The sequence below is a fragment of the Bacillus rossius genome, chromosome 1, assembly GCF_032445375.1.
Source record: "Bacillus rossius redtenbacheri isolate Brsri chromosome 1, Brsri_v3, whole genome shotgun sequence".
In the NCBI taxonomy this organism is placed as follows: domain Eukaryota; kingdom Metazoa; phylum Arthropoda; class Insecta; order Phasmatodea; family Bacillidae; genus Bacillus; species Bacillus rossius.
The window spans coordinates 351,317,621-351,605,978 of NC_086330.1; the positions used below are offsets into that span (position 1 = coordinate 351,317,621).

General features: G+C 40.5%; 4 protein-coding genes and 1 long non-coding RNA gene across 5 annotated transcripts; 4 read left to right on the plus strand and 1 right to left on the minus strand.

Moving 5' to 3' along the window:
• The first annotated feature begins 5,220 nt into the window (after positions 1-5,220).
• LOC134528225 (insulin receptor-like) lies at positions 5,221-36,435 on the plus strand. Its single transcript, XM_063361646.1, has 5 exons — positions 5,221-6,830; positions 23,704-23,835; positions 27,461-27,687; positions 28,410-31,308; positions 32,572-36,435. The coding sequence occupies exons 1-5, from the start codon at positions 6,468-6,470 to the stop codon at positions 32,881-32,883; spliced, it is 3,933 nt and encodes a 1,310-aa protein (XP_063217716.1). The 5' UTR covers positions 5,221-6,467; the 3' UTR covers positions 32,884-36,435.
• A 26,599-nt stretch (positions 36,436-63,034) lies between these two features.
• Positions 63,035-120,377, plus strand: LOC134528227 (gephyrin). The gene is made up of 12 exons (XM_063361647.1): positions 63,035-63,249; positions 83,916-84,055; positions 84,839-85,023; positions 91,247-91,520; positions 95,455-95,730; positions 103,249-103,433; positions 106,475-106,591; positions 110,545-110,703; positions 112,105-112,266; positions 115,186-115,351; positions 116,542-116,638; positions 117,445-120,377. Exons 1-12 carry the CDS (start codon positions 63,222-63,224, stop codon positions 117,576-117,578), a joined length of 1,923 nt encoding a protein of 640 aa, XP_063217717.1. The 5' UTR covers positions 63,035-63,221; the 3' UTR covers positions 117,579-120,377.
• Positions 120,378-120,768: 391 nt separating this feature from the next.
• On the minus strand, positions 120,769-227,753 carry LOC134528228 (D-beta-hydroxybutyrate dehydrogenase, mitochondrial). Its single transcript, XM_063361648.1, has 6 exons — positions 227,587-227,753; positions 180,120-180,340; positions 173,532-173,778; positions 126,192-126,344; positions 122,806-123,010; positions 120,769-121,198 (listed from the first exon to the last, which is right to left on the minus strand). The coding sequence occupies exons 2-6, from the start codon at positions 180,324-180,326 to the stop codon at positions 120,958-120,960; spliced, it is 1,053 nt and encodes a 350-aa protein (XP_063217718.1). The 5' UTR covers positions 180,327-180,340; positions 227,587-227,753; the 3' UTR covers positions 120,769-120,957.
• On the plus strand, positions 187,502-189,478 carry LOC134530452 (uncharacterized). The gene is made up of 2 exons (XM_063365279.1): positions 187,502-188,501; positions 188,967-189,478. Exons 1-2 carry the CDS (start codon positions 187,755-187,757, stop codon positions 189,309-189,311), a joined length of 1,092 nt encoding a protein of 363 aa, XP_063221349.1. The 5' UTR covers positions 187,502-187,754; the 3' UTR covers positions 189,312-189,478.
• Positions 198,032-200,059, plus strand: LOC134528226 (uncharacterized). The gene is made up of 3 exons (XR_010074368.1): positions 198,032-198,293; positions 198,679-198,831; positions 199,039-200,059. It is a non-coding gene; the product is annotated as an uncharacterized LOC134528226 (long non-coding RNA).
• Positions 227,754-288,358: the final 60,605 nt, after the last annotated feature.

The following is a 288,358-nucleotide window of genomic DNA, read 5'->3' on the forward strand; positions in this document are numbered from 1 at the left end:
TGAAATGGCTCGAAGGCATGTCTGTCTCAAGCTTCTGACGCCATGCTGAGACTACGATATAGTCTGTCTCATGTAACTTGTCTCAAAAATTGGACAGTTCCCAAAAGCAGTACCAGTGGCACTCATTTCCCAACTGTAACTTGCAAAGCATCAATCACATGATGTTTGTCTACGAGCACAGACAACCACATGAAGTTGTTTACAAACACTGTTGACAGAGTAACAGCGGTAGAAGGTTATGTACATATATCATTGGTTGTACATTTGAGAACTGTAAATAATTTTAAGACAAGCTACAAGAGACAGAATATTAGACACAGACTATTTTGTGTGTTGTTGTATCGGGATACTCACATTACCGAAGAAAAAAAAAAATTCACATAACATAGAAAGATCATCACTTCGAAAATTCTAGCTTATAAACATCAACGTATGACTTAAAACATCCAACGCTGAAACGTGTATGTTATAAACATGATATCTTAGAATAGTTATAACTTAACGAGTTGTCATAACACAAAAATTGCTCATTTCTGTATAATAGAACCTGCTGTAAATAGCGTACTGAATGCGTCAATCTTACGACTTCTTTCTTTGAAAGTCAATCGCTAACAACTCCACTTTACTACAAGGGGGAAAAGCGTAACTTAATAAAACTCATCTTTATTTCTATCGGTACAGCATCACTTGACTTAATTAACTAGAGGAAAGCATATTTTAAAAAAATACTAAACACCGGCTTTGAACCTGATTTTTTTCAATGAATTTTATTAAAATCCTGCCCATCCTATTAAAATTCAATGAACAGTTAACACTATAACGTTTCCCTTTGTGTGAACTGTGGTGCAAATACGCGAATCACGCGTAATTTTCCACATCCGCCGATAGAATTCGTTGCCGGAGCGGCTACATCGACTATCGAATCATTCGAGTTGCAGAGCGAAATTTTAAACTATACAATGAAAGAATTGGCTCTGATGAAAGTGAAAGACTTGAAAAAATTATTAAACCCCCGGCTTTCGATCTGATGTTCCACAAGGAATTTTATTAAAATACTGCCCGTCTTGTTCAAATTCATTAAATGGTAAATACAATAAAGTTTGCCTTTGGTTTTGTGAGCTTGGGTTCGTGCCATCGGCCACAAGGTGGCAGCACCGTTCCAGCCATTAAAATTACTCGTACCAAATCCCGTGTATCGAGAGCTGAGATGTTACACGTCGAAAACGTCGATGGAAACTGGACGGCCGATGACGAATACCTCCGCTCTCCAACACAGTTGTGCATATTTTCTGCGCAGTGGGGGAGCTGAATTGTTGCCCCTTGGAAGGGCAGCCCTACAGGATTTTTCTGGCAATGGTTTGTTTGTACAGCGACTGGAAGGGTAGCCCATCCAATTTCTGAAAGCATGTTTCTTTAAATGTTTAAATAATCCTGAAAACTTTCCCCTTGGAAGGGCAGCCCATCAGGATTTTTCTGACAGTAGTATTTTTGAAAGGTTGTCTGAATTGTTGCCCCTTGGAAGGGCAGCCCATCAGACCAAAAGCAACAATTCAGACAACCTTTCAAAAACACCACTGTCAGAAAATCCTGATGGGCTGCCCTTCCAAGGGGCAAATTTTCAGGATTATTGAAACCCTTAAAGAAACATTTTTTTTTTCAGAAATAGGATGGGCTGACCTTCCAGTCGCTGTACAAACAAACCATTGCCAGAAAAATCCTGAAGTGCTGCCCTTCCAAGGGGCAGCATTTCAGTCGCCCCTGCGCAGTGACAGCAATCCCCGTCTCTTCACGTGACCGCCGCATGGCGTCGCATCAACAGTCCGCCGTCCTCGGTCCCCGTGCAGGAGGGAGGCGCCTGAGTTACTACCCGGGGGACGGAAGAAATAATCGTTCAGGGGCCGTCCGTGTTTCGGGGGGGCGGGAGGCCGCCGCGGCTATTTGCGGCGACGCGACGCCTCGGCGGATAATACGGCACGCGCGTGCCGTAATTACCGTCGTGGCACGCCGATTTTATTGGTGTCTGACCTCGGGAGAGAGACACTGGACTCGCATTTCCAGGGGGGGCCCGTGTTCGAAACCCGGTGTGGCGGTTCCTGATATCGTTCCCCCTCCCCCTCGTGGTTTTCTTGAAATCATCCAAACAAATGCGAAGGGTGGCTCCTTCCCCAATATACCTGGTCTGGGTTATCGTGTGCTACCGTCTCTAGTGACATCGTTGCGGTAGCGCTCCTATGGAAGGGATGCTATACCTACTCCCCCTTGCGGTGGCCATCGCCCTCTTCTCACCCTTAACCACTCGTAGAACTAAAAAAAAAAAAAATTATTTTCAATATTTTTAGTGCATGTGTCTATACTTTTTGACGTGTACCTTTTCATCTTTGGTATACCGCATTTGATAGGAGTAATTTCGTGGATTGAACTGTGCTGCCATCTGTGGCGAACCAAAGTTCACAAAGCCAAAGGAGAACTTTAAAGTATAAACTGTTTAATGAATTCCAACAAGATCAGCAAAATTTTAATAAAATTCCTTGTCGACGAAAAATCCCAAACCGGTGTTTAGAATTTTATCTAATTTTTTATTTTTTTTTTTTTCGCTTTTATCGGAGTATTTTCATTATTTATTTTAAAATTTCGGTCTGCAAATGTAAATTTCTATAGTCGACGGCGGCGAATTCTAGTGGTGAGCGCAGAAACTACATGTTTTTCACGCTCAGAAATGTAGTTGAAAACCAATTTTTCGTATATTTATCACACTCGGCATTGTTTTAAAAAATTCTACGTAAAATTTCGTGTTCGAGTTTCGTATTACAAGTGTATTTTCAGCTTGAGAACACATTTATTAGCTTGTTACCGTGGTAAGGTGTTAAACATCTCTGGCGAGTACTGAAAGACACGCTCTCATTTTTTATTGAAAATCGGCTGACCACCCATTCAACTGTGAGGTATTCCATACCACGGGAACTCTTCGGCCATTCGTCCTTCCCGGAGGTCGAAGCAGGCCTGGCTGTCGACAAGACGTAAAGCCCAACTTAAAAATGTGTCGGAAATAATTTCTGAATGAACTTTGGGGGGTTCGTTTTTGCATATTATTTGAAATAGATTCTTCATAATATAACCATATATTAATTGTTTATATTTTTTTCCCCTAATAAACAAGTCCTTATTTAACGTTTCTTATGAACTGAATGGTAACATTTTTATGTCAGTTTTAGTATGTATTGAAAGCAGTTCGTGTGTAGCTTTCGTCTTCAAATACCTCATTTTTAGTTTGCTTTCTACTCATAAATAAATAAAAAATTAGGGTTTCCCAAAAAAAATAAATAGAAACGTCAGTTGATAGGGTTTTGGGAAATCAATTTTTTTTTAATTTAATTGATTACGAAAAAATAAAGTTTTAATGTCGTGGGCTACACACGAACGGATAATCCAAACCTGTTATCTCCCTTCCTTCAGCGCCACCTTTCGAACCTCCCTTACCATCGTCTACAGCAGCGGTTCCCAATTATTTTTTTTCGGCCAGGGAACCGTATTATGATCGACTTTTTTTTTTCTTTTGGCGGAGCCCCAACTCTTTCAATGAAAGTTATTTGACAATAATAATTGTGCCTGCTTTATATGGCATTCGTCCTGACTCACGGAACCCCTGTGCAAGCGCGGCTCCAGAGGAAGGGCGCAGGGGGCGATAGCGATAGCTATCTGAAACTATAAAGTAATTTTACAGAGCCGGATCAGTTGAAATATTTTTTTTTGTTTTTTCCTGATGGGACGAAATTTACGAGCCTATCGATCGATAATATAATACATATAGATCGCGTTTTCAGTTACGGCCCTCTAACATTTACAGTCTTATGTTTCTTTTTTTTTTTAATCGTGGGGTTGAAAATTTGTAGATAAAATAATAGGGAGAGGGCCTGACAAAATTGCCCCCCCCCCCCCCCCCCCAACTCACCACGGCCTTTTGGTTTCTATTGTTGGTCCTGAGAGTAAATTCAGAGGTAGAATACCCGCAGAATTGGGCAGGGCTGCAGTAGCTATTGTTGTGGCCAGCATCTATGATGCCTACCGAAGGTTAGGAACGGACCCCCCCCCCCCCCCCCCCTCCTTCTCTCGTAAATAAGCCCTGTCCGAAACACGGCGATACAGTTAGTCTACTTACGTGTAGGACTTTATTATAGATGGGATAGATTTTACGTTTTGTAAAACGTTTACCTCGACAAGGTTTTTAACTAATTTTTTTTCACACGCACACACACACATTAACCATCAGGACATCGAGATGTTTATTATGCAACTTCCATTAATACATTACCTATTCTTTCGTTACATATTCGATTTTCTTGGCCGGAATGTGATGTCTGAGAATAACGAACGTGAAATATTAAGCGTCGCGCAGCTAGGGATTGCATTAGGCTACTTTCTCGTTCTTCGGACGTTCCAAGTACGGGGGAAAAACCTGTGTGTGTGTGTGTGTTACACAACCACACAACCGTGATCAGTGACGCGTATTTCTTGGAAAAACACGCAGTAGTATGATTCCGCTAAATTATATATATATATATATATATATATATAATCATGGTGGGCCTATCTGCAGTTGAAATCAGCATAACTACTTGAAAAATCAAGTGAGCTAGTCTTTCAGTACTCGCCAGCTTGGTAACTTTAACAAAATTTCGGTTACGTTGAGTAGAATAACAAGGAAAACCTTTTTTTTGGACCCTACTTTTTAGTTTGCAATTTTTCCTCACACCTACGCTTCCTGTATTCTCGCATGCACTCAGTTATTGATGTAGCCATCCTTGTAAATTAAAAACAAAATTAAAAAAATTAGATCGATTCAAGAAATTATTATTAAGGAAATTATTTGTTTTTTTAATTAATTCGTTGGTGTCTTATGTACCAATTTCAAAAACATTAATTAACACGGGATTAAAAGAAATTAACCTCAAATTTTTAAAAGCCCTACTATAATATAAATTACAGAATTTTTTTTATTAATACTCACTTTATACCAGTAACTTCAAGGAATGAATTCGCATCACAAACTATGTATTAACACAACACGTATTTTAATGCAATAATTGAATTTATATTAATTATTATACGTTATTAATTTACAAAGTATTTATAACGTGTTAGACGAGCCACGTGGCAATGCTTCGCGCTGTTCCAGGACTACTGTTAGCGGAAAAAATGGTAAACAATTGTTCCCCCCCCCCCCCCCCATTATCTCACGCTCTTCACACGCCATGGAAATCGCTAACTTCGCTGCAGCACAAGCGCCGACTGCAGGCCGCAGCGCGCGTCTCTCCCTGCTTCCTGTTACACATTTCCGTTACATTCACGGAATTACTCCCACCAATACCGTATACCGAGTGCTTAAGATGTCACACATAAAAAACAAAAAAACAAAATTATAACTAACTAATCAGAAGCATAAAATAACTAAATGGCGCCGTCTAAATATACAACTGTAAAAATAAAATTATTCCCAATCAGTGTGATTTCACTATAAAACGGGCTGGACGGTTTTTCAGAGCAATTTCTCTGATTCGCAGTGGTTTTGACAATTTTTTTTTATACATTTGTGGTATTGCGTACCTTTTTTTTTGGTGCCAGTGTGCCACTGTTTCGTGCCAGCGTACCATTATTTCGAACATCCCATATCCCGGTAAGATTAATGTGGCGGAGGCGGAGGTCTCTGGCGAGAGCGCCTCCAAGAGTCGCCGCAGACCGCTGCTCCCTGACGGGGGCCCACCGCCGACGAGGCTGTCGTATCTTATCGCGGGCTAACACCCGCCCGCTCCAATGATGAGGAGGTGTGTGTGTTCGCGGCCGGCGGGGAGAGAGACGCCGTTGCCGTTTGCCTCAACGCGCGACGTGGGAGGCTTCCTGTAATGTTTGCCGACATATTTCGAGGACCGCGACGTCATCGTCAATCCCGGGAACACGCGCGCGATAACGCAGATCCCGTGACGCACGCGATAACGTGTTGTTGTTTTATTATTATTATTAGTTTTATTATTCCCCCTCCCCTCCTCCTCCTCCTACTTCTCTCGACGAATCGCGGGTCGGGATAGAAGAAGACCTCCGCCGGTGGCGAACCGGGTCAGTCATCTTTTTTTCTGGGGCGAGCCTCTCCGCCATACCGCCAAGAAAGTGTGTCGATGCCGCCGGTAGGTCGCGAGACCGCTTCTTCTTACCTTTGAAGAACGTCGAGCGAAGCCCGGTTGGTGAAAAAAAAAGGAAAAGGGGGGGGGGGACCACTATCAGCTCCGTGGCGCCTCCCCAGCTCGCGCAAGATCAAGATGGAGCGTGTTTGTGACGTCGGGTAAACACCGCCTCCCACCCCTCTCCGCCCGTGTGTGCGCGGCGGCGGTAATCGCCGGCGGTTGTTCGCGCGCGGGATGTCGCCGCCTCGGGTCGGGAGCCGAGCCGTCGCGACGAGCGACCGCTGACGGCCGCCGATGCGGTGGTCGACGCCGCAGCTGCTGGTAGCGGTGCTGGCGGTGGTGCTGGCGGGCGCGGTCGCGCGCGTCTGCCGCAGCGTGGACGCGCGCAACCGCGCCGAGGCGCTGCTCAAGCTGCGCGGCTGCACCGTCGTCGAGGGCTTCGTGCAGGTGCTGCTGGTGGGACTGCCGCCGGCGGGAGGCGGGCGAGGGCGCCTGTCATTCCCGGAGCTCGTCGAGGTCACCGACTACCTGCTGGTGTACCGCGCGCGCGGCCTGCGCAGCCTCGGCGCGCTCTTCCCCAACCTGGCCGTGGTGCGCGGCCGCGCGCTCTTCTACGACTTCGCGCTCGTCGTCTTCGGGAACCCCGACCTCGTCCAGGTACAGCTCCAACGATCTCCCAAGTGGTAACCCGGGGTTGCCGTCAACGTCAGTCCGATTGATGGCCGACGGTACGCCCCGTATGAACAACACAAACCGGTAGCCTACAACTCACGTAGTTTCGGTTCCCTACCACCAGGGGCGCAACAACTAAATTTCCAAAGGAAGGGGGGGTGGGGGGGGAATATACGTTTTTTTTATAAAGAATCATCGATCCCTCCTATTGAAGCGGGGGGTCCGGGGGACCCCCCTCCCCCCCGGGAAAATGTGCACATCAAGGTGGAAAATGGTGCTATTTAAGTAGTTTTATTATCTAAAAATTGTATACACAGCACTTTCTTTGCTCCCGTTTTCCCCCACTTCAAGGTTTCAGAAGGGGGAGGGGGGCAAAATACCCTTGCCCCCCCCCCCCCCTGTTGTTGCGCCCCTGCCTTACCACGTTCGTGCAACTTCGGATTTCTCTCAAAAATTGAAATTAAAAAAATCGAAAGGTTAGGTTAGGTCAGTCACAACATGCTTGTTTTCATTGGAAACTTTTGATTTAGCGGCTGAAGTTGACGTTAATACCAAAACGCAAAACTTCGGAAATCTTCGGAAATTCTTGCAGGGAACCGAAACTACGTGAGTTGTAGGCTTCCCCAACACAAACAGCCGTCTTCCTCGAATTTCTTGTACATACCACTTCATTATGCTATTGTAAACTGGTGGTGTTTTGTTAAACTTGCCACGGAAAGCTCTTTGGACACTCACTACCGATTCGCTACGGGCGTATTCAGGCCAGAAATGCTTTCTCTGCCTGGTCAAATATCCTATTACAATATTTGGCCTGGTTCGCAGCCATTTTCAGCAACTACATGCACTAGCGCCTCTGTCGGTTGTTTTATAAAATAGGTGTCTCGGCGCTACATTCAAAAAAAAACTTTGAGAGTTGTTCTTTCATGCGGTATATAATTTGTTACGTTATTCTTTTCCATTTCGCTGTACTGATTTTATGAAATGTTTCACGGACTTTATAATTACCCTTTACATACGGTACTAACATTACGACAACGAAAAAAAAAATGATTTTATCTTATAAAATCTTGTTCTGAAAATAATATACAGATTTATGGAGGGAAAATAAATTTCCAGAGCTTCATATTCATTAAAAGGAAGTTAATCCTGTTTGAAACCATATCATATATAATTTAACAGTTTATCACCTGTGTTGTTAGTACAGATCTGTCGGATATTAGTCTCTACTGTATGTATGATGGACACAGGTTCAGGACGACTGCGGATGACTTGCCTGCAGAAGTGTAAAAATCATCTGAGGTCCACGCAACATGGCCATGCGCGTTTGTTTACAAATGTCACTCAAACAGAGACCCTTATATATATATATATATATATATATATATAACATTTTAAGTAGTAATTTGATGTAAAACTTATTTTAATCCACTTATAAACAATTGTAAAACGATTATTGCATTCAAACTTGAACAAATACAGCGGTACTATATTTTGTAACCTTTAACAACGCACCTTCTGAGTCCACCATGACACACTAATTTGATAGTTCTGTCGCAAATAAGGCGTTCGATGTTGGACTAGAAACATTTTTACTGCGCAGCCTGGGAACGCGGGTTATATTCACATGCACAGAGTGTATCGTCCTTAGATTGCTGTGTGCATTTAAATGGTGCATTTACAATGCACTATATATGCTATTTGCGTTATCCTTGTTCAGTGTGCTCTGTTGCCAGATATACCCAAAGAGCATACAAGTTTTAGACATAAATTTATAAAGTAGCCTATACGTTAAAAAAATATACAAAAAATATTTTTTTAAGAGGAAAATTTGAAATGAGAATTTCGGAAATAAATTTCACTAAGAGCAATATATTATATATAACATTCAATTATTTATTTAAAAAAGTAATAGAATACGCCATCTTGGTTTCCATATATTTAAAAACATATATATCGTTAAATATTAAACTTTTGACTCTATTTGAGCATATTACGTAATTAATGAAATGTCTTATTATTAATAGTGACCGACTGTTACAAATAGTCTCTCCTTTGAAATAATAATTGGTGTTTAGAATTGATTTGTTTTTCTTCCGTTATGTATAATGTTGTAAAAATGCTGTCAAAAGGCACAACTTTGTGGTCTTATGAATATCAACAAATAGTAAAATTCGAAAAGTATTTAAACTCATTATAATTATTGATGGTTTACAATATAAGAATTGTAATGTTAACAAGCCGTGTGGTATTAATGTGGCAACAATGTGTCGTCATATATTCCGTACTGCAATCTAAGCGTGAGAGAGCTCATAGTCTATGGGTGCCGACCAATGTAGTGTAGTCGGATGAGCACCGACTTACGGTGCGAGGGGTTCTGGGTTCGAGTCCCGGGTAAAGCATGGTTATAGAATTTGAAAGCAGATATTTGAATGATAACAATATGATAAAGAATTTCGAGTATTGAGACTTGAGCAGTGGCAGCTGGTGCAAGCTGTGGACCAAAGAGAAATTTAAAATTAAGGTCTGTGTGTATACCAACCTGTGGGCGGCAATTAAACCTAATCACGGGTGAAGATCGCACAAGCAAAAAGCCAACTGCTCAGCAGAAAATGGTTTTATCCCAAAATCGCACGTTTATTTAACAAATATAACTGCCAAAAAACGTCCCATGGACCCAGTTGGCGCATCTTTAGTGCTTATGGGTTTATGTCCCGTTCCAGGTCATTTATTTTATATTTACGTTCCACACGGTTAAACATGCCGACATTTTGAGTGGCTGGACTTTCACTAAATGTGTGTGTGTGTGTGTACATATATATCGCAAACTGTTTGCATTTTTAGCTGGCAAAGTTGCATTTAAGTTTTTGTTCATTATGGTGAGGCCGGGCCCTATCAGAGCCCCAACTCTTTGAAAGTGCACTGTCTTTTTCCGCACACAGCCGTATTCTATCTATGAGTCGTGATGTCACAAGATGTTTGTTTATTCCTACCCGCTAACATGAAAGGTAAGCTTCTTCATGTCCTTAAATGTTTTGTGTGTAGAATCGTAAATTAACGTCTCGTGACCATACACGGTCACAATGGATAAGGGGAATGAAATGGAATATAAAACTGGAACTTTTTAGGTTTAAAGAAAATTTTACTGGCTGCCATGTGATATGGTCTTGTGGTCTAATTTATTTCAGAAAAAAAAAACATTATTTAATATTAGGTACCTGGTCTTTTACAATCATCAGAAATTTTATGATTTAAAAAGGCAAAATAACATTAAATATATTTTTCTGAAGGAATATCAAACCATACCACGCAGTAGCCCCTAGCATTGCCTTTAAACACAAAAATATTTCAGTTATTTATTCAATTTGGTTTTCCTTATCTATACTGCACAAAATTGTTCAAAATTCAACTTTGCCAGCTAATTATACAAAACGTATGCACTATATATATTTTTTTTCATCTTGTTGAAGTTCGGCCACTAAAAATGTCTACAAGTTTAGCCGTGTTAAACGTAAAAATAAAAATAATGACCTGGAACGGGACATACGCCCTTATGACACCTCATGTCACTTTGTATGTAGGTTTTCAATGCAGTAAGTGTTTGATTATGTCTTCGCTCGTTCAGCGTCAAGTTACTAACAAACACATTTCAACACATCGAAAATATAAGTTAAGCATTTTAAATGGAATATTTTGTTTCGTCATAATACGTCAACCTGAAATAATCTTCTATCTATTGATAACATTTTTTCAAGTGTTATCATATATGAAGCACTTTCTCAAGAAAGATAACTTACAATTTATGTGGAAAATTGATTGATATTGCGCCATATTTTACTTAAAAACTCACGATTAAAAAAATAATTCTGAGTACAACTTAAAAAATAGTTTTTGATAATTTATTGTATTGTTTAGTGGTTATTATTATGTGTCTAATAACCCAAAGACACTTACACTGAATTATTTTTCAAACGTCTTAAAAAAAATAGTTTCAGGATTCTTTTTTTTTTTTCATACACGGTGGATTATAAATTCAATATAATAATTAAAGCAACCACGTGCTAGTTATGAGTATAAAATATGAAATCCATATGTTTATGTATATGCATCGCAAGTGAAACTATTTGTGAAAACTTGGAAATAAACATTTGTGAACAATATACGTTGATGTTAACGGGGAAAAAAATACGGAATAATCTTCATTTTTATTTTTCATAACTTATCTAAAGATGTTACTGAAATGTTAAATTACACGTTAATTGACCAGCTGTATATATTTATGCTGTCGAATTTAGTGTCTCACCAACTGTACATGTGTTCTTTTATTGCTAGTGTATATATATATATATATATATATATATATATATACACATACATACATATGTGTGTGAAAGTGTGTAACGTAACGCAAAAAAAAAGTATACCTTACATATTCTAATACCCAGGTTATTATTTTCGGAGTATTGTAGGAAAATACTGAAAAACTGTATAAAAATCTGGCAACAGCTACAGTTTAATATTAGCCAAGCATTTTAAAGTCAAATATTTCAGAAATCACGGCTTTTGTTGCATCAGATTATTATTAGTCCTTTTTTTGCTGAACGGAAGAATTTAGGATACGATTAAAATTGAAATAGTAGTAGGTACATAGACCTAAATGGTACTAGGAATATAATTCCCGCTTTCGGGACTGCTTCCGAGGCCCATTGTGCAAGAAATTACGAGTCATCTGCTGATAATTGTGACGTGTCATTAGGAAGCACCTATGAGCACAACAGAAGTAAGAGTTCAAGTAATCAAACTTATTTTTTTAAAAAACATTAGTTAAAACACTGATGACTTACAAGGCAGTTTACATAAAAAAAAAGCTTACACTACTTTCATGCTTATCTTTCCTGTTAAGTGTTATAAAGCATCTGCTCAAACTGCTTTCTAACGTGATTTTCCAGATCTTCGTTGTCATTTGTTTCCGCGAATCTTAGCTGCGATAGGTAGATCATTAACAAGTACATAGTGGTTGCAGTTTTGGCTCACTGTCTATGGTGACTTGTTGTTGTCCCCGTCGGTATAGGCCTAGCGATAACGAGTTATCTCGCAAGCAAATCGATGCGTCGATCAATAAATTGTACACGGGGCTGAAGCAAGCACGTGACGCTATTGAAAAACACCCGTGAGAGAAGTAAGGTCGATGTGATAACCAGATTCAGACTGTCTCTTAGCAACGCAGATACCATAATATTCACATTTTTTTTGTACCTTTGTCTATGGTCCCGAATAGGACACATAACAAGTGATACCATTTAACGGTACATTATGTTTAAGATACATTATAATGATTAGTCCTTAGTTGTTTTTTTTGGCATAGGTCATTGGTAAACACGCAAGGGGATAGGCTCATAATCATGCGCAAGCAAGCTTGAGAGTGAATATGCAAATTGTAAAATGGGAAGTGTAAAGTTTTCTTAAGCTCTGTTAATATACGGCCACATTTTACGCGCTTTAAGAAGACGAAAGGGGACCATTACTGCCAATTGTGTTTATGACATGTAGAAATTGCCACGGTTCCAGTAGTTATTCGTGCAAATTTAATGTGTATTCATAATAAAATTCTGTTGCGTGCTATTGTTTTCGTATGAATGCAGGCTCGGAATAACCGAGCAGAGAATTGAACACGTACACCGATCGGATTACAGCGTGTCCATCAGTTTGACTGGAGTGGCTTTGAGCGAAAACTACCGTAAAACGCCTGCTCAATAGTACTCTCCTATTTGTCAAAATTTTAATTCGTGCTTTGTCATGTTCTCGGTGTGATGTGTAGCTGGGACTTGTGCATTTTTAGCTGAAGATGTTACCTTTTTCGCCACAAAATATGTTTCTAATTTTGTTTTGACATCAAACAATTTGGTCATGTCCAGTAAGTGTCTTATCGTCGAGACTACAAAGTTTTTAGTGGATCTTTATTAATAAAAATATATATATATTTTTAAAAAGATCCCCATCACCCTCTCCTTCGCCAATTTTAGTCTTCTCTAATCTAAAGTGATAACCGAACGCACATCTTTGAAAGCGGTAACGCGAATGTATTGCAAGTATTGCATGAAGAATTCAAGGCCGCCGTCTAACTGGAGCTGTTTTGCTTGTCCGAGGTCTGAAATATCGATAGCACTAAGGGCGACGCTGGCTGGTGAATCAGATTCTGCGTGGCCCTTAAGCACGAGAGGTTTTGACTACACTGTGAACCTGTCTTTTTACCGGAATTTTGGTATCTAAAAACGGCCATGAAAGCATCCTTATTCGTCTCTTGAAGTGGGTATCTGTTACTAAGCCTAACGCAAGAAGTTTGTTTCATAGCTTTAAAAGCACTTGCTAGGAAGAATCGTAAAAATTAAATCATTGAGTATTTTCAAACAAAGATATACCGATACTTCAGCGAAAAGTTAGCGTTTTAATCTTCATTATAACAGCAAAAAAAAAAAACTGTTTTGCAATCCAAATGGAAAAGGGTTTATGGTGAACCGGGGGAGGTGGTGGTTCCCCTTTATCTAATTGACTTCCGCATTATTAACTTGGCAAATCCTGCGCACTTACACTCACTCATTTTCATCTCCATGGTTTTAGCAATGCTCACTCGTCAAAGTATACTGTTTGAAGATAAAACACGAGAACAATGTGAGAGTTAAAATATCAACATTTTTTTTTTAAATGCTAGTTGCGAAGAGACACCATTGTCTAATCTTTAGCAGTTTTTAAATTATGGCGCTGTGTTTGCTGGGGTTACAACGAATTTCGGTTTCCCAGTATTGATCTGATACAAATCTCTAGGATTTTATATTGGGTGGCGAAAGTTACTTTTTGGTCATTTTTTTTTTTCACTGTTGGATCATTAATATAATTTTATTTGCTTTTTTAATATATCTTTTTTTTCTAACGAGTTGCAGTTTTCATCAGGATATTCCGATTTTTATGTCATAACGTAAACATTCTCTCTTGACCCATGTTTGGCAATAATTTCATCATAAACAAGACTTTAGATGTTTAGCAATATCGTTGATTAAAGATAACCTCATGCTATTTTTCCTATTTTTTCATGAGACTATATATATATTTATTTATTTATTTATTTATAGCGTCCGAAACTGTTGCGCTATTAGAAAGCAAAAAAAAAAAAAGTTCTTATTTTATAAGGTTGTTAACACTTTAATTATATGTTTAATGTGCTTTATTTCGTGAAACTCGTTATGCGTTGGTTGGTTTTTAAAACAGAAAATATTTCTAGCTCTGTTTGGCAACGTCCTTTTAGTCCGCACTGTAAAAATATAGCTCTGCAGAGTAAATTTTATTTCCTTTCCCAAAATGTTGCACCGTCGAAAAGTAGATATGGATTGACGAAAATAGATTCGTTACCAACACAGCCCATCACAGTAACTGATATCTCACGATAAGAACACAAGACAAAAGCACGTTTACGTAAGTTCGAGCCGTCGATCGCTTTGGAGCACTTATTAACTATCTAGATTGATCTTGCCAAAAGGCGAGACTTGTCTCCGAGTGCAAATAAAATTCTCAAGAAGCCTAGATACCTGTTCGATAATCTATTGCAACTAACGCCTTATCACGTTCGGTTCACCAGGCGCACACACAGCCAAAAATTCGTCCCCCGCATGGAAATAGTTTACAAAAAAAAAATCCTTAACCTACTCAGCCACAAAACTGTGGAAGTGTAATGCTTTACGAAAAAAAGCATAGGTCCAAACAAAAATTTCTTTGAGAGAATTACTTCAGAAGTGCGATGTAAATGAAATCTAAGATGACCATTATTAAGTAATTACAGTTAGCGTAAACATTTTATTTTTTAAAATGATTATTTTAAAGATGTATCATTACGATAAAAATACGTTAAATATAGGTGTATTAAATAGACGTGTTTATAGAAAAATGGCCCTTGACCTTACATATACCTATACAAATAATATTAACATATCAAATAAAAATTAATTAAATAAAATTTCAACCCATTGCACTCGAAAAAGAACTCCATCAGTCAATTGAAATATCACGTAATGAGCCGCCTTCACATTCAAATGAATGAATATTTATATACATATACATACATACATATGGGCGTAAATTTGTAGGATTCACAAGGGGAAAAGTATGGGGGGGGGGGGGGGGGCACAAAAGTTTTGCGCGTGGAGTTAACCGACACAAGTCACATCTGGTCAAAGTGCTTGTATGTTGTATACTGCCCATGTTTTGGTCTATATTCATGTGAGGTAAGCAGAAAACTTAAAAAATATACAAGGTTTTCCATAAGACATAGTTTTGACATCAATTCCGTTTCACAGTCATATGGAGTGGCGTGACATAAAATTTGTATCTCACCTGCTCCCCCTCCAAAAAAAAAATTGGAATGTAACATTTACTATAGATTCAATTAAAAACATAGGTACTCCAATGGACCTTTCGAATTTTTGGAAGCCGGGGAATTCTAACAATGCAGATGGGGGCGCTTGATTTGATAACTTAAACTATCAAAACTATCGCCGAAGATTTAAAGTGGAAGAAAAGCAAAAAAAAAAAAAAGTGTAGAAAACCTCGAAAGTAGATACGTACAGTAGGGTTTCTTCACAGTTTGTTCTCAAACTCACCCCCCCCCCCCCCCCCCTTTTCCCCTTTCAAAACCAACACAACTACACAAAAAAGGTTTCAGCTTCTCTGATGAAGTTATTCCGAAGGTCATCGAGAGGAACCAAGGACTCGCGGTGATATAATTTTTTTTCAGGCCCTCCCCTCTCAATTATTTAAACTTCTCAAACCCCACAATTAAAAAAAAATCATCCAAAGACTGTAGGCCATAACTGTAAACGTGAATTGTGCACCTCGCATTACTTGTGTTTCCTATGAATTCTATTAGGCAGATTTTGAAGAAAGAATACATATTGTAGTCGTTACCATGGTGAGAATTCCGGGGAAAATGTTACACAGTTTTTCTTTTCATGGTCCATAGACCCCAAAAAAATCAACTCAAAGGTTTACACACACACACACACACCTACACACACACATATATATATATAATTTATTGACACTATAACTGCTGTACATTTGTACAAATAACGTTCAAACTGATGCATAAAATCTAGTAATGTGTAAAATTTCGGTCGAGTTCGTTAATGGGCAAAATACGACCAAAGGGGTAGAAATAAAAAGTTTTTTAAAAAAAAACTATAGCTTTCAAACTATGACTAATATTACATCAGTTTGAATGTATTATAACTCGTAGGAGAAATACCAAAAACTTTTGTCTAAATAAATTATTGATACGACTAACCATAACTGCAAGAGATGTAAAAAAAAACAAGGGTTTGAGGACAAAAACAATCATAATTCCCTTTGTAGGCACACCATCAAATCAGTCCACGTTATTTATTAATCTTGTAATTTTTATCTAAAACTTATATTTGAAACATATTTTGATAAGACGAACCTTTGCTGCAAGGGGTTAAAAAAAGAGGGGTAGAAATTTTAAAAAGTTATAAAATCCGTACCATGTACACTATTAAATCCGTTCTTATTTATTGTAAAACCTTAAAATTTTATTTAAAACTTCCGTGTGAAATAATTTTTATTCAAACAAATAGTACTGCAGGGGTAGAAAAATACAAGGGATTAGGGACCTTAAAATGCACACTATTAAATCCGTTAAAATTGTTTGTTAACCGTAAAAATATTATATTATATAAAACTTTTGTCTGAAACTATTTTTGATACGACCAACCATTACTTCAAGGGTTGGAGGACAAAAAGAAAATAATTCGTAACTCCCTTAGTAGACACACAATCGAAAACCTCCAATTGTTTGCAAATATTGAAATGAAATATTACCTTAAAAACAAGGGTTATAATAATAATAATATTAATAATAATATTAATCAAGACGTCTATACTATCAAATTAGTTCAAATATCTTTTAACCCATTATAATATTTTTTAAACCTTGGTTAAAAGCAAATGTTTATATGACTGCATATTAGTGTAAGGAATGGAAAATATTAATTGAAGAACAAAAAAAAATTCATAATGACATTCTTTCTAAGCTTTCGCTGCATGGAATATGATAAAATATTTTATCAATCATTTTGAAATATTTGAAAATATATGGGATGTCATTACATTAAGTTGTTAAATTGTTCCAGAAATTTATAGAAGTTTCTAGAATGTTTCCAGAAGAAATAGGTATTTCGAAATCTACCAACGCCTGTAGGCTGTGCCAAAAGGGATTTTTTTTTAACATTATACTTGTAATCTTCGTCCTGTCAGAGGTTAAACCCATATATATATATATATATCTGGAAACTCAACCAGGCTCTTCCTGGAGCACAGGATTATCCCCCCTCCCCCTTCACTTCTCCCACTCGTAGGCCTGGTTACCCCAGTGATAATCACGGTACTCTGAGCCTGATCCCTCAAACATCTTGCTGAAAGCTGCTACGAAGAGAGGGCACGAGAATGATTTGTGGTCAATAAACAACGCTAACAATAAAACCGTTATCGGTTTGTTATATCACCATTACCTCTTCAGGTTGTAGATAAGAAAATTATTATTTCTTTAGATAAGCTTGCAATGATCATGTGTTCTGAAACAATTGATGGTGTGCTCTGGTCGGCGCGTGGGGAATTTTTTTCCTCCCATTCACTTGGACGCCATTTAAAAATCTACATATAAAGTGAAAGATCTGAATGATCAACACGCCTAAAACTAGGGAAAAAAAGTCGAGTGACTGAAAACGTTAATCCTAGATAAAGAGCGAAGCAAACACAAATGTTCCCCACTTTAATGAATGTGACTAAAGGGCTCCAACTGCTACCGCGCTTAGAAGCACCAGCGAGCGTCGCTCTTATCATCACGCCTCATCAACACAGATATAACAAATTCGTACAGTAGTACTATTGGATTGCCAAAAAAGTAAAGCCGTAATAATTGGCTTCGCCGAATGAACAAAACATCTGCTGTTTGGTGTTAAGAGAAGGTACACCTAAAAGTTGCAGCCAAACCCCGCTGCTTCTGGGTCCATGCCCTAACGAGATGGAGAATTGGAGCGGAAGTCACCACTCGTCAGGTCTGTTTCCATCAACAATTTGATGCTGGTAGACTTGACGGCAGACGACTGAAAATCAACCGACTAGATAAGATATGACTTGGTATAGTCAAGACAGGCAGCAGCTTATGGGAATTTTCCGCTTGAAGGGTAGCACGTAAATACGCTCGTTCATAACTGGCAGGGCCACGAAGGAAAGAGAGAAAAAAAAATGTTTTTCAGTACTCCCCAGAGATGTGTAACATATAATCTCGGTAACGAGCAAATTCGCGTGTTCTCGTGTTGCAAATACACTTAATAATAATAATACGAAACTCGGGATTCGGACACGAAATTCAACTTAGAATTATTTCAAATAATGCCGAGCGTGATAAATATACGCAAATTATGTTTTCAACTAAATTTCTGGACGCGAATCACACGTAGTTTCCGTACCCGCCGCTCCAAATCGTTGCCGGAGCAGTTAAGTCGACTATAGAACCATTTGCTTTGCGGAACGAAATGTTAAACTGTATAATGAAACGGCTCCGATAAAAGTGAAAGAAAAAAACTTAAAAAAAATACTAAACCCTGGATTTGGACTTAATTTTCGACAAGGAATTATATTAAAATACTGTAATCTTGTTAAGATTCACTAAACAGTTAATACTATAAAATTTACCTTTGTATTAGTTCGCGCCATCCACCACAGATGGCAGTGCCGTGATTGTTACATACACACTTATTCCTTTCGTTCCATTCAAGAAATTACTCCCACCAACTGCCGTATAACGAGAGCTAAGATGTTACACATCAAAAAGGAGGAAGCAGGGACAGATATAGGCTTTCCTTCGCTCAGGGCAGAAACTGTGATAAGCATCCCCATCCCCCCCCCCCCCCGGCCCTTTACAACCCACCATCTACATCAAACCTGAATAATCGCTCCAGGCAAACGGTTGTGTGGGTTTGATGTCCGAACTCCCGAATAGCCGTGTATGGCACGTCTAATCCTTAGATTGCAGTGCATTTAAATGGACATCTACTTTCTCTTTCCAACGATTTCTGCTATTAACTCTGCTCTTATTTCGGGTTGTACACCCGCGTTGTTGCCAGATATACAACCGAGAGCGAACACATTTTAGACACAACTTTGTACTGTAATAAAAATTTATAAAAATATATCTGGAACATTGTATTTATAAAGTAAAGTTTGCTGTTGTATTTTACCAAGAGCATCAGCTGATAAATATTTATTTTTAATTTTAAGGAGGAATAATTGAAAGACGCCATCTTGGTTTCAACTATGTTTGTCAAAATGTTTTTAGAAAATTATACATACATATTTTGTTACGATTTACCGCGAGTTCGTAAAGGATAGCCCAATTAAAGATTTTATTACACTACACAGTTTTATTTATTGCCACTACTTATGTCACAAAAATCTTCTAAAATGGTAAATAATTAATTACACTTAAAGAAAGGTCTATTCCCAAGTCACTCGTTCCACACACCTCGCTGGGCCGCACCTCTGGCGCAACTCTCGCCGCAGCACCCCTCGTGGGTCTCCGCCGCGGGACTCCTTCGCCACACTCCGCCGCCGCCGACGCACTTCCCCTTCGCCGAGGATCCGCTCGACTCCTCGCTCGCAACTTCGCTCGGTACTCCGCCGCGCCCGCGACTCTATCGCCCGGAAACTCCGCCGCGGGAGAACTCCCGACTGAACACTCTGAACTCCACTCCACTGCCCTGACGTCCTGGGGCATATATATAGGCCCCGGCGCAATTCCAGAACTCACGAGAGCGGCCGGGGCCAGTCGCGTCATCGCGAGCCGTCCCGACGCGACGGCAGAAATCTCTCGAAAACACGTGTCGGCGGCTCGCGTAACTCCGCAGCTGGCAGGTTTCGGATGCCAAACTAACAGCGCCGCGCGGGAGGAGCGGAGGACTGGAGGGAGATAAAGCGGCGACCCAGGTGCGCACAGCACATCTCATTATACGGCGGCATGTGATGCAGCCCAGCTAGCTCTGCACCTGCGCGTGACGTGGCCTTGCTAACGTTCGTAACAATATATAATTACGTTTTGAGAATAGTTCAAAGTTATGGAATACATTGTTATTGATAGTAACCGACTGCTGCAAATAGATTTTCCTGTGAAAAAATAATTGGTATTTAGCATTAAATTATTATTTTTTTATTATTTTAGAATAACTTCAAAACTGTAATAATACTGTCAATATACTATTATAATGTCTTAGAAAATTTAACTAATAGAAAAATTAAAAAAATAATAAAACTTATTATAATCAATGATAGTAGGCCTATACAAAATCAGATTGTAAATGTTAACAAGCCGGGTAGTTACAATCTGGCAACAGTGGTCGCCATTTACTGTGTGCTGAAAGCGTGCGGCAGACTATTACCGAAGCCTGCGTCAACTACTCTCCCTCCGCGCAAACTCTTTACAAACTGACTAATAAACATTGAAAACATGATTGCTGATACGTTCTTTAAATGAGTCCTTCAATGGGAAAATTTGATTTAATAAATTATTTTTTGACGAACGCCACTGGATGGGTGTTGTTTCGTTGCTTAGTTTATGAACCCGGCCTTACCTCAGTTGATCAACTTCGGAACGCGTCCAGGGCCAATACTTCCGCCGAGCAACGGCTTCTGTGGTCCGCGTGTTTGAATCTTAAGGGAGCAGTATCCTAACTTATTTTTGCTTCTAATATTTCCAGTTTTTTTTGCACAATTTTGATGTGTAAACATCTTAGCTCTCGGTGTATGGCATTTGGTAGGAGTAATTTCGTGAGCAGAACAGAAAGTCGATGAACGGAAATGTCACAAAAAGATGGCGGACCCACGTGTAGCAACATAAACCCGTATATAGTCACTTTCGTAAACATTACAAAACGTATTGGTGCGCCAAATGAAACTTTATGATAGTGAAACTACCCCGGAATATATTTGGTAAACTAAAATAGTCATAGTAAAAAGTAATCTCAAATTTTATAAAAACCTAAGAAAACTGATTGATCAGTATATTTATCACTCTCAGCATTATTTTACGGATATATTCCTTAGATTTCGTGTCCGAGTATCGTATTATAAGTGAACACATGAATGAGAACTCATGAATTTGCTCGTTACTGAGGCTAGATGTTCCTACACATCACTGGGAAGTACTGAAAGTCTTGCTCACATTAAAAAAAAAAGAATAATATAGCCAGCAATATTTAATTGTTTACGAAATGTGTTTTCTACTATACAAGTTCTTGTGTTTTTTTAACGAACTTAAAGGTAAATTTTGGTCAATCAAAGCATGAAATCTTTTGGTATACAGTTTTGGGATAACCGTTTGATTGTAGCCTTCGTCTTCACTCGCTTTATTTTTTTGTGTATTATTCATTACGTTTTCTGTCTACTTTCCCTCATAACAATCCATTACCGAAATTATTGGGGTGGATGTACAAGGATTCGAACCTGAGTCCTCCAGAACACTCGTCCAGTACCCTAGCACTGCGTCGTGTCAGTCAGGTAACTAGGTCGGTGACACCTCACACCTGTCTGTCTTGTCCGTTGTCCGACTGTGGACACGCCATAATTATTCTTCGAACGAGACGCTGTAAAGCAATTAAGCAGCAGAACATGATCTCTCAAGGCCGAAGAAGTGGCAGTTGCCTGTGATGACGCGCAGTATAAGTGACGTAGTCCATCGCATACGCAGACCAAGGTTATGGTGAGCTGTGACACTCACATTGCGCAGACATTATTAGCTTCCATACAAAACAACTTCACAAGGTACGTAACACATATACGACTCACGTATTTCGGTCACGAACGCACTGAGAGGCCACGATTGGTCGAGCGGTCAGATCACTCACTACTCGTCCCCTCCCATCACCAGGGGCGCAAATCTGTGATTCACTAGCAGGGCCTGCGGAAATTTGCCCGAGGTTTTTGACCGACACAAGTAATCTCCGGATACGGTGCGGGTACGCTGCATACTGCCCATATTTTGGCCTATAGCGTATCCATACAATAAGCAGAACACTTTAAAATATTTATTTTATTTATTTATTATAATTATTTGAGTGCCTACCAACAGTCAGAGCCTTTGACAGGTGGACACTTAACAAATATTACAAAAAAAATAACAATGACATACACAAAACACAATAACACAACAATAAAATGGGACAACACAAACATAAACACATGACAAAAGATACTTAAAACAATATAACTAAATTTGTCAATCTTAAATTAATTAATTAAATAACAATAATACATATTTACATCAGAAATTATCTTAACTGCAAGAAAATTAAGAATTCAAAATGTCTTTCATTGAGATTTTTGCCCTTTTGAAAGGGTCTAAATCTTTCAAAATATCATTAAAATTATCAGTACACCGTTTTGATAGCTCATTTTTTTATGTGATACGTTCGAAAAGGTGGCATTGTTCTATGATTGAATGATATACAGAAAGTTTTCCATAATACATAGTTTTGACATCGAACGCGTTTCATTGTCACGCCTTTACAAGTGCAGGCATGACCCCTCAGAGAGGGGCTTCTTAATTCCAAGTGGGGTCCGGGCCCTCTGCCCCTCGCCTCCCCCCCCCCCCCCCCCCCCGGTCACTCGGGCCGGTTTTACGCCCATGCCTCCCACTAACGTGATTCGAGTTCGATTCCCGGCGGGGACAAACAAAATATGTTGTAACGGTTTATAATTATTTATTTCCTTTTTTTTTTTACATCGTTTACATGATCACACTAAGTTTTTCAGGAAATTTGACACTCACAAAAGCAAGCTTGTGCGCGGGTCCTACTAGCCTCTTTATCTTACTTGCGGTATTTGAAATATATTATTCGTATAATGAAAATTAATATTTAAAAAGTACAAAAATGAAAATAACTTATCTATTTTAAATGTTAATTGATATTAAAAAAGCAAAATATTTTTAGATTAGATAAATTACTTTATTGATTCAACAATGTATTCAATTATTTAAATCACGATTAAAATAAAAGTAGGCCTACATGTACAAATGCGACCATAGAAAAAAAAACCTACTTCAATATTAGAGAAATATCATCATCTGCTAAATAATTCAGCCAAATTTATATATATAAAATTTATTTTATCTTTTTTTTTTCAGTGAGAAAAGCTAAACAATTTGGAAGCAAAAATTCTAAGGATCTATGAGAAATAGTTTAATGAATTAGAGGAATAGGAATAAGTCAATTTATTTTCTGTCTATGCCGCGTAGGATGAGTGTAAAGCTAAACCTTGGGTCAAACCTGGTTTTTTTTTTTTTTTTTTTTTTCGCCAGTGTGAAACGTGTTGCTGTGGTTTCACTGGTTTTCCCCTCCCGTGTTCACCTTCGCGCCCTTCGTCCGTCTCCAGTGCCACCAACATGTCTTTGACAACCAGCCGGGGGGGGGGGGGGGTTAGGGGTTCAAACCCCCTCCTCCTTAGCACCATATCTTTTATTAATTTCTTATTCATCACTCAAACAAATTTCATATTAAGATTAATAAAAATTTTACCATTTCAATATTTAAATTTAAGAACCGAAAACTGCTAAAATAGCACTATTTTACACCTTAAAATCCCAATTTTCCCGGGGGAGGACCCCCGGACCGTCCGCTTTAGTACGGGTTGGGGGGGGGGGGGATGCTTCTCAACACCCCCCATACACGTCACTGCACCCAGCACATCCACTCGCTGATCCCGAGGGATCGTGGTCGATGCAGTGAAACGCTCGTGTTCACAGGTGGGCTTGAACAGCCTGACCACGATAGTGCGCGGCGCCGTGAACATCTACAAGAACAAGAACCTGTGCTACGTGGACACCGTCGACTGGTCCCGGCTCGGCAGAGGCAAGCACCACTTCGGGAGAAACCAGGTAACCGGGTTCTCAGCCAAGCCCTGCCCTACGCGGGATGTCCGTGAATCACGGGGCGCAAATGATAATGGGTGGCAGGGAACGCCAAACACAAGCATTTTTTTTTTTACGTGAATAGCCTACGTCTTTAAAATTGCTTCCATAGTGGGAGGCAATTACAAAAAAAAAAAAAAAACGAATGATAACAAAAATCGTGGGATACAGTTTGGTGTTGCAGCTACATATCTGTCATCTCCATCCAAAAATTTAATTACACCACCGGATAGCTAAAGGATCAAAGCATTCGTCATACGCCAATTGAGAACTGTGACGCATCGCGCGCGGTGGATGGGGGAGGGGAAGCGCCACCATTTTGAGGTAATTTTTGCTGCGTTTCGAGATCTCCATTTAGTATAACTTTTGACTCGGATAAGCTACGACGTTCGTTTAGGTTAAAATAAAAAAAAATCATATTTTATATTTTGTATAGAATATATTACTTGTTACGTATACGTATTCACGTACAACACACGGCCGTGTCTATGACACAGCCACACTTTTTATTATTATTATTATTTTTTAAAGGAACGTATGTCCGGAAACGCAACCCTGCCAAGTTACAGGCACGAACAGTAACGCGCGAAATTATAAATTCCCGCGCGCGGTGGGGCATCGTCCCCACTGGCCGAGAGGTCGCGCGATCGCAGAGCTGTGACGTTCAACAAGAGTTGATTTTTTGACGTGACGTCTAATAAATCGATGAACGCCGGCTGCACGCACGACCAAAAGTGTCCCGTTACGCACATTGTTCCGTTACGCTGTGTCCCGTTACGCTGATTGTACGCTTGCGCCGCATCTATCTCTCTTCCACTCGACTGTTTATAAAGTGAAGTGAAAAGTTAATGTGGTTTTCATTGCTTCATACAACAACAATTTCGGCAATAAAGGTTAATTATTCTTGCATTTTAAAAATCTGATTACTAGTATAATTTCAAGTATTTATTCTTTATAATTAAAATAAAAATGATTCAATTTTATTCATAAAGTATGCAATCATTTCATCAATGTTTTGTTATGACGTCACGTTAAACTATCGTCCGTAAAACCGACTTTACAGACAACCAATTTTTTTTATTGTCAGTTCCAGCCACCCATTCAAATTTATTCCCCTACCTGCTAGCTCGGTGAGTATATCTCCTGACTGGTCAACCACAGGTCACGGGTTCGATTCCCGTCCGAGTGGATAACCACGTAGTCAGCTCTTCCAGTCTGCCACAGTCACACAGTGGCCATTTTTTTTCTCGGCGTTCGATGACTGGGGATCCAAACCAGCCTCAAACCAGATGATCATCATCATCCTCAACATCATAGCCATGACCAACCATCACCTACAGCACAAATTGTTACCGCGACATCGCTTGTGCGTTACAATGACTCATCGCGGTCTTGAGTTATGGAATGGTTATATTTCCTTGAGACCATTTGGCGTGGCCGCCAAGCGCGTTAGAAGTGAAACTTCACGCAGATAATAGGGATGGGAAATATTTAAGATACTTGAATATTATTAACACGCGTAATCATGCGTTGAAGGTAGACATTAATTTATTAGTGTGTGTTCATGCCTTCAATGGAATATAAGAAAAAAATTACGAGTTGCGAAAGTATGCAAAAGTAGCCAAATGTATGCAAACGCATGTAAAGGTATGAGAAAATACGTAAACGCTTACACAAACCAGCAGCACTCAAACCGGAATTTTACGGCGCGGACGAAGAAAGGAACTTGGTCCCGGCGACGACTCTGACTGCTTGGGCGAAAGACTGGCCCCCCAAGCCCTCTTCCGCAACTCGTAGGATGTCCACACCTGTTACGCTCGTTCCAAGTCGCTTTACCAACACGTCGATACAGAAACACACACACACATTACCAGTGCTGCAGATACTTGAGAGACTGTATATTTTCTTCACATCACCGATGTCCGTAGTTCGTCACCAAAGTCAAAAACGGGTTGTTTCACATCGCCTCATTATGCTTGCTGCTGACTAACTACCCTCATATTCTATCTTGTCACCTACTGCCTACAAATGCCCTTCTTGCTTCAACATCGATTCTTACTCGCTCACTCGCACTCGCTCGGCGAGTAGATTCGGTAATGTCGACGGCGAGTGTTTTCTGACCACATGTGCTGTCAGCACCAACCCAAAACTCCTAAACCCGCAGAGATAGTTTTTACTAAATACTCGCTCGGCGAGTCCCAACTCGCTGCACGAGTTGTTTCCACTGGTCGCTGAGCGAGTTAACTTACTTCTTCTAGGCGCTGTCACAACGACGATAGCAACAGGCGCTTCAAACCTGACTGTGCTAAGTCCGAACTCAGGAAAAATAGTTAAAGTCCTTCTTATCAACTTCTGAGTCTAAGCCCGGCGCTCGCGCGGGCAGTGACGTAGCAGTGGTGACTATCATGGCGGCGGCAGGACGACAGTCTTCTTTGAGAACTTCCCTCACTCTCATCCGATATATATGTATATGGCGAGCTCTCATATCTCGCTACGCCAGCGTGAGCCCCTTCACAGGTCTGTGGCCTCTCCGGCATACATGTTAGTAGCTGAAGTTCGGCTGTAGTATGGATGCGTTTCAGGGCCAGCCCTATAAGTTCAAGATCAGGGTTTTTATTGTAAAAACGCAGCTTGCATCACGGCTGTAGCAGGGTTGTCTGGTACTACGACTGCAATTGCGGCCATGGCCACACCCCGAAGTAGGAGGAGTCAGATTGAAGGGCGCGGGAAATCCAACCGATCACGCGGTCGCTCCCTCCACTCAACGCGACTCGAGACGACACAGTCATGATTGCAGCAGGCGAGTCTTGCTGGAAGGTTAGGCTACCAGGGATACGTTTATGTCCGGAGGTTAAGACGACAATCATGAGGTAAAGTTTGTACACTTTCCGAGAATTCTTCGACTCGTTACGGGCGGTAAATTACAACCGCTCAAAAGCGTTATGAAGTTCAGCATTATGCGTTCCTAATTTAAGTCTTTCTAAGTTATGATTGCTATAGCTTACGACAGTTCTAAGTTGTGTATTTCTGGATAATTCTAAGTTATGACAGTTCTAAGTTGTGATTTGTTTGTGTGTTTGTAAGTTATTTGGTTCAGCATTGTGCGTTTCTAAGTTACGTCCTAAGTTATGTTTGCTATAGCTTGCGACAGTTCTAAGTTGTGTATTTCTGGATAGTTCTAAGTTATGACAGTTCTAAGTTGTGATTTGTTTGTTTGTTTGTAAGTTATTTGGTTCAGCATTGTGCGTTCCTAAGTTACGTCCTTCTAAGTTATGGTTGCTATAGCTTGCGACAGTTCAAAGTTGTGTATTTCTGGATAATTCAAAGATATGACAGTTCTAAGTTATATTTTTTGTGTTTGTAAGTTATTTGGTTCATCATTGTGCGTTTCTAATTGCTATAACTTGCGACAGTTCTAAGTTGTATATTACTGGATAATTCAAAGTTATGACAGTTCTAAGTTGTGATATTTTTTTTGTGTTTGTAAAATATGTGGTTCGGCATTGAGCGTTTCTAAGTTATTATCGCTACAGCTGGCGACAGTTCCAAGTTGCGTGTTACCGGATGATTCCAAGTCACGTTGTGGACGCAGGACGCCGAGGCGTGCGCGGCGAGGCAGCGCTGCGACCACTGCAAGGACGGCCGCTGCTGGGGCGACGACGGTGAAGACGGCGGCGGCGGCTCGTGCCAGAGGACCCCGCCTGCCGGCTGCCACGCCGAGTGCCTGGGCGGCTGCCGCGGCGCCGGCCCGCGGGACTGCGTCGCCTGCCGGCGCTTCGAGCTGGACGGCGCCTGCGTGGACCGCTGCCCCGAGCACAGGTGGGGCGGCTGGCCCCCTCCACACGACCAGTCACACTTTTCACACTTCACAGTCGCTTTTGTTTTTGTTATGAATATGTATAACCAAAAGAACCCGGGGTAAAAATAGCTTTTATAGGGTTTTATTTTAAATTTCACACACACACACATATATATATATACACACATATATATATACATATATATATGTGTGTGTGTGTATATATATATATATGTGTATATATATATATATATATATATATATATAGAGTCAATCTTATAATGCTTTGACTGATCGAGGAAGGATTGGGTTGACGAAGAGAGGGGGAGTTTGTAAGTGTAACTTAACTTCATATTACAACTACAAATTTAACGAATAACACTGTGCTACAAAGAACAGGTCTGTTCATTATTCCTTCACGCATAATGAAATTTTAGAATTCAGTGTTAAAAAAAACCTACCCCCATTAGGACTCGTATATTATTTGCAAAGGTTATTTTTAATTCACAATAAATTTTGCTGCATTTAATTTTTAAAAAAGCAGAGGAATGGAAAAATATATGGATATTTTTTTTTAGAGAAACGTATGATTAAAATGGTAAACTGGTGTATTTTTTTAAATCAATTTAATCAGTTTTTCTTTCAGTGTCATATTAACGCATGCTGCTAGATTATGTTATCTTGCAGTACCTTTGGTGTTCGCTGGTTGCACTTTGACAAACCACGGGTTACTTTCCTTCAGGTATGCGTACATGGGACGACGGTGCGTGACGGCCGAGGAGTGCCGCAGCATCCCCAACCTCGAAATCTCGCAGCTGAAGGAGTGCGAGCTGGAGCCGTCGAAGGACAAGCGGTGGATCCCGTACGCGGGGGCGTGCTCCCAGGACTGCCCCGCCGACCACCAGCCGCTGGGGGACAGCTGCGAGCCCTGCCGCGGCCACTGCCAGGTCTTCTGCGGCGGCGGCGAGGTCGTGGACGTGAGGAGTCTGGCGTGCGCCCAGAGCCTGCGCGGCTGCAACTACCTCAACGGCTCGCTGGTCGTGCGCCTGCAGTCTGACGACGACGACGGCGCCGTCGCGAGGGAGCTGGAGGAGAGCCTGTCCTCCGTCGAGGAGATCGACGGCTACCTCGAGGTGTCCCGGGCGGCGCCCCTCGTCTCCTTGAGGTTCCTCCGGCGGCTCCGGAGGATCCACGGCAGGCGGCTGGAGGGTGGGACGTCTGCCCTCGTCGTCAGGAACAACCCCAACCTCCAGCTCCTGTTCCCCTGGGACCAGATGACCGGGCTGGAGATCCGCGCCGGTCGCCTCAAGTTCCACGACAACCCCTTGCTCTGCCTCGCAGAGGTGGACCGGCTGCAGAAGTTTGCGGGACTGACGAACTACACTTTCGTGGAAGTGTCCGCAGAGTCGAACGGCAACGAAAACATATGCAAAACCTTCAGTTTAGATGCGGAATATTTTGTTGTAAATTCAACTTGTGTAGAAATAAGCTGGAACGCCGTAGAACAGTTGAAAAGACTAACACTTCTTGGCTTCACCATACACTACGTAGAAGCAAATAACTTAAATGTTTCCGTGAATGATATTCGTGATAACTTCTGTGGTGAAGATGGGTGGAAAGTTGAGTACGTAATCACACACAGTGACAAACCTTTACCTGAAAAGATTTACCATAGGGTATTTAACCTCAAACCTTACACAAGATATGCATTCTTTGTTAAGACGTACACAATTGCACAAGAAGTAGAAAAAGGCCTGAGTCCATTTTTGTACTTTAGGACACACCCAGATCGTCCAACAGTTCCCAGGTCAGTAGCTGTATTAAACAGTACCTCCTCGGAGATCACACTGTCTTGGAAACCCCCATTGTACCACAATGGCAATCTTACACACTACATCATTCTCGGAAAACTGTACTTAGACAGCGAGACTTCAGTGATTGACAGGGATTTCTGTAACCATCCTGTTGATGTAAAAAAACATTCTGGAACACAAAAAGTTTCTGCTACTTCATCAAACAAGTCCTCAAATTTCTGCTGCGAAAAAAATAATTATGGCTTAGACATTCCATTTTCCCAGTTGGACTACATAATTCAAAAAGTAACAAAAAAAGATGACATGAATGAACAGTCAATATATAGTTTTCTATATAGCAATGACATTTTTAGAGAACAGGGAGGCTTTATTAATCACTATGGACTAGGTGGGCCATTATTCAATAAAACTGTTGAAACATATTTTAAATCAGAGCATCCTCCGAAATTTGCAAACATAGATGACACGGTTGAAGTCAAAATGGCGGGAGTCCTAGTTTACTTTATGAAGAGAGTGAGTGCTTCGTCATCGTTAACTACTATAAAAAATTTAGCACACTATGGCGAGTATTCCATGAAAATAGTTGCCTGCCGAAAATCATACTTCAACGAATCGGATGATAACTGGTTCCATGTCCGATGTAGTCCGACCAGTCTCATGCATAGCAGAACAAAACCTCTAGAAACTGCTGATGATATAAACTCTACGAGTATAAGAGTGAAAAATATGAATGGAAAAGATTTCCTGAGTTGGGATTCACCACCAAACCCTAATGGTATAATTGTTAAGTATGACATCTCATATGGCTTGGCAAACGATGAACATTTTCCTAATTTTATGTGCTTGCCACATTTCGAATTCAACCAGTCTGGACGATCAATAGAGCTCCCCAACTTAATCCCTGGAAGGTATCATGTCCGTGTGAGAGCGACGTCTCTAGCCGGTCCTGGAAAGTTTACGTCACCGGTTTTTTTCCGTGTCGTTAGCACTGCTGCTGATCCAAACATGGTTATAGTAATTGCCTGCATAATTTTTGCTGTTGCTATTGTCACTGTATTGGGAGCTTACATCTGGCACGCATTACAGAGCGAAAGGCAGCGGCAGAGATCACTGTACACTTTCGCCAACCCAGATTACGTGAGTTTGAGTGCTTACGTTGAGGACGAGTGGGAAGTTGCGAGAGACAAAGTGGAACTGTTGAAAGAATTGAGCCACGGTTCTTTCGGCATGGTGTACGAGGGCATTTTACGGCCAGCAAACGTTCGCTGTGCGGTGAAAACTGTGAACGATAAAGCGACGGTGCACCAGAGGTTGGAGTTCTTGAACGAGGCGTCTGTGATGAAGGCGTTCACCGAAGCACATCATGTGGTGAAGCTTCTAGGTGTAGTCTCGAAAGGGCAGCCACCGCTAGTGATCATGGAGCTGATGGGGAACGGAGACTTGAAGACTTACCTCAGATCTGCGAGGGACGACGTGGATAGAGTTCCAACCACCCGGATAACTGTAAAAATGGCAGCAGAGATCGCCGATGGAATGGCGTACTTGGAAGCGAACAAGTTTGTGCATCGGGACCTTGCCGCCAGAAACTGCATGGTGACCGATGACTTGACAGTCAAAATAGGGGACTTTGGAATGACTCGTGACATATATGAGAACGATTACTACCGCAAGGAGAGCAAAGGCCTGGTTCCGGTGAGGTGGATGGCTCCAGAGAGCCTTGGCGATGGAGTTTTTACCAGTAAGTCAGATGTTTGGAGCTACGGAGTGGTACTTTGGGAAATAATTACTCTAGCAGAGCAGCCATATCAAGGACTATCTAATGAAGAGGTAACTATAATTTATCAGTAATTTTATTAAAGAACTTACAGGATAAAAAATAATCTCAATTATTGGGTCCCAGCATTTTATTTCTAAATCACAGTACAATCTCAGATATGAAATATCTGAACATTTTATACAACTTAAAGTTCTTTTTTCATAGCCGAGAAAACAGTATTTTCTGTTGAACATAATTCAGTTTTTTAATATACTGAAATATTCCTTCTACTTAAATATTGCTGTCAACATTAATTTAATTATTTGTAATCCTAATGTATTTATTGTATGTATCCATCATTACCGGTACTGAAATGAAAAAATATTCCTATACAATAAATTACAAACAGCATTTTTCAAAGTGTAACTTCTAAAGCTGCTGTAAAGTAAGATTCCTTGAGTTAAACAAAACCCCTAATATAATTTTTACTTGTACCATCACTTATGCATGAAGTAATGTTTTTCGAAACATTGAGTGCACAAGTACACGTATTTGATCAACTGTTTGGATAGTATGCAAAATAATGTGTCAGTAGTCATGCTTACACATTTATTCCACTTTTATTTCCTCATTCACAAAATGAATGATGACAACAAATTTTTACTATCTGGTAACAACAGCTATATGCATTCATTCATTTTAAGACTATTTTTAGAATTGTTTTATTTATTTATATATTTTAGTTTTATTTGCCCTTAACATTTGTCAATAGTGAGGATACAGGGCCTAGGAGAGAGGGGGGAAGGGGGGGGGATTTCCTGGGGCCTGGGAACTAGGGAGGAGGCTCCAGATGAGTTCCGAAATTTATACTTATGCTTGGGTTTACCCTTATATAACGAAAAATACAAATCTATTGTTAATAGGATTCATTGAAAACCTTACCAGTTATGCGATATGTGCAAGTCACGTGTACAGTAGGTACTTATTGACAAGTAATGTTTACAGTAGTCAGATTTTTTTTTATAAATTGTGGGCTTTGAAAATTTGCACATTAAATAATAGGGAGGGGGTCCAAAAAATTATTTGCCGGGCACTTGGTTTCTCTCGATGGCCTTGTGAGGAAGTATTAGATATGTACACTACAACACAGAGCAGACATGTAGGCAGAGTAATCAGACGTGTCCTGTGGTAAGGAAGTACTTCAGCAGTTGCCTCGAGTGACTTGAGGAAAACCGGGGAAACCTGATGTCAGGGTGGCCAGGAGAGTTCCAGCGCCTCACCGCTGCGCCACGTGAGAGTGGTTTGGTTGACCGTGAACGTGACGTGCCCACCAGGTCCTGCAGTTCGTGGTGGCCGGAGGCTGCCTGGACCACCCCGCGGGATGCCCCGGCTTCCTCCGCCACCTGATGGCGTGCTGCTGGCGGCGGAGTCCCAACCACCGGCCGACGTTCCTGCAGGTGCTCGACTGCTTCGAGTCGGGCGGCGCCCGCCTGGACGACGACTTCCGGCGGGTGTCCTTCTACCACGGGGAGGCGGGGCTCCAGCTGCGGTCCGGCCAGGACTTCCGGGCCCACGAGGAGGAGCTCGTCAGCCTGCTGGGGGACGTCGGCTCGCCGGGGTCAGGCGGCGAGTACTTCTTGTCGTGAGAGCCTCGGGCCGGTTCAGGGAGACGCCCCGAGCACCCCTGATCGCAATTTTCACTGCATGAAATAACAATCTCCTGAGCAAACCTAAAAAAAAAAACCACTAGTTCCTGAACTCAAGTGTGTTGAGATCAAAGAAGTCATGTAAAGGAGGTTGTCAGGTTGGATGGTTGGGTGTGAGAGGAATGACAATAGCAAGAGTAGATAAACACCTGTGTGTAACTTAACCAGAGGGAATTGGAATTGTGCAAGTGGTAATATGTTCAAGCTGAAATGCATATAAAGGACGTGCATCACGACAAACATCCCGCCCTCCTCCCGTTCCCCTTTCACCAGCTCTGGCTCCGAACTGCTGTGAGCCTTTCCGCGTGCACTACAAACACTGTAAGTCTGAGGCATATTTTGTCAACAAAGAAGTAACAAGGCCAGTTTTAGTGATCACTTTTTTAATTTTCAGCCAGTCAGTTTGGAAGCCGACAAATCACCAGATCGCCACCGTTTATTTTAACCGTTATCACATTAACTTTTTTAGAACTCATTTTAATATACTGTCAGCCACTTGACACAGTTAAGCAAATTCCCAGCAAAAACTTTGCATCAAGTCACAACTGTGAATGTGGGGCTTAATTTACGTAAGCACTTTCCATGATATAATTTATTTCCTAAAAATTTCACAGTAAATATTTAGTATTACATCTATAGATAACATAACCTTTGCTCCACATAAATTTTATTGTTATATGCCCAGGAATATAATTTGTTTTAGTTACCCTTCGATTTTTTTTATTTTAAAAATAGATGTTTATATTTAGCTTAAATTTTGTCAACCTATGTGGTACAACACAATTTTTTATAGCAGCACAAGCTGCAAACAAATAAAATTAAACTGATCAAAGTACTGAGGAACTTTGCAAAATTAAATTTTCCAGATCCAAAATCTATTGAAATATAGCTTCAAAATAGCTTAGACTTAATAAATACCCTGTTGCAAAAACAATAGTGTCAAACATAAAACATATATATTATAGTTTTTTGTGTAACAAAATGTTATCACTGATCATATATTATGCACATTGTTATGGGTGTGAACTTCCCACCAAAAGTGCAGTGCACTGACATCGTCCCGGGCTGCGCCCTTCTGAGCCCGATGTGCCACCACCTCTCCCCTTAAAATCTGCGAGCCCCCTCCTTCCACCACCACCCTCTACGCCCGCCCGCCAATGTGACGTCAGTGCTCCGCTCCCGAGAGTTGCCGAGCGAGGACGAATGGGCAGTGAGTCGCGAGCGCTGCGAGAGGGAGCTTCATTCACCTGTTGTCGGTCTCGGAGGTTTTGAGCGACACAGGGGGAAACGGGCCTCGCCACACACGGGCTACATCACGGCCCTGAGAACAGAGTAGCCGGGTCCACATGCCCATTATACATGTGGTGGCGCCCTAAACTTCGACGAACACTTCAACCCCCATTGCGGTAGCAGCATGCATAGTTTTCCTATCATTCTCGAGTGAACTTGTGTAAGAAAAACCAAATGTACTGATAAAAGATAGTTCCTATGTGATGTATTAATAATATTAGCTGTGATGTTATTTTTATGGGTTAGTTTACAGTTTCTGAATACAATCATAAAAATAAAATATTTTGCTCTACTATTTTTTTTAAATACAATTATATTTTTTAAAATAGTTTTCTTTGTGATAAGTACTAATGAAATCAAGTAGGACCCTTGGACAACAAACTGTTTTCATTACTGTTACTTTTATACTATCATAATTCCATAATATTTGGTGGAGTGCAGCATTTATAAACTACCTAAGTGAGACATGTTATGATTTAACTTGTAATCTTATAGACTATAAGTGCACTTATTGTGTACACTAAGCAGATATAATTAAATATAAAAAAAATAATGAAATACTGAATGTAAAAGGTTCAATATTATTTTATTCTGAAAAAAAAATAAAAGTGTATGATACTTAACAATAAAGCAAATATGTTGTAAAAAAAAAATTCTAGTCAAAAACTTTCAAAGACTGGAACAAATATGTTAGAACATAGAGTTTGTAGATGATTAAAATTCTTTAAAATGCAAATCTATGTCAATTTTGAACTTTGTTCTTAGAGTATGTCTGAGAAATATTTTTTTTGAACATATGTATTGTATAAAGTATAAATTTAATCAACCTAGTTAAAAAAAATTGTTATAATATTTAGTTTAATGAACTTTTTAATTGTAATTTTATTCAGGGAATGTTACTATGAATATATATGTTTATTTACAGTAAGTTTGTTTTAGAATTTTTGTTCATTTACCTTCATGAAAATTATTAAAAATTAAAAAGAAATAACTGATTACATGAATGCAGTTATTTTTACAAAATGCAGTAACATAATATGTAGGCAATAATTAACATATCACTGCTGCAATTTTGAGAGGAATTTAAACTAAAAATTCCATTTTGGCACAGCCTACAGGCATAGGTAGATTTCAAAGTACCTTTCTTCTGGAAACGTTTTATAAACTTCTTGAACAATTTAAGAACTCAATGTACTTACATGACATCCCATATATTGTCATATTCCATGCAGCGAAAATGTTTATAATGTTTTTAACTCAATGCATTGAGCATTGAATAGCTTACAGCGAACTTCATACTATGCTTACTAAGGTAGTTATGAAACTTTTTGACTTTCAAACACTATTTATCATCCCTTGCATTAATAATAGTTCATATAAAAGTTTGCTTTGGACCAAGGTTTGAGATAATATTAAGATATTTCAAAATATATTCCAATGAGTTGGATAGTAAGGAAATTTTGATTTTTTTTTTAAATTTAAAACCCTGTTTTAATAGTAATTCGTAGTATGTTTCATCTAAAATTGTTTCAGCTAAAGCTTTTATAAATGTTTAGATTTTTACAATAAATAATAATGTATTTATAGTATACCTACTAAACATTTTATGATTTTTTTTTAGTCTTTCAATCCTTGTTATTATCACCAATTGCAGAAATGGTTTGTTGAATAAAAAATTATTGCACACGAAAGTTGTAGGTAATATTTTAAGGTTTTACAATAAAGAAAATTGATTTAATAGTGTACATGATATGTAATTTATGATATTTTTTCTATACCTGTTTTTTTTCCAACACTTTGTAGGAATTGTTTGTCTTATCAAAAATAGGTTCAGACAAAATTTTGAGATAGTATTTATATGGTTTACTAACAACTTGAACAAATTTAATAGTGTGCATATTAAGGGAGTTATAAATTTTTTTGTTCTTCATCCCTTGTTTTTTCCACTCTTTGCAGTAATGGTTGGTTGAATTATTTCAAACAGAAGTTATGGCTAATATTTTAAGGTTTTATAATAAATAACAACGGATTTAATAGTGTATATGGTATTGTAATTATGAATTTTTTTAAATGCTACTCCTGTTTTTATTTAACTCTTAGCAATGGTTTGTTTGATACAAAATTGTTTCCAACAAAAAAATTATATAAAAATTATAAGATTTACAAGCAATATGAATGGATTAGACTGTGTGCCTACTAAAAGAGTTATGAATTATTTATTCTCCAACCCTTGTTTTTTCCATCTCTTGCAGTTATGATTGGTCATATCAAAACTATATGTATACAAAATATTTTGGTATTACTCCTACGAGTTTTTTATATATATATTTATATATAACGGATGCTATATTCATCATATTATGGGAGCTAATAGCGATTTTTCTGTTTTTCAAAAAGACCTTGCCTCTGTCTACCCCTTTGGTCGGTTTTTGCCCATTAACGAACTCGACCGAGATTTTCTATTACTATATTTTATTATGTATTAGTTTGGAAGTGATTTGTGAAAAATTAGGGCAGTTATCATGTCCATAAAAATGTTTTATATATATATATATATATATATATATATATATATATATATAGCGAGAGAGAGAGAGAGAGAGAGAGAGAGAGAGAGAGAGAGAGAGTTGATAATGATTTTGGTGTTCATTGACTATGGAACGAAAAACTATAGGAAAATTTTCTAGTAGTTGCACTATGGTAATGGCTACAATAGGTAGTATTTCTTTGAAAGGAGGGAAGTGGGGGGATTACTAGTTCAATACCAAACCAAGCAATATCCATTTCTTAAATATGCATTGGACAATTAAAGGTTTCTTGAAAGCTGTAAAAATTTTAGGTTCAGCAACCAACTCATATGACAATAAATTAGCCTTAGTGTGTATAAATAAAAATATTTAAACACTGTGGCATTTCTGCTTCCCAATGTCACTTAGGTAATGTTTTCCCAAAATAAATATTTTCACCATGGAAAAACAGACGAATGATAGTGTGAGTTTTGGAACGATAGTAGCGGTCATTTATACGAGGAAGAGTAAATTAATAAGTTGAATTGATTATCATTATAAATTAAATAAATGAGTTTGCAATAAGCAAAAAGTAAGTAATAAGAAATTTGTTGGATATATGTAGGATTGTAGTAGTGACGAGATAAGAGGAAGGTCATGTTTATTTATGCTGTATCAATATAACGGTACAGTGTAGAGAGAGTGTTGTTGTGATTGTAAAAGTGACCATGGAAGTAACGGTTCGTGTTTCACAATATCAAAGAAATTAAAAGGATGAATGGCAAATGGTTTTTGGATTAAATTTAATATCTACAATAGAAATTTTGACAAAAAATGATTATTACCATAATGCTAAGAAAGGTAAGTGTTTTTTATGAAATTTAAAAGGTTGTGATTTGTAGTTTTATGTGAATTTCATTTGATGTGTTAGGTGAGTCATGTGTTGTGTGTGTTGTGATATGTGATGTTGGCATCTATGAGAGTTGGTATCTATGAAAGGGAGTGGTAGAGCGGGCAGTGGATCGTGATGTAATGGTGGAGAGTGAATGTAACATAATGAGTAGAACGATTTTGAATAAATATGTGATAGTCGTACAGTGTAATGAGTTGTCGTACAGTGTAATGAATTGATGTCCATTTAAACAAGGTGAAAACACAACATGGCGCAGTCGGTAGTAAATCGCATAGTGTTCGCAACGTGACCTTAGTGGTGTTGTTTCCTTGTTGTGCCACGTGGAGATAGAGGTTATACAGGTTTCGGCGCGATGGAATCGTTTAAGCCACCGCCGGCGCTGCTTCTAGATGGAAATCTGTGTGAACACTTTCGGCGGTTCAAACAGAGCTTTGATATTTTTATGCTGGCGACTGGATATGAGTCCAAACCATCGGCAGTCAAGGCGGCGATGTGGTTAAACCTCATAGGAGACGAGGCTGTTGAGTTGTTCAACACATTCGATCTTCCAGCGGAAGACCGTAGGGATTTTGAAAAGGTGTTGCGAGCATTTGAACATTATTGTAACCCTGTAAAAAATATCGTAGTTGAGCGGTACAAGTTTAATTGCCGATCTCAGGAAGAGGGAGAGCCGTTCGACTCGTTTGTGAGAGATTTAAAAAAGCTGGTTCAAAGTTGTGACTTCAAGGACCAGACAGACAGTGTTGTGCGGGACAGAATAGTTTTGGGCATTCGGGACAAAGGGCTGCAGGAACGTTTGTTGCGTGAACCGGATCTCAGCTTGTCACGGGCAATGGAACAGTGTAGGGTGGCTGAGCTAGGCAAGCAACGTGCCGACGCTATACAAACCAAAGCTGTCAATCCTGTTAATCGGCGTGAGGATTCGTCGGATGATGAAATTCACCCGAGAGGAGGCACAGTTGAAACTGTGTGGCGAAATAGAAGAAAGCAGAAATCAACTGAACAGCAGCAGGTACCATACAAAAGGGGGGCTGAACAGAAGCATGTGCAACAAGGAAGTCCTAAGTGCCGAAGGTGCGGGAGGGTACATAGGAAGAATGAGTGCCCTGCCTTTGGAAAAAAATGTTACAAGTGCATGAAGTTCAATCATTTTGCAACCGTGTGCACCAACCAAGTTGAAGAGGTTAGGTTAACGGGAGGTGAGATGGAAGAGTTCTTTGTCAGCACATTAGAAGTGGCAGAAGCAACAACCGGGGTGGAGGAGGCCAAGCCAGGCCGAAAGGAGTGGATCCAAGAAATGTGGGTTGAAGGTTAGACTGTATATTTCAAGCTTGATACGGGCTCAGAGGTAAATATCATATCACAGAGTATTGTGAAGCAGCTGGCTCGCCCAACCCAGTTGAAATGGTCACACATAACACTCGAAGGGTTCGGCGGCAAAAAAGTGAAACCAGTGGGTGTCATTAAGCTAATGTGTGGAGTAAATACAGCAGATGGTGCTCAGGAGTGCCTGGAGTTTGTTGTTGTTGAAGATGGTAGCTGCAGAATGCCCATTCTTGGACTGCCAGGATGCGTGTGTTTGAAGTTAGTTTCTCGCAGTTTTGTCCACACCTTACACAGTAGCGTTTTATCGGAAGATAAGTTCCTCTCAGAATTTGCAGATGTATTTCAGGGAGTCGGGTGTATTCCGAACAAGTGCACATTGGTAGTAGATAAATCTGTTCAGCCAGTTGCTAAACCACCTCGAAGAGTGCCCTTTGCCTTAAGAGATAGATTAAAAATCAAGTTGGACGAGCTTGTTAAGCTAGGAATTATTGCCAAGGTTGATCAGCCAACTGGATGGGTTAGCAACCTAAATGTTGTTGAAAAGGGCGACAAAAGTCTCAGACTCTGTCTAGATCCAGTAGACCTGAATAAGGCAATTTGCAGGGAGTATCACATGATACCAACATTAGAGGAGTTGAGCTGCCAGCTGAACAATAAGTCCATTTTCACAGTGTTGGACCTGAAAGATGGGTTTTACCAGGTGGAACTAGATGAGGAATCAAGTATGTACTGCACTTTCAGCACACCATTTGGATGTTATAAATTTCTCAGGCTCCCATTTGGATTATTGAGTGCACCTGAAATTTTTCAACGAATAAACATGCAAAACTTTGGTGATATTCCAGGGGTACTAGTATACTTTGATGACCTCTTGATTGCTGCTGCAAATGAAGTTGAGCACGATCAAATATTGTTACAGGTAGCACAGAGAGCGAGAGCGCTAAATGTGAAGTTCAATGTACGCAAGATTCAGTTCAAAAAGAAGGAGGCAAGGTATTTTGGGCATGTGTTCTCCTCAAATGGTATGCAGCCAGATCCCGACCAGGTGCGAGCTATTCTAGCACTACAAACACCCACCAACAAAGTTGAGCTGCAAAGAGTGTTGGGTTTCATCAACTACTTAAGGAAGTTTTTACCTAACTTAGCTAGCATCATAGCTCCACTGAGGGAACTCCTGAAGAACGATACTGAGTGGCAGTGGTTACCAGTGCACACTGATGTGTTGCAGCAAGTCAAGGAGTTGGTCAGCAAGGCACCAGTACTCGGCTTGTATGACCCCAACAAAAAACTGTCCATTCAGTGTGATGCCTCAAAAGATGGACTGGGATGTTGTTTAATGTGTGATGATCAGCCAATCAGCTATGCATCCCGAAGTTTGTCCTCAGCAGAAAAGAATTATGCACAAGTCGAGAAGGAAATGCTCAGTATTGTGTTTGCAGCGAGAAAGTTTCATCACTACATATATGGAAGGCATGTCATAGTACACACAGACCACAAACCATTAGTTCCAGTGTTTAAGAAAAGTATAGCAGATGTGTATTCTGTTAGACTTCAACGGATGAAAATCAGGCTGCTACGGTACACGCTGTCGGTAGAGTATCTTCCAGGCAAACTCATGCATGTAGCAGACTTACTGTCAAGGGCGTATTTGCCAGAAGTGGAACATGCAGATGAAGATTTGTCTGCAGAAATGGTTCACCTTGTGAGTGTGAGTGATACAAGTCAGGTGTCGACTACTAGAAAGGATGAGTTCAGGCGGGAAACTGCTAAGGATACAGCACTGTGTGAGGTTATGAGGTACTGTCAAAATGGGTGGCCAGAACACAAACATCAAGTCAGCCAGCAAGCTCAAATGTACTTTGTCCAAAGGAATTGCTTGCATCTCGACAAGGGTCTAGTGTTCTTAAATGATCGCATTGTAGTGCCAGTGGCATTGAGGCAGCAGATGCTACTCTTACTCCATGAGGGCCACTTAGGCATAGAAAGAACCAAAGCACGAGCCAGGCAAGTACTGTATTGGCCAAAAATGGCAGAAGACATTGAGATATTGATAAATAGGTGTTTCACATGCCAAAAATTCAGAAGCCAGAATAAAGCAGAACCACTCATATCTCACAAAATTCCAGAATTACCGTTTGAGAAACTTGGTATTGATCTTTGTGACTATGGGGGCAACAGCTATATGGTTGTCATTGACTACTATTCCAAGTGGATTGAAATAGTACCAGTAGCAAATAAACAAGCCAATGAAGTCATAAGAGGACTGAAATCTGTGTTTGCTACTCATGGTGTGCCAAAGCTCATTATTTCAGACAATATGCCATTTAACTCCTATAAATACAGGCAGTTCGCAATGAGTTGGGACTTCGAAGTAGTGACAGCAAGTCCTCACTACCCAAAGTCGAATGGGCTTGCAGAACGAGCAGTGCAGATTGCTAAGAACATGTTGAGGAGGTGTTCGGATTCGTCTAGTGATCTACCTGTCATGTTACTAGAGTACAGAAACACTCTGACTGCTGTAGGCCTGTCACCAGCACAGTTGCTAATGAGTCGCCGGGTAAGGACGAAACTACCAATGAGGCAGCAGTTACTACAACCGGAAGTGCAGGGAAAGGTAGCAGAAGAACTACGTAACAGGCAAGCGAAGATCAAACAGTGGTATGATCAACGGGCAAGAAAGGCAACCGAGTTCGAGCACCAAGATAGGGTCTTGTTAAATAGAAACAATCAGTGGGAACCAGCAGAAATTGTACACAAGTCTTCGACTCCGAGATCATACGTTGTCCGTGATCAGGATGGCCAGCACGTGCGGAGGAACTCCCATCACTTGAGACCATCCAGCCTTGCTCCTGAGTTGCATAGGAGAAGGTCCAGCCTGGACTCTAATGATGAGTTCCGGGGGTTCCCAGCAGAAGACGAGGCAGGAGGAGAGTCGCAGGGATCAGGGTCAAGAGTGCGGCAGGGAGAGTGCCCACCAGCACTGATGAGTGGTAAGGAAAAGGTCAATGTGTCGAGACGTACAAAAAGTGGACGTGAGGTGAAAGTGCCAGCAAGATACAAAGACTAGTGAGTACCAAATAATATGATTCCCCAAACTGATGACTGTTTTAACTTTTGCTCTGTTTCTGGATTGTAGTAATATGTCAAGAGTGTGGATGTATTTGCTATAAAAGGGAAGGTGTTGTGATATGTGATGTTGGCATCTATGAGAGTTGGTATCTATGAAAGGGAGTGGTAAAGCGGGCAGTGGATCGTGATGTAATGGTGGAGAGTGATTGTAACATAATGAGTAGAGCGATTTTGAATAAATATGTGATAGTCGTACAGTGTAATGAGTTGATGTCCATTTAAACAAGGTGAAAACACAACAGTGTGTGTTGCATTTGCGATGTTAGGTGAAATAGTTGCTTTGGTTAGATGAGTCATAAAATTTATTAGGTAATGTAAAATTGCTCGTTTTCCTGTATGTTAGTGGTACAATCGTTGATGTGATAAAAACAAGGCAAAAGGTTTGGTGAGGTTGGGAACCACACATAACTTAGAAAGTAACAACTTAGAACTGTCATAACTTAGAAAACGTGAAAAAATCCACGTAACTTAGAAACACTCAACTTAGAAAGATCATAACTTAGAAACACACAATGCAGAACCACACAACTTAGAAACATCATAATGTAGAAAGTCATAACTTAGAACTATCATAACTTAGAAACACACAACATAGAACTGCCATAACTCAGAAACATGTAACTTAGATACGTGCAATGCAGAACCACACAGCTTAGAAATGTCATAACGTAGAAAGTCACAACTTAGAACTATCACAACTTAGAAACACACAACTTAGAACTGTCATAACTTAGAAACACGTAACTTAGAAACACACAACACAGAACCACACAACTTAGAAATGTCGTAATGTAGAAAGTCATAACTTAGAACTATCACAACTTAGAACTATCATAACTTAGAAACACGTAACTTAGAAACACGCAACACAGAACCACACAACTTAGAAACATCATAACATAGAAAGTCATAACTTAGAACCATCATAACTTAGAAAATTCTAAGTTATGTGTTTCTAAGTTGTGTGTTTCTAAGTTATGACAGCACCCCGGTGAGGGTAGGTACAGCTAGTAAAAACTTATGCGTATTTCATTTTAGTAAATTATAAGTGGAAGGTATCATAAATGAGACTAAAATTCTACAAGGTCTAGTTAGTTTTGTGATAGCTGTATTTCATTTTATAAAATATGAATTTTCGTTATTAAAATTTTGTGGTATCGTGAAATAGAAAATAGGCCCTCCGGGTTGAGATAGTATTTTTATCGGTATCGTGAAGTAGAATTCAGTCCACCCGGTATACTAGATTTCGCAATACCAGTAAAATTTGTGAAGTATCTTGGTAATATTTTTCTTGGTATTGTGAAGTACAGTACAGTCACACCAGGTCTACTCTATTTTGTGATACCGGTATTTAATTTAGCCTATTGAAAGAGAGACTTTTCGATATAAAATTCCCTCAATATCATAAACTAGAATACAGTCCCATCCGGTCAATTATATATTGCAATACCAGTGTTCAATTTTTTGAAAGTGAGACTTCTCAATATATTTTCTCGGTATCGTGAACTAGAGTAAAGTCCCACCCAGTCAACTTTACAATACCGATATTTTATTCCTCATAATTTACCACTCTTCATGCCCTTTTTATTTTCAGTAAAATAATTTTTTGTAATAAATAGGGTACAATTTTAATCTTCCTGATATTGTCATAAGTGGTATTGTCTACAGACATAATTTTATTGATAATGAAAATTTTTTATCACAAAATAGAATAGGGCCTGGGGAGGGGATTATATTCTAGTTTATAATATTAAAAAAATGAGATGCATGAAAAATAGTGTGTTCATTGTTCCCTGCCCGAAACCCCCATATTCTCAAGCTTGACCCGTATGAAAGTAGGGGTGTTAATGATGTAAGCGACGTCATACTGGTAACGTCATCAGTATTGTTATGGTATCATGATCTAGAATAGTCACAGTTATATTTCTTGAAGGGAGTTGTTGGGAGTGAAATTTTCACTTTCGGCTGCTTGCATGCATACATGCGCGAATGGAAGTATTTGTGAATGGAAGTTATACTTCTTTAGGGGCAGAAATAAAAAATATGGTGGATCGGCATGATTCATCCATATACTTATATGTATTGCTTTCATGAACATTACAGAGCATGCACTACCTATAGTTGTTAAAAATAAAAGTTTATAATAGCGAAAATACCCTATAATACTTTTTGTATTCTTTATAGTCATAAAAAGAATAATTAACTGTAACTTAAAAAATATGTTAGAATGCTGGCATTGAAATTAAGCCAATCCTGTAGTTAACATCAAAAGCAAGAGATAGCCCAGCGCTCATCATACTGTAGTGATTCAAGAAAATGTTATATTTATTTTAAACCATGTAGAAAGAAAGAATTATATGATGAAATGTTTAATGTTAAATTTTAACAGTTTGACGCCGACCGCCAATGCTCCTCTGTCGCATAGACCGCTATGCCTCATCAACATCTCGCAAAAGCGTGTGCACCGAACGCGCCCGTGCGCGCAGCAAAGTGCAGTTCGTGCGACGAGGCGAACGCCATACAACGAGTGCTACACCGGCGCAAGGATCCGGCCGGGTGTGGCATATCCTTCCGCCGCACTACAACAAATTGTTATAATTATGTTTTTCCACAGGATTTTATTAAACATTATTTTTTATTAATTAATAATTAAGTCTTTGCAAAATCATGTTTCAATGTGCGATTTGTCCCGAACCTGGCCGGTTCAGTTTCCCGCGAAATTCACACGTTTCCGCGGGAGGGCTGGCGGGGGAGGGGGGTCGCGCGCGGCGACACCGCTAGTGTCCTTCGAGAGCTCAACCAGGCCGGCAGCCTGCGCGCAACGCGGAACCTTCAAACTTTGCATTCACCGACATGTAGTTTTCCATAGTGCAATTTCTTTTCAACCTTTTTGTACAGTTCCGCGGTCGGCCTAAATTTACCATGAGGTACTTAACTTAATTCAATCAGTGCTCAAGATGAGTGTTCCACGTCATACGTAAGTACTGTGGGGAGATTATGTGGTTTCACGTCGGCGCTTCACGCCCAACCTAGCCTACAGGCTATTTAGTTTTGACCCGCACGGGGCAGCCAGCAGGCGACACGTGCTATCAGACTTAATAACGATTCAGTCCCTGGGTCACACCTAGACACCACGTAGAGTCGCCGGAAACACGGGCCTACGTGCTGCTAGCCCAGTTTATCAAGTGTAATGTATTAGTGGAATAGTTGTTCGCCTAAGTGTAATTCGTCATGTCAGGGCTTATGTATCACCGTCGTACGGCAGTGCGCCACCAAACTTAATCCAGAGCTAGGTATTAGTGTAGTGTATTGTGCTTCAAAATATCGTGTGCCATGTCAGAGTGTCTTTTGTAACTTTCGCATCACGTAAACGAGTCTGCCCCTCACGCGCATAAGAATCGTGAGCCGCCACTGAGGAAGTGAGCTGCGCGTGTGACTAGTCGCGTCGGGCAAACCGTTACGGCCAGAACGGGCAGCACCATGTATTGGGCTGTGCTGTATTAAATTCACGAACTATCTGAAGAAGTTTTGTGTTATTATTCAGGCGTCCCGAGTGGCCTCAACAGCTCGGGGGGCCCTACTGCGTTGACCCCTACCTCTAGCCACAAGGCCGAACCTTCCCTGAGATCACGAACTGAACAAAATCACGTCTAAATACTCAGAGGTAGCGGGGACGGCGTCAAATTGGCGCCCGACTAGTGTGGCTTTAATTTTCAAAAAATTAATTTCCAAATTTTGTTTCAAATTTTTCAAATTTTTTCTCAAATTTTTCAAATTTTATACTTCAAATTAGTGTACCAGTAAGGGCTCGCGTAGGAAGTCGGGAATCGCGCGGAAACGGACGCGACGCGCAGACAGCCAAAGGAGCGGGCACCTGGCGAAGGGCGCGCGTCAAGTTACACGCCAGACGCGCATCAAGTTACGCGTCAGGCGAGATAACGGCTGTGGGAGCGGAAGTCCGCGCGCCTCGCACACGGATCAGGTGGCGCAGCTGCGCAGCTGCTACGCGCCGAACAGGAGCACGAACATGAGCCGTGACGGAGCGGTAAAGATAGACATGGAAGGGGTATGCCACGCATGCCTTCTGCCAGGGTTGCCAATAAATCATGCCGCGGCAGGGGTTTTCGCCACCTGTACCTGCGACACAGATAGGAAGCACAAAACAGACTTTGACGACAGAAAATCAGGGCCGACGTCTACAATTCAGTGCGGCGCGAGGGGATGTCATCGGCGGCCCGATGAGGTGGCGTTCTGCCACCAGTGCGGCACCGTGAGGCACCGCTCGTGCACCGAGGCCCGGGAGTTCCTTAACTTCCGGAATGGGCTATTCATGTGCCGCGCGTGCGAGCTCGCGCTGGACAGACCGTCAGCGACGCCGGCGGCCCCTGTCGCACCGCGCCCCGGCGGCACCCTCAAGCTGCCGGAGTTCGGAGGGCAGGAGCACGAGGACCCCGCAAAGTTCCTGCGGACATGCCGAGACAGGCTGGCACGATACGCGGTGCCTACAGATGAGTGGACGGAGAAGGCGTGCGATCAGCTGAGGGGGTGTGCCCTTGACTGGTGAACCACAGCCGGAGAATACGGCATGGAGTGGGGTGACTTCGCCAACGGACTGGAGGAGCGTTTCAACGACGCCCGTGCCCGGGCCCGGTGTCAACAGTCACTGTTCTGCCGGCCTCAGGAGGCGGGGGAGAGCGCGGAGGCCTTCATCAGGTCTAAGGCGCGGCTCCACCGACGGCTGGCGGAAGGGGAGGACGACAGCAGCATGCTAGGGGTAGTCGTCCAGCTGATGCTGCCCGAACTGCGGCCATTCCTTAGGGCCGCCACCGACAAGGGACTGGAGACGTTCGTGCGGTTGGCGAACGAGGTGGAGCGCGACGTGCAAGCTGTCCGTCGCAGCCGCGAGCCGCCCACCCGACGGCCAGGTGCGTCGCCACCGATGTTGGCGGCCCCCGAGGTCTCCAGGGCTCTGGTACCGTACGTGGAGCCAGTGCCGAGGCAACAGGGGGAGCAGCCGTCCCGACGTACCGCACCCAGGGAGAACACCGGGGCACCAAACCAGGGGGCTCCGCGCTGCAAGTACTGCCGTGAGGAGCGGTACCACTGGCACGACGTCTGTCCCACGCGGGCAGCTGTCTGGCAAGCCCGTGGGGCGGGCGGCCTTACGTCGGGAAACGCCCGCTAGGGGGTAGTGCCATGGCTGGCCACTGTCCCTGGAACCCTAGCCCGGCCTCCACTGTCACCCCGGCGCGCCCCGTCAGGACGGACGGGCGCGGCGCACTCGACTTGTCAGCGGCCTGCACCGGGTCGTCGGCGAGCCGCACCGGACACCAGGTGGCCCCGGCGACACCGGCAGCACCTGCGGTGTCCGCGGACACACCGGCACGCCCCGTCAGGACGGATGGGCGCGGCGCACCCGACTCGTCAGCGGCCTGCACCGGGTCGTCGGCGAGCCGCACCGGACACCAGGTGGCCCCGGCGACACCGGCAGCACCTGCGGTGTCCGCTGACACACCGGCACGCCCCGTCAGGACGGACGGGCGCGGCGCACCCGACTCGTCAGCGGCCTGCACCAGGTCGTCGGCGAGCCGCACCGGACACCAGGTGGCCCCGGCGACACCGGCAGCACCTGCGGTGTCCGCTGACACACCGGCACGCCCCGTCAGGACGGACGGGCGCGGCGCACCCGACTCGTCAGCGGCCTGCACCGGGTCGTCGGCGAGCCGCACCGGACACCAGGTGGCCCCGGCGACACCGGCAGCACCTGCGGTGTCCGCTGACACACCGGCACGCCCCGTCAGGACGGACGGGCGCGGCGCACCCGACTCGTCAGCGGCCTGCACCGGGTCGTCGGCGAGCCGCACCGGACACCAGGTGGCCCCGGCGACACCGGCAGCACCTGCGGTGTCCGCTGACACACCGGCACGCCCCGTCAGGACGGACGGGCGCGGCGCACCCGACTCGTCAGCGGCCTGCACCGGGTCGTCGGCGAGCCGCACCGGACACCAGGTGGCCCCGGCGACACCGGCAGTACCTGCGGTGTCCGCTGACACACCGGCACGCCCCGTCAGGACGGACGGGCGCGGCGCACACGACTCGTCAGTGGCCTGCACCGGGTCGTCGGCGAGCCGCACCGGACACCAGGTGGCCCCGGCGACACCGGCAGAACCTGCGGTGTCCGCTGACACACCGGCACGCCCCGTCAGGACGGACGGGCGCGGCGCACCCGACTCGTCAGCGGCCTGCACCGGGTCGTCGGCGAGCCGCACCGGACACCAGGTGGCCCCGGCGACACCTGCAGCACCTGCGGTGTCCGCTGACACACCGGCACGCCCCGTCAGGACGGACGGGCGCGGTGCACCCGACTCGTCAGCGGCCTGCACCGGGTCGTCGGCGAGCCGCACCGGACACCAGGTGGCCCCGGCGACACCGGCAGCACCTGCGGTGTCCGCTGACACACCGGCACGCCCCGTCAGGACGGACGGGCGCGGCGCACCCGACTCGTCAGCGGCCTGCACCGGGTCGTCGGCGAGCCGCACCGGACACCAGGTGGCCCCGGCGACACCGGCAGCACCTGCGGTGTCCGCTGACACACCGGCACGCCCCGTCAGGACGGACGGGCGCGGTGCACCCGACTCGTCAGCGGCCTGCACCGGGTCGTCGGCGAGCCGCACCGGACACCAGGTGGCCCCGGCGACACCGGCAGCACCTGCGGTGTCCGCTGACACACCGGCACGCCCCGTCAGGACGGACGGGCGCGGCGCACCCGACTCGTCAGCGGCCTGCACCGGGTCGTCGGCGAGCCGCACCGGACACCAGGTGGCCCCGGCGACACCGGCAGCACCTGCGGTGTCCGCTGACACACCGGCACGCCCCGTCAGGACGGACGGGCGCGGCGCACCCGACTCGTCAGCGGCCTGCACCGGGTCGTCGGCGAGCCGCACCGGACACCAGGTGGCCCCGGCGACACCGGCAGCACCTGCGGTGTCCGCTGACACACCGGCACGCCCCGTCAGGACGGACGGGCGCGGCGCACCCGACTCGTCAGCGGCCTGCACCGGGTCGTCGGCGAGCAGTACCGGACACCAGGTGACCCCGGCGACACCGGCAGCACCTGCGGACCGCCTGACGGCAGCGGCAGCGCCCCGGGAGCAGTGTGGTGAGTCGTTCCAATTAGGGCAGTTGGGACCTGGAGCGGGGCATTTACTCCGGATTCCCGTCAGGATGGATGGACAGCCGGTGCATGCTCTTGTCGACACGGCCGCCAGCCACACGTATGTGTCGGCTCAATGCTCGAGCGTACGGGACATTGTCTCAGATGTGGAGGAGGTACAGTTAGCGACGCAGGGGGCGACAGCGCGTATTGTTGGCCGCTCGAACATCACCCTCTCCATCAGGGACCATGTTAGTCACACAACAGCACTAGTAGTAGAGGGACTACGGGAGATGCTGATCCTAGGTCTGCCTTGGCTGGCGCAGGAGGACGCCACTGTGGAAGTCAGGGAGGGGAGGTTGCACGTTGGCCACCACGAGCGGCGCACAGTTTACAGCCTGGGCTATCGGCCACCCGCCGAGCAGGGGACACCCATCACGCTCGCGGACTTGAGGAACGGTGTGCCCGCTGCCCATGTAGAGCTCATAAACAATGTCTTGTCTCAACAGCCACAGGTGTTTGCGGCCACAGATATGCTCCGCCGTACCACAACCACGGAACACACCATCCCCACCCGACCTCACCAACCCCAGTTCGTAAAACCATACGGGTTCGGACCCACTGAAAGGCACGTCATCCAGACCCAGATCACGGAAATGTTACGCGATGGAGTCATCGAACCCAGTGAGTCGCCATACAACTGCCAGATTGTCATGGCGAACAAGAAAGATGGCTCCATGCATTTTTGTGTGAATTTCAAACCAGTCAATTCAGTAACCATACCCGCCCCACCACCGCTCATCAACATAACAGACGCTTTGGCGGGGCTGGGCGACGCCCGCATCTTCACGTCCCTGGACCTCAAGTCCGGGTACTGGCAGGTGCCGGTACGTCCAGAGGACCGCCCGAAGACCGCGTTCACTGCCCCTGACGGCCGGCGTTTCCAGTTCTGTGCCATGCCGTTCGGGCTGATGGACGCCCCCGCGACCTTCCAGGCCATGATGGTGCGTGTGTTAGACGGGTACGCGGGCGAGTTCGCCGCCGCGTACCTGGATGACGTCATCATCTGGTCACGGTCGTGGGAGGACCACGCCCGGCACCTCGGCCTGGTCCTTGAGCGGCTGGCCAGACACGGCCTCACGTGTGCCCCCAAGAAATGCCACGTGGGCGCGGCTGAACTGGAGTACCTAGGGCACATGGTGGACGCGGAGGGTTGCCGCCCTCTGCCAAAGCACCTGAACCTTATTGAGTCCAAACCCGCCCCTCGAACCCGCAAGCAGCTGCAGAAGTTGATGGGCCTTCTCAACTGGCTGCGCTCGTTCATTCCGCATTTTGCCAGCGTCACCGCCCCGATGACGGACTTGCTGTCACCCAAGCTCCGGTTTCAGTGGACCAGCGAAGCGGACGCCGCCCTGGATGCGGTGAAACGGCAGTTCCGCGAGTGCCACCAGCTCGCCCGTCTGCAGCCTGACCTTCCCCTGTTCCTTCAGACAGACGCCAGTCAGGAGGGGATGGGGGCCGTCCTATACCAGGTGGGGGACAAAGGCGTGCGCCGGGTGGTGGAGTATGCCAGCGCCAAGTTCGGCCAGCCCGAACGGCGGTACCATGTGAACGAGCAGGAGTGCATGGCCGTCGTTTGGGCTATGCGCCGCTACCGCCACCACCTGGAGGGCCGCCGGTTCACGCTGCGGACGGACAGCCAGTGTCTCCGCTGGCTGGACTCCGCCCAGGGCCACAAGTCGAAGTTCACGAGGTGGGCGTTGATGCTCCAGAACTTCGACTTCGCGGTCGAGCACGTCCCTGGACGGGACAACCAGTTCGCCGACGAGTTGTCGCGCCATCCCGACCCACACAACACGTTTCAGGATGACCAGGACTGGGAGGGGCTGTTGCCGCCAGGGGGAGTCGCGCCGCCGGTCACTCCAGGGGAGGCGCCCGCAACTTTATTCCACATCCCAAGGGCCCCCGATTATCCCGCCGTCTTGCCTGTGGAGACCCTGAGCGGATTAGTGGAATTCGTGAAACAGGCCCAGCGGACAGACGACCCCACACAGGCCGAGGTGCGGTCATGTGGGGAGCAGGTTCACCCCTACCACAGGTGCGTGGACGGGGTGTTGGAGACCCGGGTACCAGGGGACATGGACGCCTGGTGCCTTCATGTGCCGCTCGGTGCCCGCGAGCAGGTCATGGGCTTCCACCACACGCACGAGCTGGCGGGACACCCAGGTGCGCACCAAACCCAGTTAGACATCCGTAAGACCTTCCATTGGCCGGGGGTGACGCGGGACGTACGGGACCTGGTGCGGCGCTGCCAGCAGTGCCAGCAGAGGAAGACGAGGCGGTCTGACGGGGTGGAGCAGCAGCGCCCCCGACGGCCCCGCGACCCGTTTCACACCCTGGCCCTGGACATAATGGGGCCCTACCCGCGGACCACCCGGGGAAGGAGGTTCTTGGTCGTCATCACAGACATTTTCACCCGGTGGGTCGAGGCCTTCCCGGTGTCCAACGTGCGCGCCGGAACCATAGCCGCCCTGCTGGACCACGAGATATTCCCGCGGTATGGTTTCGCGCGCGTGCTGTTGACGGACAACGGCTGTCAGTTCAGCGGGAGGCGCTGGAGAGCTGACTGTCGCCGTTGGGGTCTCGACCACCACACCACCCCCATTTACCATCCCCAGGCCAACCCCACTGAGAGGCGCAACCAGGAGGTCAAGGCGCAGCTGCGGCTGAGGTTGGGGGACGACCACTCCAAATGGGACGTCCACCTGCCGAAGCTGTTGTATTGCCTCCGGCGCCGCACCAACGCTGTCACCGGTCATTCCCCTGCCGAGCTTCTGTACGGGAAGAACTTGGCTTTGCCCGGGGAAAGCAGGGTGGCCGATGTTGCCATGGGCACGGTGGCGCGCCCCAATCATGAGGAGGGGAGGGAGCACGCCAGACAACGGCAGGCCCAATTCCTGGCGGCCCACACGCCCATGACTAGTCACCCCCCACCCCCCATCCAGCCAGGTCAGCTGGTATATGTCAGGCAGCACCACTTGTCGTCCGGGGCGCGTAACTTTTGTGCGGGGTTTGCGCCCCGATGGTCGGAGCCGCGGGAGGTCCTGTGGAGGACGGGCCCCTCATCCTATGCGGTCCGGACGCCAAGGGGGCGGCCCGCTAAAGTGCACCGGGACGACCTGCGCGTAGTCGCGCACGGGGTCAGAGTTGGCCCAACGACCCCCTCTTCACCATCCCCCACACTCCAGGAAGCCACAGATACGCCGCAGGAAGGAGCAGCACCTGAACCCACCACCCGGGGGGACATGCACACGGGCGACACAGACGTGGGTAGCCCTGATCAGGCACATGAGTGCAACCAACCCGACCTCCGGGACACCCCGAGCAGGTCCCCGGTGCCGCTGGCCACAGTTCCGCACGTCCCCGAGGAGGTGGGGAATCCGTTGGTCTGGTTTCCTGACGAGGAGGGGGAGGAGGTCTGTGAGGAGGAGGACGACGAGCCACTGTGGCCGCTGGACCTCAGCCTGGCGGACGCCACGTTCCGGGTGTCCGTGGACGAGCCCGAGGAGGGGGAGGAGGAGCCGGACAGTAGGGATAGGCGCCCCACCCGCAGATGTCGGGCCCCGGTCAGGACGTGCTGCGCGGACGACAGCGAGCCGGTAGAGTTCGCTCCTGTCCCCGCCGTGGAGGCGAGCTGCCCGACCACCCAACCGGACACGAGGGAACCTACCACACTCTGCACAGTGGAGACCCCTACCAGCACAGTCCCCACCACACGACCACAGAGGGCCCGCCGACCCCCGGCCTACCTGGCGGATTACGAGTGGTCCAGGTCCCCGTCGAGTTACTCCACCCGGGCGCGACCCGTAAGGGGCGATCCAGGGGTGCCAACACTTGTGGCCGGACCCCTATCATTCTCCCCGCCCACGTCATCCATTCCACCACCCTGCCACACCCCGACCACACTGACCCCCCCACCCACTTGTCACCATATTGAGCTAGAAGAGGCGCACGTCGCTGCCCAGTCCCAGGGGGGGAAAGAACACGGGTCAGGGCGTAACCCCTTATCATTCATTGAGTGGGAGAGGTATTCAGGGCAGAATGTTTACATCACAACACACCACCACTCCGCCGCGTAGTGTAGGGCTCGCAGTGCGGCGAACGTCAGTGAAGTGCTCAGCGTGTGAAGCGAGGCGTTGATGCACATAGCGGTCTCAGAGAAGGGGGGGCATTTGACGACGACCGCCAATGCTCCTCTGTCGCATAGACCGCTATGCCTCATCAACGTCTCGCAAAAGCGTGTGCACCGAACGCGCCCGTGCGCGCAGCAAAGTGCAGTTCGTGCGACGAGGCGAACGCCATACAACGAGTGCTACACCGGCGCAAGGATCCGGCCGGGTGTGGCATATCCTTCCGCCGCACTACAACAAATTGTTATAATTATGTTTTTCCACAGGATTTTATTAAACATTATTTTTTATTAATTAATAATTAAGTCTTTGCAAAATCATGTTTCAATGTGCGATTTGTCCCGAACCTGGCCGGTTCAGTTTCCCGCGAAATTCACACGTTTCCGCGGGAGGGCTGGCGGGGGAGGGGGGTCGCGCGCGGCGACACCGCTAGTGTCCTTCGAGAGCTCAACCAGGCCGGCAGCCTGCGCGCAACGCGGAACCTTCAAACTTTGCATTCACCGACATGTAGTTTTCCATAGTGCAATTTCTTTTCAACCTTTTTGTACAGTTCCGCGGTCGGCCTAAATTTACCATGAGGTACTTAACTTAATTCAATCAGTGCTCAAGATGAGTGTTCCACGTCATACGTAAGTACTGTGGGGAGATTATGTGGTTTCACGTCGGCGCTTCACGCCCAACCTAGCCTACAGGCTATTTAGTTTTGACCCGCACGGGGCAGCCAGCAGGCGACACGTGCTATCAGACTTAATAACGATTCAGTCCCTGGGTCACACCTAGACACCACGTAGAGTCGCCGGAAACACGGGCCTACGTGCTGCTAGCCCAGTTTATCAAGTGTAATGTATTAGTGGAATAGTTGTTCGCCTAAGTGTAATTCGTCATGTCAGGGCTTATGTATCACCATCGTACGGCAGTGCGCCACCAAACTTAATCCAGAGCTAGGTATTAGTGTAGTGTATTGTGCTTCAAAATATCGTGTGCCATGTCAGAGTGTCTTTTGTAACTTTCGCATCACGTAAACGAGTCTGCCCCTCACGCGCATAAGAATCGTGAGCCGCCACTGAGGAAGTGAGCTGCGCGTGTGACTAGTCGCGTCGGGCAAACCGTTACGGCCAGAACGGGCAGCACCATGTATTGGGCTGTGCTGTATTAAATTCACGAACTATCTGAAGAAGTTTTGTGTTATTATTCAGGCGTCCCGAATGGCCTCAACAGCTCGGGGGGCCCTACTGCGTTGACCCCTACCTCTAGCCACAAGGCCGAACCTTCCCTGAGATCACGAACTGAACAAAATCACGTCTAAATACTCAGAGGTAGCGGGGACGGCGTCAAGTTGAATCAGCATAATAAGGTTATGGTTTGTTTGTAGGAAGATTATACAGTTGCCATCAGCCGGGGTTTCGGGTGCGATTCCCGCGGCGAGTCTAAGGAGCTGTACGTGAAAATTGGGGTGTTTTCCGGGAGGGCGCCAGGCTAGCTCTGTCGTCTAAACGTGAGTGGGTCGATCGGCCCCAGCGTGTCCCCTAGACTCGGTGGCTTGCCTTGGAAAGTAGCGACGGCCGGGTTAATCCCTGCACCGTAGAAAAAAAAACCGACCCGGAGTCGCGTGGGGAGTTGCGTTGAAAAAGGTATTCGGTGATGACTATAGTTACCAGTCGTGAGGAATCAGAGACAAAACTTGAAGGCTCCCCACGGTACGCGCACGTCTGCTCCGGGCCGCGAGCTGATCAGAACTGCCTCAGGGGTTGGCGTGCGGAGGGGGGGACACTCCCTCCATGCACCAAGGTTACGCCGCTCGTCTCATTTGGGTGAAGACTTGGCGAGGGGTGCGTTCCACCAGCAGGAGCCAGTACTGCGGGCTGAGGCCGGGCTAATGGCCTTCGGTCGGTACGACGTCAAACGCCCCCCACTGAAGAAGCCCGGCCTTGCACGCGATCAGGCTCTGCGGCGGTTTGCACCCCTAGCATGTCGTTGACTCCCCATCCTGGCGCCTGGGGTGGCTGCGGCTAGTGGGGCCACGTGGAGGCGTGATGAGGTAAGTGGTGGTGTGCAGTGTTGTGGTCGTGTGGTGTGGTGTGGTGGCCTAGTTTTCACAGCATGTCCAGGCGGTTGGGGCTCTGGGCGGTCGCAGGTAGTAGTGCATGTCCACCGGTGGTCGAGTTTTCTCCGTCGTGCCCTCAGGATTGCGGGGGCCGCGGTGGCCTCTCTCGGCCCTCCCGAGATCGTACTCGGCCAGGTACCCCGGGGGCCGCCTGTCCCTGGCGGGTCTCATCACTTGACGTGTGGGCGGTTCTTCGGGCGCTTCTAGTGGGTCGTGAGGCGTCAGAGTGGTGGTTGTGGTGGTGTTGTTGTGATCTTCCGTCGGTGTTGTACGGCGGTTGCTCGCGTCGTGGTTGTTGGATGGCCCGCTAGAGTAAGGTTGCCTCCTTCGTTCGGGTATACCCGGGATTTCTCCTGCCTCGTCGTCGGGTTCCTCCACGACGGGTGTAGTGCCCTCAGGTAGGGTTGGCGCCGAGTACCATGTCGTCGGGCTCGTTGATGACGGTGGTGGTGTCTCCCAATAGGCCCTCCAGATCGCTCAGTGAGACGTGGGTGATGGTCACCTGTCCGTGGCGGGTCATCTGTCCTGGTTGGCGTGACGTTGTCATCTTGTGCGTGAGATCTTGTGCATCACTTGGTGTTTCCAGGTCATCGAGGGCCTCTTCTGGTGTCCTGGTTCGGATGTTGTGGTGTTGCTCTCCGGTAGCCGGTTCGGGCTCGTCTGCTACCGGTTGTTCATCGTCGTGCATGTCGTTGTGTGTCTCGTCATGTTCGGGTACTTCCGGCATCAGCTCACCCGGTGTCGTGGCCAGTCGTAGATCGTCGCGGTGGATCTTCTGGATGCGCCGCCCCCCGAGTCTGACCAGATATGCGGTCCTGCCCACGCGTCTCTGGATTTTGTAAGGTCCACTCCAGCGCGGTGCCAATCCGGCGCAGTAGTTGCGGGGGGCTGCAGACAGTGGGTGGACCCGGGCGTAGACTTGGTCTCCCGCTCGGACTAGGGGTGGCTCCCGCGTGGTCTTGGGGGTGATATTCTGCGAGTAGGTCGTTTGTCGTCGCCGTGCGTCTTCATACATGTCTGTCCTGCGCTGGTCACGTTCCTCCGTCCCTTCTCCATCGTGCAGCATCCCGTGGGTGGCCCATTCGCCTGGGAGGTGCAGGTTACTCCCTTGCACCATCTCGGCGGGTGTGTGGCCTGTGGCTGCGTTCACACGACGGCGGATGCTGAACAGGGCGTCGGCGAGGTGTTGGTCCCACTACGAGTGGTCATCAGTCAGTCGGAGTCGGAGTTGGATCTTCAAGTCCTGGTTCCTGCGCTCGGTGGGGTTGGCTCTGGGATGGTAAGCTGGGGTGGTGTGGTGCTGGATATGCACCCGCGCGCACCAGTCCTGCCATTGCTTGCCGATGAACTGGCTGCCATTATCGGTCAAGGCCAACTGTGGGTAGCCCCACCGAGGCAGGAATTCCTGCATCATGAGGTGGATGATGGTGGACGCCCTGGCATTGCTACACGGATATGCCTCTGTCCATCTTGTGAACATATCTGTCACGACGAGAATGAACCTCTTCCCTCTGGGCGACCTGGGGTAGGGCCCCATCAGGTCGAGTGCGATGGTCTGGAAGGCGTGGGTCGGTTGTCGTGGGTGCTGTTGCTGCTCCCCGTCGCGTCGGCGCGCCTTGCGGACCGGGCAGACCTCGCACTCCCGGACGTACTCCCTCACATCCCGCGCCACGCCAGGCCAATGGTAGTTTTGGGAGACCGCGTGTCGTGTCTGGTCCGTACCGGGGTGTCCTGCCAGGTCGTGGTCATGGTAGAACCTCAAGACGGCCTCGCGCGCCTCGGGAGGCACATAGGTCTTCCACGACCCAGCTACTCCAAGCGCTCGGTGCATGATACGGCCGTCCTGGTCTCTCCACGTCGGGTGTAGTTCGTCTTCGGCTTGTTGTCGTCGTCGGGTCATTTCGGTTGATTGACGTTGAGCGGTCATGACCCGTTGGTCGACGTCAGTTGCAGTGTCGGGTGGTGGGTCGGTTTGGTTGGCGTCGGTCGTGATCCGTAAACAGGTGTTTAGTGGCGAGAGGTGTTCGGTGTTGGGACCGGGCGTCAGCATGTCCTCCCACTCCTCCACGTCGATGACCTCGTGTTGGTCGCTCGGTTGCCACGACAGGGCGTCTGGCAGCTGGTTTTCTCGCCCTGGCACGTGCTCCACCACGAAGTCGAAGGACTGGAGGAGTAATGCCCACCGTATGAGTTTCCCTTTTCTGCCCTGCATTGTCTGGAGCCAGGTGAGGCAGCGGTTGTCGGTCCGGAGAGTAAAGGTCCGGCCCTCGAAGTGCGGCCGGTACCTTTTAACTGCCCAGATCACCGCCAAACACTCCTGCTCATTGCTGTGGTATCTACGCTCAGCAGGCCCAAACTTCGCGCTGGCGTACTCCACTACGTGCTTGTCTCCTAGGTGGTCAACTTGAAACAGGACAGCGCCTACCCCTAAGGGGCTGGCATCTGTCTGCAGGATGAGTGGGCGTTCTGGGTCAATACGCGAAAGGGTGTGGCAGCGAGTGAACGCGCTCTTCACCTCCTCGAACGCACGTTGCGCATCGCTGCCCCAGTGGTAGCGCCTTTGCGGTGACAGCAGGTCGGTGAGGGGTGCGATTATGCGGGAGAAATCGGGTATGTATACCCTCAGCCAATTGATCAGACCGATAAACCTTTGGAGCTGCTTCCTCATACGTGGAGCCTCCGCGGTCGCGATCTTCTGGAGATGGCCAGTCTGAGGCTGGCTCCCCTCCGCGTTGACGCGGTGCCCCAGGAATTCCACCTCCTCGGTACCCAGGTGGCATTTAGCGGGGTTCGCGGTCAGGTGGTGGGTAGCGAGTCTCTCGAGCACGAGTGCTAGGTGGCGGCAGTGGTCCTCCCATGTCTCCGAGAAGACGATAACGTCGTCTAGATACGCGAGGGCGAACTGGCCGAGGTACCCTTCTAGCACCCGCGTCATCATTGCTTGGAATGTCGCTGGTGCACACTTGAGCCCGAAAGGCATGGCCCTGTACTGGAATCGCCTGCCATCAGGGACGGTGAAGGCGGTTTTCTCCCGGTCTTGGTGTTTGATTGGTACTTGCCAGTACCCTGACTTCAAATCTAGCGTGCTGAACACGCGGGCCCTCCCGAGGCCGGATACCACCGTCTCGACGCTGATCTGCGGGGGTGGTGCGCTGATGGTTACAGCGTTGAGGGGGCGAAAATCAGTACAAAAACGCAGGGTACCATCCCTTTTGGGGGCCAGAACGATACACGCATTGTAGGGGCTGTTGGAGGGTTCGATCACCCCACTGTGCAGCATTTCAGTGACCTGCTCCCGTATGATCCTCTGCTCCTTGTACCCATAACCCCGGGGTGATTCATAGATGGGTTGATCGGTGGTGGTCGGGATGGAGTGCTCGGCTACAGTGGTGCGCCGTAGGGGCTCGGCGGTCGCGAACACGCCTCGTTGTTCGTGCAGGACTTTGTTGATGGCGCTACGGAACTCCGGTGGTACATCGTGGTGGAGGTTGTCTAGGGTTATGGTTGGGCCTGATGGACTAGGTGTTCGACCCACCGCATACACAACGAATCTCTCAGTTCGCCCCACATTGATTTTAGCTGGCCCCATCTCCAACACGGCATCGTGTTCTGCCAGCCAGGATTGCCCTAACACAAGCTCTTCCCCCAAGTCCCCCACAACAACAGCGGTCACTGGTGTAGTTAGCTCCCGAAGGCTTACCTTCACATCCGCATGTCCCATCATCCGGCCGTTGTGGGTGGTGGTTGCCAGCCGGAGCTCGCCCTGGTGTGGGCGGAAGGTGCCGAGAGGTACCAGCGAGGGGTGGATGAACACCTGGCTCGCCCCCGTGTCGATGAGGGCGAGGGTCGGGCGCCCATTCACCTCGACGGGCACGCGGAGCAAGTGGTCGCTGGGCTGTGCGAGTTGTCCCATCCTGGGTGGTTGTAACTGGATTGGTCCGCTGTGGCCGGGCTGTTGGGCGTGGTGTATGTCGGCGCGGTGAGTGCGCTCGGTGGTTGAGCGTGGTGTGGTTCTGGGGTCGCCGGGTCCTGTCATGAGTGTCGTGGTGGGTTCTGACATGGTTGGTATACCTGGTGGTCTTCGGTAGCGAGGTGTTGTGGTGGGCGGCGCTTGTCGTGGCTCGTCGTGGTTGTCACCGGTGCTCATGTGGCGTATGTCGGCACGGTGGATGCACTTGGCGGTTGAGCATGGTGCGGCGCTGGGGTCATCGCGTCCTGTCGTGAGTGTCGTGGTGGGTGGTTCACGTCGTGCTGCCCTTGTCGCGGGTGGGTTTGCAGTGGTCGTGGCATCACCTGGTTCGCGCGTCGGTATTGCGGGTGGGGGGCTCCATCTGTGTCCCCCCCTTACTCGTTTCCCGTCGGCTCTTGGTCGTGCGAGGTGGTGGGTGGCCGGTAGGCGGGTTGTGTCGTGCGCCGGGCGTTTGCCCCCCTAGGACAGTCGCTGTGCCAGTGGTACGTGCCCTGGGAGCATCCTAACCTGCACTGCGGCGGTTGATAACTCGCGTTGGCTTCTGGCCGCGTCAGGCCGTCAGTGCGTAGCGTTCTTGGCTCCCTGAAGTTGGGGCCCCTCTGTTGTGGTTGGGGTGGTGGTGCCTGGATTGCTAGCAGGTGTCGGCGGTTGGGTGGGCTGCTCCGTTCTCGCTCGGGGCCACGTGCGCTCCTTCCCCACATCCTCTGAACATTTTGCTCCGTCGCCACCGCGAGTTGCACGTATTCCATGACGGTGTTTACATGGGTGACGCGCCTGAACGGCTGGAGCTCGTCCCTAAACAGTAGGGTGATGGTGGGGAGTGCTCTGGTGGGCTCTGCGAGTGGTGCTATGCGCTTGAAGAGCTGTAGCTTGTGTGCCACGAAGTTCTCAACGGGTTCGCCGTCTCGCTGTGTGTTCCCATAGAATTGTGCAGTGCATTGCACCATCGTCGCGCCTGCATCGAACCGTTGGCTGAAGGCCTCCGTGAACTCCTGCCACTCCATATCGAAGCGGCCCCATAGGCGCCACCATGTCAGGGCGCTTCCCCGTAGCTGTTCGCTGGTCCGCTCGGGCCACTCGTCGATTGGGGTTCCGCTTCGCGTGAGTCGGATTTCGCACTGGTGGAGGTATGCGCGAGGGTCCTCGTGAGGCGCACCACTGAATTCGGGTAACCTCGATGAGTATGGGGCGGTTCGCACCGACTCCATGCGCGTGTTGGTGGGTCGCGTTGCTATGTCGTGCCCAATCGGTTGTGCTGTGGTTTGGTGTGGGGGCATGCCGTAACATGTGTTTGGCTTGTTCCCGGTGACTGGCACTGTCAGTGTGGGTTGTGGTGGTATTGTATACCCTGTCTCTAATTTTTCCTTCCAAATCTTCTCCCAGTCTATGTTCCACTGTTCGTGGTTCGCTTGGTTGGTTGGTGACATGGTATTGGTTTACGCTGCGCATTGGCACGTGCTTTGCCAAGGCAGTGAGCCTGTCAGCAAGTCGGCGGTTCTCGGTTGCTTGCAGTGTTCGCATGTCCCGTTGGATGTTTGGTGAAACATAGTTGTGTTGCGACTCTTGGTGCTTTGGACAGCTGTTATCGTTGACGTGCCGCGCGCGCCTTAGCGGGTCCGCGGGCTAGGTGCCCGGACAGCCGCACAAAGCGGAGATCGCGATTGGGAGGGCGGGTTGGTTGCGCGCGCCGCTCCAGTGGCCGGGAGAAGGGGGTGGTGCGGACACCCGTGTGAAGGTAGGGGCCGAGAGCGCCCGGACAGCCGCACAAAGCGGAGGTGAAAAACGGTCGTTGAGGCGAGGGGATGTCGCGCTCCCGCGTCGCGAAGGACGCGAAGCTTGTTGATGCGGGTGGGTGGGGAGAAGCTCCTATGTCCTCTCGCCTCGACGCGCCGTCTGTCTGAACCTGATACGTTCTCGCCCGCAAAATGACCGTTTCGTGCCCGCTTTGTCGTCTGAGTTGGGAATGGCTTGAAGAATTCTGTTTTTAAATTTCTCCTGGATTGTTTTCTGTCCGGTTTTGCTTGACGGGTTTTTCTCTTGCTAATTTATTTTGCACTATTTTCCACACGCAGGGGCGCCATTTGCCATCAGCCGGGGTTTCGGGTGCGATTCCCGCGGCGAGTCTAAGGAGCTGTACGTGAAAATTGGGGTGTTTTCCGGGAGGGCGCCAGGCTAGCTCTGTCGTCTAACCGTGAGTGGGTCAGTCGGCCCCAGTGTGTCCCCTAGACTCGGTGGCTTGACTTGGAAAGTAGCGACGGCCGGGTTAATCCCTGCACCGTAGAAAAAAAAACCGACCCGGAGTCGCGTGGGGAGTTGCGTTGAAAAAGGTATTCGGTGATGACTATAGTTACCAGTCGTGAGGAATCAGAGACAAAACTTGAAGGCTCCCCACGGTACGCGCACGTCTGCTCCGGGCCGCGAGCTGATCATAACTGCCTCAGGGGTTGGCGTGCGGAGGGGGGGACACTCCCTCCATGCACCAAGGTTACGCCGCTCGTCTCATTTGGGTGAAGACTTGGCGAGGGGTGCGTTCCACCAGCAGGAGCCAGTACTGCGAGCTGAGGCCGGGCTAATGGCCTTCGGTCGGTACGACGTCACAGTCTAATTTAAGTCGTTTGAGCAAAAACAAATGTACAAACATGTACCAAGTGTCATAGTACCTATGTGTTTTAAAATGTTTCAAGTTAATTTTTTTAGTAATGCCATATAAGTATAACTTCTAATATATGTACACAAGTACATACATAGTGAGTTTTATATTATAGATTAAAAAATCAACATTCTGATACCTTACCTTTGAAATTGCCGGAACTCATAAGGCATTTTCGAAAGTATTAAAAATTTGTAATACTTCACTGTGTGAAAAATTGAATTTAACGCGCCACGGATGGGCGCGCGCCAAAAATTATCGCGCGTTCATTGGCGCGCAACAATAATGCATGCGTGTGAAAGGAATAGATTAATTTCGCGGTTTGTTCCATACGCTGCAAACGTCGTGATATATGGTCGTTGACAAGAACAACCTCTAAATAATAATATTTAAAAAAAAAAAAACATTGGGGTAACGGAGCTCGAAGGGCACGCAATTTTACCAAATTCTTCTGAAATTCGTTTCGTCTGCTGTTTTTGTTAAACTTCCAACTTCACATGGATATATTATTAAAATAATAGTTTCATGAAATATTACTTCAATATTTAAGTCCATGCTCAAGTTTAATGAAACGTTTTAAGCTTAAAATCATTACTAAAACACTTTAACGTTATTACGTTGTCGGATTGCCGGAAATATCTTGATTTTAACAAATGCCTAAATAACACAAAAAAAATCAAAATAGGCAAATTAATAGCTGAACTAATGGAACGGCAACGTAATGAAAAGTACACATACATGTAGTTCCTAACTCCATGGTTCCTAACTTGTCACTTAAAAACATTCACATCTATATAGCATTGATGTACCTATCTATGTTTTAGAAGACGGAAGGGAAAGTTAGTCAAGCCTCGTCATCATGCGTTGGTTGGCGACATTGTGCGCTCAGCTGTCCGTGATTATTTACAAGTCGGATCACGAAGTGGACGATTGCCATTGAAATGTTACGTAATTTAGAGTGGAGTGTTTTGGATTGTGTTGAAAGACGGTGACAGTAGATCGTTGGTGTAGTTTCGTTGTGTTAGCAATTGAGTACAGTTGTGAAGATGAAAATATCATTTGGTATATTGACGGGTAAGTTTTCCAAGTTTCAACATAATATGAATGTGGCGAAGTATTTTAGTTTGATATCTTGCCATTAATTTTTTGGTGCCTTGAGCAAAATACACTAGTGTCTGTCGAGGAGATGGAACCAGGTTTCATGCGTCTTCTGAATCTTGAACATTCCAATTCAAAGAGCGCTGTCTCAAGAGCGAGAGTACTACCGTGCACTCTCTAATGCTCTTTTGGCGTAATTTTGCATTTACAAGTTGGGGTACTGCACTTTCACATCGGTCAATTAACAAAACATGTGAAGATGATACTGCTTATATTTACAATAAAGATAATTAGTTAAAAATTAATATATGTACTTAGTGTCATTTTCAACATTTTCTCCAAAACATACCCTCAGCAAGCGAATGCTTAAGCGATCCTTAAAGCCAATGCTTACAATATTAGTTTTCACCAACATAGGATCTGCTGATGTAGGGGTTATTTAGGTAGAGGGACCATCTTACCATAGAGTTTCGCTTTTTACAGATAAAATCACTAATAAATTTCAGGGTGGTATTCGAACATGTTGTCACCTGAGGTAAAATTCACGCATCGTGGATTTCTGTAAATAAAATAATAAAATTCGTAAATTATGTTCGAACACTAAAGACATTCCTCTATTTATTCTGTAAACAGCATTTCTTAATTCGTACTGGTTTCTGAGAACTTACTGTTTGTAGGTCACAAAAGATAGCCTATGCTAGTGGTCGCCGCCATGTTGTGCTTTAATTGCCTTGTAGATCCTGTGGTTTTCCATATTTAAGAACGTTTTACATTTGGCATTTAGATATTGTGATGGAGTGGAACATATATAATAATTTTAAAAAAAAATTAACGTTATTTCCTACTATGCCTCCAAACCCAAGCATTAAGCCTTAACAGGGATTTTTTTTTAGCAGTATGGAGGCACGAAGTGCTGACTTGTTATTTGCGATAGCACATAAACTGACGTCATTGCATGTATCAACACTTATGTTTTATGGAAAACTTTGTACTTGTTTTAAAGTTTTCGGCTAATTGCATGCATTTAGGCCAAACTATGCACAACATTCACGCACCCTATCCAACTATGGCTTGTGTCAGTTGAAACCCACACACAAAACTCGTGTGCCGCGCAGGCCCCACCTACAGATTTGTGCCCCTGATCACAAGGATATTGGGATCGAATCCAACACTCTTGTATGATTCAAATTTGTGAGCACTGAGTCGGTTATCAAGTGGTTTGGAGTGCACTTTATTCTTGGAGGTCCCATCGCCTTAAAACCACTAATTATAACTGTGCAGTATAAAACCCCATCAAAACAAATAGAAAATAATCCGTAACATTTTGACAAGAAAGAAGAAAAAACAAAAGAAAAACAAAAAAGTTTACATTTGATGCTGTGATAGCTATGCTTTATGGTTTCCCAACTACACAACAGTAATGAAGTATGTCTGTGATTGTACTTGCAGTATTTATTTTCTTTAAAATGTATAGTTTGTTTACAATATTCTGTTTGAATTTTCAAGTAGAGAGTAACTAATGCCCCATTGTATTTTGTGTGAGAACTTAAAACATCAATTATTTGTAATTGTTTTATATTGTACGTATTACCTATTTCTTTAACATGTACAGATTTGTAATTATTATTAAGCTGTCATTTCAGATACTATATGTTTTGTTATTGTTATGAGAAATAGTATACAAGTTCACATGTATTATTTGTGGTGACCTTTCAAGGGCTGCCACAATCACGCAGTCACATCTGACTGATACATTGGAGCTGATGGTGCAAATACTGATATGGCATTTGATTGGTTCATGGTTCAAACCAACTGTAAAATCATGTGAAAATAATTATTTCTTAACAAACTTTGCAATTGTATGTTTATATAATTTTGTCTAGGGCACTATTTTTTTTATTTCGTTTTCTGTTAAGTTTATTTAAAACGGAAAAGAATAGTACTTACCCGAAAATGTAAATGAAAAGTTAAATGTGTCTAGCTATGAAAATAACAGTTTTAATCCAAATATAGATTAAACTCTCAGTTAAATTTTAAAAAGCATTGAAATTCCAGAAATATATATCTACATTGATTTCTGTTTTGTATATAGTTCTTGAGTATAGCCAAGATAAATATATAGCTATAGCATCCACCGTGTTTCCCACTATGTATGATCATGTAAACCGGATACATCAGACATGTGAATGTGGCATGTTGCTGCAGAGAATCCATTGGACAGCATGGTCGGACATCATGGTCTGACAGACACGACTGTGCGAATTTGGCAGGGTCTTTACTTGGTCGGATGGAGCAATTTAGTGCAGTGTTAGGATGCTGGACTTGCATTACAGAAGAACTGGGTTCACATCTGGTCTGGCCATCTTGATTTTGGTTTTCCATGGTCAGTGTTGGCCCTAGACTTTGCGGGGCCCTGGGCTATTTACTTTTATAAAAGCTTTCACCTGGAAAAATTAAAAAAAAATGAACTCTTTCAAACAAAATTTCTAGCCAACTTAGAACTTAAGTTTGGACAATGTTTTTGCTAATTTATATCATTTTTTCCTGATAAATTATCCTTGGATCAGTTATATAAATGCCTATGAACGAATTCCGGTGTATTGCATCATTAACGTGACAATAAAATATTTGAAATATCTGCTAATACAAAATTATTAATTGAATTTAATTTACATACAGTACGCTCCTGATTATCCGCGAATTTAAGTGGCAAGGCCACAGCGGATAATGAAAATCGCTGATAATCCGCAAAACAGACGAAAATGGGAAACAAAAAAGGAAACATTAATTTCAACTTAAAAACCTAGAAATTTATGTTCAGTAAAACTTTACAATTAACAGTAAAAATTATTAAATGATGCTAAAATTTTAGTATTTTACTGAATAATTAACATACAATACATTTCATAGATGTTAACATATAGGTGCTCGGTACTTACTTCGTAACAAGGATACAGTACATACTTGTACGTACTCAGAGACCGTTAGACATTAAAAAAGCACAACTCTTTAAATTTACAACTTTTTGAAAAACTCAGTCACTTTCTTTTGTTTCTTACCTTGTAAACATATTTTCTTAGTTCTTCATTGAATTTCCGCAACATAAGTTTTTCAGCCAACTGCGCATCGTCGTCTTGTTCCTCTAAATAGTGAAGCAGTCCGACGATGTGTTGCAAAGCCGCTTCGTGAGTCATCTGCGCCTTCGCACTGAGCTAGCCTGTGGCGTTTTACTGTATACTGCACACAATACACTCGTCTGTAGAGTTCAAACTTGCTCACTTGAAATAAAATACAGATTTACATATGTACTTGTTTTTTTCGTAGCATGCGCGGATAACCCGCACCGCGGATCATCCGCCCGCGGATAATAGGGAGTTTACTGTAATAGTAAAATTTTAATTTCCCTTTTCCCATTAATGTCCATATATTTAACAGAAAACTAGACAAACATGTAAAACAAAAATTAAGAACACAGACGCGGGGTCCCGCTTACCGCAGGGCCCTGAGTTGTTGCCCGGCCAATAGCTTACTTACTAAGACTTCTAAAATTATTCGAGACCCCACCATGCCTGTCTTGCTTCAAATTTTAAGCAGCCATTGGGGATTTAAGTTATTCTGTAGGCCTTTGTGAATTCAGCAATTGTAATTTAGTGGCTCTTCTAAATAAAAATGTTATGAAAATGGTAATTTTTGAGTATTCCTACTATCAGTGTTGCTTAATTATGCTGCAAAATAAAAACATTTCCAATTTCTATAGTTCTTAGAAATTCAATAGTGGGGAGGGCTATGAATACCATGGAAATTGTGACGGGGGGGGGGGGGGGGGGGGGGGAATTTAAATGGGAAAGTTTTTCAAACTGGTATACTGTAAACCCTTCACACAATGAAATAACTTACTAATGGAAAATAATGTGGAAATAAATATTTTAATCGCTCAACTTCCTCTCTAGAAAACAAAATGGCATCAAATTGGAATAACATCAATATAATAAATTTTCCTTGATAATATATATTTTTTTCTTTTTTAAAACATATCTTGTAGTAGCCTATAACTTTTGTTTTATGGTGTTTTTTTTAAGGATTTTCCATCAATATTTACTCATTTTAAAAATTTATGAAAATCACACACACAATAATTAAATTGTCACTTTAAAAAATTTTTAATGTCTAAAGTAACACAACCAGTCAATTCTGTAAAATGGTGGAAATGCACAGTCAGTTACAATTTTCTAGGCTCCGCAAGAAATTTACAGCAACTGATGGCAATGCAAAATAATTTTATAACAACATGAACTTAAAGGAAAATAAATGCACAAAAATTCCTTGTTTCAAAGGTAGTATCACTTCTCAACACTCATTTGTGATTATACTTAGTGGATTCAATAAAATATTCATATAATTGTCAAATCATCAAAATTTGACACTAACAAGTAGCAAAAACCACAAGAAAATGCACCATTACACTAAACATTCTTTTAAATGCCAAATGATTTAATAATGCTACCAACTTGAATTGAATTAACAAAGAACTTTTTAATGCAAAACTGGACAATTAAAGGGGAAAAAACATAAAGGCAGTCATGGGGATTGTCGACAGAAGTGAAAACTGAAAACTTTATTTTGAAATGTGTAATATGACATCATTTCTACATCAAATGTAGGTAAGAAAATGATTTTGGTATTATATCACTAGTATGTCAGTGACACAAAGGGATCGTCCATTAATCACGTGAGGCTCGAAAAGGGGGGGGGGGGGGGGTGTCGGGAAAAATCACAAAATATCACAAAGGGGGAAGGGGGGTGTAGAGAGATATCACGTGTATTTTTTTCCCCGCCCGATTTCTACTAAACCGAAAAGCGATGCATGACCTTGACTCGCCTTAGCCAGGCAACAATATCCCCGCCCACCGCAACATGAACCACCCGGCTCGGCTTGCCAGTCGCCAGTAAGACTGTGATTTTGGCGCCGAATACATGCGTAAATCACATATAACCCTTTCCTTTATTATTTTTATGCCAGTGAGAATAAACCTGCAACCTAAATGTGTGTCTGGACATTTTTATCACTGTGCTTAATTTTCCAGAATTAAATTAGATTATACCTATATTTAAAGATAATATTCCGAAATTCTTAAAAATATTTTGCACCAAAAAATACACGTGATGTATTGAGGGGGGGGGGGGGGGTGGTTGGTCTGAAACCTCACCACAAATCACTAGGGGGGAGGGGGGGTTTAAAATTTGCTAAAAAAAAACATCACGTGATTAATGGACGACCCCAAACCAATAAGATTTGCCCCTACCAATAATAACTTTAAAATTTGAAGAAATAAATTTTTATCATTAAAAAAATAAAATTAACAAAAGAAAAAACATAATCCAACTTAACTACCTACTAACTAATCAACATTCAGTAAATAAATAAACAAAAGAAAATTGCTCAACTAGGTCAATTTAACTTCACTTACTGCTACTACAGCATGTCAGTGATGCAAACTCACAATATTTTACCCATCCGAAAAGAGTCCAACACGCACATGATACAGTCGAGTATATACATATGTACAATGTATTAGTGCTTATATGCGTATGCATGTACACAGGCTGCTGTGTGTCGCCAGTCTGGCGCAACACGTCACTAGCATGTCGGTGACGCGAACCCATAAGTTTTGCTCCTACAAAAAATCGCTAAACGCGGCTAAACAAATTTTTACTTAAAAAATATAAATATGTTAAAAGTGTTGTTTGAAATAACAAGAAATAATTGTAATAAACTCTGTAAAAATTGGTTTAAATATATAGCATAAGCCTGATTATCAAATATCGTAACTCCAATTTTGCATCAGTAATTTACTTTTTACATTATGTTCGACAGCTTTTTTTGCATGTCTTTTCCAAGCTACATAAACAAGAACTTTATATATGGATGGTACATACCATTTTTTCATACCTCTCTAATGTTAAAATAAGATAATTGGTAATTGCCTCCTCCCTTTATGTTTGTTTTAAATTTTTGTTTGAGTTGTTAATATACAGTTAATGTAAGTATAATTTTACTGTAAGTATTTATAAGTGTGTTTATCTTGCTTAGTATTATTAATACTCAAATAAAATTATATCTAAGGCACTATGAGGTATACATTTTGTTAACCAGTGGTAATTCTCAAGTAACAATTTTTTTTTGTCTTACCTGTAAATTTTATTTTCAAGTACATAGTTTCTAGGGTTACTTATTTAGTGGACATAAAATTTTTAAAATATCTGAGAATCGTGCTAGCCAGATAAGCTAGAAACAAATATGCATCAGAGAGAATGCAGTTAATGCTCTCGTTCTGTTTCTCTCTTTCTTTCTCTTTATCTCTTTTGCTTTTACTCTTTTGTTTTCTCTTTTTTTTTGCTATGAACTTTCAAACAAATCAATACGCAATAGATCTCTGAATGAAAATGTTTTAACGTAAATGTAAGCAAAAGCATAAAAGTGGCATTCCTCAGCCTCTTGAGACATGGTCTTATAAAAATTTAAGACGTGTTCATTTTTTAAGAAAGAAAATTATTAATTTACACACATTTTGCTTTGAAGTGTGTGTGTTTGTTTTTTTAATGTGCAGTTGCATCAGTTAAAAAGATATTTTTCATACATAATAATAATTAATACCTCCCTCCCCCCCAAAAAAAACAAATATTAATTCAGCTTTTATCAAAACGCAGACTGTGGCCAGATGTTTTGGTCGTATGAAGTTGGGACCGGACCTGCAACTCTCGCCACACTAGCGTGATGCCTCAGCAATCATGGTCACAGACAAGTCCAGGACACAAAAAATGAAAGCAGCCAGTGAAGCTTGCTTCCTCTTCCTCCCTAACCCCTCCATTTCCGGCATGCAGCATGTTTTATGTCAATGTTACAATGATCGTCATCACAGCCCATTGTTACTTGTGCACCAGGGGCTATTCACGAACCTAGAGCTGAAGTGAAATCCTTGTCCATGTGCTTATCAGAACTTTTCAAACGCTTTGCCCTTGGAAAGCATGACAAAGTGTATGCAGATTGTAGCTTACTGGAATATAAGATAGTTCCTTTTTATTTTTGTATTTTGTTTTGTTTGTCCCAGATAAATGTAACTTTGAACTTTTTAAGTTTATGATTAAAAAATAATTACAGTCATGTGCTACTCTACCTTTTGGCAGATAATGCTAAAATTAAAATTAAAACATGATCAACTCTTATTGCAAACTAAATGAAGTATTAATATAGTGTCAAAAAATAATTGCTTGAATATCCACAAATATAAAAAACTATCAAACTTTGAAACATAATGTCAAAGGGACTTAAAATATTTGAGTTACAAAATGTTTAAATTAAAACAGTGAGTTCACATACTGAAAGGACAGTAAATTACCCCAACGGGGCATAGCAGTTGAATGGGTTTAAATATACAGTGGTGGGGTAAGTTCGGATAAATTGATGGTGGAAAAAATCGAAAGTAAAATTTAAAAAAAATATATACAATTATATCACTTAAATTAATTAAAAATATGCCAAAAGGTGGCCAAACATTTAAGCAACATTTTGGCTTAGCATTTGTTAATTAGTCTAAGTAATATAAAAATGAAAAAATTTTTGCTAATTTTACTTTGGATCTACCCCACTACCGAATAACATAATCTTAGCTACATTGCTTTTTGACTGTGTTTTTATGAGTGAGGCTGGTATTTCTTATCAAGGTGTTATTTACGGTCATGTTAATGCAGATTACTTGTGTGGCAAGACACATTTATGCATAAAAAGAATAGTGTCTGTGTTTGAACAGGGCTATTTCATTCTTGAGTGTAAAAACACAGTCATTATGTGAATGTGCAGCCCTGACTTAGCCAGGCTAAGTAAGGTTGCACTGAGAGATAAGGGCATGTGACATCTACTCTCTGGTAGGTGTGCCTCATATCTGATGAGTTTGCTGTGATCCAAGGTCGTAACACTTCTCCATTTAATTTGAGTAGGTTCTTAGGTTTAGTTTGGCCAATTTCCCCTCAACGTAAGAACCCTCTAAGTTGAAACTTAGTAAAAAAAAAAGAGTGTCATTGAAGGAAAACTTAGACGAACCATGTGATAACTGAGTAATAAAACTTAATTTTAAACGTTATCTTAAATCATGCTAACTTCTAAGTCTTCTAAAAAAAATGTTTGGGTTAGCCTTTCTATCATTTTGATAAAATTATTTATCATTTTCTTATATATATATATATATATATATATATATATATATATATATATATATATAAATATATATAAATAAAGCAATAATGTGGGATCCTTAATCCATCCCTGCTCCAGGATAAGTGGATAGCTACCAGCTACACTGTAGGAAGTCAAAGTTCAATAAGCATACTCAGCTTTCCGCTTACACAAGGATCCCAATTTATTTATTCTTGTTACAGACGACACCCCCATTCAAGTGACTGATGTGCCCCTGCATGCTCCTAACCTGATCTGGACTTAAACCCGGGACTCAGCGCATGACTCTTGTAGACTGTCTGTGCTGCTAGGCAACTCGCTTCTCCTTTTCTTTATGCGGTGGCTGCCAGTGTGCAAAGTGGCACGGGCTGCATACCACTGCGTGCTGCGGTATCCCGTAAACTGTGCTTGAACACTGTCGTGCGAATTTAGGCCTAACACACTTTTACTTGCTGTACCACAAGTTCCATTACACAATCAACATATGGATTTTGCTAAAAATAAAAAAAATAATACTAAAATGCTGTCTAAATTTTACATAGAAGAAAAAATTTTGCCGTGGTTAAAGTTTCAAGAAACATTTTTTTTGGCATTTATTTCTTGTTTAATTTTTGCTATAAATGTGAGGAATAGATTTTTTTTTAAAAGTTTGATATTTATTGGAGGTACAATATCAGTTATTTTCGTAGTGATATTGCACTATGGAGGTGAAAGAATTTAAGAGTGGTTCATTATGAGACCAAAGAGCAACCAATCAATGACAGGTTTGTATTACAACCAGTAAAAAAATATATACTACTTAAAACATTATTTACAATGCTTTTATGGAGAGAAAGGCTAAAGACAAACACTGCATATTTAATATTATTAAACTTTGAATTTTTTGAGTTCTGACTCAGTGCTCCAGAAACCAAAGTATGAATCAGGAAATTTAAGAACTAAAATTTTGAAGGTTACCCACCCAGACTTGACAACCATATATATCTTAGAAGTAAATTTTATGATCAGTATGAATTTATCACATTTTATGCACTGAAGTATTATATTATTTTCCTACTGTGCTCATTATCTGCTGAATGATATAAAATGTATCAAATTATGGTGGTCTCAGTTGTGTTTGTTTCTTCCAGACAGTATGTTAATCTGGTAGAATGTATATTAAGGAAAAATAGAGTTTAGCTTATGAAAACATTAGCTAGAAGATATGCCTACCTTTTAAGTGAATGCATATGACTTATTTTTTTCAGTATATGTCAAGTGAAATGCAGCTTTCGGTTATGCTGCAAATGAACTACTAAGGTAACAGAATTTAAGCAAGCAGCATAATATGAAGGTAGCAGCTTGCAAAATTTTGTTTGAATGAACTACTAATGTGTTTGTCTCGCAAGAATTTTAATCAGTCCTGCATGCTAAATTAACTGCATTTATTGAGTCATGTAAAGCTGGGATGTGCTTTGGCTCATTAACTGTTAAAACTGTTAAGTAGTTAACTATGAAAACAATGTAGTAGTAACAGTTATGTTTTGTGGAAGGCCAGTAGTTAATTTTGAAAAAAATTTGTTACTTAAATCTTTATTTTTAAAGATGCAGCTTAATTAATAAATTTAAAGGATTAAGTTATCTTAATTTGTATTCGTTCAAGTAATTTCTTCTTTGCAATCAGAATGTAGCACAGTCAGTCTGAAGTTAAGGTGACTATATCTTGGTTTCTTATCGAAGGGAAAGATACTTTTGGCTATGGTTAAGATAAAGTCATTTGTTTCACTTTATTTTTGTACAAACAATTTGACAAATAAGCTTTCAAAAATACTAGCTTAGGTATTGATTTTCACAAAAAAATTGTGCACAAAGTAAGTGCACAAAGATAATGTTGTTCTGTTTGTTTGCAACAGTCTACTAAAGCTACAAGATAAGACAAGTTTGTTTAGTCCTTCACATAGATTCACAATATGTAGTACTTAATGTTTTTTTTTTTTTTTTTAATTTGACAGCCTAAAAAGGTAATATTTGATGAATAATTTAAGACCTTACAAAAACGCAGTGTTCAACACACACAGTAGTTAGAACTCCTGGGCGGTGAGCCAAAGTTCACCAGATTCAATTCCCGGCTCGGGTCCACAATTTTTTTCACGTATTAAAAAATTCCTTTCCAGGGTTGAGGATTGGGTGTTGGTTGTGTTGTCCTTTCACCTGCATACTACAAAAGGCAATGGCATCCCCTTGCAGAATCATCTTGCCTAGTACTTCCAAGCCACGCCATGGTCATATCCCCATAGCGACGACTGGGAATGCAGAAATAGTCTCCGGGTCACTCAACTTCATTGTCATATCAGTGTGTGAAATTTTTTTTTTTAAATTGTCTACATTGTTTGTTCTAGGGGCCCGTCTAGTCAAAGGTATTTTTGTGTTAGTGAGGCGGAATGATAAGTGCGATGCTTGCTGGTGCTTCTAGCACGGTATCGTGTATAAGTACAAGGCTGTGGATTTGCGCGCAGTCTTCTCGTCGTGGATATGGCAACTATGATATTTGTGTGGTAACCATAACATTATATACGTAGAAATGAAGATAGATGTTAAATGTAAGTCCCTTGAGTGCTTAAAAAATCTTTACTGGGTGTTTCATGCCTAAATTTTATTCAAAAAACATGCTTTTTAGCCATTTTCACTCTTCTAAACATACAGTTAAAAACAGAAATACGGTAACGGAACTACTTATATGCCTTCAGTGTATTCTTAAATGGTTTTTTTTTTGTAAACAGAGCCTACTCGTATATATCTAGTATTTCTTATTTTGCTTGGTTTTTTCTGAAGCTATGCACCAGGTAGCCGGGACCCTTAAGAGATGGTGGTTGAGAGTAAAAAAAATAGCATTTAAATAAGCTGGGAATTGAGTTTATTTATTTTGCAATACTTATATGTCTCTCTATTGTACTGAGTTTGCTCATAAATACATAAGGGTGAAAAAATTTAGCTGGTCAGTTGTGGGATAGCTCTTTTTGTGTAATGTCCTTGATGTAGCAAGGAGCAATATGACTCTAAAAGAGCTTTGTAGCTGAAACTGTAGTTAATGCAACTTTGCTGATGTTAAAGCAGAAAGCAACAGCTATTCTGCACTGGTATTTGTTGGAGTCCATTGCCTGAACTTGTCGCTGAATGTGTTGTAAAAATTTAAAATCATATTTTTTTCCCCAGAGCACACCCACAAGTTCTTATGTGAATGTGATCAGATCAAGATAATGTTCTTTAAGGATTTAGTTTGGATCAGCAAAACTGGGAGCATATCATCGGCTTAGTTCTTTTCAAGGTTGGGATATTTATAATGATGTTTTCACACTGTAGGCATTCCAAAAAAAAAGCCACCTTGAAAACTTTGTAAACAAGATTAAAATTTGTTAATGTATAGCTAGGCAGCTGAATTGGTTAGACACTAGTTAAAACACTCAGGATAGCTTGCAAGTTGGGCGCAGTGTATATATTCAAATAGTTTGAAGCTAATGTGTTTTACTGCCAGGGGATTGGATACCTGGAGATATTTCCTTTCCCCCCCCCCTTTTCCTCCCTGGGTCAAGAAATTCTGCGGAAGAGGTTCTTCTTTTGCTCTCACACTTCTTGTAATGTGTCTAATGAATTCTGTTCTTGTAATGTCATGGATTATTCATAAAACACTATGCAACTTGGCTACGCTCTTAGCTGTAGTTAGCATTATGATGTGAGGTATTGAAGAGGGAAATCAAAATATACACATAATTACCTACGATATGATCTTGTATGACAAATGTTGTATAGACTGTTGTAAACAAACAAGAAATTTTTTTTTTTTAGAAACTTTATTTTTGCACTTTTTTTTGTGTGAAATGAATAGCTTGTTTTTTTTGATAGATTATTTAATGCTACAGAAATAAAGTGAAACAAACAAATGACTTTGTCTTAACCATAGCCAAATTGGCTTTACCTTTGATAAGAAACTAAGATATGGTCACTGTAACTTCGGATTTACTGTGCTATGTTTTAACTGAAAAGAAGAAATTACTTGTCAGTACAAATTATAAAAATTTGTAGAAGTAGAATTAAAAAAAAAAAAATTTTCTCAGCAAATATGATTGGATTAGAAGCAATAGCATTGAGCAATTGCTAGTGTAGCATTGGTATATAATTATTATCTGTTCTTGTCTACAACTGAAACTGTGACTTTCTCTTAGTAAAACTAGTCAGGTTTTCTCACTGAGACATCACCATTTATTTTAACACTGTTGCTACTGATATATTTGTGACTGTAGCCTTCACAGGAGATGACATGCAGCCTTGCATGAAACGCTAGACAGGAGAGGAAGAAAATAATGTAGTGTTGTGCAAATGAACCCACAATCAATGTCTCTTGGCTCATTTCCAAATAAGTTTTCAGCAGATTTCTATGACATTCTTGTCTATAGTCTACACTAGGCACCTTGATGGTTGGCGGGTAGAGACAAATGTGTCAGGGTATAAACAGCTGCCCCTTGCTGATTGTGAAGACAACACTTGTTACTATATGTGATGCCAATTTTGCTAATTATGATTTCACTACTAATAGTGCAGTCCATAGGCGTACCCAGGAATTTTTTTCGGGGGGTGTTCTTCCAGATTTCTAGGAAAAACTGCACAAACACCAAAAATTAAATATTTCCATAGTAAATAAATAGAATAGTCTCACATTTCATTTTTTCACCTGGGCTATTGTTGATATGTAATTTGTACGTAATTTTTCTTTCAATTAACTTAAGTAAATTCACATTACAATATTAAAATACCTACAAAACCCCCCAAAAAAAAAAAATATATATATATATATAATTAGTTAGCTTAACGAATTTACGTACGCACTTTACAAACTTATTCCTAATAAGTTACGGCATGACAATAGAATAATTACTGTATAATTTGTTTGTAAGGGTGTTAGCAACTAAGGCCGGAATTACAATAGCCCGTCCATCCGTCATCCGTCTGTCAATTACGTGACCTGCACCCAATAAGATGGACTGAAAAATGTCATCCACTCGTCCGTCTAAAGATTGGTAACTTTATACTTTTGACGGGTGAACGGATGAAACTATAACCTCCTTATGTCTTCTAGGTGTTTGCATATAAAATATTATATTAAAATGTATTAAATTTTGTTTAACTGTTTAGCTGATTCCAAAATAATTTCTTAGCTTACGTTTAGACACATTTCGAAAGCTCTTTTTTGGAAATGTGAAAATACATACCGAAAAAAAAAAACACTCTAAGTTAAATGAGTTTCAAGCACCTACTTACTTTACATAATTGTTTAAGTAATATAATTACATATGATCATTTTTTCCCCCAAATTGTTAAGTTTTCTCAACAGTTGTCAGCATTGACGTGGAGAAATAATATGACGGACGAGCGGAGTGTTGTAAATCGCCAGCCGACCTCCGTAGCGTAGTCGGATGCACACCGGCTTATGGTGGGAGAGGTTCTGGGTTTGAGTCCCAGGTAAGGCATGGGAGTAAAACTGAGACTTATTCAAAATATACACTTGCAATAAAAGATGATGAAAATGAATAATTAAATTGATATTTCTGGCTAAACGGATACCGCTCAAGTCCAAAATCCAAGCAGTGAAGTGAAGTGAAGTGAAGTGAAGTGAAGTGAAGTTGTATATCGCTTGTTGCTGACAGACGGATGCGACGGGCTGTTGTAATTCAGGCTTTACAATTCAAGTGTAGCAAAACAGAATTAAATCTTTATATATAAAAATCTCGTGTCACGATATTTCTCCAACTTAATATATAGGCTACATTTTATTTCGATTAATGACAGCGTTTTCTGGAAATCGGCTCCCAAGGGTGTTTCAGCACTGGCAACAGTGGGTACTCCATCTCCATGACAACGGGATTTTTCATTGTTTATGCCTTCTGCGTCTTCATGGCAACGGGCATCGCTTAGATCAATTTTTTTTTTCAATTCGAGGCATATTTCTGTATAGATTTAATTATTATTTAATGTAAAATTATTTAAATTTAAAAATATATTTCTGCGAAATACCACTGACTGACTCATTACGATTGACTTGAAATCTTTCAACCGATTGAAACTTAGCATAGTTACTCATTTTGTGATGTATGTAGATGCTCACTAAGATATGATTTTCCGAAAATCAGCTCCCAAAGGGAGTTTTGGGGGTGTAAAATATCAAAATTCCAGTTTTTGGTAGAAAATCACCATGGCAATGGCTGTTTCTTTGTTGATGCGTCATTCGTTTCTATGGCAACAACTAATTCACTATTAGTGCAGTCCTCATCACCTTTGAAATTTTATGGGGACTTTAAATATCAAAAATTGCCCTTTTTTCAATTTTATATCCTACAGATTTGAACTTGACAGTAATGTTCCTCATGTTATGCAGGATGACGTTTTCCGAAAATCAACTCCCAAGGGTGGTTAAGCCAGGGCAACAGTGGGACAGCAGGATTGTGCATTGTTTATGCCTTCTGCGTCTCCATGGCAACAAGCATTGCTTTGATTTTTTTTCCATTCGAGGTGCGGCAGTGGCGTACCCACAAGGAGGGGCATGTATAATGAGCGGCGCAAGTGTTCTGCCTGTAGACTGCCGTAGCGAAGTACGGGTACATCAGTTGTACGTATCGGGAAACCATCGGTGCTACTCGTTTTCTCTCCAGTACAATACAAAGCATTGTAATAAATTTTTGTCGAAATTAATTGCATTTTATTTCATTTATTATTACTGTAAATGGAATATTTAGTCTCATTTTTCCCCCATTAGTATAGCCGTGCGAAGCTGGGTCGGGCAGCTAGTATATTATATATATTAAAATATATTGTTCTATTACAATATTCTCTAAAAACACCTACACATTGAGTTGAGGCCATTAAGCTACTGACTCAAACACAACTTCACACCACGTTGCACTCAACAAGGTCCCTTTCATCTGAGGCGAGAAATTTACATTTCAGCTTTTCAATGTTTGTAACAGTCGTTTAAAATTACGCACCTTGCGACATCAAACTTTTTTCTTCGTGTTATACGTACAGATGTACAGTATTTAAATGAAAGTACCTGACTTGACAAAACGACCAAAAAAGTCCAATTTCCCCCCCCCCCCCCCCATGTTTTTAATACTTTTATAGAGTTTTGTATGAAATTAGGTCGCAATCGCTACTGTTACTCAATGCCCAATTCTACTAAGCAAATCTAAAACATAATCAAAGTAGAGTTGAACTGATTATTCCATAGACCAATCACCGCGATTTGAGAATTTAGACTGACCTATCAAGAACCAACCACTGCAATTCAAATTTGTTTACGTTTACTTACCAAATGGGCTGCTTGGTGACGTTATTTCTCTCGTTGCTCTGTTTTTAGAAATTGAGCTCGAATGACATGAGTGTTCATAATTTTCTTGCCTCATTTCGGGGGGGGGGGGGGGGGGGGGGGGGGGTTTGAACCCCCAAAACACCCCCCCCCCCCTGGGTATGCCTATGGTGCAGTCTATCTGTTCTTAAAAATTTCTAAACTAATTTTTAGCATCGTAAAATTTTGTGATGTGCAAGAAACAGATCACTGAAAGAATTAAAGTATAGTGAATTTGTAATTCATTTTAAAATATAATATTGTTATGAACGCGAGAGACAAGACCACGATGTGCACCAGGTTCGGAGCAGACTGCCGGCCACGCACTGCCACTGAGGTCATGCACCGTCCATCGACGTAAATCATGGCACGCGTGCCCGGATGGATTACCCACCCCCCCTCTGCTCCCCACGCACCATCCTGCCTTGGGCTATTGTCATCTTTTAGCTGCCTGCGAGGAGTGGCATGAATAAGCGTCTCTGTTCTGGGTGTTTCGGGCGTCGGGTTGGCCCATCACAGCTGCTCTGGTCCCTTCGAGAAGGACGCCACGGTATATAAGCGACGCCACCGGCCTCCGCGAGAGTTCTGAGAGTATGGGGAGAGAGTCTCCCCCTCGGGGAGTGATACAGTCTATACCCGTGCGATCAGAGAGAGGTGAAGAGGTCAAGTGGCCCTTGGTGAGCGGACCTATCGGGAGGCGATACCTGCGAGAAGGCCTGGCGAGCCAGTCGGTTGCGACGAGCGATAGTTGAGGACTGTGCTGCGGCGCGGCGTGGGTGAGTGTGCGAAGGAAGCGGACAGAGGCGGTCAGAAGAGCGAGCCACAGTCGAGCCAAGCTCCAGTGGAAAGTGTTAATGTTTCAATGATCAGTGTAGGACTAATTGTTGTGGACAGAGATCTTGAGCGCAGTAATTAAATTTATAGTGTAGCCATTAGTAATAAATAAAACTGTACTAATTAATTAATTTGGCTAACTCTTACGAACCCAGTAGTTCTCACCACATAAATCATAACAAAATGTATTATGCAAATTTAGTTATAACGTACTGTAACTTACGTATGGGAAAGGGGAGGGGGGGGACATTATTGTTTTTTTTTTGTGTTGGTTTTGGTGGTGTGGTTGATTGTAATTTATCAAGGAATGTTAGAAATTTAAAAATATTATTATGGAACTCCTCAAGTGTGCAAGAAAGTAATAAGTCATAAAATATTTTATTAAGAGAAAGAGTGGAGTTAATGATATTTTCCCTGTAAAAATAAAATTGTAAAGAATATTAATATATAATTAATTTCTTATACTAAGATCAGAGACATGTTTTAGTTTTGCAGTTGTGTTGTTTCAAAATGAATAAATGTTTCTCCATTATGTTGCATACTTAAATCAATGCTTTTCCAAAATTATTTTTATTTCTAGTGAATATCTTAATTTGCTTTTTGTTGCTCTTTTTTTCCTTGAGTGTATCGTAGTTCACATAACTTAACCTTCTTGTATTTTTTCCAGTTTAAACTTTGTTCACTGTTTTCTGTTGGTAATTTGTTTTGAGGAATATGTTCTTGTGGTTGCATGTAGAATATGTAGACATGGGCATGATACATTTATTAGTCAAAGTTTTCTTAAAAAAATTATTATTAGCCTTAGTGTGTTTGTTTTGACTAGATTGTAGGTATATTAAAATTGTTAAATTAACTCTGGTGTTCTTTGGAAAATTGAAAACATTGACAGTGAGAGGTTAATACATAATTCTATAGTTCTGCACATTCTGTAATCAGATACCAAATTAGCCGCTTTCGTTCAAATTTTCACGGTAGGATTCCAGCTGTTGAGATTGGCTGCCGGGTTGCGCTACTGTGTTTGTTCCCTGCTTTTTTATTTCGCTCAGAATTTATTGCTACTGTAGTTTTTCTTCTCAGTACATTTTTTCCTGTTTTCTAATGGGTTGCATTTCTTATTTCACAGGTACATTTCCATAATGATATTTTAAAAAAGGCTAGTACTTATGTATATATATATATATATATATATATATATATACATACAGGATAATTATAAAGTCCGTGAAACATTTTAAAAAATCGGTACAGTGAAATGGCTAAGAATTATGTAACAAATTATATACCACGTGAAAGAAAAACTCTCAAAGTTTTTTTTCATTAGTTATAAATGTTCTATGTGTCCACCTTGCGTCACACGACACACATCTAATCAATAGTCCAATTCTGCCCATACCTGACCCAGAATATCAGGAGTGATGGTAAGAGCAGCTGCTACGATGCGGTGTCTCAATTTGTCAAGGTTCTGTGGTAGAGGTGGAACATAAACACTATCCTTGATGTATCCCCACAAGAATAAATCGCAAGGTGTCAAGTCCGGTGATCGTGGTGGCTACGGGAGTAGCACTTGGTCAGCAGCCGCCCCACGGCCCATCCAGCGATGTGGCAACATCTCATTCAGATAATCTCGTACCACATTGTGGTAATGAGGTGGAGCACCATCTTGTTGTAAGATGAAGTCCCTGCTATCAGCTTCAAGTTGTGTCATAAGCCACCATTGCAGCATGTCGAGGTAGGTGATACCAGTGACAGTTCTCTCAGCGAAGAAGAAGGGGCCATAAACTGTCTTGTTTGACATGGCACAGAACACGTTAACTTTTGGCAAATTTCGGACGTGTTCTAGAGTTGCATATGGATTCTCTGTCCCCCATATGCGTGTGTTGTGTCGGTTGACTCTTCCTGAGAGATGAAAAGTGGCTTCATCACTGAAGATTGATTTGCTTGCAAAGTCATAGTCTTCAAGACTGTTCTGCATGGCAATGCAGAACTGCAGTTGAAGCAATTTGTCATTGTGGCTGATGGCTTGCAGAAGCTGCAATTTGTACAGCTTCACTCTTAATCGCTTACGAAGAATTTTCCACACTGTTGGCTGAGGGATGTTCAATTCTGCACTAGCCCAATAAGTTGACTTCTTGGGACTCCGCACCATCACGTCCCGTACACAATCCACTGTCTGTTGTGACACGCCTGGCCGACCCGACCGTTTTGCATCGCAAAAACAGCCGTCTTCCTCGAATTTCTTGTACCACTTCATTATGCTATTGTAAACTGGTGGTGTTTTGTTGAACTTGCCATGGAAAGCTCTTTGGACACTCACTACCGATTCGCTACGGGCGTATTCAAGCACACAAAAGGCTTTCTCTGCCTGGTTCGCAGCCATTTTCAGCAACTGCATGCACTAGCACCCCTGTTGGTTGTTTTTTAAAATAGCTTTTTAGCGCTACATTCAAAAAAAATTTGAGAGTTGTTCTTTCACGCGGTATATAATTTGTTACATTATTCTTTTCCATTTCGCTGTACCGATTTTATGAAATGTTTCACGGACTTTTTAATTACCCTGTATATTTTTTATTTCTATGAAGCATCTTATTACAGTTGGGTTTTAATTAATTTTTATTTGGTATTCTTGAAAACTATATTAATATTCTATAATCTGGTAAAATTTAGCACATCCATGTACACGGATAAGCTGTGTTAAAGACTTCTCACTGTACTTCACTCACAGCATTGGCAACTGTAAGACATTGGGGTGATATTTATGGTCATATAAATGGTACTATAAATAATAGTTTTTTTTTTCATATTTATCGTCAATAACTATTGTGTATAGTAAAAGTATTATACCTAACTATTCGTAATATGGCTTCTTGTAAAAGTATATAATTTTGCTCATTAAATTAACATTAGTTGGTAATTTCTCATCAAAGTACATAAATGAAAATGTTGTTAACTTTTTCCTTCTTCGTGTGATTTTATAAAAATATATTCCTGAAATGAAGTAATTTTGGCATTATTTCAACGTTCATAACTGCTTAAACTGTCTAATGTTTAGCTTATGTATTTTATAAAAAAAAAAAAATAGTCAGCAGCACTACAATGCTGAATGCTGTAATTGCATCTCACTACACTCTTTGACCTTGCCATTCATAATATTTCCTTTGAATAAACAAAATATTTATTTTTTATTTTAATACATATTTAGAGAAGGACATGCAAAGTATTGACTTAAGTCTGAAATGTAAAAAGCACTAATGCTGCTCTTGGCGAGGTTATTATGTACTGTGGTTTGTAAATACATCCATCACAACAGGCACAGTTCGCAGTTCTGTATGCATTGGAAACTGGTGGTAAAATATGCATGTATAGGAATTTTTACATTTCACGTATGGTGTTAAGTATGACTACTTCTAATGTTGCTTCATTAATATGACTGGCAACATATAAGCTGTGTATACTACTTCGTCAAGGGATTGCTTGTTGGCAGATTATAAATTCAAGGCTTGTTTAAGTAGTACGTGAATAACAAGCAGTAGGTCTACTTCATATGGCAGTGCTTGTTTGCCTAATTAGTCTTTGTCAATGAAGTCCAGCCTTAAAAGATTGTTGAATACAATTATGATTCATTAGTTCAGTTTCATAACTAGAATACAATAAGCAGTTTGTTTTTTAAGTGTGTAACCTATTGTCGCTTAACTATCATATTCAAACTCTATGTAGACTTATGATACTTCTTTTACTGTTTTGGAGGAAACGTTGGTCAAACTGCAATGCAGTACCCAGAATTGTTTAACTTCTGGAAAAAAAAAATGGCAAACGTAATTTTACCAAGCTTTAGAAAGATAGGTAACTGAGGTTGTTTTTTTTTAATTACACTTTATGTTCACACAAATAAGTTTCCTTGCTTCAATTCTGATTTTTATACACTAACCCCTCACAGTATATACATTTGCAATTTGCATTAACTATAGAATTGAAATGTGTTTTATGTTCGTTATTACTTTAAATATGTTACAGAATGTTATGTTTTGGAAGATGCAAACTTAAAATATTAATTTATTTTTTCCACTTATTAATTCAATCCTGCATTGATCTTTGCTGTAACTGAACTATAATGAATCATTATCGTCCCAGGAAAGGAGGTGTGGTTTTGTAATTATAAATTTTGGTACCTACCTGTATATTTCAAACACTTTTTTTTCTTTGCCATAGTGAGTGACAGATGTTCCCTAAACATCGCTGAGGACAAGAGTGGGAATAATCTAGAGAATCTGATACGCAGCGAACAGCTTATCGGGAACGGTGAAGTGGTGGTACGTCACTGTGTACCAGATGACAAGGAAGAAATAAAGGTAAGAAAATACTTTTATTTTAAATTCATATATATATTTTTTTTAATTTTTAAAGATATTTAAACACTTGCCCACTACAATTGATTAATGTAGTGTGAACATACCCTTTTGAACACCCAGTAAAGTTGGCAGTGCATTATGGAAAGTAGGTCCATTTTATTTTGAATTTAAGTGTTTTATTGTTTATATTAGTAGCTTTTTAAATAGGAAAAGTGTATTTATTTCTTCTGAAGGATTCAAGGTTTGTTGTTGTTGTTTTAATTTTTCAATTGTGCAAGTCATGAATCATCATTGATTTCAGTTGGTTGAAATGTAAATTAACGCACAGTTTTTGATATGCTGTGAAACATGGGTAAATCTGTTCATTCCTGCTGCAAACTTATTTCAAAAATTTCAATTAGCATATTTTAACTATTGCAATTCCCTGGGTGGCAATTTTTTTTTTTTTTTTTTTAATTTAAAAGACTAGCTGTGTTTGGTAAGACACTGTGTAGGCTATTTTGGGCGATGCAAAATGAGCTGTTTCAACACCTGGAAATACAACCTACACATGAAGTGTGACATATTTTATTTCGAGAATAATAATCCCTTGTTGATGTAAGTATTTCGAAATATAAGCACTAATTTTTTTTTTTTTTTTAAATTCTCCCCCTTTTCTCCTTGAAAATAATTCTTGAACCTGCCATATGGTCGAGACAGATATTCTGAGTTTGATTGTCTCCATCGTCGCGGTGGGGCAGCGGAGAAGCTCGGTGGTGATTGCGTAATGCTCTGTCCTCGCAGCAATATTTGAAACTGTGGACCAACATGGGCGTGGACATCGTCCTCACGACGGGGGGCACCGGGTTCGGACCTCGCGACGTCACGCCCGAGGCGACCCGTGACATCGTTGACAGGGAGGCCCCGGGCTTGGCTATGGCGATGTTCATGAGGAGCCTCGAGGTCACTCCCCTGGCGATGTTGTCTAGGTAGGTGAGTAACCCTTTTTTACTGTTCTCGTGTGCCTGTTTGAGTAGGCATGACATGGTGTTCATGTTGCCTCAGAGGCTTTGGCTGGGTTCAATTCCTGGTAGTGTTAGGGATTTGGTCTCATGTAAAAATTTTCTTTCTGGGTTCGGGACTGGGTGCTGTCTTGTCGTTTCACATTATTAATGTGGAAGGCATTATGAACAACCGCAAATTCATCTCGTCTAGTGTGTGCCGCAGTATCGCTATGGTCATCACACCGTGGCAATAGCTGGGGAACCAAACAAACCTCTGGGCCGATCACTCATCATCATGATCATTTTTATTCTTCTTCGTCATCTTCCTCGTCATCATATTCATCATCATACTCACCAATTTCATTATAGTCATTATAATCATATGGTGTTTACTAAAAATACTCCAAGAAAAATTACATAGGTCATTGAATTACAAGCCAGGCATTTACAGGAAATAATGCTTCTCATTTTATTTAGCCTGTAAATATCATAACATCAAATTTGCATATGTGGAAAAAAATAATAATATCCTCGATGTAAATAATGTTGCAGGTTGCTATGTAATGATTTTTTTCAAAGCATGCCTTAGGTTTTGGGTGTCTAATGATAATAATCTGAAAATTGTGGATAACAAACCGCAGATTGTGAAGTAATGAATGTACCTATACTGCTTGTTTCAATAAGTGCATGATGATTTTTTAGAGAGATCTGGAACTAGATTTTTTCCGACAGATTTTTGATTTCCTGTTTTTGTGTTTATCCTTGCCAGATGGTTCCAGTCCAGTAAATGCACAAAAAAAAAATCTTTATACATAGCTCCTTTCTTATCTTTGCTTACCAATCTTAAGAATTCTGGAAAAGGTGCCTCATGCTTTTTTTCACAGCATGAACTAATTTCCTATCTAATGAAATTAGCCTAGGTGTTTATGAAGTGCGGCATCAGTGTTATACTTGTCTATTTTGGTTCGTGTTTGTAGATATTGTGCTACTTCACTGCAAAAAGCAATATAGGAGAATGTAATGGTTGAGTTCGTTTATTAATATCAGTTGGTAATGCAAGGATAAAAGTTTTCAATATCTGGTAATATCTCTTATCATGCAATAATTGGGTATGTATGAGGACATCAAAGAAAGATTATTGTACTGAAATTACAATTAAATTTTTGTAACTATAGGTACAAATTCACTCAGTTTTTTTGCATCGATGCCAATCAGTTTTTTTGGTATGCATAAGATAAAAACTTTATTAGTTTTAATCTGGTTATTCTGTCTTGTGTTTCCATGTGTTGTACTGCTCTGAGTTTAAGCCAGCTATTATAACACAAATTCGTGTTGTTTAACCCACAGTAAAAATGTTTAGTTTTATAAGAAAAAAATTTGTATTTGTGTACATTCTGCATGCTTTTGTAAATAGATTCTACAATGAGATGAGGAGAGAGTCTCAAAGTATGTTAGAGAAAAGACCAAAATAATCTCCCATATACAAATGTTACAAATGTTGATTTTAGATATTTTCTATTACTTTGTGGGTTTAACATCTAACCACAATGAAATTTCAATAATTGTTTATCATTTTTTTATCTAATTTTTTTCATGTGGAAATATTTGTAGTCTGTAGTTGTTTGATAACATTATTTTCCAAAGCCTGACGAGTGAAGATAAGTGATTCCTTGTTGATTCTAATTATGCATTTGTTATTAAAACATCTTTCTGGATAAATATTAGTTAAACCTATTATAAAAATACTAGTTACAGCCATTTTATTGGAGTTTTTTGTAAATATGTATAGTTAATATTCTCTAATCTTTTGCACATCCCTCTTTGACTTCATTGATCTCATAATTTGTGACATGATAATTCAGAATTAAGCTGCCATGTTGGTATTTTGAACTATGACTTAATTATTTACATTGCCACAAGCTTTAGGTCTTGTCTGTTGAGACGACAAATACTCTCGGCCATGTGGCTGGGATAAGATAAGATTGTGTTCATTCTCTGGATGTCTCTCGTCACTCTGCTACGGGCTTTCCGAAGTGCAAGGCATCTTGCTACTCGCAAGGTAGGGTACTTTCTGTTTTCCACGTGTATGAAATTAGAGAAAATTGATTGTAAATAAAAGTAATGTTTTGACAGGCGATAACAATTAACTGATGCGCTTCAACCTTCAACATCTGAAAGCAATTCAAACTGTTATTCCTTTTATACCATTCTTAAGTTTCTTAATGATATCTGTAAAATAAAAATGTAAATTTTCCTTTGTTCAAAATCTTTAATCTCTGAAAGTTCTTCACACATTGCTTTGAAATTTTGACACAACGTTGCATTTGAATACGGGCGTGTTTTTATATACCTATGTCACACCTGTGACAGGTAAAAAGTTAGATAAAAATATGTTTGTGTGTTGAATATGAATGTTTCTGTGTTCGTCTTCTGTTTTGTAAAGATAAAGGTAGAGATAGGAAGACATAGACATAGAGATGTAGAGAGAGGTATAGAGGAATAGAGAGAGAGAGATGCACAGAGATATATAGATAGGGAGATAGATTGAGATATAAAAAGAAACACAGATGTATAGAGAGATATTGATAAAGATATATATAGATATTGATAAGAGATATATAGATATACATATAGCTAGAGAGATATAGAAAGATTTATACATAGGAATATAGTAAGATTTATAGAGGGTCATATATAGAGAGATAGAGAGTGATTCTTAGTATATGTTTACCTACTTCAAACAAATTACAAAAAAAAATTGTGTGCTTTCTCTTTTCTTTTAACCACACTGAGCCACAGCCATGCGTGGCCGGTACAGCTAGTAGTTAATAAAAATGGTAGGGTTTCGTGAACACTTAAAAAATGTATTTCTACTTTAGTTGTTAAAATTTAATATCCCTATTTTTTTTTTTTTTAGCTGGCCCCTGTTTACATTTTTTTGTATAATCTTACATTATGCCAAAATTGTAACACGGCCACAGTGGCGACTGAGTTGGTACTACGGAAGGCTTCTAACCTGTAGCCCAAGGCCCGTTCTTAGCCCACTAGTGATGGGTCAAATCCCAATTTTCTCGAATCAGAATTTCGAATTCGAATCCCAAAGAATACTTAAAATATACCCCTTGAATCTGAATCTAGGTTTTAAGGGTCCAAAATGAAATAATATACAAGAAAAGAAAAATATTAACCTTGGTGTTAAAACATTTAATTAACCCTTCAAATGTTTTATTTGTGAACTAAGTTTCCAGAATCAATACATATTGTAATTTTTTTATGTAACTACATGTTAATAGTACAATAATATCTTGGGGCATGGTAACAGGATAGATATGAAGAAAAAAACTGACCTAGTAAACTTAATTTTTTTAAATTTACTTTATTTCCTCTATTATTATTTTTTAAATATTTTTCTGTAAATATTTAATTCTTTAGTATACCAAGGATATGATGGTTTTGGAGAATTTTTTTGGCTCATCCCTAATTGAAATGCGACAAGATATTGCTTACTTGTATGATTAGAGTCCGCATACTATAATTTCCATTGATTTTATATGAGAGAGTGATCTTGCTGATATTAAAATGCTCAGTTACTTGTTATTATGTTCTATAGAGTCAAGGAGATTTGGGTGTTATTTTAATTTTACAAAGTATATTGATTCATAAAGATAGTAGAATATTCAACTCATGACCCTAAAATGTTCTTGGTACTTACTTTTACATGTTAGTTTTAATAGTGGTATATGTTTCATATTTACAATAAAATAATTTGTAGTAAGCATGTCTGGGTTAATAATACAGAATAATAAAAAAATTAGCAACAATTTTTCTGTTTAAAAAATGTACCAACATCAGTAATATATAAAATAATTACTTAGAAATGCAAGATCAAAGGAATTTTTTTTTTTTTCCTTTATTTGGTCCATACATTTTGTTGTGAACTTTATGCTCCATAAATGACAATCATTTAGTTTCATACATTAAAAGATTACATATTTATGATTTGAGGTGATGTTTGTTTATAATGATTTCATGGTTTTGGTTGCATTTCAGTGCTACATAGTGTATTAACTTGTATTCACTTTCTTTTCGGGGTTATTTCAGTATTATCACAATTAGCCATACAATCTTTTTCCTATCACAAACCATAATAGCATAGGATGTAAGAAAACTTGAAAAGGAAGCAGGGGGAGTAATAATTCAACGTATAGGTAATTGGAAGTGTGATTAGCTTCACACAATAACTTCAAATGATGTCTCCATAACTGAGGGAGACCTACAATAGGGATGATCTCAGTGAGACATAATTTTTGGCTCAGTTTTTTAATTGAGGTGATAATACTAAATAAAATGTACCCTATGTCACGGGAAAGTAATTTTAAGCCAATGGTAAGTAGCATTCATTCTCATTTATATCATCTTAATTGATAGTTGTACTAACAGTGACTAGAATAAATAACATATTTTAATAACTAACTCTAACACAATAAATTTTTAAATATTTAAATTCCACAAACTTCCTTATCATTAAATAAATAGTTCCTAAAGAAAGTTTTGACCAGTCTGGGTATTGTTATTTTAAAACCTGACCCAATGAATTAAAAAATTCACTTTCAAAAAAGGTCTTGAATAGCTTACATCAATAAATTGAGTGATCAATGTTATGCTCATCATAAGACATTTCAGTTGAAGAACAAGTTCATTAAGAAAACAGCATACATGAATCACACACAGAGTCTTTTGGGTAGTGTGTTTTCTACTTGCTTGTGCTCAGCAAGTATGCTTTTGACAAATTCAAGTGAACACCGTTCCCCAATCATGAATTATGTCCGCTATCAATGTGAGCAGTGTTCCAGATTGACATGCACATGACTATTGCGTAAAATGGCGCCAAGCACTGCAACTCAAATGTTGTGTGTTTTAACTTGCTCTGGCACTATTTCCATTGGCACAGGCAGTAACGATGTCTTCATTAATTTTGTGGACTGATTCTGCTTCCTAATGTGTCTTGCAACACGCTGTGTGTCAAGACGTTGTATTGGTGTTCACCTCCTGGGGTGTCCACCCTATGGTAGCAGTTGCTAAACGTGAGCTTGTTGCACAGAAGTCGCACACCAATCATCGAATTGAAACACCTGCACACTTGGACCTTCCTATGCGGTCACCCATTTTCCGGCTGTCTTATGCTCCGTCTGCTGGTCAACTCCCTTCTTCACCACTAGGTCGCGGTGGCGGTGGTTTCAGTGACTTCCTAACACGTCACTATACTGGCTTACACTAATTTTGTTGCAGTCTGTATGCATGCAGTCTGTTAACATTTGCTGTATTAAAAAAAATTAAAAGGGTAACCCTAATTATCAATGTCCATTTAAATAATATCCTATATTTATCGTAAATATTGCTCTTATTAATTAGCAATTAGCAAGGTAGATAAAAGAGGGACAACACAGGCTCTGAGCAGGTTCACATCTTCTTGATTTTATGAGAAACTATGTTATTTTGAATTAATTTACTTTTTGGTTTTACTTTCAAAAATAATGATGTCATAAGATATGGACACATCCATACAAGGTTCATTGAAATTACGAAACTAATCAGAAATGTACTGTAGTAATGTAACCATACCAGCATTTTCCTGGAATAACTTCAGAAAACTGTGGGAAACCAAATTAGGATGTGTTAACCAATATTCTAAAGAAAAAACCCAAATCCTCCCAAATGTGTGTCCAACGTTTTAACTTTGCACCACCTCACTCAGTAGCTAGTAAGTTGTGAATTATATTCTTACTTAGTTAATTAATGGGGTTTCTGAATTCAGGAAAATTTCAATAATGATCAGGAAATTTTATTAATTATGTAAACAGTCAGGAATTTATTTTGGAAACATGGTATTGGGAAAATTCTTGTTCTAGATGCTTTTCTTTCTTTCTAAATTTAAATGTTACGTCTTGTTGCAAAACAAATTTTCCTCTGCAAAAGACACTTATTGAAATTGATGAAATAATTATGTTTGATAAGTTTTCATACAAAGGATATAATATTTGTTTATAATTATTGTAACTTCATTTGTGTTTATGCCGTTTGAGGATAATTTCTTGGAGCCAATACGTTTTCCTATTTTTACCAGGAAGAGTCAGGAATATTAATAGTCAATTTTGAGTGGGAACCATTTAGTATTTCAAATTCTGAGACTGTTAACGATGTTGTGTAGACCGCTGTGCGGCATCAGGTCCAGAACGCTCATCATCAACCTTCCCGGGAGCACAAAGGGGTCCCAGGAGTGCTTCGAGAGCATCGCGATGTCGCTGCCCCACGCGGTGGCGCTCCTGAGGAACGCCCAGGCGGAGGTGGAGAACACCCACCAGCAGCTGGAGGCAGAAGGTCCCAAACACCACCACCACCTCCACCACGGCTTGTCACACCACCACCACCATCACCACCATCACAGTCACCATCGCCACAGTCAGGCAGTCGTCGATAGCAAGGTACATTATTTCATCAGCGCTCCTTCCGGGAGCCCTGCCCATAGTAACTGCCGATGGTTCTCAAAGGAGTGTGCCAGGGTGCACTAGTGCGAGTTGGATGATTTCCAGTAGTGCTCAGTGATATTCCAGAGGAGCATGTGTCTAGATATAAAAATAAATATAGTTATTTCTCATATTATACTATTTCATTACTGATATACCGTGCTTTTTGTTAACACATCATCATCATTATCATATGTTATTTGAACGATGCTACACACTCTGGTTTCTCAAAAACACAAGAATGAATAAACTTAAGTTGTTTCATTTTATTATTTATCATATTTCTTTCTGTAGTTTTTGACTTAATTGTTATAATATATTGCTCATATAAATTTCTATAAAGTGTCCCTACAATTATGTGTAGGATTTTAAATGCACCCCGAATTAAAAAAGTTTGAGAAACACTGGTCAACGCCATGAAAAAATTTACTTTTTGACCTGTTGGCCCAGTATTTAGACCTTCTTGGCTGGTGAGCCCAAGGACAAGGGTTCGATTCCCTGCCGAATAAGGGTCTTTTCACTTTTGGATAATTTCTTTCCTGACTCAGGACTGGGTTTCTTGTTGTCCCATCACCGCCATACTGCGGAAGTGAACGAGGGACCATCGCAGAATCAGTTTGACTAGTACGCCCCAGTTATGCCATGGCTATCATCACCACCATCATCATGTAAGACATTGTTTCGTTCCATATAAATTATTCCGTTAATTTGATATAAAAGACTTTTTTTTTTTCCAAACAACTAGGGTATCCAATCATTTACCAGTTTTTTTTATTTTTATTTATTTATTTTTATTTATTTGGAATTTGTCACATGCCCACCAACAGTCGTAGACTTTAGTGGTGGGCACTACATGTAATAACAAGAGCACAGTTATCACTACCAGTGTATGGACTCCCACCTCCGTCGGTACCATAGGAGGAAAACATCTACAGATGGCCAGCAAACGAGAGCAAGAGTACCACACACTAGCAGTGATAATAACAATACAGACAAAACACTAACAAAGGTTAAAGAACCATAACACATAACTCATAAAACATAAATGAAGGTTAAGTGTTAAGCGAACAATTGAAGGAAAAATAATAAAGATATGACAGACATAACTAAGAATTTATAATTAAACACTGTTGGAATTCAAATATAGATTATTGTAGTTTGTTATAAGTCTATAAATAATATCATTATTAGTATGAAGAGTACACAGAGTAGAGCGTAAGCGGGAATTGAATTGAGGAATTCTTAAGGCAGTATTGTCTTTTTTAACCCTTAATGAAGGAAGAATATTCAACTGTCAAACTGAAATGTTTATTAAGGCACCTGTCAGTAAAGTGCACTCGTTCGTGAAATACACTACAGCATCTACTTTTAATATCCTTCGGCTGCACACCTAAATATCATTATCACTAGCCTAGCAACGTGAAGTATGTCAAGCAAGGTGACTTTGTTCCTTTTTTTAAATACAAAAATGTTGCTACCACTCTGAATCTTGTTTTGATGAACTGAAATTAAAATAACCCACCAACTATTTGTTAGACATCAAGTATAGAAATGGAGGATTTAGTGCCAGCTAAATAAAGGTTATTTGAATTTTAAAAAAACACCTGTATACACTTGTGAAAAAAAAATCTGTTAGTGTTAAGCACTTCATGAAAGTGACTAAAATATTAGTAACAGTCCTATCTTTTGTTTGATCTTACCAAAGAATTTTCCCCCTCCATACCACACACTTCACCTGGGGTGGGTAATAGCTCTCCCCCCCCCCCTTCCCCTCTCTCCAATGTCCTGTTCGGTGAATGCCCACGTATGGGATAATTATTGAGTGCATGGTACCAGTTGCTAGAGACGATATTGAGAGCTGAGGGGATCATTCATCACTATCACTGTAATTGTGTTGTGTCAGCAGGAAAACATGTATTTTGTGATATTGTTACGGCCGTCGACTCACACTTATCTGTGTCGACCGTAAAGATGGAAATGCAGGGAATATGTACGTGAAATGATGATAATGAAATGAATCGTGAAGGATGATGGGGAAAGGGAATGAAAGTGAATCTACCGGGATCGTCTGTGTTCCTGAAATCGTGACGGCCCTGTCATGAGTATCAGGTTCTGGGGGCGGTTCCACCACTCGTGTTTTTCCTTAATTATCCTTAAGGTAGGGTGATGAGTCCCTATTTGCAAAACATTTTAAATAAAGAGGTTAATGGTGAACGTTTCCACAAGAACATGTTTATTTCCGCAGTTTCAACTAACCGTCTATTCAACACATATATAATTCTCTACTTTCTGTCTTTATAATTACAATTTATAACATTCTATTTATCACACATAAATTACACATAATTACTGAACCATAGTCGTGCCTATCAGGGATACTGTCTTTAATACATAAACCGTGCTGTCTGCCATTTCCTAGAGCTTATTCTTGACCTCATTTGTCTCTTACTTGTTTGTGCAGTTACCAACTGTTGCAGAATAATTTCTCCCAAGTTAAGTGACGGTTTTAAATTAATTTATTATTCATAATTTCTACCGAGTTATTGTTAAACTGCGTATTCTTAGTTTTAGAAATGAGAGAGAGAGAGAGATATTGAATATTACCAGCTACATGGGCATAAGGCCGTTGTGCTGCTATCTAGTGTTGAACCATCGTCGCATCGTGGCTGATCACTCACCCATCGTCGTCTCGGCGGCGGAGTAGTATGGCTTCCAGCTGACTCTGTGACTCTGACTTCTCGAATAAAATCTCCCCGTTTAAGAAGCCCTTCATGACCCTGTTTGCGTGTGTTTTTCAAAACATAAACAGTTCCGCTTTGGCGCCGCTTCTGACGTCATTACACACTCCCCCTCCTTCCCTGTGCCTATGACCGAGTTTCGCTGCGCTGTGATCAAGGTCGCACCCACTGAGCGCACGGCAATCCCCCTGTTTGTTTCCGCGGCCGTGTTATGCTAGCGTTTGCAAACTTTCCCCCCCAACCCCCGTTTCACCTGTCCTTTAATGTTTCCTGCTGCGTTTGTCATTTCCTCATCGTGTCCCGCTGTTCCTGATCGTCTGGCTAGCTATTAAAAAACAAAAAAAGCTTTCCCTGGTATCCAACAGTATTTTCGGCCGTTACAATATAATATTTCTCTAAATGCATTTTTTTTTACTGTTATAGTTGGTGGAATAATGTGTAACATATGGCCTAGTCTAGTGTGGAAGAGCACCACTCGCCATACTTAGCCATAGGATGCAAACATCACCATAATGAGTCAAAGTCCAACAAACAATTAAATTCCTCTCATAAATACAAGTGTGTCTGTATATCTATTTCCTGGGTACAAAAAGCAGAGTCTTGGAGTGTTGATGTAAGAGGCAAGTGTGGAGGATGTAGCAGCGATCCGTTTGGTTTTTCTCTGGGTGATCCTGTTCTCTCCAACCTATTCATTTCATCAGTGCTGCATTCCCCTCTCACCACTCCCTCATTGTCTCTGATGCCGACAAGATTTTGGGGCCCTAATTTGTTAATTAATTTATTCAGTTTGATGCAGTCTTGCAATTATGAACTAACAACAACAAAATCTTTCTGTGTTCTACTATATCAGTTTTCACAAATCCTTGAAAGAAAAATTTTACACTTAACCTATATCATAGCCACTAAATGGGGCATCGTGATTATCCTTATTTTATTTATTCTCGAAGTAATTGTCAGGTATTTATTAATCTAAAAAAAAATTTAAAAAAATTAAACATTCAAATTGATTCATTGAATTGCTGCTACATCCAATTGTGAAATCCGGAGAAATTACTATGTTCTTTCATTTGAGGTGTTGCTAGTCACCTCTGTGAACGTCTAAAGCTCGCCTGCAGATGTATCTTGAGAGAAGTGCTGGGACATGGCGTGGGCAGGTGGACGTGAGCAAAGTGGCGCGCCGCGCTCGCACCTCCGCCTACCCGCTGATCGACGTGCAGACGGCACAGCAGACAGTCCTGGAGCACGCCCGCGTGCTGGGCACGGAGACGGTCAAGTTCAAGGACGCCCTGGGCCGCGTGCTCTCGGAGGACGTGGTCGCCAGGGACGCCCTGCCCCCCTTCCCCGCCTCCATCAAGGACGGCTACGCGGTCATCGCCGGCGACGGGGCGGGTCCCAGGACCGTCCTGGGGGACTCCACCGCGGGCGTGAAGGTCAGTGCAGCAACACCTCGTCAAGTTGGATCACGATTACGATAATCTGTGCTAACCAGAGTATTCGTTTTATTTAACACAAAATTTTTTTTTTTTAATATGTTTAATGTTTTATAATTTTTTTATGGATTTTTTTTATTTTATTAAGTAGGTTGGGGATATTCAAAAATTAAGTATTTAAGACAGCAGTATCTTCATGAGCCTGTCAATATTTCTCTGTTGCTTTTCAGTGTTTGTATTTTACTGTGCTCATATCATCCTTCTTTTAGTACACTGTTGGTTTAAGGCTAAGATCCTGAGTTTCTCCCGAGCGCGCAAAGAAAGAACTCAACACACGTAGTTCCAAAATCCTCGATAGAGAGCACTAGCTGTAAGGATGAGCGATGGACTGGCGTAGGGGGTGGTGATGGAGGAGTAGGAGGAAAGAACGCGCTTTTCTCAGAATTCCTTATCGCCCAGTGCACTTTTGAGAATATTAGGTTTTTTTTTAAAGAATTATGTTGGAGTCATCCGCAAAGCTAATGAGATACTTATTTTTACTGATTCTTCCGCGTCATTCTCGTATTCAATAATAGGACAGGACAATGCTTCCTTGGGCAACCCCGATATTTTTTGTTTGGATATCAGAATTGAAAATGCGGACCCAATCATTCAGGCTGAGCAGAATGGGTACTATATGCTTCATGTCATTAAGATAAAACTGTAATAATTTGTGTGTTTTTAACTATTCGCAGTTAAAATTATATTTTTTTTTATTCAACATATTTTGATTAATCTTGTCAAATGTGTTAGATGCTTTACAAAAAATTCCTATTGATTCATCAATTGCCTTGTATCTGTATCTTTTATAAAAAAAAATCAGCAACGGCTGTTTCAGTGCTTATAGCTGTTGTAAATTTGATAGTACTATTTTATAATTTTCATACATATAATTTTAACACATTGTTCAAATATTATTGCGAAACTAGACGTAACTGCCATCAGACAATAATTTTATATATTGGATTTATTACCTTTCTTATGCAGAGAAATAGTCTTGCAGTTTAAAGATATTATGGAAATATTCCAGTAGTAAAAGATGAGTTTATTATAGGAAATAAAGGAACGTATATATCATTAGAAAACCAACCAACTATAAAAAATTAAATTATAAATATTAAAAATCACTTTACTACACATAAACTACAAATTTTAAATTGCCAAAATTACAATAACATTCAAAACATAGGGTGACCTGATACTCACAGAGCGGACCATGGGGCGAAAGAGGACGTGTGTTGCTGTAAAAAGTAAAATAAAGTAAATACATTTATGCGGTTTTGAAACCAAATAATTAAAATGTGTTAGCAAACACTGCACGTTTGTAAGTATACAACTGCTTCATTGGTATGGCACAGTTTTGCTAGTACAGCTTTAACCACATAATTTACCTAGTTTTCTTACGTACAATATATTTTGAATGTATATTATATAATACGTCACGTTTGATTCATGCAATAGGGCTATTAATATAAATAAAATAAATTTTGCCACGATAGAGAATAAAATGTTAACAATTATTCTGTAGAGAACCATAAAATCAAATCTGTGAAATATTAGGAAATAAATGTTTCAGTGTTCAATATAGTTCGAAGGAAATTGAAGAGTTTTCGTCGATAAGCTTCTTTCTATCTTCAAAATACGACTTACTGTCAACGAAACCAGTTTTGTAGTCAATATTTTGAAAGAAATTTTATTCCCTACAGAAGTCCTCTGCGATAGTTGGGACATCTAGCGGGCAAACTCTAAACTCATCGTGCCTGCCGTCTAGAGGCGTAATGCTGAACTCGCACATCATTCGTCCATTTCAAGAGCTACACGCGTCCGTTAAATAACAAGTTTTAAACTCAAATAATTTTAATTCTGTACGGTATGCAATCATTTAAGCATCATAGAATGATTCAGGATACTTAATTTACATTGTGTGCAAAGCAAAAGCCTTGTACAGTTCTTATAAATACTCAATATTTAGTTTTAAAATTTTCTTAATTAAAAATTAATAAAAAATAATTTTTTTGAGAATATTTTTTTTATCATATTTTAAAAATTCAAAGCTTTCTTTACAAAACTATGGTTTTACGTTTGTTTACCAACAATGATATTCATTGGAGAAATAATTTCCCTGTTGGCTGCAAAACTATGGATCTTAGCCTTAGCTAGGGTTTTCTTATTTAAAATTTTTTAATTTAAACACAGCTGGATTATTTATAAAATGATCCTATTTCCCTCGAGACAAGTTTTCAAAGTATTTGTTGATGTTGCAGACAGGAATACATTATTCTGTGTGCAAATCTAAGTCAAAAACACTATTATAATTTGGATATGTAGTTCCCACATGTTTTTTGAAAACATCCTTGAGTCATTTGATGGGGCATTGCTGTACAGTGGAAGTTTTATGTATTCTCAGTAAATAAAACTTTATGTAAAAAATCATGTGATATAATGGAAATGTTTGACAAAGTGAGGTGGCACAGTTAGCAAGAGAGAGAATAATTTTTTGAAGTAATCAGTAGGGACATGCAAATTTCGCATTTACGATAAAACGAATTTTTACGCGAAATTTGTAAGTTTAACACGAATAACCTCACTTTTACATAATTTCTGATACCTTGAATTTTTTGTGCGAAATACGTCTGTTTACCACGAATAACCACACTTTCCCGCCGTTTGGTAACTTAAAAAAAAAAATAAACAGCCGTTGTCACCACTGATAACACCATCAACGTAAAGACTACACTTGCCAATGTTTACGTTTTATTATTTATTTGATACGACGCGTTCTTGGCGAACTGCACTCGTGCACTAATACGCTCACGTTCTCTCGAAGGCATGTTTACAGAGTCAAAGAGTAATGTACGGCCATTTTGTTGGATATTTTGTGCATTACAGCGCTTGTGTCGCGAAGCAAATTATAAATTACGCTCAACTGTTCATCTTGCATCTACTATGGACTATGCAAACTGTTTTAATTTGTTCTCTTATACTGTAAACAGACTTAACAATTACGTTTTATTTTTAAGAATGATAATTTTCGTTTAAAAATGTTGTATACAGTGCAACTATTTTATAAAAACTGTAGTTTGTGATAGAAAACGTCTTCATATTTCTCAGCAGAAGTTCGAAAGTGTAAAATATGCCGAAACCTCAAGCAATCACCAAACTTCGTGAGCACGAATTTCGTGATCGTGGGTTATATGCAAGGGTAAATATGTAGTTGGGCGATATGTGTTAAAAAAACTTTTTTTAAATCCGAAAATACTTTAATAATGAGGCTAGAAGGCTGGAGATACCCAAATGCTAATATTTTGCATGGCGAGCTTACCAAGATACAATGCAACTTTGAAAACATGAAGCAGTGCATTTTTTTGACAAAACAAAACCAGTTTTGGACCACATGAACACCACGAAAGCAGCTGCAGTGAAAATAAGTGTAGTGCAAGTGTCTACAAAATCTCTGGTGAAGCTTACCAGCTTGATGGCTACGGATCCAAGCAGACTTGACTTTGAAAACCCTTAACTGCCTTTGATCCAAAAAAATATTTTGATTACAGACATGATCCCTATTTTGCTTGCTAAGTTGTGTAACGTTTCTACTCTGAAAGAAATGGACCGCCAGGAGCTGATCACCGGTTTTGGAGAGTTGAAACAGATAGTTGAGAAACAAATGAAGGAAAGTAGTGTGGATGTAGTGAAGGCACTTCAAGTTGTAAAACTTTCACAACCTGAATTTTCTGACAGGTGCCTGGAAGCAGTGTGGATGTTGTGTGCAAACGTTGATTCGGAACGCTTCTTGTTACAATACAATAATGTTCTCACTGACAAGAGAACTAATTTGAAATAAGAAAATTTAGCTACAATGGCTATTATTTCATTTGAAAGTTAAACGTTGTGTCAAAGTACTTTGCTTCTGAAATTATTGGGTTGACTTAATTTAGAATCTGAGTTCTTAAAATTGTGTCTTTTTAACCTATATTTGTGTAATTTTAATTTATAATGTTTCAACTGATGGTGCAATTATATTACAATGTTCTCTTCATATTTCTTACACTTGAAATCGCAAAAATTAAAAAAAAAATAAACCCGCGTTTAGGTAAAAATAACACCGATTTTAAGGGAAAATAACACCACTTTTCATCACAAAATAAACACACCTTTTGCATGTCTCTAGTAATCAGCCATCCTGATTTTTGGTAGGGGGCTGCAAGTATTTGAAAAATATTTGATATTCATGAAGGAACTGATATTCAATATTCATGAGTAAGTTAATATTCAAATCAACCGTTCTAAATTTAATACATATTTTTAATTCTTTGTTACCAGTAGATAGGCCCACACCATATGAAACTCATTCACAAAAAAAAAAGCATATTGAAAAACATGTAACATGTATGGAATCTAAGATAATTTATTGAGAAATTTATAATTTGTTTTCTGCAACATTATTTACACATTCTTTTTATATTTAACAGTTAATGAGGGATTATTATTTAAAATTACTAACAATACTCTATTTTATGTATTTAATCAGATCAACAAAACAATTTTGAAACTGAAAATTTTATTGTTTTAAGAAAAAGAATTGCCAGTTTTTTTTTCTCCCTTAATTTCACAACTCTTTATTATGTTTTGATGTATATTACTCTCTTTTTTAATTTTCTGTATTTTGGGTCAGTGTTTTATGGACTCCAGTGAAGTGTGAAAAAAAAAGTTTCACTGTATGATAAAAATTGATTCAAAAAATATTTTGATGTTATTGAATAATATGATATTCAATTCAAAATTCCTTTTGAGTAAAAAAAAAAAAAACCCCACAGTATTCACAGAAGCCTAATTTTGGGATTACATCATATCCAAAAATAAACCGTGGAAAATGCTGGGATGGTTCCTTACTTAAGGATAAGGCAGAATTCTTCCACAGTTTCCCTGGTTTGTTTCTTGCAGTGTGTGGTCTTCTTTAAAAATCCCTTTGCAGACAAGACATAAAAGAGGGAAAAAAATTCAGTGGAAGATCTTTAATCCTGCTCTTAAGGTTCCAGGGTCATAACGGATTATCGAACATCAATATAGTTTTAACATGAACACCAAAGAGAAATTAATACTAAGTACAATGGTATTTAAAACAAGTTGTAACAAGTTACTCTTTCAAAAAAAGAAAGATAAGCCTTTTTTTCAATATCAGTACGGAATTGTACCTCTGAAAACAGGAAGCATTCTGCTGAAATGATAATCGACAGTAACGATAAACTCTGAGAAATCTAAAAACACCAGCATCAGTAATGAAACTCGGCAGCTTGGAAAAAAAAAAAGGTTCTTTTTTAAAAACCAAACTACCTTTTTTTTTGTTTAAACCAGAATTTTAGGTTCAAATCAACTTTTTTTATTACTTTTTCTGTTTTGTTCTCAGTATGTTCAAAATAAAGCCATACAATATCCCGCTTTCTGCTAAGCATGTTGAACCATAAAAGTTATAACATCAAAGAACTGAAGTCCAGCAAATCTGCACATCTGAGGAAGAGGATTCTCCATAGAATGGGTGTTTCTTACAGAATGGGGATTCACACCACAGTCAGGGATTTCCCACAGAATAGGAATTTTTTTTAATAATAAATTTATTTATTACCTCTTTTTTTTTTACACTTGATTACAATTCACTAATTAATTTAATTTCAGAGGAGTATTTAGCTGGGTAAAATTTACCATTTATTCAGATAATTTAAATGATATATTATTATTATTATTATTATTAGTATTAGTATATAATTTTTGTTCTTGTAAATCACAAGAAACATTAATGAGAAAACTTTTGTTTTTAGAGTGGAATTAGACCTTGCACAAAAAAAATTAAGATGATATTTAAAAATACATTATTTTTAAAAAATTTGGATTTTTTAGAAAACCTATTTGTTTCAAACCATTGTGATTCAAATCAGCCAACCCTGTCTGGCAGCCAAGGTCAACAGCTGGAATCCACTAGCTGAATAATCTAAACATCACAATGTGCCGAACCATAGTGCACCTTTCGCTGCACAGTGTTTGGTGTGCAAGCCGAGCTGATTGTGAGGCTGTTCATGTGTGGCTGCAGACATGTCAACTAGGCCTGTGCAAAACTTTGACTAAGCGAATCACTCGAAGTTCTTTTTAATGTTGATTTGACTTCACCAGGAAATTTGCTTTTTCTTTTTATTTGAAGCTTCGGTTGTGATGCAAATCTTTGCGTCTGATGCGAAGCTTTGATTTTGTTGCAAAGCTTTAAAACATTGGAAGCCAGTGATTCGCTCATGAAAAAACTTAAGTTTTTTTGTTTATATTTTGCTTGAATAAAATTGGTTGCTTAAAATAATCAAAAGGTGGCACTCAATTTTTTTTTATGAAAGCTCAATATTAATATTATACATGGTTATTTTGTAATGTTTATTGAATAATGTATTTCATAGAGCCCAATTGGTTAATCACTTAAACAGTTCAAACATTGCAAACATTAAACAGTAATTTTTTTGTACTTCAAAACTGTATTCTATAAAATAAGTGTAATAGTACAGCTTTGCTGAGAATAATATTCAAATTTTGATTATTCTTCATGAATAATTTAAATATTCAATTCTATATTTGCTTCACTTGAAAAATATAGTATTTGTTAAAAATGTAGTGCCAACAATCACAAGTTAAAGATTAGTTTCAATGAATACTTTAAATGTTATCTTTAAAAGATTTGTGCAATGGGTAGTGCATGACTTGATGTAAGTTTTTGGACATACGCCATTGCTTAGCAATGGCGTATGTCCAAAAACTTACATCAAGAATACTTTAAAATTTTGTACATGTTAGGAACAGCTTCAAAGATTTCTCTTCAGAAGTAGTGGGCTATTTTTTTTGCTCATTTTTTGTTTTGTTTTGTGATGCTTGGAGAAGGGAAAGATGATCCGCTGGTGCCTCGCAAATTGGAGATGCAATTTGTGAGTGCTGAAGTCGATTGCTTCTGAATGTGCTATAACTAGAGACCGGAAAAATTTGCGGGTTCATTTCGTGTTATGCTAAAATTCAAATAATTATACCTTAGTGCTGCTTCTGTCATTGGTTCACTGTTAATCTGGAGGACTGAGGGCCAATTAGAGACCCTCACTCGTAGAAGTGTCGAATCACAGGTTACCCAGTCGAGACGACTCACAAGTCAGCAGCCAATGAACAGTTGGCATTTGCCCGAGTGTGTAGAGGATATTGGAGTCTATCCTGGAGGTCATTGAACCCGCAAATTTTTCTGGTCTCTAGCTATAACCAGTCGTTTTTCTGCTAATTTAAAAAAAAAAATGAGTATAAGTGTTTAACCATGAATTATGCAAAAAAAATTTCCATATCGTGGAAAAGTGTGTTTCGATAGTATTTTATGATGGTGTCTGATAAGTGTTTTGTTTCCAGATCACCTTCACTTATTACTACGTAGTTACCTTTCTGTAAAGTTGGCGTCTCTGGTGATGTGTGCAGCCGGACGAGCTGGAGCCGTTGAAGACCGGCCAGTGTGCGCGGATCAACACGGGCGCCCCGGTGCCCGCCGGGGCGGACTGCGTGGTCCAAGTGGAGGACACACGCCTGCTCAAGGATGCCGACGACGGCCGCGTCGAGCTGGAGGTGGAGATCCTGGTGGCGCCCAAAGTGGGGCAGGACATCAGGTGGGGGGGCGTGGCGTGTGCCGACTGTGTGGACTCTGATGCCTCACGTGTAACTACTTTCCAGTGCGCTCCACGATAATAGTTTTTGTTCGGCCACCAGCGAGGCTGTTCTAAGTACTGCTGCGTTTACAAGAAAATACACTGTGACTCTGAATGTAATGCGACCCCACAAACTTTTTGATTGTGGGTTCACGAAGTATACCTTACGGCGGTAAAAATCGCAATTCAGACGCACAGAAATTTAAAACGATTTAAATTGTTTAATTTGTACCGTATTTACATACTAGCAGCTTTTCTGGTGCCACTTTTTTTGTCAGTGGAGTGAATTGCATGCCGTTTTTTTTGAAACAGCAAGCGGCAATTAGAAGGGGGAAAAAAGATGCCAACGATAAGGAAAAGATTTTTATGGCTGTAGTTTATAAGCCATTCGTCAGAGAGCAGAGAATGCTGTTATTTATATTGGTTGCCGGGATTAGAGGGGGGGGGGAGAGAAAGGGGAAGAGGGGACTGGGCTAGCAGCATTCCATAGTGTTCTCTTGTCTCAACTGTCACATCTGCTGACCCCTCCCCTCTCACTTCCCCCCCTCCCCCCCTCATTTCCCCCCTAACCAAGGTTGAGAAGTAAACAATAGAGAGCTAAAGTGGCATAAGTGACACAGTTCACAGGAAGATGTGTAGTTTTTCAATTAAGTGGAGGTTCAGGATGGGTAAATCTGTATTGTACGGATTAGCGCCAAAAAAAATCGTACAAATATGAAATAACTTTCATTATATGCTCTTTTACGTCCTCTTTTCAGAACCGCCTGCGGAGATTAAAAATTCCATTTACTTTTGGAGATAATAGAATTTTTTAATATTCATGTTTTGGCGATTTTTTTAAAAAAAAAATTTTTAAATCCGAAAATACCTTTATTCTGTGCTCTTTAACTTCCTCTTTTCATTAAACCTGGCGGAGATCAGAAATTCCAAATACTTTAGGAGATATGGAATTTTTTAATTTTCATGATGTGCACTGATGCGGCGTTCAGCGGGAAACCTACGATTCACACATCGTTCTGGACATACCCTAATACTCACGTTGGCAAGCCTTCTTTTCTTAACATTAGCAAGAAGTAATTAAAAATACTTTAAAACACTGTGGATGGTTGGTTATATTAGGTAAGTATAGCTACATTAAAAAAACTGTAAAATCATTTTATGGTTGCTTAGCAAATAACTTTTTAATATGTAGCTATCCAGCGCTAGGAAACCGTTTACATGATTTCACAGTATTTTTAATGTAGCTATCCTAACCAAATCAACCATCCACAATGTTTTGAAGTATTTATAATGTAGCTAACATAACCTAATTGACCATTAGTTTTCATGAGTTTCATATTTATTTACAATAAACAAAAAAAAAACCCCGAAGATGCACGATCGGGCGTTTGCCTCTCGTCCGTTGAAAGAAGGCTTGCCAACGTGAGTATTCGGGTATGTCCAGAAGGATGAGTGAATCGTAGGCTTCCCGCGTTCACCATTGTTGCTTGTTTACAAGTATGATTTTTTTTTTTTTTTTTTCGCGACGTAGTTGAACGACTACATCACGTAAAAAGAAAATTACGTGAGTTCCTACTGTTCATCCTTTTTCCTGGTTTGTTAGGTCAGGTCAGCTACATTATAAATACTTTAAAACTAAACAACCATTAAAATTAATTATTATTATTTTTAATGTCCGTTCAGTTTCAAAGTATTTATCATGTAACTAACCTTACCTAATGGAAAATTTCTGTTATTTAGGCATTCACGCACACACGGCAAAATATAAAATGGCGTCTGTTGAATGATTACATAGGGCTTGTATTACAAAATAAGAACGGTGATATCTCCAAAAGTAATTGGAATTTTTTATCTCCGCAGGCGGTTCTGAAAAGAGGACGTAAGATAGCATATAATGAAAGTTATTTCATATTTGTACAATTTTTTTTGGCGCTAATCTGTACAATACAGTTTTACCTCAGGATGCAGTAATTACCAGCGGTCTAAAGTGGCTAAGTGATGCATTTTACGAGACAGAGCATGAAATGGTTTGAATTTCTTTCAGAAAATATTAATTAATTTTACCTGGCATTTCAAAATTTCTCAAATTTGTTATGTTTTTGACAGCCAAGAAACATGAAATGAGTTTTTGTGATAGAAATGCAAACCATATCATGAAGTAGCCAGTGGCATTGCAGTTAAACCTAAAAAGTTTCAGTTCTGCAATAAATTAAATTATCCTTATTTGTACAACCCAAAAACGTTAAAAATGTAACTTTGACAGCTAATTATGCAAAAAATATGCGCTGTATATATTTGCCATTTAGTAAAAGTTAAACAATTGAACAAGTCTAAAAGTTGATCAGTGATGAATATAAATATAAAATCATGATCATGACCTGAAATGGGCGGCACCCCCTTAAGCAGCATTTAACCAAAACTTAATTCAGATTACAATTAAAGTATTTTTTGATGTTTGAGATTCAAAGAAAAATCATTAATTCCGGACGAATAACTGCACCAAAGTGTATAAACGAGAAAAATTATTTTAATTTGTTTTATTGTACATCTTTTGAATCACTTTTCAAGCTACAAATGCTTGCCAATTTATTTTTATTGTTCTTGTATCTATTTTAAACCAATTTATTACAAATCTTTTTTTCATAAAAATGCAGCATACTATTTATGTGGAGTATTAAAAAACAGTATTTATAAAAATAAAAACAATAACACGACATATTTTGTTTTAAAATCAAAATTAGACTAAAAATAAAACCATAACATCTTGTGTCTCTATTTAAACTACCATAGATATGGGGGGGAAAAAAACGATTTTTATTTTTAAAAAAGTTAACTGTGAAGCTAATAATCTTTTATTTAAAAATTATGTGAAGTGTTTAATTATAGTTTAGTTGCTACTTAGTGATTTTTTTTTTTTAAATTCAATGAGGGTAATTATGTTTGCCAGTGCTGTAGTGCAGAACAAAATGTTTAATTTGCTTGATTTTGGCATTGATTTGCAGGCCAGTGGGTAGTGACATTAAGGAAGGCGAAGTAGTACTCCGCAAGGGCGCGGTTCTCGGACCTTCCGAGCTTGGGCTTTTGGCAACAGTCGGCGTAGTTCACATACAGGTTTACAAGTGAGTGTTTCTTTCTGCATGTGTTTGACTTTTTTGTTTCCGTGTACACCAGGGTCGAATATTCAGTGGAACCAAGGTAACCATCTTTTCACTTCCTTTCAGGAGGGGTTAATGCCTTTTTTTTAATTACATTCTGAATCTTATTCAAATATATTGTTTCAAAGGAATAACTTGTTTAAAAAAAATTTTTTAAAAAATAATCAGTGTAGATTGTTTCTTTCACCTGGCTCCTAAATACTGCAATCTATTTTCCGTTGTACACTTTTTATCCTGAAACTCAGAACTTCCGATTGTATCCGAAGTAGAGGTGGACGGGAATAGCATTTTTACTTCGGGACGGGATTCGGTCGGGAAATACATCAGATTTTCGGGATTGGGAGCAAGAGCAGTAAATTGTCTCTTAGCTTGATGTACAGAAAATTATATTTACTTTTAAAATGTGTGTATTATTAAGTCTTTTTTTTTAATAAACCATCCACATTTATAGTCAAAATCACAAAAGAGGAAAGACACAAATACAAATAATAAATAATATAAAATCTAATAAATACAAACATCTTGTGTCCTACTCTACTTAAAATTTTCATGAAGAAACATGCTCACTTGTTAATTTAAGTAGTGGTGCACCGATATGGCTTTACCGATTACCGATTCGATTACCGATTATGAGAGCAATAATCGGCAGATACCGATTCAGTTACCGATTATAATGAAATAATTTTTTTAAGTGTAATAATGCACACAAAATTTTTTATTCCCATGTGAATTTAATTACAAGAGTAGATAAAATTGAGAATACAGTTATAATAACAGTATAAAAATATATTAAATACACTATTATATCATTGCAAAGAGTAAATTTAATTAACTTCTATTTATATTTGTTATTGTAAACAACTTGAACTACAGTCAAATAATTGTAATTTACAATGGGTAAGTTTTTGTTGCGGAAAACTAGCATTATTATCGACTATCACATAAAGTTGCAACGAGAAATTACCGTTTAACAATGTAAACATGTTGCTATAATTTGTTCACTTGAGTTTATATAAAAATGTTTCCGCACTTCACTTTTTTTCTCCCTCGTCGCCATCTCACTTTAATTATATAAAAATGACTCAAAACCAATTCTAGCACATGTGATTTTATTAATGTTGACTGAATGTATAAAATTATAAATACTTTTTCACTTTTCACGTCACATACAAATAACACAACAACGGATTGTTACCAAAGACGCCCATAACGAGTTTGTAAAACGCAGTGATAAACTCTGAAAGGTATCGGGACCACGATTTTGAACCGCTTCTACGACTCGAAAAGATCGATTCTCATAGAATACACTGCAACTGCTTGTGGTATTTTGATTACGTGTCATCTATTTTACGTCTCTGGCTATAGGTAATGTACAAGGCCACTAAACAAAAGACAGAACAAAAGACGAAACGTAAATAAACGTGTAGGAAAAATGTATTTTTTATTGTTAGAGGCAACGAGATTAATTAAACTTAACGAAATATCTGTAATCTTGATATGTCGGAGTTAGATGAATTTTGTAATATATACAAATATTACCGTATTTCGTCCTAAAATATGTAACAAAATATTACACGGTAAAAACCTACTTAATTACGCCGGGACGTAGATAATCGGCAAAGTAATCGTTAAGATAATCGCCGATTACGATTAATCGGTAAGTACCCATAATCGCCGATTACGATTCATCGGTATCCGCATCGGCGCACCACTAAATTTAAGTACATTGCAACTTGTTATTTGGTAATTTCTTAAAGAACTTCCAAATAGGCGCAGAAGACACACTTGGTTCACTTTTGCTACTGCCTGGAATGCCAGGCTCCATCGTTCACACAAGTGTATAAACTACCCATTTTTATTAAATGTAATTTACAGGAAATAATTTTCACGCGTACTTTAAAAATACCACTTGTTTTTAATTGTTCACTTTCGTTCTTACATTATGACCAACTACTAAAACGTAAAACCCTCTAATGTTTATGAAAGACGTTTATAATGGCATAAACATGTGAAACCAAGATGGCGTCTTTCAGTTTATTAGTGTTTCGAATATTACGTGTTTGGCAACACTGCTTATTGATGCTCTTGGTTATTTTCAAGACAAATTATAACCTAAAAATACGGCAAAGATGTTAACATTCGCCAAACTTAAAAATAATATTCAACATTGAGTTTTTTATTTAGTCAGAGATTTATTTTAAAGTATGTTTATGAACGAGTATTGAATTTACGGTATTGTTTATAATATGTAGTTTTTTTTTTTTGTGATGTCTTTGTACTTTGTTCGTTTAATACGTAGGTATGAGAAGTTGTTACGGGACGTATGTATACATAACGTATTTTTTAAATATAAAAATTAGTACGATGAAGTATTTACTGTTTAAAATATTTTGTTTACCCAGGTATTATCCCAAAGAGAAATATTTTTCCCGAAGTTCGGGAATGGTTTTTTTCCCGACTTTTATCCCGAATTTCGGGATCTCGTCCACCCCTAATCCGAAGCCACACTGCCAGACTGGGGAACCAGACCAGCGCTCTGCTGCCCTTGCACCAACAGTAAATGTGTGTTTGCTAAGGATGAATCTATTGTTAAAGACTTGGTGTCTTGTAAAAGCATTGATTTTATAAGGAAGTGATTACAGCAAATGTCTTTAAGATCCTCAGTACGTGAAACGGATTGTTGAAAAGTAGTGACGAATGTAAACTTGTCCATCGGCAAGTCTAAGCCGTGCGGGTTACACACTGTAAGTGAACTGAGGGCTGGCTTCTCTTCTTCTAGCCATTCAAACAGGGTAGGGGAAGTCGGGGAGGGAACATGGAGTGAGGGAATGAGGGTTACAGTGCGTTCGGGCAGGAGGCATAGAGACAGACGTGTAAAGACAAAATTACAATCAGCCAATGCGGCAGTGGCTGTGTGTTTGAAAAGTTACTCTCCAAATTGTATGTTTGCAAGACATTTGAAGATGGTTTCATTTTAAGTGTAAGATTAACTCCTGACATTTCACATGTTTACTTGCTGAATTGAAAATCAAGGATTTCAAGATGTTTTAAAGTATGATTTTAAAGCTCTCACGAATGCCTTATGTGTTGGGAACAAAGGTTTTTTTTTTTTTTGTGGCCGTGATATTGCCCTAATTAGAATAGGGTGTAGATTAAAGATAGGCTTAGTTGGTTATTTAACCAACAATAAAGTTATATATCTTGAAACTCCAAGTACATTTACTGGTTTAGAAATTACTGGTGCTTAAAATGTTGGTTCCCTGACTTTAAAAGCTACCCTATCCACTGATGTACATACTATTCAGTGAACTGAGGAAGACAGAGAGTCGGTTTAAATCGAGCATTACTATCCGAGTACCATTGTATGTGTCGTGTCTGGGCGGATGGAAATGTTGGAAAGTTGAGCTGTGTGAATGAGAAGGTGCAATTCTGAACTCACATTTTCTCAGTAGCATGTACTGTACACTGCTATCGGTTTTGCTTTGCTATGCAGATGACAGTGCCACATATCATGTTCATTCACGTGTGAACTGCTCAAGTTCGACAATTTTATCTGGTGCGCACATGCGATTGTTACTTTGCATCTTTATGTAATGCAATATATTTGTGATTGTTGTCTTTTGTGAGAATTTTTATTTTATTAAGTCATAGGTATATTTCAGTTACATAGTACTCAACAAAAATGTAAGTTATTTTTAATTTATAAAAAAAAATTTTCTTACCAATACATCTTTAACTTTTTTTTTTCCAACTAAGCTGTATAGTGAGAATCAGAACTCTTCAAAGTTTTATGTAGAGTTAAGTTATAGAAATGCCAACGTAGCTTCATTAACGTGTAAATATCAGCTGAATGTGTTCATTAATGTATAATATGTTTGCTAGTGTGGTAGTGTTGAGCCTCATGTTGTGTTCTGCAGGCTGCCAGTGACATGTTTGCTGTCGACGGGCAACGAGCTCCAGGAACCCGGACAGCCCTTGGAACCGGGACACATACGAGACAGCAACAAGACCACTCTGATAGCATTGCTTCAGGACCATGGTTTTCCTGTCGAGGACATTGGCATAGCGAAGGACAAGTAATTTTTTTTGTAATCATCTGTTAAGACTGCACAAACTATTTAACAAAAGCAATTTTGAAACAATTTAAACTTGGCACCATAAATCTAAGATTTAGTACTCATTTCATTTCAGAGTTGTTCAAAATTATAGAGAAAGTACCTTAAAGATTCCTTTCAATTGCTGTCGTGGATGTCTGAAATAAAGGCAATATTTTAAAGTATCTCCATATCCATTTTGACCTTGACGAAGGCCAAAAACGTGCGAATGTTTCAGGAACTTTAATAAATGGTAACTAATTAAAGATTGATTTAAATCATTATTTTGGATATAAAATATTGCGAGTTTGCACTACACATCATAAGAGAAAACCAGAAGAAAACACAAAGAAGTCTTTTTATTTGTGTATTCTTCTGGTTTTCTTTATATCATACAGTGCAAACTAGGCGCGTGTCCAAAATAATGATTTTAATTAATTATCTTTTTTTTGTGTTATGAACATAATATTAAATTGCAGTTTCAATAGTAACATTTATGCTACCAACAATTTTCTCATGAGTCATGATCAATGCTTACAAATGGTAATGTTAATCCTGAAATGTGATGAAAATATTCTTAGAGTGTTGATGGAAAAAAAATGGGCAGGGTTTCCTTTAGGTGTTTCTTCAGATGTTGGTCCACTACTGTCGTCATGTGGCGGAGCCAAAACTCTTTGTTTCCCCTTGGATCCGCCACCAACTGTAGATATATTCATCGTTACATATTTTGAGGCAAATTACTTTAACTTGCTCTATTGTGCATCTGCACCCGTCAGGTTATATCACAGGCGACGTGGGCTCCCGATAAACCGTGGAGAAGTGGTTACGTCATTTCATCGCGATTGGGTGGTGGTAAGAGACAGGCTGTGCCGAGAGACCAAGGACAACCCATTCTCGCGTTAGCACCAGCCAGCCCTCCTCTCCACCCGCCCAACTCATCCAGCTGTCAGTTGGAGCAAGCAGATTCCCCCCTACACGAGCCGCTGAGAGCAACGCTTGTCCCGATCTACCACTCTCACTCCTCAAATCACTCGGAGTACCCGCAATCAGGGGCGCAACAACTAAATTTCCAAAGGGGGGGGGGGGCAATATACCTTTTTATAAAGAATGATCGATCCCCCCATTTGAAGCGGGGGGTCCGGGGGTCCTCCCCCGGGAAAATGTGTATTTCAAGGTGGAAAATGGTGCTATTTAAGCAGTTTTACTATCTAAAAATTGATTACACAGCACTTTCTTTGCCCACGTTTGCCCCCACTTCAAGGTTTCAGAGGGGGGGGGGGGGAAATACCCTTGCCCCCCCCTCCCACGCCCTGTTGTTGCGCCCTTGCCCGCGATCGTGTGGGGATGAGCCTGCCGTGACACCAGTGCCGCAATGCCCGGCAGCCCCAAGAGCATGCTTGCCAAGATGAAGGAGGCCCTGTCAGCCGGGGACCTGGTGGTGACCACGGGCAGCGTGTCCATGGGCGAGCGGGACATCCTGAAGGAGGTTCTGGTCACCGACCTGGGGGCCACCGTGCACTTTGGGCGCGTCTTCATGAAGCCGGGGTGAGTTCTTCGTGCAGCGCGCCACGTGTGTGAAGTCACTTCCAAGCGCAGCAAAACGTCTTATTTGGCGCATTTCAGAACTACAGTGGATTTAGTTTCAACAGGAATACCAATTGTGGAAATATGAAATGTAACCCTCTATAAAATAAAAATACCAGCAGCGCAGTAACACCACCTATCGGTAGAGACCCGTGAATATCGCGGATTCATTTGTGTTATGCTAAAATTCAAATAATTATACCTTAGTGCTGCTTCTGTCATTGGTTCTCTGTTAATCTGGAGGACTGAGGGCCAATTAGAGACCCTCACTCATAGAAATGTCGAATCACAGGCCACCCAGTCGAGATGACTCACAAGTCAACAGCCAATGAACAGTTGGCATTTGCCCGAGTGTGTAGAGGATATTGGAGTCTATCCTGGAGGTAATTGAATCCGCGAAATTCACGGGTCTCTACCTATCGGCCATGGTATGGTGAACAGCTGGAATCCACCCGTTAAAAATCTGTACGCAAGCGGCTGGATTTGTGCAGATCGCAAAATGTGCCAAACCATAGAATGCCAAATTATATACCTTTCACTGAGCCAAGAAAGCATTGAGGGGAAAAAAAAGTGATCCCATCAACTTTAAATTATTCTGTTTTAGTTTAACTTTGTACAGTAGCATGTCAGTCTGGCCTGACAATGACTCAATTTCAAATTAAATGATGTGTCTAAAAATTTGTAGGCTAAACATGTATTGCTGATTTTTTGTGATTAGTACTATAGGTTAAAGGTTAAAGGTATGTAATGTATAAGTTATAAAAAAAAATTTTTTTGGTGGTAGCATTAAAATTATAAAGAAAACATTTCCGGGTGCTGTGTGAGTTGGCAAGGAGAGTAAGCGTTTTGTGCATGACAATCCCACGGATACAATTTTGCTAGTGAAGTGAATTAGTGACTCTTTAGTTGTAATCTCGGTAAATATGTACAGTCGCGGTAGATGCCAAAAAAAATGCTAAAAATCCGAAAACACTTTTATTCTGTGCTCTTTCACTTCCTCTTTTCAAATCAACCGGCGGAGATAAGAAATTCCAACAACTTTCGGAGATATCGAATTTTTTAATTTTCATCACAATACCTGCGTATTCATGCGGAAAAAAATGCTAACAATCCGAAAATACTTTTATTCTATGCTCTTTCACTTCCTCTTTTCAAATCAACCGGCGGAGATAAGAAATTCCAAATACTTTATGAGATATCGAATTTTTTAATTTAGCAATACAACGCCCGTTTAACCCTTCGAACGTCGCCATTTTTTATTTTGACGTGTGTTAGTGAATGCGTAATAAATAAAATGGTCGATTAGGTCAGGTCAGTTACATTATAAATACTTTCAAACTAAGCGGACATTAAAAATAATGTGAATTTAATTTAATGGTTCTTTAGTTTTAAATTATTTATAATGTAACTGACCTGACCTAACAAAACCCGGACAAATGATGAACATTAACAACTCACGTAATTTTTTTTACTTCATACTTGCGCAACAATATCCAAATAAAAAAATAATACTTTAAAATTAGAAATGTTAAAAACTCACCTAAGTTGGAGGCGGGTACATTTCCTTTGCCACTATAAGGAAAAGATGTAGTCGTTCACGGCAGAAGTTGACCGATTAATTAAACATCGTATTGAACAATAAATGAATAAATAATCACCTATTGGTTAATTTGAATACTGGCCAATCACGGAACAGTCACGTGACAAAATTGTCCAATAAGAAACATGATACTCGTAAACAAGAAACCTTATTATCTATGACAAGAAACAATGGTCATCGCCGCATACTACGCAGGTATTGTGATGAAAATTAAAAAATTCGATATCTCCTAAAGTATTTGGAATTTCTTACCTCCGCCGGTTGATTTGAAAAGAGGAAGTGAAAGAGCACAGAATAAAAGTATTTTCAGATTTTTAGCATTTTTTTTGGCATCTACCACGATTCTACATATGATGAAATTTAAAAATTTGATATCTCCTAAAGTATTTGGAATTTCTTACCTCCGCCGGTTGATTTGAAAAGAGGTAGTGAAAGGGCACAGAATAAAAGTATTTTCAGATTTTTAGCATTTTTTTTGGCATCTACCGCGACTGTACATATTTACCGTAATCTCTTTTCCTTGTACGGTTATATAGAACTTCGGTAGCCGTTCAACAATATCATTTGTAGTGGTAAACAAATAGTATACACTTATTTAATTTTTTTTTTTATATGTATTTTAGAACAAAAATTGGTAAGCAATACACACAATGAATATTTTTACTGCGCCGTCATGAAAAAAATATTTCCTTGTCCGAACAACTGTTCATCTGCTCCAAACAACAATACTATCCCACAGTTTATTATTACTGTGTACACGCACTGTATTTTTGGAGATGATTAGGTACTTCATTCAGCTTCCATGTGGTTGTAAGGGCTTAATAGCGTAAGACTGATGCTTTTTTTTATAGGACAGAATCATTCCGAACAATTAAAATGATTGGTCTAAATAGAAACATGTTCCACCATTAGTAATGTAAAAAATGTGTTAGTAAGATGAAAGTTCAAACAAAGTAATTTTTTTTTTATTTTTTACTATTCATTCACCTTACATTTGGTACTAACTTCATGCTAAATAAATTTCCTTCGTTTAATTCAACATTTTAAAAGATTAAGTTTTTGTAATTTGAGTTAGCTAAAAAGGTGAGTATTACAATGATTTAAGTTGCTTTTTCAGGGTTTGTTGGTGTATTTAAATGCTTTTCAGGTTTTTTTTTGTTTGTTATCACAATTCAGAATTCACCATAAAATATTTTCCTTGACAGGGAACGTTATTAGGTTGTGTGCTTGCGTGTCTTGGCCGGTTGTCACGACCGGGCGCGGTGGCCGTGTTGTCTCAGGAAGCCCACGACGTTTGCGACGTGCGAGTACGACGGGAAGCGGAAGCTGGTGCTGGGCCTCCCGGGCAACCCGGTGTCCGCCACGGTGACCAGCCACCTGTACGTGCTGCCCGCCTTGCGGAAGATGTCTGGGTGCCGGCCCCTGCCCACCATCATCAAGGCCATCGTGAGTAAGGCTTGTCCTTGTCGGCGCTTGCTGTGGCGAGCGACAAGGTTGTTTTCCACTCCGGTCACTGTTACGGTGTTTCTTCGAGTGGTAACTCCCGCTGTTGCGTTCACTGCAAGATTTTTGTGCTGTGTGACTCGGGTTGGGTATGACATCCTTCTTGTGGTACAGTGTTTATGTGACAACTAGGTTTAGCTGAAGGACTTATTGCAAAATAGTTGTACACTTCTGGTTTTGTTAAGTTTGGGAAACAGTGTGTATAATGTAAGTGAGTGTTGAAAATTCTGTGGTTGTGTTACTTGAAATAGTATGTAGCTCATGGCTTATTGGAGGAGATTGGCCTGTCTTTCTTGTCCTCATTCTTTCTCTATTTCTCTTTATTTCTTTAAAACTTTGAAATGACGTGTATGAACATGAGTTTGAAATACTCCAATTTTTTTGAAAGTGTAGTCGTACCACTATTGAAATTGAAATAAGTCTTTTAACTAAGTTAGTCAACTTTAGTTAAAAGATTTTCCATGCTTAACACATGTTTTTTTTGTCCGCAATATTATCTGTGTATGGAACTGCAAATAAATTTTTAATTGGCATTTCTGCTTGTGAACATAATAAATCTGTTGAAAATTAATAAAAAAAATTATGCATTTATTTTTTTCTTCATTTGGAACTTTTTTTTTTACATTTGTACAAAATATGACTACTACATTATTGTATTTTCTTGTGTGTCAATTCTTTTGCCATCAGAGGAAGTTAGTTAAACTAAAAAAAATATCAGTTTCACACATAAGTATAAATTTTTTACCCATTTTTTAAATTCCTTCCTGTCTGTCTCCTGTTACGAGATTGTTAGTATTGTATTCCTGTCAATTTGTTTTTATTTAGTTATGAAGGTTTTGTTTCCAAGAACATGATATGATGTGTTTGTCAACATAAAAACCTAGCTATTAGAATTTTAAAAAGCTGTGAATATTTATTTTTATCACACATAAGGGCTGCTATTATAGTTGGTGACTTGTGAAAAAAAAATGTATATTTTACCATCATCAATTAAATTAATGTAATAGTTAATATTTAGAATATTTTATTGCTGTAATTTTTTTAGAGCTTGCTTTCACCAAATTAGTATGCTGAATCTGGATGTGTCCGTGATGGAATGTGCAGTTGTAATTAATGAAGCTTTGTTTCACCAGACTGAAGATGACCTGATATTGGACCCTAGACCTGAGTATCATAGAGTTGTGCTGTCGTGGGAAACACAACACACTGTCCCTACAGCCAAAAGCACTGGTAAGTACTATTTTGTCAAATTTTTTTTATTATTCTCCTTTCTCTGAGGGTCAACTTTGTAATTGGTTTTCAAGCCTGTTTCAGCTACAGTGTTTTTTTATGTGTATTTTAAGGTATGGAAGGTTGGCTTGCCCATAAAACACCTTATTGCCTCTCTGTGCAGCATGTGCAGTCTTTCATCAGCAACGTATCAACAACTGATGTAGCATGTGGTTGAAATGGTTAGAAGCTAAGGGCGTATGTTACAGTCTAATGGATACATGTGTACTGTAAGATTTGTGCTGCCATGTAGCAAGTATTTGTAAACTACTTATCAGAATGTTTATTCTCTTTAAAGGCTTGAAAGCATGTTTTCTCAAAACCATCCCATATTCACTTACTTAGACCCCTTTGCTTCTGACCACCTCAATTGCTGTTTTATGCTATTTTTGATTACAAATCATAAGGCTATAAATTGATCAGTTTTTGCACATAGCTCAAGTATAGTTTTTAGTTTTATATAGTCTTATAGTATTAGGCAGCTGTCAGGCTGAGATAATTAAAGCCCTCCTGTCTTTGATACGTGGTGATTGGTAGGTAATATCACTTGCCTTCCACCCAGGTGATCTGAGTTTGATTCCTGACGAGGCATTCCCGGATTTTTTTGCTAGCGGGAAACGTGGCATTTGTTACTGTGAACGTTACCGTTCATTCAGTCTCTGTCACCCCACAATGTCGCTGACCTCTTAGTCGGCGAGACCTTGAGCCCCTTTCAATCGGGCCAATCCTGCGGTCGGGTGTGGCGGCTGTGAACGGGAATGTTCCAGGGAACCAGATAAGCAGTCGCTTGCTGAGCTGCTCCGCCGCGAACGCCCTGCTGATCCTGCCTCCGCGGAGCGACTCTGTGACGTTCGTGGCTCGCGGCAAACTTGTGGACGCCATGATCATCGCCAGGATCTGAACACACCATCTCCTGTGGTCGCCGCACCGTGCATTCGCAACGCACCTTACGTTTGATTGATCCTTGATTATATTACTTTTACATGTCATAGGGTTCAAGTGGTGTGTACTTCATTGAAGATGGGATGCAGGCTTGTCATTTTCGTATGTATGTGGTTAATTGAGCATCAGGCCCACCAAGTTGAGTTAAAAGCAGGGGCATGCCCAGTGACATAACCTCAACCCATTTAAGGGAAGAGTACAATATTATAATATCCACTTTAGTTTTTTTTCTTTCTTTTTTTTCAAAATTTAATGAACAATTTGAAATTCTATGATTCAAATTACCTACACACTCCAAATTACATTATCATAATTTTTTTCCCACCAGGTTTCTTCAAGATACGCACATTCAGGTCATTGCATGTTCGTCGATCTTATTACTCAGACAAAATTTTTAAAGTTTTAGTAACAGGAATTTTAAAATTCAGTTTTTGCTTCCATCAATTTGGTATGGAATTAGGTATCATGAATTTTGGAAAGTTTTCAAAGCAATTTTTGAATGGTAACTGGATACTTCATTTTTAGTGGCTTGTGTAAAATGATTAGGTGCTAGGTAATTTTACAGTATATTCCTTCTGTAGTAATGCTAGAAGGGCTGTCACCTGATTTTATGTACAGGGTGACAAACAAACTTTGGCTGCAGGTTTATCATACAACAATAAGTTGAAAACATACATACCTATATGTGACATATGATCTAAATTCCTTCCCAAGACTGCTGTAGGCCTTTGAAGTTTCAGCTGAACTAATGGTTTTTTGAAAATAATAAAGAAACTATTTATGGTGAAACGCCAAGCGTCGGAGTAATGTCTATTTAAAGAACGTTCTACACACACTACAAATCTTGTTGCTGAAGTAATATTATTTAATGGAAATAATTTAGGGTAACGCCCTTATTTACCATCAATTTTTGTGACATCGAGGAATAATGTTGTGTTTAAAGGTAGATTATTAATCTACATCTAAAAAATAATTTTAAAAATGTCACTTTGTTGTACTTTGTTATACCCCACCGTTTTCACGAGAAACTAAAATAAAATTTATTATTAAATACTTTCGATGCCTGGCAGGTGTGCAACAGTTTGAAACAGCTGCCTAAAATCAGGGGCACTGATTGTTAAGTGATTTACCCATAAATGAAGGTATTTTGAAGAAATCATCTAACTAATCATTAAGCCATAACAATTGCAGACGTAACTTAAAAAACATAAACTTGAATGGTGGATAAACCACACGTGTTATCAAATGTCAATACTTGCGGTTGGGGGGGGGGGGGGGGACGTTTTTAATTAACAAGTAATGTTTTATGACAAGTCGTTTTTAGACATTACATATTTGCTTGGTGTTTCATGATATATAGTTTCTTTTTTATTTTCGAAAAATTCCCGGTTCAGCTGCAACTTCATATGCGTATACGAATCTTGAGAAGAAATTTAGACCATATGTCATACATATGTTTTCAATTTATTTTTATGTGATGAATCTGCATCCAAAGTTCTCGGGACTCATGCTGTATAGTATGAACTTTTTGATACAATATATACATATATAATTTAACAAGCATGTTAGAATGTAAGTATTATATTAGGGCTTGCATTTTTAATATTTTATAGTTGACAGTGCTTGTCTGTGTATGCAAAACACAAGTACTCTGACTGGTTCTTCAAGAATAAAATAACAAAAAAAAAATTAATGGTTACACTATTTTGTTTGTTGGACCAACACATGTTCACATATTTTATTTTTGAGTTTTTCATAAGTGCAATTAATTATACAAAAAAATGTAAAATTATGAGCTGATGAGAAAATTTACAAAAATAAAAATGTAAAATATGTAAATAGAGTAGCCAACCATAGTGTACAGTAAACAACCATTTTACATAAAAAATTTTTATACTTTTCAAGAGTATGAAATATTTAGGGAAATAAAAAAGCAGTGTGTGTAAAAAAAACAATTTAACTGTATAATAATGGAAAAGGTTAGTTCATTGTCTATAATCTGTTATTTTATGTTGTTAGTCAAATTTAATAGGAAGTAAATTTTTCTTCAGATCATAAGATGTAGATTTACTTAGTTAAAACTTTGTGCTAAACTTTTTTGAAAGATATTTATAAACTAAATTCAGATGCAGTCTTTGTGATTCATAGCTTTCACTATGTTCATACAAAATTAAACTGTGCCATACATTTAAGCTTATTGTAAAAGAAATTTATGATTTGTACAGTGTATTATATGACATAAAATTTTACTTGTACTTTAGTAATATGAATTTAGGAGTAATTATTATGAAGTGTTTGTAACATTGTTGTTGTTTTTTTTTGGAAATATATTGTAATTTTATGTTGGCTGCTGTGAGAAGTCTGAATTCTTACGAAACTTAAAACATGTTACAAGCTAAGCTTGGCCTAGCTGTAGAAGTTAAGTACAAAAATTTTGTTGTATTCTCAATAAATATTTGGTTATTCCTTTTTGCTGTAAGAAAAATTAATTAAATTTCTAAATTATTCATACAAAATATATCAAAGTTACAGTAACATTTTATGTAACTGAAATAAAACCTACCCTAGGATTATAATTATTTATTTCTAAACAATCTTGTCTTACTCTTTCATCTAATATCAGTCTTACAACAAAAATTAAATGCTCAAAATGTTTTTTTTTTATCATTTTATTGTGTAACAAGTAAAATACAGAATGTAAAAATGAAAGTCTTATAATTGTATGGATGAAAATGTAATAAAATATTGAGCAGAAGAAGATGCGAGTTTCTCTATATTCTACTTTTTTAAATATTTACACTAGTTTTATTACTAAAAATCATTAAATGTTTTATCATTCACAAAACTTTTAGCTTAAAATAAAATGAGCGCTGTATGACTTCACCCTTAAGCAGCTGTAAACTCCGGAAAGTGTTGCGCATATACAAAGCCATCCAGTATTTATAGCAAAGAAGTACCCAACACATTTTGTACATTTTGTTTGAATTTTGAAGGGTAAAACGATTCTTCTGCCGTTATGTAGTTTGTACAAGTAATAATTCTGCAGATTCTAACTGTAGCTGCTTTCTACACGTTGGGATATTTATTATGGTGATGATATAGGAAGTACTTTATTCAGAGGCAAATGCAGAGAGTCCTAAGTAGTTGAGGTTTTGGTGAATTCCCAGGCACGCCACCGAAAAAGACCATTGCCATAGAGAAGCATACCAGTGCTCATTTTATCTTGTCCGTCAAAGTGTTAGTGGTAACCATCACTGTCATAGTGGGGTATGCAATAATGATGATTATACACCCCATGTGGTACATTTATTTACAAGGTGGAGGGGAGTGGAGTGGAGTCAGGCGGGCTGCTTGTTGCGAGCACACAGGATCTTGTCGCCGAGGCCGCGAGCGATCTTGCAGAGGCTGTACCGGGGCAGCAGCCGGTACCTGTCCTTGGGCGTCTTGGACAGTAGGACCTCCTCCACGACTGACATTGCCTCTGGGGGCAACACCTCCACGTCACACACTGCGAACTGGTCCTGTGTGCCTTGAACTTCCAGCACCGTGTGCCCCTCCGAGTCCGTGCTCGCAGCCACCCTGAGGAGCAATACACGGGATGTTCTCGAACAACACAGACAATGTTCGGCTAGTGATTCCCATACCATAATACAAGACGGGAACACATCTAACAACATTTACTTATAATTAGGGATAGGAAAAATTCGCGGGTTCAATGACCTCCAGGATGGACTCCAAAGTTCTACGTACACTCGGGCAGATGTCACCCGCTCTTTGGCTGCTGTCGTGTGAGACGTCCCTACGTAGTAGCCTGTGATTCGTAACAGATTTGGTTTGAGTGTTTCTTATTGGTTCAGAGTCCTGCAGATGAGTTGTGGGCCAATGGCAGAAGCAGGAGTGGTGTATAACTATTTGAATTTTAGCATATCACGAATTGAATCCGCGATTTTTTCCGGTCTCTACTTATAATTAAACTTCTGAATACACATGCCCCAAGAGGTAATGCCCTTATTCGTTCCAGGAAAAAAGAGCGCTTATCAAATAGGTTCTATAAGATGTATTTTAATCAAAATAAACAATTTTCCTATCAGGTAAGTCGAGTTTCAATTCACAGCAAAACCTTACAGGATAATGCAATACACGCAGATCACATGTACAGTTATGACCACAGTAACATTTTTTTTGGTCAGATTTATAAACTCCGCAACAATGCAACATGCAACCAGTGTAATAATATTACGGTCGTTCATAAAGCATGCAAATCGTAAGACATCACCACATCTCACCATGAAATTGTAAAACTGAAGGAAAACAAATTTCTTCCTCATTATTCTTTTGATAATCCATATTTAAAAGTGTTTTCTTTCACTGTGTGAAAGTTTAAAAAGTATAAACATGATGTATGTAAAAAGAAAAAGAACATCTCCTTAGCTACCAACAAGTGGTTTCTATGCACATAAAGCCTGCGTCTTAAGAAGTTTTCAGAACTCTGCCCTTCAATTACAGCCGATAAATCTCAAAGTTAGTAGTTTAACAATACCTGCGTTGGTTACTGTGCCTTGTGTGGTTTATTTACCTTTACTCTATACATGATGTGGTTGCTGAACACTTTGCATCTTGTGTTCTTTTGTTATTGCGTAGTGTATAAACCCGGCCTAACTTGTGGATATTGATAAAAGTTGTGCGTTAAATGATAGAAAAAGGGGGCCTGACAAAATTATTTGCCCCTCTGGGCCTTTAGTTCTGTACGGCCTTTGAACATATATACTGTATAGAAGTCGCCAGCCCGGGTTAAAATTTCTATTACGGTTTTTGAGGTAGTTGGTTAATTCACCGCCGCAATCGCCACCATCTCTAGGGCATCGACTTGTGGTGGTCCCTAGCGGACAAGTGTCGAACTCTTCAAACACCCCTTCCCAATCACCGTTGAACGACCTTGAGCTCCAGTGAATGATGGGTTGGGGGGAATGACAGCGGGCGACAGTGCTGCGCTCTAACGTGTAAATAACAACCTGAGACGATACAGGGCGTCACGGCAGCGCACTGCAGCGGCGAAGTTCCCCGAGCTGCTCATCGTACGTTCCTGAAAAAACGTAGAGTAAATCCTATCCACTCGCGACTTCTATACAGTGTGTGTATATATGTTCAAAGGTACGGCCCTGCCCCTCCCCGCCCCTCGCGCTCACCCGACTGCGGGGGGAGCGTACAGCCTCTCCGCGGGTATGCCGTCGGTCTGCAGGGTGATGACTCGCACCCCGTGGGGGTGGAGCTCCCGGCGCAGCGCCGCGCTGGCGCCCTCCACGGCGTAGCGGGCCGCAGTGAAGGCCACCAGGCCAGGCGTCGCACCGGCCTCCGGCCGCCCCACGTCCGCGCCCAGGTTCACCAGGCGACCTGCGAGCAGTGGCGGATACAGAAACATCTCTGGGGGGGGGGGGGGGGTAGGGGGGCGCAGGTCTACCTCTTCCACACACTCCCTTGTTACCTTGTCACCTTGGTTGCTTGGATGCAGCCAGAGATCTTTTTCCAAGCTCTATACGTTTCATTTACGTCTCGCCCGAATATTAAAGGTAAGTGTATGAATGTGTATTGTATAACATCGGCGGCCGGGTGCGCGCCCTCCCCTGGCCAAGAACCATGCTTGGTGCTGGGCTGCCCTGGTCAAGGGGGGGGGGGCGCCCCCTGCGCCCCCCCCCCCCCCCCTATGAATCCGCCACTGCCTGCGAGGCGGGCCGCAGTACTTCACACAGCTCCCGAGCGTTCCTTTACGTTTCCCCACACAGACAGTTTTTTTTTTTATATTTTTAAATTAAAATGCTGCAGGATAGTTTTTTTTTTTTAAATAATTTGTTCATGGACGTCGCAACCGGGGGGGGGGGGGAGACGGGGGGGGGACACGTCTCCCCCCCCCCCCCCAATAATAAAAGTCTTCCATTTCGTCCCCTCCAATAATATATTTAGTTTCGTAGTTATATATTATTAATATGATTTCTGTGATATAACCCATATGTTGCGCGTGGTGCATTTAGTCGAATCGTGGTAATGTGAGCACTGTATTTTTTACAAATTTGTTCTCTGAAAATATTTTTTTATAAAAAATAAATTATATGTTGCAACCAACTATGATTAGAATATTTAGGAAAGAAAAATGCCTCCAAACCACCCTTTTTCACCTTCAAACCCCAAATTTTCCCGGGGGAGGATCCCCGGATCCCCCGCTTTTTTCCCAGGGGATGATCCCCGGATCCCCCGCTTTTTTCCCAGGGGATGGCTATTCCTCAACAACTAAATCAATTTCAGTCCTCCCCAAAAATATATATCCTTGCGACGCCCATGATTTGTTGTTAGTTCAAGGGCTTTACATTTTGAATTAATTTGTAAAAGTGTATCAGTATTGCTGAATTGTCTAAAAAGTTGAAACAATAGAAAATAGCAATCTAGTACTGTTTCCTTGCCAAAGTTGGTACAAGGTATTTTTGCATGTAGGAGAATCTGCTGCAGTTTATTGGCTAGAGGGATACCTAGTAGGCGCGGGATGAGAAGCATAAAAGTCATTCTGTCGCCCTACCCCTCTCCTTTCTCATCTATTGTTTCTGATCGCTCTTGTCAATATTGGGAATAGGATGCACCAAATGTGTATAGGCAGCTGCATCCCATTTTCAAAATAAAAAAAAATTAAAAATAAGAAGTCGGAATTCCAAAACCTCCCTCCCTTCCAAGAATGGATACAGAATTGACTTCTGGAAGGGGCATCAGAAGTCTCAATACCCTCTCCCGGAATTAAATCGGAGGGAACAAGACTTTATAACACTAATTAATAACTTATGGTAGATATAGAAAAAGACTAAATTATAAAAAGTTGTATATCCATCTTTGATAAGTATTTGTTTTAAGAATGACCCAAAATTTACTCACGGTGTCAATACATTTCTGAAGAAAAATTTCCCTGACTTTTCCGTCATTTTCCATGAACAAAATTCCAAATTTCCATAGTGAATTTTTAAAATTAATTTACCTATTTTGCAATTTTCTGAAATAAATAATGATAATCCAGCCACCACCATATCCAATAGCTGTATTAGTTAAAACAGAACATTGAAGCATGACATTTACCCCTCAAATTATTATCATTAATACATTTCCATGACTTTTCCATGTTAAAACGTAAAATTCCCAGATTTTTCCCTGACCAACTTCCCTGATTTTACAGAATGTGGACATCGTATCAATTTTGCCCTTCGGGTGGGGGTAGGGGGGTGCCCCACCCCCGTCCCTCTGAATCTGCCACTGCTCCCTCCCCCTTTCCGTTTCCAGCTAGATACGCCCTTGGCGACGTACATTTATGACACATTTAGCTCCACGCGATGTGACTGCTCATGTTACAGGGCAGTCATGTTAGAAAGGGAGGGGGAGCAAGGAGGGCAAAATCCCCGGGACTCGGACCTTTATTTTTTACTGATAGGACAAAAATCGTAAGTAGCCTGTATTCTTAATATAATTTGTAGAAAAACATTCACCTACAATTTACGAAGAACGCTGGTTACAAATTATCCAGGGATATTCGTAAATTTATGGACACTGAATTCACCTACTTTGACCAAGAATCCAAAAGAAATCATTTAAAAAACTGGTTGAATCTACAGCAAGAACACACTACTTTCGTCCATGTGTATGTTTTGCCTTTGTTTAGAACGAAACACACAACTCGAAAATCGAAATACGACGTAGTTTTTTTTTCCTTCAAATTTTTAACTATGTGAAATAACGACGAACTCTTCATTTCTTTGAGTTCGGTTTTTGTTGAAAATTTCGTAAATTTACTGTAATTTCTATCAATGAAATTACGGCCACTGTAATTATCAGTCTCAAAGGGGTTAGAAAATTCCACCTTAAATTTACGAAGAACGCTGGTTATAAATTATCCAGGGATTTACGTTTATTTACCATTTTCTTCTTATATTTACAAGTACTTAGCTCACTTTTAAAATGAACCAACAAGAATAATATTGTTATACAAGCATATCATTTAAAAACTGATTAAGATTGTTGCAAAAACAACGATTGTTTCTTTCACAAGTGTTTATACCGAAAATCAGTAGGTAGGTACTTGGAAGTCTAAATACGGCGTAGCTTCTACGAAGTTTTCAGCTATGTGGAATTTACGGACACGTCTTTTTTTTTTTTTTTAAGCGAATTCTTGGTTTCGAGTATACCTTTGATTGACTGCGACTTCTAAGTAGAGACTGGAAAAATTCGCGCTTTAGATGACCTCTAGGATAGACTCCACAACCCTCTACATACTCAGGCAAATGTCACCTGCTCATTGGCTATTGACTCGTGACACTTGTCAACTGGGACGCTTGCGATTCGATACTCTTTTTGGTTGAAGGTTTCCCATTGGCCAAAAGTCCTTCAGATAAACTGTGAGGCGATCACAGAAGCAGTAAAAAAAAAAAAAAAAAATGTACAGTTGTTCGGATTCTAGCATATCGCGAAATGAATCCGCGAATTTTTTCCCGGTCTCTACTTCCATAAGAGCTGTTTGTTGTTCCTGGCGCGGAAGCAGCCGGCTCACCCTTGTTGTTGCGCAGCAGCGGCAGGAAGGTGCGCGCGGTCCTCAGCGCGCCCACCACGTTGTGCTTGAGGATGGCATCCCAGTGGCAGTTCTCCTGCTGGTCCAGCCGCCCGCGGTAGCACAGCCCGGCCGTGTTCACGACCGCCCACAGGCCTGCGGGCACACGCAGACACACGCGACCATCAGCCCCGGTCTCATTTCATTGTTGGAATCATTCGCCAGGGGGGGGGCAGTTGCCTTCCCCCCCCCCCCCCTAGAGCCCTAGAGATTCAAAAAAATGTAGCCAAATGCAAAAAAAAAATACATACAAAGACAACTTAGGTTAGATCTGTGAGTCCAGTTCGCCATGATCAAGGGCGTGCGCATGGGGGGGATGGGGCACATATTCACCCCCTTCCCCTAACGAATCCTAAAAGCCTGTAATAATATATCATTCCCACAAAAAAATATTCTAAGAATTTGAAAGCAAACATCGGGCAAAGTGGTTCTATCCATACCACCCCCTTCCCCTTTATCCCTTCCAAAATGAAATTCTACATATACTCCTGTGCATGATAGTCCTTACAGTAGAACCACGTGGAATATGGAAAACGGAAGTAAAGAAGGTGATTCGTGCCGAAGTGGAATAAACGAAGGAGCTGATAACTGACGTTATCTGGAGTTTAAAATGTTTATTACAATACGTAAGTACCTAGGTACTTACGATGATGCGCATAGTTGCGCCAATGTGAAGCGCGCGCGCTCACAGCATTGACCGGCGGTGCGCAGTTCACATGAGTGCGGCGGAACGCATTGTCGGCGAAAATGTTGTGTTTGATAACCTACTGTGAAGACTGCTAGCGTAACCACTGAAATAACGTCCTTCATTTATTTCAATACGTCACGAATCTCCTTGTAGTTAGAAGATACATAAACAGTTTCCATTATAAGTGAGTTAGCTGTTAGGTACAACTTTTTAAATATACGCACAATTGCTCGGAAAACTATAGAAAGAGTATTAAATTTAATAACGGGTTATTATTGTTAGCCTGAAAGGTTGTCGGCCCGGTGAATGGCTACCTGGGCAGCTGGGCTGGGCTGACTAATGAAGTCGCCCGCCCCTGGGGGCGCATGCGCTCCTGGCTAATAATAACCCAGAAGTACCCAACAATTAAATACGGGCCGCAAGGCCCAAGCACCCAACCCCTGCATGGTTGATTTTTCAGCCCCTCCAACTCTTCTTACCTGGACCCTCTTCCCTCTTGTCCAGTAGTTACCTGCTCGCTTAATGCATGTTATTTTATCCCCGCATGACCCGGCCCAGGGTTTTCCATGTGTCTATGCAGGTTTTACCTGGGTCACTTTAGTTAACTTTTAAGCTAGAATTTCAATGGGGCGTCAGTCATGGCGCCAATCGCAGCCATGGCTGGCCAGTAAACCCCAATAGCACATGCACGCGCCCTTGTCCCGCACGGTTAAAAACCCGCATGGTAGAGTGTATGGGCTTCGGCCTGAGACACACTTAAGTCCTCCCCTAACCTGGACCCTCCCCTTACACACTTAGAATAATTTAGGCTAGGAAAAAAATCGGCCCGGTGAAGGACAGCTTTGTCGAAACTAGGGAGTGTCATTACATTGGCGGCAACGTAGGCTACATAGACAAGTCTCGTCGACATCACTGGCAGCATTGGTGCGAGAAAAACAAGTCGCGCTGGAACGCGCTTCTCTCCGAAGCGACGGGCGCCTACGATTCACCGATCCCCGATCAGTTCCGAACATACACGAAGTTCGCCGCTGCTCATGCAACTTCGAGATAGGAACTTAAAAAAAAAAAAAATTGCGACCGTTTATACAGTTTCACGATGTATTAAAATATTTTAAATGTCACAATTCCAATCCAGCCTTTCGTTTCAGTTATGATCGCCTAGTCGTACGAAAACTTTCGATGCCGCAAAAAAAAAAAAAAAAAAAACCTAAGCGATATACCGCCAACCGAGTTAGAAGCAAAACTTTGCTCTTCAATAATCGACTTGGACGATACAACTATATTTTCAGTAATTCAATTTAAGACACAAAAAAAAAACACTAACGCTTCTGAAAATATCCATGCGAATACCCGCAATCATAATTGAAATTAATTTAATTTTTAAAGAGAAACTATTTGTTCACTTTCTAAGAAACGAAAAATACACTTCGCTAACGCTTTCCTACTCAATATTGCCCCTCCCCCTCCCCTTAAATCGAACGCCTCACTACTGAGTGTTTCACTTTTTGTTAAGATTGAAGTGTCAACACCTCAACTTACCAAACCGCCTGAAAAGAAGTTTAATTCCCAAATAAAATAAAAATATTGTGAGCTATTCTTTCATTACTCGCCTCGGAAACGAGTAAAATGCATGTGTTCTCATTTTGCAAATACACTTATAATATGAAACTCGGACATAAAATTTAACGTTTAATTATTTAAAATAATGCCGAGCTTGCTAAATATAAGAAAATTGTGTTTTCAACTACATTTCTGGACGCGAGTCACACGTAGTTACCGCACCCGCCGCTAGAATTCGTTGCCGGAGCAGCTACGTCGACTATCGAATCATTTAATTGCAGAGCGGAATTTTGAACTATATAATGAAACGGCTCCTATAAAAGCGAAAAAGACTTGACAAAATTCTACACTCCGGCTTTGGACCGGATTTTCGAAAAAAAGAAATTTATTAAAACACAGCCCATCTTGTTAAAATTCACTAAACAGTTAATACTATAAAGATTCCCTTTGACTACGTGAACTTATGTTCGCGCCATCCGCCACAGATGGAAGCACCGTGGTTACACATTTCCGTTCCATGTGACTTACTTTCCATTCACGAAATATACTCCTACCAAATGCCGTAAACACAGAGCTAAGATGTTTATACATCAATAAAAAAACGAATTTTATTGGGGTAAAAAAAAGTGTTTATGTAACATACCTAAACGTAACATACTTCTTAATTTTACAACAGGAGAAAATAATCTCACTTTGCAGCAACTTGGAGTATTTGGGTATCTGACTCTGGGCGAGTGAATCTCGTGTTTCTCGTCACGTCGACACGTACGCGGCTCGTAAGTAGGCCGCGAACACGCACAGTGCGTGCCGTTCGAAAGTGAAACGAGGCTGCCAACAGCTGGCTTAAAAAAAAGGGGTGGGGGGAGGGAGGAGTCGAACCGCTCCGTGTTGGACTTATTTACATACTGTTTACGAGTGGGAAAAAACAGGTTTGAACAAGACGATTAATTAAAATTATGTTTTATTTATTAACAACTATTTATACCTGAATTTAACAAAATAACGCACTGTCCAACAATTTATGATCGCAAGAATAGCCTCACGCCGATCAATCAGACATTAACACTGTACCACTGGAACTCGGCTCTGCCAGTCTCTGACCGCTCACAGCAGTCCTCGACGACTGCCTCACCACTCACCTAACACCGTCATGCAGTGGCGTAGCCAGGATTTGTGTATGGGGGGTGTTAAGAAGCATGGCCCCCCTGTATTAAAGCGGGTGGTCCGGGGGTCCTCCCCCGGGAAAATTTGGATTTTAAGGTGTAAAATAGTGCTATTTTAGCAGTTTTCGGTACTTAAATTTTAATATTGTAATGGTAGATTTTTTATTAATTTTAATATGAAATTTGTTTGAGTGATGAATAAGAAATTAATTAAAGATTTGTGCTAAAGGAAGGGGGGGGGGTTAAACCCCCCCCCCCCCCCGGCTACGCCCCTGCAGTCATGGACTGTCGCTACTGTCGCCCCCGACTCGCTACCGAAGAGACTCGCTCTCTCGCAGTTCACCCTCGCAGGTATCGCTGACAAGGAGACTCTTCCTCGGAAGCCAGGGCTTCAGTCGCCGAACACTCACACCGATGTCAGGGACCACTGTTATCACTCACTCACTCCCCGGCAGGTAGACCTCTCACTCGTGGATGCGTCGAGAAGCCGCGGGTTACGTCACGAGTGTCCCTGACCCGACGGCGCAAGAAGCCTCGCTCATCCACCGAGGCGACGACCGCAGAATTCTCCTTCCAGACGCCCCAGCGCCCGTGCGGGGGAAGGAGGGGGGAAACCCCGTGATTGACCGGCCGCTAATGGCCAGGTGACACGCACCTCTCTCTGCAGTGAGGGGGGAGGAGCGGTCGTGATATCCCTGCTTCATCCTCGAGCTGCCACGTAACAATACGTGTCTTTATGTTTATAATTAAACTTAGAATTGCGTTTTTTTTTGAGGTGAAACTTCTTTGGGCGCGATGGGAGTAAAATTTCAAGGCCAGAATTTTTAATGCAACGTTTCTGACGCTGAAAGGTTGCGGACGGTGCAGAGAACTCGGCGGGCCGCGGGCTCCACGTGGTTGAACCCCGCCATGCTGCAGGGATAGGCGGGTCGCGGTAGTAGGGACCCGCCCGCGCCTGACGCCACACCGACTTGCTGGCATCTAGTAAGGGAGTCTTTGGGCAGAGGGCGACACAACGGGGTTTGAGCTTGTTGTTGTGCATCGCAAGAAAATGGTATATATTATTATAATTACTAGTGTACCTCAGTATTGTTAAACAGTGTTATATGATTATGGTTTTAGCTGTGTAACTAAATAATTTTTTGCTTCTATAATGCTTTTCACGCTTTAGTTTGACAGGGTAATTATTTGTCACGAATTATTTGATTAACTAAATCACACATTGTATTATAATTATGAGCCCGCGAGAATGTAAACATGTTAAGTTCAACTAAGACTACGCTAGCTTAAAAAAAAAGTTCAAACAAATCCCGTGCGTGGCAATATGGTTATAATATGAATAGAATCTGTGAGGAAGGTCCGTCACGTTTAGTTTTCCGGTCGCGGAGCGGCGGACATGTTGTCATTGTCCATTCATTCGACGGCAGAACATTATCAATGCCTATGAATACATTGCAGTATGTCTGTGTAGCCTATTGGCAGAATCTGTTGCACTATATCTCAATGATAATGTGATATTTGCAGAACTACAAAATCAGTCTATTAAAATACTCTAACACATCTAACCTATACATAATATAAAATTAAATTAAAACTAGTTTATTGTTCACAATCCTAGCTTTGATATCTACTAAAGCAATTTTCTTTGTGGTGTAAGTATTTCAACAGTGAGTAACAATTAATTTTAATGAGTCATTATTGATTGTTCAATAATTATTAATATCATGAGCAGTTATTTTGGAGTTAGTAATAATTTTTTTCATTCATGTTTATTTAGAAAATATTCTTCTTTCTGTCTCTCTCTCTCTCTCTCTCTCTCTCTCTCTCTCTCTCTCTCTCTCTCTCTGCCGTTTTAACCTTTATGAAATTCTGGTTTGGATTGCCAAAGAATTTTCACTTCTATCACATGTACTGAGCTACACGCGCTCTTTTTTTTTTAAACATAGCACCAATAGGTTGGATAATTTAATATTGCAACTGTTCTAAAATTCATCAAAACATAATTGAATCAATTTTGACACAACTTCAACCAAACAAAAAATAAGTAATTAATTAAAGCGTTCAGTGGCAAAAAGATCGAAACCTTTTATTCATGCAAAGAAATGTAGAAACAATCGCTAATGCAGCTAATGTATTTCATGTTTGCCAACCACAAGTTGTTTTTTTCATTATATATTGACCCGAGAAACTTAAGTTACTGAACAGTCTTTTTTTATTATTCTTTCCAAAACTATTTTTATTAAAAAAAATTATTCCGTTAAGTTTTATTATTTGCGCCTTTTATTTTTTTCTAAATCTCGCACGAGAAATAACAAATGGCGCTCACTGTGCACCAGTTCCAGAAAATTCGTTCAGAATATTACGTAAGTTCGCCGTGACAAGCTATGAATTACGTTGTTTAATCCGAAGTGTTATGAAACTTTATTTAGTGTTTAACATCTCTTTGACGTGAAAGCTGTGTAGAAAATGATGTGGAAGGGTGTGAAGGGAATATCCAAGTGGGAAATGTTTACAAAAAGTATTTCAAGAATGCGCTGAGGGCGGACGCGAAGTCCTCTTTTCGTATTTCGTTTTTAAACAGTATTTAAATAAGAGTGAAGCTGTCTGAAACGCGTCTTTTCAGAATACATTTTAAGGCATGAAACACTCGGTGCAGATTATTGAAAGCACTCAGGGGAATTGCATTGCACCTTTAGCTTCATTTCTACGGTACATTTACTGCTCAAATCTCATAGTGGACCTGTGCATGACGAGAAGACTGCTTGCCAGTCCACAGCCTCGCGCCTAGAGGCGACACCGTCCTAGAAGCACCAGCGAGCGTCGGGGTGTATGTGTGTTAGCGAGGCGGGATGATAAGCGCGACGCTCGCTGGTATTTCTAGCGCGGTGTAGCCTCTAAGCTCAAGGCTCTGAACTGACGCGCAGTCTTCTCGTCGTCACAGGATAACCGTGAAATTTTGAGCGGTAACCGTGACATTATATGGCGGAGAAATGAAGGTAAGTGCTTTCAATAATCCGTACTGGTTGTTTTACGCCTAAAAATTACTCTGAAAACGTGCTTTTCAGCCATTTTAACTCTTCTAAAAATACAGTTTAAAAACTTAAACCGAAATCAAAAGTACTTTTTGGGTCTCAGCGGACTCTTGAGTGCTTTACGTAAACAGACCTCACTCGGATATCTTGAGTAGTTTTTAATAAGAGACTCGTGTAAGTGTCATGGGATTCACTGTACGATTCAGATGCGTACTTACAAATGATGATAAACTGAGTAAATAGTATCGCAAGCTTTGTATTCTAATTTTGCCATTAATAACTATGTGCGTTCATTTAAGTGACGACCTCGGTTGTAAATTAATATTTTAAAGAGGTCTATCTTATAATGTTGGTTTGAGGCATGTTTTACGTAATACACTTGTAACCCCCTAAATTCTATGGTGCATTTAAATTCGCACATGTGTGTAGTGATTCATTTTTTGTGTAGTTCTCCGTTTATTGGGGGCTGTACGGCTTTTCATTAAAAATTGCGAAAATTTTTATAACGAGTTTAAGAAGGTCACTTAATACTTGGTAATTTTTGACAGTGTAAACAGACTAACTGCACAGCGACGTTGAGTCTTGTAGTTGCGTGCGAAAACGTCTCTTTGATTTGCGAATTACACAATCAAGACATTAAGGGTAATCACTACACACGTATTAACGCTGTTAATTAATTGGTAAATTGTTATGTTCGAGGAAACAACTGAAACGAGTTATGTTGGAAGAATTTCTTATAATGACAGAACCATTAACAGCACGTTGTACATATCCGAGGATTTACCAGTTTGTAAAAGGGTTGTGATGAATTTGTAATAAACGTGTGTTCGCCTCTTAATTATATCGTAAGGGGTAAAACGGCAGAGAGAGAGAGAGAGAAGAGAGAGAGAGAGAGAGAGAGAGGAAGAATATTTTACAAATAAACATGAAATAACAAAATTATCACTAACTCCAAAATAACTGCTCAGGATATCAACAATTATTATTGATCAATGAGTAATGATTCATTAACAATAATTATTATCACTTAACACTCTGTATGCGATTTCTGCCAGATTTCACCGTCTTGTGCCTCACTCCTGTCATCTCCGACTAAGGGATAGGGAGGGGGAGGGGGGGTGTTCACCGCCTCGCCAACAAAGATGGATGTACCCCCTGACCGGGCGGGCCACCTGCACTACTGTTGGATTCAAGATGGCGCCCGGCCAGGTGCGGCGCGCGGGTTGCGACAGGTGGTCCTCATCACCGACACCTGCCGACCACCGCGCATGCGCCACGGGTCGCCGTCACACCTGCCGGCGCTCCTGCCCCGACCAGCGCCTCCCTCGGACCGTCCTAGTCCTGCTTTTCTGTCTTAAGGGCGCCACACACGATCAGTCCAAACTGACAGTTTAGACTTTACAGTCGGAACTGAACAGCCAGAACTGCCGTGTGTGTGTGCAAGGACGTTGGACTGAACAGTTTGAACTGATGGACTGACGGACTGATAACTTTCCATCAAATCGGACTGTGTGCTCAAAAGCACACAGTTAGAACTGCCGTGTGGGGGTATAGACATTCCGTCAGTCCAAACTGTCAGTCCATTTAATCAACAGCTGAGCTTCGTAGCAGACGTATTTGTTTATATAATCTTTGTTTGCTTTAGTTCTAGGTTTGTGTCATAGAAAAGGGAGATATATAGTCTGTGTTTATTGTGAAATAGATTTATTCCTCTGAAATGGCTTCCTGGTCGAAAGATTTTCTTCCTAATTTTATAGAGTTATGGCATGAACATGAATGTTTGTGGAACATCAAAAGTAAAGATTACCACAACAACATTAAAAAGAATACCTAACCACAAGATTGATCGTGTGTGGGGAAAGCTTCAGTTTTGTCCAAACTGTCAGTTCGGACTGTTCAGTCCGAACTGAGCGCTTGGACTGATCGTGTGTGCAGAGAACCTCAGTTCATTCCAAACTGCAAGTTCCGACTGAACAGTCCGAACTGATGATTTGGACTGACGTGTGTGGGGGCCTTTAGGCCCGATTCACACCTGAGAGGCGACAGGTGGAGGCGCGGCGCAGGCGAGGTGCAGACGTGACGACGCACGGGCTGGTTGGATTCACACACAAGGGGCGTTGGAGAGGCGGAAGCGTGGTGGTCTACATCTGTAGGCATTTTCTCATGTGCTATAGTCACTCGAAATGCGGCGACCTGACGACGATGAAAGTGATGAGGACGGTCCCGACCTTGTTGTTTCGGCTAATATGAAAAGCCAGAGAAAGTATTGGGTTCACCCTTTGTGGCTAAATAATAGGAAGAACGAGTGTTATCATACAGACACGGGAACGTCTCCACCAACTCACAAAATGCAATATTGTATTCTGGGTCGTCACGCATTATCACAATTTTAACACAGAAAAACGAATACCACAATAAAATCAAGGTGGGATAATCGAGAGGCGCTGGACAGGCGCGCTTCTCCAAGCCACGAACCCAAGTGCCCAACCCAACGCACGGTAGACTCTTTCCTACTCTGTCCAACACTTCATCCAGACCATCCTCTGTCTCCTGTGAATTCCTACACGTAATGCATGCCAATTTGCATCCCGCATGAATGTGCCCAGGGTTTTCCCTGTGTATATGCAGGTTTTTACCTGGTTCCAACCCTATCTCTAGTTATAGTCTAGATTTAAGGGTGAGGGGAGTTAGTCATGGCGCCAATCGCTGCCATGGCTGGCCAATCCCCTCCTAGCACACGATGCATGCGACCCTCTCCCTGCATGGCTGATCCCAGCATGACTAGGCGTATAGGCTTCGGCCTGAGACGCACCTAGGTCCCTCCCTAACCCGGAACCCTCCTAAATACACTTAGTTTCAGTTAGGTTAGAAAAAAAATCTGTGCTTGCAGTGTTCGACCCCGCGTGAAGGGGCGCGGGGCTTCCCCCCCCCCCCCCCCCCCCGACCTTAACTAGTCACAGTCTAGTCGGTGGCGGATACACGAATATTTTTTTTTTCGGGGGTGGCAAGGAGGGAATTTTGTAAAATAAAATTAACGCGTATATTAAAAAAAAACTCACATTACTATTGAACCTACTGTAGAAACCGTAGGCAACGTGGTTTCTTACACAGTAACATATTTTCACTGATATTTTGATCAATTTTTTCTTCATAACTTCCGGGGGGAGGGGAAGAGATGTATATATTCTTATCGCCTCCCCTTTCGTCCGACACTGACTAGAGTTAAGACAGGGGAGTTAATTCGTGGCATCAGTCGCTGCCGTGGCTGGCCAATCCCCGGACAAAAGCACACGATGCATGCGACCCTCTCTGCATGGCTGAAACCCTTCATTATTATAGGCGTATACACTTCTTAGTTAGGTTAGAGCGGAAAAAAATAAAATTGTTTGCCGACGGTCGGGCACAACCGTAAACGTAGTCGCACCTGTGTTTTCGTACCATGTGCGTCTCTGCCTGAGGACAGGAGTAGATATCAGTTCCCGAAACGTCTCTTGTTTCTGTTTTGGAAGACTATTGTGTTTGTTTCGCCTTTTCGTTTTGTCGTGTTTTTGTCTCGTTTCAACTGTTGTGCTGAATTTTTTTGGGTTCAATATTTTTGTGCTGTCATCATTTGTGGGGGCTTTTATCGTTCTATTCTGTTTTGGAAAACTATTGTGTTTGTTTCGTCTTTAGATTTTGTCGTGTTTTTGTCTCGTTTCAACCGTTGTGCTGAATTTTTTTGGGTTTAATATTTTTGTGTCGTCATCATTTGTGGGTTTTTTTTTCGTTCTCTTAGTGCATTTTTCTTTGTTTTTCTTTGTTTGTTGACCATATTCCTGTTACGGAATATTTTGTGGTGTTTATATCCTGTTGACAACAGCCATTTTTTGCTTAATTTGTGTTTTTTTTTTGTCTTTTGGGTAGTTTTATTTATTTATTGATTTATTTTTTAGTTTTCTTCTACAGAAAAAGTGCTTAGCAATGGCGTATGTACAAAAACTTACATCTAGTCGTAAACGTAGCGGTGCATACCTGCCATCTGCGCATGCGCGCACCGAGTGCTGGGTGTCAGCAACAGGTTGAGCGTTCCAGCCGGGTTTGTGAACTACGCGAGCAACGCGAGAACGCAAGACGCGCGAAACAGTCGAATATCGACTTTTTCCAATAACTCGTTTATAAAGTACGCAAGACGCAAAAAAAAAAATTGCAGCGCACGGATATGCCAAACTTTTAACTTGTATGCATTTCGGCTTGCGTTTCCGCCTACCATACCTCAAGTGAAGCGTTGAAATAATCCGATACCCACCCAACGATGCACTACCCCATGTACGATGCTAAATTTTATTTTTTAATGTTAAATAATTCCATGGTAGCAAGTATGGCTGTTTCTATGGAAGAAACTATCACACCTAGAATTATGACTGGTGTAGGCCTAGCTTGTCCAATTGGTTTTGTTGTGATAGTAAATACTTTTTTTTTGTATTGTATAAACATGGATGTTTCTCAAAATTATAACTGCTCCAACGGATTACATGTTCACCACATTTCAAATAAATATTCGAGATAACATCAATCCCTCCAAAATAAAACACTGTTCTTGAGACACTAGGGGCATTCCACCACTTAATTTTGATTGGGTAATATTTTTGCTCTATGTACGAAACCTTCCACACAAATACGAACACGAACGATTACAAAAATTTCCATGAAAACGGCCAGCGCTCTGCTAATTCTTACACACAACCATTGATACCGTGTGTTTTTCATCCACAAAAATTATTCTGAAAACACACATTTTAGGCATTTTTTTTCCCACTCTTCTAAAAATACAGTTTCAAAACATAACTCAACCGCCTTCAGCGTTATTCTTAAAATGCTTTTCGTAAACAGACGCACCACTCGGATGGTTTTGAAAATCGCGTTTGTTTCGATGTACAGCACCTTACCTCTCGGTGTACGACGTTAGTAGGAGTAATTTCGTGAACGGAACGGAAGTCGCGTGGAACGGAAATGTGTAACCACGGTGCTGCCATCTGGGCGGATGGCGCGAACCAACCATGTCATGGGAGACCGTCCACCGTTTGGCGGGGTGAAGAGGGGGAATGTGACAGCGTAGCCGTGAAACATCCAGTATCAAGAGGAATGATAATTTGTCCCTCCTCCCTCCTTTCCAAATTCCACCGTAAACTTTTTTTTCAACTAAGAATGCTTTGAATAGAATTATGGTGCTGCGAGAATGTTAATCGGAATTTTAACAGCTCCGCGGTGGCCTTCGCCAGGTTATGCAACACGAAGCAACGACGCGGTAAAAAAAAACATCGCAAGATGGAGTGAAGATTTAAATTCAAGTCAAGATAGAGAGAGAACAAGTCTGTCGCCACGGATTTCCTTTTCACAGCGTGTTCTGGCGAGCTCGTTAACACATGGCCTCTGGTCGCCGTAGCCGGGAAACAAGTGCGTGGTAATTTTCTGTTTTTTTCTACGGGCAAAGCTCGAAAACAGATATCTGTGCATTTGTAGGCGGGATGATGTGTGCGACGCTCGCTGGCGCTTCTAGCGCGCTATCGCCTTTACGCGCAAGGCTCCGAAAGGTGGTGTTTCAGTAATGCAAATCACCTTGATTGCTTTCAAGAATCCGTACAATGTGTTTTCTTGCCCAAAAATCATTCCGAAAACACACGTTTTTAGCCATTTTTCACTTGTTCTAAAAAAAAAATGCATTTTAAAAGTTTTTTTTTCGCTTTAATCGGAGGCGTTTAATTATACAGTTTAAAAATTTCGCTCTGCAATTGAATGATTCGGTAGTCGACGTAGCTGCTCCGGCAGCGAATTCTAGCGGCGGGTGCGGAAACTGCGTGTGATTCGCTTCCAGAGACGAAGTTGAAAACACAATTTTCTTATATTTAGCAAGCTCGGCGGCATTATTTTAAATAATTCTACGTTGAATTTTGTGTCCGAGTTTCGTAGTATAAGTGAACACATGAATGAGAACACATAAATTTGCACGTTACACATCTCTGACGAGTACTGAAAGACTAGCTCATCCCCCCCCCCCCCCCCAAAAAAAAAAAAAAAATTGGTTGTCTGTAAAGTCGGTTTACGTACGATAGTTTAACGTGACAACGTCATAACAAAACATTGATGAAATGATTGCATACTTTTATGAATAAAATTGAATCATTTTTATTTTAATATTAAAACAATAAATACTTGAAAATATACTAGTAATCAGATTTTTAAAATGCAAGAATAATTATTAACCTTTATTGCCGAAATTTTTGTTGTAATAAGCAATGAAAACCACATTAACTTTTCACTTCACTTTATAAACGTCAAAAAAAGAGTGTTGGTATATCTCGTCGAATGTGAGCTCTGGTTGAAATGAGCAATAATACTGTGTGCTTAGACACCATACGTGAAGCAGAAGGCAGGGATTTGAATTTATATGTTTTTAAAACAATAATGTAATATTTATGCAACTCTGTGCAAGTTTGTAGGCGCGTGTGTGTTTATTGTTTACTAGCTGATGCTCGGCATGCGTTGCAATGCCTCAATCAATTTTTTGTTTGTTATTTGTTTTAAGTAGTTGCGCATATACAAACCATCTCTCTATCTCTCTCTAATATCTATCTCTCTATATCTCTATCTACATATTAATATCGACCTCTTTCTAACTCTTTATCTCTCTATATTTATCTATATCTCTCTCTATCTTTATATATATCCTGTATACTTATATATATCTGTACCTCTATAGATCTCTCTATAGCGAGGACAATATTAAAAAATTATGTTTTTACCTATTTATATTTTATCAATCTTTTTACTTGACACGGGTATGACATAAGTATATAAAAACGCGCACGTGTTCGAATACAGCGTTTTGTAAACTTTTCAAAGCAATCGGTGAAGAACTTTCGAAGATTTAAGATTTGGAATAACTAACATTTACATTTTTATTGATATAGATGTGAAATATTCGTGCGTGTTGCGTAGTTTTCTTCCTTCTTTTTAGTTTCCAATAGGCCTATAGTTTACATCAGATTTATTTCGTTTGCATAATGCTTATCTACGTTTTTTTATTTATTGTGTTTAATATTCAGTGTTAGTGTCTCTTATGTGTGTGTATATTTATATTATCTTAAATTAATTTTTTATTATGTATCAAATAATGTCCAGTATGTTAACGTGTTTCCTTTTTTTTTGCAGTTATGTTATACTTGCTAGAAATTTGTTTGTTTGTTTATTTAGTCTGTATTGTATTTTGTAAGTTGTGGTTAAGTAGCATACAAGGCGGCGCACCTTTAATTCGCCACATGATATAAGTCGATTAAATAAACAATAATAAATGAATACCACAACGTGATAATTATGCATTTCTAAAGCGGCTATTGTTTTTACCGTCAGTCTGGACGTCCCTCGAGTTCCAATTGAGATAACTGCAGCGCTCGCCATTCCAATCCTCGCGGCAGCGGGCAGCGAGAAACCACTGCAGGATCACTGCGAGCTGCGAGCTCGACATTGCCTGGGGTCACGAGTGTCTCGCCTTGAACCGCGTGTGGGTCACAGCTCGAGCTAACAACCGCCTTCCGCTCACACGCCCTGCACGCTGCGTACACCAACATGTTCCAAAACTAACTTTTTTTCGTGGAAGAACCAAAACCGAGAGAGCAGTGGCGGATCCAAGGGGGGGGGGGGGCACCAGGGGCAAGTGCTCCCTCCCCCCCTCCCCCCGAAAAACCAGTTGTCTGCTACATTAATATTGACGACAAAAATGATTGTTTCTGAAACCAATAAAATATTTTAATATAATTAATGAATTTCTTGTAGAATCATAAAATCTGGTGGTTGGATGTTATGTGTAGTGTGAGTAGATTAAATACAAATTTAGTAACTTTAAGACATTTTTTCTCTGGCTTTTCTGAAATCCTAGAGTGCCCCCTCCAAGGTGAACCTCTGGATCCGTCACTGCGAGAGAGAGAGAGAGAGAGAGAGAGAGAGAGAGAGAGAGAGAGAGAGCTAGCTCACTTACCAATTCTATTCCAGTGTGAAGGCTCTAATATATTATATTTGAATACGTGAAGAAAAAAAAAACTTTGTACTCCGTTTTAAGCCAATTTCGCGCACGGAGGAATGTGAGATTTTTCATAGTTAAAGTTAAAAAGGGAAAGGAGTGCAGAAAGATAAAAATTTATTTATAATATTGTGTTACAAATACATTTAATTAAATAATTCAAATAAATATGTATTTGCATTGTGGTTGATTTATTCTTATCCATCGTAAAGGACTCTTTTTTTTAATATTAATTTTTCACTTTTTTTCCTCGCCCAAAGAGATTTCTCAACCTCCTTGGCCGCACACCGATACTGACATTCCTAGCACCCGTGCTGACAGCTTGCAAGACGTTTGGCTCGCACTGTACTTCCCAAATATCACTAATGACCTCTCTGCCGACGTAACGTTAAACCCGTATAAGTTATATATACACACAAAATATTTAAGATAGAACGCTAGTAGTAAAACGTCACAAAAGTATGTGAAAAATTAAGGCGTTACCCCCAATTATTTCGATGAAATAATTTTGCGACAGCTACAAAATTCGCTGGCGGTTGTCAACTTCCTTCAATTAAACACAATTATTTCAATTATTATCTATACTAATATTATAAAGCTGAAGAGTTTGTTTGTTTGTTTGTTTGAAAGCGCTAATTTCAGGAACCACTGGTCCGAATTGAAAAATTCTTTCAGTGTTGGATAGTACATTTATCGAGGAAAGCTATAGGCTATATTATATTATCAATAACATTAGGGATCCTTACTAACAGTCCAATTTAGAATAAAATGCGTTGGAGGGGGGTAGATACAACATGCAGTACACGTACGAAGTGTGTGTTGACAATGCCGCAGGCGCAAGAAGTTTATTTCGTATTGCCTATTAACATTGTTGCCACGGACTAGATGCCAACACCCGTGTGATATTAACAACGAAGCAATCAGTGCCCTCATAAGAGTTCAATTAGTATTTAAATACGTTTTATCACTTTAAATCGCAAACCTAAACTATTGTTTTCTTTCCTCTCTCTGTGTTTAATTTGTTGCCTTTTTTTTTTCAAGTATATATATTTTACAGACTTGAAACTTCACAGCAATGTTCCTTATGTTACGCAGGATGACATTTTCCGAAAATTAGATCCCATGGGTGGTTAAAACCAGGCAACAGTGGGTACTTTGTCTGCATGAGAACAGGACATTGCATTGTTCATGCCTTCTGCGTCTCCATGGCAACGGGCATCGCGCGGCAGTGGCGTACCCACAAGGAGGGGCATGTATAATGAGCGGCGCAAGAGTGATCTGCCTGTAGACTGCCGTAGCAAAGTACGGGTACATCAGTTGTACGTTGCGTGCACGAGTCGGGAAACCATCGGTGCTATTCATTTTCTCTCCGGTACATTATACAGCATTGTAATAAATGTTTACTGAATTTTTTTTATTTACCAATACTGTAAATGGGAGATGTGGCTTAATTTTTTTTCCATTAGTATAGCCGTGCGAATCCGGGTCGGGCAGCTAGTCTACAATAAAACTGTAGTTCAGATCCAACTTCCAAGACGTGTCACCTGCCCTGGGAAGCACCTTAGACCATAAGTCGTATATATGTTTTCTCGACTTATTTTGCCCGCGATGAAGCTGCAGCAGAAGTTTCTTGGTCGAAATCAGAGACTCGCGCTGTGTGTCGGACGCCCGACAGGCTCTGCTCCGGAGACACAATACGTGTGAGGACCGGCGCTTCGTTTCTGCGCTGCTTCCGTCCGAGGATGTCGTGGACGGCGTCCCGTGGGGTTCTCCAAGGTCGTCGTGGCGTCGCTCGAGACAAACACACGTTCCCCCGCCCGCCGCGCGTGACTTGTTCCCTGCGCCGTCCGCTGATGGGTGCCTCCGTGCCGCACGCGGCTCGGCCGTGGCGACATCCGGACCTGGCTCGGCTTTCATCACTGCTTCGCAGCATTTTTTTTTTAGAGATCAACAAACAAAAAAGCCAAAACAAAACTATTATATAGGACAAAACCAGGAGGTTATGGGTCGCAAATAGGCGACCTGGGACTCCTAAGCGGGCCTCGGGGTTCGATGCCAAGTCGCGGCAATTCGGGCCCCCTAGGCCCACACTGGCGATGATGAAATCCCTGTCAGTCGGACGAGAGTCTGCTTGGGGTTGCTTCATTTAGCAAATTTTTTTGAGCCACCCTGGCTCAGCTGCGGTCACCCGCACCTGGGGGTTTCCTTGGCTGGTCAGGTCCCACCCGCGTCTGCAGGCGAGCGTCCGGACTCCAGGTCGACCTTGCGGTCGCTCAAATTAGTTGCTTGATGAGGCCATTAAGGGGGGCGCGTGTTTGTGTTAGTGAGACGCTCGCTGGTGCTTCCAACGCGGTATCGTCTCTAAGACACAAGCTACCAGCGCACACACAGTCCCGTGTGCCAAATCTATCCCACAAGACACGCACCCAGGCCGTCGATTCAAATGATTCTTCACCAGTGTGGGGTGCACCTGAATAACTATGCATTTAGCGAGTTATAGAAACTTCTGTTTCTGGCCTCGCCCACGCCTACTGCTCCGGATGGCAATATAATTAATCGGCGGCGGCCTCTAAGCGCAAGGCTCTGAACTAGCGAGTAGTTGGAAATGGGGGGTTCAAGCACAGGCGGAGGAGCCAGGAGCCCGCCATCTTGGATGACGTCATCGGCGGCCATCTTGGATGACGTCATCGGCGGCCATCTTGGATGACGTCATCGGCGGCCATCTTGGATGACGTCATCATGACCTTTGACCTTGACCTTTGACCTTGCCAATCTATGCTAATCTATGCTAATCCATGCCAATCTACGCTAATCTATGCTAATCTATGCTAATCTGTATGCCAATCCATCCGCCATTTTGTATTTCTAGAAATTTCCACCAACTTCGAATCGTGACGTCACCGTTGCACTTTGTGTCACGGACGCCATCTTGGATTTGAATTTTTTTTTTCGAACTTTGAAATTCGAGGTAAACATTAACCGCCATCTTGTTTTCGTCTGCTGGTGGCCGCCATCTTGTTTTCGTCTGCTGGTGGCCGCCATCTTGTTTCGTCTGCTGCAGGCCGCCATCTTGTTTCCGTCTGCTGGAGGCAGCCATCTTGCGACGTCATATAGTTCTGTTGGTCGCCACCAGATAGCAGCAGGGATTATTTTATTTTTTTTCTTTAACTAAAATAATTTCAGTGCCGAGGCTGGGATTCGATCCATGGGACGTGAAAACGTCCAGGATGTCGTGGTTACGAGGCGGACACCTTGACCACTAGACCACGAGACCAATTGGGATATGGTGGAATAAATAATCTATATATGCCACGTACTGACGTCAAGTTTTATGATAAAAGGGGGGAGGGTGTCTTTGCCTTCCCAAATGCATGAAATTCAAATTATTATTATACCATCGCCATCTTTAATTCCAGCACAGACTACCAGATGGCGCCAAATTCAAAAATTAGTTGCCAGAGGCGCCACCATCTTGGTTCTCAAGTTGGCTGGTAGATGTCGCTAGTATCGCGCGCCAAATTCAAAAATTAGTTGCCAGAGGCGCCGCCATCTTGGTTCTCAAGTTGGCTGGTAGATGGCGCCACCGTCGCCATATTTTAGTTCATACAATCGATACCAGATGACGCCACCATCGCCATCTTTAGTTCCTAGTGTTGCTACCAGAGTGTGCCACCATCGCCATCTTTAATTCTTAAAGTTACCGCCGGAGCGCGCCACCATCGCCATCTTTAATTCATAAAGTCGCTACCGGATGGCACCACTGTCGGCCATCTTTAATTCAAGGTATTGTCGCCGGATGGTGCCAAGTTTGAATTTAAAAACCTACAAGTGTTATGCAATGTGTAACCAGTCGAGATAAGTTTGGAACCTGTAGCCATATTATTATTATTATTTATTAATGTATGTTTATTAAATATGATAGAGTATTTATAAAATATTGGTGTTGTGTAGAGTCTCTCTCTCTTCTCGTAGTGGCGGAAGACATCTCGAAGGTAGTGTTAGAATTTATGTATTAAAGCAATCACTCTAGCTGAGGAGACTAATAACTTATAGTTACAATTCAATAATAGCGGCAATTAAATGTTTTGAAATTAAAGCAAACAACGTAAATGTTAAACACATATTTATTTAAATCTTATTACAAACAGCAAGGGGTAAGAACAATCGATGATTTAAAAGAAGTAAATAACGAGTAATAAAATCACATAATATTCACACACTACACATCATAGTGACAAAGGCAACATTAACTCGAGACCCAATACCTAAATATTAAGCATAACTACAAGTTACATAGAGTATAATAAACTCTGAAATACATATTAAAGAGAAAATTGATATAAATAACATTATACTTTGCTCAATAGTTCCAGAAGTAATGAACGTACAGCTACACGGGCAATCTCAACAGTTCTTTCATCACTAGTGTTTTCTGTGGAACATACTTGAGTGGTGTCTTCACTGATCGGACCTAGATGACTGAGATCTCGGGTTCGACTCTTGCGAGATGTAGGAAGGCGAAGCTGACGCCGGCGTTTAGGCTGGACTGCTACTGATGTAGTAGGTGCTGGCGATGTAGCACCCATCTGGGTACAGGCAGTTGATGTCTGTACTGGCGAAGTCTGGCCACATGCAGATGCTGGTGGTGACCGAATAGCTGGTAGGTTGAATGCATGTGCGAAAACCTCTTCAGGTGTTGCAGGGAGAACTGTATCGTCTCTCATCATATTCACACTACAATGTCCATAGCCCAGGCAGTTGATAACTTCTAGAGGTGTATCTTGAGGTCCTGGGTTTAAAACCTGTTTCACGTGAAACACAGCGTCACATCTCTCCGAAAAATGTTTTAAAACCCCGTCGATAGACTCACTGTAATCAACAGTACCTAGACCGGGCGTTACACTGGAGTATATCATGTTCGGTTGAAAGTTAGACATCTTGGTTAACTACTTCTGCTGTAGGTCCTTACACCACCACAGTTTCAGCTCGACTGCCATCGCACGAGGCGAGGGTCGTATTTAAAAATATATGTATCACTTGGATAAATATGTCTGTTATGCAATTCCATAGAGTAGAGCATTTATTAGAACAGTCCATTGTTAAAATTATTTTCAGTTGTATACTATACTCTATGAGATGTTAATTGCTGATTCACTTACGTTTATAAAGTTAGACGTTAGATTTGCTCCTAGCATGAGATGCGATGTCCGTGCTGGTTTCCCCACAATTGATGGAGGTGACGGTCTCTCTTTGATTGATGTAGGAGGTGATTGACGAGATGCAATTGGCAGTGGTTCGACAGCATCGTTACTAACGATGATTGGTGGTAACATTGGTTCACGAGCAGGTTGAATTGTAGGTACATCTCTAAAAACTTGACGTGATGACTCTATTGGTGAACGATCAAGCTCAGGGGATCGTCCCCACGGCTCTTCACGTGACCACCGTCGCCCACGTTGTCTGCAGTACTCGATTTCAAACCAATTGTGTAGAAATGTTTCCTCATCCTCTGCTTCACTTGGTATGTCCTCTAAGGGTATGGTCCTAATACATTCACACGTATTCCGCCACAAGCTGTTGAAATCATTGTCATGACGTGAAGACATAATAACAACCGCACGAACCTTCAAATTGCTTCTTAGCTTACAAATTTAACTGAAGGGTGTGAAGCGGTAGAGTCTACACAGTATAAAGCTGCAGGATGTGTACCAATGATGGTTAACGTAGGTGGTGTTGTGAATAAACCCGTCACACTGTTCCTTCCAACTAATAACTGCCTCCGGATCGGTGTTGCGTCGCAACTCGCACCTTACTGAGGAATAGTCTGGTTCCGAGCTTATAGTTTCAGTCGCTGATGTAGCCTTAAGCGCTTCTAATGTTGTAGGGAATGTACTGTCAGGTCTTAGATAATGGACGACACAATCTACCTTGTTGCAGGATGTCTCGATGATGTCCGGAGCCTCCTCGTCACAATCACTGGTCCAGTGATGACCGAAGTTGCAGACCTCTAGTTGGAAGTAGCCATCCTCGGTGACGTAGTGCACACGACGGAATCCAGACGTTACCTCTGCATACTCAGCGGACGGATCGAACGGCATTTGCTTGAAATTGTAGCAGCAGCACTATACCCACTCGACTATGAGTTGACTGCTGTGTCTAGGGTGTTGATGTCAATTTATACCGTTAGGACCCCCCTCCAGTCCAGTCACATGTACCGTTGCTTCCGTTGTTGTCCCCACCGCCTTGCTGACGGCTTCCAACATTCCAACGCGGTGATCAACCATCCAAGCCCTAAGCATGCTCGCATTGTGTCTTGAGATCGGACCTGAACATGTATTATTGCACGTGTACAATTTATTTAATTCTTTCAATGATGGACAGTCATATTCTGCTTGTACATCTAATATTAGCACATGATGCTTACAATAGCTAGCCAGCCACCGTTTCTGCTCTATTCCTACAACCAATACAGGTCCGGTCAGATGACTTGTCAATATGTTGGGTATTGAAGCATAAGGAAAGAGTCCGTGTTCCCAATGTAAACCATGAAAATTTCTAGTGAGCCAAGCATTTGTTTTTTGATGCTTCCTGGTGAGATATCGCCATTCAAATGGAGGTTGAAAGTTACGTGTTATTACATTTCCTTCTTCATCTGCAATGCTAAGTTCCTTGATAATAAACCCATACTGACTAGAGAAGCCTTGGAGGTTTACACATTTCGTCATGGCGGTCGAGACGAGACTAAGCCAATATCCTTTCTAGGTCAGTATTTTAACAGTTTTGTCTCTTGGGTTATACGATACAAGTCTATCATGTAGTATAATCGCAAAGGCTTGAGTTAAAGCAGGGATGTTCCTTGAAGTTGTAACTTCAATTTTGCAATCTATTACATTTGAAGCAATCCTTTCATCCTGGCGAGATACATCAAACATAAACAGAGTTGCTCTGTCTTTGAAACTTTGAGGAGTCAAAAGCGGTGCACATTGCCGTCCATAGAAACTCGACTGGAAGTTTGCATACATGTTATATGCAATAAGTAATATCCATTAGTGAAATTGTTTTCTAAATCAATGTAGGGGTAGCTTTCTGAGTTGAGGTATACTTTGATATTCTTTACGTCGCAGTGATCAAATCTCGATTTATCAGCATTAATGGTGTTATGTCTAGCAGTTTGAAATGCTACGATTATATACCGTGGCTTCTCTGTGGAAAAACTCGATTTCACATTCCAAGAAATTGTTTGAGCATGTGGTAAACTAGGATATGATTCTATGCTCCACGATCTAAAAGCTAGGTCGATATTTTTTCCCTTCTCCACCAGTCGAAGAAGCCGTGTTCTTTGGGATGGTGAAACAGTGATCTGTGGAACAAGCCATTCGAAGCTATTTAGAGTTAGTGACACTTGTTGTGGTTGGACACTTACATCTACAATGGCATTAGTAAATGTATTTGCCAATACTATCACTAGCTCTTGCTTTGCATTTATGATAATATGCTTATAGTCTTCTGCGAATCCGAGCAGATGGTTTAGTGGCACACAAATCTCAAACTGTCCAGCTGCAGTAACAGGAAGGCTGTAGTTCTCTTCGAGACTCCACCCTGACATTTCACTAAGTCCATTTTCATCACTTGTGCGTGACAAGTAGTTTTTCACGGTAGATACAGTCCCCACATCTCGACACTCATCAATCTGAACACCATTCAGCTCATATGCTATCCGACTCATCATATGCATTATTCCATTGTTTATAATTTTTGCATTATCCGGTGCTGTACCATCTGCCTTGGTGAAAGTGCCACGTATGCGTAGAATGCTCTTGGAGATTAGAGTGTAGATATCAGCATTTTGTATTGAAATTCTTACCTCAGAGCTTGCTTCATAGGGACCATGTAGGAATGGCCTATAAGAATGGTATTCACTTTTGGTAATGTCATCATCGTATTGTATCGGCTGTTCAATTTCTAAAATACTATCGGCCATTTTGATTAACTTTATACCCCAAATTCTTAAGTAAGCGTACGTTTACACGTGTTAGTCGCTTGAGGTCTCGTGATCCACTGACTCTAGGTTTCGTCACTCCCCTACCTTTATACAGATTAAAGTATTTCACACCCATATTTCCTCAGATGTAGACGTAAAGTGATTTGTTCGTTTCGAAAGTTAATTAGGTAACCGTCCTGGTCAACAACCCGCACAATCAGTTCCTGTATTCTCTTGACGGTGACTGGAGTATAAATGAGACTTTTTGGTAGTTCCGTTATTTTATATCCGGGTGGTACAAGTGGAGCAAACTCATGTAGCGTGCTGTTTACCTTTCCATTGAGAAAACTGTTGCCGACGATATTGGTTGTAATACGTATGACGTTCACTGGAAGGATATTCACAGCCAGTGTTGATTCATGTACTATTCCTTCCTTGTAGATTCCAGCTTCAAAGCCAAGCATGCTTCGTAGAGTATCATTTGCACGAAAATCTATTGCTGCATCACTATACATTGCACACTGTAGTGTGTTGGGGTTGCCTCTTAGTGTGAAGATGATGTTAGCTGGTAGCTTTTGTTTCACATACATCTCAATGTCCGCAATTTCATAACTGCCTGTTGGTAGAATCAGCTCGTGGGACTGCTCTTCACCCTTTAAGATATAACGAAAATAATGGTTTGTTTCATGTACATTAGGAATGCTATTATAGCTGTGAAAGTCGACAAGAGCCATTTCCCACTCTCCACCACTAAGTTCCAATGGAGGAAAGTGTGTGGAACATAGTTCCGAACTGTTTCCCGTTAGTATTAACGTGATCGACATTTCAGGTTATACGATTACGTCTCTCTATGTGGTGCCACTTTCCCTCGTTTTTGAACTGTGAGCCTAAACTCTCACTTGTGTTTCTTATATACAGAGAGCAGAAACTGTATGCATAAATGACCACAGTTCCATGAGTTTATTCTCTGCTGCCTAGTATAGTTGTAGGTTATATTTGATGGATTCAAATATTGTCTTAGTTCCAGGGGTGGAGGTAAATCTCCAAAACTATCGTAATATGTAACATTCAGACCCTTCTTGCTAAAGGAAACCCAATGACTTCCAGGGCCTTCAGAGGAATCTAAATTAATAATAGCACATTCGTTATGCCATGGTTTTCTTGGTAGGTTGTTCCTCATAAAAACATCTCTAAAGTAGGGAATTTTTAATTTTTTTATTGCTATCTTTAAGTCTACATTGGTAAGAGGTCGTTTCGGTAAGTTATTTATTATTGTTTCTTGTTTCCCTCCTTCTTGCTTCTTGGTTTCTGCCTTCCTCCTCCTCCCATCACTGGGTAAGGTTTCAAGAAGAGGCCGGACCCGTTTTTTGAAATGTGTGCTAGTGCCTGCATTTTAGCATTATGCTGAGCATTTTGACTTAGCAATTTCACCTGGTTCTTAGCAGTGTTAACAGATTTGGCTATGCCTGCAGCTCCACCAATCAAACTACCTAGCGCAGCCAATGCTGGGAAAATAAAGGGCAACAGTCCACCCTTCTTTATGGGTGCTTTCCTATTCTGTTTTTTCTTCATAGGTTTGTGTCTTATGCCCGATCCAAGTTTACGTTTAACACGCATGATTTTATTTACACCCCAAGCCGCAACTTTCTCCCCGAATTTCGTCCCTGAATTCTTTGCAATTTGCGCAGCTGTGTCTGCTAATATACCATCTGCTATGTGTCTGTCACTTAGATTATTGCTTTGCGAATAGCTAATATCATGCTGCTTGCATGCTTTGTCTAGAGAATTTATGCCTGAGTCACCACGTGCTAGTCGTTTCGATAATTTCGTCCCTGGACCACAGTATTGATATCCTGGCAGGTGTAGTTCAATTGGTAGCTTGTTAATAACAGAATTTATTAACCCTCCACCTTTCTGTACCTTCCTTCTTGCTCGAGTCATAACAACGAACTGATAGTATTCTTTATAAGTATGCCTGTTTTATAGGTTTACACTCAGTGTCATGGAGCTCGTAGCACAGAGCGAGTCGTTACCAGTATGCATCACTAATGATGATGAAGTAGATGCTTGTGATTCGCGACATGGGTCTTTATTACCCTCAACTGTTCGATGCATAATCGCAGGCCCATCCAACTGCGGAAAAACGTGTGTACTACTGAGTTTACTAGAGGAGCCAAACGGTCTTCGGTTCGAAAACGTGTACCTATACTCGAAATCACTACAACAGCCAAAGTACTTGCGCTTAGCCAATGTTCTACGCTCGGTGGAAGGAGTGGAGTATTTTCCATTTAACGATAATACCAATGTGGTGCCCCCTGACGAAGCGAAGCCTAATTCGGTGATTATTTTCGACGATGTTGCGTGCGAGAAGCAAGGCATAATTAAAGAGTACTTTTCCATGGGCAGACATGCCAAGGTAGACTGCATATACCTGTGTCAGACATATAGCTGTATACCCAAACATTTGCTCCGCGATAACGCGAATTTTATAGTACTTTTTCGCATGGACGAACTTAATTTACGTCACGCTTATGATGATCATGTTAACACAGACATGACATTTAATATTTTTAAAGATATGTGCTCATTATGCTGGAAACATGAGCATGGGTTTCTGGTGATTGTAAAGGACAGTCCCCTACTTAAAGGACGATATCGTTGCGGTTTCGACCACTTCATAGTTGTGCATCATTGAAGAATGAACAATAGCGTCTCCAAGTTTGGTGGTGGGCGTCTTAAACGTCAGTATGAGTCGTGTTTGATTCCTACATATGATGGACAATGCAGTGCGGATGGTAAACGTTTGAAACGCGTGGCTACACCTAAAGATCCTGATGATGCTGTTAATAAAAACTATGTTGACGGTATTTCCGGATTGATTACTCATGCCTTAAGAACCATTTCGGATGAGTTGAAGCAATGGTTTACTGGACTCAATAGCTCACTCACTAACATGAGAAGTGTACAATTAGAGCTTACCAACTACTTGCATACTATGGAAACGAATAAGCAGCACTCTGTGGATCAACTGAATAAAAATCTTTCTGAAATGCTAATAAAATTAAGTGACATGTTTACTTCGGTGTTGGAAAATAAGCTCTTTTCATTTGAAGGAAAGTTGCGTGAATCGATTTTGACTAGTGTTAAAGATGTGCTAACATCAAACTTAACAGATGCTTTCCAGACAATAAGTGTAAGTAGCATAGATAACACTCAGCGGTTTACACAAATGGCTCGCACTGTCGATAGCATGAAGAATGATATACATAAATTACTTTCTCTCATAAATACAGGTTCGAAGCCTGCTGCTCCTAAACCAATAGCTATACCGAAGCCTGCGACTCCTAAACCAATAGCTCCCCGTACTAAGCCTAAGACATCGTAGGATGTAAAGCTGGGTACACAAGTGCGATTGCCCTCACTTTTATCGGTTCGGGTTTAGAGCTATATAAGACTTCAGTTATCTCGTTTGTCTTCAGTTATGTCGCTCGAGGCAGATAAGCTAGACCACGTCATTAAGAATGTACGTGCTAAATATTTATTAGCAAAACGGGCTCGCCTAGAGCGTAATGAAATCAATGAAGCTATTTTTCAACCAATTACTTCCCGACTTGAAAAGGTAGCACCTGCGCCCATTGTGAAACAAGAACCCTTACAATCTACTTTTAAAAACCCTCAACCTAAGGCTACATCTAGTAGCAGCGATGATGATTTACCACTGAATCTATGGTATAGGAAACATCAGAATTCTGAACCTACTACATCAGATGAATCCAATACCGATGAAGCACAAACATATCTAAGTAATTTTAACCCTAGAGTAAATGATGTCATATATGGAGTATATCGTCGCAAAAACAGATGGTTTATAGGAAATTCAGAAATATTCTTTCTCCCCAAAAGTGAGGTACGTGTGAATGATGAAGTTTTTCGGGCTGCACCTGGCTTATACGAACTACTATTCACACGAGATCCATCTGTATACTCCGACATGGCCTTAAAACAGTATAGACATTTACTTGAAATCACGAATGGATATTTTAAAAATAATAATGCTTTGACTGGACAGTATAAGACATTGGAACATCCAAAATTCGGCATTATATACCACATGTTTGGAGGTATCGGGTCGCAGCGGAAAGGTAGTGGACTAGTGCAAAAAACATTTGATTTGAAGCGCAAAAGAGACTATATTTACTGGGATGATCCAAACGAGTTAGTTTCTCGACTTCGCTTGTTACTGGCTTCACAATCAGCCGGACATAGTGGTCACGATAACGAAATACTCTCTATTCTGGAAGAACTGCGTGAAGCAGGTTACATATCATGAGTAAAGCTGGGATTGCTTGAGAGCTTCATGCTCCTGCAAGACGGAACTACAAACGTCGTAAGGTTATAGTGTATGGTCTTAATGATTTATTTCAGGCAGACCTTGTTGAGATGATTCCATATCCACGAATAAACAAGGGCTTCAAGTACATGCTAACAGTCATCGATGTGTATAGCAAGTTTGCCTGGGCCAGACCTGTACAATCGAAGAATGCAGCCGATGTAACCAAGGCTATGGCAGACATTCTGCGTGATGGACGCATACCGTCACACCTACAGACAGATCTTGGCAAGGAATTTTACAATGCAGCCTTCAAGGCTTTGATGAAAAAGCATGGTATCAATCACTACTCCACATTTAGTAATGTTAAAGCTTCTGTAGTAGAAAGGTTTAACAGAACATTGCGCACCAAGATGTGGCGTCAGTTCACAGTTAATGGTAATTACAAATGGTTGGATCTTTTGTCGAAACTTATAAGTGAATATAATTCCACAGTGCATTCTACCACGAAAATGAAGCCTAAAGATGTAAAGGATGATCGTCTGCTTGGGACTGTATTCACCAACACGAAGAAGAAAGATACACGCAAGCATAAAGCTAATGTTGGTGACATTGTGAGAATCTCCAAGCAAAAAGGTGTCTTTGAGAAAGGTTTCACAGCGAATTGGAGTTCTGAACTTTTCCGTGTGACACATGTTCGCGAATCGGAACCCAGGACCTACTACCTCGAAGACTTGGACCATAAGCCTATTCGTGGTGGCTTCTATGCTGAAGAGATCCAGCCTACGATGTATCCAGACACATATTTGGTGGAAAAAGTTCTCAAACGAAGAAATGGCCGGTCTTTTGTGAAATGGTGGGGTTTCCCATCTCAATTTAATTCGTGGGTAGCAGATACAGAAATCGAGAAGTGCTAAAGGTGAATAACACCTCACTTACATTTTTTTTTCAAGTACTTAGTCATGATTATTGTTTATACATACATTACAACATTTAAAGTATGATTATCGCACAGGAATTGTCTCATGTCATTTATGAAGTTGGGTAGTCTAAATATATTTGGTTATTCAATTGTTCTAGCTCCTGTAGCATACGCCTGTTTTGTCTGCTGCGGGAGTGACGTCTGTGCTTGGGAAGAGGCTTTCACAGCAGCGCGTGTTCGGGCAGGAGGAAACACGCAGAGCCACTCAGGGTGTTTGTGCCGTCAACCATAGGCTGCGCCGGGTTTTTGGAATGTGTTGTGCAGGATATTTCGAGCGAGTTCTGGGGTCTCACAGCATCGCTCCACTAACGTGGTAGTCCAAACTTTTAAAGACTTATGGAAACCGCCTGGATAAATGTATAAAACTGTATGGCAAATTCCATTGCGCCCATTGTAATGTTCAGCTACTTAAATTCTGGCTATTCGACCACCCATACTACTATGTATAATTGGGTCTCGAGTTAATGTTGCCTTTGTCACTATGATGTGTAGTGTGTGAATATTATGTGATTTTATTACTCGTTATTTACTTCTTTTAAATCATCGATTGTTCTTACCCCTTGCTGTTTGTAATAAGATTTAAATAAATATGTGTTTAACATTTACGTTGTTTGCTTTAATTTCAAAACATTTAATTGCCGCTATTATTGAATTGTAACTATAAGTTATTAGTCTCCTCAGCTAGAGTGATTGCTTTAATACATAAATTCTAACACTACCTTCGAGATGTCTTCCGCCACTACGAGAAGAGAGAGAGACTCTACACAACACCAATATTTTATAAATACTCTATCATATTTAATAAACATACATTAATAAATAATAATAATAATATGGCTACAGGTTCCAAACTTATCTCGACTGGTTACACATTGCATAACACTTGTAGGTTTTTAAATTCAAACTTGGCACCATCCGGCCACAATACCTTGAATTAAAGATGGCCGACAGTGGTGCCATCTGGTAGCGACTTTATGAATTAAAGATGGCGATGGTGGCGCGCTCCGGCGGTAACTTTAAGAATTAAAGATGGCGACGGTGGCACACTCTGGTAGCAACACTAGGAACTAAAGATGGCGATGGTGGCGTCATCTGGTATCGATTGTATGAACTAAAATATGGCGACGGTGGCGCCATCTACCAGCCAACTTGAGAACCAAGATGGCGGCGCCTCTGGCAACTAATATTTGAATTTGGCGCGCGATACTAGCGACATCTACCAGCCAACTTGAGAACCAAGATGGCGGCGCCTCTGGCAACTAATTTTTGAATTTGGCGCGCGATACTAGCGACATCTACCAGCCAACTTGAGAACCAAGATGGCGGCGCCTCTGGCAACTAATTTTTGAATTTGGCGCCATCTGGTAGTCTGTGCTGGAATTAAAGATGGCGATGGTATAATAATAATTTGAATTTCATGCATTTGGGAAGGCAAAGACACCCTCCCCCCTTTTATCATAAAACTTGACGTCAGTACGTGGCATATGTAGATTATTTATTCCACCATATCCCAATTGGTCTCGTGGTCTAGTGGTCAAGGTGTCCGCCTCGTAACCACGACATCCTGGACGTTTTCACGTCCCATGGATCGAATCCCAGCCTCGGCACTGAAATTATTTTAGTTAAAGAAAAAAAATAAAATAATCCCTGCTGCTATCTGGTGGCGACCAACAGAACTATATGACGTCGCAAGATGGCTGCCTCCAGCAGACGGAAACAAGATGGCGGCCTGCAGCAGACGAAACAAGATGGCGGCCACCAGCAGACGAAAACAAGATGGCGGCCACCAGCAGACGAAAGCAAGATGGCGGCCACCAGCAGACGAAAACAAGATGGCGGTTGATGTTTACATCGAATTTCAAAGTTCGAAAAAAAAAAAATTCAAATCCAAGATGGCGTCCGTGACACAAAGTGCAACGGTGACATCACGATTCGAAGTTGGTGGAAATTTCTAGAAATACAAAATGGCGGATGGATTAGCATGGATTGGCATACAGATTAGCATGGATTAGCATAGATTGGCATGGATTAGCATAGATTAGCATAGATTGGCAAGGTCAAAGGTCAAGGTCAAAGGTCATGATGACGTCATCCAAGATGGCCGCCGATGACGTCATCCAAGATGGCGGGCTCCTGGCTCCTCCGCCTGTGCTTGAACCCCCCATTTCCAACTACTCTAGCGCGCAACTACGAGATTTGAGCGGGATCGATTATATATATATATATATATATATATATATATATATATGGCGGTGTGGTTTCAAGAATCTCTATTGGGCGTTTCAAGTTTAAAAAATTATTCTGGAAACACTCGTTTTTAGCCATTTTTACTCGTCCAAGAATACAGTTTATAAAGGAAATACGGAGAACATGACTACTCATCCCTTCTCAGCGTATTCTTAAATGTTTTTTTTGTAAATTTGAGAAATTTTAAAATCGCGTGTTTTTTTTATTAAAGCTCTGCACACCGCATGTATGTATCGTATGTGTGCCCAGGTAGCCTATCACAGCGATGGATTGCCGCCCACAACTCCAATTTTTAGTTTAATGAATTAGGTGATGATTATTTTACAAGAAATAATACTAGGGTGCTCAGTAGCTTGAGTAAAATTAGTAGAGAGTGTTAAATTAAAAATATATATAATTAAAACATTGAAAGTCAGGTAAATATGGATCAGTTTAGGTGGAGTTGGAAGGGGGAGGGGGTTGGTGTGTTTTATTTGCGCATTTTTGTTTCAGAGTACCTAGTAGCCTCCCACTGAGGATCTCGGTAAGAAGTAAAGAAGCCTCTGACTGGCCAATCAGGAAACACTCACCGCTCTGGCAAGAGAACTTCTAAGACCCTTAGTAAGAGACCGCTTCCCTGAAGATGACCACTGCAATGTCGGCCCAAATGTCGTTGAACTCTTCGACGCGGCTAGAGCCCGCAAGCCAGACAACCGCCGGCTGGTTGGTTAAGTCAACAGCAACTGCGTAAAGTTGTACCTGCGCGTATACAACCTAAATGAATGAATTAACCAATCCGTTAATTAGGTTTTATCGTCTCTTCGACTTCGAGGTCATTAGAGACTGGTGATGGATGAAATAAAAAGAGCAGGAGCAGCGTTGGAATACGCTGATAGGGTAAACACCTGATCACCGCGTTTCCCACCTGAGGGAAATTCCGGGCTTGACCCCGTCGGGAATCGAACTCGAATCACCTTGGTGATCCGACCACTCAAACACTGCGGTCCGTACGCCACGGGCTGAACCATGAAAACAAACACGAAGGCATTCTTTTAAAGTTGACGAAAAGAAACTAAGAACACATGCGAAGCTAAGTGGTAAATAATATCAAATGAATGGAGAATTAAATTATGCCTGGAGCGACATTCGCCATAGACTAGCTTATTGCCATCCCGGGTTGTCGCACGGAGTAGTCTCAATGCCTGAGTGCCATCACGGGCTGTCTCCATCTCCTGGATTGCCCGTCCCAGGTTGTCGCATGGAGTAATCTCGATCAACGGTAGGGACATCTCAGGTTGTCGCAAGGAATAGTCTTCATCACTTTGAGTGCCATCCCAGGTCGTCACACGGAATAGTCGCCATCGCCTGGAGTGCCATCCCAGGTCGTTCCCCGTCAACCTAAAGGGACGCGCCTTGAGCTATTGAGTCACAATGGCGGCGGCGAGCTCGGAGCGTGAATCCTGCGCGAGTCGGAGAGATTTCCACAGGCGGCGCGACCGCGTCGCTTGACTGGCGTCTGTCTCTACGTGAGCCTGAAGTGCCGATCTCTCCCGACCGATAGTACCCTATCGCCGAATTCCCAGCTACACTCGTCGCTGCGTCAATTCGTTAAACAATTACAATTTTTTTTAAGCACTTTCATCATCACAGTTACTAAAATAAAATAAAAAAATTTAATGTTTATTTATATTACTTTTTTGCTTGTATTACAATATGTAATATTGTCTATTATTGAACTAAAACTGCCTCACGTGTGTGTCACAGCAGCACCGCAAAAATTTTAGAGTGGAATGAACACTGTACACGTGGCCATGACGGAAAACGCGTGTTTTTAGAATAATTTTAAGACATTAAACGCCCGGTAAGGATTCCTTAAAGCACCTCGAATTATACCTTTGTCTTCATTTCTTCGCCATATTGTGTTATTTTTTACCTCTCAAATTTCGCAGTTGTCCTGAGCACGACACAGGCGCCAACACCACGCTGGAAGCACCAGCGACCATCCCGCCTCCCCAGCTGCCTGGGCGGGCAACAAGTCAAGAGTCGCGCCGCGGGGCTGACGACAGAGTCGCCCGTCGGACGAGGGGGGCCTAAGAGATAGCGTGGAGACGAGGGGGGCCTGAGAGGTAGCGTGGAGACGGCTTGGCTAGACAGCCGCTGCTTCTTCCTCTGCACGCCGCTGGCGGAGGGGACAGAACACTGCTTTATGTGATATTTCTATTCTTGTGCCATTTATTGTAGAAGCTTGATTTTATCGAAGCAGGTATCTTTATCTTCATAAGTAAATTAAACACTTTAAATGATATTTCTGCCCTTGTACCATTAATTGTAGGAGCTTGATTTTATTGCAGCAGGTACCTTCTAATTTTCTCATCAAAAGTAGTTGCCATTTGCTATAAAGTGGTTTAAGAGACCATTACCGAAAGGGCCATATAATTCAAATATTTTGTTTATTTTATTATTTTGCTAATTTGGCACATTTAAGTGCATTTGATTTATAATATATTTATATTGTTTATTACATTAGTTAGTATTGATATTTCTTGATATTTTTTTCTTTTTTCTTGTTTTGATTTTTTTTTTTTTGTTCAACAGAGCTGCAATCACGGGGCTGGCATGCAGTCTTCTGGTCGTGCTTAAGGGCAGCTCTGATACTTCAGCTGTGACCGCAACATTATCTGGCGGAGAAATTGAAATAAAGGTGCAACGCAAATCCCTTGAGTGCATGGGAGAATCTCTCCCGGGTGTTTCCTTCTCGAAACATTAACCTGGAAATATGCGTTTCAGCAATTTTTTTTTCACCGTCCCAAAAATACAGTTAAAAAAATAACAGAACTACTTACTCATCCGCCCTCAGCGCGGTCTTAAACGCTTTAGGTAAAACACACACACCAGTCTGATATCTTGAGCGGATTTCAAATCTAGTGGTTTAATTCTGAAGCTCTGCCCACAGTATGTATTCCCGGGTGGGCGGGCACAGATGGACCCACCTATGACCCTAAACAGGCATTATGACCTGTTTAGGGTCATAGGTGGGTCCATCTGTTCGACATCAGCTGATTTAAGCTTGTTTATTTCGCATTCTTGAATTTGTTCCATGACAAAACAGTGCAAAACTGCAATGGCGTATGTCCAAAAAGAAATTGTATTAAATCGAAAATTCCCCCAACTGCACGAATCATTTAAAGAACGTAAAATTAATGGCCATAAAAAAAGAAGAAATAACCAAAATGTAGTGCGAGGCCGGACCTTAAATCGGTCTTGCTCGGACGACGAAGCGTAGCCCACGCTGAATTCTAATGAGTAAAAGCTAAAGCAGGACGACAGCCGGCAATTAAAGGAGAGCGCGTTCATTCATTACAGAGGATGAGCGCGCACAGCACAATTAATCGAATTACGCGTCACCTCGTTTTCCACGAGCTTACACGACCTGTGACAAGCGACTGAGTCTGTGATGCAATTATTTAAGTCGTATCATCCTTTCGGGGGGGGAGGGGGGCCTTGAAACACAAAACATTTGAAACTCCATTAATCAGGCAGAAACTCGGCGTCGACATTGTCGTATTACGGCGACGAAGGAAGGGAGGGGGGGGGGGGGGCAGAATCAACACGGTACTCGAGTAGGTCGCGCGGCAAACAAGATGGAGGGATAAGCATGGTGATAATAAAGAGGAAATTAAATTAAACCTCCTTGGCCCCTTCGCTTCGGGCGTGGAAATAACTAAAGGGAGATGCGATCGGATTCGTAAGCTCATCAACTGAACTAATTAAACTCCTTGGGTTTAAGTCCGTAATGATTTCATTGCGCTATCAAAACTTTCTACACTCTCAAGTAAGTGGTAGGTTGTATTATGTACGATGGCAAAGTTTCAGATGAAAAAAAAGGCCGTATATTCGGAGTATTTTGTGATGAAGGAAGCTGATGAAAAGGTTTTTTTATGTTATTCTTTTTTTATTCTTAAATAAAAATCTCTTAGATTTTTTTATTTAATTTAACTAACACTGCGACATTGTTTTTAATTGTGTCATTTTAAAAGACCACAACATAATTTAGTTGACACCACAATACGTATACTTGATGGGGCGTATGTTCACAAAATATTCTATGTAGTTAGGTCCGATTACAGCGAAAAGAATGAAATAAAAGTCTCTATGAATCACCCTTCCTAAGACCGTGACCAATTCAAGAACACAGTTAAGTACTTACGAACCCGCATCAGGTGTGCTATGAGTAGTTCAGACGTGTATAGTTAAATAGTATCAGCCAGCAAAACAATTTATTTTTTAATAAAAGAATTTAATTCTAGCAGAAACGTATAGCTGGAAAATATTTTTAATCACAAACGCACGAATGTATGTAAATATACTTAAGTTTCTACCTTTTTTTTTAATTTCTACCTTCTTTTAGTGCATGTATTTGTTGAAACTTCCTTATAATTCTTTTGAAATATTTGTTTTATTTCCATTCCATATTTCAACACTAATAAATAATAAAGCAGAACGTTTAACTTTCTTTTTTTCTTTTTGACGTGACAACGTCTAATAAATCGATGAACGCTGGCTGTACGCACGAATTTGTCCCACTACGGATGCGTGGCATCTCTCTGGTATGTTGCGGACGGTACAGAGAACTCGGTCGGCACGTGGCGGCGTACTGGTTCGAGGTTATTGTTGTGCACCGCGCCACGGGAGTATATTCGCAAGGAAATGGCGTTCTTACAAGTACGTATTATTTTAATTACTAATGTAAATCAGTATATTTAAACAGTGTTGTATGAGTATTGTTTTAGCTGTGTAACTAAATATTTATTGCTGGTATGATACTTTTCACGCTTTAGTTTGACATTGGTAATTATTTGTCATGAGTTATTATTTGATCAACTAAATCACACACCGTATTAATTGTCGGTTCGAGTCCCGGCATCTGCGAATTTTTTTTGTAATTGTAAAAATAAATACGGCGCACGCAACATTTCAAAAGTAATAAATATATTTTAATTAATTAACGCAAATAAAAGTAAATTTATTAATTAAATTGTAGATTTCATTTCACTCCTTTGTATCCATACAAAATAGTGATAATACAATAAAAATGATTCAATTTTATTCATAAAAGTATGCAGAGGTAGATTTTATCATACAAAAGATAGAAAAATTTTAAAAAATTCTTCCTCAAAGAATATAATATTTTTAATGCCTAAATGGTTTGGTTGCAAAAACCTATTACGGCTCAGTCTCAGGCCGAATATGATATTCCCTTTTCTTCTGGATCAATAATTTCATTATTGTTTTGTTATGACGTTGTCACGTTAAACTATCCGTAAACCGACTTTACAGACAATATTTTTTTTTTTTTTTTTTTTTGCTTGCGAAGTGTTATTTCAAATATACGGTACAAAAGGCTTTTCAAAATGGTGAAGTTTGTTTACCTGCTAATCCGCGGTAAGTAAAAAAAATTGTTTACTTGCATTTCTGCGTATTCCCATTTTGAACAGTCTTCGTGTGTTCACTTCTGGAACCAAGTACACATACACACACATGTGTGCGTACTTGGTGTATGTGTATATATTTGAGGATTTGATTGGCCCATCCCATATTTACATATATCCTCAAATGCCACCAAATCCTTGGTATTCAAAGGATTCGATATTCGAGTAAAAAGATTCGAAGAAAAATTTTAGAGGAAATAAAGTCAATTAATACCCTCCCAGTTTTACTAGGTCAATATTTTTCTTTATACCTATTAATACCATTCCCCAAGATAGTGTACTTTTAACATGAAATTATATCAATATAATTACAAAATGTATTGATTCTAGAAACTTAGTTCTTGAATAAAACTTTTAAAGAATTAAACGTTTTAATTTGTTTAATTGCTTGTAAATTATTTTATTTTGGACCCTTGAGACCTAGATTAAATTCGAGGGGTATATTCGAAGTACTCTTTGGTATTCGGATTATAGATTTGGATATCCGTACAACACATGGCTATGGTTATTTCTGCATAGATAAGTACGTTTTTTTTTTTTTTTTTTTAAAGATGATACTGAGTATTTCTGACAAAAATTGGCGAATAATTTTATATTTTAATTGATGTTTCATTCAAACATGAATTTTTTCAAACAATGCAAAAAAATTAATAGAATATTCAATAAATGTAAACTTCATTTTGTGCGCAGTTAATCCTGGAAAGCTACCCAGGGAACGGTTTACAAATAACCTTTAACAATTGTAGGTACTGGGACAACACAAAGCATAAATTCCCGGTTAAGAATCCGAACCCAGTATTACTGCAAATACTATTTTTAAATGATGTAGATGTACAAATTTACAAATATCTGTAATCTTACATGAATATTTATGTTCCATTTACAAAAAATCGGTTGTCTGTAAAGTCGGTTTACGGACGATATTTTAACGTGACGTCATAACAAAACATTGATGAAATGATTGCATACTTTTATGAATAAAATTGAATCATTTTTATTTAATTATCACTATTTTGTATGGATACAAAGAAGGAGTGAAATGAAATCTACAATTTAATTGATAAATTTACTTTTATTTGCACACTTTCATTCAAATATGTTTATTACTTTAACGAAGAGATTATTTTAACTATAACTTTTATACATGTTTGCTATTTAACTTCTTCCAATCTGTGTTATTCTGTTAAGGATAGGACGATGATAGGAAAAGTAGGAAACGAGTGGGAGTGTTTCAAGTTTAATGTGGCTCGAAAAAGTCAAATCGATGGTTGTTCCAATCGAGTGGAAGAGAGATAGATGCGGCGCAAGCGTGCAATGAGCGTGACGGGACACAGCATAACGGGCCAATGTGTGTAACGGGACACTTTTTCGTGCATGCAGCCGGCGTTCGTCGATTTATTAGACGTTGTCACGTCAAAAAAAAAAATTGACAGTGTATATCCATAATTGTATTTGCGTTCCTGGAGCCAGTGGGTGGTGTTTGTGCGTCCGCTGCCACCGTTCAGATATATTTTTTTTCTGAAGCACGGGAACAGTTGGCAGCACCGGTTGCAGGCGACGCTAACCGCCCGTCACGGCCTGGCGATGGCGGGCGCTACGCCGCCTCCCCGGCTACGACCGCGCGACTTTCACCGCGCGCCGCCCGACGAGAAGCGCGTGCTTCTTCCGCGACGCGAAGAGCACGGCTCCGCGGCACGACATCCCGGAAGGCGACCAGAAACCCCCCGAGCACGCCTTCAAGTCGCTGCGCCCGGCGTTGTGTCCGCGTCGGCCAATGGCGGCTTCAGGATGACTTTTCGGGAGGGGCTGTCGCTAGAGTCCCGGAAATTTCGCGGATTCCTCTGGCCTCAGGATTGAATTCAAATTTATAGGTGTGCTCGACCCATGTTTACTTTCCCATTGGTTGATTTCCTTAGCGAGAACATTTTTATCCTTGTTATTTGGCACTACCTGATTCGCTTACTTCTCTCTTAGCTGGACATCGTTGGCTCACGGTCGTAGAGGGGCGTGTCCAGATAACTGCGGTCCAATCATGAACACATTGCGACAGTGTGGAGGTTTGCATTCTAGCTTGCGACTAAATGAATGCGCGAAAATTCCGTGGCTCTAGCTATCGCATAAAGAAAGGCCGTAGTTGCAAAAAAAATGAAAGTGGTCAGACATTGGCCTTGGAATATTATTTACAAATAACAGGTTTCAAATACAGAACCTTAGTAGCTCCATGCAACTTTTGATGAGATTAAAGTTTAACATATGAAATTAAATATTTAAGTAAAGATAAATATACATTAATCAATCAAATTGGTCTCGGGAGGGGCTATCGCCCCCACCGCCCCCTTTCTGGAGCCGCGTTTGGCGTCGGCGAGGTGGGCCGCTAAGGACCCCGCCTACCCGGGCACACACACGGTGCGCAGAGCTTCAGGGAAAACTACGCGATTTCAAAACTACTCAAGATATCCGAGTGCGGTCTGCTTACGAAAAGCATTTAAGAGTTCGCTGAGGGCCGGAAAGTACTTTTGATTTCGGACTATGTTTTTTTTAACTGTATTTTTTAGAAGAGTTAAAAATGGCTAAAAACGCTCGTTTTCAGGCCAATTTTTAGGCGTAAAACAACCGGTACAGATTCATTCTTTAAATCACTTGAGAGACTTGCATTACACCTTTATCCTTCGTTTATCCGCCATATAACGTCACGGTCACCGCTCAAAATTTCACAGTTATCCTGTGACGACGAGAAGACTGCGCGTCAGTTCAGAGCCTTGCGCTTAGAGGCTACACCGCGCTAGAAGCACCAGCGAGCGTCGCGCTTATCATCCCGCCTCACTAACACACTTACACCCCTGACGAGGCGGGACCCTTAAGCGCGACTCTCGCTGTTGCTTCAAGCGCGATGTCGCCTCTAAGCGCAAGGGTCTGAACTGGCGCGCATTCTTCTCACCGTGCATGGGATAATTGAAGGGGTCTGCACCAAAAAAGGATCTAGTTCCAGAAAACAAAATTGATTTTCAGGGTTTTTTTTTGTTGTTGATTCTTGTGTTTTCTCTAATTTTTTTTTGCAGTATGCAAGATCTATCTCTCGCCACTCTCCATTCCTTCGTAACACGAATTTTACACACTTAAATTCTAATAATTATGCAAATGTGGACTGGCATGCATAGGACAACTATGGATATTTGTTTGGTAACCATTAATTCCCAGAGTGCTTTCAAGCATCTGTAACCAAGTTTTTCGTGCCCAAAAACTATTCTGAAAACACTCGTTTACGCCATTTTCTATCTCCTAATAATACAGTTTAAAAACGAAATACTTAAGAAGAACTAATAATCCGCCATCAGCGCATTCTTAAATTATTTTCGTAAACAGACGTCACTCGGATATCTTGAGCAATTTTTAAATATTTTTTTTTCTGAAGCTCTGCACGCCATATGTGTGCCCAGATAAAATGGGACCTTAAAAAGTCTCACCTTGAACTTACGAACAAAAATATAAAAAATTATTATCAGGGACTGGAAAAATTCCCGAATTCAATGACCTCTAGGAAGGACTCTACAGTTCTCTGCGTACTCGAGCAAATGTCCCCTGCTCATTGGCTGCTGATTTTTTATTCGATACTTCTGTGGTAGAGGGTCTCTCATTGGCCAATAGTCTCCCTGATAAACCGTGAGCCCACAGAAGAAGCAGTGCGCAGGTATAGGTATTTGAATTTCAACCTGAACGATATCAAAACGTAAATTTTTCCGGTCGCTACCGTTCGTATAAAATGCACGAATGAATTGTTAATTTACGGATACTGAATTAACGTAATTTGAACATGAACTCACAAGAATAATCTTGGAGAATGAATCAAAACACAAAAAAATTTTTTAGTTTACAGCCAAAAAAACAACACTTATTCCTTCCAAGGAACTATTTATGCTTGTACACAACGGAATATAACTCGGCAGTCGGAACATGACTAGTTTACACGAAGCTGCAGTTATCTGTAAATTCGAAGAAGCGTACATTATTTTTTAAGTCCCTTATTTCCTTTGTTGAAAGATCTGTAATTTCACTGCAATATCTAACAGTGTAAGGGGCAAGGAAAATTAATTAGTTATTTTACTTTTATGATTTCGAGATTTTTTCTCATTATTTTTGATAAATTTTAAAGGATAACTACTACTAATTGTTTATAAAAAAGGGTTTTTATTAATGAAATAAGTGTTAATTAAAAGGTGTTTGGAAACTTAAATGTGGATTTTTATTTTTTAAATCTAGCCTGAAATGAGACTACGACCTCGTGTAGTGTACTGGCTCGAATCAACCGTTCGTATTACGACTTTGTTGTTAAATTATTTTTGGCGTGTAAACATCTCAGCTCTCGGCGTGCGGCATATGGCAGGAGTAATTTCGTGAAAAATGGAACGGAAGTCGACGAACGGAAATGCGTGAACTAAATGACGGACCCACGCTCAGCGACACAAACCCGTATATAGTCACTTTCGTAAATATTAGGGGACATGACCGAACGTAGTGGTGTGTCAAATGTAACTTTATGATAGTGAAACTGCCCTGTAATATATTTGGTTAGCTAAAATAGTCATATGAAGGAAAAAGTAAATTCACGTTCTGAAATATGTAAGAAAATTGGCATTACATAGATTATAAATACACAACTTATTTCAGTCGTTTAAGCAAAAACAAATTTACAAACATATACGTAGTGTTATAATATGTGTTTTAAAATGTTTCAGATTAATATTTTAATAATACCATAGAAGTATAACTTCTAACGCGTGCGAAAACCGTTTAGTGAATTTTAACAAGGTGGACAGTACTTTAATGAAATTCCTTGTCAAAGGTTTATTTACAACATGAATAACATGAGAACACATGGACATGCTCGTTACCGAGGCTAGATGTTTACACTTTACTGGTGAGTACTAAAATACTCGCTCACATATTTGTTTTTTCATTTACTCATCATTAATATTATTTAAGGCATTTTTCTGTAAATTTATCACGATAGATAGCGTGCATTTTGCGTTTTGTATCAAAGTTTCTCAACAAATGTTTACGAAATATTATCTAATAGAGTTTAAAAGTCGCTCAAGCGTTCGATCTTATACAGTTCGAAAATAACGTTTAGTGTAGGTACCTCTGGAAAGAAAATTTACGGTTCATCAACAAATCGAAGAGGGCTGTCGGATTAATTAACAGAAAAAAATCCCCTTAGTCTAACTAATAGTAATGATAAGAAAATGAAATTAACAACTTGGCGTCTGAAACAGAGCCTCAACTCATTAAAACAGTAAAATATGTGAATCATCTTCCTGGTGAAATGACAATGATGTTACTCCAAAGGAATTTATTTAAATCAACACAAAGACCAGACTGTAAAGTTTGTGAAAACGTCTCATAAATCATAATCAAAGTTTGAATGTTTAAATTACTAGGAAATGTGGAAATTATCGTCAAATTGTGTTGAATAATCTTCGTGGTGACACAAACCTACATTTCTTTGACGGTTTAACTGTTTGAGCCATACGTAACACAACACAAAAGAAGAAGAAGCTATTATCGAATTATTTCGACATTCAACAGGTGGATTGATATGACACATTTGCTGCAACGAATATAAGACAAAAAATAATAATTTAGTGTAAACCTATACAAACATAGCCGTTGTACACAAGCAATGGAAAAAAAAAATCAATTCACACATTTGTTTTATAGACATAACTCGTTCGTTGGGGAACTGTTCACCGGGGAAAAAATACTATAGAGGGGGGGGGGGGGGAAGGGGAAGAATTCTAAAAATTCCTGGAGATTTTATCAATATGTGTGTGACCAAATGTTTCTTACGCTGAAAAATAATTTTGTTTTTATTATAAACCGTAAAAATGTTACCACCACAAAACATTTCATAAGGCAAAATTGACTGCGTATTTTGTTTCATGGATATAAACTAGTAAAGTAGCTTTCGAATGCAATGTTTGATTTATATGATATTTATTTGAGACACTGGCTAGCGTTTATCACTTGTAAGGACGTGTAATTAAGGGAAGAAGCAACAGAAGTAGTAGAAATAAAATGTGTTCTTCCTTTTCAGCTTCTGTCCGTGGAGAAAGTCTAATGAAGCTTCCGACACGAGCATCCTTTCAGCGGTCTTCGAGCTAATCTCTGCCTTAGTCAAGTCAGCATAGAGGGGGGAACAAAGAAATTCTGCCGGCGAATCTTGTCGGATTTCCTTTCGTCTCATTTATCATCGTTCTGTTTGGTTACAGGGGGTAAAAGGTAAACCACAGTAGCTGCTCGCTGTCTTAATTAGCGTCTTTATGGCAGACCAAGAGGCTTTGAAAGTCTCACTTCAAGCGATCCCTACATTCAAATGAAATATACACACCGGTACAGACGAGGTTGAAATTAAACATCTGTCAAATGCCTCAAACGATTTTTTTTTTTTAATTTCATAGCAAACGGTCTTCAATTAATAATCGTAAACATCCATTCACGCCAATTGTCGCAGGTTACTGCACGAATATTGATAATATTTGCTTTTTCAGTAAACCACATACGTAAGTCTAAAATAAGTAAATGACACAGACGAGTTTTTGTTTTAATATTAAGACAAGCAAGGCAAACCGTAATTTTATTTTTTTGTAAGGTTGTGATTTCGTAAGTTAAAAAATAAGAAAACCCAAATACTAAATAAGTCTTCGTTTGTTAGTAGTTTCTAACCGTGTAAGGGGAAAGGAAGTTTCCTTAATATTCCATAATTCAGTGATTTTTTCGTTACTTTTAATAAATTCATAGTATAACTACCACTAATTTTTTATAAAAGGATTCTTAATAATGAAATAAATATTTATTTAATGGTAGTTAGAAACACAAAAGTAAATTTATATTTCAATCTTAGAATGAAATAATACCACGTTATTGCGTGGTGTACATATGTAAGGACCGGCAAAATTAACGTTTACATTAACCTCCAGGGTAGACTCCACAGGCCTCTGCATACTCGGGCAAATATCGCCTGTTAATTGGCTGCCGACTGGAGAAACGTAATCAACTTGCTAGCCTGTGATTCGGTAATTACTGATATTGAGTGTTTTTCACTGTCCAGGAGCATTCCCTTCACACCCCGCTGTAATAGCAGAAGCGTCTTAAAGGTATGCATATTTGAATTTAATTAATTTTTTTTTTTGCGAAATTAGTCCGCGGAATTTTCCCGGTGTGCAGTGTTCGGAACGGGGACGCACCACAACGCCGAACGTACAATAACGCCGAATGCCAAATTGACAACAACGCCGACAGCTAGAAAACTGCTGTGTACCACAACGCCGAAATACATTAACGCCGAAAAATGTCATTGCAGACTGCCACAAAGGTTAGGTTAGGTAAGGTTAGGTTAGGTTAGGATAGCCTAGGTTAAGGTTAGGTTGTGGTATTTCGGCGTTAAGATACATTTAAGAAACACACACAATTTCATTCAGTTGTTTTTCATTTTGCTCCTGTGCCCCCCCCCCCCCCCCCCCCCCCCCCCCCTTCCCTTAACCGCAGCAACATTTTTCGGCGTTACTGTATTTCGGCGTTGTGGTACACAGCAGTTTTCTAGCTTTCGGCGTTGCGGTCAATTTGGCATTCGGCGTTGTGGTAACGACCTGTTCGGAACCACGCGACAGAATCTGCCGGCTCGAACGCGGCCCTAGCCCGAGCCTTGTTCTCCTCCCACGACGGGCCTCGTAGCTGATTGGCGCGTGACTCCATCAGGCGCGCTGAGGAGTCCGGCCTTGTGGGAGACCGCGCCAACAAACAACACAAAGAAAACAAACAAAAAATTTTTTTTGTGTATTTTTTACAATAGATAGAGACCAGAAAAATTCGCGATATAATTTCACGATAGGCTAAAATACAAATAGTTACACCTCAGTGCTGCCTCTGCTATTGGCTCACAACTCACCTGGATGACTCTGGGCCAATGAGAAACGCCCGGCTAAAGCTGTATCGAATCACATGGCTGCTACGTTGGGACGTCTCACAAGACAGCAGCCAATGAGTGGATGACATTTGACCGAGTGTACGTAGAACTATGGAGTTCATCCTGCAGGTCATTGAACCCGATTGAACAAGCGAATTTTTCCGGTCCCTAACAATATATGTCTTTGGAACCAGTTGCCAAGAAATAGTTTGCAACACTACAAGAAATACAATGTAACTTAGAACAAATATATGGCTATGGTTATTTTTGCACGTATGAAATACGTTTTTTCCCCTCGAGATTAATACTTTAATTTATGTTTCATTCAAACATAATTTTTTTAAACATGGAAAAAATAATCGAATATAAAACCATTTTACTTTAATTTGTTTTATTATACTTATTAATGTGGCCAGTTAATACTTGAAAGCTATTCAGGGAACGGTTTACAAATAACTTTTAATTATTGGATGTAATGGGACAACACAAAGCAAAAATTCCCGGGTAAGAATCCGAGAACTCAGCATTACTGTGAAAATTTTCTTGTAGTGATAGGATTGTTTTCAAGAAAATGCACAAATTTACAAACATCTGTAATTTTCATGAATATTTATGTTCCATTTATAAAACAAATTACAGTGCAGATTTATTTTTATTTTTATTTTTTTACTTTTCCTGCATATCGTTTTGAAAGCGCTGAAAACATTTGGCCCCTTTATTCCCCAAAATAATTTGAATGGCGGTTAACAAAAAAAACCTTACAACACTACTGGTAAACTTTTTTTTTCCCAATTTCCTAATCGTCGTGATTTTCGTTACCCTCTGAGCATAACACTTTTCGTTACGCACTGATGACGTCATCGTCTCGACTTAGGCCTACCCTACCGGCAGTTGAGAAGTTTCACTTCAACAACGTTAAGCCACGAGCCGAGCAAAGGATCAGCCGCCACTGAACTAGGTGCGAGAGTCGAGGGTTCAAATGGTCCTGGTTTAAGTTGTACTGTATATATATGTATGTAAATTAGTGTGTTTAATTGGAACAGACGATATTTTTTGTAATACATATTTCAAATGTTTGTAAAGTTACACAATTTTTTTTGTAGGCGTGTGTCTTCTGTATAGTTACAAAAATAGTTAACAGTGGTGTTACAAAAAAAATTATTTGTATTGACAGAGAAGTAATGTAAGCGCACTTGAAATAAACAATTGAAACTTAAATTTACCCTCGTTAGACTTTCTTGTGACATCCCAAAAAAAATTATTTTGAAAGTGTGAGCCATTTATTGTACCTTTACAAAAAATTGTCTGCGTGCAGTTCTTACAAACTAGGGGTTAATGATGATAAACCTGTTTTTTTTTTTTTGTTCCAGTTCAGCTACTGAAACTATATAAACACCTTTGCATAAATGCAGCATTTTCTTTGTATTTTCCGCAGAAATATTCCATACAATTATTTACAGCAGTTGATTCGCACACCCAGTAAAATAGTGTCTTAGCTAAAAAATAAATAAACGCAAAACATTGTTGTACCTAAGTTAAGCCATTATTTAACTGGGTTTGAGTTACAAGTTTCTATAATAAAGTAGTGAAGTATTAATATTACAAATTCTTTTCCTCACCAGACATACAACAGTATTTTTACTCTGAAAGAGGATCTTTTACATATTTTTTTTTTCGATTAGTAAGTAAAAAATTGAATGTTTTCAGTTACCCTACTATGTTACTAGTAGAGACCCAAAATTTCCCGGATTCGTCTGGCATCAGGGTGTAATGCAAAGTCATAGGTGTGCTCTACCCATGTTTGCTTTTCCATTGGTTGATTTCTTAGCGATATACTTTTTACCTCTTGCTAACTGGCACTATCTGATTCCTTACTTCTCTCCTATCTGGACATCGTTGTATCACGGTCGTAGTGGGGCGCGTCCAAATAACTGCGGTCCAAAAATGTACACAAAGTGAGAGTGTGAAGGTTTGCATTCCAACTTGCAACTAATTGAATGAGTGAATATCCGTATATCTAGTTACTTGGTGTGCGATTTGTACTTTTACAAAAAAAAATTGGCGCCTTTTTTTTTATAAACGGGTGCTTTTACTTATGTACGCGCGTTTGAAGTTATGCTTACTTGGCGTGATAAAAAACAACTAACTTTAATCTTGCATGCAAATAATTTATGGAAATAAAAAATTTGTAAGGCTGGACTGACATTATAAATATGGTTTGTAAAGTATAACTAAACACTTAGAGTAAAATAGTAATATAAACACGTCTATAATATTATTTATTTGATTGAGTAAAATAATCAAGATGAGCTTTAATTAATAATTAAAATCAATAAATATGCTGAGTGCTAAGTCTAATTTATAAATGTCAATTATTTATTAAATAATAATGTAATAATTTTATGATTCCTAATGCAAATAAATTACACACACGGTGACGTAACATCACATATATAAAATACACTTTTAAAAAATCCATTTTATGTCACTAATATTCACAATAAAAAAATGTTTTTAATAATATGCAAGTATTCAAATATCAATCATTAAAGTATTAGCTTTAAAAACACAAATTTAATTTTTATTTAATTTATATATATATATATTTTATCATGATGCGCGCGCATCTTAAAGATTCGATGTCATCTTTTTTTTCGTAACGAGCCTAAAGAAGTGTTTATATGTTATTTGTTAATTGTTATTAGTAGGGACACCTGTATTTCGCGATTACATTTCGTGTCAAGGTATTTCACAAAATACTGTAGCTTTTCTCCTGTGGTTATTGACTGAGGTCGGTGAGAGGTGTCGTCCCGCTCTTGACGGGGCCAATGAGAATGTGGTCACCGTACTGCTGCACCCTCACAATTTGCCATGACTAGAGACCTGAAAAATTCGCGGGTTCATTTCGTGTAATGCTAAAATTCAAATAACTATACCTTAGTGCTGCTTCTGCCATTTGTTCACTGTTTAATCTGGAGGACTGAAGGCCAATTAGAGACCCTCACTCATAGAAGTGTCGAATCACAGGCCACCCAGTCGAGACGACTCACAAGTCAGCAGTCAATGAACAGTTGGCATTTGCCAGAGTGTGTAAAGGATATTGGAGTCTATCCTAAAGGTAGTTGAACCCGCGAATTTTTCCGGGCTCTAGCCATGAGCTAGAGTCCTGTAAAATTCGCGGATTTATTTCGCGATAGGATAGAGTCCAAATACGTTTTACATAATTTTGCTTCAGTGATTGGGCCACAGTTTATCGGAAGGACTCTGGGCCAATAAAAAATATTTAACAGAATAATTAGCGAATCACGATCATTCCAGTCAACAGGTGTTACGAGTCGGTAACCAATCATTAGAGACGGGAAAAATTCGAGTTTTGGATGACCTCTAGGATAGACTCCACAATCCCCTACACACTCGAGCAAATGCCACCTGCTCATTGGCTATTGACTCGTGACACCTGTCAACTGGGACGCTTGCGATTCGATACTTTTTTGGTTGAAGGTTTTCCATTGGCTCAAAGTCCTTCAGATTAACTGTGAGCCAATCATAAAAACAAATATAAAGGTACAGTTGTTTGGAGTCTATCATAACGTAAAATGAATCCGCGAATTTTTTCCGGTCCCTACCGTTCAGCAAATGTAATTTGCACGAGTGCATAGAGGATCGTGGAGTCTATCCTTTAGGGATTTGAAATCGAGAATTTTACAGGTCTCTAGCCATGACTCTTGGAAAAAGCGACAGTGTTTTGTGAAATGCCTCGACACGAAATGAAATCGCGAAACAAAAGGTGTCCCTAGTTACTGGTTGTGAGGGACTGACCGTCCTCGCCGGCGGGCAGGTGGCCGCGGACCAGCCCCACCGCCTCGTGCAGCACGTCCTCGCGCGTCACGTCCAGCGGCAGCATGAACAGCGAGCCGGCGGCGGGGCCGGGGGCGGCGCGCGCCGCCTCCAGCAGCGCCTCCAGCTCCTTGAGGCGGGCGCGCATGAGGCGCGCGGCGGCGCCGTCGTCCGGAGCGCGGAACCCGGCCAGCACGCGGAAACCGAGCCGCGCCAGCCGCAGCGCCACCTGCCGCCATTACCGCGACCAACTTCACCTATCAACTTCACAATCTGTACCACTCTATACATTCTAATTCTAAGTTGGATGGCTATAAGCAGTGGCGTAGCAAGCGGGTGGCAGGGATTGCCGGAACAGTAAAAAATTGTGGAAGGGAGGGGGGGGGGGAGGCCGCCGCCGCGACTGTTTCGCGGTTACTGAACCCTCCCCCCTCTCTTTTAATCCATGAGGGGGTGTCATTTTCAAGTTTGGCCAGGGGCACCAGTCACCTTAGCTACGCTACTGGCTATAGGGTAAAGTCGGGTAAGAGTACGCACTTAAACTTTTTGTAGATATATGTAATAAACTACTATCATTTTGCAATATGTGCACATTGTGAACTATTCTCTGCATATTCAAAAACCGTTTAACACTAAGCAGTAAATAATGAAAGTGTCCTCATTTTTATATATCAATATAAATAAAACAATGTAAATGCGTACTCTTAGACTCAGGTTCGGGTAGGAGTACGCAAAGCATCGGGAAAGAGTACGCACTAACAGTAGTCACAAACAAACATAATTATTCCTTCACAACTTGTGCAATCTTCATGCCACCACTCCGAGCAAGCGTTACACTGAATCCAGTCTTCAGCAATCCGTTCTTCATAAATCTCCTTACAACCTACGTAATTGATTGACAGTTGAGAAGAAAGTGATATTTTAGAAGCAGGAAGAACTTGAGATGAGGGTCTTTTTCTTGAAATAGAACTAAAAGACTTTGATGGTCTAGAAAAATCCACTTGTTTCTTTAATCCTTTCTTCCTCTCCATTCTATCTCTTTTCGCCTTTTCTTCATCTGCTGTTTTATTTAACTTTTTAACAAGTGTATTTTTAAAAGGTGAAGCAGATGAAATTTCATATTTTTTTGAAGTGGTTTTTCGTGTTTTTAGAACTATTCCTTTAGGCAATGGATGAATTTGCGCAACAGTAAGTTGTGTTGTAGTCATAGGGGTAGGCCTATTTGGTAAGTTTGAAACTTGCATCGTCATGAGAACATAATTATTAACCACCTGCTGGTTAATATGTTCTTCATCGGAAACAACTGTTAGAGTTGTCACTTGTAAAGGTTCAGTGGAAGCATTTTTGCGATCTCCTGCTGGAAAGTCTGTTCATTTTTTTTTTGTTCACGAGCAGTAAGTTGTGATGGAGCTAAATCTTTTAGGTTGAATGGATGTATTCCAGTTGAGCGGAAAACGTTTTTAGCCTTATCAAATGTAGCTATTTTTGAGTATGCAGCCCTGAATAATCCAGCAACATGCATTTGTGTTATACATTTCCCTGGATTGTCTACCATAAACTGGTCAGCTTATGTACTGTAAGCAGTTTTCAGAGGCCCAAATAATCCTTTGTCGAGTGGTTGCAACATGTGACTCGCATGTGGAGGAAGGGGAAGTAGAGTGATGTGATTATCTCTGCAGAAAAGAACACCTTGAAGTGTGCAATGAGATGCGTGATTATCCAGAATTAACAAAACTGGGTATTTTTCAGTAGGCTTGGAATGTTGCACAAAATGTTTTAGCCACTCCACTGTTCATGAAACCTAGGGCCTCAATCAGTCAATTTAATACAGTTAAAGGCAAAACTCTACTTACGAGAATTGATTTCAAGCTTGTATATATTTTATTGTAACTTGATTTAACAATATCATAGGCCTATGTATTTAACGATAAAACTGAATGGACCTACTTACTGCTTTAAGCCTTTTCCTCAGTGTACACTAATTTGTTCCCAGTGCTATTGCAACCTGCCTTTTACTTTCACCATTTTATAGTCTTCTCTTAGCTTCCTCTAGGTTTTCGTTAGTTAACTCCAGCTTGCGGTCTGTTTTTCTTTTGTATTTACCCATACGAAACCTGATGTGCGTACACTTAGCCTCATTTTCCTTAGTTGAAGTATCTACTGGTAGTTAGCATCACATGCCAGACATTTGGCTCGAGCCTAGTGTATAATAATTCACACATTTCAAGCTTTCATTTCATGTATAATAAAATTGCATTCTTAATCGCTAGCTTATGCTGATGCTTAGAGTGTAGTGTCAGAAAATTATAATATTTATGAAAGAAACACAGTTTTGCCTGCCACGTTGAAGAGAATACACGAAGATCTCGTATACAAGCTTGAAGATGATAGACAACTGATACACAATATGGTTCTTGCTACCTCTTCACGATCACTGTTGCCAACTACTGAAAAATGACACTTCGTACTCTTAGCCGATGCGTACTCTTACCCGACTTTACCCTAAGCTATTTTTTCTAAAAAATATTTATTGTATGTGATTCGGAACTAGTAACTGTTGTAATTAAGTTAGATTCTCATATATCTATGTGTTTCTAACTTGCTGGTTTAACGTTGTGTTTTTCTAACGTATGATAGTTCTAAATAACATTTTCTAAGCTGTTTCAAAATCCACCTCAAAAACGTTCAAGTCCAGATTCACCCTAACTCCCCTCCCCCCTGAAAACCCAAACTCTTAATTTTTGTTCCATCCTATTTAAAACGCATACATTTTTTCATAGGGTTATTGGATGGCGATTTGCTATATTAATCCATTTTCCCAAAATTTTATTTCGCGAATTCCTTGGGTATCAAGGTAGACTTGAAATACGTATACATCTGCTTCACGTCGGTGATTGGACAACAGAAATCTTGACACGCCCTTGAAGACCTTGAGCCAGTTATAAACAAGGAGAATAGGTGGTTACCCAATCAGGAGTAACCCACCAAAATACGTGTCCTTGTTATGGACCAACGAACACTCTATATAAATACTTAAAATATATACAGGTTAGTTGAGTCAATCCTGGAGTTAAATGAATCAGCAAAATAATTGTGTTCATATCCGTGAAATGCTAAACCCTTTCATCATTAAGTACGTGCGATAGCTAAAGACCGCCAGGATGGGGGGGGGGGGGGGAGAGGGAGGGAGAGAGAGAGAGAGAGAGAGAGAGAGAGAGAGACGCGATTTCATTTCGCCTTAAGCTAAAATTTCTTAACATTTTTTATCTTTGCCATGTTTCTACGATTGGCTTAAAATTTAAGTGAGCCACTCTGAGCCAGTAAGAAAATCTCAACGAAACAAGGGGCGAATCAGAATGAACACAGCTAATAAATCTATCTCTCTAAGTAGCAGCCAATGAGCGGGATACATTTTTCACGTGTATAGTGGTATGTGGAGTCTACCCTATAGGTTCACTGAACGAGCGAATTTTCCCAGTCCTTAACCATAGCGATCTTGTCGATAAAAACTCTAATGGCTCACCAGTAGGGACTGGAAAAATTCGCGTGTTCAATGACCTCCAGGATAGACTCCGCAGTCCTCTGCATACTCGGGCAAATATCGCCTGTTCATTGGCTGCCGATTGGTGAGACGTCTTAACTTGGTAACCTGTGATTCGGTCATTATTTAGTTTAGTGTTTCACATTGGCCAGGAACATTCCCTGTATACTGCTTGCCAATAGCGGACGTAAACTTTTAAAAATATCCTCCTATTTACGAAGAACGCTAGTTATAAATCATCAAGGGATCTTCGTAATGTTACGGCTTCCTTCGTACTTTCACGGACACTGAATTCACTTTCTTTAAACAAGAATCCAAAATAATATTCTGGGTACATTAACAAAACATTAAAATACTGGTTAAGTCTACAGTAAGAACAATTTTTATTTTGTCAAGTGTTTAGAACGAAACGTACCTATGGCTCAGAAGTGCGGAAAAACGACGTAGTTTCTTAAGAAGATTCTTTTATTTGAAATTACGATGAACTCTTCTTTTATTCGAGTTAAATTCTTTGTTGAAAAGTCCGTAAATTTACTGTAATTTCTAGACACCTGCAAAATTCGTGGATTCGATGACCTCCAGGATAGACTCTACTATCCTCTACACACTCTGGCAAATGCCACCTGTTCATTGGCTGCTGACTTGCGAGTCGTCTCGACCGAGTGTCTGTGATTCGACACTTCTTTGAGCGAGGGTCTCTAATTGGCCCTCATTACTCCAGATTAACAGTGGACCAATGACAGAAGCAGCACTAAGGTATAATTATTTGAATTTTAGCATAACACGAAATGAATCCACGAAATTCACGGGTATCTACCAATAACAAAATTATATAAGAGGTATATGTGTTTGAATTCTAGCCTATCGCCGAATGTATCCGCGAATTTTGCAGGAGTCTACGTATGATAGTTCTAAATAACATTTTCTAAGCTGTTTCAAAATCCACCTCAAAAACGTTCAAGTCAAGATTCACCCTAACTACCCTTCACTCATAACACCCCTCCCCCCCCCCCCCCGCCCTGAAATCTAACCTGTTAATTTTTGGTCCATCCTATTTAAAACGCATACATTTTTTATAGGTTAATTGGATGGCGATTTGCTATATTAATCCATTTTTCCAAAATTTTATTTCGCGAATTCATTGGGTATCAAGGTAGACTTGAAAGGCCTATACAACTGCTTCATGTCGGTGATGGAGAACAGAAATCTTGACACGCCCTTGAAGACCTTGAGCCAGTTATAAACAAGGAAGAATAAGTGTATACCCAATCAGGAGTAACCCACCAAAATACGTGTCCTTGTTATAGACCAATGAGCACTCTATATAAATACATAAAATATATACAGGCTAGTTGAGTCAATCCTGGAGTTAAATGGATCAGCAAAATAATTGTGTTTATATTCGTGAAGTGCTAAACCCTTTCATCATTAAGTACGTGCGATACCTAAAGACTAGCCCGGGGGTGGGAAGGAGGGGGGGTTGGGCGGGGAGAGAAAAATTTCTAAACAATTTTTACCTTTGCTTTGTTTCTACGATTGGCTTAAAATTTAAGTGGGCCACTCTGAGGCAGTAAGAAAATCTCAACGAAACAAGGGGCGAATCAGAATGAACACAGCTAATACATCTATCTCTCTAGTTAGCAGCCAATGAACGGGATACATTTTTCACGTGTATAGTGGTCTGTGGAGTCTACCCTTTAGGTCGTTGAACGTGCGAATTTTCCCAGTCCTTAACCATAGCGATCTTGTCGATAAAAACTCTAATGGCTAGAAACCGGAAAAATTCGCGGATTAATTTCGCGATAGGCTAGAATTTAAATACACATACCTTTAAGCTGCTTTTGCTATTGGCTTACTGTTAATTTTGACGACTCCGGGCCAATGAGAAATCCTCAACCAAAGAAGTGCCGAATCACAGGCAAATCAGTTCAGACGACTCACAAGTCGGCAGCCAATGAACTGGCATTATCTGCCTGAGTTTGCAGAGGACTGTGTAGTCTATCCTGAAGGTCATTAAACTGCGGATTTTTCCAGTCCCTACTAATGGCCTACCAGTAGGGATTGGAAAAAATCGCGTGTTCAATGACCTCCAGGATAGACTCCGCAATACTCTGCATACTCGGGCAAATATCGCTTGTTCATTGGCTGCCGACTGGTGAGACGTCTTAACTTGGTAACCTGTGATTCGGTCATTATTTAGTTTAGTGTTTCACATTGGCCAGGAACATTCCCTGTATACTGCTTGCCAATAGCGGACGTACACTTTTAAAAATGTCCTCCTATTTACGAAGAACGCTGGTTAAAAATCATCAAGGGATCTTCGCAATGTTTACGGCTTCCTTCGTACAATCACGGACACTGAGTTCACTTCCTTTAAACAAGAATCCAAAATAATATTCTGGGTACATTAACAAAACATTAAAATACTGGTTAGGTCTACAGTAAGAACAATTTTTATTTTGTCAAGTGTTTAGAACGAAACGTAGCTATGGCTCAGAAGTGCGGAAAAACGACGTAGTTTCTACGAAGATTAATTTTATTTGAAATTACGAAGAACTCTTCTTTTATTAGAGTTAAATTCTTTGTTGAAAAGTCCGCAAATTTACTGTAATATCTAACAGTATAGCTAGAGACCGGAGAAATTCGCGGGTTCAATGAACTTCAGGATAGACTCCAATATCCTCTACACACTCGGGTAAATGCCAACTGTACATTGGCTGCTGACTTGTGAGTCGTCTCGACTGGGTGGCCTGTGATTCTACACTTCTATGAGTGAGGGTCTCTAATTGGCCCTCAGTCCTCCAGATAAACAGTGAGGTATAATTATTTGCATTTTAGCATAACATGAAATGAACCCGCGAATTTTTCAGGTCTCTAAGTATAACTAAGAGGTATACATTTTTATTTTTTTTTATTTTTTCGTAAAATGAATCCGCGAATTTTTTCCAGAGTTCCAACCCCCGCCGGTTTTTGGAAAAGTTGGTTTATTTCAGGGACGACGCGACGAAAGACCCGGAAGGCGAACTTGCCTGCAGCCCCAGCGCCGAGTCGCAGCAGGTGACGAGCACGGCGCGGCCCTGGCCGTCCGCCGCCGCCCCCGCAGCCGCCCCCGCGCCGCCCCCGCCGCGGCCTCCCGAGCCCTTGATGCGGCACAGCAGGTACACGAGCAGCGCCGCCGCGATGCAGCACAGCGCCACCAGCTGCAGCGCGAGGATGAGGGCCGTGTGCTCATCCATGGTCCATCAGCCGCCTGCGGCACACACACGCACTCATTAGCACTGTGCGCCCCCCTTGCGGCACGCAGACAGTCCCTACCGCGCTATCGCACTGGCATAGCTTATTACTAGAGCCACGGAATTTTCGCGCATTCATTTAGTCGCAAGCTAGAATGCAAACCTCCACACTGTCGCACTGTGTTAATGATTGGACCGCAGTTATCTGGACACGCCCCTCTACGACCGTGAGCCAATGATGCCCAGCTAGGAGGGAAGTAAGCGAATCAGGTAGTGCCAAATAACAAGGATAAAAATGTTCTCGCTAAGAAATCAACCAATGGGAAAGTAAACATGGGTCGAGCAGACCTATAACTTTGAATTCTATCCTGAGGCCAGAGGAATCCGCGAAATTTCCGGGACTCTACTTATTACACTGATATCAAAAGAATATAACACATTCTAGCGAGATGTTAGTTTTTCACATTAATTACAAATTTTAACTGTTGTAGACGAAAGTCATATGTAGAGACCTGTAAAATTCGCGGATTCATTTCGCGATAGGATAGAGTCCAAATACTTTTGACAATATTTTTGCCACAGTTTATCTGAAGGACTCTGGGCCAATGAAAAATCTTTAACAGAAGAATTAGCGAATCACGATCATTCCAGTCAACAGGTGTTACGAGTTGGTAACCAATCAGCAGATGTAATTTCCACGAGTGCATAGAGGATCATGGAGTCTATCCTTTAGGGATTTGAAATCGCGAATTTTACAGGTCTCTAGTCATATGTAGGGGTAGGCATTTCTCGGGGGAAAAAAAATATCTGAACGCCTATTAGACTGCAACTAGCTATACCCGCACCAGCGGTTTCTTCCTTCTGATTGGCGACCGTCTGCGAGAGGGCCACTCAGGACGTGTTTGCTTCCACACTGAGTTACTGTGATTGGTGTTGTAACAGTAGATATGTATCTGAAAGAAATTTCACCCAATCACGAAACACAGACGATACTACGGTGTTTTAACTTTCATCTACTCTTATCTATATAGTTGGGCAATTTTTTTGTTTTGTTTTTGTTGTATTTATTTTCCATTGCAATGTTAATATATAGGGACAGGAAAAATTCTCGTTTTCAAAAACCACCAGGATGGACTCCACAGTTCTCTGCGTATTCGGGAAAACGTCCCCTGTTCATTAGCTTATCGACTGGTGAGACGTCCCAACTTGCTAGCCCGTGATACTGAAATTATTTAGTTGAATGTTTCTCATTGGCCAGGAGTATGCCCTACATATTGTGCAGGTATACGTGTTTGAAATTTATCTTTTCACGAACTGAATCCACGAACTTTTCCGGTCTCTATGATTCCCTTTTGAGTGTACTTATGTTTAGAGACCTTAAAATTCGCGGATTCATTTCGCGATAGGATAGAGTCCAAATACTTTTGACATTATTTTTCTACAGTGATTGGGCCACAGTTTATCTGAAGGAATCCGGGTCAATGAAAAATCTTTAACAGAAGAATTAGCGAATCACGATCATTCCAGTCAACAGGTGTTACGAGTCGGTAACCAATCAGCAGATGTAATTTCCACGAGTGCATAGAAGATCATGGAGTCTATCCTTTAGGGATTTGAAATCGCGAATTTTACATAAAAATGGCGTAAAACACAGGAAATAAAAATGGGGGAATTAGCCCACTAGGTTATATTGAATATTTATTTTTGTTTCTATTATCGCTCTCTCGTCGACATCGAAGTCATTTGTAGGGACCGGAAAAATTTCGTGATAGACTAGAATCAAAATACTGTTTGCTGCTTCAGTGATTGATCCACATTTTATCTCAAGGACATAGAAAAATGGGGGGAAAAAAAATAATAAATAAATACCGCAACAAAAAGCATTCAATTTAACAGGTGTTACGAGTTGGAAGAAGCCAATGCGCAGATTTAATTTGTACGAGTACATAGAGTATCACGGAGTCTATTGTAGAGGTAATTGAAACCGCGAATTTTTTTTACCAGTGTCTAGTGATTAGAGACGTGGGAGAAAATAACCCCAACCGGCTATGACGGCACGTCCGTCGACCAATGAGGTTGAGCGGCCAGATCACTAGCCCGACCCACCGATGAGATCCGAGGTCGATCCTCGACGGGGCATTTCCCGAAATGTCTTCGCAACCAAGCAAGCACGGCGAAGTTTTTCCTGAGCCGGTGGTAGGGCCATGAAAATTTCGCGAAAAGATCCCGAGAGTAGCTGAAAGTTAAAACACTGTAGCATCGTCTGTGTTGCGTGATTGGGTGAGTTACTTTGAGGTGCATGTCGATTGTTACAACAACCAATCACACTAATTCAGTGTGGAAGCAAACTCGTCCTTAGTAGCTCGTGCAAACAAGGCAATGACTAGAGACCCGGAAAAATCGCGGGTTCAATGACCTCCAGGATAGACTCCAATATCCTCTACACACTCGGGCAAATGCCAACTGTTCATTGGCTGCTGACTTGTGAGTCGTCTCGACTGAGTGTCTGTGATTCGACACTTCTATGAGTGAGGGTCTCTAATTGGCCCTCAGTCATCCAGATTAACAGTGAACCAATGGCAGAAGCAGCAATAAGGTATAATTATTTTAATCTTAGCATAACACGAAATGAACCCGTGAATTTTCCGGGTCTCTAGCAATGACTTCTCTCGCAGACGGCCGCCAATCACAAGGAAGAAACCGCTGGTGTGGGTATACCTTGTGCAGTCTAGTAGACGTTCAGATTTTTTCGCGAAAATTTCCTGCCACTAGCCGGTGGGGATTCCCCCCACATCCGTTCATTCCGTCGACGCTCTATTCTCATCTCACACCTCGTCCTCTCTGATGATCTTACCGCCAACGAGTCGTTAATGTTGTAATTAATTTCAATCACGGCTACGTTTTCCTCTTGCGAAACGAATATTCGGGTGATCGAACCCGGGCTTGCCTTGGCGCGTCAGAACGACTTGTCAGCCAACGCCCCACCGCGGTAGCTGGTTCCAGAGAAATCCTGAGATTCACAGACTTGGGGTCAGACATCCGAATAATCTGAGTCCACGCACCTTTTTTTTAATTTTACCATTGTAACATTAAAGGTTGATTACGTTAGGTCTGGTGCATAGATAATACGTGTAGAATCTATGCTAAGGTATTCAAAATTCTCGATAAAATTAGTTCTTAATTCGTTTTTTACCTTAAATGTAGTAGTGTCTCACACGTCAAGACTAGATGATTGTAACCAAATTAAAGGTTAGTTATTATGTTAGGTCAGTGACATTTAAAATACACTAAAATCGTTTAAATGGCGTGAGTTCTCACAAGATGATGTTTTTTTATTGTTACTATAGGTCTACCAACCGTGAAATTGCACCAGCGAGCGGCGAACTTAAGATGTGTTCGCAACTGTTTGTGCGTCCGACTCCACGTCATCAGTAGAGTATAGTTGAAGGTTACCCTGGTTCGCGGTCGAGTGTTTGTTTTCGAGGAGCGTACACCGAAAAAGATTTTAAGTACTACAAAAAGATTATTTTTTGAAACAAGTTGCCAAGTAATAGTTTGTAATACTACAAGAAAGATATTGTAACTCTGTACAACACATGCCTATGGTTATTTTTGCATATATGGAGTACTTTTTTTTTTTTTTAGATAATACTGAGTATCTCTGACGAAAATTGACGCATAAATTGTATATTTTAATTGTTTCATTCAAGCATATTTTTTTAAACCATAGAAAAAAATTCATTGAATATCCAACAATTGGACTTCATTTTGAGTGCAGTTAATCCTGGAAAGCTAATCAGGGAACGGTTTACAAATAACCTTGAACTATTTGGAGGTACTCGGACAACACAAAGCACAAATGCCCTGGTGAGAATCCGAACCCTGTATTACTGCGAGCACTATTTTGTGGTGAGACATGTTGTTTTCGTGTAAAACGCACGAACTTACAAATATCTGCAAATTTTACATGAATATTTATCTTCCATTAACAAAAAAATTGGTTGTCTGTAAAGTCGGTTTACGGACGATAGTTTAACGTGACAATGTCATAACAAAATATTGATGAAATGATTGCATACTTTTATGAATAAAATTGAATCATTTTATTGAATTATCACTATTTTGTATAGAGTCAAAGAAGGAGTGAAATGAAATCTACAATTTAATTGATAAATTTACTTTTATTTGCACTCATTGATTCAAATATGTTTATTACTTTAACGAACAGATTATTTTAACTATAACTTTTATACATGTTTGCTATTTAACTTTTTCCAATCTGTGTTATTCTGTTAAGGATAGGACGATGATAGGAAAAGTAGGAAACAAATGGGAGTGTTTCAAGTTTAATCTGCCTCGAAAAAGTCAAATCGAAGGTTGTTCCAATCGAGTGGAAGAGAGATAGATGCGGCGCAAGCGTACATTGAGCGTAACGGGACAAAACGTAACGGGACAATGAATCATCCTTTTTCGTGCGTGCAGCCGGTTTAGACGTTGTCACGTCAAAAAGAAAAGTTACTTTGAGGTAGCGGACAGGCAGCCGGTAGGTCACTCGTCGCGCACTTGGATGACGTATTGAAGGGTCGAGGATGGGGAAAAGGGGGGGGCGGGGGAGTAAAGTGGGTTAGCGGTCCGAACCATGCGGGACCGGGGCGGAAAATGGACGTCGCGGCGCGCGCACGGGCGAAACGTAAGCGTCATCAGAGCGAGCCAACAGGACGAGTGTCCGGGAGTCGAATAACTATAATTTCTTTTCTTTTTTTCCAGGGTTGGGTCATTACACGTAGAATATTATTTTTCTACATACACGTAGAAAATAATGTATAGTATGTAGAATATGTATAATATTTACGTAGAGTATGTAGAAAATTAAGCCTAACATTGTCAAAGAAATATATTGTATTTTAAGTGAAATAATGTATCTTGAGGTTTGTTAAAATATGCACCTCATTAAAATGGAATAATTTATGTTTATACAATTGCACATAATAGCAACAGACTATTGAATGCAGACCAATCAGGGCATAGGAGAGACACATCAGTTGTTTCAAAATGGCTGGCAGGCCAAAGCATTCATTGTGGAGTGACCTGGGTTTTAAGTTGCTCAAAGAAAACAACAAGTGTGTTGCATTTTGTACTGTGTGTCAGAAAACTTTAAAAAATACTGCTGCAAAACGTCTAGAATCACACAGGTAAGAAAATAATTTTATTGATCTTTAGTACTTAGTTAATATGATATTTATAACCTAAAAAAGCAAGAACTAAACTAGGCACTTATTGCACTAACTGCATATGTATTGTTAATATAATAAATAATTATGAAACTTGATTATCATTAGGCCTACAACACAATTTTATGTCAAGTGAATAATTAATATCTATCTTTAGTTTACTTAATATGATGTTTATAACCAAAAAAGTAAACAAGATGTTCTAACAACAAACTATTAATGGTATAATTATAACAACTTAATTTTTATTATATTGTTACGATCGCGCTTGGCTGCAGTGCTTGGCGTCGCCGCGCTCGTTCGGCCTGTCTGCGCCCCCTTCCACCTGCATCCTCTCCCTGGTATCTCGTGCCATACTATCTCGCGACATCCTGACTGTCGCGGCGCGCACCTGCCTCAGATCGAGTTACTTAAGGGAGGCCGCACTGCGGAATGGAGGGACTCAGACATGTTTATCGGTGTGTTTTGTGGGAACCCGATGCTTGTTGAGTTTATCGGCGTTCTTTGAGCAGCCGCCGCGTCCTTCGAGGACTCACGACGCGTTTCTGGGCATTTCGACGACGAAGGTCGCGCGATATCTCGGAGACATGCCCGATTGTTCTGGACGGGAACCCAAGGGATATTTAAGGAGGTTGGGCCGACCTTCGAGTCAGTAAGGAGTTCAGTGGGGAGTTCTCCCGCGGCGGAGTTTCCGGGCGATAGTGCCGCAGGTGCGGCAGAGTGGCGAAGTCCTTGGACGAGGGTTCCAGGGCAGTCAGTCAGAGACTGAGTGGGAGTCCTCCCGCGGCGGAGTTTCCGGGCGATATAGTGGCGAAGTCCTTGGACGAAGGTTCCAGGGCAGGGAGTGAGTGAGTTCAGTGGAGTCGGGAGTTTCCGGGCGATAGAGTCGCGGGCGCGGCGGAGTCCCGAGTGAAGTGGCGAGCGAGTCGTCGAGTGGGATCTCGGCGAAGGGTGTGACGGCGGCGGCGGAGTGCGGCGACGGAGTCCCGCGGCGGAGACCCACGAGGGGTGCTGCGACGAGAGTTGCGCCGGAAGTGCGGCCCAGCGAGGTGTGTGAAACGAGTGACTGGGGAATTGACATTTCTTTAAGTGTAATTAATTATTTGCTAATTTAGAAGATTATTTGTAAGTGTCAAGTAGTGGTAGTAAATAAAACTGTGTGTGTGAAATAAAATCTATTAATTGGGCTATCCTTTACGAACCCCCGTGGTAAATCGTAACAATATTACAAACTACATTTGATTTGTATTTGTTTGAGGTTTATGTCATTTTGATAACAGGTAGCCTACAATTAATATAATGTATATTTATTTAGATTTATTCTAACATGCATTCATACATTGATTAAGAAATATAGAGTTAACAGAGACCTAAGGTCATTCATTAGCTTGCCTACAAAACGTGCTTATTTACATGATAAGGACATTGTACAATGCATTTGGAAATTACTTTCAAAGCTTACAAACCTGATTTCTGTTTCAGGAATGTATGCCGCAATGTAACCTCTACAGCGGTTTCCTCTGCATCACAATCTGTTCAACCACACACAATTAAACGAAGACACAAAGTTAGTGATGATGATGATGATGATCCTGTATTTGGCCTTTCCACTCCTAGTGAATCTACGAGTTTCATTGTTGCAACTACAAGCCAAGGATCCTTATCTACAGGTGGCTTACAGTACAAATCTCATGAATATAATTCACTAACCAAAGTTCTAGGCATTCCCACAGTCACAAACACAAACCAACACTCTTTCACTGCAGGCGACTCCCTGGGTGATTTTCACCGTATGGAACAGAATTCCATACCAGAGGTTTCAGAAGGAGTACATAAATGTATTGAGCCCCCAAAGTTGATGGAAACACACACAAACGCGACACAAGAAAATTTGGATTATAATAACCGGACTTTTTTTGATAAAATATCAAAAGCAGAGAATGAAATTGCCAACCGTGCACTGGGGAAACTTATATTTGGATGTAACATTCCTCTTAGTGTTGTAGACTCTAATCATTTTAAAAATTTTGTCAAGACTTTAAGACCGTCATACAGGCCACCAGTTCGAAAAACACTTGCAACAACCATTCTTGATGCAGAATATGAAGAGTGCAGAACTTCTTTAAAGTTTGGTGAACATTCTGTTCTGCTCATCGATGGATGGAAGAATGAGGCAGCCAACACAAAAAACATAGCTGCTATGATACATAATGCAGCAGGTGACATTGGATTTCTTGATGCTTGGGATCTGTCGGGAGAGAGTGAAACAGGAAGTGCTCTAAAGGATATTGTTTCACAAGCAATTGTATCTGCACGTGATCTTTACAATACAGAATTATATGCTGTATGTTCGGACAATGCTGCCAATATGATGAAAATGGGTAAAATAATAGATTTGTGGCACATTACATGCAATTCACATACTGGTAATCTTCTTGCAAAAGAGCTTGTCCCACCCCAGCTGGCATCAAGAGTAAATACATTGTTAAAAGCTTTCACTTCAGCTGATCAAGAAGTACGTCTCCTTGCATATGGTGGACACCGGATAACACTGGCATGTGAAACACGATGGTGCAGCAATAGAGATGCATTCCTTTGTCTGCAGAAAAATCTACCAGCAATGAAAAAGGTGGTTGGACAGGGTGTATCAATTGACCCTGCTGCTCTTCAGCTGATGTTTGATGACAACTTCATGAAGCAAGTTTCAGATGGCATCCAGCTGTTTGACCCTGTTTGTACGTTAATCAATAAGTGTCAGCAAAGCAAATTCAGTATTGCTGACGCTGCAGAAGAGTGGATGCAATTACGGTTGCCAGATGGATACATCCAACTCCAAAAAAATGTCGAAAAGAGGCGTGAGCAAGCACTTACCACATATGGCTTAGCAGCAAACTTCTTGCACCCAGTCTACCTAGGGAAGAGGTTTTCTGCAGAACAGCATGATGAGGTATGTACCCAGGAAGTGAATAAATTTAAGGAGGGCTGGGTTGAGAGACTCTGAAGGAAAGGAGGAGGGTGGAGAGATTGGTGAGGATATAGCCATGTTTTGAATGGAGAGGGATCATGGGGAAGCTAAGAGACAGATCGGTAAGAGGGCACTACAAGGGAAGGAGGGGCAATTGTTGGACGGTCCATAGGCAGAGAAGGAGAACAGAGAGGAAAGAACTCAATGCTGGTTAGAATGGTGAGAGAGTGGAATGAGCTGGGGGACGAATCTAGGGGTTGGAGCATTCAGGAAAAGTAAGGGTAGAGGGAGGGAAAGAGAGAGGACAGATAAAGTGAACCCTGGAAAATACGGTAGCCCAAATGCAGTTGTAAATTATGTTGTTGTTGTTGTTGTTTTCTTGTTGTTGTTGTTAACATTTGAAATCTTAACTGCTTCTAGTTAGCCACACAAATTAATCTGTTGCAGGTGGAGGAGTTCTTGCTTCAAGAACTTGATGGGCAAGGACTGGATGATCTAGCAAAATTCAAGAGTTCTACAGAGCATAGTATTTTTCAGTTACTTAGAGAGAAAGGTGTTGTTAATCCATCATCTTTCTGGGGGCTTGCTCAACGAAAACATCCAGAAATAAGCAAACTAGCAATTAAGCTCTTGAATATCCCAGCCTCATCTGCACAACTAGAGAGGGCATTTAGTAATTGGTCGTATGTCCACTGCCCCTTACGAAACAGGCTTACATTTGAAAGGTCAAAAAAGTTGCTGCATGTGTACCATACGCTGAAACTTCGAGATGTCCCATCTGATGAATATTGACTGACTTGATAAATGGAAACCAATCCTACTCTCTAGTTTTATTGTACTAAAGAATATTAAATATGTAATTTTAAACATACAAATTCTAGTTTCCAGGTAAATATGTAGTCTGTATGATGTTAATAAACATAATTTTCTACGTGTAGACTATGTAATAAATCTCAATATTCTACATGACATACTCTACAGTAGAATATACATGTAGATTACCTATTTTCTACGCGTAATATTCTACTGACCCAACCCTGTTTTTTTCTAATAGTACCGGTTACAGTCGATACGCGTAGCCCTTCCTTTCCCTTCTGCCCCCCCCCCCTTCCCCAAGCTATCCTTTGCCTTTTGACCCTTCGGTCACACGTCATACATTTCCTAACCTAAAACTGCAGAACATTTCATTTGAAGAAACCTCTTTTTTTTTGTTGTAATTTGTGCACAAAATAAAAATTATGAATAATAATTACTGTAATCAAACTATAATTAAGAACTAACGATCTTGGCAAATTTATGGGCACAGATTAACTTACTTCAAACATTCACGAGAATATATAGGTATATATTTATTTTTCCAAACGGTTATGACATTAAAATCATGCACATAAAAGCTGCAATAACGAGTAGGTACCTACGTATAAAATTAAAATACAGTTAAAGCTAGAGGATTTAAAATATTCCGCTACTTCATAAAACAATTCCACAAAGTTCTTTAAAAAAAAAAAAATCTGCCAAGAATTGTAGCTATACTAACTAAAAAAAATTGTTAAATTGTTTTCAAATTTTAAAAATAAATCTCTTAATATACGGCTGGATATATAAGTTATGATGAGTTTTCTCTGCTATTTAACAGAATTTTGTTCCCTCTGGTAGTTTGCGTAGTTTTATTTTTTCTTCTATCCGTAATTTTAAATGTTGTATATTTTGAATCAATGTATTGTTTTATCTTATCGAATAATTAATTTATTTTCATATTCCTTTAACTCATTTAAATTGACAGAAAAATAATTCACTTAAATAAATTCAGAGTTATTGTGTATGCATTACACGCATGAACTTTATCCAAAAACCAACTAATTTCATAGTCATTCTTTACGATAGATTATAAAAAAATGTAAAATATCTATATCCCCATAGAAAAATGAGAACAAAATTTATTCTTTATCTACAAATATATTAACATAGTTTCTGACTAATTAATACTTACAATTCTGAAAAGCGAATGAAATGTGTTTGTGATTGGCAAATATTTTAGAAACTAAGGCGGAATCTCACACATAATATTGATTTTTTTTATATACTTTCTCGTCATTACTAATAGTTAAGGGCTAATTCTGTCAATTTAAAACTGTACTAAGTGTCGTAATTGTTATCAATTGCGGGACTTTTTCCATCAATTATATCACACTTAGTAGATAAATCTTCATAATATTTGTGACGACAACAAATGCAAAGCATAGTGTTAAATAGGTATAATGATAAATTGACAGAAATAACCCTTAACTATTAGTAATGTGGAGAAAAAAATATGGAGCAAGAGACCCCACTTTAAGTTAAGCGTGTTTCGGAACCCACTATAACCTTAACAGCCGTTGCTAAAGTCAGTCGTAAAGGTCGGTTGACAGGACACGGAGTAATAGTTTACTACGTAATAAGGTCTCGTAAGTACAGTGGTGGTCTCGGAGAGCTATATAGTTAGAGCCAAGATAATTTTGTAGATTCATTTGGGTAGAAAAGTAACTTCTTTTTTTTTTTGCTGCTTCAGTGATTGAGCCGCAGTTTATCTGAATGACTCACCAGTGAAAAACCTAAATCAAAGAAATGTTGAGTCAACAGCACCCTCACGTAACAGGTATCACGAGTCAGTAGCCAATGAGCAGGTGTAGTTTGCCCGTGTGCATAGAGGATCGCGTGGAGTCTGTCCTAGAGGTAAATTTAAACAGCGAATTTTTTTTTTCCCCAGTGCCTATATGTGGTGTGTGTTTGTTGAGAAGCCCAAGATGTACATCAAGTTCTGTCCCTGCCCGAACACGCCCGAATATTCACCTTCGGCCAACCTCGGGATTTGTTTTATTTTTGCGCAGGAAAAATTAATTCAAATATTAAAAGTGGTCGGTTAGGTTAGCTACATTAAAACACTTTAAAACACTATGGACGGTTAGTTAGGTTGGTATAGCTACATTAAAATAAACAGAGAAATATAAATATATATAAATGAACCCGAGGTTGGCCGAAGGTGAATATTCGGGCGTGTGATGCACATATTAGGCTTGCCGTGTTTGTTTCGCCAAGACGCAGATTGCGGTCGCAGTTGGTCGTGAGTCGGCGATTGACACGTCGCGGCGACAGTGGCGGGACCTCGCGGCGCCTTTAGCAGGCTCCCGCGTCGAAATACGGCTCGTTAACGTTCGCCCCGCGGGAGGAATAACAATAAAGCGGCCGGGGAAACAATGGAGACGCTTTCGACGGGCGGACGCGTCCGGGGTGCCGAGGAGAAGTTTACGACGCACATGTGGAACCGATCGGGACGCGCAGGACGAACGACGCCGTGTTGATCTGACCCTCAAGGCCAGAAACAAACAAATCGAAACGCGGGCCGGGTGAGATGGCGCAATTGAAACACATCGGACTCGCATTCCAGAACACTCGGGTTGGGATCCCCAGTCCATTCGTGTTGCTTCAGCTGTTGACTCACCATTTAGCTATAGGACTCTTGATTGGCCAGTATGAAACCCTCAACCAAACCAGTGACCAACCACAGGCTATTGCTTAGGGACGTCTAATAACTTATAGCAGCCAATGAGTAGGGACCGGAAAAATTCGCGGGTTCAATGCCCTGTAGGATGAACTCCATAATTCTACTTACGCTCGGTCAAACAATGTCACCCACTAATTGGCTGCTGTCTTGTGAGACGTCTCAACGTAGCAGCCTGTGATTCGATAAAACTTTGGTCGGGTGTTTCTCACTGGCCCAGAGTCATCCAGGTGAGTTGTGAGCCAATAGCAGAGGCAGCACTGAGGTATAACTATTTGTATTTTAGCCTATCGCGAAATTAATTCGCGAATTTTTCCGGTCTCTACCTATTGACTCACCATTTAGCTAGACGACTCTTGGCCAGTATGAAACCCTCAACCAAACCAGTGACCAACCACAGGCTATTGCTTTGGGACGTCTAATAACTTAGCAGCCAATGAGTTACTGACTGACAGTCGTCCAAGAATTCAGAGAACTATAGAGTTTATCGTAGAGGTCAACGTACTCGAAACTGTGAACTTTATTGGGCTGCAGACGGCAGACTGTCGACTGCACATTATGATTGGAGCTTTAAAGACCAGACGTAATCGTCCACTGTTGGTGTCTGGCCTCGCGAATGTAGTTCATTACTTACTCTATGTCATGGATAGAGACAGGAAAAATTCGCTGGTTCATTTCGCAATGGGCAAAAAAATTCAAATAAGTATATCTTTGGGCTGATTCTGATATTGGCCCGCAGTTGGGCCAATGAGGTGAACATCAATCAAAGAATCATCGTAATCACAGGCTAACCCAGTCGAGACGTCTCACAAATCAGCAGCCAACGAACCAAAAAAAAAAACAACTAATTACCCAAGTAAGCATTGGATCGTGGACTCTATCCCGGAGGTGTCTGAACCCGAGAATAATTTTTTTCCAGCGCGTGCGAACGATCAAGGTCCACGCGCAGTCCGGCGAGGAAGGTCCAGTGGACACAGGACGCGTACTGGTGCGTGTAAAGGCGTGTGGGATTCATCCCGACACTAGACGGTACAGGGCATTGGGCGGGCCTCTAGCCATAGAGACCGGTAAAATTCGCGCATTCATTTCACGATATGCTAGAATACAAACAACTGTACCTTAATATTGCTTCTGTGATTGGCTCACAGTTTATCTGAAGGACTTTGAACAAATGGAAAACCTTCCACCAAAAAAAGTATCGAATCGCAAGGGTCCCAGTTGGCAGGTGTCACGAGTCAGTAGCCAATGGGCAGGTGGCATTTGCCTGAGTATGTAGGGGTGTGGTGGAGTCTATCCTAGAGGTCATCCCAAGCGCGAATTTTTTCAGTCTCTATATATCCATGGTTAGAGACCGGAAAAATTCGCGAATTCATTTCGCGACAGGCTAAAATACAAATAGTTATACCTCAGTGCTGCCTCTGCTATTTGGCTCGCAACTCACCTGGATGACTCTGGGCCAATGAGAAATATCCAACCAAAGCTTTATCGAATCACAGGCTGCTACTTTGGGTCGTCTCACAAGACAACGGCCAATGAGTGGGTGTCATTTGACCGAGTTTACGTAGAACTATGGAATTCATCATAGAGGTCATTGAACCCGCGAATTTTTCCAGTCTCTATCTATCCATGGGCAATGGTCCACGGAACGAACGGAGCGATTCCCCCACGGAACATCCCGTGAAGCGGGTGGATTTGCCCTTGCGCGAGAACAAGAAGGTGCGCGCGTCGCCGACAGCGGTGGCGATGCCTGTGGATGGCGGGAGGAATGGGGTAAGGGGTGAATGGGGGGGGGGGCCACGGTGTTGCGTAACGGCGAGTGCGCAGCTCGCAACACACACACACTCCACGGGTCGTCAGACCGCCTCGCCGGCGTCGAAACACAGTCGCTACAGGCGCCGAGTCCAGCGCAAAGAAGAAGGAAAAAAAAAAACGTTAAGTGCTGTCACAAGAGATTCCTATGGATAGAGACCCGTGAAATTCGCGGGTTCATTTCGTGTTATGCTAAAATTCAAATAATTATACCTTAGTGTTGCTTCTGTCATTGGTTCACTGTTAATCTGAAGGACTGAGGGCCAATTAGAGACCCTCACTCATAGAAGTGTCGAATCACAGGCCACCCAGTCCAGACGACTCACAAGTCAGCAGCCAATGAACAGTTGGCATTTGCCCGAGTGTGTAGAGGATATTGGAGTCTATCCTGGAGGTCATTGAATCCGCGAATTTCACGGGTCTCTACCTATGGAATACCTGTTGCCAAGATAAAGTTTGTAATACTACTTTTTTGTACAACACACGACTATGGTTGTTTTTGCACACATGAAACACCTTTTGTCGAGATAATACTGAGTATTTATTACGAAAATATTATTCGCTGTTTCATTCAAGCATATTTTTTTTAAACCACGGAAAAGATAAGCAAGCATTCAACAATTTTACTTTATTTTTAATCATGCTTACTAATGTGCGCAGTTAACACTGGAAAGCTATTCAGAGAACGGTTTGCAATATAACCTTAACTATTTGTTGGTACTGGGACAACACAAAGCATAAATTCCCGGGAAAGAATCCGAACCCAGTATTACTGCGAAAATTATTTTGTGGTGATGCAGTTGTTTTCGTGTAAATGTAGGGCCTACGTGAATATTTCTGTTCCATTTACAAAAAACAAAAAAAAAAAAACAATTACAGTGTACTTTAATACTTATTAAGAATTTGGTTGACATTTTAAAACCCGGGTTGTAACATAATGTAAGCATGAATTCAGCTACTCAAAAAGCCCAAACAAGTTTACGTTAGTGAAAACGGGAGGCGAGGAGTGACGGTCTGTCCCCTCAAGATCTTTGACAATCATCCGGGTCAAGAGGTCTGCCACAGCAAAGGACGACATGATTCAGCAGCGCAGACTGCAGGAAGTACGTTCTTTGAATGATCGATTATTGCAATGAGGAAGCTTGATTTACCATAATATGTAGACACTGGAAAAATACGCGATTTCGATAACCTCTAGGATAGACTCCACACCCTCCTACATACTCAGGCAAATGCCACCTGCTAATTGGCTATTGACTCATGAAACCTGTCAACTGGGACGCTTGCGATTCGATACTTTTTTGGTTGAATGTTTTCCATTGGCTCAAAGTCCTTCAGATAAACTGTAAGCCAATCACAGGAGCAATATAAAGGTACAGTTATTTGGATTCTAGCATATCGTGAAATAAATCCGCTAATTTTTCCTGTCTCTAATAATATGTTGGACGTACGCCATCAATTCTGGTTGTCAGAAAAAAAGAACCCTTACGAATGGACAACAAGAAATTAATAACGCAATCACGCGGAGAACCGGCCAATACCAGCTGACGTCAAATGTTACGAGTTACGTGTCTGGAAAACAAAGATAATTGCGGGGAAAGAATAAAACCCCTGACAACACAGTGACGCACAGGCGAATCTAGCCTATTTTGTTCGTCTGCGCTGTATTTTTACGTGTAACATCTTAGCTCCCGGTATACGGCATTTGGGAGTGATTTCGTGAACGCGACGGAAGTCAAGGAACGGAAATGTGTAACAACCTCGGTGCTGCCATCCGTAGCGGGTGGCGCGAACCAAAGTTCAGAAAGACAAAGGGAAACTCCACAGTATTAACTTTTAAATGAAATTTTTTTTAACACGATAGGCAGTATTTTAATAAAATTCCTTGCCGAAGATGAGTTCCAAAGTCGGAAGTTAGTAATTTTTTTTTTCAAGTCTTTTTCGCTTTTATCGCAGCCGTTTCATTATATTGTTTAAAATTTCGCTCTGCAAATCGAATGATTCGATAGTCCGCTTAGCTGCTCCGGCAGCTAATTCTAGCGGCGGGTGCGGAAACTACTTGTGATTCACGTCCAGAAATATAGCTGAAAACTCCATTTTCGTATATTTATCACGCTTGGCATTATTTTAGAAGTTTTAAATTTCGTGTCAAGTTTGCAGCACGAGAACACACGAGATTGCTCGTTACCGAGGCTAGATGTTTACACATCTCTGGCGAGTACTGAAAGACTCGTAACATTTTTTTTAATTTTATTTAATTCATTCCACGGAATTCTCTGCGATGTTCAAGCACATGATATTAATTTGCACGAGCTGATATTGGTTTTGTTGTCCGTGCGCTAATTGTACATTTTTTTAAGGTATAAGCAATGTCGCATGTCCAAGAATTTGTTGTTAAGTCACCCTGCAGAGGTACTGGCTCGCTGTGGGCGACGGGGTGCTGTCACAACTTATAAACACACAATATAGAATATTCTAAGTAATGCCTGTTCTAAGTTGTGTGTTTCTAAGTCGTGATATTTCTAAGTTACGTGTGTCTAAGTTATTTGTTTCTAAGTTGTGATAGTTATAAGTTATGGCTTTCTAAGATACGACGTTTATTTAGTTGTGTGATTCTGCGTTGTGTGTTCCTAAGTTACGTGTTTCTAAGTTATGATTAGAGACCTGCAAAATTCGCGGATTCAATGACCTCCAGGATAGACTCTACTACACTCTACACACTCGGGCAAATGCCACCTGTTCATTGGCTGCTGATTTGTGAGTCGTCTCGACCGAGTGTCTGTGATTCGACACTTCTTTGAGCGAAGGTCTCTAATTGGCCCCTCATTACTCCAGATTAAGAGGCCTATACAGACAGTCTTCAGGACGTGATTGTAGGGCCTTTTGCTAAGAATAATTTGCAGCTTCCCATTACAGATAACACTGTCATTTTTTTTGCGTGCATAAGGAAAGGATGAATGGGTCGATCTATGATTTTTATAATGCTTTTAAAAATTCGTAACATAGGTAAAAATATTTCCGAATGTGTGGTTTTACGCAGCTGTTTTATGTATCGTGTGTAATGCATACAAAAAAAGTAGAAACACACAACGATAGAGTATTAATCGTTGATTAAAATGGTGTAAAAAAATACATAGGTCACCGCTGAAAAACTCCCAGAATACTTCTACGACGAAAAGCATTTCCGCACATTTATTCTGCCGGGAAGTGTCTCCCTCGCGCGGCGTATTCTTCAGCCGGCGACTGGAGCCGAGGAGTGGGGCTAGCGGCTGCTGTGAAGGCAGCGGAGGGGAAGTTCGTCTGACGGCTGCTCGGTCGCCTTATCAGCGCGTCGGGGTATCGGATATCGCGATAAGCACATGTATTCGCAGGAATAGTGTCTACCACTGAGGCCGCCTGGTCGGGAAGGGTCATTCCATGCCAAATCAACCAGAAAATAATAATTTTTGGCATCACCATCTCAGAATTAAAAAAAACTCGGCAAATTAGCAGTAGGTGTGCAGAAAAGTGCATTAGCAAAGTTACAGCCCCCTGTGAATAATACTTTTTATACAGCAGGGTTGCCAACTTGTGGAAAAAGTGGAATTTTTGCTGCGCGAGGTCCAATAAAAATATTTGTAACTTCCTTTGTAGTTGAGTGAGAACCTTGAAGTAGGGCTCAATAGAAAGCTAGAAAAGTGTCCTTTGAGATAAAAATAAGTTTTACGAATTTTAGAAGAAATTTGTTTCAAGGTCATGGTCATGTAACATGTGACCTTGAAATTTTTGAAAAGTATATTTTTGAAAAATGTGAAAAAATTATATGTTATGAAGTGCGTTATTGGTCTAAGTGACATAAGTTTCATTTTGGGATGGATCTGGGATCAAACACTAGAACATTGTGAATTAGGCCATGTTCACTAAAACTACTCTAGTAAGGCATTAACACAATTCCACTTTTTCCACAAATTGGCAACCCTGCTGTATAAAAAGTATTATTCACAGGGGGCTGTAACTTTGAGAATTCACTTTCCTGAACCTGTAGTGTTAAAGCCCTAAGTTTCATTGAATTCGGTGATGGTGATGTCAGCAGGTGTGTGAAATGGCATGGAATGACCCGGAAGTAATAAATTCTAGGATTCAGGCAGAGGAAACCTCAACCATTCTACGCCCACCACATCGCGCGGCGAGAAGACTCAGTAAGGCATACTCGGAGCCAAGTGGAGGTTACCTGTAGGCGGAAAAAGTTGAGCGACTGTTATTTTTACCCCTTGTTAGATCGATATTTGGCTTTGTAACAGCATCGAGAAGTACTATTATATGCACGATTTCTTTTTCAAGGATGGAGTTAAAAAGAAACTGGAGAAAATAAAGAAGAATCATCTTTATATTTATGCAACAAGAAAGAAAAATGAAGCTACTCATCTCAAAGCATACTGGAGTCAAAGGTCAGTTTGTTTTGTAATATGTCATACAAAATACAGATTGCGTTCATTAGCCTGCGTAGTCGAAACTTAGTCTACCTTGTGATCTCTCACCTCCAACACCTTCCCCACCATAATATTGAGTTATCTTAGATGAACAGTCGCATATTGAAAAGTTTATTTAAAATATATAGGTTAAATATGTATGTTTATGATATGTAATGCATCCATAAGTTATTAGTTTGGACAGACTGAGCTCCCTGTTGGGAAGGGGGAGGGGGGAAACAAACTCTGGCTCCTCACAGTCGAAGCATATAATATGTGTTTCTATTAACGCTGTAGTATTAACCTTTAAAATGTGTAATGTGTACATTTTTTATTTGGCACTGAATTATCAATTTATTCACAGGAATAAAACTATACCTAAACAAAACCATGTCAATGAAGAATTGGAAAACCAGAGCCTATCAAGAATTCACTGCAGCCATCAAGAACTGATTGAAAACGAAATAACTTCCGGAGTGCATGAAGTAGTGTACTATGAAGAAAGCTATCCGGCAAAGTGAGTAACTGTTTACATTTTATTTAAAACAAATCTAAGTTATTATTTTAGAGAAAGTAAGATTGGCAACACAAACAGTTCTATTAATTTAACAAATATGTTTTGGCCAAAATATACATAAGATTTTTGGTCTGTTCAGTGTAAGGTCATTTATTGCACAAAAATAAAGAAGTCGGTATTAAAAAGGATAAATTTTATGCATTGCAGGAAAAAATTTAAACTTGATAGCTGCAGTTATCAAGTTCCGGAAGGTAGAGACTCACGATGTCACCTTGGCAGCCAGGGAGTAAAAACGGCACAAGAAATTTCTTCAAGAGAAAATGACACATCAGATGAAGAGAATAACTACTCTGTAACCAATGTCCTGCACAATGAAGATGGGCAGTGTATGTAAGTCCCTTAGCCCACTTTAAAAATAAGTTAATTACAAAGTGTTTTTAATACATGCTATTTTTCTTTCTTCAACTATTTCCTGAAAAATTGTTTACTTTTTTTCCTTCGTATCATTTGCACACGGTCGGGTAGTTATAATATTACACGAAACTAGACATTCTTTCGAAACTATATTTCTATCTAAATAAATCAATATAAATAGTTAAATGTTATTGCTACTGTAATGTGGCTCTTTCAGCTCTACAGCCATGTCTTACACAGAAATGCAACCGCCTCTGAAACTATTTGAGATGGAAGCAGGATGTTCTTTCTGGTCAACCACCGAAGGAGCCATTGACATTCCATATGAGCTGGTGGACAGGAATGAGCCAACTGTAGACAGTAGATGTATCAACAATTCAGAGACAAGCAATCAGGTTAGCTGAATAACAATTATATTGCTTTTAATTATATTGACCTGTTAAAAAATTACAGTTAAGTTATAATTTAACTTTACGAATATACTTCAATTGAAAAATTACACAACTACTCAAACTACATAAATGTTTTTATCAGAAATTTCACTAAAAACAGGGCAAAAAAATGAATACAGTAAAAAATCTTATCCCCATTTAGTGACAATAGACAGCATATTTTACTGACCTTACTTAAAAGTGATACACCATCCCCAGTTAAAACATAAACAGCATTCATAAGAACACTGATTTAAGCACTGAAAATGTTTATATTGTAGCAAGACTTTTCAAAGTATGCATCATACATTGGACAAAAAACTATTAAAGATACTACAGATACTATAAGTACTTTTACTGCTATCAATATTCCTGTTTTATTCGTAACTAGGGAAAAAATAATATATACATATTTTATGCACATAGAAATATAACATGATTTTAGGTAAATTAATAGATATAAGTTATTCAAAAATAATATATTTATGAATGATTTCAGCCGAACAGTTTATTCATTACTCCAAGAAAATATCAACATTTGGATGAATATATTGAACATGTAAAGGAAGACAACGGTTTGATACTAGAAAAGCAGCAAAAATCCACTATGGTCCTCAATGTCAACAGCCTGACATGGATCCAGAAACATTTGAGGAACAGATTCAAGCTTTCCTCAGTAGGTTACAACTAACACAAGAGGACCATCAACAGTTAGAGAGAGACACAATTCTCCAGGCAGGAAGCGGAAAATGGCTTGAAACACATAGAAAAATTCTAACAGCTTCGAATTTCGGGAAAGTCTGTCGTAGACGTGCATTAACAAGCTGCGTTAACTTAGTTCGCAGAATTGTTTATACCTCCGATATTTTGAACGTGCCTGCAATTTATCATGGTAAAAGGTTTGAGGTGATGGCTATAGAACTAGAAAAACAAGAAGGAATATAAGGTTGGAAAAAGTGGACTCTTCATTGACAAGGAATTGCCTTTCTTGGGTGCCACTCCGGAAGGTGTTATTGGAGAAAAGGGTCTTGCAGAAGTTAAGTGTCCATCATCTGCAATTGAAAAAGATGTTACTGCAGCAGTTAAACAAGGGAACATCCGATATATGAGTTCGAAGGAGATGAACTGAAACTGAAAAAACACATTCATATTTTTATCAAGTTCAGGGACAGCTGCACATTTCAGAGAGGGAATATTGCATTTTTAGTGTTTGGACATCAGTGGAAAAAGAGATGGCAATATTTCGAATTGAAAGGGATGACAATTTTTGTAAACAAGAGATGGAACCACATCTTAAAAAATTCTATTATAACTGCATTTTGCCAGAACTGGTGGACCCTAGGCATACGAGGAGCATGGAAATTCGAGACCCTCCATACATTATTGACGCTATTGAAAAAAGAGCAAGAAAAAAATTTGCTGCTGTCAAGACTTGTTCAGCTGCTCATTAATTACCTCTGTAGCGTATCTTCTTAAAAAATGTGGGAATATAATATGTATTTTTTCTTAAAGTATTTATTGCGATATGACATTATTATATAAGAAAATTTAAACTCAGTGCGCTGTTAAATTATGCTTGTAAAAGCAGACCATCTAAATTTACTCAACTGTATCCATAAACTCATATGTTTATTGTCTTTGTGGTGTGCAAATGTGTTCAAATTCAATTATATTTGATTAAATAAGATGTATTTGTACAACTTCATACATTAACTTTTTTTTTCCTTCAGAAAAGCCAAAAATAATTTGTACAGATAAATCGATGATTGTTATTTTCTGAACAGTTATTGGGTGGAGATGCATACAAATATTTTAAACAGCAAATTGTAAACAATCTAAACATGAAAAAAATACAAGGTAGAAAAAATAACATGATTCTGTGCCGTATTGAAAATGCATTTTGGCACAATTATCATTACCACACTTATTTTTAAAATCAATAATAATTGATATTGACAATGTTGCAAATATTCTATTTCTAAAGGAATAAAGAGTTAAAAATACATGATATGACATGCTAAGTTATCGCGTCATTATTTCAAAAAAAAAAAACTATTCACAAACAACTGGTTTGTTTACGTTTGGAATAAAAACTGTGAACACTAGTCACACACCGTAAAAGCCACACATCTTCCTGTATACTCACTTCATGTTATAGAATGGGGAAAGTCCGGGTGAACAAAATTACGATTTTTGCCTCATAACGTCACCATGTTTCGGATGACTTAAGACGACTTGTTCCGTAATTTTTTAAACTGCAAATACAATTTGCAGCAACAAATAGTACCTGTGACTATGTTATATGACTTCGTTGAGCAAAGAGATGCATTTCAACCTGTTGTTGAAACAAACATATTTTTATGTAGGAATGTTTGTTAACTGATTGTTTCATCAGTGCACGCTTCAATTCGTTTGTAGTCGTATGATAAATTGTAGTTTAGTACGTACATTTAAATCTAATACGTATTTTATGATGAACGAAATTGTATATATATATATATATATATATATTACAGGAAGGGTGAAAAATCATGTAAACTGTTGATTAGTTATTTCTGAAACCCAGTAATAATATAACTACGTTCGTACATAGTATAAAATTGAAAATTTGGAAAATATTATTCTTTATTTGATTGTAATCATATTACTTTCTTGCTGGTGGACACGTAATAGCACACAACTTGAAGGATAACCAGACCCAAGTGTATAACTGAATTATTAATTATTATATAACTCAAGTCACAACTTAATTATTTAAGTAAATCATTGCTTGCCAATAATTGGCACAAATCAATTTTAATTTCTTAGTCAGCAAGGTTTAAAACTACAAACGAAAAATTTCCCAGCAAGGAAGTGTGCATGTGTCCGCGTATGCGTACCTGTGTTGTTTATGCTTAGGTATGCGCACTTGCTATGCTATGTATGCATTATTTTTGACTAGGTAACACGCAGGCCTACATATTTCCGACTATGATATTAAAATATGTAATATTTTTTGGTTAAATATAACGGAAAATGCATTTGATTCGTTATATGGATATGAGTTTCGTAGTTATGACAGCTCCATAGAACTTGCAATGAAAGTTCGGCGCAGCTCCGAAAGCTTGGAAAATGAGAGATCTCTGAGAATAAATACTCCAGCCAATAGTCTTCTCTAGTGTAAATAACCTGGCCAGGGGAGAGAATTGGGAGGTTGGTGGGCAATGCGCTCAACACAACGCCAAGTGCGGTCTTTATCCACTGACGTATAGTAAATAACTGTGCCTCGAAGGTAACGCGACACCGCGACAACACGAGACTCGAGGACAGAGCGATAGCGGGTACGGAACACCGCGATCTTTCCTAAAAGACACTGTAAGCTGGAATGACGGCGGGGTGGAAAGTGTTTCCCCCACTCCGCCTCCCAGTCGAAGTGACGCGCCGCCAAGATAACCAATCCACGTCTCCTCCTTCCAGCTTTGTCCCGCCCACCTTGCACGATGCCGTAAGCGCAGAACCCGCTGGCGGAGTTGCGCCCTGTCTGTATAGGCCTCTTAACAGTGAACCAATTGCAGAAGCAACGCTAAGGTATAATTATTTGAATTGTGGCATATCACGAAATGAATCCGCGAATTTTGCAGGTCTCTAGTTATGATACTTCTAACTTATGACAGTTCTAAGTTACGTGGATTTTTTTTTACGAGGTTTCTAAATTATGACCGTTCTAAAGTTGTGTGTTTCTGTGTTGTGTGTGGTTCCCTGGGCGACCAGTCTCGGGCGGTTCGCACCGCAGAGGTTCGTCGTCGCCAGCAAACAGCTGGAGCCGCGCGTCCTAGCCCCGCTTCGCCTCTGTAGCTCCTGCTGTGCCGTGCTGCGATGAGGTAACGGGCCAGGCGAGACCCCGGCAGCGCCCGCGGCGCGGTCCTAACTGTGTCGGCGGCCGGCCAATGGGGACTCTTCGCGCTCTGGCTGGGCGAGAAGGGGGTGGGGGGGGGGGGGGGGAGCTGGCGGCCACCACGACACACCAGGAGTCTTCCCTACCTAGACCCCTCCCTTACACACTTAGTTTTAACTTAGGTTAGGAAAAAAAAACAACGTGACACACTGGCATACACGAACCAAATGCACACTTTCCAAGTCGCGCGTTTTTTTTTTTACACAGAGAATTACATATTAGTAGAGACTGGAAAAATTCGCGCTTTCGATGACCTCTAGGATAGACTCCACAACCCCCTACACACTCAGGAAAATGCCGCCTGCTCATTGGCTATTAACTCGTTAGACCTGTCAACTGGGACGCTTGCGATTCGATACTTTTTTTGGTTGAAGGTTTTCCATTGGCTCTAAGTCCTCCAGATAAGCTGTGAGCCAATCGCAGAAGAAATATAAAGCTATAGTTGTTTGAATATCTAACATATCGTGAAATGAATCCGCAAATTTTTCTGGTCTTTAATTATTAGGCGTCCGCCATCTTGGATTCTCCATCCTTTTTTCCCCTACAATTCTGATTTTGAACTAGGTATTTATCTCGATTTTTGGCATGTCAAGTCATAAATCATATCTCCCAGACCTTCTGGACCTTGTAAACACGTATTTACCAAACAGGCTCTAATCTGTAAGAGTCACGAGAAAATAGCTTATTACTTTACACGGGTGACTACAGCTGTCATGATAATCACACCAGTGCACAAGTGTTGACTTCAACAAATAGCCAAAGATAAGTCCTGTGCCATGTCAAAAAAAGAAGCCACAAGCTTTATTACAAGCGGTATAAAAATGTGTGAAATTCCATGAGAACGAGGCCATATCTCCTTAAAAAAAAAATACTATCACGCTACCTTATAGCAGGCCAAACTTACCCTTCGAAAAGATTCAATTGAATTGAGTCATAACAAAACGATTCAGAAATTTTATAATTGGAACATTTCATTTGATTTATCCCATTCAATTAATCAATCCAAATAACATAGGTATAGCAATAATTACGGAATGAGAAAGATTTAAATTTTACGTTTCGAAGCTTGCTTGTTCCATGCAGATATTGTCACTTTTTTTTTCCATCTGTGTTTACAATCAAGTAAAATAATTTGATGTGTATGAATGGATTCAATTTTTAAAACTAATTGGAACGATTCTATCGGCTCTAGAGATGCGGTCTACAAATATTCAAATACAAATACCTTTTTAGCATTTTTTTAAATTTTTTTATTGGCTGACTGTTCAATCTGGACGACTGTGGACTAATGATGAGGAACCCTGAATAAAAAACTTGTCGAATCACAATCACGTGAGACGACTTACAAGTCAACAACCTATGAATTGGCGTTATTGGCCCGAGTGGACAGAGTAGTGTGTAGTCCATCCTGAATGTCATTGAAACCCGCGAATTTTTCCAGTCGTTTTTTCGATTCAGCAATTAATCACATCAGAATCGGTCGTCCCTCGTCTCGACTGCCGGTGTCGGGCGCATCGCATCGCGTCGCGACGCGACGCGTAGGTTGTGAAACATGCCTCAGACCATGTGAAAGGACCCCCGGGGCTCGTCTGTTTGGGTTTGGCTGGCCCACTTAGCCGGGCCGTGCGTCGCCCGGCAGTATACCTACTTCCACGCACGCTGCTTCTCTCACCTACGGCTAGGCATACGGGAACTACGCGCATTCATTTAGTCGCGAGTTGCATGAGTTCATGACTATGGACGGAAGTTATTTGGACACGCACCTCTGTGACTGTGAGCCAGTAAGCGAATCAGTAGAGACTGGAAAAATTCGCGCTTTCGATGACCTCTAGGATAGACTCCACAACCTCCTACATACTCAGGCAAATGCCACCTGCTCATTGGCTATTGACTCGTGACACCTGTCAACTGGGACGCTTGCGTTTCGATACTTTTTTGGTTGAAGGTTTTCCATTGGCTCAAAGTCCTTCAGATAAACTGTAAGCCAATCACAGAAGCAATATAAAGGTACAGTTATTTGGATTCTAGCATATCGGGAAATGAATCCGCGAATTTTTCCGGTCCCTACAATTAACGAGGATAAAAAAAATGTCCTCGCTAAGAGATCAACCAATGGTAAAGCAGACATGGGATTAGCTCACATATAATTCTGAATTACACCCTGTATTCAAAGATTTCACGTAACCAAGAGCATACACAGAAAAATCTTTATTTTGTACTTTTACAAAAGATTTTTTTTTGGAAACCAGTTTCTTAGAAATAGTTTGTTATACTACAAGAAAAATGTTGTAGATTTGTAAATCACATAGCTATGGTTATTTTCGCACATATTAAATGCTTTTTTGAAGGGGGAAAAAATACTGAAAATGTCTTGTCGCTCTTACGAAAATTGGCGCGTGATTTTAAATTTGGATTGATATTTTACACAAGCATCAATTTTTTCTTAAACCACGAAAATGATAATCAAATATTCAAGCATTAAGACATTTTTCTTTTATTGTGTTAATTAATGTGCGCAATTAATACTGAAAAACTATTTAAATAACGGGTTACAAATAACTTTTATAACAACTATTGGATATACTGACTGGCACAACACAAAGCATAAATTCCCGGGCAAGAATCCAAACCCAGAATTACTACGAACATCTTTTTTTTTTCTTTCTTGTAGCGATAAAGTTTAAATTAACAATTAATCACATGATTATTTCTGTTGCATTTACAAAAAGAAACATTGCGTGGTGTTATAAAAATATAATATATAAAAATAAATATGTATTTATACATTTATTTATTAGCTCCTTTTAATATTGAAATATAAAAAGAAGAAGCGGACAGTCTTTTTTTTTCCTAACCTAAATTAAAACTAAGTGTGTTGGGGAGGGTTCCGGGTTAGGGAGGGAGACTAAGTGCGTCTCAGGCCGAAGCCCATACGCTCTAATCATGCAGGGGTTAAACCATGCATGCAGGAGGGGTAGCATGCATCGTGTGCTAGGAGGGGGATTGGCCAGCCATGGCAGCGATTGGCGCCATGACTAACTCCCCTCACTGACTATCCTATAGACTAAAACTAGATACGTTGGGCCCAGGTGAAACCTGCATAGACACAGGGAAAACCCTGGGCTCTGACATGCGGGATAAAAATTTCATGGATTAATATAAAGCAGGAGGCTTACGGGAAAACAGAAGTGACCACAACTTCACTACTTATTGTACTCGGCGACCCCCTTCACCCCCTCCTCCGTAGAAACGTTGTTCGGGGCTCTCTCGGTCGCGAGTTAGTTTTTCTTCGCTTGTTCTCGCTGGCTGGGCGAGGAATGCCGCGGTGGAAAGGTGCCCCCCCCCCCCCCCCCCTTCGTGAGAGAAATCTTTCTGCTGCGAACGAAGTGAAACTTTTATTATTATTATTAATATTCGAACCACTCCCAAAACTTGCGTGTGGCCTCCGGCTGACTGCGAGACGACCTCTTAGTCGAGTTGAGAGCGCTTTCAGTTCTCGGCCTCCGCGTTTCATGGAGGCGTGAGAGAGCAAGAGCTGTCTTAATTACGCGGAGGCTTAACTAAACGACAATCTGACGTCACATCTCTCACAGACGGTTGCCAAAATGCTTCATTTACGTAACGGCTCTCTCACAATTAAGCCTGGCGGATCACAGCAGGCTGAGAAATGGGTGAGCAAGTTTCCGTAATAGTCTGTTCCACACCGTTGGATAAAATAAAAAAATTCGCCTTCAAACGTACGAAGAATACCGATCTAAAAATACAATATCCAAGTATATCTTCGTGAATTTGCGAATGTCTTTGCAAATTTACGGGTAACAGATTTGACTTCCTTTGAGAATGAAGTAACAAGAATCAAATCAGTGTTTATACGGGTTCTAAACCCCAATCCAACAACCCCAACTACCGTTTTTTTTTTCCTTGTTTCCCGAATTCACCCCAGCAAAATCCTAGTAATGTTATAAGAGACCATGACCGACTACATACTTCCTTGATCTGACAGGATTTGATTGCATGTGTGCTTCTTTTATAATTTCTTCGGCGAGACGTAGCAAACAAATATAAAATTATTCATCGTCCTGCAATTGGAATTTGGCCACGCGCCATAATAAGGTTCTATATTCTACAAACAAACAAGAATTACCATATGCTATTCAGCCATAATTCATAACCTTTTTAATATTAGAATCGAATTTTCACTGCAAATATATTATTAGAGTACCTACAAACAAAGTTACGCGAGGGAATAAAATATGTTTCTTTTTGACGTGATATCGTCTTATTAATCGATGAACGCCGGCTGCACGCACGAAAAAGCATGACTCATTGTCACGTTCCGCCTGAGCCGAGCGTGCAAAAGAACCGGCCAACCACCGTGCGAGAAAATCTATAATATCAAACAGGTTAAGGCGGACTTTTTACCTAATTGTTCGTAATTATATTTAAACAAAAAATTTAAATTAAATTTGCAAAAACTGAAAATAATATTTGAAAATTAAAAAGTATGCAATTTTTCATAAATGTTTTCTTATTACGTTATCACGTAAAATTATCGTCCGTAAACAGACTTTACCCTTTTTTAGTTAGTTTTTTATTGTGTGTGTTAAAAACTTAGAACTCAAAAAAAAAATTCACAACAATATTCTCCGTTTGACAATGTACGATGTGGTTTCAGGGATGTTGTAATTGGTGGATGAATCGCATGTGACTGTACCTGACGGGCAAAACCTTTGTCTCAGCACACGTAGCTGGGTTTCAAGGTGTGAGGTCGAGTCCCCCGTTCACAGGAAGTAAAAAGTTGTTTTCTTGGAATTTATATATAGTTGTCGCCTTATAATCTCATTAATTTGGTAATTTTTCATTCTCTATTATTTTCAAATGTTACTATGAATAATATTTTGGCGAAAAAAAATGATAATTGTAAAAGTTATTAGTTTATTTCGCTAAAGTTTTGTTACGTGTGTATTACGAGAAAAAGTTCGTAATGAGCTAGAGACCTGTAAAATTCGCGGATTCATTTCGCGATAGGATAGAGTCCAAATACTTTTGACATTATTTTGCTTCAGTGATTAGGCCACAGTTATCTGAAGGAATCTGGGCCAATGAAAAATCTTTAACAGAAGAATTAGCGAATCACGATCATTCCAGTCAACAGGTGTTACGAGTCGGTAACCAATCAGCAGATGTAATTTGCACGAGTGCATAGATGATCATGGAGTCTATCCTTTAGGGATTTGAAATCGCGAATTTTACAGATCTCTAGTAATGACTAAACTTAGTAAAATTCAGTTACCTACTTTATAAATATCATATGTCACTGACATGATAGCACATGTTAAAGTTACGAATTAAAAATTAGTTACGGTATGTAAACAAAACAACTACAGAAACACCGAAAGGTATACAACAAAACGTGTTGCTAACCGGTTTTTTTTTGTGCGTAGCGTATAAGGTCCCATCTTTCAGTAACATTTCGGGTTTCTACACGAACTTTCACCCAATCCTGTCCGCATTTTCTATTCTTGATTGCCCACACGCCCTGAGGACGCTTGTCCAGCAACTTCCCCACGAATTAACAACGAACTTTCACCGCCAGCAGCTGCCACGACTTCTCTCCACGTGTCCGTGCAGCGCTGACCATAAGGCCTGGTGCGCTTCAAGAGCTAACCTGCCTCGGTGCAATACCCAGGCGTACAGATGAAAGCGTGCACATGCTAAAGCGCGTTATTACTCAACGCCGGTTCCGACATCCCCCCGACGCGCGCGGGTCGAGGTACACAGTGCCCAATAGGACTGTTCAGTTTAACGCGCGTGTAGAGGCACCTAGTGCCCGGTAGGACTTTTCGGTTTAACGCGCGTGTAGAGGCACCTAGTGCCCAGTAGGACTTTTCAGTTTAACGCGCGTGTAGAGGCACCTAGTGCCCAGTAGGACTTTTCGGTTTAACGCGCGTGTAGAGGCACCTAATGTCCAGTAGGACTGTTCAGTTTAACGCGCGTGTAGAGGCACCTAGTTCCCAGTAGGACTATTCAGTTTAACGCGCGTGTAGAGGCACCTAGTGCCCAGTAGGACTTTTCGGTTTAACGCGCGTGTAGAGGCACCTAGTTCCCGGTAGGACTATTCAGTTTAACGCGCGTGTAGAGGCACCTAGTGCCCAGTAGGACTTTTCGGTTTAACGCGCGTGTAGAGGCACCTAATGTCCAGTAGGACTGTTCAGTTTAACGCGCGTGTAGAGGCACCTAGTTCCCGGTAGGACTATTCAGTTTAACGCGCGTGTAGAGGCACCTAGTGCCCAGTAGGACTTTTCAGTTTAACGCGCGTGTAGAGGCACCTAGTGCCCAGTAGGACTTTTCGGTTTAACGCGCGTGTAGAGGCACCTAATGTCCAGTAGGACTGTTCAGTTTAACGCGCGCTTTCGTGGATGATGTACCTTCAACCGTGGATGAGGCAGGTCATATCGGTTTACTCATTTTGAAGTTGGTAAGAGACCAATAATTTGGAATTTGGAATTTGGAATTGTCGGAGCTCAGGAAGAGGTGGTTGAGATATTTGGAAGTGAAGACTCCATGAAAAAGATAAAATTAAAAGAAAAAAAGGTAAGTAGTGCCAATTTAATTTAAAGGTTCGTTTTTAATACATAATTTTAATTTTTCATTTAATATTTCTTTAATCACATTTGAATAACGCAATTGTTATGTACGTGTGTAACCGTGTACGTAGGTATGTAAATATATAACTTGTCACCTAGTTTCATACTTACATAGATTCAAATTATTGGATCTTGCCGCGGTATTTTACCACCGTTCAAAAAGTAATCTGCTAATTTATCCCGCACTGTCTTAGCTGACATACTGCCCCCGATGAAAATTCCTATTAATGCTTCTTAATGGTGTTTCATATAGCATGTGTTCATAATTATGACTGTTCCGCAATAATACCGTACGTCAATCTCTCTCTTAAAACAGGATGGACCCAGTATGGTTTTTGTCTCTGGAGTTTTAATTTATAACGACGATAGAGATACCAAACACATGCGAACTTTTCGTCTTCCATCGTAAAACTACTGGGTAAACGCGAGACCTGATACTTCAACGTACGTAATGTGCCAGTCTCCAACACGCATTAATAACGCTCCATATGTAGGTACTAGGCCTAAGTTCACCTCCCTTCGGTTGTGGAAGAAGGAGGGGGGAGGGAAAAATGTTTTCAGTGGTAAACATGGAAAATTTTAAATAACACTTTTTTACGCTGAAAAAAAATGTCTGTCAGACTGGGTCTCCATAGTGGGCTCTAAACCACGCGTAATAGGTAGAGACCTGTAAAATTCGCGGATTCATTTCGCGATAGGATAAAGTCCAAATACTTTTGACATTATTTTGCTTCAGTGATTGGGCCACAGTTTATCTGTAGGACTCTGGGCCAATGAAAAATCTTTAACAGAAGAATTAGGGAATCACGATCATTCCAGTCAACAGGTGTTACGAGTCGGTAACCAATCAGCAGATGTAATTTCCACGAGTGCATTGAGGATTTTGGAGTCTATCCTTTAGGGATTTTAAATCGCGAATTTTACAGGTCTCTAGTGATAGGATTTGATAAAGTATGTCTAGAGACCGGAAAAATTCGCGGATTTATTTCACGATATGTTAGAATTCAAACAACTGTATCTTTATATTGCTTCTGTAATTGGCTCACAGTTTATCTGGAGGACTTTGAGCCAATGGGAAACCTTCAACAAAAAAAAAAGTATCGAATCGCAAGCGTCCCAGTTGACAGGTCTAACGAGTTAATAGCTAATGAGCAGGTGGCATTTGCCTGAGTGTGTAGGGGATTGTGGAGTCTATCCTAGAGGTCATCGAAAGCGCGAATTTTTCCAGTCTCTAAGTATGTCTCATGCAGGCCTACCTTGTAACAAATTTGACATTTCTCAAGAGTAGTGTCACTGGTATTCATTTCAAAACTGTCACTTGCAAAGCATCACACGATGTTTGTTACGAACACTGACAAACTCATAAAATTGTACAAACACTATTGGCAGAACATCAGTGGCAGAAGGATACGTACACAATTTGTAATAGACAGAAAAAAATTACAAAATTTCATTTGGGAACCATTTGCCAAGAAATGGTTAGTAATACTACAAGATATATATTGTAACGTTTTACTACACATGACTAGGGACACCTGTATTTCGCGAATACATTTCGGGTCAAGGTATTTCACAAAATACTGTAGCTTTTCTCCTGTGGTTATTGGCTGAGGTCGGTGAGAGGTGTCGTCCCGCTCTTGACGGGGCCAATGAGAATGTGGTCACCGTACTGCTGCACCCTCACAATTTGCCATGACTCTTAGAAAAATCTACAGTGTTTTGTGAAATACCTTGACATGAAATGAAATCGCGAAATACAGGTGTCCCTACACATGACTATGGTTATTTTTGGATGTATGAAATACGTTTTTTGTAGATAATACTGAATATATCTTACGAAAATTGGTGTATTGTTTTTAAAATATAATGATATTTCATTCAATTATAAATTTTTTCAACCACGGAAAAGATAATCGAATATTCAACTATTTGACTTCATTTTGTTTTATTATGCTTATTATACGCGCAGTAAATACTGGCAAGCTATTCAAGGGGCGGTTTACGAATAACTTTTAACTATGTATTGGAGGAACTGGGATAGCACAAAGCATAAATAAATGCCCGGAAAATAATCCGAACCCAGTATAAGTGCGAACACTATTTTGTAGTGATACAGTTGTTTTCATGTAAATGTTAAAATTAAAAAAAAATCTGCAATTTTACATTTATATTTCTGTTCCATTTACAATTTAAAAAAATACATTGGACATTAGCAGTCTCGATTTTAATGTGAACTGCGGCAAACCTTGCATAAAAAAAAACCAGTGATAACATTAATCGTCTTAGTTTTCAGTTGGCCCAGTGGTATCATTGAATATATATATAATTATTATAGATATTCAATGGTGGTATTTTTCGGGGTGTTTTTTTTTTTTTTCAAGCTATAAATCTGTTGATTATTTCAAGTCACTCCTAGATTTTCCCGACCAGTAAACGGTATATCATCTTTACGCGTCGACAACGGTTAGATCACTACCCAGGTCCTCAAACAAATGCTTCAACAGTCTTTGCCGGTGATGGGGCTTTAGGTCGACCAAGGAAAAAAAAATCACAAGACTCAACTCGGCTGGTGAAGCCTTGCTGAATACGACGTAGCGGGACGTCAGGCACTCGCCTTTACGCTGTGTTATCCGTCCGAGGAGTAAACTATTTCCAGACAGCTGAGCGGACGTTTACAAAGAGATAGTTTCCTGCTGAGACAGCGGCGCTATCCGCTGGCGCAAGGTTGACGTGACGACACACGTAATGGACAGCTCGCGTTCAAACTTGACTTGCGGAATACCACGACAAAGGTTTCCTTTGCGCTCATTGCGTGCCTTTCCGCCGTGTCTCGATATCGACAACTATGACGTCGAGCACGCTAAACTGTTATAAGCACGGCAGTACTATGTAATTATTGTAGGAAACGAATGACCATAAATTTTAGTGGTCATGAATTTCACAAGAAGTGTTTAAAATGACTAAATAACACATTTCATTTCAATACAAAATGCAAATTATTTCAAATTATTCTTATGTAATCTAAAACAACCGGAAAAACTTTTCTGATGCGATATATATTTTCTAAGTTAATAATAAATACGTAATATTGGCTAAACATTCAAACCTAACATGTACACACAGACAATCTGGTAAATTCATAAGTTATTTCCCTTTGAAAAGTAGGCTAAAATTATACTTTCTAGTTACATATGGAGAGAAAAAACTTAACTACTTTTACTGGCTCGCTGCACTATTATATAACTAGGCGAATACGAGGCATTCTATAACTCCTTTCACGTTGCTTTAACCTGTTGCAATTTTTCCAATCGACGGTCACGATTAGAGCACTGTTAGAAAGCACCTCGAATAAACGAACAGTTCTTCGTAATTCTAGATAACTAGGTATTCGTAGATAACACGGCCAAGTCTATTGCGAGATATGTGTTCCGTTGCGAACAGGGTAAGCAGACACGAAGAAAAAGTGTTTTTTTTTTTGCGATCTTAATATTTTTTTAAATATTTTTTTTTATTACTCCCTGATGGTTTTTATCAGTTTATGTTCAATTTTTTTTAAAAAAAAATCCAGAAACCGTAAATTTATGAAGAACCAAGGATAGTTTATTACAGGTCTTCTTTTTTTTTTTAAAATTAAGGTGGAAATCTTTAAATATGCGTGAATGCACCATCCAGAATGTTCGGAAACTCCTTGGCCGAAACTTCAGTGGGTGGCAGAGAATGCCAAAACAAGCGAATATAAAGTCTGCCACGCTGTCGCTGTTCGTCAAATGTGTAATCGCAGCTCCGTACTTGCCCAACCGTCAACACTGGCGCTAATAGCCCGGAGCCCAAACACGGACACACGCCACCACAAACAAACCACTTTGCTGCGCTGTACACGAAACTGCCGGTTGCCACACGAGCGCGCCTCGCTCGTCGCCTGCGCCCCGCGGTCAGTCTGGACGGGGTCGCTACCACAACGCCGAAATACCATAACGCCGAATGTCAAAATTGAACACAACGCCGACAGCTAGAAAACTGCTGTGTACCACAACGCCGAAATAACAACTGAATGAATGTGTGTGTGTGTGTGTGTGTGTTTCTTAAATGTACCTTAACGCCGAAATACCACAATCAAACCTAACATTACCTAACCTAACCTAACCTAGCGTAATATAACCTAACCTAACTTAACCTAGCCTACCCTAGCCTAACATAACCTAGCTTAACCTAACCTAGTCCAACCTAACCTAGTCCAACCTAACCTAGTCTAACCTAACCTAACCTTTGTGGCAGTCCTGCAATGACATTTTTCGGCGTTAGTGTACTTCGGCGTTGTGGTAATTCGGCGTTGTGGTACACAGCAGTTTTCTAGCTGTCGGCGTTGTGGTCAATTTGGCATTTCGGCGTTGTGGTATTTCGGCGTTGAGGTGCGTCCCCGTCTGGACGTGCGTCCTCCTAGGTCCGTTCTGACGACGGCACGGACACGGATCTCACGGAACAAGAGTCCCCACAACGGCACGCAGACGGAGGCGGACCCGTGCGGATAAGCTCGGGCAAAGCTGAGCTCTTCCGTTTACGTTGCTCCGTGCGACCAACAGAAGCAGGGTTTTTGACTGCCTCGTCAGGGGTGTATGTGTGTTAGTGAGGCGGGATGATAAGCGCGACGCTCGCTGGTGCTTCTAGCACGGTGCAGTCTCTAAGCGCAAGGCTCTGAACAGGCGCGCAGTCTTCTCGTCGTCACAGGATAACTGTGAAGTTTTGAGCGGTAACCACAACATCACATGGCAAGAGAAATGAAGGTAAAGGTACAATGCAAGTCCCTTGAGTGCTTTCAAGAAACTGTACCGGTTGTTTTACGCCTAAAAATTACTCTGAAAACACGCGTTTTAGCCATTTTAACGCTTCTGAAAATACAGTCTAAAAACTTAATCCGAATTCAGAAGTACTTTTCGGCCCTCAGCGAACTCTTAAATGCTTTTCGTAAACAGACCCCGCGCGGATATTTTGAGTAATTTTTAAATCGCGTTGTTTTTCCTGAAGCTCTGCACACCGTATGTGTGCTCAAGTAGGCGGGAGCCCTTAATGTTCTAAATACGTTAAAATATGTTTTAAAGTACAAGAATATCTCGTGTTCTATTATTACTTTGTGAATTATTTTGATTAAATATGTAAATTATGCTCGTGCTATGCTCTCGAAGCATAATATATATTTTTTTAAATTAATTAATATTTCGTAACCTCGAAATGCAATGTCACTGATTGCCATTTGTTACGTTTCCTTGCATTGTGGAAGCAGCAGACGTGGTAGTACGACAGTGTTCCGGGATATCCGTCTCCATTTACGTAATCAGTTTCCGTTTCAGTGCCATTGTATAACTAGCCTAAGCCACTCGAGTTGCGTCTAGGTTGGCGCGAAATTCAAATCTGCGCGCTACTCTTGGTACCTCTTAACTTCTCGGAGTATCATTCCCGGGCATTTGTTCCTTGACCAAAAAATAAACGCTTGTACTGGCATTCTCTGTCGACCCGTTAAGTTCGCGCCCAGACATTTTTCGAACATCCTGTACACATCCTCCTTCCGGCGCTGAGGAGGGGCGTACGTCTGTAGAGACGAAGACAACGCCCATAGGTTGGGTCGTACGTTGCTGAGGGACGAGGGAGCGGTAAAGAGGGGGGAGGCATCCACCGAACACTCCGATATACACAAGCTGTATGGGCTATCCCCGTCGCGTCGTGCGCTCCACCTAGAGAAACAACTTTTACGTCCACAATTTAACAAGTTTGTATCGACAGACGACATACAGAGTGAGTCTCTTAATTCTACAGACGAACTTCAACTGCAGCTTCACCATGTCAAAATAAGTTGAAAACATCTCACGACTCACGGTCTAAAGTGCCTTCCAAGGCTGGTTTATACGTATTTGAAGTTAGAGCTGAACCACATTTAATAATAATTTAATGATAATTTAAGATAGTATTTAAGTATTTAAGACAGAACGCTAAGCGTTCGGATAGAGTTTAGTTGAACAAATTTCTACAACACAAAACATTTTGGTTTTTCCAAATATTTTTTTGACGTGTTTCTGCCCCCAAATATTTCAAAGAACTCATTTTACGAGTGGTTATAGAACATCGTTCAATTAAACATAATCTGGACCTTAAATACTTTCTCTATTATTAACATATTTTCAATAAACAACCCCAACGGCTCGGAAGCACGTTTTAGACCATAAGGGCAGGTTTTACGACCTCCCGTTAAATCTGAAGGATAGCCAACCGACAGCTAAGCTAACCTCCGGTTGAAAAACTAATGGTGTTTTACGACCCGTATTTAGCCGTAGGTGGGCTAACCGAAACCTGACGAAGCACGTGGTGTTATTTATTGGGTATGTTGGTAATAAAATGAACTAGAATTTGGTTAAATTTATTTTTTAAGTGTTGCAAGACATCTCTCTCCTGTAGTCTAGCAGTCAGCTGTTTGAATTTAGTTTTTTGTGTGATATTGTGAATTCTGAATCGTAATTATGACGGCTGCAAAAAATAAAATATGTCGTGAACTTTACCAGGCAACAGAATTACATAAAATGGAACAAAATAACTACTCTGACATTTTAATTTTTTTTTTCATTCCGCATAACCGTGTGCGTTTTCTTGTTTTCAGCGATACTCTTGTATTTCAAAACACAATTTATTTTAGGTCATGATAGGTTAATTTAAGGCATAGAAAACGGAAATACCTCTCTACACACAAGAATTATATAGAGAAAATAGGTTTCCGCTAAAGAACTGTTTTTTTTTCTTCATATTGTTTATTTAATATTACATTCATGTAGACCTTACCACGTAAAACTACATGGCGATTTTCATTTCACTTATGTGGGTTTTATTAATGTGCCGTTTTCATTTCAATGATATCATGCACATATGTTACTTGCAATAGTAGGAAAGTAGTATAAATTTGTAAGATAGGGAGGGGGAAAATAGATATCCTTTATTTTCACATTAAATTGCAATCGGGCGAAATTGACCCATGTCTGGAGTCGCGTGAAGTACATTTAAATTCCGGATAGGGTTACTTTATTACGAATAAATGTTTATATATATATATATATTCTAACTACAAGTTCTTTACAAGCTTTTCCTCACGAAAACAAAATTTTTATTGTTTTGAATGTTACTCGTTTGCAATTTTTAAATGCAGTGAATTAACACATGTTTTTAAGCCATCACGTGTACGTTAACTATGTATAATTTTTTATTTCCTCAGTGATTAATTTAAAACAAATATAATTTACAACTCAGCGGTAGGTCTATCTGCATTCTACATCACATCACGTAATTTATAACCAAACTTCGATGAAAAGAAAGAAGCATCTTGTGTGCAGTATTAAATTAATTAATCGAATCCTGCATTAAACTCCATTGGAAATTCCCAAATAGTCATCTTCACTATCACTGTCAACTGCTAACCTCGTCGGATATCTAGCCATTTTTTTTTTCCGATAAGTTACTCGTTAGCCTCAGGTTAAGCAGCTAGCCCTCAGTTCACCCACAGTTAACTTTAACCGGAAGAATATCTCAGATTCAGGCGTTAACCGAGAATTGTAGCCCTAAGTTTATCCAAAGGTCGTAAAACCGGCCCAAAATCGTATAGAAGTTTGCAACTTATTTTGTCGATATGAACATGCAGCTGAAGTTTGACAGTTGAATTCAGACTCAGGCTATATTAATAGTAACTACCAAGGGCATATAGAGTGGAGAAAGGTAAGGGGGGAGGCATGCGTCCATTTTATAACTAGGAAAAAATTTCAAACAAAGAACAAGATAATCTAGTTAGAAAAAAAATTATCCTCACAAAATATTACTCAAAAAATCATTTTTAATAAATTATGATTTTCCTTTTATTGTATGGCACCGTGGAGCCTTATCGCCGTCAATAGGTTGGATTCTAAAAAAAAAAAAAAAAAGAGCTACGTCCTTCCTAATTACAAAAAAAAATAACCCTCGTTTTGTTTTGAGTTGGATACGCCTTTCGCATCTACATATTGGCTCATATGGTTGAGAATAAGTCCGTGGAAATGATGGTGTTTTGCGTGACGATTCGGTATTCCTTGTTGCAGCCATCTTCAGGACAATCGACGAAACAGCGTGCTGAAACGTTGGGCGAAGCCGCCGTTTTCCCTGACACGACCAGGGGCGGAAATCTGCAGGATTCGCAAGGCGGGCCCGCAGAAATCTGCTCGGCCCGACAGTTCTGCACGAGGGGTCAACTGACATAAAGTCATCTGTGGATGCCGCGCTCGTATGCTGTGCAGTGTCAATATTTTGGCCTATATGCATGCGATAAGAAGAAAAAATTTAAAACATACAGGAAACATAGTTTTTTGTTGTTTACGTTTATCAACCCCGTTTCACAGTCACGAATTTGAAAGCAAGAGTGAGGGGCTTCTTAATTTAGAGGGGCCCTCCCTGCCCCCCCTCCCTCCCAACCCCAGCCAAATCGGATTATGGGCGTGGCCTAAACCCAGAAACTAAGAAGTAGTCACGTAATATACGATCTAAATATATCATCAGGTAAAATTTCATATTGAAAAGTGATTTTCGGGTGAAATAAAAACTCTAAAGACCCTGTCACACAGTCAAATTTTTGTCGCCAACTGCATTTGACAATAAGGTTGTAGGGGTAATATTGGACGTAAAATAGCCTCCGATTTCTCCCATTAAAATAAAGTTGGCCAGATAACCTCAAATATGTTTTAAATCACGTCACACCATCAAAGTAAATTTTTGGTTTTAGCTATCCAAAACTTTTCAATTTTAATCTAATTTCGAAATTAAATAATATATCAAAGAGCTGGATGAAACTTTTGAACGTGTTATGATATTTTTTTTTAATCATTTATAAATTAAACTCACTTTTATTCTCGTTACATAATAAAATTAAGGTTCAGTGACTTTTTCAAGTTATAGACACATAATTTCCTTTTTAAATATACACTTGTTTTGGATACGACATTCATATTAACGATACATTAGTTATTTCTTCTTTATAACCTCTTTCTCGCCCATGTGTTCCTCGTCATTTTAAAGATTCATTGAGACGGAAATGGACACCATTCCCGTGTTCGCTGGCCACGATTCTGATTGGCTGATTCTGTCCAACAAACTTTTTTTTATAATCTGTACTATACGCAAAATGTTTGACGGAAACTAAAGTCATCCAACTTGTCAAAACAAAATTCTGGGTAGGCTGTATTTTGGACTACAGACGCCAGGAATTTGTTCCGTGAATTTCCTTCGCGCTGAACGGGAGTGTTGTGTATGAAATAAAATAAAAAAAAAATGGTTGTCTGTAAAGTCGGTTTACGGACGATAGTTTACGTGACATCGTCATAACAAAACATTAATGAAATGATTGCATACTTTTATGAATAAAATTGATTCATTTTTATTCAATTATCACTATTTTGTATGGATACAAAGGAGTGAAATGAAATCTACAATTTACTTAATTGATAAATTTACTTTCATTTGCACTCATTGATTCAAATATGTTTATTACTTTAACGAACAGATTATTTTAACTATAACTTTTATACATGTTTGCTATTTAACTTTTTCCAATCTGTGTTATTCTGTTAAGGATAGGACAATGATAGAAAAAGTAGGAAACGAATGGGAGTGTTTCAAGTTTAATGTGCCTCGAAAAAGTCAAATCGATGGTTGTTCTAATCGAGTGGAGGAGAGATAGATGCGCCGCAAGCGTACAATGAGCGTAACGGGACAAAGCGTAACGGGACAATGTGCGTAACGGGAGAATGAGTCATCCTTTTCCGTGCGTGCAGCTGGCGTTCATCGATTTATTAGACGTCACGTCAAAATGTAAACAAATTGATGTTGCTTTATTTTTTGACGCAAATTCGATGAACGTCTTTACTTAACGGTCGGGCGGCTACGCCAGAAAAATTGCAACACCAAACCGCGACAAACTCGGCCCATCGTTCACAACCACCGGCTCAGCTGATTCCATATCAACATGACAATCATCAGAGAACACATCCACGTCGATCACCAAAACAGTTTTCTGCATTCCCCGTCGCTTCTCGCGAGGCGGACGGCTGAGGCTCGCTCGAGCGCTAATTTCGCGCCTCGTTCGGGAGCTCGTTTTGCCCCACTGGCTCATTTCTCTCGGCTACGTTTTGCCTCGTTCGCTACCTACGACACTCCTCTGCATTGCTTCTGCTCGGGCGATTTCTCTTTTCTTTATTTTCTCCAACATAAACAGTTTTCGCTTAGGCATTTTGCGATTAATGGCTCCAAAAAAACAAAGTTATTAATTTTATAGTTATTCCACTCAACTATAACCACTTAGTGCCTACTCACGACCAAATTAAAGTATAAATAACGCAAATCTGCGTACCACTGTCGTAGGTACAGCTCTCACTGACTTCAGTTCGACGATCCCAACCAACGCTCATTACGTCTTAAATGCAATTGTTAGTCAGGTGAGTCATGCCGTAGAGACCAAGAACAAAGTCTGCTCACATAAGATATATTTACTTCAACTCTGTAGCTTTCATAGTTTACGAGTTTTAAGCGGTGTCGAAAACCTCAGCCGAAGTGACACCCAACCCGAGATTACAGACATTCATATTCCTGTCGGAAATTCATGTCAAGACATGGTTGCGCTATAGACGTTTTCGGCAACGTCATGATCCTTCAACATTATTTGACAAAACATATTAGAAGGTGTTGGAAGTGAAAGTCTGACAGCGTGACAGGGCCTTGATTTCCGGTGCTGCGTAACGCAAGTTAGCCTCTAAGAACATCCAGCCAAGAGCAGACAGTAAATTTGTAAAAGTAGATAGAGTAGTTTTATAGATAAACCCATTTACCTTTTTTTTTATGTCTAACATCTTAGCTCTCGGTATAGGTATTTGGTAGGAGTAATTTCGTGAATGGAACGGAAGTCGCATGGAACGTAAATGTGTAACCGCGGTGCTGCCATCTGTGGCGGATGGCACGAACCAAAGTTCACAAAGCCAAAGGTAAACTTTAAAGTATTAACTGTTTAATGTATTTTATCAAGAAAAAAAATCATAGCCGAAAACCAGTTCGAAGTCCAGGGTTTAGTATTTTTTTTTTTCAAATATATATATATATATATTTTTTTTTGCTTTTATCGGAGCCATTCTCTCAGGAAAACGAATGATTTAATAGTCGATGGTGGGTGCGGACACTACATGTGATTCGCATCAAGAAATGTAGTTGAAAACTAAATTTCTGTGCATTTATCACGCTCGGCATTATTTTAAAGAATTGTACTTTTATTTAATTCTAATTTAAATTTCGTATTATAAGTGTATTTGCAACATGAGAACAAATAAGTTTGCTAGTTACCCAGGTTAGATGTTACACATCTCTGCCGAGTATGTACTCAAAGTCTCGTTCTTTTTTTTTTAATAAAACCCACCGGCTCACGCAACGTCCGCCAGGTTTTCCACTTACGATTAATCCGGGTCAGACACCGCCGAGAATCGAACCCGGATCGCTTAGATTGGGGGGGGGGGGGGCCCTTGTAGTAGACTGATTACTTAACATACGTGGTGAGAAATAATATCTACCACCCAAAACTTTTAAAATTGGATTACAATATTCCTTCAAACAGTTCGCACCGTAGCCCTGCTTAACTGAAGGTGCAGGGCCTACGTATTGTGTGCCTGAAGCGCGGACAAAGCGAGCGTTTGTAACGAGCGCTGGAAACGTTTTTTCACGCTGGATATGCCCGTTGGGCAAACAGCAAAGAGCCGGATGTAAGTGCTTGCCATTGAGTCGAGTTAGTACTAGGAGCATTGTTGTTTGGAAAGCTGGCCGCCGTCGTAAATAACATCCCACCTGTCTGTTTGCGCAGCACCAACACGAGTTTACAAGCTTCGCGCGGCAAGAAGCAGCAACAAATACACTTAGTTTTAGCTTTGAATATATATACTGTATAGAAGTCGCCAGCCCAGGTTAAAATTTCTAATACGGTTTGAGGTAGTTGGTTAATTCACCGCCGCAATCGCCACCATCTCTAGGGCATCGACTTGTGGTGGTCCCTAGCGGACAAGTGTCGAACTCTTCAAACACCCCTTCCCCCTCCCGTTGAACGACCTTGAGCTGCAGTGAATGATAGATGGGGGGTGCGGGGAATGACAGCGGGCGACAGTGCTGCGCTCTAACGTGTAAATAACAACCTAAGACGATACAGGGCGTTACGACAGCGCCCTGCAGCGGTGAAGTTCCCAAGCTGCTCATCATACGCTTCTGAAAAACGTAGAGTAAATCCTATCCACTCGCGACTTCTATACAGTATATATATATTCAGAGGTTTTAGTTAGGTTAGGAGAATAAAATAAAACCATACGGTTAGGTATACACGTCCTACATGTTTGTTAGGAAAAAAAGAGGACTATTCTGTCAGAGGTGTAATTGTGTTGGTGAGGTTGGATGATAAGTGCGACGCTCACTGGTGCTTCTAAGTGCGACATCGCCTCTAAGTGCAAGACTGTGAACTAAAGATAACCATTAACGTTAGGCCCATATAGCGGAGAAATTAAGAGAAAGGTGTAATGTAGATATTTTGGGTGCTTTCGAGACTCTCTACCGGGAGTTTCATGCTGAAAAATAGTTCTGGAAACATACTTTTTAGCTATTTTCGCGCTCCTAAAAATAAAGTTAAAAAACGAAATCCTGAAACAGAACTACTTATCCACCCTCAAGGTATCCTTAAATGCTTTTCTTGAACAGCTCCACTCGGATATTTTGAGAAAATTTCAAATCCCGTAGTTTTTTTCGGAATCTCTGCACACTGCATTTGCAGGTTTCGCTCTCACAGAACATGTTTTTTATTTTATTTTCTTGTCGTTACTGTTATTAAGGACTATTCTGTAAGCTTTTTACGATAGCTCTTTTACATATGTTGCTCGGTTACATATTTTGCTCCAAATATTTCCTAAATTTTAATTTACTGTGTGTAAAATGTCACATAAGTTATAACTATAATGTCACGAAAATGATTATAACTCCAATATCACGTAAGTGATTATAACCATGAAACCTCGCGTGACTTTTTACCGCTATTTTATAATCCTAATTAAATATCTGAAGACGAAATTTTTGACGAAACATGAAATGCAAAAGAGAGCTAGCGTGATAAATTTATATGAACAGTCTGTAAATAGCATGTAATGAGATTAAAATGGAATGATCAGAATGTCCTGTCAGAATAAACCTAAAATTCACGTGGAAAAACAAAATAAAGAGTGAGTTTACAATACACTGGACGTGAACTCATAAGAAATCACCCTGGAGTATTTAGAAAAAAATCAAACGCTCACAATTTTGTCAGGTCCACATCAAAACGTGCATTTTTACAACTAATCCCAAAACACTGAAGTCGGAATACGGCGTGCGTCGTAGTTATATGGAACTGCAAATAACAATTCGTTTATTTCAGGTGCATTCTTCGTTGGAACACCGTCAACTATCTCGAAACGGAGCCGAAGATGCTATCGGAAACACGAAAATAAGTTAATACTTTGATTTGTTTGCAATTTTCAGTACTTATTGCTTATTTTTTTGGGCAGTTGATTAAGTATTTGTACATTTATATCGGTTTATTGTTGTATTTTTTCTAAATTGTAAAATTCCTGATATTTAACGTATTTATTTACTATTTGATTACGTCGTGTGTGAATAGAATGCTGGCCACTAATGGCAAAAAGTCGTTGACTATCACTCAAAAAAATATTAATTTGTTTGACACTAAAGTATTAAAAAAAATTAATATGACACTAGCGATTGATACTTTGTAGTTAGGTGGTTATCTATGAAGAAATATTCAGTCGAATATTTAGAGATGCATAATGAGCGAATCGATTAGATGTATCAGCGAAGAAAACGGATGCTCACGTCAACGTCACATTCCAATTTTCAAAAAAAAAAAAAATGTGGTGAAACATGAGTACCATGTATGAAGTGAATCTACGATGGTTCCCTATGGGCTATGGCTTTCTGCATTAACATATTCTAGGCCGATATTCCAAGAGAGAAAAAAATAGGGTTCAGGTATTACGTATGCTACACCTGTTCCCTAACCGTATTCCTAGTGCACGATAGGACACGGCCAGGCCCTTATTTTTTTTAACGGATTTCGGTGTCGTATCCGTGACCTCTCTGTTGCTCAAATTCCGCGCATGTGCAGAGCTCACTTTTTTTTTGGTGTTTCGTCCAGATGGAGGACCCGCGTTTTTGGCGCCATTAACTCGTATAAATATTCAATTTCGTAAAAATCGGGAACATATTGGTGTGCCAAATGAAACTTAATGGTAGCGAAACTATCCTGGAATACATTTTGCACAATATAATTGTCATAACAAGAAATAACCGAAACTTAAAAAGTAAGTACGTGAGAAAATTAAAAAGGCGGTTTTATATTTGTGCGACGGTGCTGCTATCTCTAGTATTTTTGCCGCAACAATAGTATCGACGGTTGTGAAACGTCCGCAAGAATGCGTTAGAACCAGTTTCTAGCCTCGGCAGGGCATCCTTTATTAAAGCAGCTGCCGATCTGTTCCCTTGCTGGGATCAGGGAGTCCACAGTTAGTAGGTACTTTCATACTAGATCTAGTACTTTTATAAGTTTTTTAGTGGTCTAGTGCATTTACGCTCGGATCTAGTACTTTTTTCTTTAATATAATAATATTACAATAACTCCAATATGTTTTATTATTAAGCGTAATTATTTTAAAAAACTACGGAATGTATGTGTGTGTGGTGTGATATTTAAGTTAGAGCATTGCAATTTTATTATAACTTCCTAAATTGTTAAAACCATAACAAATTATAATTTAGTACTTTTTTTTTTTCAAATCTAGTACTTTTTTCCCGCCCAAGTTGGTACGAAATATATTTTCCTTGTGGGCACCCTGGCTGAGATACGGTTTGGAGACGTTCTGGAATACGGCCCGCGAGTAACGTTACGGTTTTATGCCAACAAGGTAGTGCTAATTCGCTACCTTACCCCGAACGTCTTGGAATACCGCCCATAGACTACTCGCGGTACTGTTATACTTCAGAGGGAAAGATTTCATCGCGAGGAAATTCGGAAATTTTAGTTCCGTTTCGGTGAGGTGCAACTTCGGGAACAAAACCTCTCACGAAACAGTGCCATCTGTTAGTCGAGCCGAAACGTGTTCTCAACCCTCTGCTTGCAATTTTATTTTATCTGGTTTGTGTCAGCAGACTTCTGCGACTGCATTCGCTTCAATACTAAGTTTCCACATTGTCGCCTGTGACTGCGCTTAACAATAAATCTTTTTTTTTTTTTTTTCGCTAAACATGTACTTCTTATCTTCTTATCTCCGGTGGTGCCTCATCACAGCCAACAGCGACGTGACTCTTGAAGGTCTCTATAAATAAGACGCCGGAATGTTTGAACAGATCACTAAATGACGCCAAAGGCTAGTTGACGATGCCCTACAGTCGTAAACCATTGCACTCGTATATACCTTTGAATATATATACAGTATAGAAGTCGCCAGCCCAGGTTAAAATTTCTAATACGGTTTTGAGGTAGTTGGTTAATTCACCGCCGCAGTCGCCACCATCTCTAGGGCATCGACTTGTGGTGGTCCCTAGCGGACAAGTGTCGAACTCTTCAAACACCCCTTCCCCCCTCCCGTTGAACGACCTTGAGCTGCAGTGAATGATGGATGAGGGGTGCGGGGAATGACAGCCGGCGACAGCGCTGCGCTCTAACGTGTAAATAACAACTAAGACGATACAGGGCGTTACGGCAGCGCACTGCAGCGGTGAAGTTCCCAAGCTGCTCATCATACGCTTCTGAAAAACGTAGAGTAAATCCTATCCACTCGCGACTTCTATACAGTATATATATTCAAAGTATATACACAGTCACGCACTGTTATAAATCACATATAATTTACGGACTTTTCAAGGAAGATTTCACCTCAAATAAACGAAGAGTTCTTCCTAACTGGATCTTCGCAGAAACTACGCCGTATTTCGACCAAAGAGTTCTGGTTTTCGTTATGAACATATGTAGTAAACACGCAAGTGGAAGAAATAACAGTGTTTCTGCAGGAGTCTAAACAAGTTTTTGAATGCTTTGCTTCTACAACAAGAGCATTCTTGTGGATTCCGGTTTAAAGTAATTTGACTTTAAAAAAATATAAATGTACGATGATGTTGATATGTTTAAGAAGATCCCTGGATAATTTGTAACCAGCATTCTTCGCAAATTAAAGGAAAATTTTTAATAGTGTATTTTAAGGACAGGGTTAATTCTTACTGTTAATTATTAAGTACTACACTGTAAACAATCCTCCTCCATCCTCCAATTCCCGTGGGTGAAATAAATTTTCTATTTGAAGAGTTCTGCCAAGGGCGAATTTAAATTATTTACAACATAATGCATTCTATCTAGTTGAACACTTATCAATCCCCTTTCAAAAAAAATCCTGCCAGATTTAATAGCAACACTGCGGCTGGTTGGCGCAGACCCAATCAAGTTTTAAAATGTTAAAAAAAAAAAAAAAAAAAAAAACACAGGTGTTAATAAGTTCAATAAAAATTTAAAAAAAGAGGGGGGGTTCGGACAGTTATTATATCCTTCTCAACATGCATCGCTGCCTTTGAGGTTTGTTGTAAACAGCTCACTTCGCATCACACAAAATAACACGCTGCCTTCATTGTGAATCTAGGATTTTTTTGACAACGTCTAATAAATCGATGAACGCCGGCTGCACGCACGAAAAAGTGTCCCGCAACGCACAGTGTCCCGTTACGCTGTGTCCCGTTACGCTCACTGTACGCTTACGCCGTATCTATCTAGCTTCCACTTGATTGGAACAACCATCGATTTGACTTTTTCGAGGCACATTAAACTTGAAACACTCCCATTCGTTTCCTCCTTTTCCTATCATCGTCCTATCCTTAACAGAATAACACAGATTGGAAGAAGTTAAATAGCAAACATGTACAAAAGTTATAGTTAAAATAATCTCTTCGTTAAAGTAATAAACATATTTGAATTAATGAGTGCAAATAAAAGTAAATTTATCTATTAAATTGTAGATTTCATTTCACTCCTTCTTTGCATCCATACAAAATAGTGATAATTCAATTAAAATTATTCAATTTTATTCATAAAAATATGCAATCATTCCATCAATGTTTTATTATGACGTCACGTTAAACTATCGTCTGTAAACCGGCTTTACAGACAACGAATTTTTTTCCCCCTTCAAAACTCCGCTGACGGGGACGTATCCCTGGAGCTCACCTGGACGAGATTGGAGAATCAACCCGACGACTCTGCGGTGAGCAGGGTGTACACACACAACACAGATCACTCGCCGCTCGACAACACACCTGACAACGTTGTCGCCCGAGAGGACAGAACGCACGCAACCCCGAAACCGTCTGAAGACGCCGCGGCAACTGAAATCTGAATCCCAACGGCCACTAGCCGCGGCGGGAGGGTCACCCCTACCCCCCCTCCCCCGCACGGGCAAAGAAGGTAGGAGAAGGGCGCCTCCGTGGAGGGGAAGTTGAACCAGGAGAATGGAATGAGGGGAGCGCGCGTGCTTCAGGACAAAAACATCGCACAGGAGTGAAGAGAGAAACGTACGGTACTTTATTTTTTCAAGAGGCGACTGGCGGCCAACGCTTTGGAAGCACATAGAGCAATGATGACGTAGACAGCTTCTTGTCTCCTGCCCGTTTAAATCTCATAGAACTTTCAAACTCTCTTGGTTTAAAAATTCGTTTGTTTACATTACTATGTTTCAATGCAGTTTTTATGAACTGTCAACAGGTTTGAATTTTTTTTTTGCATCCAGTAGATAATATTTGTGAGTACACTCTGTATGTGGATCTGTTATTTGTATCAGTGAAATGTTAGTAACTTCAAATTCCGCTAACAGCTTTTTACTGGCTGTTGAATCAGTGAATTGCGCTATTAACCTGAGATTAAAAAGCAGAACTCACAGAGAAATCAATGAAATCCAACGATAATAGTGCCATTCAAACTGTAGGAATCAACTGACCAAGTGGATAGGTTTCAACAGATTCATAGTCTAATTGACTATTTTGTAGCAATTTGAACCAATTCGAATTTAGAGTGTTAAGTTTGCCAGTGGGCAATGAAAAAGACGTGTCATACAATAATACATCGATCTGCAACGGAAAAAAAAATCAAATAAATACATGTTTTTATTTCCTGATTTATCAATTTGCTGCCACTCAGGACGTGTTTGCTTCCGCACTGAATCACTGTGATTGGTGTTGTTACAATCGATATGTACCTGGGAGAAACTCACCCAATCACGAAACACAGACGATGGTACAGTGTTTTAACTTTCATCTAGCCTCTCCAAATCTTTTCGCGAAATCTGCATGCCCCTATTGAAGGATCCTCTTTGGCTCAAGTCTCTTCCACATAACTGTGAGCAAGTAGCAGAAGTAGGCCAAAGGTATAAAGTTGTTTGAATGTACCCCTTATGATGAAGCGAAACAGCTAACTTTCCTAGTTCTTTCACATCAACGACTCAGGGAACCTGAACGATGAATAAATCAAACAGGGCTTAAGTGGCCCGCCTAATTAGTGAGGCGGGATGATAAGTGCGACGCTCGCTGGTGCTTCTAGCGCGGTATCGCCTCTAAGCACAGGTCTGTGGACTGGGCATAGAGGGCAACTATGACATTTGAGCGGTAGCCTTAACATTAAGTATATACGAAATATATATGCAGATAAAGTTTTAGTGCAAGTACCTCGAGTGTTTTCAAGTATCTGTTTAGAATGTTTCATGCCTAAAAATTGTTGTGTAAGCACGCGATTTAGCAATTTTCACTATTATAAAAATACAATTCAAAAACCAAATCCACCTCAGCGTGTCGTTAAATGCTTTTCGTTAACATACCCCATTCGGATATCTTTTTTTAAAACGCGAAGTTTTTTTTTTCTGAAGCTCTGCACACCGTGTGTGTGTCCGGGTGGGCGAGACCCTTAACCCCTCGTCCACGTCTATGCAATAAGAGACGATGAAGGGCGAGGATAAGAGAATGGAGCACTGAGGCAATGATTGGGAGGAGGGGTAACGGCAGTATCTCCGAGAAAAAACATCGAATCGAGGCAACCAACCTGCCACGTTCTCCACATTTGTAAGTTCCGAAATCTGACTCGTGCAGGGACGCAATCGTCTGAAAAGTGGGAAATAACACTCTGACTGTTTTTTTTCCTAACCTAAGTTAAAACTAAGTTTGTAAGGGAGGGGTCTAGGTAGGGAAGACTCTAAGTGCGTCTCAGGGCAAGCCCTATACGCTCTAAACATGCGGGTTTTTAACCATGCAGAAAAGGTCACGTGCATCATGTGCTAGGAGGGGATTGGCCAGCCATGGCAGACGTTTTCGCCATGACTAACTCCCCTCACTCTTAATTCTAGACTAATACTAGATAAGTTGGGCCCAGGTAAAACCTCCATAGACAGAGGGAAAACCCTGGGCACATACATGCGGGATGCAAAGGTCATGCATTATTACAAGCATGTGGATTACAGGAATAGAAGGATGGTCCTGGAAGAAGGTAGAAGTTCTACTATGCAAGGGGTGGGGCACTTGGACTTTTAGTTCGCATTGGTTTGGTCAGGTCTGGTCTTTTGGGGGCGGCTTATGCCGTTTCCTGTCGTGCTGCCAGTTAGCACTCATTGTGGCTGTGTAATATGATCGTGTAAGTGGGGCGGTCGCGAACTGTGGCGTCGGACTAGACTCCAGAGTGGTGACAGAGCTTCAGGTCGACCTGTCGCCAGTAAAAGGCTGTCGGTCAGTTAGAGAAATTGCCACCATTTGTCATTGAAAAGTCCTAGCTGCAGTACTACGCTGTGTGAGCTGCGGTCGCGAGCAGGGCATCGAGCCAGACTCCAGAATGGTGACATAGCTTCAGGTCGACCTGTTGCCAGCATAAGGCAGTCGGTCAGTTAGAGAAATTGCCACCTTCTGTCATTGAAGCACTTTGACTGGCTATAATTCTATTTCAACTTAAATACTTATTTATAATATTACTAGCTGACCCGACGAACTTTGTTCCGCCTTAGAGGCAATAAATGAGCAGATTTAGGATTTTATTAAATTAAATTTTTTATTAAGATAATAAATATAAATTTAAAAAAAATCAAGTTTTTTTAATAATTCTTTATTGGCCATGTATTTTGGTGCATGGGTTGCACTCTTCATTGAAGCGCCTTTTGATAGACGACATTTTTTGTTTTATTATCAGGTTCCGTTGCACAGTTTTGGTTGGTTTATGTTTCAAAGCATGATTTATACGGAGCCAACCTTTAGTCGTAAATTGTGCGGTGGTAAGCCAGGCGCATCCAAGGAGTTTAAAAATTCAATTGGATATTTGGTGGCTTCATCTTCATTTGTTACACAGTCAATAGATTTGAATGAATGCAGTGTACCAATGATCTCATTCTGAATTATGTAGTTTAAGTCATCTACATCTTTATTCTTAGCCGCCAAAATTGCTCGCTCACTCAACCATTCATTATTTTTGTGGTTAGTAATGATGTTTGGGAATGCTTTGTTGATGAGTTCGTCTTTCGATGAGATAAAGTTACAGAAATTCGGAGGAAATGAAAACAATCCGCTCGATTCATCGATAGGTACTCGACCATTACCGATTGTCAGCAATTGCTCAGAGAAATCTTCAGCAGATGTATCGTTCAGCAATGCAACTCTTATGTTTGTTGTCAGCTGAAGTTTCTTCACATAGCACCATAGATTCGATGATTTGAGGCAAGCGTTTATTTCGTCGGCAGCAGTTGATGTTTGAATTACTGGCAGTGTTTGACGTAAATCACCAGACAGTAAAATCATTGCACCTCCAAAACATCTCGAGTCATTGCGTAGATATTTCAATGTTCGGTTAAATGCACATCAACCGGTCAACATTAAAATTTTACATTGTAAAATTTTAAAGCATAATTAACCATAGACAACATTACGTTGAGCTGTCAGTTGTGTTTTGTTAATTGTCAAATTTCCAACCATACATAACCATAGACAACATTACGTTTAGCTGTCAGTTGTGTTTTGTTATTCCATGTCAGTTGCATTTTGCTATACCATTTTTAACAAATGAACGGCTAGACTGATGTTTTGACTGATAAATTTTTCGTTTTGCTTTCAGTTGCGTTTTGTTATACCACTCTTTTTACACGCTTTATATTAGCTTCACATTTATGTTTGTTTGTTTGTTTGTTTGTTTGTTTGTATGTTTGTAACCGATTCCTTTGGGTGCGATTTTGACCCACTTTAAATGGCCAGATTTCATTCAAACTTTGTAGATTTATCGAGGACCGATGACAATACACTAATTTGATAAGATTATTCCATTATTAAATATGCAAAATAAGATTTTCGTCAATTTATATAATTTCAAAATATTTAGTAGGCTTTGTTTATATCGCGCCAAAGACAAACTGAAAGAAAAGAGTTAGCACATTGTAAAGAAAACCATTTCGCCCATGTGCGAACTCTTTTCTTTCAGTTTGTCTTTGGCGCGATATAAACAAAGCCTACTAAATATTGTGACATTTAATTAAATGAAAAGTGACATTTAATTAAATGAAAAGTGAGAGTGGGTTATGATTATTGTGAACAATATACCTACTTTCTTGATTTTCTATTTTTTAGTTTGGTTTTCTATATAAAGCGTGTTTTTCAGTTTTTTAAACTATTATTTATTTTTCCCCGGGAACAGGATAAAAAATATCCTATGTCCGTCTCCTGGTTCTAAGCTACCTCCCTACTAATTTTCAGCCAAATAGGTTCAGCCGTTCTTGAGTTATAAATAGTGTAACTAACACGACTTTCTTTTATATATATATATATATATATATATATATATATATAGATTTTATTTATTTACTAAGAGCTAGCCAACATTACGTAGTTCAAAATAAACTGATTCTATACAAATAAAAAAAAACAGGTACATAGACAAATATGACAAACATAGAGGTAAAATAAAATCCAGAACAAATGTGAGGGGTTGATGATTTCACAGCTATTAGCCACAAAGACATAACACACATACAGAGAAAAAATATATATTACTGGAAATAGCCACATATTTAAAAACTAGTTAATTTTCAGTTAACAGAATATCAAAAGTGTTCATGTATATAAATAATATTTAGCATCTGTGTAGGTAATAAATAGATCCAACGAAATATAGTTCAAAGAATACTAGTTTTAACGTTCAAAAAAAATTTAACATCCTATCTACAAAAGTATTCGAGTGATTGCATGAGAAAGAACTAGATGGGAATATAGAACGAGTAGGCACCACGGCAGCCCTAGAAGGTTTGTTTGATGGGGCGGGGCTGGGGAGGGATGGGGAAGGGGGGGGGGAAGGAAGAAGAACGCGGCGGCTGCGCAGTAAGTCCCCGGAGTAGTTTTTGGAACGAGTCCAGCAGGGGAGGTGGTCCAATCCTGCGACGTGGCGGGAAACACGTTCCATTCGGTCGCCTCACTCGGTCGTGTGACACCAGCAAGTGCGTCGACAAACGAGTCTCCTCCCTCCATCTCCCCCTCCTTCCTTTTACCAGAAAATAAAATAAAACATATATATATATAGCATCGCGCTAATGTATGCGTAGAGACCGGAAAAATTCGCGGATTCTTTTCACGATATGCTAGAATCCAAAAAAACTGTACCTTTATATTGCTTCTGTGATTGGCTTACAGTTTGTCTGAAGGACTTTGAGCCAATGGAAAACCTTCAACAAATAAAAGTATCGAATCACAAGCGTTCCAGTTGACAGGTATCACAAGTCAATAGCAAATGAGCAGGTGACATTGCCTGAGTGTGTAGGGGATTGTGGAGTCTATCCTAGAGGTAATCGAAATCGCGAATTTTTCCAGTCTATGTATGCGGTATGGTCGATCTCACGTAGCATATTAATAGGAACTGAAAAAATTCATGGTTTAGATGACTTTCAGCATAGACTACACAGTCCTCTGTATACTTGGAGAGGGGGGAGAAAAAAACCGCCATTTCATTGGCTGCTGACTTGTGAGTAGTCTCAACTGGTTTACCTGCGATATTCGATACTTCTTTGGTTTGAGTAGGTTATATAACATTTCTCTGGATTCGTCCAGATGAACAGTGAGTGAGCCAATAGCAAAAGCAGCGTAAAATTTGAATCAACACAAGCATTTTAGAAATATTATTTAATAATGTATTTCCTTCAGAAATGAGGTTTTTCTTTCAGGATTAACTAAATACATTTCACAAAAAAACTTCAATCCTATCAGGTTTTTGCAAATGTGACCATAAAAAATTAAGTTTCTCATGTATAAAAATGATTGTTTTGGTATAAGTTAAATAACTCAAAGTCAGATATTTTTTCACCATAAATATACTCAAAAAATTACACAAATATATATGGCTAATTCTAGTGGGTATCAATTTTGCTGAATTTGCAAAGTGTTGAATATCACCAAGTGGTAGACAGTTCATCACAATTAACTTCTTTTCAAGTCACTTAAACCTAATACTCCTTAAAAACCTTACCTGCAAAACGAAAACAGCTTCTTTTTACATTTTACAAATAAATTAGTACAACCATGCTTATCCACAATCATTTATTAAAAACAAGTAAATTTTGGACTGGCTGCACAGTATAAACAATCCATTCGCGGACTTAAAAATAACGTAATTTCCAGACACTTTACGCTCGTTTTTATTTAAATGTGAAATGCACATTTATTGGTCAACATATTTACGTAAACAACGCCTACCATCTTCCGTAAATACAGCAAAAACACAAAATATCAAGCATGATAACCGGCCGCCCACACTGATTCTTAGAGACCTGTAAAATTCGCGATTTCAAATCCCTAAAGGATAGACTCCATGATCATCTATGCACTCGTGCAAATTACATCTGCTGATTGGTTACCGACTCGTAACACCTGTTGACTGGAATGATCGTGATTCGCTAATTCTTCTGTTAAAGATTTTTCATTGGCCCAGAGTCCTTCAGATAAACTGTGGCCCAATCACTGAAGCAAAATAATGTCAAAAGTATTTGGACTCTATCCTATCGCGAAATGAATCCGCGAATTTTACAGGTCTCTAGCTGAGTGGTTCTTATGGCAAATTCCAACAGATAAGCGTTGAGAACCTGGTTTCCAAACAAAAGACGAGCAAGCTCCCTGAGAAGTATGTGCTCGAAGGGTGTTCGCTTTATCCAGGCAGCGCGGCCTCCAGAGTCTCTGTGGTCGGATTTCGGGGCCTTCGCGAGGTGACGCGTCGTTGCAAGGCGTCGATTGCCGTTACTTTCCCTCCTCGTCCGCGATGCAAGCTTGCGTAGGCGAGCGCATAGCGGCTCCGGTTACCCCCGCGAGCGTCTTGTGTTCCCTCGTCAACGGAGACCACGCTGCACTTCCACTCCGTCCGACGGGCAATGTACAGCAAGTCAATAAAAGAACGTCCACAGTTTCGATGGTATAGCGTAACAGTTTATTTTAGACTATTTACAACAAATGATAAGGGGCATGCAGATTTCGCGAAAAGATTTCGATACTAGATGTAAGTTAAAACACTATAGCATCGTCTGTACTTCGTGATTGGGTGAGTTTCTCCCAGATACACATCGATTGTAACAACACCAATCACAGTAATTCAGTCCGGAAGCAAACGCGTCCTGAATGTATCGGTCAAATAAGGCAACGACTTCTCTCGTAGACGGCTGCCAATCACAAGGAAGTAACCACAGGTGCGGGTATACCTTGTTGCATTCTAATAGCCGTTTAGATCTTTTCATGAAAAATGCCTGCCCCTACAAATGATACATCAAAATAACCTAGTTATTTCTTACATAGGTTCAATCTGTGCGTCTTTACACATTCAACCCAAAGTCCAATTCTTCCCACACTTTGGTCAAGTCCGGAGTAATGTAAGCAATATTATCTTCAATTCTGTGTCTCAACTCTGGCAAATCATTAGGTAGCGGCGGAACGTAAGCACGAAGGAACACCCAAAGGAAACAAAAAAAAATATCGCATGGATTTATGTCAGCGAAGAAGAGCTCTGTCGTCTCGACCATTACGACCAATCCAACGGGTCAGGGACTTCGACGTTCAACCACACTCTCGTACAAAGAGATTCCAATGGGGAGGGACTCCACCCTGTTGCCAAATAAAGTTCACATGTTCACCCTCTATTAATTGAGGAACGATCCATTCTTTCAAAATATCCAGATAAGTCATCCATGTTACGGTAGCTTCAGCGGAACAAAATGGTCCGTACACTTGACGTCGGTACACAGCGCAGTAAACTTCTAATTGTGGGGAAATCTTTTTTGGTGTTCTACAAGTTCATGATGTTCTGACCCCCAGATACGAACATTATGGGTATTGACCTTCCCACTTAGATGAAAAGTTAACTCATCGCTAGAGACCTTGTAAAATTCGCGGCTTCATTTGGCGATAGGATAGAGACCAAATATTTTTGACATTATTTTGCTTCAGTGATTGGGCCACAGTTTATCTGAAGGACTCTGGGCCAATGAAAAATCTTTAACAGAAGAATTAGCGAATCACGATCATTCCAGTTAACATGTGTTACGAGTCGGTAACCAATCAGCAGATGTAATTTGCACGAGTGCGTAGAGGATCATGGAGTCTATCCTTTAGGGATTTGAAATAGCGAATTTTACAGGTCTCTACTCATCGCTGTTCACCACGAGATCAAGAAAGTCATCTACCAGCTCAAACACTTGAAGTGCAAAGTTACAAGGTACGCCACAAGTACTTAAAAGCATGTGGCTACTGTAACCGGTATTGACGCATGTGTAAACGTGTTCTTAAAACCTTCCACACGGTCGTCTTTGGTAACTGAAGTTCAAGACATGCTTTCCGAACATATTACTAGAGACCTGCAAAATTCGCGGTTTCGATGGCCTTCAGGATAGACTGCACATACCCCTGTACACGCGGGCAAATAACGCAAGTTCATTGGCTGCCGACTTGTAAGTCGTCTCAGCTGGTTTGTCTGTGATTCGATCCTTCTTTGGTTGAGGGTTTATAACTGGTTGAGATTCGTCCAGATGAACAGTAAGCCAATATCAAAATTATCTAAGAGGTATATGTGTTTGAATTCTACCCTATCACAGAATGAATCCGCGAATTTTGCAGGTCTCTACATATTACTTAGGACTACGCAGTTAAGATGCTCTGACACTGTCAAATACCTTTTCAGACACTTTTGGTCGTCCCGTGCTTTCCCCTTTACAAACACATCAAGTCGTTTAGAATTGCCTATGCCATCGGCAGGGACCGGAAAAATTCATGGGTTCAATTACCTGCAGGATGAACTCCATAGTTCTACGTATACTCTGTCAAATGTCACCCACTCATTGGCTGCTGTCTTGTGAGACTTCCCAACGTAGCAGCTTGTTATTTGATAAAGCTTTGGTTGGGTGTTTCTCACTGGCCCAGAGTCATCCAGGTGAGTTGTGAGCCAATAGCAGAGGCAGCACTGAGGTATAACTATTTGTATTTTAGCCTATCACGAAATGAATTCGCAAATTTTTCCGGTCTCTAGCCATCGGCGGATGTTTTTGCCAAATGAGGGACCACAACTAAAATTAAAACATATATAGCACAGAAAATTCCGTGAAAGGAATTAGTCAGAAAAATATTACAGCACAGACGACGACGAGATAGTTGAAACAAGTATCGTAAATAAAGACAAAAAAAGAGAACATTCTATAACCCAGCGACAAACAGACGAACCAAACGATGATACTAAACAGATAATGTGAACAACACAACGACAACACAGAGACGCAAAAGCGATATGACAAATATGTATTCTGTAAATCACAACAGCACAGAACACAGTAAGTTTCCTAAGATAAAAAAAGTTGGGACGTTTCTGGAACTGAGATCTGTTCCCATCATCAAGCACAGTTTGTCGTTATTAAGGTTTCTTATGACTAGAGACTGGAAAAATTCGCGGGTTCATTTCGTGTTATGCTAAAATTAAAATAATTATACCTTAGTGCTGCTTCTGTCATTGGTTCACTGTTAATCTGGAGGACTGAGGGCCAATTAGAGACCCTCACTCATAGAAGTGTCGAATAACAGAAAACCCAGTCGAGACGACTGACAAGTCAGCAGCCAATGAACAGTTGGCATTTGCCCGAGTGTGTAGAGGATATTGGAGTCTATCCTGGAGGTCATTGAACCCGCGAATTTTCCGGGTCTCGACTTATGACATAATATATAACCATCAATGGTGTGTATATATATATATATATATATATATATATATATATATATATATAGAGAGAGAGAGAGAGAGAGACTAGTTGAGAGTTAAAACAATGTAGCATTGTCTATGTTTCATGATCGGTCAAGTATGTTTCAGGTATTTGGTTGCTGTCAGCAAACCAATCACAATTCATTCAGTGCGGAAGCAAACGCGTCCTGAATGGCCCGGTCAAGTAAGACAATGGATTCTCTTGCAGACGGCCGTCAATCACAAGGAAGAAACAGATAGTGCGGGGATACCTTATTGCGGTCTAATGGTGGTTCAGATTCTTTTCGCAAATAATTCTGCACCTACTTTTGGTCTAAAGTGCTTCCCAGGCCTGGTATACGTCTTTGAAGTTGGAGCTGAGCAAAAATTTTACTGTTTATGATAGAGAAATAATTAAATATAGAACACTGAGCGTTTAGACTGTGTTTAATTGAATGAGGTTCTACAACCACTGCGAGTTTGGTCGCTCGAGAAAAATTGTTTCATTGAAGTAATTGGGGGTAATAACTTTGTAGGGGAATGCAGATTTTGCGAAAAGATTTCGAGACTAGCTGTAAGTTAAAATCCTGTAGCATCGTCTGTGCTTCGTGATTGGTTGAGTTTCTCCCAGATGAACATCGATTGTAACAACACCAATCACAGTAATTCAGTGCGGAAGCAAACGCATCCTGATTGACTCGGTCAAAAATGGCAACAACTTCTCTCGCAGACGGACGCCAATCACAAGGAAGAAACTACAGGTGCGGGTGTACCTTGTTGCAGTCTAATAGGCGTTCAGATCTTTTCGCGAAAAATGTCTGCCCCTAGTAATAACTACAGTCCTGAAAATTTCGTGGATTAATCTCGCAATAGGCTAAGATTAAGAATACTTGTACATTTGGGCTGACTTTGCTGTTGTCTTGTAGTTTATCTCGATGACTCTGTGCCAATGAGAGACCATCAACCAAAGATGCATCGAATCACATGGCTACCCATTCGAGTCGCCTCAATAGCTAGCGGTCAATGAACAGGTAGCATTTTCCCTAGCAAGCAGAGGAGAGTGGAAGCTATCCTGGAGGCCATTGAACCCACTAATTTTTTCAGTCTCTAGTAATAACACGCCAGAAAAAATATTTTCAGTGAAATAATGTGCTGCCGCAAATTATTTCAATCAATTAATTTTTCTACAGCGTCAACATTCGTGGTGGTTATAGAACTTATTTCAACTAACCATATTTTTTTATTGTTTGCAATAAAAATGTTCTTCAGCCTCAACTTCAAGCACTTTAGATTGTAAGTATAGTTTAGATGTTTTCAACTTATTTTGTCGTGATGAACCTGCAGCTGAAATTTTCCGGTAGAATTCAGGCTCTCACTGTATAGTTACTGAACGTTTTCGCAAACTAGCAGAATGTGTCTGATAATTAGAGACCGGAAAAATTCGCGGATTCATTTCACGATATGATAGAATCCAAACAACTGTACCTTTATATTGCTTCTCTGATTGGCTCACAGTTTATCTGAAGGACTTTAAGCCAATGAAAAACCTTCAACCAAAAAAGTATCGAATCGCAAGCGTCCCACTTAACAGGTGTCACGTGTCAGTAGCCAATGAGCATGTGGCACTTTCCGGAGTGTGTAGGGGATTGTGGAGTCTATCCTAAGCGCGAATTTTTCCAGTCTCTACTGATAATTCGAACAATTTCTATAAATTGCAGTAGTGTTTACTGTTTCGTGAACAAAGTAGGGCCTACAATGGAGATATCGACCAGGGAAACGGTTTGCTCACGTACTTGTGCAGTAATAACAAATGATACACTGTAATTTTTTTTGTTAATGGAACATAAATTCTCACGTATAATTACTGATGTTTCTAAATGTATACATTTATATGAAAAAAACTGAACCGTGTAACTGCTTAATATTTTTCGCAGTAATACTGGTTACGGATTCTTACCCGGGCATTTATGCTTTGTGTCCTAGCAGTACCTCCAATAGTTCAAGTTATTTGTAAACTTTTCCCTGAACAACTTTCCCGTATTAACTGCGCGTATTAATAAGTATAATAAAACACAAAAAAAGTCAAATTATTGAATATTCGATTATCTTTTCAATGGTTTAAAAAAAAGCTTGAATGAAAAATCAGTACAAAGTATAAAATTATGCGCCTATTTTCGTATGAAATATTCAGTATTATCTCGGGAAACGTATTTCATATATGCAACAATAACCATGGCCATGTGTTGTACAAAGTTACAATATCTTTATTGTAGTATTCTAGAGACCTGCAAAATTCGCGGATTCATTTCGTGATATGCAACAATTCAAATAATTATACCTTAGCGCTGCTTCTGCAATTGGTTCACTGTTAATCTGGAGGACTGAGGGCCAATTAGAGACCCTCACTCATAGAAGTGTCGAATCACTGACACTCAGTCGAGACGACTCACAAGTCAGCAGCCAATGTACAGGTGGTATTTGCCCGAGTGTGTAGAGTGTAGTAAAGTCTATCCTGGAGGTCATTGAACCCGCGAATTTTGCAGGTCTCTAAGTATTACAAACTATTTTTTGGAACTAGTTTCCAAAGGATTCTTTTGTAAGAGTACGGAAAAATGTTTTCTGCGTAGCGCCACCTCGCTGCGAACGAGTGCGTACTTCTAGGTCACAGTGGCGACCAACCCACGGCCCACGGCCCATCTTCGTCCCGCCACCACGTGGTCCCATTCTCGACTGGCCTGCCGGCCGCGCTAACGGAACTAAAATCAAACAAGCCAATCCTTTGTTTGAGTGATTTTCATTTTGTAATCACAATATTCAGTAACTATAATACGTTTTTGAGAGTGGTGATTTAAGGTACATTTTGAAGAAATCCCTTATTACATTGAAAGACTATCGGAAATTTTCCACCTATAGGTGTTCATTTCATGGAACAATCGTCAACTCAGTAGTGTATATATACACACTACTGAGTTGACGATTGTTCCATGAAATGAACACCTATAGGTGGAAACATATACTTATATAACTTTTTATTCACACGAAACTGCCGCGATTTTGCTCAAAAATCTTCCAGACTGATTCATTAAATATAGATATGGAAAGTTCAGGTATATTCCCTATTGGGGAAAATCAGGGGGGAAAAGGGGGTAGAAAAAGGGAGAGAAAATTTTTAAAAACTTAAAAAAAAAAACACTATAACTTTCTTAATATATGCTATAATGTAAATGTTAAAAATTATTATACATCTTAAGAAGTAGTATACCAAAATTGTTTGTTTGAAAATATTTTTTGTTAATCCTAACTGACCATTAAGCTGAAAGAGTAAAAAAACAAGTGTTTTCGTAGGCACAGCATTTAATTCTTTTAAAAGTTAACCAAAACATTTCAAATATCATCCAAAACGTTTGTATGAAACGCTTTTTGATACGACCAACCCTTACTGCAAGGGTTGATGTTTGGTTAGAATTGCATTCGGCCGTTATTTTGTTACAGCGTACACAAATATACCTAAACTTCGAAATTCACTGCACCTGTAGGCCGAGCTTAAGAGGGATTTTTATTTATATAACGTTCAGTTGCGCTTGCTAATAATGTTGTCATGAGCCAAAATGTCATAAAATCAGGTAAAAAATGAAACAGTTATTGTTGATTGGCCCGAAATTTTATAATTATTGTAAGCGGAGGATAGCTGCCCTTTTCGTTAAATTTAAAGAATGGGGAGCTCTGAAATATTGTCCTGATTTACAACGCTGGCAGTGCAAGATATGGTTTCACATGCGTTATGAATTTGTATTAACATTTGACCTGCAAATTCCAAGTTCCAGAAAGCCAAATTCATTTCCATTTCAGACGTGGATGTTAAACTTCACCATTGATGCGGAATGTACTTTAGTCACTGAAATGCCGTGAAGTAGGCCTTCACTGTAATATGTTTTATAATTTTACAAGAAAAATCCTTGTTGCCAATTATATATGTAACTTGTAAAACTGCAAGCCAGAGCTTTATAAAATTGAAAATGGTTAGATACCAGAAACAATCGTGGGTTCATTTCACGACATGCTAATATTCTATCTTTACCCTTGAGTGGTTTATTTTTTTCTATTGGCTCGCTGTTCGTCTGGACGACTCTAGATCAATGCTAAACCCTCAACCAAAGAAGTATCGAGTCGCAGGCAAACCAGTTGAGACGAATCTCAAGTCAGCAGCCAATGAACTGGCGTTATTTTACCGTGTGTACAGGGGTCTGTGAAGTCCACCCTGAAGTTCATTGAACCCCGCGAATTATTCCGGTCCCTAAAAAATTATAAAAATAACTCTGCCTTGCAATTTTATACGTAAAATTCGCGGATTCATTCGGTGATAGGCTAGAATTCAAACACATATACCTCTTAGATAATTTTTCTATTGGCTTACTGTTCATCTGGACGAATCTCAAACAGTTATAAACCCTCAACCAAAGAAGGATCGAATCACAGACAAACCAGCTGAGACGACTTACAAGTCGGCAGCCAATGAACATGCGTTATTTGCCCGAGTGTACAGGGGTATGTGCAGTCTATCCAGAAGGCCATCGAAACAGCGAATTTCGCAGGTCTCTATTTATATGTGACATCGTCGGCAACTGAGTCTCCAAGGGCTATCCTTGTAAAAGTACAAAAAAAATGATTTTTTTTACGTTGAATTTGAGAGGGTAGCACAAGGGGTACGTGCCCCTCCATTTTTCCAAATGAAATTCTGAATTCTTGTTTAGGTCTTTGTCCCTGCGGCTTGTCTCAAATGTGACACACCTTAAAAAGAAGCACCGGTGGTACCTGTTTCCCAAATTGCGCCGCTTGCAAAAGCAACACACGATGTTTGTTTGCGGACTCCGACAGCCACATTTGGTTGTCTGCAAGCACTGTCGACAGAACGACAGTGGCGGAAGGATACACAGACCGATGCACTGGCGACTCGGTGGCTGGGCAAGCCGGGCAACCGCCCATTGCTCCACGCCCACGCCTGCTCTTCCGTTACTAACGCAATAGTAATATAAATGTTTTGTCATTAAACTGTAGACTCCTATTCATTTTATGACGTAAACGTTACTTATTAAGATATAGTAACGCCAAACTGAATGTTATGTTGTTTTTTTTGTAATTATATTTATATTTTAAACTCACAAATAATTTACCAAATTCGTAGGGGCAGGCGTTTTTCGCGAAAAGATCTTAACACTTATTAGACTGCAACAAGGTATACCCGCACCTGTGGTTTATTCATTGTGATTGGCGGCCGTCTGCGAGAAAAGTCGTTGCTTATTTGATCGAGCCACTCAGGATGCGTTTACTTCCACACTGAATCAGTGTGATTGGTGTTGTTACAATCGATATGTACCTGGGAGAAACTCACCCAATCACGAAACACAGGCGATGCTACAGTGTTTTAACTTTCATCTAGTCCCGAATTTTTTCGCGAATTTTGCATGCCCCTACAAATTCGTCGTTGAAATTTGAGTGACTGGTTCAGTTAAATATGTTGTTAAAAAAATTTTATTTTCAAATTTTCTGATTTTTCTCTGGGGAGGGGGGGGGGGAAGATTGTTTACGGTAAGGCCCGTCTCCAAAATCAGACCCCCCACATAAGTAAATTCCCCAGGGCCCCTCAAATTCTGGGGCCACCACTGGGCCACTGGCATACTTTGAGCCCTGTTTCATTAGAGAACAGTTACGTGACACATAACTATAATTATATAACAAAACAATAAATGAAAAAAACAAACATATTGTAACCATTTTATCTACTAAAAGGTTTTATACATTACTTGAATAACATAAAGTAAAAAAAAAACATTAATTGAACAAAACTGTTCGATTTAACGAAATTTCAAAAACTGTAATTATACCTTATTGCTGCTTCTGCCTTTGGTCCACTGTTAATCTGGAGGACTGAGGGCCAATTAGAGATCCTCACTCATAGAAGTGTAGAATCACAGGCCACCCAGTCGTGACGACTCACAAGTCAGCAGCCAATGAACAGTTGGCATTTGCCCGAGTGTGTAAAGGATATTGGTGTCTATCCTAAGGTCATTGAACCCGCGAATTTTTCCGGTCTCTACTTATTGCATTGTAATGAGAGATCCAATTATTTTTTTTTCTCGGAAAAGAAATGTCTTCCCATATTGACCAACATACGTTGTTCTCAGGTTCACGGTATACCCATTTCTACACAGCTGTTCGTACCTCGGAGGCAGCCTAGGAAGGATGAACGTAAAAGAAAGGTGGCCTACCGGAGACTTTCTCTAGCGGTCGTGAAAGCTAAGTGTACACAGAGTCGTTACTACGATGACACGGAGAAGAGCAAGAAAGTGATACTTAAGGCTCGGTCCCACACCCCATGTCAAGGTATTTCACAAAATACTGTAGCTTTTCTCCTGTGTTTATTGGCTGAGGTCGGTGAGAGGTGTCGTCCCGTTCTTTACGGGGCCAATGAGAATGTGGTCACCGTACTGCTGCACCCTCACAATTTGCCATGACTCTTCGAAAAAGCTACAGTGTTTTGTGAAATACCTTAACACGAAATGTATTCGCGAAATACAGGTGTCTCTACTCATGGTGAATAATTCATTTTATCGACTAATTTTTGATTTAAGGTCCATTCGGACTAATTAATCAGGATAGCTCTCTTTCACTTTGTATTTCATCACTAAGATTTCTACCAGATACTTTATAAGTAGGTACTGGAAAAATTCACGATTTAGATGACCTTCAGGATAGACTACATAGTCCTCTGTTTACTCGGTGCAATACCGCCAGTTCATTGGCTGTTGTTTTGTGAGTCGACTCAACACTGGTTCGCCTGTGATTCGATACTTCTTTGGTTGAGGGTTTCCCATTGGCCAAGAATCGTATAGATGAACAGTGGTTCAATAGCAAAAGAACCTTAACGGTATATGTATTTGAATTTTAGCTTTTTGAATTGAATCTGCGAATTCTCCCTTTCTCTATTGATACGTTTTGTTCAATAACGGTTTAAAGTCACCCAATTATTTATAATTATGATCACTTGCATGATATTTTATGCTAGCAATTAACTTTTAGTATATATCTGGTGACCAAATCATCGATCAAACAAAATTGAAAAAGGACTATCGTGATCAATTTACAGAAATAGCTTTTAATGCAAGTAATGACAATTACAGCTTGTAGTAACTTCTCTTATTTCTAAAGTATTACTGAGTGTGCACAACACTTGTCCAACATAATCCTCGTCTAGGTACCTATAATACATACTTAGTTACTAATGAAAAGTTCTGATTTTTTTTCTTTACACAAGCGTACATAATGTATTTCAATAACGTATCGACTTAATATTATAATGTGCGTGTTTTTAATTTTGTAGACAGCAATAGAGATAACAAAATTGTTTATACAAGTGTGTCAGTAAGAATTTTTTTTTTCATTTGATTTAGTGTTCTTGAGCATATTTTTTCGAAAAAAATTCAGGTTTTGTTATAAAATAGATATATTCTAACTTAAATACTAAACAAACAAAAAAAAAAAGAAATGGTCACAAAGGTTTTAGCTAAATCCTTTAATGTATATATTAATTTAAACTTAACTTCGTACACCAAACCTTCAACACGTAGTTAATAGAAATGACATAAGATTTAATATTTTTAGACATTTATAACATTATTAATACATGCTCTTATTTCATTTAATTTCAGAATTTAAAGACAAAAACATAATTTTTAATCAAATACTTTAAATGTTTCAAACTTTTCTGGGGATGTGAGAGTTTTACCATAGGCAAAATTAGAGCGATATTTTTATTTACATAAACTGAATATTGTGTGTATTTTCGACTAGAAATTGCCTGATTATCACTAGAAAAATAGAGCGACGGTTATTTCGTGGATTAATTTTACACCAGACCAGACTCAAGTTGCCTGAATACAATCTAGCCTTTTTAGTGTGCCCACTGGTCTACTTAGCTACCCCAGAAATCCGCGAAATAATCTTGGCTCTTAATACGAAAAATTATACCTAGGGACTGAAACATTTCGCGGTTAGATAGACTTTGCGATCCTCTGTCGACCTGGACCAATCACGCCTGCTCAGTGGCTACCGACTCGAGACACCCCTGTTAACTGGGGTGCTTTATGATTCGGATACTCCTTTGGCCGAAGGGTTCTCCATTGGCTCAGGGTTTAAAGGTGCAATCACCGTGGCACCGTGTGAAGGTCAAGCGCGGCTCCAGAAGGGGGGGCGGTGGGGGCGATAGCCCCTCCCGAAACCAATTTTATTGATTAGTGTATATTTATGTTTACTTAAATATTTAATTTCATATGTTAAACTTTTATCTCATCAAAAGTTGCATGGAGCTACTAAGGTTCTGTATTTGAAACCTGTAATTTGTAAATAATATTCCAAGGCCAATATCTGACCACTTTAATTTTTTGCAACTACGACCTTTCTTTGTTTGATAGCCCCTCCCGAAAAGTCATCCTGAAGCCGCCATTGGTGAAGGTAAACGAGTTTTGAAATGCCCATCGCGAAATGAATCAGCGAAATTTTTTCCGGTCGCTGGTAATAAACCTTTCCACGCCGGCAAAACAGGTGTTTTGCGCTCGCAAAGCGCTCGCAAATGCAACCGGTGCAGTAATTCCCCTGTCGCCGGCGGGCAGTAAATCCTCGCCGGCCGCGAAGAGCCGGTGGTAACGGACGAGCGCTCTAAAGCTCTGCAGGCGGTCACCGCCCGTGAATATTGCGTGCTTCTAGCGGTCGAGGGCAGGGGGTGGGTACGTCTGCTCGATTACGTGCTAACTGAGATGAAGCCGCTTTTATTCCTCCAGCTGAGGCCCGTTCTGCTAATACACGCAGACGGATCACGTACACGCAGACGGATCTCCCGGAACACATCAGCTAGAGACAGGAAAAATTTGCGGATTCATTTCGTGATATAGGCTGAAATTCAAACATGTGTATAATTCTGCTGGTTTCTGCTATTGGCTCGCGGTTTAACTGGAGCTCTCTGGGCCAATGAGAGACTATCGACCAACGAAGCGTCGAATCACAAGCTACCCAGTGGAGACGACTCTCAATTTAGTACCCAATGAACACGCGTGTCTACTTGAGAAGTGCAGAGGATAATGGAGGCTATCCTAGAGGTCTTTGAATCCGCGAATTTTTCCGGTCCCTACACATCACCATCGCGTCTTCCGCTCCCACAATGCACGGAAACAAAAACAATGTGCAAACAGTGAGATTTATATTAATTTAAAACTAAGAAAAACTGAGTTTCCAATTTACATCACGGTCTAAATTTAAGTATATAATAAAAATAAACCACAAATTATAATAAAACACTAGATATTCTTGAAATTTAAACAATTTTTGGCGTATTTAGGGCATAAACAAACATGGCTACCACCGCAGCCAAATACTCGGCTTCTATTGGTCGCATGGAGCAACGTAAACGGAAGAGCTCAGCACTGCAGAGCTGATCCGTACGGGTCTGTCTCCGTTTGCGTGGCATCGTAGAACGGGCCTAAATGCTGTGCCATATCGGTTATAACGTCCAAAAACATTGGCTGAAGTGTAGTGTTTGCATTGTGGAAACAGTTTTAAACGACTGTATTTTATGTTGAGTGACTGTTTTTAACGACGGATATTCTGATTCGTACTTATTAACCATCATCAGACATTATCGAGCACCATTTCCGCAATGTTTTTTTTTTGGGTGTAACAATATGACGATGGCAAGGGTAAAAAAAATTGACTTAAACTATGTCACAGCATGCTGTCTCCTCACAATTCCTAAGACCAGCGAAATATTCATCCAACACACTGACCACCATAAAAACACATTCATTTCAGTAAAAGTCGGAATAACAACAGCCCTTTCGCCACCGTCTATCCATCACCCTTCCGTCAATCACGTGATCTGCAACCGGTCAAGATTTCCCAGAAAATTCCATCCGGTCCGTCCTACAAAAGTTTGACAAACTCATAGTATATTCGACAGACGAATGGATGGAATTAATTATATTTGTGGTTTGCTTGCGCCAGTCAATTGTTTTCTGCATACAAGTTATGGAGTTTCCATATTTATTTTTCAACAATTCGTTGTTTTCATTTTGCATGCGTAGAAACATTCCTGGTTTTGAAAACTCACGTTCAAACCATTCAATAATGATTCTAAATTTGTCCGTGGATATTTTATTTATTACGTACCTAAGAAGCAAACAAAGTTGGTATACATCACTAATAAAGGGAAAAAATTTGTTTTTGGTTGCACGGATTTGGGAAAATGTTTCTTACAAGACGCACGAAGTCGGGATTGTTAACAGCTAGTCTCTGGCTGCGTGATGCTGAATGAAGAAAGTGTGGTGGACGTATGTCGGACGGAGGCGACGAACTATCTCATTTCCGGGCCTAAACACACTAGTATGAAACACAGAAGACGCTACCCGAGTCTGCCTGTTCGTTTGCTTCTCCTAAACTACGTACTCGATGGATTTTGAGATGCGGTCTTTACAATTTACAGGAAAATACCTCAATGTAACAGTAGTTAATGGCAAGAAAAATGAACCTACCGACCTGAGCTTTTGACAGCAGCGAAGCTGAAGTCGCGGTCGGGTTGCGCCGCCAGAAGTTTCGTCGTCACACTCGTGCCCGGCGACTCGCGCGAGCGAAAGCGGATGGAGGCGTTGCACTTCCGCAATCCGACTCCGCGAGGGACCCCCCCCCCCCCCCCCCTGCGGCCCGACACCCGCCGGCCTGTTCGAGGACCGGCGCTGTGTCCCGAGCGCAGCGCTACGAGTCCTCGCAGAGAATCATCAGTCGAAACTGTCACCACTTGAAACACACGACTTAGAATTTCCAGAAATTAGAAACACGTAATTTAGAACCAGCCAAACTTAAAAACACATAGCTACCCTAAAACATCATAAATTAGAAACACACAACTTAAAACTAACAATACTCGGATATACACGCTTTAAAATGGCATAATTATAAACTAACATATCTAACGTAGAAACACACAACTTACAACTGTCCCAACTTAGAACACAGAACACAGAATTTCTATAAATCAGAAACACATGATTATATAACTGTCATAACTTAGAAACACATTTTATAAAAGATCTTTCTTAGAAAATCATGACTTATAACTAACATAAACTATAAATACACATTCTTAGAACTAACAAAACTTAGAAACACACACCTTAAATCTTCGTAACTTAAAAATAATCATTTAGAACTAATATAAATTAGAAACACACATCTTAGAACTTTCATAACTTAGAAACACGCAACTTAAATCTATCACTAGGTGCCAATCATAAGTTAACACGGCTAGAAATCTTTCCTCCCTCCATCACCACCGCGTCCAAAACCGCAAATCGTCTGCTTCTACAGAGACCTGAACTGTTATCTCTTGCACTGCAGTAGCTGCAGCAGAAAGTGTAGCCTCCAACCCGGACGCCATAAGCATATTTCTCAATAGCCTCGATATACAAAGGAGCACTCGTCCATGGTTTCAGATGCTGTCAGTAGAAGAAAGGAATGCCCCTTGATTCCTGCTTTTGATATATACTTACACATAAAATCAAACATGCTATACTTTTAGGGGGGGGGGGGGGGTATTTATAAGACTTGTGTGACAAACAATTTTTTAATCGGGCAATTTTGACTAGTCATACTGTAAAAAAATACTTTGCTAACATAGAAAATCATTTGAAGATATGGTTTATAAAGCAAATAGCTTGCTAAGTTAGGAAAGTAATTTTTTTACATTGTGTGTAATCTATGTTACCCGATTAAAAATTGTTGCCGCATAAGTTAAGAAAAGAATTGGTAATTCCAAAAATTAATGTTTTATTTTATTTTGAATTGTTATCAATATAAGAGTTTCTATATGTTTCGGGGATTCATTGACCTCCAGGATAGACTTCACGATACTTGGGCAACTATTACTTGTTCATTGGCTGCTGGCTTGTGAGCCGTCCGGACTGGGTAGCCTGTTATTCGATGATTCTTTGGTTGATGGTCTCTCATTGGTCCAAAGTTCTCCAGATAAACTTTGAGCCAATAGCAGAAGCAGCACAAATATAACAGTGATTGAATTTTTGCCTATCTTGCAAGGCGGAGTACTTACGTATCATTTGACACCAAATTATCTTAGACATATATAGAATTTGGACTAAAATGTAATAAGAGTACATGTGTGTTTCTATACTATTTTTAAGTTTTTTAAACTGTAAAAACAAAAACATAAAATTGTTCGATTTAATGAAAAATATCTTTTTATTTAGCTTAATAGCGATTCCAATTTTGATTACCTCCCAAGTCCCCGTGCAGGACAATTTTTTTCCAGGAATAGTTTTTCTTAAAGTAATTTTGCTTTCAGAACTTGTTTGCAGTTCATTAATATTCCTCAAAGCTTGCGCAGGTATTTTCTTGTATTACTAGAGACAGGAAAAATTCGCGGATTTATTTGACGATATGTTAGAATTCAAACAACTGTACCTTTATATTGCTTCTGTGATTGGCTCACAGTTTATCTGGAGGACTTTGAGCCAATGGAAAACCTTCAACCAAAAAATGTATCGAATCGCAAGCGTCCCAGTTGACAGGTGTCACGAGTCAATAGCCAATGAGCAGGTGGTATTTGTCTGAGTATGTAGGGGGTTGTGGAGTCTATCCTAGAGGTCATCGAAAGTGGGAATTTTTCCAGTCTCTATGTATTAGTATCATTAGTTAGTTTGTCCTATAGCAGCAAGTCAATATCAGCGAATCTCGTTAGTTCTTAACATACGATTTCGCAGCATGAGTTGATTTTACCGCTGTGACTAGTGTTATTTTGTAAATACACAACTTTTTTCTACCATTTCTTAGATGTTTATTTAAATCAATAGTGTCAGGGCCGGATTTAGGGCAGGGCAACCGGGGCGAAAACCCCGGGGCCTCCACAAACGGAGGGCCCCCACAAATCTTTTGATACTCGTTTTTTGCTGTTTTACCTTTACCTACAGTACTTTGTACATACATGATTATATTATTGTTAAATATTAACAGAAATATTCATTAACACTAAAATTTAATTTCATATAATTCTTGTCTTCGATTATATTTATGTATGTTTTTTAAATACTAAGAGAATCTACTTGATTTCACAATATATTATTTATTGGAAAACTCGACTGAAAAAAATTGTTCATTTTATTTGGAAAATAATTTGGGGCCAGGGGGCAACCGCTCCTCTGTTGCCCAGAGGCCTCCAGACCTCTAAATCCGGCCCTAAATAGTGTTCAGATAGTTAACAACTGTTTTGTTTTTCAACTAAACAAGAGGATGAAATATATTTTCTTGAAATCAAACAAGTGCTCTTCATTTTCCCCTACAACTTAAAATGTGACGTAACGTAGTTTGGCTGCATTTCACCAGCTGAACTGAGGACGTCTGCGACTCAGTTCATCCAAGTCGCGGCAAGGAAGACGAGAGTATAATAGTTGCAGTAATCGGCGGACGTGACAGCAGGTCGAAAGAGCTAAGCGTGGGCTTGCGAATCGTCCCACGCCGGTGGTACCGAGACTGCAGCAATGTTGTGTCCGCGACGGATGTTACGTCTTAAGGACTCCGCCTACCCGGGCACACACACGGTGTGCAGAGCTTTACGAAAAACAACGCGATTTCAAAACTACTCAAGTTATCCGGGTGGGGTATGCTTACGAAAAGCATTTAAAAGTTTGCTGAGGGCCGAAAAGTACTTTTTGATTTCGAATTAAATTTTACAAACTGTATTCTTAGAAGAGTTAAAATATCTAAAACGCATTTTTTTCAGAGTAATTTTTAGGCGCAAAACAACCAGTACAGATTCTTGAAAGCACTTAAGGGGCCCGCCTCGTCAGGGGTGTATGTGTGTTAGTGAGGCGGGATGATAAGCGCGACGCTCGCTGGTGATTCTAGCGCGGTATCACCTCTAAGCGCAAGGCTCTAAATTGACGCGTGGTCTTCTCGTCGTCACAGGATAACTGTGAAATTTGAGCGGTGACCGCAACATTATATGGCCGATAAATGAAGATAAAGGTGTAATGTAAGACCCTTAAGTGCTTTTAATAATCTGTACTGGTTATTTTACGCCTAAAAATTACTCTGAAAACATGCGTTTTAGCCATTTTAACTCTTCTAGAAATACAGTTTAAAAACATGATCCAAAACTAAAAGTACTTTTCGGGCCTCAGCGAACTCTTAAATGCTTTTCGTAAACATACCCCACTCGGATATCTCGAGTAGTTTTGAAATCGCGTGGTTTTTCCTGAAGCTCTGCGCACCGTCTGTGTGACCAGGTAGGCGGAGGCCTTAAGAGGCCGTGTCACAAATTTGCGCTCCTATCTATATCAATGTTATTTTAAAAGGCAGTTTTTTTCAAAGTCTATAAGAGGTAGGGGCCGGAAATTTTGCCTACTGAAAGTATACAATACATTTAACATAACCGCTTTTTTCAAATTTATTTATCATATCATATATTATTTCTGTGATGAAAATAATATTATCAATATTTTGATTTGTCCAGATACATTGAAATTTTGCTTATATTTATAATTATTTAGCAAAAACTGAAAACGCCATTGAAATGTATTGCACATTACCTTCCGATCAGTGTCTTCATGATCATGATGGGTTTATAAACCTGGGTGTAATCAAGTCTTTAACTATTACATGACAACATTTATACTTAATAATTTGGAGATATGCCTTTTCTATCCTCAGCCCCTGAGCTTTTACTATCTGGTCTGGCGACCGACCTGACACTCTTCAACCACCCCAGGGGTCTCCGATTACACATCTTATCAAAAAAAAAAAAGCTGTTCGTTCATTTGTTTTTGTGTTCGAGCGAAGGTTTACTTCTCCATTAGTGCCACAGAATTCACACATTTATGCCAAGGGAATATTCCGCTGATGTGACGCCATACGAATGTATTATTCGCGACCATACAACTTTTTTGTTTGTCATCGGGAAAAAGACGCCGCAGTTTGATTTTTTGTGGTGATATAAAATAAATTTTCTTGGAATGTTCATTTTAAATTGAGCATTTTTAAATGTCAGCGTAGAATATGCTTATCTGCCCATTTTGTTTCTTTCCATAATAATGAGTAAAGTTAACATTGTCATAGACATTTTATTATATTCGTTTGCCGTCCAAGTACAAATGTCACACTATATCGCACGTAATTATATTTTTTTACTAATTTGTTAGTTGTCATTTTATTTAAGTTATAAATAACATTAATAAAAATTATTACTTAATAGTCCAGAATAGAGATTGAGTTATTATTCATTTAATAGGGGTTTAAAATATGGTACTACATACATATTTATATTATCTTCTTGTCTTCTTTGTAACTTTACTGGAAGAATGGCATTTGGTATGTATGTTAACTCACAATGAAAATACTTCAGAAGTACTCAATTAACAGTGAACAACCTAGGGCCTATACTAATTTCATTATGTTCATGAAATATAATTGATATTACTAATAATGAACTGTATGTGTTTTGCGTAGAGATATCGTACGTACTGTATGTGGTACAGACCAACATTAGCTAAGACTCTGTAAATAAGTAATTTCAGTTAATGTGTAGAGAATATTAAAAGTTAGAAATAATGATATATATAAAACAATGCAGAGTTATCAGCATAAAAATAGAAGTTGTTTTTACGTAGCGCCTACTGGAATGTATATTTTGTGTTGAATTATGTGGTATGATTAGTATTCTCTTATTGTAAGTGTGTTTTGTTAAAATCTTATAAAACATCACTTACTGTTGAAGGATTTTCATTTTTTTTGTGATGATCTTACTTAAACAAGTTTTAATTATATTACACATGTATATTTTAAAAGCATTTTAATGTATACTTATAGAATTGTAATAGGCTTTATACGGACTCTCACGATGCATGTGAGCATCTATAATTAATAGAGACCGGAAAAATTCGCGGATTCATTCGGCGATAGGCTAGAAGTCAAATACATATACCTTTTAGATGATTTTGCTATTGGCTTACTGTTCATCTGGACGAATCTCAACCAATTATAAAACACCAACCAAAGAAGGATCGAATCACAGACAAACAAGCTGAGACGACTAACAAGTCAGCAGCAAATGAACTGCCGTTATTTGCCCGAGTGTACAGGGGAATGTGCAGTCTATCCTGAAGGCCGTCGAAACCGCGAATTTTTCCGGTCCCTAATCTACATCAATATTATGGCCGTTTCACAAGATCAAATATTTATTGAATTCAATCTGTTGCATTCATTGTACATGATTTTCGATATGTACATTGAATTCAATACAAATTGAAGATGTTACTCAACTAAGCTTATTCTTATTAACTTATAAGTATTTTGTTTGTTCAGTACATAAAAGTAAAAGATTCGTTATTATTTAAATAATGAGCATCTTTAAGCAATAACGTTTTCAAAATATTTACATAAACATAATGGAATATATTTTTTAAATACTTTATATCTACGATCACATCAACGGCAGTATTATGTAATCAATGAGGTAATGAAATATCTTGAAAGGATATTTTCTTCTCTGTAAAGTAAATTTGTAATGCAGCCCTCTTAATGTTAGTCTTGTGAGTTATTTCGTCTTCTAATATGCTACAGCAATGTATAAAATTAAGTTTTGTTAGTGTTTTAGTCTTGTGTAATGTTAAAGTGTAATGTGATAAATTCAATAATTTTTTTGTAAGTTCGTATTCATAAAGGTAGGCTACATATCGTATTAAGATAAATAGTAATATTTGTAAATTTAAATTCTTTGAAACAACGTCGATAAGAGGTTCACCTACCTCTGTTAAACTGTATGATGGTGCATTGTAAAAAATTAGGTAGTCTGACTTAAGTGAGATTGTATTTAGATTGTGTGTGATGCATATGCAATATCTAAGCATATGCATTTATGTTATTATCCTTTTAAAACGTTACATGATGAATTTCGTATACTTTTTAATGTCAACTAACATTATTTTTCACGGACTATTACATCCAGATAAAGAATAATTACCACATGTTTGAAGATTAATTGTATTCCGATAAGTTTAAAGTATTAAAAATTTTAGTTTTAGTTTTAGATACGACTCATACTACATTTGTTAAAGTGAGGTTTCTTGATTCTGAATCCCTGCATCCGCAATTTCCTAGTGAGCCGCCGCGCCGGTCAGATTGTCATCCTCTCAGATTGTCGAGGAACCAGATACATTTTTCGTCGAGTAAACTCGAGCTGTCAACCTTCCCACTAATCCTGTGATAAGGGTATAGTAGCTTTATCACGCGCTGCGGCTACAGTTCCTTCGGTTGAAAAAGCCACTAAATCTCACTGTTAAAAGAGAGAACTTCTAGAGCAGAATATTGGAAATAAACATTTACTGACACGGCCTCTTAAGGGACTTGCATTACACCTTTATCTTCATTTCTAGGCCATATTATAATGTTACGGTCCCCGCTCAAATTTTACAGTTAACCTTTGCAAATTTGACATGATTAACACATTGGAAATTATTATATACCAACTTATTTTTAGGAAAAAATTGGAGGCCGCATTTTTTTCAATTACTTCCCCTCCCATTTTTTCTCACTTTTGACAAATGTATGTGGAAACATAAATTCGGCAGTGTGTCAGGGTCTCAAGCAGTGACTATCTAACTGAAGTGTGTATCTCGGGACGCACGGCAGTCGACGGCCTGGCGTGAGGCAAGTCTGAGGCAGTTAGGTGAGCTAGTCTCACGGCAGTCGCCGGCCTCACGTGAGTTTTGTGATGAGGCAGTTAGGAGAGCCAGCCTCACGGCAGTCACCGGCCTGGCGTAAGGCAAGTTTGAGGCAGTTAGGTGAGCTAGTCTCACGGCAGTCGCCGGCCTCACGTGAGTTTTGTGATGAGGCAGTTAGGAGAGCCAGCCTCACGGCAGTCACCGGCCTGGCGTAAGGCAAGTTTGAGGCAGTTAGGTGAGCTAGTCTCACGGCAGTCGCCGGCCTCACGTGAGTTTTGTGATGAGGCAGTTAGGAGAGCCAGTCTCACGGCAGTCACCGGCCTGGCGTAAGGCAAGTTTGAGGCAGTTAGGTGAGCTAGTCTCACGGCAGTCGCCGGCCTCACGTGAGTTTTGTGATGAGGCAGTTAGGAGAGCCAGCCTCACGGCAGTCACCGGCCTGGCGTAAGGCAAGTTTGAGGCAGTTAGGTGAGCTAGTCTCACGGCAGTCGCCGGCCTCACGTGAGTTTTGTGATGAGGCAGTTAGGAGAGCCAGCCTCACGGCAGTCACCGGCCTGGCGTAAGGCAAGTTTGAGGCAGTTAGGTGAGCTAGTCTCACGGCAGTCGCCGGCCTCACGTGAGTTTTGTGATGAGGCAGTTAGGAGAGCCAGCCTCACGGCAGTCACCGGCCTGGCGTAAGGCAAGTTTGAGGCAGTTAGGTGAGCTAGTCTCACGGCAGTCGCCGGCCTCACGTGAGTTTTGTGATGAGGCAGTTAGGAGAGCCAGCCTCACGGCAGTCACCGGCCTGGCGTAAGGCAAGTTTGAGGCAGTTAGGTGAGCTAGTCTCACGGCAGTCGCCGGCCTCACGTGAGTTTTGTGATGAGGCAGTTAGGAGAGCCAGCCTCACGGCAGTCACCGGCCTGGCGTAAGGCAAGTTTGAGGCAGTTATGTGAGCTAGTCTCACGGCAGTCGCCGGCCTCACGTGAGTTTTGTGATGAGGCAGTTAGGAGAGCCAGCCTCACGGCAGTCACCGGCCTGGCGTAAGGCAAGTTTGAGGCAGTTAGGTGAGCTAGTCTCACGGCAGTCGCCGGCCTCACGTGAGTTTTGTGATGAGGCAGTTAGGAGAGCCAGCCTCACGGCAGTCACCGGCCTGGCGTAAGGCAAGTTTGAGGCAGTTAGGTGAGCTAGTCTCACGGCAGTCGCCGGCCTCACGTGAGTTTTGTGATGAGGCAGTTAGGAGAGCCAGCCTCACGGCAGTCACCGGCCTGGCGTAAGGCAAGTTTGAGGCAGTTAGGTGAGCTAGTCTCACGGCAGTCGCCGGCCTCACGTGAGTTTTGTGATGAGGCAGTTAGGCGAGCCAGTCTCACGGCAGTAACCTGCCTGGCGTGAGGTTTGTGATGAGGCAGTTAGGAGAGCCAGCCTCACGGCAGTCACCGGCCTGGCGTAAGGCAAGTTTGAGGCAGTTAGGTGAGCTAGTCTCACGGCAGTCGCCGGCCTCACGTGAGTTTTGTGATGAGGCAGTTAGGAGAGCCAGCCTCACGGCAGTCACCGGCCTGGCGTAAGGCAAGTTTGAGGCAGTTAGGTGAGCTAGTCTCACGGCAGTCGCCGGCCTCACGTGAGTTTTGTGATGAGGCAGTTAGGCGAGCCAGTCTCACGGCAGTAACCTGCCTGGCGTGAGGTTTGTGATGAGGCAGTTAGGAGAGCCAGCCTCACGGCAGTCACCGGCCTGGCGTAAGGCAAGTTTGAGGCAGTTAGGTGAGCTAGTCTCACGGCAGTCGTCGGCCTCACGTGAGTTTTGTGATGAGGCAGTTAGGAGAGCCAGCCTCACGGCAGTCACCGGCCTGGCGTAAGGCAAGTTTGAGGCAGTTAGGTGAGCTAGTCTCACGGCAGTCGCCGGCCTCACGTGAGTTTTGTGATGAGGCAGTTAGGAGAGCCAGTCTCACGGCAGTCACCGGCCTGGCGTAAGGCAAGTTTGAGGCAGTTAGGTGAGCTAGTCTCACGGCAGTCGCCGGCCTCACGTGAGTTTTGTGATGAGGCAGTTAGGAGAGCCAGCCTCACGGCAGTCACCGGCCTGGCGTAAGGCAAGTTTGAGGCAGTTAGGTGAGCTAGTCTCACGGCAGTCGCCGGCCTCACGTGAGTTTTGTGATGAGGCAGTTAGGAGAGCCAGCCTCACGGCAGTCACCGGCCTGGCGTAAGGCAAGTTTGAGGCAGTTAGGTGAGCTAGTCTCACGGCAGTAGCCGGCCTCACGTGAGTTTTGTGATGAGGCAGTTAGGAGAGCCAGCCTCACGGCAGTCACCGGCCTGGCGTAAGGCAAGTTTGAGGCAGTTAGGTGAGCTAGTCTCACGGCAGTCGCCGGCCTCACGTGAGTTTTGTGATGAGGCAGTTAGGCGAGCCAGTCTCACGGCAGTAACCTGCCTGGCGTGAGGTTTGTGATGAGGCAGTCAGGAGAGCCAGCCTCACGGCAGTCACCGGCCTGGCGTAAGGCAAGTTTGAGGCAGTTAGGTGAGCTAGTCTCACGGCAGTCGCCGGCCTCACGTGAGTTTTGTGATGAGGCAGTTAGGAGAGCCAGCCTCACGGCAGTCACCGGCCTGGCGTAAGGCAAGTTTGAGGCAGTTAGGTGAGCTAGTCTCACGGCAGTCGCCGGCCTCACGTGAGTTTTGTGATGAGGCAATTAGGAGAGCCAGCCTCACGGCAGTCACCGGTTGGCGTAAGGCAAGTTTGAGGCAGTTAGGCGAGCCAGTCTCACGGCAGTAACCTGCCTGGCGTGAGGTTTGTGATGAGGCAGTTAGGAGAGCCAGCCTCACAGCAGTCGCCGGCCTGGCGTAAGGCAAGTTTGAGGCAGTTAGGCAACCCTGTCTCACGGCAGTGGCCGGCCTGACGTGAGGTTTGTGATGAGGCAGTTAGGCGAGCCAGTCTCACGGCAGTAACCTGCCTGGCGTGAGGTTTGTGATGAGGCAGTTAGGAGAGCCAGCCTCACGGCAGTCGCCGGCCTGGCGTGAGGCAAGTCTGAGGCAGTTAGGCGAGCCAGCCTCGAGGCAGTCGCCGGCCTGGCGTGAGGCAAGTCTGAGGCAGTTAGGAGAGTCAGCCGAGTGTTGAGGTGAGCGACCGACATCACGCAGCTGGATTCCGTTCCATATCCGGCTGACGGAGAAGAAGGAAGATAAAGAGTGAAAAAATGCGTGCTTTCTGTTGCGGAACTCGCACTGGCTTGTCGAATCTTCTACACAATAGCGCCATGCATATTTCGCGATAAGATACCAGCCGATAGTTTAAAAAAAAAACACTATAGAATCTTTTGTGTGTGTGTTCCGTGATTGGGCGAATTTCTTCCAGGAACATGTCGATAGTTACAATCGATAGTTACAACACCAATCACAGTAGTTCAGTGCGGAAGCAAAGGCGTCCCGAGTGGCTCGGTCAAAATTTGCCTTATTTAATAAGGCAACGACTGCTCTAGCAGACGGCAGCCAATCACAAGGAAGAAACCGATGGTGCGGCTATACCTTGTTGTAGTCTAATAGGCGTTCAGTTTTTTTCTTTGCCTGCCCCTATTTGTACATGTTGTGTCACGTAGGCTAACTTGTTTCTAGTTTATTAGTAGTACGAGTGTAACTAAATCAAACCAATGTCCTCGAACCTCATAAATAAGGACCGAAAAAATTCGCGTTTTAAATGACCTCCAGGATTCCACAGTCCTCTGTTATAAAATATTTCAACACACGATAAAAAATATTGCCAGTTGGAATAAGTAGTGAATGTGATCCTTATTTCTATGAGATTTTTACAAGTGTATGTGCGGGCGTGCTTATTTAAATTGTTTTTTTGTAGGTTAACATTTTTAATCTTAAGTTTATGATGAATTTCCAATGTATTTGGCATTAGAACCTTTCTTCTTTTTTGGTTAAATATATTACTGTCCAGTATTTACTATTAAAAAATTTATCATTTGTGATATCAGTAACATGAATAATATTCGTGAATAATGTTTAAATACTTACTTGCTAGTAATGATTTTGTTTATTTAGTTTGTATTACGGTTTGAATGTTTTTTTAATCAAGTTCTTGGTTATTGTCTTATGTTTAGGTTAGCTTAGTTATGTATATTTGTTTTGTTATATAAAACATTCAATTTTTAAAAAAATATACGTGGTTAAGTAATACACAAAAATGCACGCCTTACCTTCGTCACGTTATCACGTAATCACGTTAAATTAAGTCTATAAATAAATATTCTGGAAAATGTCGCCTGTTCATTGGCTGCTGAGTGGTGAGACGTCTAAAGTAGGTAGCCAGCCTGTGATTCGGTCATTATTATAGTATTTCTTATTGCTCAGGAACATTATCTACATACTGAGTGCCAATAGCAATTTCTGAGTTTTATCGTATCGTGAAGTGAATCCGCGAAATTTTTTCGGTCCCTACATAAATAGAGCTATGATTATTTCGTAAATTCATTTGACTCCATGATTGGCTCAAGTTGCTTACGTATGATCATGCCTTTTTTGATGTGTAACATCTCAGCTCTCGGTGTAAAGCATTTGGCGGGAGTAGGTTCGTGATTGGAATGGAAGTCGCATGGAACGGAAATGTGTAACCGCGGTGCTTCCATCTGTAGCGGATGGCGCGAACCACAGTTAGCAAAGACAAAGGGAAACTTTATAGTATTAACTGTTTAGTGAATTTTAACAAAATGGGCGGTATTCAAATAAAATTCCTTCTCGAAAATCATGCCCAAGGGCGGGGTTTAGTACTTAAGTCTTTTTTTATGGGAGCCGTTTCATTGTATAGTATAACATTTCATATTTCGACGTAGCTGCTCTGTTAACGAATTCTAGTGGCGGGTACGGAAACTACATGAGATTCGCGTCCAGAAATTTAAAATGAAAACATAATTTTGCGTATATTTATCACGCTCGGCATCATTTAAAAAAAAAAAATCTACGTTAAATATTGTGTCCGATTTTCGTTTTATAAGTGTATTTGCAACATGAGAACACATGAATTCGCTCGTTACCGAGGTTAGATGTTACACATATCTGGTGAGTACTGAAATACTAGCTCACATTCTTTTTCAATGCTCATAGATAGGCCTATATATAAGACGGTTTGCTAGTGATTGGGTAACAACTTCTTCTCCGTGCTCATTACTGGTCTGGGCGGTCAAGGGCCTGGCAAGAGAATCGCCAACGTGAAGATGATGTTTATGTGCCTAAGGTCTACTTTATTACCCAACGAATCCACGAAATATTCGTGGCTCTAACTATAAGTAAAGACCGGAAAAATTCGCAGATTCATTTCGAGATGGGCTAAATTAAAGATACATTTACCTCTGAGCTCATTTCGCTATTGGATCACAGTTTGTTTAGAGGGCTCTTGGACAATGATAAACCCTCAACCAAAGACGTATCGAATCCCAGACAGCCCGCAGCTGAGACGACTTACATGTCAGTAACCGACGAACTAGCCCAAATATCCAGAGGACTGTGTAGTCCGCCGTGAAGGTCACTGAAACCGTGATAATTTCCACTCCCTAACCTATGAAACGCCTTTAGACCCATTTCAGACGAGGCGACTAGTTTATTCCACTAGTTGAACGGACGGGTGTCAGGGAGTGTAGCGATGTAGCAGATTATTGGTAGGGACCGGAAAAATTCGCGGGTTCAATGCCCTGTATGATGAACTCTATAGTTATACGTATACTCGGTCAAATGTCACCCACTCATTGGCTGCTGTCTTGTGAGACGTCCCAACGTAGCAGCCTGTGATTCGATAAAGCTATGGTTTGGTGTTTATAATTGGCCCAGAGTCATCCAGGTGAGTTGCGAGTCAATGTAAGAGGCAGCACTGAGGTATAAATATTTGTATTTTAGCCTATCGCGAAATGAATTCGCGAATTTTTCCGGTCTCTTATTATTGGGAATCGCCCGAACCACTTCACACGCAGTCAACTTGTCCGCTCTGGCAGGTGGCCAATAGGCACCTGTGCCTCTCTCGTCCTCATCCCCACCAGTATGCTCTCGACACAAGAGATACTACTTCACAGCAGTCGCCTAGTTGAGTTGACACAGAGGTCGTGTTGGATGGCGTTCCACCTGTTGGTTTCAGTGTGTAGTAGTCCCGCGATATGGAATATGACGTAGAGACCTGTAAAATTCGCGATTTCAAATCCGTAAAGGATAGACTCCATGATCCTCTACGCACTCGTGCAAATTACATCTGCTGATTGGTTACCGACTCGTAACACCTGTTGACTGGAATGATCGTGATTCGCTAATTCTTCTGATATAAGATTTTTCATTGTCCCAGAGTCCTTCAGATAAACTGTGGCCCAATCACTGAAGCAAAATAATCAAAAGTATTTGGAATCTATCCTATCGCGAAATGAATCCGCGAATTTTACAGGTCTCTAAATATGAGGTGTAAGGAACACAGCGATTGAGTCAAAATGAGTGAAGCTTGCAGGGAAGTCATGCAACAACGGACGAACCCACTCTTTTCTTCGACTGGGGTTCCTCCTTTTTTTTTTTTTTTTTGCTCCTCTTCTTGCAGGAGAGCAAAGCACAAGAAGTGCTCCTGCGTCCTCGGTTTCTGACATGGGGTCTGACCCTGCCGCCGGGAAGGGAAGAAGTTGATTCCACAAATTGTGTGGTGTGATAGCAGCCCCCAAACGACAGCCAAACCATCAGTCAGCTTAGTTGAATCAACGTAACCGCCTCGTCTGAGAGTCGTTCTCCCGGGGTTGAGGGCAGGGAGAGGCAGGGGTGTGTCGCTACGGCGGCCTACCCGGGACCAGTGATTCCTCCCCCCCCCCTCCGACACCCAGGTCGAGGCCCAGTCGCGCCGTCCAACTACCGCCCCCCCGACACCTGACCAGGCAGTCGGGGCGAACAACGAGTGGAGGTTACGGCGACACCGAACACGTCAGTTGTTCGCCCAGCTGGCCGGCTTGAGTTTTTCATCACATAAACGCTGAAACTTTTTCAATAGAATCAGACTATCAGAATCTTACCCGTTGAAAAAAGGAAGTGGTTGCTTTTTTCCGTCTCAGCGAATCTTTAAAAAAAATTGCGAAGTACAAATGGGAGAATAAAGAGGGAGAAAAAAATGTTAATTTTAATTTCACTAGTGAAATAATTTATCTGTAAAACAGAAAATGATGATTTCTCTATAACTATAAAGAACCCAAAAACATTCATTTTAATCACAGCTGTTTTAAAAAAAATTAAAAAAATTCACAATAATCATTACTAGGGACACCTGTATTTTGCGATTTCATTTCATGTCAAGGTATTTCACAAAACACTGTAGCATCTTTCTAAGAGTCATGGCAAATTGTGAGGGTGCAGCAGTACGGTGACCACATTCTCATTGGCCCCGTCAAGAGCGGGACGACACCTCTCACCGACCTTAGCCAATAACCACAGGTGAAAAGCTACAGTATTTTGTGAAATACCATGACACGAAATGTATTCGCGAAATACAGGTGTCCCTAATCATTACTAGTCCAAAATTCCCACCTTTACTTTGATGGATTATTTAATTTATAAATTTTAGTTTTAATTGGAAATTTTTATTTAGCTCAAACGAGAAATAAACTTTGATAGTGTAAAAGGATTTAAAAGTTATCAAGGTTATCTGACAGAATTTTTTAGATGTAGAAAATTGGAAGTCGTATTTCCTCCAATATTATATCTCAGACTTTGTTGCTGAAACGTTCTTTGAATTATTCTTGCAATGCGAAGCTTGATTTAAAATATTTACATGGATATAGGCAATTTCGGAGATTTTAACTCTATGTCATAGTGAAACCACAACAATGAACAAGAAATATGAATACAAAAATCACACAGAAAACCACCCGAAATCAGGCGATGTCAAATATTAAACACATAGCCAGCACAGAGAGAATTCTGTGGAAGGAATTTGTCAAAAAAAATTGAAGCACTGACTAACAGTGAGCTGAAAACAATAGGACTGTATTGTTCTATTGTTCGATCTTGTGGTTTCTCTATGGCATGCGAACATTTGCCAGTGATACAGTGCCTTTAGATATTCTCTTTCTCTTCCTGTTAGTCTGCTGTACAAGTTATTCTACTGTTTCATCAAAATTAAATCGACATCAAGTGCCTTGCCATTATTCTGCCAACCAATCACAGCTCGGATATGTAGGTTAGGGCTCCGATTGTTGAAGTTCCGCTGGTAAACGAGGCAACGGTGAATGTTTTGAGACCCTACTGTCTGCTCACGAGCTCTTTTGACACTGTCTCTTTTCAGTTAGCCTACCATAAGCCGATAAATAAAAGAAACGTCACAAAATTGAACAGCGTATTGAAGTCTAACAAGTGTCTATGTTTTTATTTTTATTTCTTAAGAGAAGAGTAAAATCTCTAAGTATCCCGAGGATAACAGCCAGCTTAGGTAGTCCTACACAGACAAGCTAGCTCAATATTTGGAGTAAAAATTGACCTCATTCCGATAAATTTGTGTGTTTTTTTTTATATATATTTAGACTTTTCGGATGTTTGGACATGTATATTGGACATGTATACCTTTGGATTTTTGGACATTGATATCTTGTGACTTTAAACTTTAGACTTTGGACCTAATTTTTTTTTTACTTTTTAATGATATATTAAAGAAGATTCGGTCTTCTGAAAAATATGTAAAATAATACTATCGATGCTTAGATAATATATATATAAATAATATATACAATTATATAGATACATACAAATATCCTTTTTTCTTCTTTTTGTTTTGAAATGTTTTTGCTTATTTCAAGTATAGATTCTGTAAATGAATCAAACTTGTCCCCGAATTGCCTTTGATAAAAACTGGTCACCCTAATCTACTGTGCTTACTCTGTGGTTAGAGCCGGGTTTACACGCAAGAGCCACGTTCCAGCTGGCCTTCGCCTTTAGACATTTGGACTTTTATAAATCTTTCAAACCTTTTTTTTAGATTTAAACCTTTGTAATTTTTAACTTAAAACTTGGGACATTTGGAATTTTATATCTTTGGATTTCGGACTGTCCTCGGGACGGCGAAGCGAGGAAAGCGCGCGGCGATGTCGCAAGGAGCGTGCAGGAACGCGGACGGCAGCTGGTCGGTCACGCGCTCTCGAGCCGCCAACAACTCGCCGAAGGTCGGGAGGGACAACCAACCGCTTCTTCTCCGCGCCATGGGGCTCGCGCGTGTAAACCCGGCTCTAACCGCAGAGCGAGCACGGTAGATTAGGGTGACCATTCTTATCAAAGGCAATCCGGGGACAAGTTTGATTCATTTGCAGAATCCATACTTGGAAATAAGCAAACACATTTCCAAACAAAAAGAAGAAAAAGGATATTTGTATGTATATAATTGTATATATTATTTAGATATACCTAGGCATCAATAGTATTATTTTACATATTTTTCAGAAGACTAAATCTTCTTTAACATATCATTTTTCGGCAAGGTATTCGGAAAAATATTCACACGAGACACCAAAGTTTACTTTTACTTGCAGCATGGCTTTGACTGTTTAAACTTTCAGGCTTGATTTATCATCAGTCCACATATTATACATGTTCGAGAAAATCCTTAAAAAAAAAACAACATTTGTTCCCGGAGGACACATGGCCAATTCAGCCACTTATTTAATGTTTGTATTGGGAACTGAGAAGTTTTTAAAATGTTAAAGAAAGTCACATCATTTTTTTAACTGGCTGAGGATCTCCAAAATTCTTCTTTACATGCGAAAGGTAATCTCGAGATACGTAACCTCTTCAAATAAATTATCCTTATCTATCTGGAAGTTACAGAACTTGCTTTTCAATTATTGAATTGATTTATCAGTATCATCCCTAAGTGGAAATTGTTTCAGAAGCAAGCACTTTAGTACACGAAGATCATAAGAAAAATAGCACCAGGAATTTAAATAGTAAATGGCTCTCGAATAAATTAAATTTGATACTTTGAATTAACATTAATGAGTTACAATTCCCTCTTATTCAAGTTTCGTTAACAATGGTCTAACCATCATTGGTATAAAGTCCTCATTCTTGTGAGCTTTAAGCTTTTGCCTAAGATCGTATGTAAACTGTGGAGATTAAATAATAGTTTCTGTCATATACTGCCAACATTTTAATTGTGTCATGGAACAAACATAAATTTCCCCGAATAAATACAAGTCACAACTCCGTTTTGTGGTCATCAAAGAGAGTTTTGAGTATTGCAAGACAATGTGCTTCAGACAAAAATAACGATTTCCATGGCTCATACATCTGTAAATTATACTCAGGGCTGACATTAATGATAACTAACTATCTTACAGATAAATGTCCTAAGATTTTGCTATATTATTTATCAACGAATTCACAGAATTCTTTAAGTCTTGTGACTCGGGCAAAATAAATATAATAGATATAATAAATAATTTTGATACCATTTCTTCTACATCCACTGGAGCAGCACTTATTGCAGTTTACGCACCATTATGCACAACGTGTGCCACACATCCTAGGCCTAGAATAGATTTACCCAAAATTGATTTTAATTTGGTGTGTAAATTTTTTCCCTCTTTTCTCTTTACGCTTCCAAAATTGCTGTTCGAGCGGCAACTTTATTTTCTAAGTGATAATTTTCCGTTATTTTCCAAATTTCTGTTGAAATAAGAATTGACGTTTCTCCAGGCAATTCAATAAAATAATATATTTTTTATTTCTCTGTCTTTGTCATTAAAATTGAAGTAACAATTTTAAATTACCGTGATTGAAAGTGTCAACAGACAACGTCACATAATTAATGTTTAATATATCATTCACCAACTGAAATTTGGCCCAAGGAGCGAAAACATGTGTTACGATTGCCTCGGACTTTGTTCTTGCGTAAGCAATTTTTTTTATTTCCAACATTTTCAATTAAATTACTTGTGCAAACCATAGAGCGAAAATTTAGGTGTGGTTAACAGTGTGATATGCAAATACTTTCTTGAATTGCTAAATTAAATACTTCGCTGGAAGGAGCACTTTTAAAAAAAAATAGTCACAACTCACTTGAAGACGTTGTTGCTCTTGCCGATAAAGCACTTTTATGTTTTTCAGTACGTACATGCTCCGTAACGGATGTTTTGCCACCACTTCCTATCGAAAACACACTATTACACACTGAACACAACACTGACTGAAGTGTCTTTGCTTTTGCTGGTGTTTGGCGCAGGCCTTAAGTACATGCAACATACATACATACATACACGCTTTCGCTCGTCAAGGGGTCACACACTCTTTTCACTTCACTGCCCTCGCATGACAGTCCCTCCATTTATATACCGGCCGAGTCCTGTCCTGGAAAGGTCTCGTAGCCCTCCGAAGTGACACGACATCATAATCCCCGACTTAACACTCAAAGCTCCGGTAACAATGCTGCCCTAAGTACGCCACTTCACGCAGAAGAGGCTCTGGGAACATGCCGAATCCTCGAGAGACTCTGAGAATATTCGGGTTCAATGGCAAAGGCAAAGGGAGAAAGAAGAGAAGCGCTGCTGCTAATCGTATTATGCTTGTAGCGGTAATGGAGGGATAGACGCTACATGAATCGCTCCCCCAACCACAGGCTGGCTGACCGGCCTCGTCGCTAGAGTCCTCGTAAAAACAACGAGAACGCGAGTATGGTAGGTCTGTAGCCATTATGGTGTCCTGAGAAATATTTTGACCTTGAACGTTTTCGTGTGTGGTAACCATCACCACTACCATTAAACTTCGAAGATAAGATTATATTTGTTTTTCTCCGAGGCAGAGTTTAGTATATACCTAGCGCCACCGTTTGTGACGACACAGGAAGCGGCGCGTTTCAGATCGCCGCGCTGGGTTGGCCATTTTCTCCTCCGGCGCTTCGCCTCCCCGGTAGCGTATTTCCAAACCCTAGGTTAACTCGCGTGCTGGCCCTTGAAGAGCGCTGGGATTGGTCGCGGCACTGGCAGAGGAGGAGGAGGAGGAGGAGGAGGAGGAGGAGGAGGAGGAGGGTGTTTACGGCTAGATTCGCCATGGAAAAAAAGGGGGGGGGGAGCGCACTGGCAAATTTTTACGATGGTAAAGGTTGTTTTTATCTTGGAGGGGGATGGAGAAGAAAGATGCCATCATGTGGCTAAGGGGCACAAAGCCAGAGTCGGCTTGAAAAAAATTAATGCAATCTAACAAATAGGCGAGGGCAAGCATGTGTAGGTACTGCTGCAGATATTGAAATTGAATTTTAAAAGTTTATTTCAGAATACTCCGACGGTGCAAAATTCAAAATGGTTAGTTAAGGTTTTAGTTTAGTGCTATTTCCAAGACTGAGGAAACTAAATGCGACGGACATTTTTAGTGAGAAATGTAATTGTTAGGTGAAGAGTTTCTCAGATGTTACTAAACCAGATTATATTTTTAAAAAAAATTGCACAATGTTTTTTTTTTGCATAATTTGTGGTTTATTTTTATATAATATTGATTCAAACTAATAATTTGTTTTTTTTTGTCTGTCTTTTCAAATATTACATAAATCTGCATTAAAAAGACCATATTCACGACTTTTATGATATAGACAATTCATATATAATTTCCAGTTCATTCCGTCGTGTTTGTAGTCAGAATGTTAATTTTTACCTTCGAATTACATGTTACATTGCTGTAGATATCTATAAAAAAAAACTCTTTTTCAACTAGTTATATTTCTGCTGCCATGTCTGGCAGAAAAGTTTGTGATGAAGATAGCTTAAAGAAATTAAATAAATTATAATGTCTATACATACATACAGTACATACAGACACATAAAACCTCGTGTGTGGCATTACCATGGGCCAAGTCATCCATCACAGCTTATCATACATCAATTTTAGCCAGTTTAATCGTTTGAATGGAGTATGGTATTAATAAAATACACACCAAATAAATTTAAGATATTCGAAACAATACTAACTACAGATAGTCATCAAACCAATCCCGTATCCTCAAATAATAAAATTCTAAAAGCAAATGTGTGCGTATACTTATGTACGCGCGTTAGAAGTGGCGTAGTAAAAAAAAAACTATCTTTTTATTGTGTGCAAATTATAATTAGAAATAAAATAATAAAATAAAGTTTGGTAAACTATAAATTCAATCAACAAAACTTAAAATAAATAGCTTCGTCGAAGGCGAATATATCACCGACATTTCGGTCTACATTGCATTCGCCATCATCAGGGTAGAGTTACCTACTGAGGTTATCACAAGTTCTTCTGCTTTTAATACTCTCGCCTGAGAGGAGTGTTTCCCGATTGACTGCAGCTGTGGGCCAATCACATTTGTCTGAAGTAATACAATCCCTTGCAACAAGCCAGGCTACCAAATAGACGATAGGTGGAAACAAATAACCTTCCAGGGTGGCTTCCAAATGGGGAGCCCGTTTTTTGTCTAGGGTTTCCAATGCTGAGGCCATCCGGGGGCATGTATACTTCATTTTAATTCAGTCTTTTTTAATCAAGACACTGAACTGGTTTTACTGTAACAAAAAATATATATAAAATAATTATTTTATTTAGTAGAATAATTAAATTAATTTTAATTATTAAATTATGCTTAATGTTTATTCTAAATATTTAATTATTAACATTTCTTATTGCAAAAATAAATATTCATACATCACTTATACAACAAATACACTTCCATAATATTATGAACACAAATTATATTACTAATATTCACAATTAATACACAATATAAACGAAAAAGACTTGAAAAACCCCTAAACTTATTATTTATTAATTAAAATACTACCGACCTGGTTAAGAATATATAAAAAATATAATATTCCATAGTTTCCGCACATGTTTTACTATATGTTTTATATGTAATAGGAAGTATTAAAGGATAGTTGTACTTTTATAAAGTTTTATTTTTACCTATGCGAATCGCAATTATTTTAATATTACTTTAAGTAATAGACTGAGCTAATGATTTAATACTATTATAGCAATATGATAAAAGTACTTGCTTAAAGCACACTTTGTATGTACCAGTAATCTGCAATGTAAAAATTTTTCCAATACTGAGTTGTGAACCACGATCCTACAGCTTATTAACCGCGCACTATAACTACTAAATTAAGAAACCTGACGGAAGATTATAAGGTTCCTTAAAACTCTAAATAACTCTTAACTACGACTATTTTAGTTTACCAAATATATACATGGTAGTTTTACTATCATAAAGTTTCAATTGGCACACCAATACTTTTGGTTCCATAACGATGGATACGCCATCTTCCTATGAAAATTTCCTTTCATGTTGCGTTGCGTACTACGTATCGTACAAATTCACTCTCATTTTTCCATAACGCGCTTAAAGAAATATAACTTCAAAATATTTAACCAACAAACAGCTGTCTGTAATATAATATATATTACATAATATAAAATCTTTTTTGTACACTTTCGTTCTAAATATGCGAGTTATTTCTACACTGAGTTAAAACGGTGGCATTAATTAACAAGCATAAATAGAAGAATTAATTTATACACATTATTGTTACATGTTTTATATTTTATACAGGATATTATATGAGTTGTATTATTGTTAGGGACCGGAAAAATTCGCGGGTTCAATGACCTCTAGGATGAATTTCATAGTTCTACGTAAACTCGGTCAAATGTCACCCACTCATTGGCTGTTGTCTTGTGAGATGACCCAACGTAGCAGCTTGTGATTCGATAAAGCTTTGGTTGGGTGTTTCTCATTGGCCCAGAGTCATCCAGGTGAGTTGTGAGCCAATAGCAGAGGCAGCACTGAGTTATAACTATTTTTATTTTAGCCTGTCGCGAAATGAATTCGCGAATTTTTCCGGTCTCTAATTATTGTCTATGGATCCAAAACTAATTGTGGCAATTGTTGCTCGTTGAGATGAATTAACAATGTTGTATTGTTTTGAGGGTAGGCCTACAGGTTTCTCGTCTCACCCTTATGCACTGAGTCTCAACACGACAGGAGCTGAGCTTGAACCGAGGGAACTCGCCTCAATCGAGCCTCAGCAGCCACGGCCTGAGTTAATTAAGTGTTTTGATAATGGGAATTATTGTGAGTCAAATACTAAATTTAGTTAAAGGCTAAACTGCTGCATAAATGCTGTGGCATGTCTATATTAAGCATTTGAAAGTTATTGTCGCGTTTTGAACCCCGCACCTAACCAGAAACTCATTCCTGTTACGGTAAAGTTGCAGAGATAACTAAGATTATGGTCTGTAAGTAAGTACAGGCATATTTATACAAACACACATGTATAGTTATATTCTCGGTCGTCTTGCCGGATTGCTTCTACCCGGCCACCTTCCCTTTCCTTGCACAGTTCCCCCACCTCGCGGCCATCTCACTTCCCTCTCCTCCCAAGGAGCGACCAACGAGAGCGCAGTTCAGTCGCGCGTCGGCGAGTCAATCTAGGGTTTGGAAATACGCTCCCCTGTGGCCATGGTGTGAAGCGGTGACAATTGCTGGAAGCTAGTCGGCAGTTTCGCCACCATGGAGCTCAGGCGTATCGTCGACGTAGTCAAATAATCTTGTATGTTTAGTGATTAATTATTGAGAACCCAGTCAATAAACATTATTTTATGTTACACTTCAACTAAACATCATTAAAGATACTAAAATTTAGCGCATTAACTAAATCACAAGTTGGAAAGCAAACCTTCACACTCTCTCATTGTGTTCAGGATTGGATCGCAGTTGTTTGGACGGGCCCCTCTACGACCATGAATCAACGATGCACAGCTAGGAGAGAACTAAGCGTATCAGGGAGTGTCAATTAACAAGGATAAAATGTTCTTGCCAAGAAATAAACCAACGAGAAAACAAACATGGGTTGGGTTTGAATTCCACCCCGAGACCAGAAGAATCCGCGAAATTTCCGTGTTTCTAAACATTTTGCATATGTTTCTGGATTACCATGTTCAGTCTAATGCCGTCTATTCTGATTCGGATTAATTAGGTAATAATTGCCTTATATTTAGAGACTGGAAAAATTTGCGGATTATTTTCGTGATATGCTAAAATTCAAATAGTTATACCTCAGTGCTGCATCTGCTTTTGGCTCATAACTCACCTGGATGACTCTGAGCCAATGAGAAACTCTCAACCAATGCTGTATCGAATCACAGGCTGCTACGTTGGGGCGTCTCAAAAGACAGCAGCCAATGAGTTGGTGACATTTGACCGCGTATACGTAGAACTATGGAGTTCATCCTGCAGGTCATTGAACCTGCGAATTTTTCCGGTCATTACGTACATTATATTCCACAGGAGTGAGTTATAGCTAGAGATACGGAAATCCATGGATTTATTTGTGGTTAGGCTAAAATAAGCAAACCTATGTATTCTCTATACCCATGTCTGCCTTCCTATTGATTGATGTCAAACTGCGAAACCTTTCTCTTTTGTGAGGGTCGACGTGATTCGGTCACTCTCCTGCTAACTGGTAGTTGACTGGCGCACAATAGTTGAGGGGAGTGAAGAAACAATAGTGATACAATCGTTAAAGCAATGAGAAAGTATAAATGTTTGCAATCTACCTTGCGACCAAAAAAAAATCCGCGAAATTTCTAGGCTCTATAGTTACAGAATTCAAAACGCTCGCTTGCAAAGCTCAAAAAAAAAAATTTTTTTTTTGTCTGTGTGGCCAGATGAATCGCCTCTCGCGGGGGTCCAGGCCGAGATTTTTCTCAAGCGGTAAACATGGTGAGCGTTCCCGTGAGCCGTTGGTTTTTCTCAGGGTTCTTCCTTTTATTTTCGTCAGCGCAGTTTGTCGCTAATCCATCGCCGATTCACTCACTCCTTTGTCTGTGGACATTGGCGAGATGTTTAAGCAGTAACTACCTTCCTTAGGCCGGGTTTCCAAACCACACAAGATGAGCGCAAGAAGCGCAAGACGCAAAATGTTCAGAAATCACATTTTAGAGAACCGGTTTATAAACTATGCAAGACGAGCGCAACAGCGCAACGCACGTATTGTTCAAATTCCAACTTCTACTTTTTTTTCGTTTCGGATTGATATTTTTAAGGCCATTTTTGAATAGAAGTATTTTGAAAACTTTCAAAGACGCAGACGTTATGAGCACAGAAGCCCACGATGTTACCTTCATTATATACCTACATTATGTTTCGCTTGTTACTCTTTCTTACAGTGATAGAAAATAACTTTTTCAAATATAATTATCGACTATTTCTTTTGTTTTTGTGATAAATATGAATAATAAAAGAAGTAGCTTGGCTTCTGGGTTGTAGCCGTGTCCTTTGGCGAATAATTCACCGACGTTTCGGTCGACATTGCAGTCGCCATCGTCAGGGAGCAGTTACCTACTCAAACCAAGAAGCCAAGCTACTTCAGACAATGGCCGTGTAAGCCTGCGAACATTATTAATAACGAATGAAGTCCGGGGTAAAAATTACATTTTCTATTATTTTACATTTTTAATCTGTAAAGTTGATGACTTCTTGCGACCTGCGTGCTTTATAGACGACTGCAATTTGTCTTGCGTTGGTTGCGCGTGGCGCTGTTGCATCGCTTCGTTCCTCGCGTAGTTTATTAGAGACCTGAAAAATTCGCGGGTTCATTTCTGTTATGCTAAAATTAAAATAATTATACATTAGTGCTGCTTCTGTCATTGGTCCACTGTTAATCTGGAGGACTGAGGGCCAATTATAGACCCTCACTCATAGAAGTGTCGAATCACAGGCCACCCAGTCGAGACGACTCACAAGTCAGCAGCCAATGAACAGTTGGCATTTGCCCGAGTGTGTAGAGGATATTGGAGTCTATCCTGGAGGTCATTGAACCCGCGAATTTTTCCGGTCTCTAGTAGTTTATAAATCAGTTCGGGGGAACAGCTGGGCAGCGCGGTCTTTGAGCCCTTGTTGTCCTCAGCTGGCCAGGACAAGCAGATGTCCGCTCCAGGCACGTCAAATTAACACTTCCCTCCCCCTGCCACGACCCCCCTCACCCTCCAGCGGCTCGCTGGGACGACGGCGCAGCCAAAGCGAGGCGACTTTGCTTGTCGCCGGCGACATGAGCTGTCAGTCAGCCGGGGCGTGACAGCGCGTCCTCCGCACACAACTCACCCCCTCCCACCACAAACACCCGCTCACCCTTCTCGTCAAAAACGCGTTTCCATGATGCCGATGGGGGCGACACGTACCTCCCCCCTCCTCATCTTCTATTTTCCCACACCCTTCATCCGCCGAGATTCTGTGGTCATCCGAGTAGACTGGCGCTTCTTTACGCTTCTTTAGTCAGAGTATTTGGCCACAACTGTATGATTCCTGCGTAACACAGTGAATCAGTTTAATTTTTTTTAAATTTAGCTGAAGTGTTTGCACTATAGAAGCAGTTTTCATAGAGGTGACTGGTTTTAAGGCAGGGGCGGATTTCAGGAAGACTTTTCGGGAGGGGCTATCGTACAAAGAAACAAAGAAACGATGAAGTTGCAGAGCATGGCGTTAAATAAAGTCAGAGTTCGGCTTAGGAATACATAGTTACAAATTAATGGTCTCGAATACTGAATATTGAATGTTACGTACAAATTTGATGAAAGAAAAGTAAGTTGAACACGTGGATTCAAGTATTAAGTAAACATTAACATACTCTCCGAAATTGAACAAAATTAATACAATTCGGGCTCGGGAGAGGCTACAGCCCATTAAACTCCTCCCCCCTTCCTTTTCTTCCACAAGAGTCGCGCTTGGTTTGAGGACGAAAATTCTAATTCGTTCTAATAAACTACCATCAGAGCACCATTTCCGCATTGTTTTGGCCGTGACAATATGGCGTCAGTGGGGCACAAAAGTGACCTCAACTACGTCGTAGCATGCCGTCTCCTGACATTTCCATCTCCGTGTAGGGGGTAGTCGGGGGCTGCCAATTTGGAGTGTTCTATTTATGATAGTACTAATATTTTGGTACACAACAGGAACTCACACAACTCAGTACCCGCAACTCAAACATCTCCAAACCCTCCACTGGGTCCCACCGAAGTCGTCACGCTAAAAACTCGTGTCGTTTTCCTCGCTCTTCTTCTTCTTCTACTTCGATCGGTAGAGCCAACACATTTTTTTATTATTAATTTCTACCTGCGGTTTGCTCATTCTTTTCCACTGTCTTTTCACGTACTGCAACCTTTTTTCCTTAATGATTTTCCAAATTTAATAGCACCTATTCTACACAGATGTAAAATGCCCGTAGTAGGTATTGTATGTATTCCACACAAGGGCCAAAAAAATTGTCATTATACCAAGAGACTAGTAAAAAAACGTCGGTTTAATTACATTTGGGCTAGATTCCAGGAATTTCCTACTCCTACTTATTCGGAAAAAGTCACCTCATTGTCTATTGACTAGTAAGTCCTCTTAACTGGAATTCCTGTGATTCGATATCTCTTTTATCGAGAGTGTTTCCATTTTGTCTCAAGGTCATAAAGTTAAACTTTTACACATATTGCAGAAGCAATATTAATATAAACGCGCTTGAACTCTATCCCATCGCGAAATGAATACAGCGAAATTTTGTGGTCTCTAAATATACCTTACTAAATAATTTGTGGGGGCAGCTAAATCATTTTTAATGTACCTGAAATGGCTTATTAATGACGTCAACATTTTGTTTTCCTGTCACTAATAAATGTTGCAATTACAACTCTTTTTTGCTTCACTAATTTGAATCAGTAGTTCCAAAGTCGCGAAAATTATATACTCAAATATGTATGAATATTTCAAAGTAAAGAATCCACCATATGTCCACTGAAGACCCGTTTTATTCAGTGTTATCACGCATTTTTATAGGGTTTTCAAATATGGACTATTGATATTTTGAATGTACTATTCCTGGTATGAATTTTAAAAATAGCACTTTATTGTAACACTAAGATTATCCATTACTAATATTATACAAAAAATAATGAATTCGGGAAGACCATAGGAAATCGAGGTCAGTGTGCCCAGCCCGGTATACGAATTCAAATCCACGTGATCAATCAATCAACGTCTTTGCACTGCGCCAACTCACTCTGTGATTTTCAAGGAATAGTTTTTAGCAGTGCAATAAATATTACTTTACTACAGACCATCTTTAGTGACTCGTATAGGTTGTGCTGTTGTGATATGTCGATATAATACAAATGCGATATGATGGGATAATTCTGAGTGATGAATCGCATATCCGATGTTTACAATATTTACAATATCTGCGATGTTGTCTAGTCGATGTTTGTTAATTTTAGTTTTTAATTAAAGTACATAAGTGATATTTATAATGTGCATGTATAAGTCTATGTACTTCCGATATGATATGGGTGGTTATAATTTTTTTTTTTCATTTTCAAAATTGGCGCAGTCACTATTTTCAATACTGTTATTGGGTATGGACATATTAGCGATACCTGCCATTATTTGCGATGCCGATATTACATGCATATATCAACATGAGTTGTCGATTTTTAAAAAATAACATCTCATGGATATCGACATGGCTTCCACGTATTGCAACGATGTTGATATCAAGATTACGCAAACCCAGCCTGAAATTCGGATGCGCATGCATGCGAAGAGGGAATAGGTAATTTCAGAAACAAGTAAGTAATCATTAGAAGCATGGAGTTAGGAATTGCTAGGAGACAGTGGAACTCACTTTCCTACCTCATCATCGACAAATTGCAGAACCCACAAAAATAAAAAAAAACTTAAAACCAAGCTGAATGCGATTTTGAATACGCCTGATGATGGTTAGTAAACAAATAAGAAGTTATGTTGCTAAACAATCAATTCATTTTGATGGTTTTGTTTTGAAAAGTAAAAAAAATATATTTTGGCCAGTTTCATTAAATAATATTTAAAAAAATTTAATTAATTTTTTTTAGTAAGAATTCATATATTTGTACTAATGAACAATATCAGACTTGAAATTATATTATATATGCGTTTCTCCTGTCTAGTTACCTTTCACCCCCAAACAGTCAAATTAAATGCGGTCGTTTATGCGCTAGAATCACATGTATTTCGCGAATACATTTCTGTCAAGGTATTTCACAAAATACTGTAGCTTTTCTCCTGTGGTTATTGGCTGAGGTCGGTGAGAGGTGTCGTCCCGCTCTTGACGGGGCCAATGAGAATGTGTTCACCGTACTGCTGTACCCTCACAATTTGCAATGACTAGAGACCTGCAAAATTCACGGTTTCGATGGCCTTCAGGATAGACTGCACATACCCCTGTACACTCGGGCAAATAACGCTAGTTCATTGGCTGCCGACTTGTAAGTCGTCTCAGCTGGTTTGTCTGTGATTCGATCCTTCTTTGGTTGAGGGTTTATAACTGGTTGAGATTCGTCCAGATGAACAGTAAGCCAATAGCCAAATTATCTTAAGAGGTATATGTGTTTGAATTCTAGCCTATCACCGAATGAATCCGCGAATTTTGCAGGTGTCTAGCCATGACTCTTAGAAAAAGCTACAGTGTTTTGTGAAATACCTTGACATGAAATGAAATAGCGAAATACAGGTGTCCCTATTATGCCGTGTCTCCACAATGCAACCAATGTATCGGTGTCCAGCCAACATGTCAGCCCCTGAGCGCGGGGCCACACACGCACGCTCGCACGTGGGCAGGTGAGCGACCCCTTGACCTCGCGGGGGGGGGGGGGGAGGAGGGATGTGGGTCAGGACGACGCATTCCTCCGCCGCCGAGGCGCGGTGAAGGGGTCAGCGGCCCGCGCTGTCCCTCCTCGCACCAGTGTTTCGAGAGGCTGTTCCTTTTCCCCGCCGCGTGGCGCATCGAGGCGGCGCACTCACTGAACTCCAACCTCACAGCGTCAAAAAAAAAAAAAAGTGGTTGTCTGTAAAGTCGGTTTACGGACGATAGTTTAACGTGACAACGTCATAACAAAACATTGATGAAATTATTGCATAGTTTTATGAATAAAATTGAATCATTTTTATTGAATTATCACTATTTTGTATGGATACAAAGAAGGAGTGAAATGAAATCTACAATTTAATTGATAAATTTACTTTTGCTTGCACTCATTAATTCAAATATGTTTATTACTTTAACGAAGAGATTATTTTAACTATAATTTTTATACATGTTTGCTATTTAACTTCTTCCAATCTGTGTTATTCTGTTAAGGATAGGACAATGATAGGAAAAGGAGGAAACGAATGGGAGTATTTCAAGTTTAATGTGCCTCGAAAAAGTCAAATCGATGGTTGTTCCAATCGAGTGGAAGAGAGATAATTGCGGCGCAAGCGTGCAATGAGCGTAACGGGACACAGCATAACGGGCCCATGTGCGTAACGGGACACTTTTTCGTGCGCGCAGCCGGCGTTCATCGATTTATTAGACGTTGTCACGTCAAAAAATTCCTTTTCATTTTTTTCGAAAAGATCCTTTGAAACATACATAGTTGTTTCTGAAGTAGCTTGGCTTCTGGGTTGTAGCCGGTGTCCTTGGCGAATAATTCACCGACGTTTCGGTCGACACTGCAGTCGCCATCATCAGGGAGCATTTACCGACTGGTTACCTACTAGTAGGTAACTGCTCCCTGATGATGGCGACTGCAGTGTCGACCGAAACGTCGGTGAATTATTCGCCAAAGGACGCCGGCTACAACCCAGAAGCCAAGCTACTTCAGATAATGGCCGTGAAAGCCTGCGAACATCATAGTTGTTTCTGTTGAATCTGCAAACATAGGGTGACTGTAGGACCACGGAAAATTTCGCGAAAAGATTCCGAGAGGGTGGATGGAAGTTGAAAAAAATTTAGCATCGTCTGGGTTTCGTCTTTCAGGTACATGTCGCTTTTTTGCAACACCAATCACAGTAGTTCAGTGTGGAAGTAAACGCGTCCTGAGTGGCTCGCTCAAAATAAGTTTTCAACGGCTTTTCTCGCAGACGGCCACCAATCACAAGGAAGAAACTGCTGTTTCGGGTGTACATTGTTTTGCAGACTAATATGAGTTCCGATTTTTTTTCTCGCGAAAAATGCCTGCCCCTAGTCGTAAGCATCCACACAAACAGTGAAAGCTGTGATTAATGTTTATTTTATTCCTTCGAATGGTATCGTACGATGCTACAGTTTCAGAATATGTTCCACATGTCTCCCTTCCATGTCGAAACATAATGACAGTCGCTCTAGTCAAATTTGGCAAACACGTTACAGTATAATAGTGCACAGAGTACATACAATCAATCCAGTCATATTAAAATAAAACTAACAATTTGTATGCACAAGCAAGTATTGTTGTCTCCAAAATTGTACTAAACCTTGAGTTACATTAAACATTTTGTATGTTCACCATTAGTAGATTAGAAAAGCTATTTAAATAATAAATTCATTTGGGGGGGAGTAAATATTTGTGCAATGAATTAAATTATGGAGAAAAATTTTTTGCTTACCTCACGTGATAACCCGCCTGAAAAATCTCAGTTGATTTCTCAACCCTGACGATGTCTTCTGCAATGCAGAGCAAAACGTCACTACCACGGCAACGCGGCTGAACCTAGGAATCCAAGATAGAGTATTAGACAATGGTCGCGTAAGCATCCTATCTACGTCTACTTACATTATTTATAACTAGTCATTTTTGTCTGTTTGTTCTAGCATCACTCAAAAACTACCAAACGGACACCGATTAAACTTGTTTTTAATTAAGTTTTTTTTTTGCTATAGGTACGTCATTTAAAAATTCATCCCCTAAAGTAATGAACATGGTAAATATGGTTTTCAATATAAACAATATCACATTTCCAAAGTAGAAGTAAAGCTATTATGTATATATTATTTGTAATGGTTTTCCTGAAAATTTCGTTAGAAATTATTTAAGACAACTATCGTGGCTAGCTGCAATTTATAATACGCATTTATTTTTAATTAAAAATCTTATTCATAAGTTCAAAACAAGTAAGTAACACGCACAGCTTTAATTATAATGAATTATTTTAATTGTATTTTGTAATCATGCGAGTTTAGTTACACAAAAAAATTACGAAAACTAATTTACAAAATATGTCATTATTTTGTATAAAAAATCGAGTCATTTGAACTTGTTTTCTACAAAATATGCCAGTTCGAACGCGGCCTTCGACAAGCTTATGACGAGTGAGTGGGGCCATGGATTTTTGAGAATGTAATAAGTAGAGACCTGCAAAATTCGCGGATTCATTCGGTGGTAGTCTAGAATTCAAACACATATACCTCTTAGATAATTTTGATATTGGCTTACTGTTCATCTGGACGAATCTCAACCAGTTATAAATAGAGACTGGAAAAATTCGCGCTTTGGATTACCTCTAGGATAGACTCCACAATCCCCTACACACTCCGGAAAATGCCACATGCTCATTGGCTACTGACACGTGACACCTGTTAAGTGGGACGCTTGCGATTCGATACTTTTTTGTTTGAAGGTTTTTCATTGGCTTAAAGTCCTTCAGATAAACTGTGAGCCAATCACAGAAGCAATATAAAGGTACAGTTGTTTGGATTCTATCATATCGTGAAATGAATCCGCGAATTTTTCCGGTCTCTAGTTATAAACCCTCAACCAAAGAAGGATCGAATCACAGACAAACCAGCTGAGACGACTTACAAGTCGGCAGCCAATGAACTTGCGTTATTTGCCCGCGTGTACAGGGGTATGTGCAGTCTATCCTGAAGGCCATCGAAACCGCGAATTTTGCAGGTCTCTAGTAATAAGGTATGCCCACGCAAGTGGTTTCTCCTTTGTGACTGGCAGCTATCTGCAAGAGAAGCCATTGACTTGTTTGACTGGGCCGTTCAGGACGTGTTTGTTTCCACACAGAATGGCGTTGATTTGTGTGACAACAAATTAAAAAATGTACCTGAAAGAAACTCAACCAAACGATGGCTATAGTGTTTTAACTCTCAGCTAGTATAGCCTCGAAATCTTTTCACAAAAAAAAAAAGCCCCTACGCGTGAGACTGACTGGAAGTAGAACGACGCTACCCATCGCATTCGTGCCGTTTGCCTGCGTTACGGAACGTCTAATATCAGCTCACACTGTGCACGAGTGCAGCAGCAACAGAACGACCAGCATTCCTTGCCGGCAGACTCAGAGTCCCTCCCCCCCAGGAAGTGCAAGGGACTGGGTTTGGTGACCGGTCGAGCGAATGTAACTTATCCTTGCTCCAGCTACTTACAACTTACTGGACCTGGCATTTCGGATGAATGAGAGAATTAAAATACCTACATAAAATATACGTCAGCTAAGAATGAAAACCTCGTATCCCAAAAGAAAATATTAAATTATTAGTAGAGACCAGAAAAATTCGCGGATTCATTTCACGATATGTTAGGATTCAAACAACTGTACCTTTATATTGCTTCTGTAATTGGCTCACAGTTTATCTGGAGGACTTTGAGCCAATGGAAAACCTTCAACCAAAAAGTATCGAATCGCAAGCGTCCCAGTTGACAGGTCTAACGAATTAATAGCCAATGAGCAGGTGGCATTTGCCTGAGTATGTAGGAGGTTGTGGAGTCTACCCTAGAGGTCATCGAAAGTGCGAATTTTTCGAGTCTCTAATTATTAGTAGAGGCAGGCATTTTTTGCGAATATTAAATCTATGCACCAATTAGAATGAAATACTGTATGCCCACGCAAGTGGTTTCTCCTTTGTGACTGGCAGCTATCTGCAAGAGAAGCCATTGACTTGTTTGACCGGGCCATTCAGAACGCGTTTGCTTCCGCAGTGAACTATTGTGATTGTTGGGCTGCCAGTATACATGTACCTGAAAGAAACTCGACAAATCACGAAACACAGACGATGCTACAGTGTTTTAACTCTCAGCCAGTCTCGAAATCTTTTCACGAAAAATACATGCCCTTAATTATTTAGTAGAAATCCTTGTATCTCAAATTTGGCTAAGAACATAAATAAATACTAAATAACAATATATTATTTATTTAAAATATATTGAATTGTACAACATATATTTTAAAAAATTATTTTCCTGCTTTTTTTAGATAACGGTACAAGATTTCCTTTTACTCCGACGATAAATTTACATGCATAGTGTACGCCATTAACTTAAGGTTTCTATGCTTTTGGGAAAATCTAATTTTTATTGATTTACGAAAGATCCACAAAAACAAAAAACTTTGTAGACGAACACTACTTACATACGGTTGATCCAAAACTTGTATACCACACAGTACATGCTAGGACTGAAAAAAAATTTGTCACTGAGTTAATAAAAAAATATTTAATAATTTTATTAGAAAATAAAGTTTTAGAAACAATTAAAGATGGTTATATTATGAATTTATTTGAAATCGTGTGCAAAGACCACGAAGTATTAGAAGCGAAATAACTTATGATTAGAGACCGGAAAAATTCGCGAATTCATTTCGCGATAGGCTAAAATACAAATAGTTATACCTCAGTGCTGCCTCTGCTATTGGCTCACAACTCACATGGATGACTCTGGGCCAATGAGAAACGCCCGACCAAAGCTTTATCGAATCACAGGCTGCTACGTTGGGACGTTTCACAAGACAGCAGCCGATGAATGGGTGACATTTGACCAAGTGTACGTAGAACTATGGAGTTCATACTGCAGGTAATTGAACCCGCGAATTTTTCCGGTCCCTAGTTATGATACAGCCCCCCTTCCCCCTCCCGTAAGGCCACACGCGAGGTGTCGGCGTATCCGGCATCTCGGAGCGCGGGACAACTGATTTCTTTTCGGGCGGTGACGCAATCAAACCCCGGCCGCGCTTTCGACTCGGCCGCGACAAAGGGCGGAAACCGTAATGGCCGCCAGGCAACGTCGACGCCAGGCAGCCGCGCGTCGCCTTCCTTCCTCCCGCGCCTTTACAGGGCTGACAACACTCCGAGAGAGGAAACAATTATTTCCCCCTTGCCGCGAGACCCCGGCAGCGCGGAGAGATCACGCACAAGAAGACTGTATCGCAGATTTTTTTTTTTAATGAGCTATAAGAGTAATGAGCACTTACAGTGTAATTTGTTTGTTTTTTAATTGAACTGAATTAATCATGAAAATTACAGATATTTTTTTTTAATTTGCACATTTACATGAACTCATGAAATAAGCTGTATCGCTGCAAAAAATTTTAAAAAAAAAGTGTTCGCAGTAATAGGGTACACTGGGTACGGTTGTGACAGGGTACGGCAGTGACAGTCGTTATAACCGCGAAACTATACGGAATATGGCGAAGAATATAGGGAAGAGAGGCGCGGCGTGCAAGTCTGAACACGTTCCCTAGGATTGCGTAAGTCAGCGCGCGACATTATCCTAAGCAGGAGCCTACATTGATTTTCAACAGTCAAAAGTAATTTTCTTTGATTGATTTCTTTTAATAATTACTGTTAATATACAGATAGATTACGTCGTATTTATTCTTGTTAAAAGTTGAACATTAGTAGTTAACTATGTACGAGTGATTACTTTTTATGTAGATTGTTTGGTTGATTCATGGTGATTTTTTGTTTTCGGAATTATGCGTTGGGTACGGTTGTGACAAATTTTGTGGTTACGGTTGTGACATATATTTATTCGTATTTTTTTTCTTCTAGATGCCCAGAACATGAAGAAAAAGAAAAACGTTTGAAGGCTAAGCAGGTAAAGAAAAATCTAACTGAACTAAAACGAAATAATAAAGGGAAAGGAAAAGGAAAAACCAATGCCAAGAAAAGAAAGACTTCACAATCGTCATTCGATAAAGAAGACTATTTCTGTCTAGTTTGCGTAGGCGCATATTCTGAAAGTAGGACTGGCGAAAAATGGATCAAGTGCCAAGGAACATGTGGACTCTGGTCCTACGTAGAGTGCGCAGGTAATAGTCACCATTACATTTGTCGCAACTGTGATGACGAATCTGACTAGAACTCAGTTTAGAAACTTTTATTATTTTATTTTATTATTAATTTAAACTATTATTATTTAAATTTTAGTAGAACTTTTTACAGTCACCTACAGTAAATTTAAGTTTAGTTAACGTTCTGACTGATTCTAAGAAGACTGTATAATATTAGTTGCTACAGTGCCTTATTAATTATAAGAACAAAAGTGATGTCAGATTTTAGTTCACTTGCTATATAAATGTTCACTTTGTTTAGAATAAGTTTATGTTTTGTTATGGTACATATTTCTAACAATAAAAGTAACTATAAACCATTTTGCTGTATGATTATGCCTGTCACTACCGACCCCAACCACTGTCACAACCGTCCTTGGGGTGTGGCAGGACGGTTGTGACACTTTCCTTTTTTTAATTTCATACTATGAGTAATACAGCGTATTTAAGGACAATATATTAGTATTTTTACGTAGACAAATAAACAAATTACAATTCGTGTTACTTTTTTCCCCAGCTAACTGATAAATTAACAGAATTATTGGTGAACAAACCAAATTTGTCACAACTGTACCAAATCTCCCCTACTGGGAATTAACGCTTTTTTGTTGTTGTTGTCCCAGTACCTCCAGTAGTTAAAATTTATTTGTGAACCTTTCATTGAGTAACTTTCCAGTATTAACTGTCCAGTTGCTGAATATTCTATTATCTTTTCAACGCTTTAATGAAAATGTATACTTGTATAAATTATCAACTAAAATTTAAAATAATGCGCCAATTTTTTTAAGCGCGTCAATAAATATTCAGTATTGTTTCCAAAACTTATTTCATACATGCCTAAAAATAACCATACAGTAGTGTTATGTTGCACAACTTTACAACCTTTTTTCGTGCAGTATTACAAAATATTTCTTGACAACTGGTTTCCAAAGGAATCTTTGAATAGTTTTACAGTTTTACGGTTTTACATATTTTGTAAAAGTACAAAACAGTTTTTCTGTGTAATTAGTCATTATGAACAGTAACACTCAACAACGCAATTAACTAATACATGTATGTGTTCTTTGGGAGGAGAATAAACAAAAAAATAATCAACTCCATAGTTTTGATTTAACAAAAATATTATTTTGGACTCACGCCATTGTTTGTTTATACTGCATGTCACAGAGAAAACCTGAAGAATGCACAAATAAGATAGGCCTATTAATACACAACCACACAGAAAACAAGCCAAAATCAGCCGATTTCACCCCAACATTTGACACCGTCCATCCTTCAGAATTTCTCTATGAGATACAGCATAAGACAGCAACTGTGTGTTTCCAAAACAATCACCAAATGCCCTTATACCGAGAGCCAAGATATTTACACATATATAAAAATAATGTCTACGTATGCATGGGTGGACTGCACAAGGACTCGTGGCGAGCACTCGAGACGCGACGACGGGGACGCACCACAACGCCGAAATACCACAACGCCGAACGTACAATAACGCCGAAAACCATAACGCCGAATGCCAAATTGACTACAACACCGACAGCTAGAAAACTGCTGTGTACCACAACGCCGAAATACATTAACCCCGAAAAATTTCATTGCAGGACTGCCACAAAGGTTAGGTTAGGTAAGGTTAGCACACAAATTCATTCAATTGTTTTTCATTTTATTCCTGAGGCCACCCCTCCCCGCAGCAACATTTTTCGGCGTTACTGTATTTCGGCGTTGTGGTACACAGCAGTTTTCTAGCTGTTGGCGTTGCGGTCAATTTGGCATTCGGCGTTATAGTATTCAGCGTTATAGTATTCGGCGTTATTGTACGTTCGGCGTTGTGGTAACGACCCCGCGACGACGGTGCTGGAAGCTGGAAGCACCCCGAGCCAACCCCGGGAGAAAGCGCGGCTGTAGCCCGGGTCATAACGGTGGGGCGACCCTGCGCAGGTGCTAGCTAGCAGGCTGTTGGTTGGTTGTGTGCTGTGTCGTCCTCTCGCCTCCCTCCCAGTTGAACAAGCGCACAACCTCCGCAAGCCCGCAAACACACGCGTGCACACGCAAAGAGGATCTTCTCCCCCGCGCGGATCACGTAAACGAGGACGGAAATCACGGAATCGAGTATCTACAATTTCACTCCCCAAATTTATGGGGTTTTCTTTTCGATCGATATCTCAATAACGATGAACGATACGTGAAAAAAAAAATGTAAAGGACCTTAATATTGTAGATCGTAAAAAAAAAGTATTTGCTAAAAAAATTTCGTATCTTAACGGGGAACCGAGTTATGATGAAAAAAACTGAATTTAACCTTTCTTTTTACAAGATGGCGGAAAATGCACAAGGTAATTTTGGTCGACAATTTGAAGTTAAGATTTTCTAGACGCCCCCACCCCCCCCCCTTTCACGGAAAATCCAAAATTTAGCTTTCTCGGTTCATTTGCATTTCCAAATGTAGGGCCTATATAATGACTGGACTAAATTGCACGCACGCGGTAACGGACCCGTACGGACTAGCTCGGCGATCCCCAGCTGTTCCGCTTGCATTACTCCGTGCAACCATGTTTGTTTGCGTTTTATTTACATACGCTAGAAATTGATCCTAGACAGGTGGTGGCCATCCCACCCATGATGATGGCGTATTCCCCCTTCCCCCACCATAAACCAACAATCGTCCCCCGCCAACCCAAATAAATATTTATCTACCTAGGACATTGACTTTGACTGTGTCCAAAAATAGTTCTCCGGAGGACCTAACCTTTTGAAAATAAGTTTATCAAAATCGTGTTTCAGTTTAAATACCACACTAAAATATTAATCGAAATATTGTACACTCGGGGCCATTAATGTAAACTGTGTCTTTTTTCTTCCCTCCCCCCTTCCCAAATGTTAAAAATTTTCCCCCAAATTTTTAAGCAAATGCGTAATTTGCTCCATACGTCCCCCCGTGGGCGGCCCTGTTCCAAGTACAATAAATAATATATACTAGCTGAAGTAATCGGCGTTGCTCGGGCTAAACCCCCCTTGGGAGCCGATGTTTGAAAAACTTCGTCCTCCGTTGATGGTTATGTAATTTAAGTAACTGCCGAGTTTCAAGTCTGTAGGACATACACTTGAAAAACGAGACCTTTTGATCTTTAAGAGGGTGCCTCCTACATTTCAGGTCATGATTTTATATTTATATTAATCACTGATCAACTTTTAGACTTTTTCAATTGTTTAACTTTCACGAAATGAAAAATATATACAGCGGATACTTTTTGCGTAATTAGCTGCCAAATTTACATTTTTAACGTTTTTGGGTTGTACAAATAAGGGGAATTTAATTTATTGTAGAACGGAAACTTTTTAGGTTTAACTGCAATGCCACTGGCTACTTCATGTAATGGTTTGCATTTCTATCACAAAAACTCATTTCATGTTTCTTGGCTGTCAAAATCTAAACAAATTTGAGAATTTTGAAATGCAAGGTAAAATTAATTAATATTTTCTGAACAGCCCCGCAAAATGTTTTAGAACTTATTGTTGAGAACATGACATTTTTATTTTTTATTTCCCCGCCACTCCCATTGGGAGCTGATTTTCGGCAAACCACGTTCTCACTTGATTACTTTGTAATACAAGGAACATAAATGCCGAGTTTCATTTATGTCGTACATATACCTGAAAAACGGGAAATGTCTATCTATAACGCTCCCCGCAAATTTTTTTTAAAGGAGATGAAGAATGAATCACCAATGCAATAGCCGTTGCCATTGAGATTTTCGACCAAAAACTGGAGAATTTATATTTAACGCCTCCGCAGCCCCCTTGAGAGTTGATTTTAGTGCTATCATTTATTAGCGGATGTCTACGTAGCAAAAGAAATATACATGCCAAATTTCAAGTCTGTATGTCTTATAGTTCCGGAAAATTCGTGATGACTGAGTCAGTGACTGGTATTTCACTTTATTTATATATGAGTGTGTATGTGTAAACACTGATCGTGTTAGGTTCTTTTATTCCAGTTAAAATGATTTTAATAATCGTGGGATTCAAACTCATTTGTTCCCAATTGTTACGTTTCCGCGTGCATTGTGGAACATGCAGACTGATGGTGAAAACGTAAATATCTTGCGGGACCGTGCTCCGTTTCCGTGTTTACGTTTCCGCATTATAGCAGGACGGGCCTTAGCGAGCGTGGTCGCCGAGGACCGTCGGGTGAGATGAGATGCATCAACGATGCACAGCATCGGGGGAAGGGGGAGTACCCAGATTGTATCCGCCGGCTAATGGCAACGTCCGCTACGATTCCCACCGGCGGAAAATCCTAATTAGACCCCGCCAGTAATCAAACTTGCATTGGTGGGGGGGGGGGGGGGGAAGAGTTTTTTGACCACTCAGCTATCGTGGACTCTTGATTTTAACCGTTATTCTTTTTACATATGCCGTTGCTGGTGTTTTACTGTATGCCATACAGAAACCTCAAGAACGGAATCAAAATATGAATACACAGACACACAAAAAACCAGCTAAAATAAAGTTAAATTCTTAGACAGTACAGAGAATCCCGTGGAAGAGATTAGTCAGAAAAATACCAAAGTATGGACGAACACAGTATGCTGAAAACGACGAGACAGCTGCAACTATAACTGTCAGTATACATACAAAAAAAAAAAACCTTGGACAACACGATGACAAAGAGACGAATCCAACTATGATACAGATTTTCTTGACAGCATAACGACAACACAGCGAGACACAGCGAACTCAGCGATGAGAACAAACAGCTATTCTGAACATCACGACAACAGCGCAGACGAACAAAGAAGGCTTCCTAAGACAGAGAGCACTTGATGTGCTAAGTGATTTGGATAGGTTGCGAGAATTGGCCGTGTTGTCTTCAGTAACGTCACTTCTAACATCACGCCAATTAGAAATCTTTTGAACGAAAATGGTCTGCATGTTGTGTTGGCAATAAAAGTTAACACAGACATAATTTTCTCACAGATTTGCGTTACAGACTGTAATTTTTGAAGGGAATGTGTGAAGGTTATCTCAAAAGTCCATCCAGGAATAACGTCTCACAGTCTGTGGAATTTTGAAGAAAAACTACAATTCGGGCCTGTCCGGGATTTGAACCCAGTACCTCTCG

Excerpts from the sequence above, each read along its gene's own strand:
- LOC134528225 (XM_063361646.1), top strand. The coding sequence starts at position 6,468 with ATGCGGTGGTCGACGCCGCAGCTGCTGGTAGCGGTGCTGGCGGTGGTG. Across the intron at positions 23,836-27,460 it reads ACCACTTCGGGAGAAACCAG|GACGCCGAGGCGTGCGCGGC; the intron begins GTAACCGGGTTC and ends TTGTGGACGCAG. Across the intron at positions 27,688-28,409 it reads GACCGCTGCCCCGAGCACAG|GTATGCGTACATGGGACGAC; the intron begins GTGGGGCGGCTG and ends ACTTTCCTTCAG.
- LOC134528227 (XM_063361647.1), top strand. The coding sequence starts at position 63,222 with ATGAAAATATCATTTGGTATATTGACGG. Across the intron at positions 85,024-91,246 it reads CCCCTGGCGATGTTGTCTAG|ACCGCTGTGCGGCATCAGGT; the intron begins GTAGGTGAGTAA and ends GATGTTGTGTAG. Across the intron at positions 103,434-106,474 it reads AAAGTGGGGCAGGACATCAG|GCCAGTGGGTAGTGACATTA; the intron begins GTGGGGGGGCGT and ends ATTGATTTGCAG.
- LOC134528228 (XM_063361648.1), bottom strand. The coding sequence starts at position 180,326 with ATGGATGAGCACACGGCCCTCATCCTCGCGCTGCAGCTGGTGGCGCTG. Across the intron at positions 173,779-180,119 it reads ACTCGGCGCTGGGGCTGCAG|GTGGCGCTGCGGCTGGCGCG; the intron begins GCAAGTTCGCCT and ends TAATGGCGGCAG. Across the intron at positions 123,011-126,191 it reads GCTGCTGCGCAACAACAAGG|GTCGCCTGGTGAACCTGGGC; the intron begins GTGAGCCGGCTG and ends CACTGCTCGCAG.
- LOC134530452 (XM_063365279.1), top strand. The coding sequence starts at position 187,755 with ATGATACATAATGCAGCAGGTGACATTGGATTTCTTGATGCTTGGGAT. Across the intron at positions 188,502-188,966 it reads CTGCAGAACAGCATGATGAG|GTGGAGGAGTTCTTGCTTCA; the intron begins GTATGTACCCAG and ends AATCTGTTGCAG.